This window comes from Lepisosteus platostomus, chromosome 7 (genome assembly GCF_059453375.1).
Source record: "Lepisosteus platostomus isolate fLepPlt1 chromosome 7, fLepPlt1.hap1, whole genome shotgun sequence".
NCBI classification, from domain to species: domain Eukaryota; kingdom Metazoa; phylum Chordata; class Actinopteri; order Semionotiformes; family Lepisosteidae; genus Lepisosteus; species Lepisosteus platostomus.
In genome coordinates, this window is record NC_142617.1 from 38,764,613 (window position 1) to 39,035,262 (window position 270,650).

General features: G+C 42.1%; 4 protein-coding genes across 6 annotated transcripts; all 4 read right to left on the reverse strand.

Moving 5' to 3' along the window:
- Positions 1-77,900: 77,900 nt before the first annotated feature.
- tbc1d22b (TBC1 domain family, member 22B) lies at positions 77,901-207,844 on the reverse strand. Of its 2 annotated transcripts, XM_088640186.1 has the most exons (13): positions 207,603-207,844; positions 200,394-200,450; positions 194,119-194,444; positions 187,968-188,147; positions 180,809-180,879; positions 166,256-166,384; positions 154,575-154,640; positions 141,106-141,220; positions 121,167-121,273; positions 118,561-118,636; positions 114,246-114,373; positions 84,390-84,485; positions 77,901-81,957 (listed from the first exon to the last, which is right to left on the reverse strand). In XM_088640186.1, exons 1-13 carry the CDS (start codon positions 207,656-207,658, stop codon positions 81,829-81,831), a joined length of 1,536 nt encoding a protein of 511 aa, XP_088496312.1. In that variant the 5' UTR covers positions 207,659-207,844; the 3' UTR covers positions 77,901-81,828. The 2 variants fall into 2 exon arrangements, with proteins under 2 accessions (XP_088496312.1, XP_088496313.1); XM_088640187.1 differs by lacking the exon at positions 200,394-200,450.
- A 12,600-nt stretch (positions 207,845-220,444) lies between these two features.
- Positions 220,445-241,267, reverse strand: brpf3b (bromodomain and PHD finger containing, 3b). Of its 2 annotated transcripts, none has more exons than XM_088640189.1 (13): positions 240,674-241,267; positions 234,725-236,306; positions 233,618-233,774; positions 232,725-232,856; positions 232,313-232,441; positions 231,751-232,063; positions 230,026-230,310; positions 228,524-229,060; positions 226,924-227,017; positions 225,406-225,503; positions 224,973-225,070; positions 224,708-224,862; positions 220,445-221,718 (listed from the first exon to the last, which is right to left on the reverse strand). In XM_088640189.1, the coding sequence occupies exons 2-13, from the start codon at positions 236,284-236,286 to the stop codon at positions 221,535-221,537; spliced, it is 3,744 nt and encodes a 1,247-aa protein (XP_088496315.1). In that variant the 5' UTR covers positions 236,287-236,306; positions 240,674-241,267; the 3' UTR covers positions 220,445-221,534. The 2 variants fall into 2 exon arrangements, with proteins under 2 accessions (XP_088496315.1, XP_088496314.1); XM_088640188.1 differs by having other exon boundaries at positions 225,406-225,506.
- A 3,635-nt stretch (positions 241,268-244,902) lies between these two features.
- Positions 244,903-263,875, reverse strand: mapk13 (mitogen-activated protein kinase 13). The gene is made up of 12 exons (XM_088640190.1): positions 263,625-263,875; positions 259,536-259,665; positions 258,417-258,475; positions 257,966-258,071; positions 257,310-257,339; positions 254,090-254,137; positions 252,171-252,285; positions 250,332-250,403; positions 250,064-250,143; positions 248,391-248,469; positions 247,021-247,194; positions 244,903-246,723 (listed from the first exon to the last, which is right to left on the reverse strand). The coding sequence occupies exons 1-12, from the start codon at positions 263,738-263,740 to the stop codon at positions 246,638-246,640; spliced, it is 1,095 nt and encodes a 364-aa protein (XP_088496316.1). The 5' UTR covers positions 263,741-263,875; the 3' UTR covers positions 244,903-246,637.
- An 899-nt stretch (positions 263,876-264,774) lies between these two features.
- On the reverse strand, positions 264,775-267,354 carry LOC148658688 (zona pellucida sperm-binding protein 3-like). The gene is made up of 8 exons (XM_088640191.1): positions 266,748-267,354; positions 266,480-266,595; positions 266,287-266,393; positions 266,034-266,208; positions 265,833-265,947; positions 265,650-265,753; positions 265,507-265,580; positions 264,775-265,213 (listed from the first exon to the last, which is right to left on the reverse strand). Exons 1-8 carry the CDS (start codon positions 267,276-267,278, stop codon positions 264,912-264,914), a joined length of 1,524 nt encoding a protein of 507 aa, XP_088496317.1. The 5' UTR covers positions 267,279-267,354; the 3' UTR covers positions 264,775-264,911.
- Positions 267,355-270,650: the final 3,296 nt, after the last annotated feature.

Sequence of the window (270,650 nt, forward strand, 5' to 3'; positions counted from 1 at the left end):
CAGCATCTTACCTTGTTATAAAGAATGTTTGATATTTTTTTAACTGCCCTGAAATGTGCTTTTCCACAATTATGTATGCATCAATGCACAACTATAGCCATACGTACAGTATTTACATACTGTATAAACCCACAGATGCCCACTGGTCAAAATATTAGGAACTCTTATTCAAATTAATAGACTCTCTCAGGAACAGAAAATGGGTCAGTAAAATATTAGAATCCCCCACTTCTCCCGTCTCAAATGAAAAGATGCTCTTAGTGGCAGGAGGTGTATGAGATAGATTCCCATCCTCTTCCCTGCCCAGAACTCAGTCACACTGGAAACTGACAGAAAGTCCCGTTCAATCTTGCACACTGTTAAACGCTCATCACAAGCTCACCTGAAGGCAATCCTGCTGGAAAATTGGATTAGGACTGGTCTGAAAATATTTCATTATCCTGCGGATTACACACCACGTCCTGTTCTTGCTGTCCTCGGAGGTCCAGGATGTTTTTATACTCCTGTGTGCAATAGGGAATGGCTCTGGCAGGTGTGTTACTGGTACAGCTTCTCTGCACTAGGCCAACAGTGACACAGAAGGAAATCCTGTTCTTCCTCACTCACCTCACTCAGAGTTTTCCTGGGAATCGTTCAGCAAAACATGAGATTATAACAAAGGGTTATTTGTGAGATATGCATCTACATTGCACAAAAATGTATGGTGTTGTAAACCCAAATTATAAAGTTCCCAGTCTTTAATTTCCAGTTTCATTAATTTTTTATCTTCTGATATGCAGCAAGTTTTTAATGCTGCTCAGTTCAATAAAATGAATGCATACTAAAGTGCTTAAATTGTTTTCTTCCATAGGAAAACAATGGCAATAAAACACAAGGAGGAAAGCTGTGAGATTAGATTTGGGCTGTTGATGTCTTTTGAGTGTCTTTCATGACAAGAGATTAAAAAGATAACCCAATACTGCACGGTACCATTGTTCCTCATGGCTGGGGATAATATCATGACCTTATATATCATGACCTTATGAAAAGGATTTGTCCTTTCACATTCAGGCCAATAAAACTGATGTGTAAGTGAGCATTGTGAATTTCTTCTCTGGTTTCAAAGCAACATCACCAATCAATGGAATACCTGTTAAGCAGCAGAGAAACAAAGAGAACAGCCATAGCAACTAATATTCAACCCAAGAGCCAATTATTTATTTTAAAATAATTCTTATTTCTTTAATCTTTCCTGTTCATTAAATTAGTTAAAGTCCACAACCAATAAAGTATGGAAACCCTTTAAACCTGTTGGCTTCAGTGATAATCAATTTTAATACCACAATTAAGTGGGGAAAATATATATTTCTCTGTTCTCATACATGTACAGTCTTTTGTTAAGTTTGAGGCAGAAAACACTCCCAATACCTTCCAGAAACCAAGGAAAAAAGTTTTGCTCTAAAGTAAAAATCTCTCCCCCTCCTTAACGTCATCTCACCTAGGGTGGATTTTAGTCCATTAAGAACAGATCTGTCTGGTATCACAGCACTCTGATGGTCTGTATCCATTCTCCAGCTACAGTACAGCCTGAAACATGTGATAATTTAATTCCCAATCCTGAGTGTTGTAAACATTGCAAACAATCTAAGTCTGGGAGTATGGCACCGATCATACAAACACTTGTATCTGAAGTTGTCACGGATGTCGGAAGGGCATGCCGTGGAATGGCCAGGAGAGCAAAAAAGACCCAATGCGTAGCGGCAAAACGGGGATTAACCCAGGCTCAGGAGGTCAGACGATTTGGGGAGAAACCTACTGTATGCCCTTAGGCCCCGGAGAAGACAACCTGATGCTAGGCAGGTCTCAAGACATCCAAACCCTAAATGCTGAGAAAGGGGGAAAGGGTGACCCGCAAATAAATAGGCCTACACAAAGACAAGCAAAGGACAGGGAAAACTAGGAACAGGACAGAGTAGGAGCGCCCTCTAGCTGTAGAGGGTGTGACAGAAGTCAATTGAGCAGCAAATCAAAAGAGTTTAATATCAGTAGGCATAAGCTGAAACCTGTCACAGTGGGGAAGCCTTTCAGCCCACAAGGAACTTTAAACATGTACATTAACTGTAATTGTATGATGATTTAATTTTTTGTTAGCTGAGCCTCTCTCCAACAGACACCTGCAGTACTGTTGGGATTTTAATTGAGCTGCCTGTGGATAAAATGTACAAGCCAGTGTTCACACAAGTGTAAAGTGAGACAAGTATAGAGATGACACAGTCTCTTAAAGATGGGTAAATCTCCCCATTTCAAGACAGCAGACTTTTGTGTGGTGCTCATTAGGTCCGTTACGATCAGGCTTTTGCAGGTGTGCCTGTGATGGCAGTTTGACTTTGTGGTTTAAGCTCATAGCTACAGTACACTTTGCTTTATTGCTTTAAGATCAGTTCTCAAATATATAAAAGTTGAGAAACACATGAGAACTGGGAACACACACCCCCTCTTTGATTTCTGTAGTCCACTGAAAGACTGTAAAGCAGTCCCTCTGGCTGTTCTGCTGCCCATAACGATTACTCTGTTCTGCAAGAGCCATACTGTACGTGCAGTCCACAAGCATGCTCTTAGCTGTGCCACTGAATCAAGTTATTGGTTGAATTAAGACATTCAGAGCGCTTCCCGGGTGATAGAATCATGTGAAGGTGTTGTTTTCCAAAGCCAAGACCGCAGATCCTTGGTCCAGCTTGTGCAAGGCAGACTGTGAAGAATCTAATGGCAACGGCTAGTCACAGATCTGATTCTCTCAAAACATCCGTGACAAATAGAGGTGAATCAAGAGATCCCCAAAAAAGATAACGTTTGCATGAGCAAAAAGGTTACCGGTAAGCTATCAGACATCTCCAAGAGTTAATCCTAGGATTTACTTTTTCAGTCTGTCGAGTAAAGGTGTCAGACTGGCTCCATGTACTGTTTCTCACACTCTTTTGAAACTATATATACAGTACAGTATATATTTAGGACTATATATTTAACAACAGTCAGGTTTGACCCCACTGGATTCAAGATAATGTATATGGCAATTGCATATTAATTCCTTACATTTATATAATCTTTATATTCAGTGACTATGAGTTAATTAAGACATCTTTCACACATCCATAACTTCCAAATCAAATGCAAACGTTGAGTACCTAAAAGAAATGCAAGCATAGATTTTATGACAGTTGTTTTCATATTCAAAAGATTAGGATCAAAGTTATAAGGACTACGCACTGTATATAGACGTGGCTTTGAAAGAAATGATAAAACAAGTGTGAGTGACATCCCTCTGTTCATCCTGATTCTTTCTGAGAGAGGTTTTAAAATCCCCATGAACAGAGACATTATTTTTAATTCTTCTACAGACATACAGAATCTCTCTGTTATTTCCTTCTTTTTTGCCTAGAGGCTAAAGCTTCCAGCCTGCGCTCAGAACTCCCTGATGAGTGTCTTGTCACACTGTGATGGATCTGTCCACTTGGAAACAGGATTTTAATACACATCCCATGAGTCGGTGTCCAACCTGACCTCGATAACAGACCTCAGTTGAACAAGATACAGGACAGCACCCTGCCCGACTGATAAATAAATGAACGCACAAAAAATGAGAAACTACTAGAATTGTTTTTCTCATGTTTGCCAGGTACAAGTTTCACAGTTTTTGGTACTTTTTATGATACTTTTTATAGATAACTCTTTGTGGACCTTGTCTTAAAGGAGCCGCACCAAACAAATGCAGAAAAATAATGGCAAGGTCACTGCCAAGATCTCTTAAACAATCTTATCAACCGTGAGCCCTGAGGGTCTTCGGATACTCCAGGTAACCTTTCCTACTGCCAACAGTCCCTATTATCTTTATCATTACACAGCTGCTCAGATTTAAACAGATCTGTGTACCATGTCTTTAACATTCATTTTTGTAGTTGCATCACTGTTAGGATGATAAATGGAATTACTAGCATCTTATCATTGAGGTATACAGATTTAAACCTCACGGCATTTTCCATTTAAAAAGGTACGGAGAAAATAGGGCAGCATGGTGGTGCAATGGTTCACATCGGGTTCAATTCCAGACCTATCAGTGTTCAGCCTGTATGTTCTCTGTATGTTTGAGTGGGGTTCCTCTGGGTGCTCCAGTTTCCCCCTACAGTCCCAAAACATACTGGTAGGTTAACTGGGATTAGGACTATGTGTGAGTGTGGGCATGATATAGTGTTTGTGTCAGTGTGTCTGCCCTGCAGTGCACTGGTGTCCTGTCCAGGGTGTATCCTGCCTTGCACCCATATTGTATCATAGTGAACAATTGCCCTGATATAGTATATTGAATTCAAAGTCTTACCATATGTTTTCTCTGCCCTTCAAAATAATTAACCAGTCTATCGTAATGCTAAAATATACCAGAGTAAAGTAAATCAGACTCGAGTGATAGAGACTCATAGAGAGACTGGAGTTCATCCCAGTTTCTGTAGTGTTAAATGGACTTTGAGTACATGATTCCTCCTGGAGAGGACACTGGCCTACCACTCAGGTATCCTCAATGCTGGTACCCATTTGTACTGCTGGGTGGACTGGAACAAGTGGGGAGAAGCCCCAGCTCAAGGAGTACAACAGTAAGCTGCAGTGGGGACTTAACTTACTGTACAATCCTCCAGTAATAAACCCACAATCCTGACTTCGACTATACACAGCTCCTCTGAATATAGTCATACTATACTACCATACTGCCATAGTAAAGTTTAAGAAGCACAGTGCAATGAAACTTTACAGTTTTAAATGGTACATTGGTTTACAGTGGTACATGTGTCACTTTAGAAGGATCACAGTGAAAACAAGCTAAAACCGTTAGATATTTAGTCCTTCTTCATGTGCCATCTGGGCATTTGTGCCATCTTTGTAAATAAAAAGCTTCAATCATCCATCATTAGAAAGCCCTTATTTCACCATATAACTACCAGGTCATCGTGCCATACTAAACTGCATTTGTAAACAATTTTACAATACGGTATTTTCAGTTCCACACCACATCTGAATTATCATGCTGTAAAAAAATGAGATTTCAAATTGCAAAAAGATCTTAAGTTTACATGCACGATTCTGTGCTCATTTTGTGGAGAATTAAACTTTGCAATTGTGCAGAGAGTACAACCTTTTTTTCAAGTCTGTAGTTGAGTGATATGGAGTCTTACTGACTGCTCTATGATCAGTGTTCACAGCACAGCCCTGACTCAGCGGTACGGCACGCTTATTCATGTTCCTTTCATCCCACAACTGGTATAAAAGTATGTCTGCCAGCAGCAGGGACCATTTCATCTCTAACTGATATATTTGCAGCACGCTGCCATCAGACATGACAAACTGCAGGTCACTCGGCTTCCAAGAGCCATGCCATATTGAAATAAGTAACAGTGACACGCTGCCTGTACAATTGTGAAACAACACCAAGAACAAAATGGAACAGACGTGCACACCACACAGAGTGGCTGGTCAATGTTTGGTTGGATCATGCTTCTATCTCAGAAGGAACTTTCAGTCTTGAGATGCGCGTGGGGGGTTTTAAGAGCATGTAGTCATTATACATTACACACATGTATGTGAATCAGTTCTTGCCATTTCATAGTGCTGAGGGTGCAGAATCATCCAAAGAGATTTCTAACTTTGCCTTTGGTGTATATCAATACAGGTAGTCAGCCACAGACGTCTTTTTCCAAGGACTATGTTGCCAGTGATCCAAGTGCTGAGGGATCCAAACCTTGATACACAGACACACACTCTCTCCCCTGTATAGAAGGTCCCTGTTCACAGGACGTTGCAGCCTTGGCTGTCCTATGCACTAACTGCACCACTGTACACCACTTAAGAGTCACCACACACTCGAGATAAAAATGAAAAAACAGGGGGCCTAATTCGCCAAGTTGATTTGTTGAACTGCACTTCTATAGAGACGTTACAGGAAGCAATTCTTTGTGGGAATCTGGACCAAGCTATCCAGTCATGTTTTTGAATCCTGACTTCTTTTGAGAAATGGCAGCATGAGATCCTCTGATTGATCAATTAGCTACTAATTGTTAAATGGACTAGGGGAATGGACCGAATGGCCTCTTCTCAATTGGGATTGTTCGTAGAAAAGTACTCACAGGTAGATGGTCACTGTGGTGTTAATTTGTGATTAACCCATTTTGATGCACAACTGCAAAAGCTGATGTTCCTTAAGCTAAGTGCCTGTGTAAAGGGAGAAGAGGCCAGCTACTTCGGAATGACAAGTTAATGGAACATAGCCAATATCTTGGTTGTACATACAGAACTCGAGATGACAGAGCAAGTAGGAAATCAGATTCCTCGGCAGTACAGTGGCGTGCCTGCAGGAGATAGAATATAAGCTAAATGCATTTATAGGAAAGTGTGCCATGTCTCCCTCCCGGGACTCTGAAATGGAGATACTATCAGACTGGAGTGTAAAAAAGACACTTAGCAGGGCAGATGACCCAGAGCCATGGTCTAATACAAACTCATGAGCTCCCATCGTCCAACATGCACTCAGGCACAGAAAGAACTCCCACAATTCAATTATGCCCTGATGACTGAGATGACAAACGATTTGCCTAACTCGAAAAGACATTTCAAATGAAGGCTTTCATCGTCTCTTCTGCATCTCAGACACACATGGCTCGCTTCATCTTCTTATTGCTCAAAATGCAAAGCCCATGTTTTCTTCTTAACTGAGCTGATGAGAAGTCTTTGGGTTTAATGACGCAGATTTTGTATACACCTCTGTATTACTGTGATTCAGAGTACTTCCACAGACACACTTCACCCCCGGGCCAACAATAAGAACACTGTGCTGACTGGGAGAGGAACAGGACAGAAGAGAATCTAATAACCTTGGTTGTCCTGCCTCAGCAACGAGATATATTTAATTAGCTCTTCCACCGAATTGGTTTCCTTGTTCTCCGTGATGGAATAAGGCTCAATGTATTAGACAGAGCTTTCAATAATCCCCAGGACATGTGGTGTACTTGCCTTGAGTCTGTTAAGACTATTCCTCACACCGTGGCAGTTTCCTGAGATCAAACAAGGTCATATGACATCTAATACTTTATATGTACACATCTTGATGGGTGGATCTTGACTGGTTGGCTCATCAGACACCCTAAATGAAGAATGCATATGCTACTCTTAGATATATTTCAATGTATTGAATTCACTCAATCATAAGTGTATGTTGTTGAATTTGATCAAAGTTTTTTCTTAGCAGTTATTATACCCATCACATACTATTGTATGTATACCAGATTCAGCCCTTGGAGAATAGTGGAATCCAAAACACGTTGGTACTTAAACTTGTTCTTAAGCATGTTGCTGCATATCTCCCGGGCTCTCGGTGAACCTAATATACTGTAATACTTTGAAAAACTCACTGCCATATGCTGCTTGTAATGAGCCTCTTGTCACACCAAGCACAGCATAGCCTTACATCAACAGCAGACACAACAAAGAAACTGTGCAGCAGGACATCAATAATATTTATTTTATCCTGTATGCCTCTTACAGGGAAATCCATTTGAAAAAAAAGCCTTAGTCAGATTGACCTTTTCTGCGACCTTGAGCATCTGTCAGATTTGTCTTCTCGCACAGCTACAGTTTCTTTCCAACACAAGCAACATATTGAAGCTTTCCTTCCTCATCTAGACTTCTGACATCGCCAGAACTCTGATGCATGTGAAATATGCGTCCACATCTGTCTCTGCAGCAAAGCAGCGCTTCCAGCAACAGCACAAACTCCCTGATCGACTGGAGACTCATGACTTCCTATCACAGGGGTGCGCAGTATTCAAAACCTGGGAGCAAAGAGGAAGAACAGGGGATTTTTACAGAGCAGGTCTGATGAACTGTTACAGCTTGAGGAGAGAGAGAAAAATTGTCACCAGCTGCAAAGTGTATGGAAAACACGCTGTAAAGGTCCAAATTTGGGGGTTTTCCACTTACAGAACAAACCTGAATCAAGCTGAGAGGAAAAAAGACAGCTCCAGTGCCACCAGGCACACAGAGAAAAACTTTTTGTCTTAGCAAACATGCAAACTATAAATAAAAAGCATGAAGCAAGGTTCAAGAGCCCAAGTCTTATCCGTATCACCAGGTCATCAGTGGATGGGTGCACTATGCCAGCTCATGGGCTCTGTAGCCCCAGCAAAGAAGAGACCAATATAAACCACAGCAGGCAAACTAGCAGAAATATTTTTAAAAAATAGTACAGTAAAAGAGTTTTTAGTGGAAAGTGATTGAATGTACTCAATGGGTATTAAAACTGCAAGAGAGACATTAAGCTGCTAACAGATATTGACCTGCATGTACTCGGTATTTCCGTCTTGTGCAGCCTGAGTATTGATCACAGGAGGACAAAGGTTAAGCACACAGGCCCACGCAGTAAATAAGCACTTACTACCATAGCATTGGTCCCCCTGGGCTCCACAGGCCAGAGAGGGCCCCTCCTATTAATCAAGGAAGGAGGGAGGGACGGGGAGCAATGAAGGGGAGGGTTAAATACAGTTTCTGCAAGGAGACTGCATATGCTTCACCTCTGATTGTTATGTGTGAGTTTGCTGGAGAATGTACAACCAAAAGGCATTTCCCCCTGTGGTTTGGTGCTCATTAAAGCAATTAAACCACAGCACAATTTGACAAAGCTCTGCAAAGGTTAAGAAGCCTGACCCTGGTAATGCTAGTGTGCTCACAGGTGCCGCGCATCAATATTAGCAGATTATAACTCCTATCAAGAGTCAGGCGGGACACACTCTCTGCTGCAATAAGCTACAAATTCTGCACACATAGAGTACAGCACTGTGCTAGAAGTCAAACCTGCTGCAACAAGAGGTTTGCCTGGGACAGGGTTATTTTAATGTTCTTAATATCTCATTGGAGCAAAATCACTGCACAGGCATTTTGTACACCCTTTTGTACACTTGCTGCCCCCAAACTGCCCAGTAACCAGACACATTACGAACTCTATAAACAGACACTTGAGAGTGTTTGTCATTCTCACTTTGTGTGTCTCACTTTGGTCTGTCTACAGTCCAGGCTCATGGCTGCCCTTCAACAAGAATTGTTTATGGCTTCTTTTTGTGGTCAATAAAAACAAGGTTATTTTTATTAACGCAGGGAGGACACTGGCTTTGATCAGTCTATTGTTTTGAATTGCACTGCAAAAAATCTCAATTTTTTTTTATTTAGAATCGGCAATGATTTTTTATTACATACCTATCCATTAGGGAATCACCCGCTGAATCTCATCAGCAAGCCTTGCACCCAAAGGGCAGAATGAAGAGGACCAAAAATAATGTGCTACAAAAATAAAAAATAATATGCTGCACAAATGCATTAAAAAGGGATTTTGGGGTCTGTTTTGTATTTGACATACAGTATTGCCTCAAAAGTGCTATTCTATAAATTCACTGTAGGGAAATTGCACATCCCTGAGTGGAATAGCACAGGAAGAGGGTGGTACTACCCTGGAGTCTAAAAGGATGCCGTCTTGTTATGTCCGTTAGTGTACCATTACTGTAAAATCAGGAGTGATCTGCGGCAATCAAAGCTGTTGCACAGGGCGGCATTTGCAATCTGAGTGATATATTGTTGGCTAAGAGCAAACACGGTGATGGCGTAATGTGTCAGCAATAGCATTCTCCTCAAGGCCTGCTATGGTATCTTTTCTGAATGAGCTCCCAAATGATCCAGAGTCCCTCTAGCAAATTGCTTGTAATGCAGAAGATCCTCCCTGCATCTCAGCAAGGGCGAGAGGGAGCAGCAGCTGACAGACTTTCCAGGTGAAAGAGAAGGACTTTCGCCGACAGGTGTGTCTAACAGCACCTCAGTGTGATTTCTGTGGCACAAACTCATTTAATAAAGTTGTGGCAATGTTCCATCCCCTCCTCACACACATAGTTCTGACAAAATTGTGTCTTCTTGCCTGTAGTAACAGACAAATAATGAAATTTAAACAACTGAGTTTATTGCATGCAAGGAACAATAAATACCAAAGTATTGTTCAAAATATAGGTACAAAACTTCCAGTTTATATAGCAAATTTCAGCCGCTTCTGACGCAACTTGTTACCATGGTAATGGGGGGACTACCTGTGTTTGGACATTCCCAAGACCTTGAACACTTTAAATGGTCGGTTTTATCTTTCCTTAGTTAGGGAGTCTCTATCTTGCACTTGAAATTTCATATCAATTAACTCCCAATCCCAGCCATAACTCAAAGGTGCCTTAGCATGGAATGTCTTGTGCCACAAGTCTTTGTGCAGAAAGAAATCAGTTAACCCCTTTTTCACATCTTATATCTGTCTTCATTGCCTAATCCACAGCTGATTGAAATATCATGAATGCATATGACACAGGACTCCATATCAATTCAGTTGTGTGTAGATTCCCAGTCTCTTTTTGTATTGAGTTTGAGAATATTCTGTTGGCATAAAAAGCTCTACCTGTACTAGTTACTTAAGCTTTATATCCTGACACATCATTGATATTCATAGGGCAAATACAAATGTTACCCAAGAATCCCACCCAGCTGTTTCTTAGAAGCACAGTGTATTGACTTCAATCCAAGCCTGGATAGTTTGTTCCAGATCGCCTCAACCCTATAAAGAAGTATAAAGAGGTGCCTCTTGTTGCCAGTTTTAATTGCACTACCCTGTAGCTTCCACTTGTCATCTCTGGTTCCTATTTCACTGCAGATTCTGAAGAAGTTGAGGTTGTGAATACATTTAAGGATTTAGAATACTCAGTTCAGGTCACCTCATGGTCTTTTTTTGTGTTCAATAAGAAAATGGTTCAGTTCTGTCAGTACTTTCCATCAAGCCCAGGACTATATCTGACTTCTCTGCTCTAGACTGAATCCAGCGAACAATATCTTTTATGTAACATGGTGAATAAAATTGGACACAATATTCAAATTCAGAATATTATTAGTACGTTGCACAATTTCAACATGAAATCCCTTAATCCTTTAATTTAAATTCTGATCTTTGAACTGTATATCTTAAAATTCTGTTTGGCTATTTTAATACCTCCCCACAGTGTCAAGAAGATGAACTTAAAAAGCCTGACTATTCCTTGATTGCAAGTATTTTATAGTTTCAAAAAATCTTTACCTATGGATACTTCTCACTAATGACAGTAGAAATTTGCATCTGAATGTTTTTAAACTGCTTGGAGAATTTTTACACATGATGCATTAACAGTGATTGTTTATATTCCAGCCTCTCTTTACTACTAAGCATTGCTTTAACTTTCTGAATATATAACTGCATTGACACGATAATAGCAGTCATGGGAGTCTCAGAGCACAGAGTGGGAAGAACTGAGATTCCAGTGAGCTCAAAGATGTGGAATCTCACATTGGTGAGAATGTCAAGGCTGAGGCTTTCCAACTTGGCAGCCCTCTGACAAGATTTACTGTTCACTTTGTAGACCGAAGTCACAGACAGACTGAGCCCCGAGAACTGGAAAATAATTGAACAACTGAATGAAAAACTTTGCTGTCAATGTCTGGAAACTTCAGGGAATTCTGGCAATGAATTTCTAAGGCACATCACCGCCTGGAGCACAATGGTGCAGAATAATGAAACCATCCCAGGGACCCTTTATAAGGGCGGTTAATAGAATACATAATGTGGACTTCAAAAAAGAGAGAATTTTCCCAATTTCTGCTCACTATCCAAGTCATTCATTCCCTTAAATTAGTTGTTTCTGAGTTTAGTAATTGCCTTTAGGACTCACTGGAAGACAGATATATTGTAGCATTTATATTGAGCCCTGATTTCTCATAATTCCATCTGGCATTTGTAGAGATGCTTATGAACAGAGACCGTATTTGTTTGTAGGGATCTTGGGTCTTGGGTAACTGTGTAATCCTGAAATAACACCATGCCTATTAGAGGTTGATAAATGGTCATTAGTGAAGCACTAACTAAAAATTTTTTTTTTTCAAAAGGCAGTTCTCTAAGATACATGAAAGTATTTATGTGATCCACACATAAAGGTCTTTGAGAATTACAACACATTGTCCAAAGGTTAAGACTGGAAAATAAATAAACAGTAACCAATCTCATAGTATAAGGTGAGACAGCTACATCTAGTCACACAGCCATAATGCAGGTCTAGCCCTGCAGTCCAGTCATCAATGGTCCAAGCCTAAGTCACGTCACCTGCTGACTGCAACCAGGTCTTAACAAGCAGTAGCACAGTACCACTGGGGTATGGTGGGCATTATCTGGTTAGGATCCTCTTGGCTTTGGGTGCAATGTCAACGTCCTGAACTCACTGGACTCTTACAAGTTTGCAGTAATGTCAGAGAAAGTTGGATTTAACTCTCCAATAATGCACAGAGAAGCTTGCAACATGTTAAAACCTGTTTGACTCTATAAGGTGGGGCAAGTCAGAGGACTAAGCCTGCCAGTCCCAGGTGAAGTACAGGCATTGCTGCCTGAAAGGGGAGTTTTTAGTATCTGGAGATTCCAAACCAAGTGAGTATTTATGGTATTTGTAACAGGCAGTCCCAACGATTGTTGATAGAAACAGTACAGGTATTTTAACAGAACCCCGTGTTGCACTACAACACAGCCATGTCACAATTGTTGTACAGTCCAAGCTACTCCCAAACCAGAATGCCTTGCATTGCTCTACTCCTGCCCTGGCCCCACTAAAGGACATCAGTTACCAGGAGACTGGTGGCTTTTTTGAACAACATAACATGAACTCCCCCAGCCACAATTAGCCAAGCCACAGACAGATCCCACAGAACTGTAACCACAAGGCTAATGCAGTTAGCTTCAAGGCTCTGCTTTGTTAAGACGTAATGTCATCCATCTATGGAAGGCAAGCGCTGCGACTGCTTCAGTATAGGTCACTATGGATCACTTGAAATGTCAATCACGACTGTTTTGGAAGCTTAAGTTGCACTGCTAATTAATGGATCTGGAAGTATTTATTGTTTTAGAAAAATGTATTTTGGCTTTTTTTTGCAATGTGAGAACAACACTGTTCAGACATCAAAAGCAAGCAGTCTGCAAGTTATTGACTGTATTACTGTACAGAAGAGTACTTCCCCTTGGCACCAATTGGAGATCAGAGGCCTGGTGATAGAAGAGAAATTGTAGTGAAAACTGAGGTGAAGCAGAAGACAAAAGAAAATCTCTACTTCTGAGAACAGACCACAGAAGATCAACTGAAACTCAAGAGATCATCCCTTCATTTTATTTTTCTTTTGCTTTCTAGGTCTTCTGCATTCAATACCAGTATACAAATATCAACAAAATACGGGTATATTAAAATGAAATACCTTGGGAAAGGTATGATATGCACATAAAGCAACACCAGGAACAAAAGCATGATCAAAAGAGCATCCTCAAACCCAGCTGTGCACATTAGCTTGTCCATAATGCATAATGCATAAGGTTCCGGAACAATGTACAGTTTACATAACAAGGATAACATTGGGAAAACTTTCCAATTCCACGTGCTTGAAAACTATTCATTTCAATATCGCAGTGCTCTGTATTTTTTAAATCCCTATGCTACTAGCTTAGTTAGCATGGCACAGGACAGATAGAACTCTCCTGATACCACTGATCTCAAACTTTCTACAACTGCTTATGCCGTCACCAAGTGGGCTTAATACACAGCATCCTCTTAGCAGAAGGAAGAGCAGCCTGAGACACTCACAAAGCAGAATAATTAATCACCCTGCCAAAAGACAAATGGATTTCTCCATAGTTTCCATTGTTTGGAATGCGGTTCTATACCCAGCAAAAATATTTAACACATTCAATTGCAGTGCTGGGAAAAATCTTAGTTCTTAAAGGCAAAGTGCACTTGGAGAAAGCTGTTGTAGAGCAATGAAAAAAGGCAAGTAAAGACTTCCCTCTTGTCAGTGATTACTTGTTGGAATGTTCAGAAGTATCACATAAGAAAGGATGGTGGGGACTCCTGACCAATCCAGCAGGTTAGAGTCACTACCTGACGTGTAGGTCAGTGGTAGAGTGCAGACATCCCTGATATTTTATCTGGACAATATCATGACCTGAGAGTACAAAATATTCCTTGGGCATTCATTGGGCATTCATTGTGAAGCAGGTTTGTTCCGCACCTATGTCAGCCATATCTCTGTGGTCAGCACTATGGGCTTAGTAATGTGATAAGAAGAGGTTGGCTGAAACAGCACAGGCTGGAGGAGGCATGTACACTGTCTTCATCTCCCCTCGGCTAACACAAGCAAGATAGCAATTACCTGACTTCATTACGTGTTTCAAAATCTGCGTTAGGAAGGCAGAGTAAAAGTAAGAATAAAATTGTTGCCGTTTCGAAGCTTAATAACAGAAATTGATGTGAGAATGAATGATCTCTGAGAGAAAGGGAAATAACCAATATTCTCCAACAGCAGTTAGTGAAGCAGGGATGATTAAAGACAGGAAAAGAGAAAGAGAGGCCCTCAATGATAAAGAATCACTCAGCTGCTCTGTTAAAAGGCAAGACCAAAGATGATCTTTAAAGGTCAAGCGGTCTTCTCAAGAGCTCTTCTTTCAAAGAATGAATATAGTTTTTTTTTTTATTCAGTAGGGTTTAGTGAATCCATTTAAAGGTCAGTTATTTATTTTATTCTATTTTTTATTTTTCGGACAAGATGCGACCTTTTCCGAAGGGGTCCTCTGAGCTTCCTAACAATATATTTCAATAAGCCCTTAGACTCCCTTTATTGCTCTCCTTGTCTGTTTCCCCTTAACCTCCACACTTGCTGTTAAATGCCTGGGCCCGTGAATTCAGCTTAGCGTTACTTTGAAATGGACCGGCAGGTCTCCTGACACACATTAAAGCTCTTCATGCATTACATGTGTGCTGCCACTGTACGTTTTCCTGTAGTTAGCCCTTGCCAGTGAGAGGCACTTAGTGTGAAACACTGCATTACCCTCTGTGCAATGACAGCAGGCTCTCAAGTTTAAGGGGCATTCAAAGCACCTGGAGAGCCAAAATTCTAATTTTCTGCATATCTTCCTTTTTCCAGATTTTTATTCCCACACACTGCAGGGCAGAAAGGAATGTCAGGGCACAGATGGAAAAAGAAATCCCCCAAAACAGAAGAATTAAAGATGGACAACAATGTGTGTTTGAAGCTTTGAAGAAAGTCCTCCTCAAAAGTGCTCAGAGCAATGTACAGTATGCGATGTTCTATTAGAAGATTATAAATAAGGCAGGGTATGTGCGTTTGAGTAGTGTTATCTATGGGATTTATTTTGCATTGAGAGAACTGTATATGAGAGGAGCTTGTTGCATGCCAAGCTAATACTATATTGTTTTGAATCACAGTTGTTTTGCAATTTAATCAAGAGAAGACCGAGTTCTATAAATGGAAGAAGCCCATGATATCTCTCTCAGCTTGCAACGAATAAAGCAAATAGGAACAACAGCAATACGTACCTTACACTCAGCTCCTTTCAGGCACAGCATGATGCACAGGCATGAACCTCTCCGTTCTGTGCTTGGTGTTGTGTCTTGCTCTTTTACTGCTGTCATGACCGCTTTTTATCATGTAGATTTTCAGATCAATAATGTACAATGCAAAGGGAGCAGTACCAAGCTATGCCGCATGGTGGTCATGTTCACAGAGTAGCTTTGTATGGGCTGATGCAAGAGTTCCACACTTGATTCATAGGAATCTGTCTACATCTGGTAATGGTGGTACTGTACTTAAATAAAAAAGCTAACAAATAGTGTTTATTGGACTCTGCATCTCTACAGAGCAGTCTCCTTCTACATCACCTGAATTCCAACATCTGAAGTTTCTTGACACCTTAATTAAAGTCACGTTAGTAATGGAAGCTTTCAGGGTTGTGGTGTACATTAGATTCATACTTCATTTTGGATCTGGTATTCGCTAGCTGATCTTTGTTTTGGGATACACTGGACATTGTCTAGTGTCGAGGAAGGCTATTTGGGATGAGAATCTCAATATCTGCTCAATACTTTTAACCTAAATGATAAAAGAGGCCGTGGTCCCTCACCAGCAGTACAACTGGATTTAGTCCAAGGAGGTACAATGAGGGTTACTGTAACTGCAGCTCCCTCCTCAAATGTCTGTTCTTACTTATCAATTCATCCTTTCCATAAATGATTCCCCACTGGCCAACATTGAAAATTACTTGAACGGTTTTTGTTTGGCATTATTTTCCCCTTCTCTTTATTTGAAAATATTGTTATTATATTTTATAGCCTCCGCACAGCCTGAAAGTTTTAAAACAGCAGTGATGTGGGTATTCCCACAACCACACTAAAGGGAGAATCTCTGCAGTTTATCACAAGGCTCTCACATACTCAATGTTTTTCTTTTGGGTTAAATGTATGCCTGTGGCACCAAATCTTTGGGTGGTGTCGGTTGTGTTTTCTCTTTTCCAAGAGAAAATAAATGTGTGTTATATATCCTCAGCAGTTCAAATCTGATGCCGATTCTTAAAATCTCTAGCAGATATTATATATATAACAAACATTAATAATAATAAGGAACAAGTAATAGGTTTATAAAAAAAGAAGAAAGAGAACACAACGTTTCGGCCGTGGAGCCTTCTCCACGGACGAAACGTTGTGTTCTCTTTCTTCTTTTTTTCAGCATGGAATAAACCTATTACTTGTTCCTTTCCAGTCTACGCATGCTGACACAGCTACCCACCTGAATTAATATTAAGAATATATATTAGATCTCAGTATAACATGCTGTATATAAATATTTAGTTACTGTACTTATACATTTACAAATGTATTTGTTCTTAGTGTTTAAAGAAAAGTTATTCACCTATTTATGAAGAGCAATAGGTATTGTTTTTAAATTATTTTGATATTTTCAGGGGTTGCAGATTTTACTGATATATTTTTTATTGCCTGCATTAAAATAGCAAGAGTATTAGTAACCTACAAAGAACATCCCCCTTGCTGAATAACAGTGTGGCCACCTTCTAGAAAAGTCTCAGAAGGGCTGAGCCTGCTCAGTACTAGGATAGGAGTCCTGTAGGAAAACAAGGATGCTACTGTAATTGGTGTTAGTGGACCAGTAGGTGGTGCCCTCCCCCCTGGAAATTACAAACCAATGCCCCAGTATGAGAACTGGCTACACCGTACTGTAGGAGGTACTAAGCACTTCGTCATTAAAGATGCCAAGGCTGAACAGTGAAGTGTAACCTTAATTTCTTATTGAAACCTCAACTATGTGGTGTATATACATTCATCCTAGCAAGTAGAGCTATTCTCCTGAATTTAAGATGAAACTTCTGACTACGGCTTTATATATGTTCATATATAGAGTCACTGCGGTTTTATCTTGCCTTATGTACATTATGTAAAAACTCCAGCCAATATGCTTGTCAGTTCTTTTCCTCCTTATGAGTGTCATATGCAATGAATTTGTTACCATTTTTGCCATCTTTTTGATTAACCCAATCCACTCCTGGTTTTGGACTCCATCGCTCAAACTCAAACATTTTTACTGTGATAGTAAGGTTTTGGTCTGAATTATTTCAATAATTTTGATCCAGCTGCCTATGGCACTTTACAAAATGTGATGGGTTGGTTCCCTGCATAGGAATCGTAAGAACAAGAATGCCACATTCATTTATGGGTAATGGCAGATGAATGGAAGTTTTCATTCCTCCTGTACCTTTACTAGGCTTTCTTCTGTCTTTGGATGTTAAAATCAACAATTATTTCAATTTTACCTTTTAACAGTTTAGAACTGATAGATGTTATTCAATTGGTCTTCTATGACCTCTTCACCACATGGGATGAATACGGACATGTGCCCATGCCATACGTCATGTGACACTGTGCCCTACAAGAGACTTGAGTGACACGTCTCTCACTGATATCACTGCAAACTCTCAGGACTGCAGCGAGTCCAAGTGCTGGGAAACGTCTAGGAGTCAAAGCCAAAGAAGCCTCGCCCGATTCAGCCCACTCTTCCGTCACGCTGCATCTGCTGATCGATGGATTGATCGATATATCTATCCCGTTCATTTATCTGCATATGTCTGATATATCGCTCTATCTGAGAGATTCAGACAAGCCACTTTAGAAGATTAATAAATGGTATCTGTCTGCAAAAGAATTTTATCATTAAAATCCAATGTAACAGCTAAACTTCAGTTTGAAAAAGAACATAACAGTAAAGATTAAAATTAAAAATCTTTATTACAAATGATAGAAAATTCAAACCATTAAAGCGATTGAGGTGAATTCTGGCAGACTATTAGTTGAATGAAATTCCAATAAATCTAGACAAGAGGAGATAAAAGCATCCCAGTGCCCCTGGGCTTGCCTGTGAAGTCAAATTGCACACATGAGGATCTATATTTGTTAAGCTCTGTTCGCTTGATTCTTGTTTGAAAGATGGAGGAGGACTAAATTAACCAACACCAAGAACTTCAGAAGACAAAATCCATGACATCACCCTTAACATTTCTCTGTCCTCTAAGAATAATATAAAAAATATCAGCAATAACACCGCACAGCTTAATCTACCTCTTTAAACCGCCAGCCCCCCAATGGCGCCCAAGGACCATTTTTGCCAGTAATGGATGGATAGTGCCCAGATACAGTATGAATGTTTTATGCCTGTTTTCTTATCAGCCTTGTTGTGTCAAAGCTACATTACAGCTATGCCAAGGCTGCTTGTTTTAATACATCAAAGCTCTGTAGGAAAACTAAGAATAATAACACAATCCAACCCAAAGTACACTTTGCTGCAACCCTGCGTATTCAGCAGTGGACCTTGATGACTGGAATTTGGAGAAGAATTGAAGGGCAGATGATGGGCAAGAACAAATAAGAACACCCGCATTCAATCACATCCCTTCTTGATCCAGGAAATCCAGCCAGTCTTTGAATTCTCACCAATCTCCTGCACATCGCCATCTCACACCAGTGCCTCAGGCAACTCAGGCAGTGCAGGGGCACAGGACTGTGCATTGCAGGATCAATAACAGAAGACCTGCCTGCTTTTAATTCAAATTGCACTTGCAATATAGGACGGAACGGTGGCTGTGTGGCTAAGGATCTGTACCTGTGGCTTAACCCCAACTGCTCCAGGACCGCCATATAAATGGCTGACCCTGCGCTATGACCCCAAGCTTCTCTCCCTGTCTGTGTGTCTCATGGAGAGCAAGCTGGGGTATGCGAAAGACAAGTTCCTATTACAAGAAACTGTATATAGCCTATAAAGTGATCTTATCTTAACAAGATGGAAGACTTGAATGGCTAGTGTCCAGGTTCGGGGTACAAAGTGATCTTTATCTCTGTTGTCAGAGAGGCCACACATCTTCAAAGGTCTCCCATTGTATTATCCATACAGCTGGAGTCCTCGAAGCAGAGGGGATGCTGTGATGCTTGGAGCTTCAGACTGGGCAACTTCCTCTAAATTAGCAGTATACTGCATACTGTACATTCCCCAGAGCTGGAGCTGTGAGGCTGTGACTGGAAGCACAAGACCCCAGAGAACCAAGGAAAAAAATCACCTTGCAAATATCATGAAGTGATCATTCACCAAAACACCTGACTGCTTGCTAACTCAAAGAACAACCATACTGGCCCTAATACCAAGACATGTTTGGTTTCTCATAAATCCTGCTTTTAAGCAAAGTGGACCTTACAGACTCTAATCAAGTTAACACAAGTCACCCAGAAACAATTGAATTACTTAATGTTTCAGTATATTCTGACTTTTTATAAATATAAGCTTTCTTCATGATCATCTACATCAGGCTCTGTGTGATATACAAGGTCAGGGAAATATGTCAGGTGCTGATAACACACAGATGCCCTTGTAGAAAGCTGAGATTTTTTAAAAAGTGTGCAGACGACTTGTGGACAAACTGGATACACTGATTAGTGCTCATTTTAATGTAGGCACACACAAATGCATTTTATGACACTGTCTAGAGATGTCCAATAACTCAATAGAGTAAATGATGTAAACATGAATTTTAATGACTGCCAAGGCACCTTGAACCCAATGTCTAAGAAATGACCAATAAAATTGCTGCTGTTCTATAAGCAGCTCAAGGTGCCATTGTCACGCTGGCCAGCTACAGCTGGGATTTTTTTCCCCTCTCATATTTTTTTCAGAGGAACATTTAATGCTTCTGCTGCTGCTTTAGAAAAAAAAAAGGAAAAAACAATAAAAACGTGAAAAGCTTGTCAAGTCGGTATGAAAATGAGAGCCCATATTTTGTATCATTTTGCTTGCCCATTAAAATTATGTTAATCCTTTTCCTTCACGCAGAGCCATCTGGAAAACTCATAGCTGCCATTTTGTCTCAGTCAACATTAAGTTTGTTAGACCCCTGCCCTGCTCAAGGTCACTGGAGCTCTACTTGAGTATCTTTCTCACTAAATGGCCACATTAGATCCTGCATGGATCACAGGCTATAGATATTGACAAGTTTGTCTCATGCAGGGCCTGGCACATTCTTGTTGAATGACTCACACAGAGTACAGAGCCTTTCTAAATTAATACCACCCCCCCCCAAACATACAAGAATTGTGCTATCTCCCCAGAACATTAGTTTGAGCTGTTAATTTTATACAGCAGGGCTCTGGAATGCAAAACAAAAACCATTTTAGTGACTACTGTAGCATGAGTGGAATGTCTGCAGAATTAAGGGATAATGGAAGCTAATTTGTATCTCCTCCTTTTTGTGCTTGGTGTTTAGCAACCGATGCATTATCTTTATATTGAGGCTGTGCATTTTAATGGTGGAGGACTGGCTGCAACTGTTTCTGGTAAAACAGTTTTATAGAACTAAAGGAAGGAATGTCTGTAAATAGCCAGCCTTGGACAGGAGTGCACAACTCCATGCTTGCAGTTGGTGGCAGCACTATAGGTCTCTTCACATCTGTACTATTAAAAAAAACTAGGAAAATATGTTGAACTCATTCTGATACAGCAATTAGTAGATCAGTTAGGTCTTGCAGTTAAAGGCAGTTCAAGTGGAATGGAAACCTACAGCACTGCAACAATCCATGACCCAGGATTTTCTCTCCTGGTCATGAGGTCAGGAGGACTAGTGCTCACTTGGAGGTATAGTGTACAGTAAGTGTCCTAGGGCAAAAGATAAGAGGTCATCCAGAGCACCTTTTCTTGCACTAAGATTTAAAATCTGCTTATCTGTTTTTTTTTCAATGCAGGAAAAATAAAGATTGCAAGCAAAAATACACTGACAGAAATTCCTGACAGAAAGCTTCGCAAACCTGATCTCAGGTGATGAAAAAACATGCATTAAAAAAGCAGAATCTGTGAGCATTTGGAAGAGTTAGGGCAAATTCACAAAACCCCTTAAAAAGTGTGGATAATTAAACCATATTAGTGATACCATTATCAAATTCCTGCTACTTTTAACACATTTGTTTCCAAATCGGTGCTTATGGTAAGATATTCACTACGTGTTCATTGCATAACGAAGTGCCAATACTTAGCAGTTATTCTGTAATTTCTTCACTTTCACTCTGCCCCTTTCAAACGCTGTTAGATATTCGGTGCAAATGAAAGATGGTTTGTTTTGCGATTCGGAATGGATGATTCATTGTCTTTTTCTATCTGCTCCTCTTGGAATTGGCTGATGTTGTTCGGCTTGGCTTACCCCCATTTAACAAGGTGGGAGTGTAGATTGTAAAGGCTTTCCTCTGACAACTCCCTTTTGAGCCCATCTCTATTGGGCAAGTTGCAAAGTCTACAATGCCCCAGGGGAACTCATTCTAACAGAACTGCATGCTCTCAGAAACCCAGCAAGTCCCACAGGATATGCAAACCCTTGCCAGCATGAGTCCACTCAATCCCAAAGGAGTTCAGCCACTTGTTCTGTCCCTCAGGAACCCTGGTCAGAGTCAGCAAATAGCACAACCAGAGCTCAAACCAAACCAATGAGGTCTGAACAATAGATATGCAATCTATACTTCAAATTAGCTTTTCTAGATCAGACACTTTGGAGTCACAGACGTCTGTAAAACACACAGGGCACACTTGCTATTAGCTCCCTCTGAACACACGTGAATGTTCTTGCAGTGCCTGTCAGTTGTGTCTGCGTTTCCCCAACAGGCTCTTTAGAAGCAGATCTGTAAATGCCAGACAGCAGAGGTTGGCATTCTGGTGGCATGAATGCAGCTCTGCTGAAGTGAACATTTCTGATGTAAAACAGGTTGCTCAGTGACAGGTGAGTGATCCAAACACCAGACTGCACCCCCAGGATCCCTGGTGGAGCTTCCTTTGTTTTCTGCTGCATCATTTCTGTGATAAGGATTAGTTCTTCAGAGTTTGTGGATTTTGTAAAGAACCAAGTAAATAATTCAGGTATTACCAGAATTTGGCCCTGTGAGCAGGCAAGCCACATCCTAAAATCTATAAAAGCAAAGTTTTTGCAACATTTACTTTGAATAGAAGTAAGCTACAGTATGTAGAACAAGGACTGTAACACCATATGAAAGCCTGGAAACGATCAATTACCAATTAAATGAACATTTCATTTGGTGCCTCTTTCTCCTTTGTTTGCTATAATCTAATTTCACCCAACTGCTAGGTGAGGGATCCCAGAATGTCTTCCTCAACAGCTTGACAGTCTGATTGTTTCAGACAACCTTGCATGCACATGCAGTAAGTGCCTTCTAGTTATCGTTTCATTCTAATTTTCATTTTACTTGGCTTATTTACTCACCTGAGCCAGTTATTAGCCTAATGAGAATTAACTTAAAACCTGAAGACTCTGAGATTTCCAGGACCAGTGTTGGAGACCCTTATGCTAAGTCACCATGTCTAGTGAAGAAGACCCCAACTGTCTATGGAATATAAAAAGATTTTGAAAACTTGGTGGAATGTGGGCTTATACTGTAGAAAGAGAGCTGTCATCCTTGGTCTGTGCCAGTTCAGGAAATAAAACAAAGACACTGTGCACAAAAAAGTTACAGCTGCAGCCGGGAAAAAGTCCCTCTTCTGTGTACCAACGTGAACCTCCAGAGTTCAAAACCTCATTTCCGAGGAATAATTAATATTTAACTCCAGCGGTAATTAAAACCCAGCGGAGATGGCCTCATGTTCAACGCTGGAGCTAGGCAGATCAAAAGCGTTAATCTTCATCCCTCTTCCTGCACTGGCTCAGGCAGTGGCTCAGATTTGCCATTCGCCTGGCCATGAATAATGTATGCACTAGCCATGTCACAGAAGGCAGTCCTTCTATTCCCTTGTCTGCAGCAGGCACAAGCACAAGCAACACAAACTTCAAAAAGAATATTGTATAAGCAGATGTCAGGCACGACCCATGTCGGCACAGATATTGCTGCTTGGCAAACACAGAAAACCCGAATGCTGCCACAACTCAGCTGAATAAAAGGTCAACCGGTTGCACAAACAGTTTTGTAGACTGGACACTTGGAGCTAAACACAAGTTGAGGAAAACTAAAAGTAAAACAGAAAACAGGATGAACTTTTGGTCAACTTTGTTTTCAGTTGCCTTCTTGTTGTAAAGGATAATACTACTGTACATATCAGCAGACTGAAGAGAGTTACCCTTGGCAGTGCACAGGAATGGTATGGTGCTTTAGAAAACAATTATGTTAACCTGTTCGATACCTGTCTGCATTTTAACAGGCTTATGCATAGCAAAGACGTAGGCACTCAGAAGACTGCTCATGTACTGTACACATTTTTTCCTTATCGCCAGTTCATCGAAAATAGCATTGAATGTAGAGTAGAGGAGTTTTTTGCCATACTGTATGTACACTGTAATTCTTAATTGTGCTGATCTCTTGGGACACACGCAGTACAACAGACAACACCACACAATGCAGACAGTACATTATAAACATAATAAATAATAACAACAGGAACAATAAATATGTTGTGGAAATTGAAACCATACTCATCTCAAAACACAACCATTGGGCAGCCTTAACATCTACACTACAGAGGAACACAAGGGTACTTGCAAATTATTGAGCAACAGAGGTGTGTGGCTGAAAATACTCAGGTAGTAATCTTACACTTCAAATAGAATTCTCAAAATACTCCTACAATCCTCCCCAGATGTCCTAAGAACTGCTTGATAATTGGCTTGATACTACTCTTACCACCAAGCCTGCTGTTCCCCACTCATTCTTTTTGCTTTTGCATGAGCTGAATGATGCTTAGTCTCTCTGTGTGTCTTGGTAAAGAGGCTGAATACTATAGCAGCATGAGAATGTAAGAAAAACTCCAAGTATGAAGGGCAAACGAGGCAAACACCTTTACTGTACATCTGAGAACTTGATCTAAAGAATTCAAACTATGAATGTGGAAGTATTGGAGGAAAACTTTTTTGGGGATGGTGTACTGAATTAATTATGGTTGGACTATAATTATCGAAGTAGTACTATGTGCCGTGACCTCTGTAAACATAAAAGGTAGTAATACTTTTACATTTTTAGTCAAATTTATTGAATGGTGACAGATAGCAAGATGACAGATATATTATGTTTGTCAGTAGCATATGCTGAAGTGCGTGAAAAAACTTTAATGCCTATACTAGTTTATTTGCTCTGCATGCAATGTTTATGAAGCTAGACAAGTATGAATGATGCATTTCAAATCTCTTTTGTGGTTTCAAAACCAGCAGGATCTCTCCACGAAGAAGGACATCACATGTATAGTCTGAATCCTTTCACCGATGACCTGGACATTTAGAGATAATTGAGTTCTTTCTGGATTCTTAACAGTACCAACCAAATCACTTTGTACATTAAGAAAAAAAAATACAAAATTGGCTCATTTTATTTTCAGAAACATTATTTTTCTGGCAGGGCTCTTTCACTGAAGTGCTGGCTTGTTTTATCAAAGCAAAGAGCTGTGCTGCTGGTTAGCATTCAGGGCAGCTGCTGCAAGAGCACAACTGGCAGGTGGGAGAAAGTGTTGCCATTGCCCTCTGGGGTGCTCTGTTCTGAGGTGGTTCCCTCCCTCTGAGGAGGACAGAATGAATGTGCTGACAGCGGAGTTATTAATGGAGCAGTGGGCCCAAGACATTGTGGCCTTATTGCGCCGTACTATTAAGAACACCTAGGTGTAACGAAGCTAGGTAGTGGTGAAAAGGATCCGATGCAGATGCAGGAGTCCTTGGGAGGCGAACAGAGCAAAACCAGGAGCTGAGTCGTAGTACGAAGGCGTAAGGTAGGTCAAGATCCGGTAAAGGCACTGGTGGCGAACAATCCAGAACGTGAGACAGGTTTGTTGTCAAAACAAGAGCGGCAGAGTCAATTCCGAAAATAGTCACAGGTAGCAAACAATCCAAGGGGCGAGACGAGAACTGAAGTCCGAAGGCAAAAGGTGAAGTCAGAATTCCAGTAAGGCAAAAGGAAAAGCAACGCTAGGTTGAGCAACGAGAAGTAAACTCAATACCGAACAGCGATACGCGGGTAAGGGAGGCTTAAATAATGCAGCCTGCCGCATGGTAAGGCATCTGATGAGAAATTAACACGTGCGGTGGCGTTTGTAATTATCACCCTGCTGCTGGAACTGATTAGTCCTCTTGGGAGCTGGTCTGGGCCGGTTAGTGGTCGTGACACTAGGAGACTCAGGGAAGGCAGAGGCTTGGAAAAGAGGAACGTGTGTGTGGGGGGGGGGGGGATATGTGATTGCATAATCAGGCTTGTTCTGAACATGTGTCTGTACGATCTGGATTTCAAGTCAAGACCCCAGACTTTCTTCACTTACATCAGACATGGATCTACCCCAGCTGCACATGCTCCAGGGCCACCATGTAAACAAAAGAATCTCCAAAAAGGCTTCAGAGGCCCTCCAGTCACTCTACTTCACTACAGCTCTAGCAGTTTCTCCTGCTGTGTTTGTGTAAGTACAGTAAACTATATAATGCTGAATAGAGTTTGTATGTTCTCCACCTTGCTCACATGGGTTTTATCCAGGTGCTCCAGTTTTCTGCCACAGCCCAAAGTTCATGCTGGTACCTGTAGGTTAGTTGACATTTGGGAAAACTATCCCTAGTGTGAGAGTGTGCCTATGTGCTGTGTGATGGACTGGAGTTCTGTCCAGGGGGCATCCTGGCTTACACTCAGTGCTCCTTGGGATCAGCTCCGGGCCACCGTGACTCTGAATTGGATAAGAGGTTAATGAAAAAGATGATGATGATGAAGAATGTATAATGATTAATTCCACACTATTCCAGAGACGTCTAGTTTGTTTTTTTGCTGCATTAATGCAATCACCCTGTATGCAATACAAAGAAAGCAGTATCTGAAGGCTTTGCCTTGTGTACAGTGTAGGAATGAAACGTACTGTACACCACAGTTGCAGAAGGATTGTGAAAACATAGGAGAACATCTGTGCTCTGAACAATGCACAGAAAGTGGGTTCTTTTCTTCAATAAGATGCAATTAAGGACAGAATTCCATCTCTATTTTAAAAGGCAATTTAAAGTTGAGCAGATGCGTAAAAGCCCAGGACATTTTAATGAATAAGTGTGCACGGTATTGCTAAGGGAGATTAAGCTATGTTTTCTTAAACTGAAAGCCTGAAAATTAAGTTTAACTTAATTTGACTGCTCCCATCTGCCATTCCCAGCAGTGTGCCAGGTAAATGCTGCAGAGCACAATTACACTGACAAAAAAACAATCAGTTAAAACTATAATGAAGCAAATATGTTTCTGAACTAAAAATTAATAGGAAGCCCATGCTTAATCAACAGCAAGAACAAAAGAGGCTTAAACGAGAGTGATAGCTAGTGCTTGATCCCAAATACAGAGCTAAATTCAATAAGTGTTAGGAATAAAAATCATTTCAAAGCAATCGGAACCAAATCAGGTTTTATGGGATGCAGGTCTTACGTAACCCAGAGGAATCTTGGTTTATACTATTATACTATACTATACTATATTATACTAAGATGTTTTCTTGTGTCCCTAATTAGGGGAAATTTGTGCACTGCTTGTAGCATCTAACATATGAAATAGACTACATCTATTCCCTTGGAATCCACAGTGATCCACTATCCACAGTGCTCAGACAGGTCAAGCTACAAAAGCCATGACAATAATGCTTTCATGTTCATTATTCTTATCCTATTAATCTAAATAGCATTGTAAACATAATGTCCTCACTATCATGGGCTGCGTTTATTGAGATCTAGATTAAAGATCGTGGCCACTTGCTTGTTCATCCTAACTGATCTTTCTCCCTTAAGCGGATTCTTGCTCTGTGCATGTTTTCGTTTTATAATTCAGCCTTTAAACTTGTGTGTTATCTCTACCGTTCCTAATTATATTAGCACACAACAACAATTAGCTGAAAGTGGAATCTAGCCCCTTTTTGTTGTTTGTACTTGCTGTGACTCACCCAGTCACCAGAGCACGCTAATATCTGTAAACATTTCCGCTTTCATTTTGCTTTCCCATTTTTCGAGGTCAGAAGGGAAACACACAGCAGCGGATTGATTTCATTGCGAAAATGCAGATGAGTTAGCTGAACCGAATGTTTCATCCCAGTGTTTCAGAAAATGGTGTAGTTCCAAACAGTCCTAACAAAGAACATTCATTGATTGTTCCATATAACCCTGAAGGCGGCTAAGCACTGTTCCAACTTCACTGGGAATCAAGTGAGATTCCATTTACTCCATGGGCACTGGGCACAGCTGCAAAATGCTTATTCCAGCTGCACTTGTTTGGTTCCTCAATCGTCCACTTAACACTTCTGTCAGCCAGCCAGGAGGACCAGCAGTTTCCTCCTGCAGGAATGTGTCCAACATGGAATGGATATTATACCCAGAGTTAAGGCTGTTGATATAGCTTCTGTCGCTAAGCAAAATAAAACATTCTAAACTCTCTCATTGCTATTAAAATTCATGCAAAACATTGTTTCACCCTCTTTTAAATGCGAAGTATGCACCTAGAATCTTCATGGCTGATTTTATTTTAACAGTCATACACAATGGTTTGAGCCAGACTCATACTCGACAAATCTGGAGACAGACATATCAGTCCTGTGACTCTTAACTGAATTAATTTACTGGAACTTCTGAACTACAATTTGAATGGATGAATGGGCAAGAAATGTAAACCAATCATCGCTGATAAATATAGATAAATATGATTATTTAAACAAATAACATGGATTACTTTCCATAGAACACTGAATAACCTTGTTTCACAGGCAGAGAGATTTGTATTGAAGCAAATATAATAAAAACATACCTCACCATGCATGTTACACTCTCTCAATGGACCATCTTTATGGAGCATTCAGCAGTCAGGCCATGCAGTACCTGTGTTTTGACATAGTCGATTTCTCCAGGGTAGACAGAACATCCAGGCTTTATTCTTCTAATGTCTAGGGACAGGTTGTAACCATTAGCAGTCCCATCCATACTGCTGAACAGACCAGAACTCAATAGGTCCTGAAGCCCGTGTCCAGCAGAGTGCTTATCCTGACACAGAGTCAGTCTGTCCTGCCTGCTTCTCTTGGTTTACATATTAGTTACAGTAACTACATACTAGCAATATTAATATATAATATAACAACTACTTAATAACTTAATAATAATTCCATATTAACTCCACAAAGCACAAACAGATGATCCAATTTGAAAAGTAATACAGTTAACCAACAGAAAAATCTACTCACACAAAAGTTAAGTCACGGGTTATCTACTAGGTGTTTAATATTTTAATACAGTATTAGCTAAAAAGAGGCCTTCACAAGGAGGGTGAGTTCAAAACGCACAGCACAATCCAAGACAAGACAAAAGCAGTGCCGGTTCAATGCAACAAAGAAGCATTATTCTAAAACAAAAGATACCCTTCAACACTGCCTTTTTGGACATCTTTGAGAAATTTCTAATAACAGAGCACCCTCACAAATAAGATCAAGCCACAGATTAAGAAGATCAAGGGTAACCAGTGTTCAGATGAAATATTCAATGCTATCGCTTGCTGTTTTGAGATTGTCTGGGTGATCTGCTGTCTAATTGAGATTGCCAGTGTTATCTGGTCTGCAGATGAAATTCCCCAGCTATAACATGGAAACAGCTTGGTTAACCATTTCGTACAAGTGCAAAGAGGCACATTACAGAACATCTGATATTCTTTTGTAATGAAAACACGACAACAACACCCAGGTACAGATTAAGTCTTAGCAGCAATGCTTTTCAGTACGGAGGAAAAGGTGGTTGGTTTTGCAAACTGATGCCAGCACATGTAGGCAAGTTCAATAGTTTGTTTTCCAAAGTGTTTCTATTGCAGCTATTTAGGGAAGACTGTATGCACTCCATCCGTTTGTGCTCTCTTGCTTTGTGCAACTTTCAAAGACTGTCTGAAGTTCAACAGAACATCATAGACACAGTGGCACAATGCCATTGTTCCCTTCTTCCATTGTTTGGGATGATCCATGTGTGGTGACAATTAATTAAAATGGTCATATCAGTCCTGGCAGCTTTTAATTTCTCTTCCCATGGCTATTCCCCAGCTTTGCACAGCAGTTCTGCAGATTCCCTGTTAAAGAGGTTTTACAGCCCTATAAGCCTATAACATACGCAACAGCCTTTCAAAGCTAGTGCACACACTTTAGCACTCTGAGAGGCCCGTTTGCTACTAATGGAATCTCACCTGGGAGACGATTCTCCAGGAGTCTTTAAGCACAAAATTAATCAGAAATGAAAGATCTGCATTAAGCACACCATATTCCTGACATTTTTTAAATAGAGTTGACTCCATCATAAGGACACCAAAGTCCCTCGCCAACTGCAAAGTGCCCAGAAAAGCAGTGAAAAGAATGTAAATCCTTTTAATACCATTTTAAATCTCAGTACGCTCTGGGATTCACAGAGTGGCAAAAACATCCCTTTACCTTCTGCTTTGGATAAAAAGAAGGTAGAAAATATAAAAAACTTGAGCTCAGAAACAGAGATATATCTATAAATGTGAGTTTGTGTGTTTGTGATTTGTCAGCTGTAATTAACTTCATAAATGAAATACAGTTTGGCTCAGGATGTACTGAACAAAAGAATACAAATAAGGATTTTCCTCAGACCCATTGAGGATTAACAAGTGTACAACAGTGGCGTCTGTTGTCTCTTCACACTCTCAGCAGGAGAAAAACAATGAGGATTTTCTCTCATGCTGGAAGGGAGCATGCTTTGTTTTTCAGTTCAGCTGGTACTAGGATTCTATTAGCATCTATTTATGTGGTTTTGCCACATTCTAGTTTCTTTTGGTGTTCATGTAGTGGTGCTGAAAAAAGACAACCTAAAATTCAATAAAAGCAGATCAGTTTCAATTTTACTGCTGGAGTCCAAACAAATAACAAGTTATAGGGATTTTGCCCTCTGCAACACAATTTAAAGATTCAGTATTTCTATATTCTGAACTGCAGCTGTGTCCATTAAACCAGGACAGTAATGTGTACAAACATAAGAAGAACATGAGCAATTCCTTACGCCTACCCCTGCTATTCCCTCTAGCTCTCTATGGAGGATCTAACTTCCCATGATTATCTGGGCTTTTACTGCCTTCAGATCTGCAGTGACATTGACACTGCTTTGCATTGCTGCTATCACTGCACACATCTGTTGTGTGTTGTGTTAGCATGTATTTCCACTGTTTCTTGCACTGAGCGATCTTTGTGAAATTCTGTGCAACAAGACACAGTTAAAAATAATTATTTAATCAATTGTTTAACAGCACAACCTTGAAAGTGGATCCAACTACACTCTAGTTCTTTGATTCTGATTGTCCTTCCTTCACTTTACAGAGTTTTAACTCTACGGCTGACTTCTCGTTGCTCAGTTTTGGCAAAGTGTAGAATTGTGGTCTTGCAGTTTTTTTAATGGTGTGACTTCGGTGTTTCTGATACACTTGAAGTGAGAAGACTTGAATGTGTGACGTGCTTTCAAACCACTGTCCTACCTCTCTTTCTCATGCACATGCAGGTCTGGGTAAAGAAGCAGAAAGCACCAGATTCCTGTCCCTCACATCCACTTTCAGCAGCAGCCTGTATCGGAAAATGAAAATGCTTTTTGTTCTTGAAAGCAATTTCATGCTTTGAAGGTGCTTTGATTACTCACAATGGATGACTTCTTGGAAACTCAAAATCCCAACAAAACACGTTTCATTTGACTTGGCTGCTTATTAATCGTGTGAAAGAAATATAGACATATCGAAGAGATTCAGGTGGATTTAGGTCACTAATGTTCCTAACATGTTCTTAACATATTATTGAGGGCATATAAGCATAATGTCCCTAGCAATCTCATGTGAAACAGCAAAATAAACCATACAGCCCTTTCAGGCCCAATCAATTTTCCATTTACTCCTTGATACTACTGCAATCCGTCAATCTTCAGTCATAAAAGATTATTTGTTTTTCATGAATACTGCAGCATTAGAGAAATCATTAAAATCCTATTAATGCTTGGGCGTTTCTTAAAACACGAAACATATTGCTCTTGAGTTTAATTACCTTTGTCTCCAAGGCATCAAAAAGAAATGTGACATTCAGAAAATTGGAACATGCTTCTTCACGATGCTTCAATATGACTACACTGTCACATCATAAATGTAATTTCACTGGGAATAACAACACCCAAGAATTAAGCATGATGAAAGGTTTATTGAGTGCTTCAGTCACAGTAAATCAGGCTGAACCTGCTTGCTGGCAGCCAAGCTCCTGGCCATTGGACAAGGAGGCTGGGACCCCCATGCAGAGTGAGGAGTGACCAGGGGGCAGCTGTACAGGTGGAGATGGGGTGGGAAAGGGATGCAGAAGAGGTATGCAAGAGAGAGAAGGGGGTTACATAGATCATTTTTTGTTTTCTATGTGAGGAAACGATATCGGAAATGGTTACAAATTACTGACAGCTGAGGTTGATTGAACTTGGCTGATGTCATCCCTCCCGAACTTTGGTTATGAACTCCCATTGGTATAGATGGCTTTCAAACATGCTTTATGAATTCTGAAAGCCACACCACAGAATACAAACAAAAATGCACAACAGGGGAAACGAGAGCTAATTAAACAGGTTCTGAAGAAAAGGCATCTGTCCAGGCTGTCACAGTCTCTGCACTTGCACAATGTAATCGAGCCAAACGGCTTTCCAGAAGACCAATTACAGCAAATGAATGCAACTGAGTGCAATTTAATAGTAGCCCAAGCTCCACCCAACCTCATAAAATAGATTTGCTTTTGCAGTTATTCCCACAATCACAAAAGGTTGTGCCTCAGGCTGATATTAATCTGAGAATCATCGCTGAGAAAGAGGTGTTGAGGGCTCTGTGCAGCAGTGCCATCAGTCACACCAGAACGCACATAATAATAAATGTTATATTTATATAGCGCCTTTAAAAGTGGCTTATCAAAGCACTTTACAGAAAAAAAGCAGACAATGAGAGGAGACAGCAGAATTGAACAGCTACAGGCAGGGTCTGCAATACAGTTGGAAAGCAAAGGGGCAGAACCAGTAAACCAGTACAAAACCAGCAAAATAATAGCCCTTCTAAAGAAGAAGGTTTTGAGACTGGATTTGAAAGAGCTCAGAGAAGGTTATTATCTGATTATTGGATGAAATCAGAACGTTGGGGCAAAACAGGAGAAGGCTTTGTAACCCACAAGATGTAGATGGGCTTGGGGGAAAGACAGGAAACCAGAATTAGACTGAAAAGGTTGCAAGATGGGAGTAGTATCTCAGACAAGTATTGAGGTGTCAGTTCACGTAGAGCCTTACACTGTAGGTGAGCCTGAGGATTTTTAAATCAATACAAAACCTGATAGCTAGCCAGTGCAAGGACTCCAGGATAGGAGTAATGTGATCACATGCACTAGACCTGGTCAGGAATCTGGCTGCCAAATTCTGGACATACTGAAGTCTGTTCAGTGTGGATTTAGGTACCCCAGTGAGTAGGGCATTACAGTAATTAATTTGAGAGAAAACTAAAGTGTTGACCGGCATTTCAGCAACAGTTAACGACAAAATAGAACGCAGTCTGACAATATTTCTTAGGTAGAAGAATGACATTTTTATAATTTGTTTCACATGTGGGTCAAACGTCAAGCCTGGATCAAACGTTACTCCCAAATTCTTCAATTTACATTGAAACTCAAGTAAAGTACCATCCACAGATATGAATATTATATTTATTTGACATACAGTAGCTGATGGGTGGACATGCTCCCAAATTATGTGAGGGTAGGATCTGAGTGCACCTCTGACAGAGATGATCAAGAGGAAGAGACACCTGGAACCTTCAGTTTTAAAAACAGATTAGCTGGTATGCTAGGCTTTTAGAATAGAATATATTGTCCTGATCAACATTACAATTTAGCTACTTCTCTTATATAAAGACAAGTAGGGGAAAGGGTTTATTTTAGAAGAAAGAAAGAGCTCAGATATAACATGGGAACATAAGAGTGACAAGGGAATGACTTCTATGAGATCTAATAATCCACCCTTTTTATTAAAGAAAGACAGATTTTTAACTCTGACAAAATGGCTGGGTAGCTTGTTTTAGAATGCCATAGCCCCCATGAGTAAAAATGTGCCTTGTCTTCTCCATTTTAAATGCAAAACGTTCCCCATAGCTTCCCCTTGTGTCCTCTGGTTCGTGTTTTACTGCTGTTTCTGAAAAAAATCTATTGGTTTGATTTTGTTGATGGCTGTGAGGAATCAGGCCCTCTCGCATCCTTCTGCGCTCAAGGCTGAAACGTTTTTCAGTTTTTCCAAAACAATCGAAAACTACAAGGTAAAGTTCTTTTAACCTGTAAGAGAAGGACATTCCTTAAATCCCATAAACATCTCTGATTGCAACCTAGTTTTTGGAATGTGGTGACCAAAACTGTACACAAGACTTTAAATGGAATCTTTTTAGGGAATTGTTCAATTTGAACACAACATCCCATGATTTCAATTCTTCATTTTTAACTATACATCCTAACTTTCTTTTTGCTTTTTGTATTGCTTCCCCACATAGTCTACATTTGTCCCCAGTTGTGTATCTTAAATGTCATTTGCCATGTTTATCCATTCATGGTACAAGAAAGCTGAGGGAGAGAATAAGCTGTTCTGAGATCCTGAAATATGCCGCAGTCATCTGAGCAAGAGTACTGTATGAACTTTCTTGTAGACCAGAGTGGGGAGGTTAACAGCTGAGAGCCCACAAGTAAGAAGATACCTATGCATTTTGGAGGGCTGCCATAAAAGTGATTTGATTTTTCTCCAAATCTAGAGAGGTTACAGTGATTGAACTCCTTCAAAGGTAGACAGTTATGTCCTTGAGAGCAGAAATAAAAAAAGTATTGAAGTGTAATAGCTTTAAAATGCCCAAACTTGACCGTGTCATAAATACTCTGTCACACACAACTAGAAACAACTAAAGAACTAAAGTGGTATGTATTCTTAAGCAGATATCCACTTCTTTATAGACTGAGCAGCTACAGGCATACAAGCATCCTAACTCCAGTTTAGGAGTTAACTGAAGTAACTTTCACAGGTTTCTGAACTCCTGTAACACAAGAGTAATGGGAACCTCATGGGGCCTGTGTGTAACCTTTCGCCTCAGGACAATGCAGAAAAAAACAAGTGTGGTGTAATAGCAAAATTTAAATGATCTTACCTATAATGAGCAAATCCATCTCCCATACATTTTAAAGCAACTCCAGGCCCCAATAAAGAAAGGAAAAGAAAAGAAATTAACTATTAAAACATAAAGGGGCATTTGCTTTGAGTTTGGTTTGGGTTTTTTAATTTCACTAACCTTCACTATAGGCCAAAACCACATTCCATCCCAGGGCCAAAGATATAGCCTGGGCACATGTTACCTGATGACCACCAGCTTGCTTCCACAGCTCCATCTTGTGGTTTGGAGGCAAGCAGGTCTCTTCCACTAGATTGTCACATTTGTGTGTAACCACCATGTTTCATCATGTAATCTCCACAATATCATGATACTTTTGTCATCAATATTTTTTGTAAAAATATCAAACACACACAGAGGTATACAGTACATATGTATTGAATAGGGAAAATTACAGTTACTTGTCATGTTGTTGTTCGCATATGTGTAAAAAGGAAATTGTCCCTTTAAAAGTCACTGTGGGTGATAATGAAGGGGAGCAGGAGCTTCTAAAACAAAAAGCCAAACCCCTGGGCCACTTTTTTACTTCTCTTGCAGACTTCAGCAATGATGTGCTGTTCTTATGTCGTGGGGGTAGGTGGAGAAAGAGAGAAAGTTTTACACTTAGCCCAAGCAGACCGAGCTTTGTGACAAAAATCCCATTGAACTTCATTAGCCCGTCCAGGATTAGGGAGTGCAACATCATTACTGACCTTGATCACCAAGCCAGCAACTCATTTTGTTTGACCCTTACTAGGGTTTCGACCATGTACAGCCTTGCCTTGTGTATTAGGAATTATGCTCTAAGAGTGAGAACATAATTTTATATTTATTTTTCAGAGTCGAGCCTCACTCTGCAGGAAGTTACATTTTTGTTCTCTTTCCCACTGCCTAAATGTAGCTCCTAGATGAGAAATCCTTTTGTTGTATTTTTTTGTTCAGATTAGAAACAGCAGTTCACCACCCCGTAATAAAGCATTTAGTAACCTCCCAGAAAGAATGAGAGATGAATTCAGGACTCTTCTTGGTCTCTAAAAGATCTAATAAACCTATCAGAGACAGGACTTAAGAAGGCCTCATTCTGATGCAAGAAGGGGTTAAAATGCCAGCAGTGGCTCCTGTGATCAAATAAGTACAAAACCAGGGCACGGTTGGACATCAGAATTGGAATCACATTTGCAATGTAAATGCAATGTAGTGAGGATAGAGAAGCATACCGTATAGTCAATGCGATTGCAAATCTGCATGGAATAATGTTCAGTCTCTTACATCAAAAATTCTTGATTCCATGTTTTGTGAAAAGGTTTTAAAGCATTTTGCCATACAGGAGGGGAGCAGGGATGCATTTGGCGAAATGGTGTCCAGCACTTGATTAAAATCTAATTAAAATGTGTTCTTATAACAATTAAATCCTCTGGGAACGCTGAGAGCCCACATCTTACAGTATGTCATCCAAAAATTGTGCAGAACAGAAACATTGAGTACATACTGTACTGTAAACTGAGCATAGGCACATCTTATTTCTGTTAAACATGACTGTCACTTGACAGAAGTGACCTTCAGGGTCTCTGCTGAAACCATTGATGGTAAAATTCATCTTCCCACTAAAAGACCGACCCTCTGTTTTGTTGAGCACTCAAGAATGAGCAAACGACATTAGATTTTAATTTGATATCTACTGTATGAACATCAGCAGACGCCTAAAGCAAAACACTTTAAATTTTCTCCCAGAGTAAAAATCTAAATATTCAGCTCATAACAGTACAAGCCATCATTTAAAGGCATTTAAAAACCTAATGATGATGGTGCTGTAGTGAGATGAATAGACAGTCCTTAGAGGAAACCGAACTACACCCTGTAAATAATTACTGAAAAATAAAAGGAAGGTTTTACGTTGTACATCAGGTTTAAATGATTAAAAACTCAGATGTTACAGGATACAATCTACACATCTTTAGACAAACAGTGTTGATGGACATTTTATAACTAAACATTTGTAGAATTTATTGATAGAGAGATAATTATAGATTATCCATCCACTACACATATATCTCTTACTTTATATCTCATTATTATCGATTATTGCACTAAAGTATAAATACCATGCATAAATTAACAGTTCCTTCAATTACAACTGTACAGTATCTATTCTTAGAAATCCTTTTAAACATTTTAAACCTATAAAGATTTTGAATTATAAAGATAACAAATGACAGATGCACATTCTTTAGATTTTAGTAGCATGGACAAGTTTTCATTCCTTTTTATTTCATATGACATATCATCCATAGTAGACATTTTTTGATATTTTTCCAGCAATCCATTTTGACATTATATATTTATACATAATGGATGCTGCCTTTGGCTCAATAAGACACTCCAGCTTCAAAGCATGTGTATTTCTTAATCATTTGTTTCCTTGTTCCTGATAGCTGCACTTATTGCTCTTTTCTGTAATATATAAATAGAATCTATATATTAGTTGAATAATGTTTACCAAAAAATCTAAACAAAAACAATAATATGTACTAATAAGCGTAATAAACATCATACAATGAGCACTGCTCCATAATAAATTTATTGTTCATAATTGGAATACTTTTTGACTGTTTTGATTGCACTAGTCCAATAATAGTTTTTCAGAAAGCTTAGGACCTTTTAAAAATCAACATCAATTTACTTTAATGTTTTCTACTATTATACCCTCTGGGTGAGATGAAATTAAGCTTGTCTTTTAGCAATCTTTTGTTCACATTGATCAGAATCTTCAAAAATGCAATCACAACTCAATATAAACTATGCATGAGCAGCCAGTATGAAGTTTTGTAGTATCTAATCAATCAAATTTACCAATTTACCAGCTCAGGCTGACTCATTGCCAGGTGTTCCTTGTCATTAACGTTTCTTCCCCTCTACACATCTACTGTATAAAGATAAAAGACTTCTTTATGTATCACAAGATGAAGATCTATCAGAGTTAAGCTTTACCTTAAAACAAAATTACTCAGTAACAGACTGTACTGGAATTGTATTTCTGCATAAAGAAGGAAAAACATTGAATGAAAAGAACACAAGAATGAAAATTATCTAAGAATAGTGCACAGTAGCTTATACTATTTGTATATCAATATAACTGGCTTTAATCGTGAACCTATTTTACAATTACTATATAACATATAATTAGTCTTACTTTACTTATCAAGATTCCTTACTGACCGTTTTGCTAAGCTGCTGATAATAACTTTGTGAACAAAATTATATTAGCATCATATATGCATACTTTAAATTACACTGTAGTAGCTTTGATACATTATAAATGTTACAAGCCATCAATTTAAAGGAATTTAAAACCCAATGATAATTGTGCTATAGCGAGATGGATAGTCTTTAGAGGAGGTTGAACTACAGTCTGTAAATAATTACTGAAATATAAAAGGAAGGTTTTATGTTGTACACCAACTTTACATGATTAAAAACGTACTTCTTTCAGCACACAATATACAAATGTTTAGAAATCTATCAATAGCCAAATCATTTAGGGCCCAATACAGATATTTGTGGAATGCCACAAAGCACATTAATGTAACCCGATTTCACAATCATCTATCTTCACAAATTGTTACATACTTATCAAATACCTTCTTAGCCAATTACTGTATTCACCACACCTCCATCCAATACCACAAAACACAGAAAAACCATGCAGGAGATAAAGAAACATACCTACCAAGCAACTTTCTTCACAAGAATATAATATTTTTTTAACTATTATGTACAAATGCAATGTAAGAATCATGAACAAGCACATGTAGAACTATACTGTCTAGCAGAGATAAAGGGCAGTCCACAACTCTGCATTCACCTTCATTCTGTGACCACAGCAGTCAAAATCTAAGGTTTCTGAGATTTCAAACAAAGATGAGGTTTCTTCATCCTGATATTTTTTGGACCCACAAGTCCAACACATTGCACAGCAAGCATGTAGTCCCAACGCAATTCTTATAATTTATCATATGAAAATGCCAACCCAAAAATTACAGTACAGCAGAGCGTAATAGTACCCCCAGTCCAGAATTCTAGAATCACTCACATAAGTTCTGTATCACTGAAGCAGATTATCTGCTATTCCAAAAAGGCCTAGAATACACTATACAGTAACAACATGATTCTATACAAAAGGGAGCGCACTGAGAGGGGAAAAATCAAGATCAGTTCCCGATAATTAATGATAAAGAGTCCAATGGAGCAGCAGACAAGCTTCTCTGAAACAAGTCTTTCCACTTGTCCTGTATAAAAACAGACTAGACTGGACATCGATTCTCAGATTTATTGGACAAAGCAGGAAACTCAGCAATCCAAGCTGGAAATGGGATCATTTAAGCAGACAAAACATTTTTTGTGCTGGCTGCAGGATGAGCTGTCAATCAGTATAGAACAGGAATTTAAAGATTGAGGTACAAAGTCTATCTTTATTAGTACCAGAATAGTAATAAATTCCATGAGCCATTGGAAATTTGGGCCTGGTAGTGGTCAGGAACTGTAGCCATTTGATAGAAATAGTGACTTTCAGCAGACCAATAATATTTTCTTATTAATGATAGATCTGTGGCTTCAATTCCGGTTTTGTCATTGGGAGCTGAATCTGGGCAGGAGAGAGCAATGACAGATATCTGATTAAAAGTGAGATCTCACATACAGTAAACGTGAGTTGTCTACAGTTCTGATCTATGTGGTAAGAAGCCATTTCCTGCTTTTGTTACCCTTGGCATTTGCAAGAGTATGCCTTCTACTTTGCAGACAAGTGATACTTCTTGGGGCTTGCATAACTTGCATAAGAGAATATAAACCTAACATTATTCTAAAAAGCACCAAATATGAAAGCACAATAACTCCCACAGAGTCTTAGCTGGGAGCCACAGGAACTCTTCACGGTAGACATGTCAAGTGTATGTGTAAGCTTGATGGAGTGCTTCATTGACTTTTATTATACAATTTAATAAAGTGTTCATTCTTATTGGGTTAACATAACCATTGTGCATTGTGCATTTTAAAGAAAGCAATACCCTTGAAAAATCCAGTCAAAATTGAAAAAAGAAAAGCAAACATTAACATAAAGAGTGCAGAGAAGACAGCAGGCAGCTAAATAAGGCCAATATAATGCACTAGAAGAGGTCAAGGTTTATTCCATGCTGAAAAGAGAAGAAAAGAAACACAACATTTCAGCTGTGAAGCCTTCTTCCTGAAACACATTGTGTTTCTTTTCTTCTCTTTTCAGCATTGAATAAACCTTTATTTGTTTCATTGCGGCCTCCTCATGCTGACACAGCTATCTACTTGATGTAATGCACTATGCATCTTCAGTTTATAAGATGTAACTCATGTGTCTTAAGTAAGTATTGAATGTGTTAAAATAACTACTGTTATAGTTCACATCTTATCTTTGGACATGGGGATGTCAGAGTTAGGGATGCAGAATCCTTGCATCCTTGTGCACAGTGTGGAGAAAAGAATTTTGTCCTGATCTCAAGATTTAGCTCCTCCACTTCCCCAAGCAAGGAGAGAAGAGAAGGTGTAAGGAAATAAATCAGAACAAAGACTTTGTGCATACACATAATTGAACATCAATCTCAGAGACACATATAGTGAATCCGTACATCTGAATTCTCTGTAAATATACCAACATCAACAGCAATTTTCCTGAACAAAAAAGCACTTACGCCAGAATGTTTAAAGACCCTGCTGCCCTGATCTGGACATGTAGAAACCTCTGATAATCTCAATATGATGAAAGCTGTCTGGAGTCTGGTTAGGAATGGATCCGAATTTGGAACTGGTTTCAAATTCCAGGTTGGGATGCCGCAGTTGTATCCTTGAGGAAGACTTGTATCAGTTTTATTTCTAGTAACAATATTGTCTGAGTACATTTCAATGCTATTATAATTCTATATGAAATGACACTGATTACAGATGTGCTTTGTATAGAAGGCAGGGTCTTTCAGCAATCATTAGCCTGTAACGGAATATTCAGAACATTCTGTGCTTTGGAAACAGCAAATATCCCTTCATATTCTTGGATTGTGCTTGTGCATCCTCCTGTATTGTGTGCAGCAGCAGCTCAAGGTTAACAAGGGAATATTTACTCACTGCCAGCATTTACAAACAAGAACTGCGAGTGGCTCTGTGCATGGTTTGATCTGAGGAAGTGACTGGCTGTTTAAAGTCCATTCTTTCTATCTCGCGCTGTCACATCAGATCTCGGGTTCTAACGTTGCTGCCACCCTAGCTGCTTTGCCTCCACTTCATCTCTCAGGTCAGAGGAGATCCACTCTGACTGATCTCAGAAACACCTTAGCCTGAAACACATCCATGAATGTACTACTTCCACGCTGTCAGCACATATATGTCTACACACATACAGTACAGTATACAGGGTCCTAGGAAGTTAATTGCTTTGTTTCAACAATGATATCATAAAAGCAGCACAGTGGAGCGGTGCAATTTAGTCTACTGTACATACAAGTCGGATCACGGAGGAAAACATTTTCCCAGACAGTCATTGTCCATTTTAGAACTACACAGGGTGTATAGTTCACTCCTAGGGTATCAAATGTGGTGGAGCCAGTGATATACAGTAAGTGGCCTCTGTCATGTAATATCACAGCCCACTCAAAGATGCGCCCCAACATACTATTTGCATGTGGTCAGTAATTTCTTTCTATTGTACATTTGTTTCAAATAAGCTAAATCCATTAGCACATTGAATTTACTTATGCATACACATATATACACATATACAGTACCAGTTTTGTATAATATGTGCATTTGCTAACTGAATTTAAGACCAACAGTGTCTAATGTCATAATACTTAAATGTGACTTACTGTAAAAGACCATTACTTATTTTGTCATGGAACAACTCTCTGCTCTTCAAGTTAACAAGCAGCTTAGCTCAGATCTGAAGAGGAACAATAGGATGCTACTGTAGGTACACAGAAATGGTTATTATTTAATATGTATGGAATTGAATTGCCTTGTCCTTGGAGGCTCCCGGGAACATAAATGTAAACGCGCCGCCTCCATTAAAGCACGAGGTGTTTGTTTAGGACGAGGCTCCGCAAGGCGTCTCGGGGGCTGTGTGGCAGAATGGAGCGAGCTGAATTATTAGAGGTGCCCTGGAGATGCACTGTAGATAGGCAGCGCCAGGGGTAATCAGGCAGTGTGTAAACCACGCCTGCTGGTGCACGTCATCTACAGAGGAAGAAATCAAGCACAATAGGAGGGGAAAAGTTCAAAATGAATTAACCAAAACATAGATGCCCTGCAGAGGCGTTATTCAGCTACATGCCAGGCTTTGACAAAAAGCGTCTCAAGTAATCTTGAGCATGAGGACAGCCCCACATTGGGCAACACACACGTTGACCAGAAACACACAGTTAAAATAAATGTCCTATGTCAGACCCACGGTAGTTATAAGGGGAGGCTTAGCAGCGTATACTGTACAGCAAAAGGAAATACACCCTTTGAGTGCACCAATACCAGAAACCCTATGTCTCAGAATCCCACACAATTCCAGTTCCAGTTCCAGATTTATTTTTACTGCTGCGGCGGTGTGTGTTTTTTCTTTAATGCTGCACTCCCGTTAAAGAAGCACACTTTGCTCACATTTAATTGAAGGAACCTTGGAAATTTCCATCCCCAACAACAGGGTGCATTATCTGCACAAGGATACAGAACATTCTGCACGGTGACATAAAGTGCTAGAAATGAATCCGATCACATTTATAATTTATTCTGTTTCAATCGTCTTTTCTCCACTCCCTGAGCCTAATGTGCCCTGCTGCACAAAGCACCTCCAAATCATGCTGTAGTGTCAAGAGGCAGAACAGCAGACACGTATACCTTCAAATCCCCTGATAAGCTTTCCTCTTGTTAACTGTAGAAAAAGCATAGGAAAGTGTAGTGCAGCAAAATGGGATTCAAGGCCAGAACATGTTACTACCTACAGTTCAAATATTTCTCATCATTTCATGCATGTGTGGAATTGGCATTGATAAAATGTTACTAATGGACTCTTTTTACATAAAAGCACAGCTGCAAGGGACACAGCACAGTCTGAAAGAAGTGCTCTTCCTATAGTTCAGTATGATCTGCAACCAATACACAGCACATTTGGGATGGTAGGGCTGTGGTTATTCTCCTTATTCCACTGTTCTCAACAAGGATATCCCAGGCACTTTCATAGTAATCCGGATGTGTGCGCAGCACTGGAAGCCTCCACATTCCCTCCTCTGATATCACTGGATCTTGCCAAACCTTGACATGATTTTCATGATTTACATGGTGTTCTCTGCTGCTTGGAATCATGGGCCAGGGAGGGATGCTGCCTGCTGTTGACAATGTCAAAATCTTATTGCACAGTAGTACCTTCTGTTCAGTTTTTTTGGGTTCCCTTGGGAGGCAGTGTCCTCACTGATGGTGGGGGCAAGGAGGGTTTGGAGAAAGGGATTCTGAAATAGGGCTGAGTTGTCCTAAGGTGTTCCATTTGTTTTTAATAAAATGAATGAAAACTGGTTAACAAAAGGGGGGATTCCAACTAGGGAAATCCCTTTTGGTCCTGATGTGCTGTATGGTCCAGTGCAGTACTGCAGAATGCAATGGAGAGTAGCACACTGCAGTGAAGTAAAGCACAGCAGAGTAGACTGCAACGCAATGTGTTACACTATAGTACAGAGTCTTCCACAGGGATTCACCCACGAAGTATCTTCCAACAGACTGTCGGTGTGGGCAGGCCAGTATACTCTCGAATTTTCCCATGGTTTTTCAGTAAGAGATGAAAAGCCAGTTCTGAATTTTGCCATGACTTAGTTAATAATCTAACAGAAGGCATCTGATTGTGCAATTTGTAGTCCAATGGCCTGTTGTCCTGTAGAGGGAATTATGAATGGATGATGTGTTAGGGGGAAATGGGGCAATGTCTGATTGATTATATACTGTATCTAATCAATGTATAGAAGAAGTGGGAACACAGTCCCAGGTTACAGCACGAGTATCTGAACCATGCCATAATTATAGGCATGGATTTTTAATTAATTCATGTCCAATCACAACACTAAACACTAAAGGACCTATGACTTCTCCTTGTGATTGGACAACAGCTAATTAATTCTCATGTCTTTAAAATCAAAATTATCTATCTGTCAAAAAACTTTTAAATGTATAGATTAATTTCTATCATCCTCAACTAAATGAACAATTATTACTTCTATAAACTGGGGAGGGGGCCAACCATGATCATCACCTGCTGGGTTCTTACAGGTTTTACAGGCACCTTTCAATTAAATGAGGCCTGGAAAATGCAGGTAATCTGTTTCTTATCCACTTAATTGCTTCAAGTCATTAAGATCTGAAATGGAGTGAAAACCAGAAATAAATGCTCCACTCATTTAACCTGTCTTGTTTTAATAATAGGGTGTACAATAACAGACATATAGATGGATGGTGAAATAAAATACTCCAAAGAATACCATATGTCCACTCCCATGTATGTACATATCTGCCTTTGAACTATCTGCCTGCATTATATTACGCAAACTGCACAAGGTCAACGTCACGGAAGCCGGTTCTGACTCCTGTGAAGTACTGTACGTTGTTCAAGACTCTATATGTATTATCAGTATAATTACTGACAGTAATTAACTCTATAATCAGCATACAGATTATACAGTATAATCCAGAAGTGACTGGAGAAGGACATCAGGGAAGACACGGCAAGGAATGGATGGGATGATGGACAGGGGGACAGTGAAGACGATGATCATGCGGGGAGCGCAGGAGAACACGTCCAAAAGGGGAAATCAGGGCACAGTCCAAGGTCCAGGTGCCGGGAGATCCATCAGAGACGAACATAGGGAATGGGGAAGTAGGAACACGAAATGTTAAAACCATAAAGGGACAAGGCGCTCCGAGCTCAGTAGGTCAGGACAGCTGGGGAAAAGGCCTTGCCTTTGGACTGCTCCTCAGCCCGGTGGATATGCGGGCCTTCAGACGTCCGTCTACCAAAGCTAAGCCCAGAACTATGGAGATGCCGGGCTTAAATAGGGGAACAGGGATTGGAAACAGCTGGGACAAATAAGGCTGGGGAACTCAACAAAAGCCCTCTAGAGGAGGGATGACAATCTTAACTCTTTGTCTTCTCCTGTCAGGGAACCTATCAGTAGAATAGGAGGATCCTTGTGCATGACCGTGAATCCCACAGAACACAGAATAGCAAAGGAACAATCCAAAAGACGAGATCCAGAGGCTTGGTAGATAAGGAAGGCAAAAGGGTCCACCAACAGGAGATTTCCAAAATCCAAAAGGTGAGGTCAAAAGATAGGAGCAAAGAGTTAGTAACAGGAGATCAGTCAAGAGGTTTGGAAACACACACAGGAGAATACTACAAGAGGCTTCTCAAAAGTGAGCAAGGGATGGAGTGAGAGGGAACCTTAAATACTGAAAGGAAAGGGATGTGGTAGGATAATTGGTTTGGGAGTGAGAATTTGTGGAATCTGGTGCATGTGGGAATGTGATGGGTTCAATTAGGAATGTGATTGTGAAACAGTGGGTTTGGGAATGCAACGGCATTTTCGAGGGAGAGTGTGGGGAGTGACAGGAATGGAACAGCGTTTGCGAGGGAGAGTGGGCATGACAGCTCCCTTTTGTGCTTGGTGTTTTGTTGCAGCTGCATCAGCCCTGGGTCCAGATTGCACATTTTACCTTGGCAGCCCCTGTGTACTTCATTCCCTGCAGGAACCCCAAGCTATAACTCTGTCACAGAAGCTGCTGAGACACAACAGGAGAATCAGCCCTCTCTGACCTCAAAACGTTTTCACGCTGACTGTCCTGCTTAACTCCAGAGAAGCTTGCTGCCTCTGCTCCAGAGCTGTACATTTGTGATGGCAACACAGAGGGCCAGACTCTTGAATGAATGTTCTTCGTTAAAGATTCAAGAGGGAGACCATGTACAATTGTCAGCCACTTAAGTGATACCAGCTATTAAGAACACCTTGCCTGTCTCCACAGTTTAAACTAATGCTGCCTCACTTTGACAAGCCCCAGTTTAGGCAAGGGTAGCATAAAATAAAACATTAAACTTTCATAAAGCTTTTCTTCAAGAGGTCCCTTTTCTCCTGAATGGCAGAAAGATGTATACACACACACAGGCACACACACCCACAGGTTCTCAGCACAGGTCTCTCATACAATTACAGGATAAACTCTGTTTACCCTATGTTTATTTTTACTGCTGTTCAGATCGTACTGTGCTTCTGCTATAAATCAGAGTGATCAAAAGCTGTACTGTATATTAAATATTATTGTTGGAAAGAACAATCTAATTCCTTTACACTTTACAGATTAGATTGTTATTACGCTTTTATCTTAAGGGCCTCTTGTGATTTGAAATTAACTACACTCTGTTGCTTAGCAGTACTTGATCTGTGTTTGCGTTCTTTTGTCTTAATTTAAATGAACGAGTGTCCGATCTGACACACTGGCTGGGTGGGAGGCAGGTTCTCATACTCAAAGGAATCACTTACCTCAGTAAGCACAGCTCCAGAGATTCCTGCTGGATTTGTCGTGTCAGCTGAAAGACGTTTGCACTGATGTGAATTACAGTGGCAATATTGCTTAAAACAATTGAGCTATCAAGTACAGGAGGCATATTTTAATAATCAGAACTAAAGCGCAGCAGAGACTCATGGGTCACTCAGCAGGCTTTATGCTAGCAACAGTAGCAAGTATTTTACCCCAAGGAAAACATCACTCCTCTTCATTAAGTACTCTGCATTCATTCTCCAAAGTTAAAATTCCTTGTTTTTTCTGGCAGCTTCAGCAACATCTCATAACTCACCGCTGTTGACCTGGATGGGGAATTCTATCCCAGGATGTTTTCAAAGCATGGATGTTCCAAGCCCTCTGTAGCAGGACAAACATCTGGGACCTGCAGTGCCCTGCTAAGTTTCCCAACAACACTTCACAGTTGGTCAAATTACAATGTACAATGGCACAATTGTCAGCATCTGCATCAGGCCCTGCACGGCTCACAAGACCACATGCTAGTGCGTCCTGCTTTGTTTTTTCTGCACAAACCTTATGTGAAACTCTCCTGTCTGTTGCAAGGTTTCACAGGGACACGCTCACCATGGACTGCAGCCCCCAAGTGGCATTTATTAATTGTTCTGACATGGATTTCAAAAGGTACTTTTTCTTTCTTTCCGTTCATGAAAGTTGTCTGCCTCTACCTTGGCAGCCAGTGTTCGCTTCTGTCTTGTAAATAACCCTCCCCCTGCTGGTATCTCCTTAAGCAATAATTAATTGGAGAGTGAAAAAAAATAAAAGGTCCCATTATTGTTTTAATCAACGGACAAAATGAAGACTTTTAACCTATTGGCAATCAGCCAATCAAAGGCTCCCCAAAGAGCTAGACTAATTAACGAGTTTGTGTCAGTTGTTACAAAGCCCTCAGAAAGAGGGTACATTAGCAGTAGCCTCAGGCTTCTATCAATGCACTGTACATGCTCTAACTATGTATCCCAATAAAGTGAGCAAGCACAAGTGGTAGTTTGTTTAAGACCGTGGAATGAACTGAAATGAATAGCATAGTTATCACAGAAATCCCATGGAACAACACTATGCAAGCCGTTTCTCAGAAGTCATTAGAACACATGGATGGAAGGGGAGGGGGGCAGTCAGCTCATCTAGGTGGTCAGAGTGCTAGTAACAGTTTGGCTCAGGATCTCATCAGTCCAAGACATCCACGATGATCTGTCTAGAGAAGTGCTCTACAGGAGTTACATATAGGTCTTACAGATACATTTTCAAGGAAATGTAAAAAATCGCTAAGGGTTCTTTGATCTTGTGCATTTTTTTCACTCTGTGAAGTTTACTTCTGGATGATTTATGAATGCAAAATATATACACATGTTCACAGGAGAGCAGTTAAACGCCCATCAGTAGAAGCGCAGTTATGTAACGGGCTTGATTTCTTGCCTTCTGATGTCTGCAGGCAACTGAAGGAGGAGAAGGCTTCACAACAGAAATAAACCCACTTGCAGGAAAAAGAGTCAACAGCACACCAGGCTTGTAAAGTGTAATACTGGAGCTCCTGCAGAGACATTCCCTTTCCGTCCTTAAAACTTCAGGAATGGCCCTTGAGGTTCCTTGTATTAGGTCTGTAAGATGCCTATCAGAAGCCTATTGCCATCCACTGTTAGTACAAACCCATAATCAGTGTACAATAGGAGTTCTTCAACACAGTCAGTCTGATATTCTCTTTGCAGCCTCTGAGTCTGGGGTGCTGGCTCATAGGCTGGCCTCCTCAGTCATTTGAGGAGATCATCTTTATTTTCACATAAGGAACTCGAAATTGAATGAATAGTGTGAGGCAGAAAGATTGACCTGATTAGATGGCAAGTGGTCAGGCTTTACATAGAAACATTTTATTTGTGCTTATGTTGGAGAAAAAAAAAACAATTTTAATGTATTCAGTGGAACTGGGCGCTTCAGCAAGGGAGATATGAATTACAAACAGGGTTCAAAATAAGGGTCCCACTGTTCAGCAGCTTGAGTTACAAGTTTTACAAGATGCCACTTTCAATAAAAGCTGGAAACAGATTCAGAATACTATCATACAGATTGAGAACAAATTCTTAGGGAAATTAATTTGAGACAATACAATATAAATTGTAGATTTATAATTTGCAGTTAACAAAGTCTGGAATAGATGTAAACACATCAGAAAGGTTATTTTATTTCTTGGTTATTAATAACTTATTCACCTGAACAACCCATCCAACCATTTCTTACAAGATCCCATAATATGAGCTTCAAACAATATGTCTGGTTGACTTCCAGAACCCTTTGTGTAAAGAAGGGTGTCCTATTGTTCACCTCAGGCTAGAGTTAAGTTTTGTTTCCTTCTCTTAAATATTTATCTTTTTTTTTAAATGTCATTTTGCCTGCCCTTCAGTCCCCATGCTGGATTGAGACTAGGGTCCGCAGAGCTGAGGTGGATCTCTCCAGGCTGTTCTGAGACCAGTCAAACAAAGAGCTTCCCAGTGCGCAGCCTGTTAAGTGTCAGCAATTCATGCATTATTCCTGAAATACACCGGCGTCTCCCCTGGAGGTCAATAGAGGCCAACTCCCTTTGTATTTTTACTCTGAGGATACAAGGACTTAAAGGGAGAAATTGTAATAATTATGAATCAAAGTACATTTTTTCTGCTTTGTACTATCAGGAGGTATGAAGCAGCTTTTCAGTCCCTCTGGCTCCAGTGTCTTATAGGCAGTCTAGCATGAGCACCTAGACTAGTTGTCCCACTTTGACCACTAAAACAATATATGCCTCTGCATGTAGTATACTACTGTTCACAGACCTGCCATATTAAAATATGCCATTGACACATAATGAGTAAGTAACTTAATGGCAGGCACAAAATGGAGTAGACATACAGTAAACACCATGTGATCGTTTGGCTTGGAACAAAGCCTAAGTAATATTGATCCAGAAAATGTAAATGTATACCATGGGTGGTAAAATATTCTCTTATCTTACAACTGTTGAGCTGAGTGCTCATTTTAATATGGAAAGGCCTCCAACTAAACTTGTACAAATACATCCAACAATGTGTACTGCAATTAGATTTTGCTGCATAGGAGTAAACTGTACCTAGACCAGCTGCCTGGTAGAAAAAGAGTAACGGCCTCGCAGTTGCTAAGCAAGGGTGGTTGCTAAGACAGTGTTAGACTGATTGGAAGTTTCACTGTACTGCCTCAAACCCGTTTCTATTCCAGTGACTGGACTAGAGCAGGCACCAGCACCATTTGCACAACCGGTACCAGTAATGCATTAATAAACACATGCAGACATGTGTTCCCAGCTGAGGAACAGTACTTTATCCACATAAATATCTCTGCACTGCTTTCCCATCTAGCTCGCAATGACCATACCGTTTTGCCCTGAAGGTTTCTGAGCTACAGACTTGTTTTTGAGTGATGCACTAAGAGAGGCAATGCTTAGAAGCCTTAGGTCCCAGCCATGCTAATTGTGCGGTCAAATGTAAATTATGTTTATCAACTGCGGCCTGAACTTTGCAGTAGTCTCACCCTCCCTCCCTTTCCCTCAGTCTGTCTCTCTAGTTATATCTGAGCTCCTGGCTCTCCCAACAAAGAATCATCTTGCCAATTATTATTAAAACTCTGCTAAGCTTGACATGCAAAATTTGTTTAATGAAGAAACATTATTTCTGGTCTTTAGCCCTTTTTCGTTGATGTGGGCTGTAATCTTTCTACCAGCCAGAGTCTTGGCTACATAGGCAACAAGGAAAAAAAAGTGCAGGACTAAAACGCCCTTTCCTTTCTTTTTAATAGCTTTTAAATTGGCTGCAGAAATGAGAAAGACTGTTTTCTGAGTCAGTGGAATGACTGCTGGCTCAATGAGGCTGAAGGACTGTGGTTGCACACCCTGGACAGCTAACTGTCTTCACTTATATACTTAGTTCATCAGGAGAAGCTGATGAAAGTCCACTATTCACAGCTACCAACTCCCATTTCATTATTTGGTGCAAAACCGGAGAAGTCAGATTGCAAATACTGTAGGAGTGCAATAGGAATACTGCTCTCCCTCTGTAGCTGTTTCTCCCTCAAGACAGGCTGAAGTCTGTGCAACGTTTTGACTTCACATACAGTATCTGGCAAAGTGCAGTCTCAAATCTTGAAGCCTTGAAAGCAGTGGCTGACATCTGCCATGCACTCTGCACAAACACAGGCCAGTCATCCAATTATTTAAAAAAATAATTACAATGAGGCTGCAACCTTTGAATTTACAATTACACTGAAATTTACAGTGACGCACATCATCATAAAGAATGTCATAATTATTAAAAACTCTAAAGGTGCTTTGACTGTGATTGACACCTGTTGCAAGCTATGCTGATATGTAGTGGCTCATGGATTTTCCAGAGTAGGAGTTTCTAAACTGCACTGTTATTTAATTACAAGTTGCACAATTATGCTGCAGAGGTAAATTTGACAGACGGTGTGGGCAGACACCCGCTTGCCGGCTCGCAATCTCATCAGCAGCTCTTCCATGCAGAGGCCATGGTGAGTTCAATCAATACTCCCTTTGTTCATTAAAAAAGTATTGATAGTTGCCCTCCACTGATTACCCTTAAAATGCAAAGCAGAAGATATTTTATGTAAAATCAATTTTGATGAGGAAAAGGAACCAAAAACAGGCAGCCTCCAGGTCTTTCAGAGCACAGGTCTTAGGTTACCATAAGACGTCCTCTATAATTTGCAGGATACAATGAATACAGCAATCAGAGCTGGTAGAGTCAGATGGGACAGAGAATTGAGAAGGATACAGCGCCACCTTACTTGAGCATTATTGATCATCCTTCATCCTCTAGAGAGGGCTGGTAAGCTGGAGCCAAACTTGGCAGACATAGGGCACAAGACGAGCTACAATGTGGACAGGACAACAGTGTACCATGGGATGCACATACACACAGACACCAGCATATGTGGACAATTTACAGACGCCAGTCCCGTCCTAGTGAGTGTCCTTTTTGAAGGGGACAGGAAACTAGGGAGCCTGGACATAACTCACCAAACACAAAGAGAAGACACAAAAGGCACCACACAGAAGGCACCCGAGACTGGAACCAAACAGAATCGAAGAGCTGTGAGGCAATGGTGTCACACTACCAAATTCCCAGAGTGATTTAATTCCACACAGCCTGAAAAGCCTAAAGCCAGACAATCTTTTTTTTCTATCCCCATAAACACTCATAAAACCCCTTCGTGAATTTTTAACTGGATTTACTACTGTTCATTTTATCATTGTAAATTCGAGATCTCTTTTGCTGAAAAGAACACCAACTGCTAACTGGAGCCGACCTGAATTCATTTCCAATAACAATGAAGGCCAAGTACAGTTCAGTGAAACACTCCTGAGAGAAACTGAACCCAAGGTTAGCATCAAAACATGATCTTTGCAGTCACATAGTCTTTTTTATTTAATAAACTGCAAGCATGATATTATTTTTCGAATCTATGGTACAATCATTATGAAATGCTAAACTCAGTATTTGAATAACAGCTACCTTTACCACACTAGGATGTGACGGCAGTGAATGTGATGTTTTAAATTGGTTTAGAACATTTCATTTGCTGGTTAGGTCATGACTGGTTGGTAGGACTTCATGCTTGTCAAAAGAAAAGAAAAAGGTATCAAAATCCAACAGATAACAGGGACTGAATCGGACTTTTCTGATGGAGTTGCCCTTAATACATTTCAGGCCTAGAACAGAGCAAGTGTGGTCATTCCCACCGACGCCTCAGCCCCTCCCCCATCCCCATGGTAACTCTCCGCACCTTTCTGTTCTCTCTGACTGCAGATCATTCAGTGAAGGTTCAGTTCCAGGTCAATTAGTTATTTCTGGGGGATCTCATGGAAATCACAAGGAATTATCTACCGAAAGACAGGTGTGTGGATGCAGCAGACACACCGCAGTGCCAGTGACAGTGCAGCTGTATCCTGTTCTTGCATGCTTCACTTAATCCATATTTCCCCTTTGGCAGCACAGTATTCCCATGTATGTCTCCTCCTGTCCAAAGACATAATTCAGTCAGATGCATACTGACCACAATTCTCCATTCCCCAGGAAGAGTCACAGCCCACTGACTGGCAAATCAATAAGAAACCCATCTAGTTAACGTGCCAAACGAGCAACACAATGGGTGTATCCTGCATTTAAACAACTTACCATCGACAATTTTTTGGCTCCTGCCATCAACAACTATAATTTATCCACATCAGGTCCTTTGCAATATTATACAGAGAGCAAGGGAGTCGCTGCACTGGGCTGACGTGTACAAAGTTAAAATTAAATTGTTTGGGGATTTTCATAAGTGCTGGTGGTAGCTAAATCATTTCTAATAATAAACAATTATTTGAATACCAATTCTATTATTACAAGTCTATGTGCTGCAATATTTCAGGGTTATTGTTATGTCATACAGAAAAAAAGCTGAGCATATCGCATTTCTGTACAATATTCTTAAAGCTACTGATATTGCTCAGCAATTAGTGAAGACGCACATTGAATTGCAGCTACAGTATCTGACATAACATTACTGGGGTCCAGTCGCAGTTATTAGAATTCAAAATCAGAAGGCGAAAAGAAGTTTTAGGAACAGGGCGTTTAAATAAAAATTACTCCTTAATCGCTCTTGATTTGCTTTTTATTTATTTAATTCCCCCTATGTGATATCTCAGGAGCAGCCCTGTCTAACTGGCAGTCATGGCTGCAGATTAATTAACAAGCTGTCAGCAGTAATTGCTGGTATCAAGAGCGCAGAATAAAACGGTATTTGAAACTGGGGAGGAGGGCGGCAATGCTCTGAACATGAGCTGATAAGATTGCTGTCAGATGCTGCTTTTCCAGTATCATTCCATCTCGCAAAATCAACCCATGGTACTGTACATCATGTCTAGTGCATTTTTTTTAATCATGGAGAGGTAGACCTGAGCTATGCTTTTACATAACACCGTGGCAAGAATGACTGTGTGTAACGAACAGTTCTTTCCGGACCCTATGCGGACGACACAATCCGAAGAAGTGGGGAAACACTAGGGAAACGTCATGCAGGAATACGGGGCTGAAGACAGGGGGGCGTGTCCAAGGTACGCTGGTGCACGGGGGAGGTGTGGCCGAGGCGAACAATCCATAAGAGTAGTCCTTAGAGAGAATCCAAACGAATGGGTAAGTCCAAAACCAGGAGATCCATCAGAACAAGGAATTAAAACACGAAGGCCAGGTCGGAACCGGCAGACAGGGAACAGGAACGGGAACCGAGATTAAAACCTTAACGGGACCAGGCGCTTCCAGGTCCCGGACTCGCATGGTACGGAAACCAGATGCAGAGCCCGGATGAGCATCAGCGCCTGGCTTTTAAGGTGGGCTGGGAATAGGGAACAGGTGCACAGAATAAAGTTTCACGTGAAAGGGCTGGAGCACCCTTAAGGAGGGGGGGACTATAATCGTGACACTGTGGATATACTATTTACCACCTTACTGGTTCAAATACAGAGAAGCCCCACAGTCAAGCTATTCTCTCTGCTCCCTGCACTACAGGGTGATTTCCAGACAGTGCCCGATGCCAGGCCGCAGTGGAGAAAGACACACTCTTGTTCCCTTGAATGTTTACACTCTGTGTTATAAATAGCCTTTACAGGGGTGAGAAAATACAACAGGCTCAGCCACAGATGAGCTTTACGTCTCCTCCAGTCTCCCGAGACTATTGAATAAATGTCATAATGCGCAGATGATATCTTCCTATAGAGAAAGTCACTATTAGTTGCCTCCAGTTTAGCTGTGTAATGAAATATGTCTGGTATGATGTATGGCTGTAGGAGCAATCCAAATCGAAAATTGAATCACACTAACTTAATTTGTGGTCAGGCAATCAAATAACTTGTTTTGGCTCAAGTATTTCACTGGTGGTGACTATTAATTCATCTTCATATAAGAGCTGTCATTGTGGAGAGATTGTGTTGAACTTCTTGTGCTGTTCAGGCAGGAGGTTTTCTCAGCCTCTCCAGGCTGGCAGGGGCTGTGCCAGGGATGGAAGACGGATGGAGGAGATGTTCAGGGAGCCTGACCATGCTGGAAATCACAGAGGAAGAAGATGATGATGAAGAAGAAGGCAATGAACACATTCCTGGATAATAATGGAAGACAATCATTTTTGTCATTAGCAGTATCCCAATGGCCATTGACCGGTTTCTATTTTCCATCTTTCAGTTTTCCCTGAGGTGGGTCACATGACAGAGGTTTTGAGGCAAAACACCTGTCATGTGACCCAGCAGATCTGTAATGCTTCTCAAGTTCCACAGAGTTACGTTGCAATAACAGGTTCACAGTGAAGGAGCCCTGTTATAACAGCACCAATGATGTTAACTATACTAGCACTAAATCAGGCATGGTGTCATTGAATTTAGCACTGCTGTCTCTCAGCTCCTGGATGCAGGATTCAATTCTGACTTTCAGTTACTGTCTGTATGGGGTTTGTGAGGTCTCCTTGTGTTTGCTTGGGTTTTTACCTGTTACTTCCTCCCACGTGCCAGGGACACAAAGTAACTTCTCTAAATTGTACCCCCATGGTTTATCCCCATGAAGAAGACAGCTGGGCTCTGCACCTTCTTGCCTGCCCATGAGCAAAGTGGCATTTGTGCCTCTATGTGATGGGTGGCATATTAAGTAAAAGTAACAACAGGCCTTTGCTCTAAAAGAAATATCCGCACTAAACTCCTATCTCTGTGACTGAGGGGCTGGTGGAGATGTGATAGAACTGTTGATGAAAGCCTTGCTTTTGGAAAGCCAGGCGAGTTCAGAACCACTTCTCCTGGAGCTTGGATTTGCATTATCAACTGAGATTGTCATGCAAAATCAACAATTGAAATGACAAAATACTAAAAAGAAATCTATTTAGATATTTAAAAAGCCATTCTCCGCATTCCAAGCAGCCTGCAAGCAGCAATCTGTGATATGAGAAGCCTGTTGTGCTACATCAGACACATTGGCAGGGTTCCCAAAGCCCACACCCTGCATCCAATTTCAGAGCTAATTTCAGCAAGATATGAAGAGAGATAAACTCTGAGTCTGGAATTAAAATGTATTTGAATGGTTACCATGGGAACTGTGATTTTTAGGAAGAAAGCAGGAATGAATTACACAATGGCAGGGGTTTTGAGTGACATGGACAGCACGGAGGTGAATCATGCCCCCCTGTTCTTTTACCTGCAGAGCCCTAGCAGCTTCTGTTTAAGGATTTCAGATTACCTGAGGTCTAAAAATTCTTGGGCACAACACTCCATCAGTAAACCATCCTTATCGATGAACAAACCACATGCACTGGGACCTGGTCAAACCTTGTAATACTTATATCATGGTAAAAGTGCAGTAAAAGGATGGATTATTGTAAGGCAAACAGGAGAAACATGGCAAAGTAAAAAAATATATAATTATACTACAATTTGGTAGACTTTTGCAAAAAAAATGGCTCAGATGCCCTGCAAGTTTCACCCTAAAGACATATAAGCCAAAGAGTGAAAGTTACCTACTGTACACTTTGTTTACTGAAAATATTGTAAACATACAAGCAACACAGCAGGTTATACATGGCACAAACGTCAAAGTCCTTTGGCTCTATTGCAAACTCTGCCCTAGTTCTATAACCTCTGAGTAAAACTGAGCTGGAGAAAAAACATTTTTCCTCTCCATAATAAATAAAGTTCTGTAGATGTGAATCTTTAACCATGATGTTAAAATATTTTCAGGTGCAAAAAGCTTCAAATGTCAATTAGAAAAAATTGCCCTGCATATTAATTGTCATTCAATGACCTTGTAAATAATTCAAATGTCTTTTGAAAGCCCACTAATATGAGAGATCCAAGACATGAAGTATGAGAATCGGGTAGTGAAAAATTATGGCAGCATTTCACTCACATCATTATCCATAAGTCACAGGAATCACAGAAAACTGAAACCGTGTTTTAGATCCACACAATCATTCCTTATTTTAAAAATAGAATTTTTTAGTTGGGCTTTTTATTAATTTTTGACGTGATAATTGCTCCTGTGTGACCCCAGTGACCCACGCTTCTGAAGTTTGTTAATTACTTTTAAAAAATCCGGAGCTAATTTTATTCAGAAGCAAAAGGGCTTTTCAATCTGATCGGTACTGTCTATGTGGACCACAGAAAGAGAAAGGCATCCTGTCAGCTCACTAAGCAGATGATTAGGCATTAATTCCTTACTTGCAGACTTGTCCATTTCTGACACATGAAAATCCTTCTCTCCACATCAGGAACTGTCGTCCCCTGAGAGTGACAAAAACCCACCACAAGAGCAAGATTTCCTTGTGCACTCCTGGTTCACTCTGGTCTGTCCACACCCCCAGCCCTTAAATCATTTCTAAGGAGAGATTTCATTTAACACAGTCAGGATAATGTCATAAATTGTGCATTGTCAGTTTGAATTCTCAGCTCTCGGCCAAACACCTCTCTCCTATCTTTGTGAAATCCCAAAGTTGCTAAAAACAGCAGCTTCGCACCATCAGTACTCAACTAAGAGTACCTTAAACCCATATTTAATTTCACTTCTGCTAATTGTCTTCCACATGATGTCACACCTGTAATGCAGCAAGTACAGTAGTATCTTCTACCTGTCAGGATTTGAAAGAGTAGACACTCATTCAAGTTTACAAATCCCATCTCCAAAAACTGTATATTTCTGGTTTGTTATTTGCACTTCTTAAATTTTGAAGAAGAAGTAGTTAAGAGTTTGAGAATTTCTAACCGAATAAAAAATCCAATTTATTATTTTATGTTGCGTGAGCCTTAAGCCTTTAATTTGAGAGCGGCAGTTGAGATGTATCACATATACAAGAAATGCAATAATATTATACATCCAGATAATACAATAAATTAATGTACCGTAATTCAATAAATACTTTTGAACTAGGGTCCATTAATTTAATTTAATTGATTAAAATCTAATCCTTTGCAAATACAGAACTTTATTTCTTCTTGTGGCTTTTTGCTAAGAACTTGTAATTGGTGGGTATTTTTGAAGATTGACTGAATCTGGTTCTGAGCTTACCAGAGCCCTTCAGTAGGCTGAGTCGCACTCAGGATGCCACAGGGCTCCCTGTGCCTTCAGGAGTAGAGAGAGCTCTGGCTGACAAGTCTCATGACACCCTTGGCGGAGCTCAGTTTGTGCTCAGGTAAGCGCCTTTGTTGTGGAGCATTCCTGGATTAGACTGCTAAGTCCTCTGATGCAAAATTAGGAATTCCTTAATCACACATTCAGTCAAACCTTTCCATAAATTAGTTCACAGTAAAGAGGGATTGCTTTAGTTAGTGGTTACATGAAAAAGTGAAGGGATATTGTGCAATTATAGGGGCTTGGGGTGATTAAGGAGAAGTAAACTGACACCGTTCTGGCAATCTGTGTGGGTTCTTGTAGGAGTGGTGCATAATGACTAGGCACGGCATGGGTTGATGGCTTTTATGTAATGTTATATTTATTTTTTATGTACGATTTATTTGTAGCATTTGTATTTGTATGTTTTGTAAGTTTTTACATGTCTCTATGTACTGTATGTAAAACTGAGCTGCTTGGATGCAAAACAAATTTCTGAGAAATCAAACAATGAAGTATTATCGTTTTATGTCGTATGGTATCATACCGTATTGTAGAAACACCCTAGAGAAGTTTTCCACAGAAAGCCCGCATTCATCACCTTTATCCATTGTGTCTGACACAGGTCCTGCGGGGTTAAAGGACAAGCTGCCGGTAAAGGCCTGTGACCTGTCTGTGCGCTCTCTCTCCTCACTGGCTGTGAGAGCTCAGGGCAACGATGAGCGCTACTTCGCAGGTCAATACGAAGTTCAGAAAAGTGCGTCAAAATCTGACGTGCCTCCCTTGATGATCCTTTGTCTCTGCGGGGTCGCTGGCTTCGATCATCACCTGGAGTAGGGAAGCAGCCCATTGTGTCAAGTGTGGACTGCTGCTGGCAGGAGGGCAATGTGTGGCTCGGGAGGTGTTCATTGCTCTGTGCTCACGGGCGCGCTCAGGCTCGGCTTCATGCTTTGCTTGGCCCGAACTCTGTCTCCCAGCCTCGCCTCGCAGGATGACAGCCCGCATCACTTCTCTCAGGCCGGGTGATGTGCTCGCACCTAAGCGTGTGCTGCTGATTTTTTCGATGACAGGAAGCCCCTCGGTTGACTGGAGAGAAACCCCGGCCATAAACACACGGTTCCTTAATGTGTTTCTGCGAAGACGGTTAAGTGTTGGCGCCTTTACTAATGCGTCTGAGCTTCTGCACCCATCTGGATGAAATGCACACGCCTGGGTAATGCAATACTGAGTTAATTCACGCAGAAAACCAAGACTGTGAGAGAAGGAAATCAAACGTGTTTGCAGAGCTTCGGCATTGTTTTGTTCATGCATTTGCCAAAATCAGCCATACTGGAGGTACTAGTGTAAGGGCCTGCGAGAAAAACAGATGACGCTCGTTTGACACAACACCAGGCACAAAACTGAGCTGAATGACTGCATTTAGCTTTGAGTATAATACTGGGTCCGAGACAGCTGCGGAAGGCCGTACTTACAGTAGATCATGGAAAGTAAATTGTGTGAAAACTACACAATTATACAGTTTTGGAAGGTGTGGGCGCTCATTTTAATACTAAAACACAATATAACAGCTGTTACTATTCACAATGCAAGTAATAATTTAATTAGCAAAACTATCTTACTAGTGGAAAAAAGGATTTAATGCACAACTAATCTTCACATCTCCTTTATACACTGTGGCTGTGCTCTAAATGAAAATAAATCCATTACAAACTAACAGTGAAACTGATCTGAGGCACAGTGAGTGATGCTTGAGAAAAATATGAAGATGAGAGGGGGTTATATTTAATTTAATTAACTCCCACACCTCTCTCACTACCTCAAGCATCAGTGAGAAATCCAAACCCCTCTCTGACTCCTCATGTCAAACAGGGACTACCCTATCCCCAGCCTACCTACCCAAACCCAGGCTCTGAGCATAGACGAGAGGCAATTCCAGTACATTAGTGGATATTCATGATAAATCCCCTATTTACAGTATCCCAGACAGTACAGTGTAGTTTGACCTTATAGTCGATATTTAGAAGACAACACTGTCTCTAACACCCCCTCCTCCTCTATTGCAGTCCTTAATCCCTCTTTCTCCTTGTCTCTTCTAATCACCTTTTCTTGTCAGAACTTTTGTCAGAAACCAAGCTGTTTTTCTTTATCTGTGTGAAGAAGGTTAAGAAAAATCCAATTAAAGAAGTGTCCCTCCCCATCACCGCTTTTTCACTTGTCTTCCTTTTTCATGTTTTGAAATGTAAATCTCCTCTTCAGCCCCTCTGGAGAGTGAAGTCTTGCATTCCTCTTGTTTGTGGTGCCCCCACCATTTAAAAAAGGCAAATCAGCAGTTCGCTTTTTTGTCTTATCTGTATTTTTAGCTATTTTTATGCAGAAATAGCTAAGCCCCAAGTACAGTCAAATCTTCTCTGGTCCACCTTCCTTCACCTCTCACCTCTCTCTGACTGGCTGTCTTGGTACCACACAATTTCTCATCATCTTCTGGAATTTTCTGTTGACAAAAGAAGTGTTGTGAGCATTACAACTACCTCAAGGGGCCTGAAGCCACTTTTAAATTGCAAAGATGCTGCTGAAAGTGAACAGTGCTCTCTACAAGGGTTTACAAACACTTTACAGTACCTGTCAAGCGTGCAAGGAAGACAGGACTACAGCAGCCAGACATGCTGACTACAACTAGGAAAGATTTCCTCCAATGGGAATTTCCTGACTGTAGGGATGTAGGATTGAGTCACAGGTGGACCACTTGAGCAAAGGACTGTCCAAAATGCTCTAGCAATGTCACTTGTATAACTACAAATGAGTTTTGTATAACTACAAACAAAATGTGCGTAAAAATATAAAACAACAGCTCCACAGTACCAGACAAGAGAATTAGCATTACATCTCTCTATGATGTCACTGCAATGCATCTTTCTTGCAAGAGTCACTCTTAGACTGAGATATGAGAGGAGCCCTGGACAAAAGTGCCAGTCAAATCAGTAAACTGATACACTCAGAGAGAAGAGGATTTTGACCTTTATAAGTTTACTATTAACAGACATGCTTCTTATCAACAAAGGCAAGCTCTGTCTATTACACTTCATGCCTGAATTATTATTAATTTGTTCGGCTTATCTAAAGTGACTTACATTTGGAACCATTTACACAGCTGTGAATTTAACTGGAGTAATCTCCAATCTCAGGATAAAGCATGTTTCTGGTGCTGAGGAAAGAGCACCACTTGCTGGTCAACTGACAGCAGATCTACACATACAGCAGCAACTAGATTTGCCCCAGTGGTCTATACTTCCAGCATTAGCGCTCATGAGACTGACAAGATGAGTGTTTGGCTCACTACTGGCCAGAAAACAAAACAAGTTTTCCCTTTCTATCATGGCAGACAACATAAAGCTTCTTGTATCTGGAATTGTCACACCTGAACTTTGAAGGATTTTAAAAAGCTTTCTAAAACTTAAGAATGCTGTCTTTTTCTTTCCTTGTAAGGTGAAACGTCATAGACTTTTTCCTTCCTTCCGACCTACAAGTCTCTCTGGTACCCTGGCTTTGCAGGCACCCCCAAAGACTAGGAGGGTCGAACCCATCCCATCAATCCATTTTCTAACTGCTTCACCCCATTCAGGGTCGTAGGGGAGCCAGAGCCTACCCTGGCCAGAAACGTGTGTAAAGTGGGATACACCCCAAACAGAGCCAGTCCACCGCAGGGCAGACACACAAACACAGCAAGCACATCTGTTTAAATGCCGTTTGAATGCTTGCGTCTATTGTACGTGCATGTGCAGACTTAGCTGCAGCATTATTGTGCTCCCTCGCCAAGCACAGCCACCCCTAACTGTCAGCAGCTCCTCCTTGTTAATTAAAGAAAACGGATTGTTTCAGGCCTCTCAAGCACCTCCAACTGCTATGGACGCCATTGTCGTCTTGAGCTGTGGCAGGTCTGACAAACCGATCACAATATAACACTGCGGGCTTATCAGAAGGGCTTTCAAAAACACTATAAGCCCTCCCACACAAAAACCAGCCGTAGTTTTAACTGATGGATTCATTAAGAAATAAACACAAGACAGACCAGGAGCAAATGAATTTATACTGTATGTACAGAGTGGTTACAAAGTAACTGGCAGGAAACGACCCTCATGAGCTATGGCGCTCACCATCACCCCATGTCCCAAGCAAATTAATAAAAATCTTTCAACGTCTCCAATCTCCCCTCGTTATTTCTTCTGTTGAGTGCCATTTTTCATTTACCCCACTTTGATCAGCTGGGTAAGCTGAATGTGATGCCAGTTCCCTGTGCAATAAGGTATTAGAGAAATACTGAAGTTTACTCATCTTTCCATTCTTCTCTTCCTGAGGAAAAAAAACATCAGTCACAAATCTGCTCAGAAAGGGCTACATAACCAGGAATGATTATTATAAAGGCAGACCCGGAGAAACCAGAGGCAGAGACATGCATAATCACAGTATCTTCACTCTTACTTTCCTACGCCAGCTGAAGTTTTCTAACACGCAAGACTTCAGGGTTGGAAAAAGAAATGAGCAGGCATCACCAGCCTTTCCTGACAACACCAGCAGGCACCACCAAGAAGGAATGACAGAGAGTTCTGTAACTCCCCAGATTCACACAGCAGGGGGGTCTTGACTAATGGACTGTAGATTGCTCTTCCCTTTTTCCTTTTCCCTTGAACAATGACAGCAGCATGACCCAGTCCCTGGCTCTAGCAAATGACCCAGGGCTGCCGCACTGAGATCCACATGATAAAAATAAACACATTAAACTGCTTGTGCACACACTCACACAAAATCAGAACAAACAAAATCACCGCAGCTCCCAAGCGCCTGGCGTCCTGAGCCCAGGGATGGAGCGATCCTGTCGGCACGGTGAGTCGAGAATGCCTAATTTACCCATTCTGCCCAAGCCCTGAACGCACCGCGAAAGGTCAGCATATTTATTTTGTCACAATGGTTGACCTTTCAGTAAATCAAACAGCTGCTGCATCCCAGGAAATGAAAACGCAAGAGGTATCCCCCCCCCGATACTCTGAGGCCTCTCATTTTAAGAGGTGCCTAGAGTAGTGACAAAAGCAAAAGAATGAAGGATATCTGGGCTCAGGAGGGACATCCATGGTCTGCGCCTTCTACATCCCTGTCAGGGTGACCGCTGATATGGCCAGACTGACCACAAACTGAAACAGAAACCTCCCAGCTGGGGATAGAAGGTCATCTGTAAATTGCTTATTAATTTCCTTCAAAACATTGCAGGACCTCTGTCTATATCCTTACATTCTGCATGCTGTTTATTTTGCTTCTCCAGTTGTCTAGAAGTTTAAAATGCTGTCGCAGTAGATAGCATCTTAAAACTCATTGGTCCCCATCTTGTAATTATAGTTTATGTTGCTGATATCTGCATGTAACACTCTGCGCTTACTGTATCTACTGTACCATAAGTGCTATCTGCTAGGTTTTTGCTCAATCTAGAATTTTAACTTAATCTTCTTGAATTTCATTTACTTCCTCTACAGTGTCTGTGAATCCTCCGAATTTGGTATGAACTGTAAACTTTCCGAGCTGTACCAGAACCTGTAGCATCTAATGATAAGTAGATACACACCTTTTGGTCTATGAATTACTATACATCCTTCATTTTCTCTATATTGCTTTATTTTAATTCCTTTTAGCATCTGTAAACTTTCTCGCCTTTCTGTTCTACTACTACTTCACTGTGTAACTGTTACTAACGGAAACTGAATGGAAAAAAGCTGCCAACACCTCAAGCTAAACTTAAATTATTTACTGTAAGACACTATTCTTTTTTCTCTTTCTTTTGCCCTATCTAATATCCTTTTCTTCATGTACTTGCCATTTACTGTATCCCTTTCATAATTTGTTCCTGTTCTTTGGATCATTTTAAAAAGTGCTTTCTTTCTTTGTATATTTATTTCCATTATTCATCCATTAAACCAGTAGTTGCAGGTTAATAATAATAATTGCTTACACTTATATAGCACTTTTCTGGACACTTTAATGGGGACTCCACTCCACCACCACCAATATGCAGCCCCACCTGGATGATGCGACGGCTGCGACGGCAGCCATAGTGCGCCAGAACACTCACCACACATCAGCTATCAGTGGGGAGGAGAGCAGAGTAATGAAGCCAATTCACTGATGGAGATAATTAGGAGGCCATGATTGGTAATGCTAATGGGAAATTTGGCCAGGATGCCAGGGTAACACCCCTACTCTTTTCGAGGCATGCCCTGAGATTTTTAATGACCATAGAGAGTCAGGACCTCGGTTTTACATCTCATCTGAAGGACGGCGCCTGTTTACAGTATAGTGTCCCCGTCACTATACTGGGGCATTAGGACCCACATGGACCGCAGGGTGAGCACCCCCTGCTGGCCCCACTAACACCTCTTCCAGCAGCAACCTTTTTTGGTTTTTCCCAGGAGGTCTCCCATCCAGGTACTGACCAGGCTCACATCTGCTTAGCTTTAGTGGGCTGCTGTTGTGAGTTGCAGAGTGATATGGCTGCTAGCTGACTTGAGTAACTTGCTCATGGAATAAGCTGGCACACAGCTGTATATTTCTACAGCAACTGTGCATCTTCTGCAGAACGTCATATTTACCCTTTGTTTTTTAAAATGGTGTCTTTTACATGTTTTCTATAAAAATAATATAAAAAAGACAACAATAATTCCTTGAACCTATATAGCATTTTCCATCACTAAGGATCCCAAAGCACTGCACATGAAGGAAGGGGGTCCACTTCATCTACTACTGAAATGTAGCCCACTCTAGGTGACACACAGCAGCCATTTTGCCCACAACCTCACAACACAAAGGATAAAGAAAAAAAATCCTAAACCAGTTGAATTAAGGGGTTACTTTAGGTAGGCCAGGATGGTCAAGCAGAGCAGAAGTTTGCAAGGATACCAGAGTTAATATTGCAATTTATTACAAACAGCTGTAGCATCTCCAAGACCCAAAATGTCTCTCCTCAGGGATGACACCTCCTTCACCATAGTATCTGCATTCACCAAACTGGGACATTGGACTGGAACCTGTGGTCCTGAGGGTAAAAGTGCGACCTACTGGTCCACCAACACCACTCAGATCAACAACCTGGTTTTCCCTACAAGTTCCCCAGCCCAGTTTTGACCAGAGCCAGCCATGCTTAGCTTCTGTGATCTGTCAAGATCAGGCTTGAGGGTGGTAGTGCTGTTGCAACATGGACACACTTTTTTTAGAGCCCTGTATGCTGAGCAGGTAAGCTGAGAATCAGCAGGTCAGGGTATCGCTCCATTGGGTCCCTGCCCTTGTAGAAAGAAGACAACAAGAATGTCACCACAGAACTGTGATGAAACACAAAGGACACACTTTCTACCTTCGAGGGAGCAGGAGCATTACATCTCATTTCACGCTTTCTGTGCCCCACAACTCATCCAGCAGCACTTCTTATATGATAAGTTTTTGTTTCCCTCCTCTCAAAGCTATAATTAATATTTCAAAAGAGCTCTGAAACCTAAAAAAAGCTGCTTGCCTACAGCCTCCTGGGGTGTGTGTTGGAGGTTTCAGCTGTGCAGAAACTCCCCATTATTGTGCTCAAGGAATACTGTAGTATGTAGCACGGCACCTTCTGTGTAGCCCAGGGACAAGAATGTAAGAAAATGTGAAAATAAGAGACCATGTGGCCCATCTAGATTTTTGGGGTTTTAGTAGCTAATTGAACTAAGGCTATCAACCAGTCAATTCCTGAAGGAAGCTTAGATACTGTCCTCAACAGCAAGAAACTGGGAAACTCCCAGCACTCTTTGTGTGAAGTAAGTCCTTTGTTCTCAATTTGAAACACACTCCCCTTAGTTTTCTGCTGTGTCCTGTCTGTTTTATGATTCCTGTCGATAGTGGCTGCTTTTTTCAATGCTCCTCAGAATCTGCCACTCAGGTCCTTGAGGTATATAGCACGTTCTGATCACAGCAGTCCGTTTTTTTCCTTTTAAGTAAAAGTTATTATATTTTCAAGTTCTCACGCAACTGCCTGAAGACCTTCAAATTGTGTCAAATTGACTTGAGGTGCAGTGTCGTGTTGATTGTGTTTCATTTCAGGACTTCAAATAACATCACAGCAACTGCTGCAGCAACAAGTGTGTTCTGACTCTGCTGCATTCTTTCCTAGTGCCTCCTGCCAGTTGCCTGTGCCTTTAAGTCACAGCAGACAATTCTCTCATCAAATCAGCAACCACCAACATTAGACATAAATATCTAATTTGTTGAGCAAGAAAAAAGTTTTTGTCAACTAATTCAACCAAACCTGGTCAGCTTGTCTTGGAGAGGTACAGTAGGAAGAAACCAGACCCTTAGTCAAAAAGAAACATGTAAATGAGTAGACAACGGAGAATACAGGATCCTGGAGCTCTGAGGCAACAATGTTAACCTCTACTCCTTTATTCTTGATAGTACCGTATTTTAACATATAAATCCTTTTGTGATTTTAGACTTAGAACAGAATGTTTAGGAATGTGAATTATTCCTAGACTGATGGGAATACAACATGAATGCAAAATAATTGCACAATTATGGTGTGCTTGTGCCGGTTTGTGAACGTTTGTGTAGGTAAATGTCGCTACTGATCAAAAGGATATTACTTTATTTAGACCTCCAGCAAGGAGCCAAGTAATCATGATCCCTTCGGCAGCAGACAGCTCGGCCCCAAATTTAAAGGCAACAGGAAGAGAATAAAAACACCAAGTTCCCAAGTTCAATCATCACTTCCTGGCTTAATGACAAGGGCAAATTCTGCCTCCTATCTCTGTGAAAAATGCCCTGACTACAATGCCCCCTGGTCCAGGGCCACAGTCTTATGTTAGCTCATGTCCTTTCTGCTACAGGCAGTCACATTTCTTTGGGCTTCTCATATAATTATTTATTGATCTACTTTTAACAGTAGCAGGACACACTAAGATCACTGTTCTTCCCTTCAATATCAGAGCAAAATCTGGGATAACATTATTTTAAAAAGAGAAAAGGATAATCCGTTTCCTCTCTCTCCATCTCTGCGTTCCTCCTGACAGATTGAAAGGCTGCCTTTATCACAAAAGTACTTAGGTGTTAAAAAGGTCTATTGATGACAAATGTCTTGATTCTAATGAAGAATGTTATTTAAAAAGAAGACACCTTCTTTATTTTTCACCTTGACTTTCTCTCAGTCCTGTGACAAACCTCAGTAGACAAAATGCAAAGCAATTGAGGTTATTTCTTGCCTAAAGGTCACTTATCTGAGATAAACAAGATTGGCATAAACGAGGAATCTGACAAAGGCCTGGCAAGATGTTTATCTGTGCTTTGGAAACAATGTCCCCCCCACACCCTAAAAAGTAACATACTGTATACAACTAACACTCAACAATAAAACATGTTGCTCACTGTTTGGAGTGTGTGTTTGGGTGCCAGAGCAGTGTTACCCATAAAGGCTAATTTCATGGCACATATTAATTATACAACACAGCTGAAAGAGGCCATAACCAGTCAGTGATGGCATACACTGCCAATACAGATGGGCAATTAAAAGTCAGAGAAAGTAATTGCATTTGTTCCACTCCGATAGGTTCTTTATTGGAATTTTAATTAAGTGTCTGAAGGAGATTCGGTAGGGAGAGTTTAGACTGCAGGAAGACTGGGGCTGGTTAAAGAGAGATAGGCTCTTCTGGCTTTCAGAGTTCAGTCTCTGTGAGAATGGATATGAGTAAAGGTCAGCCAACTGACAGATCAGCCTTGGTAGATAGTGTCTATTATTCCATCTATAAAGTGTTTATCAGCTACATGTTATGGAGCTCTAATGTGAAAATCCATGGTAATGTCCCTGCACAACTTGAAAGCTTAATCTCACACAGGGTTTGATGTAGATGCTCAGCTGTGAACATATACACACCACAGATGGGGATGTGTTTCAGGATACCTGAGAAATTCCATTATGCTGGAATAAGGCAATACCACAGTGAAAAGCACTCCCTGCACTGCAACCTTAAAAAGTTGATCCCAGCACACATACAGAAGCCATGAGAGACAGGATCTGACAGCTGTGCAGATTTGAGCCAGTGCCTGTGGCCCAGCCAGTAGACTATTTCCAGCCTCCACGCTTGCGTAGGTCATTAACCTCACAGGATGCTTAATGAGCTCTAATTAGTGCTGACATTTAGGGGAGATGATCATGCGGGGACACAAATTCTCAGAGACGCACACGACCGGCTCCTCACACTGACGCAGGAGTCTGACGGCCACATCCCTGACGGCCACAACACATTGATCTTAGCCTGAACTTTTTGAAATTTTCAGCAGCGCTTTTTTTTAGCTCGCTGACCACTGTGGATGCTTGGGACACCTTCATTCAGTCAACCCCTACTGTGCTTGAGACAGAAAGGGCACCACCGAACAAGGATTATGGTTAAGGACAGATAAATAATTTTAATTCAGGCTCAATTTAAGAAAGCCAGTCAGTGACTTTGCAAACTGAGTCATCATGCATGAGTGACTGTCTCTTTTTTCATGTGCATAAACACATAAATAGGTTCACAAAGTTGTATAATTTATAGAAGGCCAACTTCTACAAAGGTTTCCATAGTGAATCTTGATCTTGTATTTATGTGTGTTGTGAGAGTTTACAGGGAAGATTTAATGTTAACCTCCTACCATACAATGGGCTCCAATTCCCAGCTGTAGCCAAACACTTCCAAAAGATTTGAAGTCAACAATGTATTAAATCCTCAGAGACCATAAATACCATCCAACACTCCAAAAAGTTTAATAGGAGGATGGCTTTTACATTGCGCTGATTCTAACTGGGTTAACTTTTTCCTGTAGTACAGGCTCATAGTTCCTCCAATGAATATGTAGAGCCCAGCCAGCTCAGTGCCGGATTTCCCATTAAGGCCTACGAAGGAGGGAAACACTAGCGAAAAACGAGCTGAAACAACATGCTTGGGATCAACTACTGTAGGTACTCCAAATCAATAATCATCCGCTATCTAGCGGCTGTTCTAGAAACTAGAAGTATCAAAGTGATGGTCGCTCGACTCGCTCCATCAATCACATGGTTTAGCATTAGAATAGTTCAAAGTGCGTCATGTCAATCAAAGTAATTCAATTGGTGTTTACCCCTCTTTTTGCACATTTTGGAGTGAAAGTGCCTAGGGCCTACGATCACCAAAATCCGGCCCTGAGCCAGCTTTCACCAACAGAACTACTGTTTAACTCATTCAGCCTAAATTCACCCCCTTGTGAAATTTACAGAAGGGGTGAATTATATCCTGTGATTGCACCAGGTTTACACCACACATCTTGTTCCCCTCTGCATATTTTGGATATGTTCGCATAGGTAGCTGCATCAGCATGCACAGGCTGCAAAAGAACAGGTATAAGTTAACTCCATGCTGAAAGGTAAGGAAAAGAAACACAAAGTTTTGGCTGGGGAGCCTTCTTCACGATGTGAGGGAGACAGGCAAAGTAGCAGATAAATAAGGCACAGGAATAAAAGACAGAATAGGCAAGAATGGGAACGGAGCAGTGAGGAAATGGGTATGAAGCAGGTGAGAATGAGTTTCCAAACCCAGGGAGAAAAGGAGGAAAGGTGTGGAAAAACCAAAACCTGCAAATGAACACTTCTGATAACCATATTTTGGCCATTTTGCTTTTCAACATTTTTAAAGTTCATTTTTACATGATCTAGTTCAGATGGGCAGGACAACAGTCAGATCGGTAGCAAACTACCCATTTTTGTTGCCTGCCCCTGTCCAGTGTAGGCCCCTGTGACCCATCATCTAATAATCATGTACCGATAACAAACATCACCACTCATGTAATAAGTTACCAGTGAGAGCTGATAAAACACTTGCAAGAAAGAAGGAAAAAAAAGCAGAAAAATCTACAAAAACCAGCTCTAGAAGCTAATAAATAAATAAATGGACTGGAGAGTCCTGTCACTCAGGAGCACAGCAGAGAAGTCATGTGGAAAAGTGGTTGTGAATTACCAAGCGAGAGAAATGGGATTCTTTATTGTAATAAAGTGTTCTTTGATGTGGCTGAGATAATTACTTCTAAAAGCTTTTTGTTCCTGGTTCACAGGTATGAATCAATGATGCAAGACAGCCGTAAGAACGCACCAGGTTGCCTGTCTAATCCCTTCCACAGATCGAGCTCTAATGAAGAATGACCGCAGAACAGGGCGCACTGTGTAAGACACAAGGTACCACATATTCACTTGAGCATAATACCGATCAGGCAAAAAACCTTCACTTTTTCATCCAATGTGCTTCTTGTTCCCGTAATTCTTAATGCAAGGAACTTATCCATGCATCAATCAGCAGAAAAGCCCATAGACAAGGAATTGTATTTTTTTGTAATTGGATAAACTGGATTTATTTCACAGAAATTAATTAAAGAGCAACAATTCCAAGAACGTAACCGATTAAGACATGCATGCTCACTGCAAAGCAGCCAGCATCTCTACCTGTGAGTGTGCGCAGTGTACAGACCCGAAAGACAGATGTACAGTACAAAAGTAACAAGGCATGAACATTTGGAGAGGGTTAAATGTCTGAAACAACCTGAGCTCAAGTTGGAGGAGCTGCCTGAGAAATACAACTGCTTTTTTATAGCATCTTTCTGGGGTTGGTGCTGATTAACTGTTTGTTGGAACTGAAACATTTTCCACATGAAGAAATTCAGAAACTGCACTCCAAGTTACACTGTGCTTGATCAGTGTTCCTGAAGAAAGTTGCAAAGGGAGCAGAAAAACTGCATCAGTGAAGTTGCGACACTTTAGCAGACAGTTATTCCTTGTTGGCTTCGGTTTTGAGCTCGCTAATTGGGACACTGACAGATTGTTGCTTCCCTTGTTCTGAGAAGCGATCAATCCGATCCTGTTTAAAGAGAGATCAGAGCGCAGCTTCGAATCTTCCCTCACCTGGTTCATACGAATCCTGGAGCGGAGAGCAGCAATGCGCTTATACCTCAGCCGTGTCACTTCTGAAGCTTGAAATCCCCAGTTAAATGTAGCTGTCAGTCTCAGCACTGCTCCTACACATCTCTACATGCCCTGACACAATCTGGCACAGTCCCACTGCGCAGCCGACTGGCAGACCAGGAAGGAGTGGGAGGAACAATTCAGCTGAGGGGTGAGATGAGGTTGTGAAGCAGCACAGGGAAGACTTTATAGGTCTGCATCACAAACTGTTTTCCATCCGCTCCGTGTGAGCAGCATGTTTTCTTAAGTGTAATAATGACCAAATAAGCCACAAATTTAACCCAAGAATGACTTACAGAATTCACAGACAGTATGTAGACAATTAATCAAGTGTTCTGTGACTTATTGTTTTTACCTGCACTTTAAGTCCTTTTAGAAAAAGTGTCAGTAATAGGTGTGGTCAACTCTTTGTGAATACAAACCTCTGTTCCCTACTTTTACTGCACCAGACTGGGTCCTAGACAAAATGAAAAGGAAACCTGTTCAAAACATAAGAGGTGAAATAAGATGAATCAACAGATCTCCTGTGTCCAAATAAAAGATGACACAATTTTTAGAGAACCAATTCATTTAATATAAATCAGAGTTAAATATACAGTAGATAACTATCTTTTCTTTTTAGGCTCATAACAGCATCAACCACAGAAGCGTTAATAAAACCCAAAGTAATGGCTTTAACATTTTGGCATGGCTCACGAAAGAAAAGAAAACATTACAGACACATCGCTTTCTGCTGCTGATTGGTTCAGTATCGCAGAGATTTGTCCATTTTTAACATACTTTACAAGGTGCTTTTTTTTAATTAACCCAGTTTGCTGTACCCAATGTGTGAGCTGTACCAAGACAAGACAAAACCTCTTGACCTCAGATTAAAACAAACAGCAAAGATCACACAAATAATCATGTCAATCAATCAATACAAATAAAACAACAACAAAAAACAGTAAAACAAAGGCAAATATAAAAAGGTTTGAGACTCCTGTTCGGTGCATGCACTATGTGATGTTTATTGGCAAGATACTTTACCTTGAATACTGCAGAGTGCGCAGTATAATGCCTGTTCTGAGTAACATTGGGTATAACAAGATGAAATAACTCACATGTTATGTGAATGAGGAGAAATAGAAGGAATGGGAGAAGGAGGACATTTTTTTAAGAAACAACACTGCTATTAACGAAACAGTTCAGCACAGGAACACAGTTTCCCCAGCCCAATACATGCCACTAAGACAGCAGTCGAAAAAAGGATTTCTACCCTCCGATTTCATTTAGGTATATGCAGCTTCTACAATTTGTATGTTCAGAGTGGTGGAGTAATGTGTCACAACGTGATTACAGTATGTCCAGCGTGAGACCGGGACCCTGATTTTGACAGCTTCTTTCAACAGCTTGCTCTGGTCCACTCAAGCCCAGTGACGTCCGGCTGCTTGGAATGTCAAGAGGAGGCCATCCCAGTTCTCTAGTGCAGTAAAACCCAATGAAACCCCACCGTCATCACAGAGTATAACAGCAGCACTGCACTGTGGCCCGCAGATACCAGACATGCAGGTTAGCCTGGTGGCACTGAAGTGATATAGCTGATAACAAAAGAGGATGATGGAGCACATACTGCAGGTGTGCTGTTTGTGAGTGTTGGCAGGCTGAGAAGAGATTTAAACACTACTTAGAGGCACCACAACTTTTCCTGTAAAAATTCAGGACTGCAGAAAATACTAATTAATGTAATTAACAGAGTAACGGTGCAACGTGGCACCCCAATCGTCTGTTAGAAGTCATTTCCATTATTAAGACTTTAATTCTGCAAACAAGCTGTAAGCCTCTTTCAAAACGCTGCCGGATGACTGCTTCTGCAAAGAGCACTGAGGAGATGTGCCAAATACTGAATGTGACGTGCGTATGAAGGATGATTACTTCAGAGGCATTATTTATGGCAGGATTGCTAAATAACATGAACATGCGTTTCCTCTGGTGCAGTACAACTTTATAATTGTGCATTTCTCAATTATTTAACTCCCCCATCTGTTTACAGGTCTGTTTAAAACCCGGTTTTCCTTGAATGCTGATGATGCTCTTCAGATTTTAACTTGACATACTCTGCTGTTTTTCTTTTGCTCGCTGATAACTCATAAATGCTATCTTATCAGGGTGAGTTTCAGAAGATTAGGATCAGATATTTTCTCTTGAATGTGCAAAAATCTACAGTACAGTACATCTCAAAAATGAGCAATCCAAAGATCTGAAAAGCAACCAAATTAAGTACCACAAATTTTTAGTTTTCAGAAGACAAAAAGCAGTATGTGTACAATACATATACAGTGCGTCCTCATGAATGACAATCAAAGCTTGTTGCTTCTAAGTATGTGTCAAGATCTTTAGACAATCAGCCAGAGAGAAAGGTTAGAGTCCCAATATCTGATAAATGGCAGAGAAAGACAAAAGTAAACAGCTTTAGACCAGAACAATCTCTCCAAAGGTCAGGAGGATAGTTTATAATCTTGTACTGTCCTAACCTCAGTGTCAGAAAGACCTGACCGATAAATCCTGAGCATTAATTTGATAATGTCTTCCTCTCTGCTTTCCACAAGGCTCTGTTCTTGGACTCCAGGGACCCTGCCTCAGATCAGAGCTTATAATTTAAAGACCTTTGCTCCAGCTTTGACCCCTTACTGTTCACCTGGGATCTGCTGTTCCAATTCCTCAGCTACGTGGGATCATGAGAATTACTTCCCAATAATAAGCCACTGTTTAGTACACCATACAAAAAATCTTATAGAGACTAAGGCACACTCAATACATAAACTTGAAACAGGGGCTGTCCTAATGAGCCCAACAATACCAGTTTAGTTGAGGGCACAGGCAGACACCGAGTCAGAATGAAGCTTAAATGTCAAAGAGAATGAACTTTGCTGCAGCAATGTTGCACAGTGCATGTGAGCAGAAAGAACAAAAACATCAGACTAGCATGGCGGGCTATACTGAGGCCCCTGTAACAGCCTGGGGAGGTTTTTCAAAGGCACACTGGTATCTTCATGATGAAACAGTGGCGTAGGATATTTAGCACCTGAACAACATGTAACTTCAAAACTGCTGCACAACTACAATGACCACGGAGCACAGAATAGTCTATACAGTTAACATTAGCATTATTTATGTTGAAATGTCCACCAGATGGGAGATTCATGGGAAAGGGATCACAGAAGCTAAGATTCTGGATAAAACCAACTTTGGATGGTGTTTTAAGAAACAGAAGCAAAAGGGGCAGATCTGAATTTGTACACCTAAGGAATGAAAGGTGATCACACAGTTTTAGAAGCCCTTAGAACAGGTATGTCTGTTCCTGGTGCTGGAGGGCAGATGCGTCTGTGGGGTTTCATTCCACCTCAGCTCATACTGAGCTAAACCAGCTGGTTAGTGCACCACTTTAACAGCATCTCTTGGCTCTTCATGAGCCGCAGCTTTAAAGAAACCTGGAAAGGCTGCAAACACATGAACCCTCCAGGACCAGGACACCCCTGCCTTAGAGGATTAGAGGACTGTACTGCGTGAAAGACTTATTAGATAGAGCATCTTGCTGTAAACTGGCAAACACTATCTCAGTGGCCTGCATTGCAATAGATTGGGATAACAAAAGATAAAATCAGTTGATCTGCAGGATAGGGACAACCTCTCTGGACCTCTTAATGGGATTTGGGGAGAAACAGAGTACCTAATATTATTAATAAAGCTCCTCACAGAGGAACCCTACTACCTTCCTAATCTTCCCTTTGCACTCAAATGCTTATTAAACAGTCGATCAGAACACAGCTCTGGCCCCTAAAGGTATATTTTAACATTGCATGATAATCATGCTGTGTATGTACTGCATCCTCAAAAGAGCCCTAGGTCTCCCCATGGTTCCATATGCTTTCCATATCTTTAAATCGCTTCCTCCAGAGATCCTGCACTTGACTGTGAATAGTGGAACCGTATTGCCAAATTGTGTTTGGGAGTAAAAGAAATCTCAAGCCATTTTTTGGAAGGAATATTTTCTTTCTTTTTTTCCTTTAAAAAATAAAAAATAAACAATAACAACAAAGAAATGTGGTGAAATATGGTGACAATTGCTACAACAGATGCTGAAGGTCCTGTTTGCAGACTCAAGCTCTTGGCTCTTAAACAGTTCTACAGATTGTATCAAGAAGAAATCTGGATTTTTCCAAGACCACCTTCCAATGTTACAATGTTTACTTTGGGATCAATCTGCTTTCATAACCAAGGTGACCAGGGTTCCTTTTATAATCAATACAACAACAGATCAGAGTAAAAAATGAATGTAAGATTCAGAATCTGAATAGTGGGATATGTTAGTGGTGCCAATGTACCAATGTTCTTGTGTACTTCTGGCCGGGATGTGCACTAACGCCCCCCTCAGTCACAGAGCCTTGTGTCAAAATGCAATAAACATCAAATACGCAAAATGGTAACAAAGCTTTTCCAAAGTTTCTGGCCATCAAATATGTAATATAAACACAAGTATTAAGAAATGCGGAACTGTTAAATGTTTCTTTGAGTATCTTGATGACCGACTGCATTGTTAAGGCTGCACACTGGGACAATATCACCAGTCTGAGTCAGGGATCTGAACCAGAGATGTCAACACAACAGCACCGTACGCAGTGCCAAACTACACAATTCACTTGCTGAAGCTGTAGTTACTAGTTTTAAGCCACAGCTAGCACAACATGAAGCTCTTTAACTTAGTTACTTAGTTATGTAGCAGTACATTGGAGTCTATTCTCAGTCAGTGATACCAGCTGGGCAGAGGACAGGACATAGGGCTCTGATGGACAGCAGCACTGACTCCTTTCCCACGTCACTCCAATGAGAGCTCTCAGCAATCCCTCTCTGTTTCTACACCATAAAAAAACAAGATTTCCTGTTACTCCTTGTAGGCAGAATTTGAATTTAAGCATCTGAACAACCTGTACTCTGTATCTTTGTTTCTAATTTTACATAGCAATGATAAAATACCAGAAAATCAAAGGGTTAAAAAGGCAACGTTTTGAAAAGAAGCCCACACAACATTTTCTTCACCTGTAAGAATGAGCAATAATAACTGCATGACATTAAAAGGCGTACTTATTAAGTTCTCTCCCTAGGAACGATATACACTGTAGTCTGGGCTCTGAAAAAATCAGTGATTTGCCACATCTAATGCTGCAGAATTTCCAGAATTTCAATGTAAGGAAGATTAATCAACAGAAATTTATTTTTTTTAGCAATGGCTAAATAAGACTTTGTCAGCCAGTGTTCTTGAGAGGCTTTATGCTTCAGCTGGAGTTCTTCAGGCAGAGCGATGGAACAGGAACAAAGCCTGGCACATACAACAGCCCTAACACAAACACGGCAGAGTACAGCAAACCATGAACAAATTCAGTTTCTTATTGATGCTTGTCATAATTGTGCCTCAGACGCAGGGATTTGGGCAGTTCTGAAATTGGCTGATTATAACTTTGTTATTATAATGTAACAGCTGCATAATAAAAGACCAAAGGCTTTCTATTCAAATATACACAAAGTGCCTCTATAGTTTGACCATTTGAAAATCTGTTTTGAGAAAACCGTGCACTGTCCTGCAATTTAGTGACTATACAAATGTGACTGGGGTGATATATTCCAATGACTGCTCACAGCAGAGGGCTGCTGTATAAAGATCAATGCAAACATCACATGTATGATGTAGAGTACATCATCTGGTTGACACTTGGCAAAGCACCCTCAGTGTACTGATGCTGTCCATGAGAACACATTCTATATACTGTATTTCCGTTTGTAAAGAACCAAATTGTATTACTTCACAGTGCACAGTTTTCACTGTGCAGCCGTCTGAATGGGCTAGCTAACAGAAGATCTAGAGATCTCAGAAGCCAAGCAGGCCTGGGTCAGGACAGGGCAGGACAAGAGCGAGACTGGGAAAGGGGACATCTAAGGTATACCAGATCGCTGCATGAAGTGGATGTAGTGGACCAGTAAGTGATGTTCTTCCCCCTGGACCAGAACTTCTAAACCAATATCCCAGTATGGTTACTTGGGACAAAGTGCCGTAGGAGGTGCTATGCTTTGGATGAAATGTTAAACCAAGCTCCTGAGAATCTGTTCATTAAGAATCCTATAGAACTGCGTGTATGAACACAAATTTAATCCCCCGTGTCCAGGCTAAATTTCTTTCTGGACGTGAATAAACTGGGCTATCTACAAAGACCCCCCTTGACCTAAAATTGGTGAAGCGGCTTCTCCCTTCACCTGATCGGCAGTGTTGTGGAAAGCTGGTACCTGGTACTAAATGGTTGCACACATCACCCAGGTGGCTGCTCGCCTCCAACAGTGGACGACATGGGTCCCTCCATATGTGCAAAGACCTTTCAAATCATTGGGGACAAAAAGTGCCATAAAAATGCAAGGAATGATTATTAATATAAATAGCGTAATTGCACAAAATTACTTTTGAATCTGTTCAAATGTAAAACACAATTTGTGGAAGTAATTATTACTTAATTGAACATCATGCAATACAACCCGCAGAGACCAATTTCAGTTTGCCAGCTTTTTAAATTATTTCACTAAAATGCCTAAAAGGTTAATTTGGCAATTTTATCTGATGCCACACAGTGCACCGCATATTTCCTACAGGTGAAAGCAGCTCATATACTGTCGGGATCTGTCAATTTCCTATCTGATAAATGCCACAGACTTTCAATATACATCTAAATTATCTCTCCTGCTGTCCTGCCGGTATGGTTCATAGACAGGTGTACCCTCACTTTTGTGCCCATGGAAGAAAGGTCAAGATGTGACCTTTGACACACCAATCCTATTCTCAAAGTAAAAACAAACCGCAAAACTGTCAGAACACAAGCAATAGTCCCACAGTTAATAAAGTCCCAGCATATACAGTTTAAGTAACTTAAATGTAATGGGAAGCAAAGAAGGTTGTGAGTAAAGGAATCTCTGGACTGGAGATGGAAAACCCTTTCCAGGGTTAATCCTAATATAGCCTTAATCCTAATACAAAAACGCAAGGTCTGCAAGAAGAGGAAACAGTCCAGTATCGAAGGTTGTTCCACTGCGATCCAATCACCTTCCATTGCATACTGGCTTCTTCCTTTACAACAGGGCTAGGTTCCCAGATTACCACCTCCATTCCTGCCACTGCAAAGTATTTAAAGGCTAATTCTTAAATGTCTTTCGGCAGCAGTGTTGATTAAATAAATAAGGGTGTTAGTTAAAGAGGAAGTGCAGTCTCAATTTCTCAGACCAGTTATTAAATCTCAGTTTTAAAAAAAATCGACAAACAGAAAAAGTTTAAAAAATTTCGAGTCAAGTGTAAAATTGTCAACTTTGTGAAAGTACTGTAAGGTTGGCATGTTGTCACTGGCAGACGAGAAGCAGCTAGTTTCACCACAGCGAGAGAGAGAGTTTGCCCTTCCTGCTCATTAGTCGTTGTAAGCAAATGAGAAAAATGGTCTCCTAAAATGTTAATTATTATGAGGGTATTTTAGTTAACTGACAGGATGTTCTTTTTTTAAAATACTTAAAAGTATCTTAAAAACAAGTGACCTTGTATGCGTCGGTTTCATGAAAATATTTACAATATAGTAGCAAAACTTCACTTGGTCTAAAGCAGGGGCCTCAAACACACAGTCCCCAGTAATTATCTGCGGCCTGCAATGACTCACTTGGATTAACAAAAAATTACCAATAAAATTAGGTTGTTTTGGTCATTTGATACATTTTTTGTTCCATAGATTCATTTTCTGTTTCAATAATTGCCATGGAAATATTGTAGCGCCCACGCCGGGTGACGAAGTGGAGGCGCACCCGGCCAATGCAAGCACCGCGATGCAGGCTGGGAACTGTGGCCGGGAGATGTTCTGAGGGTCTGCAGAGTGACCACTAGGTCCCCCTGCCTGTGTAAAAAGTGACTATAAAACCTAATATAATAGTAGCTAATTGTTTACTCCTGTATTGTCCCTTGTCTTGTAACCACCCTAACCCTGCATACGTGTCCTATTTACAGCTTCTGTGAGTGCATTAAGCCAAAGAGTTGGTGTGTACGTCTCTGTTGCTTGATTGCTGGCTGACGGAGTTCTGTCAGTAAATAAAGTAGACAGAAAGAAAGGTTTCCGAAGTTAGTCTGTGCGTCTGCTAGAATCATAGCAATGGTTGGCAGTATGTACGTATACAAACAGTTTTTCTCATCAATGAAGATCAACAAATCAGTTTTACGGTCAAGACTCACCAATTAACATTTACGAGCAACATTGCGATTGGCTACTTCATGTGATATCAGGCTTAATGTTCACTGGTCTCTGCAAAACGCTGTCAATGAAGCAGCCAGAATGAAGAACTTCAGAAATAACCTCACATGATGTCGAGTACATTGAGTAAAGTTAACCAACATGTTTCAAATAAATTCAGTTTCAATATTTTTTTTAAAGATTTGATGCATTTTGTGTGTATGAATGCGGCCCGACGATTAGCGCATTTTATCTAATGCGGCCCCCATATTCAAGTGAGTTTGAGACCCCTGGTCTAAAGCATGTTTGCAATGTAATAGGGCTGCTTTCTTGTCACTGGAAGTTTTGTTGCCTCGTTCTGAATCGCGGACAATGACGGCCATATGGCGCTACACATACATTGAAACTTCTCTTTATAAAGTAAATTGGAGGATGTTCATGTGACTGTGTACTTATTTTCACTGTGGTTTGAAATACAATCATCATTGCCAATTCATTATAACCCTGAAATGTAAAAATAGCATTGCAGTTTGCCTTTAAGAGAACAAAGCAGTGGTCAGACTGAAACAAAATGAAACTAAAGAGCCAAGGCTGTATATCACTGGCACATAGAGCATTACTTTTGTTCACACGGGATTTAGAAATACAGCTGAATCCACCTCAGACGTCAGAACAACTTTAGACAGGAATAGAGTTCTGTTCTTACTGTGGTTATGTTCATTTAAAATCATTAAGCAATTAAATTAAAAGTGAATATAAAACAAACCAGGATCTAAGTTGAAAAGTACTACAATGTTCTACAGCTTGACACATACAGTATAGGAAATAATCTCCGCAAGAAAATATTTTTTTACACAAAAACTTCAATCCACAGTGTCATCAAATCTTTGCTTACACTATTATACACACAAAATAAAAGAAAAACACAATGTGCAAGATGAAAAATTAAAATTGCAGATTCTTCTCTCTCATCAGTTTGAAAACTCAGTAGTCATTGGTTTTAAGTGCCGTATTCAGTTCCTCCTTGAAATTATACTTTCTCCTTTACCAGTGTCAAAAATACAGCCCAGCCGAAACCATCTTGCTTTGACATGAACAAGCTGACACCCTGCTAGGTTAAAGCAAAACAGAAACTGTAGCACCAAAGCACAATACCACTGCATACAGATAATATATACTTACTGTATCTATATGTACACTTTGTACTTTGGCTGCTTTGTAAATTGTAAGGCATCAACAGATGGAAAAGCAGACAAGGTGTTCTTAAGAATGCTATTCTCCTAAGGGTAAGCCCGTTTTAGCAGCTCGAGAGCAATGTGCTTTATTCTCAGGCTGTGCAAGGAAGGAGACCTATATTTCGCAGACGGACTCAGAGTGGGAGAGGAGTGCAGAGGACTCTGCAACACTCTCAGCACGATTCTGGCTGTTCAGTACAATACAGGACGGTGCTACACCTGCAGCACTTCTTTCAGCTCCATTGCTGCATTGATTTAGATTCAAGTATTAAATGATTCTATAGTTGTCTGAAACCAGTATCCAGTCCCAGAATGTACATTGGACATTCACATTATTTGAAAATTTAATTGGATTTCTACCAGTTTTCGCATTACCCCTCACATACAGCTGATACCCAGATCATTTGGGTGGTTCTTTTTCAACACACCTCAAATTGTAATATACTATACAGTAGGTAGTTGTTGTCCACTGTGAATATTAAGATTAGCTACTCTCACACTATACATGATACCCAAGTACTGTAATGTGGTAATTGTGTTTTCTCTTAGTTTTTCAGGTAACTTGACATTTTTTCATACAAGTCACATTTGCATATTTCCGTTTTTTTTAATATGGTGTGGGAATTGTTGGGAATAGACAAGAAAACCATGTCCCAGTAGTTCCCAGGCATTATGGAAAAATGGGATTCACCCCTGGGTAATAGGCAGTTATGACTGACCCCTGACTTCACTTCAAATCACTTCAGTCACAGTCACAAAAACAGTGTAATTCCAAATGTTACAAATAACCTATTGTGCCCGACTCTCGAAAGAAGGCAATTTTGATTTTGATAAAAAAAACTCCATTATGATGTCCTTAAAAATGTTCTGCCCCCAGTGGTTTATATATCTACGCTTATATACAAGATGAAAGTATACACAACACTATAATACGATTTAAAAAAATAAATAATTGAAAAAAACAATACCTAAATATTTTTTAACTAAATAATTCGAAATACCCCAGTCATACCATTTCTTCTTTCTTCAGAACCATATTTGCAGCTTTTTGCAATGCTATTATCTTTAAAACAAGCAGATTGTCCTTGTGTTCATAGGCAGATTGAGAAAGCATGTCAGCACAAATGCACTCGAATGAATTCCATATCCGGATCCAATCGGCTGCATTTACTCATGTACCAGTGACTTCCAACAACATCTAATCAGGCTGCAGAGCACAGGACAAACGTCCACGACGAAGGAGTCTTACGTACGTAGTCTCAATAAGGCATGTGCTGTGCTCCTTGTGCCGTAGAGAGGAGAGTCTTCTATTACGCTTTCTAAAATGTGAATGCTGCTAAAAGAGCTACAATAAGAACATAGGTAAATAAAAATAATATCTCTAGGATCAGTGAAAAGCCTGGGTTGTACTGGAGCTCTGAGGAAGGATGGCGCCATTGCCTAGGCAAGTCAATATTCCGTGTTGAACTAGTGCTTGAGCTTCTCTCTCTATAACCCGAGATGAGGCTCATATGTTCTCTTACGTCTGTGTTGTCCATCAGTATCAGTTTGCAGTGCTGGGGTACACAACAGTGGTTTGAAATCCCTTGGCTACTTTTTAAAATAAGAAGGACTTCAAGTGGACACGGTCTTCCAAGAGGGAGTGCAAAATAAAAAAATATCATTTTTCTACCCCCTGGAGGGGGGATTTCCCTGGATTTCCTCCAGGAAATCACACATTACACTTTGTACATGAAGGTAAGGTTGAAAAGCACTGGGCTTGAAATGCGGTTTCACCACCAGCCCTGCCCACGCCACACTATGCCGCCTCTCTCCCGTTTCCCCTGTGCTCAGGTGTGTGCGCGCAAGCACGTGCGCGTGTGCCCGGCGAGGGCGAGCGCCTTATCTCCGGTAGTGATTGGGCGCGTCTGCAAACATATACTTCAGCCTGTACGCCTCTGCTAGCAGCAGCCCCACCTCCTCGTTCCCCCAGTGTATTGTGGGGAGGTTCTGCAGAAGCATCAGGAGGCCCTGAAAGAAGAAAAGAAACATCCATCACCGCACTGCCACACACAGACTCTGACACTCATACACGAGAGAACTCTCCATCCGTATAACTCATCATGTCTAGAAGGCATCATGGCAGGGAACCCCCTTTTCCACTTACATAAAAGGAATAAAGAACAATAGTATATTTAATTTAAGGATGGGTACAACAATACATTGTTCATCGAAAAAGAGCTCTTAACGAAAAAGAGCTGTTAATCATTACTGGGAATCAGCAGCACTGTAACTATTTTTTACTCTTCATCTTACTTTTCAAAAAGCTTATATAGCCAGTCCCTCTTTTGTCTCTGAGTAATGTTAGTCATGCCTTCCTTCACTGAAGATCAACAACCAGGAGGCATCAAGGCTAAGAATGGAATTGTAGTACAAAGAAGATTGCCAATTACTTCACTGTAGCGAGTCATACAGGAATGTGTCCAAACGCCTGTCTGAAAATACCTAGACACAAAACAGCCTAGCTACTGAGATAATACAAAAGAAACAAAGTATTAAGCACTAAAGGGAGCAGGCTCAAACTAAGATTTAAAAGTTGTGAACTGTGGATCAGTAGAGGGTCAAGCAAAAAATACTGTCACGTATGACATTGCTGTGGGAAACCTGGATGAACACTCTTTGTTATATTAGTGTGATTCTGAACCATGGATAGACCAAGGTAGAAAAACAGCTAACTCAGTTTTGTATTTCACTATATTTCACTGTATTTCATGCTTACATACCTGAGCAAGCTAACATTAAGACAAAATACAATCAGCCTAGGAGGTTTCCTTTAGAACCACAGTAGACAAGATGCAGTTCTAATGTTTGGTAAATTAAAAGCGGACTAAAAATGTGATTCTTTCATCTGTAAGGAATGGAGTGGCCTATGGTGCAAATGAAAAGGAAGTAGTTATCCAAGATGATAAATGTCAATCATGACTAATAAACTGAAAGCCATAAAATACGCAACAAATTTGTACTGAAACCAATAGCACATTACATTTTAGTGCCTCTCATTATTAATACATTCCTGTAGAGAACAGCAATGGAATAGAAACAATCCACTCTAACATCTCTTTAAATAGCAAAGTGAACCAAATGGCAGAAAAAAAACAAGCACAGAGAAAAGATACAGTTCAGAGTAAGTCTAATGAGTGTAAACTGGAGAGCCATACTTCCACTGAAGGCCCCAGGCTTAGCTGGAAGGAATTAAAGACAGAAACAGGTAGAAAAAAAGAAAAGAAACAAAAAAAGAGGAAGGAAAAATACAATATGCTACAAATTCAAGCTTGTCAAAGTGTGAAATTCTTCACTGGGCACCATCAAAGTGACAGCAATTCTTTTAAAAGTGACCAGCAGTCTGACAAGTCCTCCCTAAACAGTATAGAAGCTTCTTGCAGAAAGTGAAACAGGCCTGAAATGAGCACATTCATGATGTTAACCTCACCTGCATTTAACAAAAAATACAGGATGAGGAGAAAGGTGCTGTGTCCTATCACAGCAGATGACACAGACCAGGAAATGTCAAGGTCAGATATGCTACTCTGCCTTGCACCCTATCACCGGGATCACACTAAGATTATTGAATTGTCTGACAAAAGCCAACCTGGAGACATGTCTTCAAATGCAATGAAACAGTTTCTATTGTCTGAAAGTGTCTGTTTTCTACTAAAAGCTAAAGCCTTTTTGATGAGCCATTCAAAGCCCTCCTAGTGTTGCTTGGTAATGTGACATTCACACGTTCTGGAAGAGTATAACAGTTCTAACTAGGTTGAGGTTAAAGGATGTCCGTCTTTAAGCGACACCCCAGATATGACAGTTACTGCCACTGGAATACTGAAACATCTTGGAAACATAAATCAGAAGATGCGTCAGTGCTGTTTTTTGTAATATCTCCTTTAGGGTTTGGACAATGCATTTGTATTGCTGTTCTGAAAGGATTTTAAAAATAATGAAATCCGTATATCTACTGTGCCAACAGTCCTTAAAAAGAGACAGTAAAGTCTGGGTCACATCCCTGCCCAAATGAGACAGTGTCAGCACACAACAGTGGGATTATTCGGCCAGTGCTTCTTCAGGGTGTGATGACCCCAGTGAAAGGCACACTGCTCTTCCAGTCAGTTCTATCACCTGCAGGTTGCTGTGGAACTTGCACTGTATTAATAGGTGAATGTTTCCGTGAGTGTGCAGCTAAGAAGAGTCAGTTTACCCTTCTTCATTCTCTTCACGCTAGACAGCAGATGTCACTGTGAGCCAAAACGTAAAGCAACCGTTGGCAATCCCAAAATGGGGGGAATATAACAACAACATAGTGATTCTTTTTTTTTTAAACACAAACCCTAGTTGTAACATTTGGATCCGAGATACCGGTTCAGCTGGGCATGAAGACCTTCAACCTTTACTGTAGGTACAGTACCTACCTGGAAATCTACCATGGATAGTATCTCCTTCCTCCACTTGATGAGAAATGCAGCGCAGACGTAGAGATGGAAATGAGAAAATCCCTCTGCCTCAGCCTAAGGAAACAGAAACACAGGATTTCCTGATATTGTGGTTTAAGATCAAGCATAAGTATGGAGGTGTGTTTCTGTGGGGTTTTGTTCCTGAAAAAGATGAGCTCTACATTTCTCAGTTTTAAAACTTGCTTGAAATATACTGTATCTCATCAAGAGTGTGGTAAAAATAAGGCACCTCTCTTGGCTATTTAATGTGAATGCCCCCTAGATAAAAATCTGGCAAAATCATACCCAGGCCTTTTTTTTTTTTTTTTAAACTGATGCTTAGCAATTGACTTTCCATTTACAGTGGCTTAACATTCATGGAAAAATACAGAACTCACTTCAGCAGCATTATTGTCATTTATTTTTCTGAATCATTTTAATTTATTCTTAACCTTTGAAAATGTTTTCCTGTTGAGGCAATAAAGAGAGCTTTCTGGCCGTTCAGGCAAAAATAAAACAAATAATTCTGTCTCAAAAACTTGGTTAAAGAGACAAAACCACCCGAAAGCACTTCAGTGGTGGCAGCAGACACCCAAAGAAAGATGAGCAGTGTCAATAACAGGACAGTCAGGAGAGTCATTTCACTTTCAGCCTGTCAGTAAGAGGTTAAATGATACTGATTATGGGGTAATTTACTACTTCAGCTGAAGAGCAGTGGGTTGTTTTACAAAAATTCAGTCAGCTCTGCAAATTCTCTATTTTACTGAAACTGAAGAATTCTAATTGAAATACAGCTGTAATTGTTTAATCATTAGAAAATGACATTCTAATTAAAAAAATGTAATTTATTCAGCTGGACAAATCCAACAAACTCTATATACAAGGTATTTGGCAATTTACATTTAAATATGTATTAATGATTTTCTTAAGTTTTTAACACTCCATTTGACAATAAATGCAGAAGTTTAATTTTAGAAACATATTGTACTGTGAAAAAAGTTGACTTCAGCGGCACTGAACAGAATTGTTTTTAAACTTGAGTGTTTCTTACTAAAAAAAATAATATTACTTCTCGGCCTTAATAAATGTGAAAAATAACAGTATGTGCTGAAACATGGAAACCTAATTGTTAATATCCAATAAATTAACAGGAAGAATATAAAAAAATATAAAAATGAAAATATCACTCATTTTATGCTGCCCATTTATTTTTCATTATATTCTTTACACCACAAACACTGTATACTAATTTAAACACACATGATACACTGAAGCTTAATATTTTCCATAGATTTAAGACAATAATGATCAATTAATCCCCACCCTGACCTGGAAAGGTGCTCATTCTAATACTGTACTGTATATCTGTGCCACTGGTCAAAGTTAGCTATGCTAAGCCAATGAGGCTTAATGAAGGTGGAGCAGTGGTGCTTGGCTGATAAATTTGACTGGGCAGAATAAAAAGTTGGATGGCAATTCTGCCTTGTTTAGAGCTGTGATTAAAACAAAGACCTAATAGTCATAAACATATTTGATATACATATTGCAAAGCCAGTAAAAAAAACATTTCAGAAAACATTTTGTGTTTGGTGCCAAAAATCATTTTCTGAACACCCTTCATAAAAAATGATGATCCAAAACAGTGAGGGGCTTCAGAACAGCGAGGGAGGCCTGAATGATAATTACAAAAGCTCTTTCTCAAAAACTTCAAAAAACGCACTTGTTCCAAATATGCTGTTTACAGGGAAAGAAAACAGATCCCTAATGAGAAATTGATGAGAATACTGAATAAAAAGACAACAGCAAGGAAAACACAAAGAAAGACATGTACAAGACTGCATATCTGAAACCCCCAAGGAGAAAAATTCTACATCAAGTGTGTTTTCCACAGGTGGCTTGCAATCCCTGAATTATACTCAGAACAGACAGCTCTGCACCTGAGATCTGTACCAAATAAATTTGAATTTGTGCCTGTTCTTGGCATGCTATGAAGAGAAAAACAATTCTGTGCACTGCAAAAAAAAACATATTTATAACATGCAAAGGAACAAGTGATAGGTTCATGCTGAAAAGAGGAGAAAGAAAACACATTTGTGGAGCCTTCTTCGGGTGTCTATTCGGGTGTATATTTATAATATAGTCATTTTCTGCACAAGCATTATTTGACAAATGGGATACATATGTTATCTAAATTAAAAACTTCACACAAAATACCTGAAGCTGGTTACTGGTCTTGCCTTTCAAACCCTGGTTTATTTTTCAGGTAGCTTAAAAATAAAATGTTTCTAAAGCATGATAAATCAGTTTGTTTGCTTTTAATTTCTGACAATATTTTTCTTAATGTGATTGTCCCTAGACTAGTCTAAAAAAACATTCCTCCAAAAAGGGCCCTAAAACAACTCTTAGTCTATTTTTTTATTTTTTGTTTTACAGTATTCTCTATCAAGGACACTGAAGAAGTCAACGCAGTGAAAGTCTTGAATCAAATACAAACTAGAGGACACAGGTACTGTAAACTACCTGGAAGTTAATCTAAAACAGAGGACAGGTGGCACTTTACCCAACAGCTGTGGGAGTAAGGAATGCTATTAAGCTCAGCTATGTTATTAAGCTAATACCCTGGCTTCTTTCAAGAAATGATTGGATGTTATCCTGAGATATTTACTACCAAATGGGCTACATGGCCCAGAAGGCCTCTTATTTCTAGTCATTCTTATGTTCTAATATGGTATTAAATTTACCAAAGGCAGTAGGGATATACAGTAGTTTTTCCTCTAAGCAGCGTATCACTAACCCATACCCCACACCTACTGTAGTAAAGGAGCTCCCAATTCACTACCACAAATACCACTTTCCAGAAGCCATATCACCCTGCAGCTCACAACTGGCAGCCCACTGAAGCTCAGCAGGTTGCTGCTGGAAGAGTAGGGGGTGCTCACCCTGTGGTCTATGTAGGTCCTTATGCCTCAGTATAGTGACGGGGACACTATACCGTGAAAAAGGCGCCATCTTTAGAGTGAGACATAAAACCAAGGTCCTGACTCCCTGTGGTCATTAAAAATCCCAGCACATATCTCGAAAAGAGTAGGGATGTAACCTGGCCGAATTTCCCATTGGCCCTTACCAATCATGGCCTTCCAACAATCCGCATCTATGAACTGGCTTCATTACACTGCTCTCCTCCCCACTGATAGCTAATGTGTAGTGAGTGTTCTGGCGCTCTATGGCTGCCGTTGCATCATTCAGGTGGGGCTGAACATTGATGGTGGAAGAGGGGAGTCCCCATTACCTGTAAAGCACTTTGAGTGCAGTTTCCAGAAAAGCGCTATAGAAGTGTAAGGAACTGTTGTTATTAGGAAAACCTAATTAATAACAGTATGTTATCAATACAGATAACTGTTAAAATGAGGAGCTGTATGCATACATCCTTCATTCTAAGCATATGTATCAGGCCCTACTGTATATGATGCACAAGTGCAACCTACTGTACCTTTTGTGTTTGGTCTTGTGCAGCACAGACACTACACCAACACTGCTTAGTTGTATACTGCTGGACTTTGTGTGTATGCATATGCATTGTGCATCAAATATCAGACTGCACAAAGCAAGAATACAATTTTGCTCACATAATCCTATAGACAATAATGCTCAGTAAAGGATGTATACTAATGTAAAGCACATTGCAGGACACACAAAAATGAGAAAATAGGAGGTACTCTTTTTTTAGAGTGGAAAGAAATAGAACAAAAAGCTAAGCTGCTGTGTTAATGAAAGGAAGAAGTAAAAGCTTCTCAGTTGCACTGTTTCCATTCTGAATCTTCCTCAATACAAACACAGATTTAATCTTGTCCATCTTTCTCTCCAGCCTGCCCAGGACTGCCAGTACAGCCTTAGCAAAGAGACATTAGCCTTCACCAGTAACTGGGTCACTCTGATCTTAACCAGCACAACACACCCCCCACCACCACTATGGGCAGCACAGATCCGGAAAAGCAGATACCAGCTGTGAAGTGTCTCCTCCTTGAAGGCAGGCTTACACGTGCTCTACTACTCTTCTTGAATGAAATGAGACAAACTTCACCAAAAGCCAAGCAATCAATTCCAAAGTAGTCAACTATATATAGTATCAGCAATACAGACACTCTTATTAAATCTACAGAAAAAATGATTATTCAGTTGTGTGGAAGGAGTTACATAAAAGCAGCAAAAAATAAATGTTTAAACTATGCATAAGCAGTTCTGTGCATTAACTGTTTTTTTTAATATTGCATACTATACTGTACTTTTTTACATTTATAATAACATTATGTGGTTGTACAGACACAACAAATGAAGCCTAGAAAAAAATCATCCTTTTGAAGAATTACTTAACTCTAGCTAAAATGCAGAAGAGGCAATATTGTAGCTTTTCCTGTTGTTCATGTGTATGCAAATCAGCCTTTTGGGTGATTTGAAGTTAAGGAATAATTGAATATTTAGATGAAAGATGGAACTTTCCAATTTAAGACAGACAATTTTGTCAGACGGAAGATGAAGCTGTTTTACATCTAATGTTTATTAGACGTGCCATCGTTTATTTGGAGCAGAAATGGACCTTGACAAGAACTGCACTACAGATGTTTCCCCGTCTCAAAATATGCTTAAGTTATCTCAAAGCTTTAGCACTGGCAGTGTAACGCTGACACAGAAAACATGACTTGATGCCATGTAGTTCACAGGCCTTTGGTTTCCATGGTAAGGTTTACCGAACCCATGGAAGGGAGTCCTTAATTGTGATCGGACCGACAACAAAAAGGCTTCTTCACAACCTCCTTCCCTGCAGCTCCTTCTAGTTTCTTGAAATGGTACCAGTGAAAAGTTAACTAAGGGGAGCTACTTTAAGAAAAAAAAAATCAAGAACACCGCAAACAATGAGTCAAAATCCCGTTGACAGAGCTGTCACCCGCCCCCTGATCATCTCCCCTTTCTGTTTGCACACCAGACTTTTTAACACTGAGGAGGACAACAACTAAAAATAGTTTGTTTGCGCTTGCTGTTTGTTTTCGGCTGTCTCCCTTTTGGTAAACGTGTTGTGTTGCATCTGAGAAGCGAGTCGCTGGGCTGCTCTGTTCCCGGGCACAGTGACAGGTCGTGAAAGCGCTGCCGGAGCCGAGAGAGAGCGAGACAGGGCACGCAGCAGATACAAACAACTGCTGCTTCTGATCGCAAATCTGCTGTGTCTGCTGCACTGTCCAGTGCCCACAGGGATGACAGAGATAGACCAGATCTCCAGAGGAATGAGACAGGGAACGCAAACGACACACACAGATCTTGGCACAAAGAGAAGTGCAAAGAAAGGTGTTACTGGATCCTACCAGAGCACAGCTTACTATACTTTACATCCATGTAATCTGCAGTTTCAGATCTTAATATTTACATTTCTACTTCAAAAATGTGAGATTTGCAAAATGAGAGCAGATCATTTGGCCCACCTTGTTCGTTTGGAAAGTCATCCAGTTGTTTCCTGAAAGAAGCTGACGTATCAGCTTTGACAACATGGTTGTTCCATAGTTTTAAATGCACTTCCCCTTAGTTTCCACGTTTGTCGCTTGATTCTTGCTGCACAGGTCATTCTGAGTTGAAATTATCAGTGCCTTAGTGGATTTTGAATACCTGAATCATATCTGCTCTGTTCAAGACTAAAAAGATTCAGTTCTTTTTGCCTGAAAAATTAGAGCACTTCTTTAAACCCAGTACAATTGTAATATTAACATCCCTTATTTTTAAATTCCACACATTTATCTATACTGTACATCCTAATATCTTGTTTTTCTTTTGTTTCATCACATTGTCTAAAAGATAGCAATTACATTATGTCACTATAGATACTTATTTTTTTCTTAAGTTTCAAACTCAGTTTCCCTTCTTGTATCTATAAATCATGTTTTTGCTAACGTCATGAATCATCCTGCATCACGTGCATTGAACGTTTTGTAGTGTTTAACCAGCTCTTTTTATTTAAATCTTTTTGATTTTCCTTCGCTGTATTTGCTATTCTGTTTTCATATGTGTATCATATGTGAACTTGACCAGTTTAATCCAAAAACTTGAGTTATCTTAATTCAAATGAAGAAGGAATATTTTCTGTGGGACGACACAAAAAGCATTCTGAAAATCTAAATTAAAACATATAGACATTTTCATCCAGTACTGTCATAACTTTTTCAAAGAACTCTAAGAAGATAAGATCTACCTTTTCGAAATCCATGTTACCAACTAGAATCCTGCTGTCAAAGCTCTACATGCAATATGAGACATGCAATATTTGTCTATAATCTTTCAGTTTGTTTTTTTCATTCTTTCTGTTGAGGGGTGTTACATTTGCTATTTTCCAGTCAATGGCTATTACCCCCTTCTTAAATAACTGTCAAAAGAATTTTGGCTTTGTCCAGCTTGGGTCTTGTCATCAATTTATTGAATGGTAAATGCATGAATTTATTGTCAATTTTGATATAATCATCTACAGATCCCTACTATTAACTCTGAGACTCTATACCATGGATGTTGTCATTTTTATGCATTTTATAAAGTGCTTGCTTTATCCTTATGTTTTTCCTTAGTTGATTTATTAAGTCATTTTTTGCCACTGCTTTATTACAGCCTACAGTTTACTTACTCTAGTGATTAATCTTAAAGTTGAATATCTTTAAATGTTGCCATCAATTATTTATTGAATGTTATCTTGTTGTACTTTTGTTAAATTCTATCTCCTTCTTTCATAGTCTGCTTTCCTGAAACAGTAAAACTTTGCTTTGGAATCTACTTATACTGTTTCAAAATATACAGTACTTCAAAGCCATACTACATTATTATTCACTGTTCTTTAATGGTTCTCTCACCTCTAAGGTTTTCCTTATTCAATCTTGATTGCTTGAAAAAATTAGATTAATACAGGCATTCCCTCTTGTCGGTGCTCTGACAAACCAAGAGCGCAATCGTTAGTCGTGTCTAACATTTCAGTTTCAGATGCTGACATTCTCTGATGGTTTTTCTTAATCTATGTGAGGAAAATGAAAACCTCCCACGATAACCACTTCTTCCTTTTACAAATTCATGCTTGATTTAATTAAACAAGACTGCATTATAATTGGCATATACATTTGGCTGTCTGTAGTATACTCCTAAAACTGCCCTTCAAATATTTTTACATGTCTGTCCTATATAAATCTAAGACCCTTAATTCATCCAGATTACGTTCCTGTGCCAGAATGCTATAAAGATCTACACTTCTAGCTCTACCAACTTTCCAGTGTCTCTGGAAGGAGGTGTATCCACTAATTCTGCATTCTTTACCATCACTCCCTGTGAGCCATGTTTGTCCGATTCCAATTAAATCATAATTGCATGCTAACACGGTACCTTTTATTTCCTTTTTCTATTTCTATGTTTCTCATACTCCTGGCATTTAGGTATACACACTTAATTATCTGGTTCTTTGACATTTTGTTTGCCCCGTGGGTTTTCCTTTTTGGCTCTACTCCCTGTGTGTCTCCTTTCGTTTCTCCCCCTTCCATTCTAGTCAAAACGTTTTTGAATTTCTCTGCAGATCCTCACACAAAACCAACAGAAACTCATTGCATTCTGACGGAATCCACTGTGTCTATACAGATGGCCTCTGCATTAGAAAGGCTTCCGAGAGCCAAAATAGCTAAAGCCTTATTTATCAAACCACATCCTTGCCCACGTGTCTTCTTTATGGATAATCATTTGCTGATTGTCATCTTTGCATGGTGCAGGTAGCAAAAAACGATTTGGTCCTACTCTTCAGTTTGTCTGCAAGATCTTTGAATGCATTTCATATGGAAAGTGTGTTGTTTATGATGACATACTGTACAGTATATCACTTTCAGTTATTCTGAGAATGAAGCCTCCTAAAACCTACACTTATATTTTTCTTGTGGTTTTGGTGGCACTAAGGTTGAGACTGGCGTGTGACTGGTGCTTGACTGTCTCCAGCATTCATAGTGTGGCAATGTGTCCTGTTTTCAAGTGGAGCAAACATGTTTGGCAATGTGATGTCAGCTGTCACTGTTATAATTTCCAACGGCAGATTGCTGTATCCTGCCTACAGTGGGACCAACCACAGGTTTCAAATAGCTCTCTTACCTCTGTTTCGCTTACATTATTTTGGTTGACAGGAAAGACTGGCTTAATACAAGTTTTTCCACTAGCTCATGGAACAATTATGTAAACGCATTAAGTAAAAAAGGAATTATTACCATTTCAGTATCAGATTCTGACCCCAATGTTTTTTCCCCAATCTGTGTGAGGAAAATTAAAATCTACCATGATAACCACTTCTTCACAAATTCAGTGCAAATTTAATTATATTAGGTTGCATTCAGAATCCAAATATGATGGTCTGTAGCATAATCCTAACACTGTGAATTCTGAAGGTTTTTACAAGTCCTTCCCATATTCATATTCAATTCCAAGGCCTGTAATTCATATAGTGCTACAACTCACCTCTTATTGTCTCTGTAGAATGCTGTACTCCTAGTATTGCAGCATTTGTCAGTGTTAGCCATTTAGCTGTAAATTGCAATTACAGTCCATCATAGTTAAAGCAGTAGTTTCTACTCCCTCTACCAAGCTTGATTTGTGCAGCACTACATCTCTCACTACATTCTCAACCTGTACAAGATTTAAAAAACACTCAAACTTGGGCACATAAGAAATCTGACCTTTAACATGCCTGGCACTCCAATTATAGCACCCAGTCCCCATATTTTAGTGCTGCTTTCCATTAGATGCTTTCAAGAAAGCTCTGGCAAACAAAAAGCTAAAGTGGAACAAGATATTTGGAATTTGGATTAAAGGATTCATTATTTAATTAAACTAAGTCTAAGTTGTAATCATAAAAACAAAAGAACACAAAAATAGTCACACTGAGATTTCAACTGATCACTTAGCCACTGCTACAGAATGCTATACTGTAGCTCGCTTGAGTGTTTCTAGAAGCCCAGCCCTCTGTGTGTGTTTGGACCCTGGGGAAACTGTACTAATGACTGAAAATAAGATGTAGACACTTTATCACCTAACACAGACATGGACATATTTTTCATTTTCTTGTCTTTGTCTAACCCGTCTAAGTTTCCTACTGAATGACTTATTATTTGATCTACAGAACAGCCTTTGTATTCCTGCCCTGACAGAGTAATTAGAAGGACTTGATAAAGGAACAATGGATCTCAAAGGCCAGGGATACGCCTTTGGCATTACAAATGCTAAGAAGCTAGGAACTTTGGGTAAAGTGCAGAAATGCTTCTAGTACAACAATGTACTTAGTAATATTAATAATCATGTAACTTATAAAGCACATTTCATTATAATTACTTTGAATAAAAGTGTGCTTCAAATAAAAATAGGTAAAAGAGAGTTCAAGGAACTTAAAAAATACTATGGAGGAAAAAGATTTGGAAGTTGATAGGTAGAGAAGGATTTTAAGATCATTTAAAGGTCTCAGTTGAAACACTTTGTCTGAGATGATCAGGGAGGATATTCCATAAGTGAGGAGTGTAGATGGAAGAGGCACGGTCTTTCATTGTTTGGTTCTGGGAACCAGCTGTAGGTTAAATTGACTTGATCTTAAAGACAGAGGTGAAGTTTGAAAAAGAAGAAGGTCAGTAAGGCAGGAGGAATATATGCCTTTTAGAGCCTTAAAAACCAGGAGCAATACTTGTAAACAAATAAAATCCTTAATAATAATTACTTGTAAAGTCACTCTGAGCAAAGCAGTTGCTTATGAAAAATGTACTTATTGCTGTGCCTTGGGAACATTAATTTTGTCCTGTTTCTTTAACTTCAACATACAGTAAATATACACTTCTGTGTATATTAACTATGATGACCCACAGATACGAGATTGGCCTTTTAAATATAAGATGTTTGTTTTTTAAATTGCAACTTAACTAAAATAAATGAATCTGTAAATTGAATGTGATTAACAACATGGCCTATTCACTTTTAGTCGATAAAAGCCTTGAATGATCAGATACTGTAAACATCTGATTATTTACTTCTGATCTAAATGAAGGTGATACATTAATTTACACAAGGCGACAGTCAATTCATAGCATCAGTAACTGTGAAAATAATAATGAAAATATAGAACACTCTAGATGAGGTATTTTTTCATGTAACAATTGTATTCCTTCTTCCTGTCAATTAAATAAGACTACCAACTTAGCATTGGATGAATGCACAATTGGAAAGATAATTTACTTCAGTTTAGAAGCATCTTTTACAGTCAGGCGCAGTGGAAATGGAATGGATATTCTATGCCCACCTGGCAGCCAGATTTTCAAGACTGGTCAGGTCTCAACTCTGGTCAGGCAATGGGCCAGCCCCACCCCAGAAAAAATCCTCACTCTTTTAAAAATAACTGATATTCCTGGGACTCCCAAGCGGATTAACCTGAAAAGCAGCTTGTTCAGGGCTTTGACCGACCCCTTAAGAAATCACTTGCTTATATCTGGCCTATGCTGACTAATACTCCCCGAGGGGCAGAGTACATTTGACCTAGGTTCGTGGATATTAAGAAGGCCTGCACAAGATGCAACATCTTACCATTCACCAAGGAGCTTTAGGCCTTTCCAGGCACCTGTGAATTTGCAGCGTCATTAGTGACAGAGACTCAGTCTCCGGTGAGGCCCCGTGGGGCTTGCAATGCAAAAAACTGACTGGCTTGATGAAAGCATGCACAGCCTTCATTCCTCAACAATGCTTGAGGAAGCAAGCTGAGCTGATTAACAACTGGCCATTCCAAAATCAGCAGGGAATAAAAAGAAAAAAGAGGCTCTTTTGAAACTGTAGACACCATAAGCTATAGTGAGTCTGATACCCATGACTGACTGTCTCAGACTAATAAAAAAATGGGCTGTACAGGCTGAGATTTGAAAAGAGCATTGCATGCACCGAAGATGTGCAAATAACAATAAACCCAGGAGGAACCAGTGAAGCGCAGTGTCAGAGCGAGTTCCCCTCAGCTTGCGACAGATTCATAGCAGCAGGTGACACCAGACGCTCTTTTCAGAGAAGCAGTTAGCAGGGCTGAATGATGGGCCACATTAAAGAACAGAGAGATTAACCTTCAGTGCATTTGGGCCTTCCTCTTTTTTCTTTCATCTTCAAAATTGGCTTTTGCCCATTCATAAATTGCTCGGCCGTCGCACTAAACATCTTGCTTTACCGGCTCTTGTGGGTGATCCCTCGACCTCTGCTGTGATTGAGGTCAGAACATTAAGACGAACATAAAGCAATTCCACAGAGCGAGAGGGATGGAGAGAGAGAAATCCCCTAGCGGAACGAGGAAGGAAGACGAGGCTGAGCTGACAGTCTCTATCTCCCGTCTCACATTACAGAGGGGCTCCAGGATGTACATGGGTCACCCAGGGAGCGATCCAAAAGAGGAAGGTCAAACGTAGAGTAAAATCATCAGTATCGGAGATTAAGGGCACTCAGCTGCTATTGCCTTTAGACCGAGGACAGCTGATTATGACTTTATTAGGACTGTTAAGGGAGTCACAGCCAAGACAGGAAAGTTGTGCTGCAGATTGGAGACGCTTATTTTTCACAGGCAACAAAACTATAAATGCATATGCATAACAGTATAAATGGCGATGGGGTTTATGAGCTGGAAACCATTTTTAATAGGAAATAGTGGATTCCTGGCTTAAAAAATGTTCCATTTATTTTTCCATGCATCCTAGCCTCCATCTTAATATAGTAAGACATTCTGAAATTAAGCCTTGACTGCACATAAGCCAGCTCAGCCGGTGCAAAATAAATTAAAACCCCTTTCTTCACTCTATAAATCATTTATATATGCAAGCTTCTCCAGTTTCAGGGAGTGCAGAAACGAACCGTTTTTCTCCCCCTCCCAGCAAAGGTACAAGTATGTCAGCCGGGCAAAATGCCACCCAGAGCATATGTGACCGAAAGCACAGACAAGGCGGCAAAAGGTCTGGATGTATTGAATCAGTGAATGAGTGATTATCTGTTCATCTCATTTTAGCCCAAAAGCAAGATTGCGCTTTTCCATCAACCTGATCTTGCTACCTGTTGTTGTGTGAAAATCTAGGCTGCTGCTCTGGAAATGGGGGTCCAGATCAGAGAAGCACCCCTGGGATTGTGGGAAACCCCCACGGAAGCAACAGACAAACTGCAGAGAAGGAGATAAGAAGTCTGTTGTAGATCTGAACATGCTGCAGAGAGGCTCTAGGCTCTCATAAACTCTGCATAAGCTGCTCTCTAATCTTTTAATTCTAATTTTACTATCATGTATGAAGGTGTGGGCTTCGACTTGGTTACTTCATGACCCCTCACCCCACCCCTACCTCAGGCAGTCTTCCCCAATTCAGAATATCCTGAGCACCTGCCTTTGGAATTCTGTGACGATAATGGAAAACAAGAGCAAAAAAATCTCCCCCATTACTAAAAGCAAATTTTGCTGCATTAGAAAAAAACATGCATTACCCGTAACCCAAGGTGTTATTTACATGCACGAGTCGAGTGCACTGGGTGAACCTTCCCTCTCCAGTCTGTCACAAGCAACACTGAACGCAAAGAAAAAAAATCGAATATGATCCCAGGACAGCAAAGATAAAAATACCAAGGTGCTGAGCTGCACAGGAGGCAACACTATGAGGGAATGTGAGCACTGATAGTTTTATCTCCACTCATCTCACAAACCGCTCCCATGGAGAGACAGCAAGATGCTCGGTGGTCCAGAGGTGAAGAAGTGGAGCTTGTCACCCGTCAAATGAGATGTGAACTCAAAATCTTATTGCAAGTGCTCCTGCAGCTGATATTGTTAAAAGCAACAGTTCACTCCTAAATCTCTGTAAACCACTCTAGTTAAGTGTATCTACTAAATTAAGTAATAGGCTGTTTAATATTACCATTAATTGGTCTTAAAGAGAAAGGAGAGTGAGAACAGGCCTCACAACATCCCTCTCTCCCTTGTGAAAGATCCTCTCAGTATGTTCTGTTATGTCCTTCATGCCCAGATCAACGCAAGCCTCTTCTTATACCCACTCCACACTGCTGATCACATCCCCGCAAAGACTTCTATATAAACATTTATTTTTATACCTGCGTAATCAAGGTCTCTGTCACCCTCCAGGTATGGATTTCTCTTATCTATGGGTTGGCAACATGTTTATAGTGTGCAATCATGTATTATTATGCGTTGTAAAATATATATCTTCTGACAGTTTTATAACAGGGGTAAGGTGCACCACTGAAAGCTAAGCAGTCTCTTCTAATCTACTGTAGCATGTGCACACAGCAGAAAGTCAACTGGTTATCCCTACAGTATCGTGACGGCTTTGTGGTTTTCTATGACAGAGGAGGTGAAGTGACATAAGACAGCTCCCACCCTCCTTGGACACACAGATGGATGGTAGACGCACAGACTGGCAGGGCAACAGACAAACAAACAGGCGGGCGGGCAGGCAGGCAGAGGCAGACAGATGGGCAAACAAGCATGGAGACAGGCGCACACTCCTGTACATGTGCTGGGGGTTGCAGGGACACACACACTCAATACTAAAAGCAGACACGCCTGCAGGTTTTGCTGTCAAAGCAAAGGCTCCTAAGTGCTGCGATTAGGATAAAAGCACAGCAAATTAATTTTTATTTCCCAACCAAAGCACAAAGGTCACTGACATTAAATTGTGAAATAGCGCAGCTGCGCTGGAAGTGCTGATGGGCAAAGAGGTGCAACGTGGGCCGTCAAAATGCAGTGGGCTGGAAAAGTTTGTCTTTTAGCTTATTAAAAAAAAAAACAGGGTCAGTCTTGATGGCAGGAGGGAAATCAATCTAAGTTTGTCATAGAGAAACCTTTGTCTAGGGTCACTGAAAATGCCACAGTGAATAATCAGAGTTTAGAGAATAGCTGCAAGTGACTTCCTGTGACCCTGCACTTAGTCTTTATAATGCAAGTGTAATAAAAGACATGAAGGGCTGTATAACTCAGCGCTGGTGTAAGAGTCTGTATGAAAATGGTTCATTTAGTACTCCACAATTCGCTTATACTTCCACAATTGCATGTTTCTTTCCTGGTTTATTCTAACTGCAATGCTTTAACAATGATAACAGTGACAACTGACTCAACATAATGTAAAACAGCTTTTATACTACATCTACAAATAATGGGTAAGACGATTTTCCTGCTATCGCCCGGATTTCATGAATACTGCTCTGTTCCTTGTGCACATGCAACACCACTCTCTGAGAATTTTATTAATGAGCCTGGAGCCAGTGAAGAGGATGGAAGCTGCTATGGTTTGGCCAGAGAGCAAGTTAGCCTTGCTCTTGCAAAGAGTGAGGTATTTAAATACCAGCAACATCAGAAGATAAATTGCTGGCTTCCATATGTCCCCAGTCCCACCACGGCACAGGTCAGCAAGCCTGCGGCCATTATGTAATGCTTTTCCATCATCGTCCTCAATAATGGACCAATCACAGTAAGAGACAGAGGAGAAACTGTAATTGAACTTTATCATCCTTGCTGGTGCCACACTACAGGAGTGAAAATAAATGATTTTCACATTCTTCTGATCTTAACAACAGACTCAGTTCTCCTAATCTGAATCAGAATGAATAAATGAAGCAATCCTTCATTACACTGCTAAGTCTTAGGCAAGCAAACTTGGAAGGACACATCTATTTCAGCACAAAAACTGAAAAAAGAATGAAAGATGACATACTGTACAAGGGTGACATTATAAACATATTTGGTGTAATCATGGGGTGACATTATTATGTCTAGTAGCACTATTGCTATAGTTTGGCCTCAAAATAGTGGAAATGTCCAATTTGTGTCCAGTTTGTGTTTGCTCCATTTTGTGCTTGGCATCATGTTGGACTTGTGTTAGATCCATGTCACAGTGACTCATTTCTTTTGTGATATAGATATACATAAGTATAGTTCATGAACACCAAACACAAATGATATGGTATCTGTGATTTATCAGTTGGTACAGTACATGTGCTAGATATTAACATACAATAGCTATTAAGGTTAAATATTTATAGAATTTTGTAAGTTTGCATTTTTATATTTAACAACAGCTCTGAACTCTCTGCAGCTGATTTTCCTAAAGGTACTTAGGATGCAAAGCTTATGAATTGGGGGAATTCTGCAGAGAATACAAAGTCTGTTCTCCTCCACGTAATAATTCTTGTGAGCATGTCTAGCTGTCAAATAACCCAACTAATTACCTCCGCATACACCAGCATTCAGAGAACACACAGAAATAAATATAAGATAGTTAAAATAATTATGCTTTAAGTCCCCATAAACGTTTTATCTGTGACTTTACAGTGAATAGCAAGATTACAGGGATCAGACGACAGAAAAGGCCCCAGAATGAGATTGGTTGGGAAGTGTCCTCAGCTCTTTCATAAATAAGCAGTCGTAATCTATTTTGGAGGAAAGCTAACTCAGCGGCTTTTGATTTGCTCATGATTCTGCAATTGCTTCTTTCAGATAGCAGCATGCCTTTTAAATGGAAATGTTTCATATTTAACTCGAGATGAAGAGGGGGGAAAAAAACTTTGGGAACTGGCAGCACAATGCAGACCCTCAGAAGAAAAGAGAGCCGCAACCAACTCCACCCACGCAACTATTAATTCATCTTCAAAGAGGACAAACAAACTTCACCATCAGTCAGTTTCTCAGACTCTAGGACTGCACTATGAACTCCATGTGTGGGAGTCAATGATCACCTTCAATACATTTATATCTTATACATAACTAAAGAAATGCGTTATACTGTACATACAGTCGGATATCTAAGAAGACCAGTCAGAGGTGCAAGATGAGGCCATTCGGCTCATCTAGTCTGTTTGGTAGGTAGCAGCCAATAAATCCCAGGATCTCATCCATCCGTGTCCAGGGTATCGGCTTCAACAACATGTTTAACTGTGACCATATACAATGAGTTAATTATTTTGTGCCTTTGAGAATTTGGAATATTCTGATCGGGTGTCCTCATAGTCTTCTCTGTTAAGTTTTAAAAAGGTGAAGATCTTTTAGCCAACAGTTTGTTCTTTAAGCAAAATATCTACTTCATTACAAAATACACATGGGCGGAGCGGTGGCTCTGTGGCTAAGGATCTGCGCCTGTGACTGGAAGGTTGCTGGTTCAAATCCCGTGGCCGGCAGAGGAATCCTACTCCGCTGGGCCCCTGAGCAAGGCCCTTAACCCTAACTGCTCCAGTAACGAAAAGACAAATTCCTAATGCAAGAAATTGTATAGGGCTAATAAAGAAACATTACATTACATACAGTGGTGTGAAAAAGTAAGTACACCCCATGAAAAGGGTTTGTCTTTTTTGACATTTTTGGACAAAAGGATATTTGATTGTTGTTTCAACAATACTGATAGATAAAGGTGCACCTATCATTGCATCAGATGCCTAAAATTAGAATCAGGTGCACCAAAACAGGTGCAAATGATTAGAACATCATTAGAGAGCATTATGGTTTGGGGCTGCTTTTCTGCCTCAGGGCCTGGCCAGCTTGCCATCATAGAGTCAACAATAAATTCCAACTGTACCAGAGAGTACTTGAAGAGAATGTGAGGCCATCTGTGAAAAAGCTGAAGCTGAACTATATGTAAGTGGCCATTGCAACAAGACAATAACCCGAGACACTCAGGCAAAACTCCACAAAAGAATGGCTCAAAAAGAAGAAATGGAGGGTTATGGAATGGCCAAGTCAAAGCCCAGATCTTGACACCAAGTGGGGGGTCTTACAGCGGGCAGTACATGCAAGAAAGCCCTCAAACTTCACACAGTTGAAGGAGTTCTATAAGGAGGAGTGGGCAAAAATTTCTCCAAGTCGATGTAGGAGACTGATAGACAATTACAAGAAATAACTATAAGAAGTGATTTCTGCCAAAGGGGGCAACACCAGCTATTGAAGCTAGGGGGTGTACTTTTCCACAGAAGACAATTGCATTCTGACTTTTTGTTGAATAAATGACTGCAAAGAATCATTTTCATTGTTATTTGTTAAATTAGATCACCTTTATCAACCATTTTTGTTGAAATAAAGATCAAATATCCATACATGTTGAAACCCATACCTTTTTACTTACGTTTTCACAGCACTGTAAAGTGTACATGCATTTGTTTAACACATACTGTATGGACAGATATGGATTTGATTATAATAAACAACCTCTAAACAATGTTGGACCCATGATGTCAAGCAGATGACACTAATAAACATAGGCCAGCCTGGTAGAATGGTTTGGAAAGCTGTTTCCTATGTAAAGTAATGCTGTGATAGTGTTTTGCATGCTGCTGATGAGAGCTGTAGTGTGCCTAGATGCAGATGACTCAATACAGCTCTGTCCTATAGATCACAGTCCTCAAGAGAGACAAACTGGCAAACAGATGAGGAGCTCTCAGCTCTTTGTGTATTGAGTGGATCTCGGATGGCGTAAGCACACAGTGCTGAATTTGCAGAAAGTGGCTACTCAGCACAGCAGTGATTAGTGTTGATACTAATGGCCACGGGTGTCCATTAATTGACTTTAAACTCTTTAATGAGGAGCAAAGCCCTGCATAGTATCTTCCAGCTACTTTTACACATTGAATTTCTTAAACCGGACTTTACTTGCTCAGCTGCTCAATTAGATAGAACTTAATTCGCACCTCCTTCTGTTTTCTTCTTAACTACGGCTTATCTTACAAGGCTGTGGCTTCGGGTTTTTGATTTAATTAAAAAAAAAACACTTTTTTTAAATTCTGCAGTGTTGAAAAACTGTTACCTGACAAGAGCTGCAAAAATTAAATAATTATACTACGAAACGACTCTGTCGAGAAAGTTTCAGCTGAAGGTGTTGATAAATTACACATTGCGCTGATCTGATCCCTGCTCCATATGTTTCTCCATTTATTTGCTAAGTCCTCAGATACTAGGATTCTTCTTCATCTGTTCCTTTGATTCTTTACATTGGAATCCTCAGGTGATCCTGCACCCAAGTTTTACATTTGTTGTTGCAAGTCAGAGGGTCTTTATAATGTGTAAAGAATCAGTGATTATTTTGAAAAGCAACTTCCCACAGTTTGAGACTCCAGTGTGTCTATAACCTCCAGATGAAGTGGGTATTAAGCCAAGGTTCGCCAAGCTACAAATTTATCTAATTTCCAAGCACAATGGAAATGGAGAGCTGGATGGTTAGATCGCTAAACAGACCAGGAAGTTCACAAGATTACCAGTAGTCAATGCGACCATGTGATGTGATGTGATACATCGGGAGCCTGAAAAAGATTTGAGAAGAAGCCAATAAGCCAACCATCCAAATTTCTCACTGGGTTCCTCCTTGACAGTCCTGTCTGGAACTACTGTATGAAGTTTTCCTTTTATTAATCTGTCAAGCAGAGTTTGTTCCTCTTTGTTGTGTTTTTGTTTTGGATCAAAGGTTGATTGTTTATTAGCATCAGGTTAGAAGGCACGCTCTACTACGAAGTATTACAGTCCCATTTTTACCTCATAAAGGCTTATGTCCAATTCTTCATGTATTAGGTTAATCAAAGATAGTCAAAGAACCATCAAGTGGGAAATAGAGCTGTGTGTTTTTTTTATTGACAGTGTGTGGTTTATGTCTGTTAATTTGTGTAATTTAAGTTATTGTCCTCCATCACATTGTTCATGGGAGAATAAAGAAGTCACATGGGCTTACTTGGTATTGCTTGACATGTGGGTTTTATGAAGTTCAGGTAGGTTCAGGTAGCCTATGCGGCAATATGCATAGGCTGCAAAGAAACAAGTAAAGGTTTATTCCATGTTGAAAAGGAAAGAGACACAATGTTTTGGCTGTGATAATTCACCTGAAGAAGGCTCCACACCTAAAATGTTGTGTCTGCTTTCTTTTCTTTTCAGCATGGAATAAACCTTTACTTGCTCCATGTGGGGTTTATGATTATCTTAGAAATGTACTGTACTTAAGGCAGGTGGGTGTTAACATTGACATAATTACTTTGAAAGCTTATTAACAATTATTGTATTCCCTCCTTTTAATACTAACACAACCCCTACTTTTGTAAAAAATATATCATTTTTATTAGCCAAGCCGAAAACTGGGCTGGCCTTAACTGACCTCAGCTGCAGGAGTAGTTCAGAATCATTTGTCTGGAGTACTTTCTAATACTCAAACCGACTCCAAAGGGTTGGACATGTTTACTGTGAAAGGGTCAGCTGAGTTCTTTCGTGCAACGCAATCTATTACACCTGGGAGAGGGAGAGGACAGAAGCTGGCCTCTGCTGTCAGGGCATGTCTGCCATCACTCCAGCGCTTCCCATAGCCCAGAGGCGGCTGACTGGGTCCAACAGTTCCCTGGATTCCTTTGTGCATTAAGAGTCACGTCAAGCCCATCACAAATCTCTCTCATATAGAAAGGAGGCACTACATCTGGAGAAGAAGTTTTTGTTTCTTGGATCTTTCGAGTAGTTGGGTTTTATTCCCATCTGAAACAACACACACTTCCTTTACTTTTGCTTGAGGTAGGTTATAACAATGGCACAGAAATGAGTGCTGTAGCTTGAAAAAGGTGGTTTGCTCAGCGTAGCCTTAGGAGACAGCAAGTGAAAGCAAGTTTCAGCAAAACTAAGTCAAAGGCGGTGATATTCAGTGACTGCTATCAACGAAGAAAAATACAGATCCAACCCATTACAAGGGGAGTGGGCAAACCAATGCGTGTGAACTTCACAGTCGGTTGATTTTGTGAGCAAAAGGCCACTGCAGATAATCACTCTGTATTACCTGATAAAAGCCCAGGACAGGGCCTTACAGAGCAATTTCTGCTTTTGTTCAAACCACTTTGGAAAAGAATAATTCACATAATAGAGGCATAAAATTCTGACAAATACTGTGATTAAATAATCTATTAAAATAATGTTTCTTGCCACAGAGCATTTGCAGTGATTTAAAACTATGCGAATGGAAGCTGTGCCAATTGTATTAGGGAACAAAATTTAATGAAAATGAACATTAAATGAACAATGTCTGTAACTTTTAAGATGAGTTTCAATCTGCCACTGCCACATCTGGCTTTAACTTTGTTTCTCTGCCTGCATGGCCCTAAGCGGAAAGAAAACAGTTATATTTCAACCATGAGAACACAACAGTGACTTTCTAATTACAGTTAGTGCATGTTAGGCAAGGCAGTGGCAGTGACAGTGACACCTGACCTTAAAAATTCCGACAGTGTCTTGGAAATGACTTGACAGCACATTTTTTGCGTGACAGGCGCACGGTGATGCATGGTTAGAAGATGATCGTATCACCGACAAACAATTTATCATTCTTGACTGTAACATATGGTCAGGTCGCCATTGAATTTTACAGAACAGGGCTGCTTCAATTTCCCACCACGGTCTGGACACACTCTCTGCATTGTTTCAAAGAGTCTGGTGGTGGGTGCATTTATGTAGGATCACGTATGTGAAAAGCCATGAACAGAATCTTCCTTGCTTTTATGCAAGAAGAAAATGAATTAAGGGATGCTTATGATAGTTGTGCAATCCTTTCCAGCATCCCTGGAAGTTTTATTCTTGGGCAGCAAAATGTATGCAGTGCTCTCATCAATACAAATCACAATATACTGACTCAGATCCCCTTTCCGCAAAGGGATGTTTCAATCCAGTAATGCTATAAGGAAGGTAATGCACACAGTAGCCCTGAAGCCTATGTTTATATATTCTGGCTCTTCTGTAAAGAATTGCTAAGCACTTTATCCAACTCCTTGGCTCCATAAACTGAAAAAACATAAGCCAAGAAAGCTCAGGAAAAGTTGGCTGGAAATGCACTTGGCAGGCACACTGAGCTGCATATGAATTTCAGAGGTTACACGAAGGGTTAATCCATCCACTATTGGCTGAATGCAGCAATGCTGGTCTGTGGATAAATCCCAAACTGCGCGACTGTGGCTCATCAAGTCTCCTCGTCCTGCAAGCCTCTTTGCTCGGGACTGGATGCATTAAATCCTGGCTGCAGCACAATTTAAGGATAAACAGCAGTGATCAGCAAGGAAGGAAGACTTTAAATTCTAGTAAAACAACAGTGTTCGTTTGATGCTTTCTTATTATTCCTTCAATAAAAAAAATGCAAGGACACAGTCATAGCTCAGATATATTCTCACACACATAAAAAGAACAGGGCCAGCACGTCCTTCGTTTCCTGTCATGGCTTGTGGGAAAATGCCCATGGTTGCCACTGTGAATTAAAACCTCGAAATTCTCCTTTCCTGTTTATGCCTAAAAAGAAATATCTCCCCTTCACTAAGGTTAACGAGTGATGACAGGCATGCAGCAGTATCTCTATCGGAGATGCTGACCCTAGTCTGCCCTTCCTGGGCAAATGGGCTCTGAGTCTGGCCATCTCAGTCTCAAGCTCCTGGCAATTCCGACTCTTAGCTCATTCGTCTGAGCCGCCCTGCATGGAGCTCTTTCTAATGAAGCGAGAGATAATGCAGGTCACAGTGAGCAGGGCAGACATGCGCTGGCTCCGACACTGCATTTTAAGTCAAAATGTCAGAAAGAACACTTCCTTCCTGCGTCCTTTTATTCCAACTCGGGTTCTAATGCGGTTCCAGACACTGATCTGATAGATTTAACATTGCCTTCTCCCCTACTGATCGACGTGAGTTCTGCTCATCTGCTAATACACACTCTCACCAACCGCCATTCATTCAACTCGCCCGTTCAAGGGAACCTCAAACACCTGGATGTTCATGATCAAGTGGGTGTGACAGATGAGAAAAGATTGGGGGTGCGAATGATAGGTGTCACCCAAAAGGACAGAGAAGTGTTACTGTACAACCATTTGAACGGTGTCTGCTAATGCACTGGAGTCCACTTCTGATTCCAGATGTGCAAATCCAGCTGCTTCACTGATTTTTGTACTGCACCCTTACAACCTAACTAAATGAGGCATTACTGGTTTTAATAAAAGAAAAAAGAAGTGTTCTTTGTATTCAAGTGCTGAGAATCAGACGAAACCTATCACTCTGTGAATGCACGTTCTTATAAGAATAAAGTATATGAATTTTGATTAAATGTTTTTGGCATCAGTTTTAATAATAGATGATTCATGACTGACTGTGACACACTCAAGTGACTTTATTGCATAAGCACTAGATGACCTCATTAGTGGGAGAATAGATTGGTCACAGTTAATGAGGTGATTTAACCCATTGACTATCAAGCCTGGCGTAACTCAGGAAAGAAAAATGAACTAATATTCCCATCTTATCAAGAGAACAATGCCATTGTGTCATTGACCGTTTGAGGCTAGACAAACTCCATGCACTGTTGCTCACCTAACCTAAGCAGTTTTTGTGAATATTCTTTACATTTTGGCTATCAAACATGTCTATGAAAATATATTGCCACAATTTCAATCAGTTAATATTTTTTTTCATAAATTATGCCTTACTATTCATGAGAAGTAGAGTTTTAGCCATGTGTGCATATGCTTTGTAGCATTCCTAGTTTATGAATGGCTGAACTAGGATTATAATTTGTCTCTGACTATAGCAGGAAAGATGGTCAAAACAGTAGTCTTTTCCAGAACTGATAACTGCAATACCCTACACACTGGGGTACCTCAACCCACACTTAAACTTCAATATGTCCAGAACTCAGCAGCCAGAATCCTGACCAGGTGATCACATTACTCCTATTCTGGAGTCCTGACACAGGCTTCTCATCAGGTTTACATTGCTTGGCACCTCAGTATTGCACCTATCTAACTTATTACTTTCCTATTCCCTACCTTGCATTCTCCGTTTGTCTGATTCTGGTCTCCTGTTCTGCTTGGGATCTAACGCAGTTTCAGACACTGATCTAATAGATTTAACACTGCCTCCTCTCCTACTGATCGAGGTGAGATCTACTAATACACACACTTGTCAATTGCCATCCATTAAATCACTATCAACTCACCTTTTCAGGGTAATGTTCATGATCAGTTGGGTGTGACAGAGCTGAAAAGTTGGCAATGTGTGGGGGTGCTTTTACTTTCTATGAGTGAAAGGGCCTTCTCTTGCTATACCCAAAACCCTGGGAATTCTGTCTCCAAAGATATCAGGGAGTCAACTATCCTGAGTGCATTCAAATCCAATCTCAAAACCTTTCCCTCAGAAAGGCTTTTGTGTAATTGGTGTCTCTGATTGTTCATTGTTCCTTGCATCTTCTCCTACATTTCTAATCCCTTCTGTGTCTTTGTGATAATGCTGTTATCTCATATCTTTGTTACTGTTCTTCTAAACAGTGTTTTGCACTTTTCCTGTTAAGTATTTGAGAAGATATAAAGTTAAAAGCAAAATAAAGTTGCTTTTTATAATGATGATGGTGATATTATGGTTTTGAGTCAGTTTCAATCTAATTGTTTACACAGAATAGACAGACACAAACACAGACATGCACACACATACACCTGGATCCAATTTTCCCAGAAGCCAATTAACCTTCCAGTATGTTTTTGGAGAGGAAAGCAGAGTAGCTGGAGAAAACCCACGTGCACACAGGGAGATCATACAGACTCCATGCAGATAGCACTCCAGGTCTAGAATTGAATGCAGGCTCCCAGCACTGCGAGGCAGCAATGTTAGCCACTGTGCCACCATGCAGCCCAATTATTGATCACACTACAGGAACAAAACCTTTGTGTATACCTACATTACCTAGCAAGATTTCATTAGCAGGGTAGGGGCTTCCCTGTTTCTTCCTTTAAGAGCAGCTCTGGCACTATGTGGAGTGAGAGGAATGCTCTCAGCCCAGCCTCCTGTGAGCCACTCGGACAGGGATTGACAGACCGTGCAGATCATTCGCCTGAAATCACACATGTTCATGTCCTGGCTGTTGCAAAATTGACTCAGTTTGTCAATGAGCTGTCAACAAGTCAAAGAAACACTGCACTGCTGACTACAATAAGGATATCCAGCTCAGGTTATACTAAACCAAAGGTGCCCAACTCCATACAGACTCCATGCAGATAGAGAGTCACAACCCAGCTGGTTTTCTAATTCTCTTTAAGTCTAAATATCTAAACTGAAGACCTTTGCAAAGTGTTAACGTGGTTCAGTTAAGCTAATAATTACTTCAACTAGGTTATAAGGAACAGAGGTGGAAGAGAAACCTGTCAACAATGTTATCCTCACGACTACATCTACAGTAGATACTCCTTGTAGCATTTGGCCTAATTATGGGTCAGTACATGAAGGAGATGAGGGCTGTGCAAGTCTCATATTGCACAGTGGTGAACATGAACTCAAGAGACAAAATACAAGAAAATCTGTGTAGTGCTGTATTCAGCTTTGTTGTAATGGTTAGTATTGTAATGGTTGTATTGTTATTGAATTGCATGGTGTTATAGTGTACTGTAATTTGTTTAGTTAATAAAAAGTTCAATTTAATGCTTTTCACTGTAAACCCCATTTCTTTAGAAAGTCTGAGTACAATACTGTATAGCAGGTGCAAAGTACAAGGTAATCACATTTTGAATAAAAGACTGTAGTAAAAAGTGTGATAAAGTTAGTAAGCTGCAGATAAAGGCTCAATGTGTTTCGAAATTCAGCCATTATCACAAGAAATCACAAAAAACTACTAAAATGTTAAATTATATTGCAAGAGCCAGGTCAGGGAGAAATTACAGTGCTCTGGAAGGAAGATCACACAGTGCTTACTAGTATACTGGCCATGTTTGTACAGATGTTATAAACTTAAACTGCAAGGACTGGCACTTATTAAATAAAACATCAAATATATACTGTATACCACTGGAAAAGCTAGAGACTTGCTGTGATCTAACTCTAAGGAGGATTTATTAAATTCATTTTGTTATCTTGAAGTACTTAAACCTAATAACCGGCTCGTACTTTCTACTGTAGCAGAGTACAAACCCTACAATACTGTTATAAAGAACCGTATCCAGTATTCTCCGAGCTGTCAGCTCCCTCTCTGCTGGAGAGAGTGGGAGATTTTTATTGAGTGGGAACCTGGGGAGAGGCATTAAGCTTAAGTGTGCACAGCAAGCAGCCTGCAGCTGAATACAAACCTGTCTGCATGACAGACTGAAGGCACTTTCCCCATCGCAGTGTGCATGTGGTGCCATTGTCAGAAAAGACAGGACAGCTCTTTAGTCTTGCTGCTTTTTTGAATATGGCAGCTCTGCTCACTGGCACATCCCAACACAGCTGAGTATAGAAATACTGTCCCCACCCTCCTTGGCAGGAAGAAAGAGGCCTCTCGCAAAAACACTCCCCACACCACAGCCACAACTAGCCAGGACAGCAAAAACCAGAACATCAGAACATTCACAGCTCTTAAAAGCACATCCAAAATTTCCATTCAAGGTCCGCAGGATGTGTTCCAGCTCTGCAGTGATCTTGCTGTGATTAGACTGTAGAGCAGCTGCCCGCGCCTGTCTGCTGAACGGATTACACACAGGTTCGCCTATTGCAGCGCCTAACAGGAATTGCTTAATGTCATTAAGTAGGTCCTGCAGCACTACCTCTGCTTCACGCCTGCCTGCAGCAGAAGATTAGACAGGGAGAGGCGTGAACTCTGCACCACTGGGGGAATATGACACCAGATTACCAGAATGAAAATGAGTTACGGGCAAATTCCCCCATCCTCTGGCCTTAGCCCCCAGTCTGCCAGATCAGAGCCTTAAAATTGTCACAAATGTTTCCAAGACCACATTTATGGACAACAATGGAGAACAGGAAAAAACAGAAACATTAAAACTCTTAAACTGCAAAAACAAAAACAAAAACAAATCGTAATTCGAAGATTCTCAAAGGGTTGTGCTGTAAAGCAAACTTTGATCTTGATTTTGTGTAATTTTAGAATCTCACACGTAGAAATCTAGAGACAACTGGCCTGACTTTGCAAAGCTAGTTAAGGTTTTATCAGTAAGATAAGTAAGAAACTGTAAAATCCATCAAGATTTACAGGCTGGAAAGACTGTAGACTGTTTATAATTAAGAAAGACTTAACTATAGATGATGTGACAGGAAAGGTGTAATAATTAAATACAGATTATCTCAAATTGGACAACTGCATTAAAATATTCAAAACTAATTTTACACGTATTACCTTTGCAAATCTGGGTCAAAGTTGACAGGGAAAAAATAAACTACATATCTATAGGAATAATCAATCATTCTTTTGAGAATGCATTTCAAAATGACAACAATATAAGCTCTGCAGCAAAAACCTTTTTTAAAAAATGGTTGATTTTAACCCAAACAAGCCTAACACCACGTTTTTCTCTACTGCAACCTTTGGATATCTCCACTTGTGATGCAATGGTATCAAGACAGCTCCCCGTAACCACTGCAAACCGTGTGAATTTCAAACAAGCTGATCCCACGTCAGTCTCAAAACTTGGGTGAAAGCATAAGGCCCCTGAAATGCTTCAGAGAGCAACGCTGAGCAAATGCAAAATAAATCAGCAGGCAAAAAGAGCATTACAGATCTGTCATTACCAGTTTCACTCCAGCAGAGCATGCCTGAGCACTCCAATACCATTTACACAGCGATCAAGAGAAAATGTTGTAAACCACACTTTTATTGTGGGGAGCTCAAGACATAAAATATAAGAAGAATGACAGAAAAAAAGCAGTCATCTCAGACTCTCCTAGATACATCATTAAAATAACAACCAATCTTTAAAATGGTGGCACTGCAAGGATGTAAATAGGACTCCCATCTCAGCCTAATGAGCGCCAAGCTCATGTGTATAAGGTAACAGCTTCTTTCTCAGATAGACTCAAGTGGAATTAAAATAATATGACAAGAAAGATATCGCTGCTCTAGACGCAGGGAAAAGAAAAGTAACAAAATTAATTTCTGGTCTGAAGGGAAAGTCATATTCCTACAGACTACATGGACTGAATCTTTATTAGACAGGACAGAACAGAGGATGAGGACTTGATTCAACTATTCTGAAAGGCGTTGAACATGTCAATTTGGGAGAGTTTTTCAAGTTCAGCAGCATCACAAAAACTCAAAGAGCAGAAGAGGAAATACAATTCAGGAACATTCAAGGCCGAGAGCAGGAAACACGTCTTCACACAGACGACTGTGGGAGTCAGTAACTATCTACCGTATCTTCTGTAGTGTTGTGAAGTTGAGTGCGGATTGAGAAATGGATTAACTAAATTCTTGGATCATTAATACACTGAATACCAAACAAATCATGCTTTGGAACTGAAAAAATGAAAGTGCTCAAATACATTATTATTATTATTATTATTATTATTATTATTATTATTATTATTATTATTATTGAGAGCTCTGTTATTTTAATTGAGTCATCAGGTGGAACAGAACCTAGCAGGCATGAGAGTCTCAAGGACCAGGATTGGGAATCCCTATCTTAACTTTTCTGTTCTATCAGTCCATGAACCTGCTGCTTATAAAACCTGATATGGATCAAGTGGCTAACTGTCTTTCCCTTAGGCCCTCTGCTGTCATGGACTTTGTGGTTTGAACCGATGGGTGATTAGCCCCGTCAAAGATACTAAAGTTTGTTCTGTACATTCATATCTTTCCTTTTAATATTTGTATTCCCTAAACAACAGTGATCCACCATGCTGTCAGATTTCTGAGCAATTTCCAGGTGCTGAATTTCAGAAATCACATTTTGCAGAGATTAATGTCCTCATTAACATCTTATTTCTCCTTCACAGTGCTTCTTGTTTGCTCTGCGATTTTCGTGATCAAATTTACTCGTGCTGTATGTAATGAATGAGGCCGTCCTGCTGATACGGTTTGCCTGATCACCTCATTTTATCACTAATTCCTTCCCTCCGTTTCCCATCTTTAATGTACTTAAGTCTTATCTCTGTTTGCTTTCCTCTCATTTCCCCCTCACCTTTCTCAAAACAGTGCTACACTGCAGCTCATCTGCCTTTCTGTTGATTTCCTGAAAAAGACATCAACAATAAATAATCTTCCACTGAGATACCGCAGAGTGACTGCACTTAAGAAGAACTCCGAAACAAAAGAACCGCACATCACAAGCACCGCACGGGTGAGAAGAGCTGGCACTTCAAACCAGTCTTCAAGACAGCGCCTTTTCCTCTCTCTGCTTTATGTAAGTGATCCAAAAATGCCTGAATCACCATCACAAAATATGGAGGAAACTCAAACAAAATGAGCCAGTCACAAACTCCCACTCTGTTTTTTTGTTTGTAGAAGTACTGTAGAAATGATAAATAAGAACAGCTCAACGAATCTCTAATAGGGGAATTCTCTTGCATACACCATGGGTAATTTACATTACAAGTGTTTTTGCAGTTTTTATCCAGGCATCTGACGTCTGTCTGCTGCCACTTTTATGAGTCCAGTGTAGTCAAAGCTGCAGTCTATACTGCATACTATATAGAGCTCAGCACAGTGCAAGGCTCTGCATCCTGGTTTCACATCTATTTGTAAGCTTCTATACACATTTAATGGACCTTACATCATCAAATAGTCACACTGCATATACTATGCAACAGAATGTAAATATTTCATGATACTATTAGCACAGCGGTGTAGTGGCTGCCTCACAGCACCGGGGCCCTGGGTTCAAATCCTGAGGTGCTATCTGCATGGAGTTTGTGTCTTGCTTCGGTTCCCTCCCACAGTCCAACGACATACTTGTGGGTTAATTGGCTTCTAGGAAAATTGGTGTAATTCCCAATTCCCATGGTGTAAGTGTGTGTGGGTCTGTGTCTACCCTGAAATGGACTGGCGTCCTATCCAGGATGTATCCTGCCTTGTGCCCACTGAATGCTGGGATAGGCTCCAGCTCCCTCTTGAATCAAATGAATAAAGAGGATAGAAAATGGTAGGAATGATTCTACTTTTCATTACAGAACTACTAGCTGATGGGCTGAGTAAACAATGAGAAGGGGTCAGATGAGGTATCGGTTCCTTTCTGTGTTCTCAATAAAAAGTTTAATTTAAGAATCAGTTCAAAGATAATGTGGGATAGTATCAAGAGCTCTAGGATGGTAGCAGTGCTTTGTACAACAACATCACAAAAAATATGTTGAACAGAATACTATCTTGTCTTCTAATGGTGCGCAGCATGAGCACTATACAAAATGCATGACATTAATTAATGGAATTAAAATATTTCAGATAGTTTTATCAGTATCCATGCTGCAGCGCTGACAAGAAACAAAGAAATGGCAAATTTCTGAATGCTGAAGAACTTGTGTTATTTACACAACAGGTAGCACATCTTAATACACTTCAGAGATGTAACTAGTGCAGATCACCAGGTGTGGAAAAAACACAACGTGAGCTGAACACACACATTGGACGCACTATAGAGGCAACATGTGCTAATTTGTTACATGCATCATGGGTTTACCGTGATCGTATGAAATCCAGCAACCTGTCAGCACCAAAGACAATATCAAGGTGAAATATCACTATTAACCAACAGGCATCCAGATTTCCATACTACTAGAGAAATTAAATAAGATCTGCAAATACATTTATTTTTAATTGGTAAATAAACAGTCCAGAACCTTTAAATTAATAATTATTTCATTAATATAAACTTCATTAATTAATTGACCAATTGAGTTGAATACTGTTTGATATTCATCTTTTCCTTCTTTCTCTGAGTGAAACAGATCTGTGAGTTTAGCCCTTCCTGAAGCAAAAGGGACCTCACCAGCCTCAGCGAATGGAAGGGGACCCCGGAAAGGGGCTTTGTGGCCCAGTGGTGGAAGTGCTGGGAAGACCACACCCCCTTCTCTGCTCACCTGGTAGGTATCCCACAGGCGGATAGTGCAGCGCAGAGGCAACTCCCTCATCAGCAGGTTGTTCATCCAGCGGAAGGCGAACTGCAGGTACTCCACCTCGTACTTGCGGAAGTGATTGTGCACGTCCTCTGAAGGCGGGAGAGGAGGAGACAAATAAAAGCCCAAATGAAATTTAATTTCAGTGCATGCTTCATGACGTGCCCTGTACTGTGAGTCTGAACGCGCACAAAGAGCTCGATAAGGCAGACCTCAGTGGCACGACTGGACAGAAATGCTGGTCTGGAGGGCTGGGTGCAGTGTTACACCATTCACCCACCTCAAATTTCAGAAGGTCCCCAGAAAAAAGAATGAGGTTGAACACTATGGTGAGAGTACCCCAACCCATCAGCAGTCTTCCCTCGTGCATAACAAACCAAAGCACCTTGAATTAGACCTTCCAAACTGGAATCAAGATGCATGTGCTAAATCTATTAATTTAATCTGAAAAGGAGAGTACTTCCCCTGGCCCGGGGTCTGCAGACAGTCAGCCTCCCAGATGAAACCCTCTCTGACAGAAGGGAACGATTACAGCCATTCCCTCCACCATTTGTTTTAATTTCCCAGAATTACAGAAAATAAAACTTGGAGACAAACCTGAGCTTCCGAGAAATAAATCACATTACACAGTGTCTTTACTTCAAAACCCCAATTAACCTCTTTATCTACCTCCTCTAAGACACACCAAATGAAACATAGTAAGCAACTAGCATCTTAATCAGTGGTCAAGGAGAGATGCCTTTTCACAAGGAAGTGAATTAAACAAATTAAAAATGTGCCCTTTAAAAAAAACTAGTGTTATTCAACAAATGCATTATTAAATAAAAAAGCATTATTACTATTACTCCAGTTAAAGCAAGTCAGGACCTCTCATAAGAACCCAGCTGTCTTAAACACTTCTGCCATGTGATCTGGACTAAGATAATTTAAAATGAAGTTAATTCTAAGTGTTAGTTGGATGTACTGTATATTATTGCAGATACATACACAAGGGGAGGAGATCTGCATAAACTGCCTCTTAAAAGCTTAATTTAGTCAACAAATGTCACTACAGCACTGGGAAGAGCTCACAATTCACAAGTCCATGCAGACAACCTGATTAGCCTTGAACAGAGGAGACTGCAAGGGGATTTCATTCAACGTTTCAAAATCCTCAAAGGCACTGGCAAAGTCAATTCAAGGGACTGCGAGGTGAGGAATTAAGAGTCATAGGAGAGTGTGTTTTTTACTGAAACAGCTGGCATTTGTTTACACAGACAGTGCTAGATCTCTGCAACAAAACAGAAGATATTTGAGAAACTTTAAGAAACATTTACGGATTGATTTGCTACGAACTATCAAATCGGTAGAATGGATAAAACGGCCTTGTCTAATTTCTTGATCTTTGAAAAAGCTTTTATTAAAGACAATGTGTTTCCTTTTTGGAGGAGAGACAGCACCACTCTAATGTACCTCTCAGATCGCAGTCTTATTAACAGACACAGATACATCACAGCTCTGTTGGAAGCGTAATATGAACAGCATAAGAAGCAAAACTGTATTTAACCTCAGATCACAATTGGTTTTATTTTGCATTACTGCATTTTACAGCCGCTCAATTTGGAATGGTTTTTATCTCGCAGCATTGCTTGAACTCCAGTACTGCACAAGAAGAATGAGGAGGGGCAGACACACTCCTCTGACTCGCCTGTCCATCACAGCCATTACATTTGGCATGCGGCAAGGTACACGGAGTCTTAAACAGGAATCACTGTTTCACCAAATCCTTTTTCACCCTAGCTGACTAGTCTGAACCCCACCCCTGGTGACACTGAGCCACAAGGGTGCTGTCTCTTGGGGAACCCTAGTCACAGTCAGCTAGTAACGGGACCCAGGCTTGAGAGCAGAGCTCAGATCCTGCGCTTGGAGTGAGTGCCTTCACTTCATGAGTAACTCTAGAGGCCCTTTCAAAGCACATTTGTAACACGACTTTGGACATTTATTCTGTAAAACACATAAGGGGGCAGTGTAGTAACCAGGGATCCGAGCTCTTAACGAAGGTTATGGGCTCAATTCCCTGTTGCTGCATCCCTGAGTACAGTACTTTACCCCAAGTAACCAATTGCACCCTGTCTCATAAAGGAGGAACAGTGCAATAGATCTGTGTCCCATCGAGTGGGGGAATCACATTACTTTTAGGCTGCTAAATGCCTCAGAAACCCCAATAAGCTCTGGACCTTTTTTTAAAAGGAAAATCGAAAAATGAAAATAAAACCTGAATATGAGAGGACACCATACAACTTCAATGCATTCTTAACTGCCTTCTCTGGCTTTGCAGAGGGTTACTAAAACGCAATGCTCTTTAATCCTCCTTCTCTTGTACAGCTGAGTGTTTGCTGTTGGCTGTGATGCAGTGTGGGGGCTGTGTATCATTTTGCAGGGAGTGCTTTCTGCCTGACTAGGAGAATGCAGTGGGCCCCCTTCACCCCTGGAGAATGTGTGTGAGACAGTAGACACGGAGCGCAGTCACATTTGATAACTGTGAAGACAGCAACAAATTGAATCAGGCAAGTGTTTGAGGGGCTCACTTGCAATTGAATCTTGTGGGCGCTTGGAGCAGTAAATTACATTTCTCTTTGCTCCTTCCCCCTCTCTCTCACTACCCCCCAAAAAAATCTTATCAACTTTTTTTTTTTGGTTTTGGGCCTAGACGGCAGCAGAGAAGCAGCAATCACAAGCCAAAAGGCTCCGAAAGGAACGCGAAGTGTTTGATTGTTGGTGAAAGGCTCCGTCCCCCAGTTAGAAAACTAAGTGTTAATGTGGAGCTGTGACACACAGCATCAGTCTGTGACGGACGGTTGCTCTGCCGAGAGGCTATCATCCCGTCTCCCTCTCTGCTTCTTCCCCTCTCTCTCCCTCTCCGACATCTCTGGGATTCAGTGAAAATCAATTTCTTCTCTCAAAGGGTCAGAGGAGGCTTGTATTACATTGCTTTATGACTGACGCCACAAACAACATCTCCCATCGCTGTTTTATTAGTGTATTTTCCATTACCGATGTGGGGCCATGTCGTACAACATGGAGATAACACACAAGCAACACAACACCAAGCACAAAACTGAGCAGTCACAAGAGACTGAGGTACATAGGGTAACCTGGCCCTGTGAATCCTGCAGGATGTAATATAGTCATTGACACGGCTGGACAATATCCTCTACATGATAGCTTGCATTGTAGGAAATACTAATATGAGACAACGCTTATCAAAATAGATTGAGTTCTGTAACAACCTTTCTAGGGAAAAAGGAGCAGGCCATAAGGTTAAGAACAGAAGGTCAGTATGTGAGTCTTAGAAAATGTACTTTGTCCAAGTTCATTGTCATAGGTTGATTTGACATTTTTTAATATATAATATATAATATTCTGAGGTTTGACAACCAGCCTAAAAGCGAATCTCCAGAAAGCTTTTCTGAGATCTCAAAACTCTTAGCACATGAAGCTCTTAGTGACAAGATGGGACATTCTTGGAAGTTTTAAATTCCTCATTTACAGAAACAGATAGGAAAGGAAAAAAATCACTTGACAAATATTTCCTAGAGCCAGCCAGGCAGCTTTAAACTACTGTCGTGGTGATAGTGTTTGTGACAGCAGGACAACAGGTCAGTCAGCCCCTGTGTTCAGGACTGACAGTTGAAGTCGGGAAACAGCGGATCACCACACTCGACCACACTCAGGAGAGATGGAGACAGAGGAGAGAAGAGAGATATGGAAAGAAGAAGGATCTTGGTAAGGAACAGTGAGGGGAAGACAAAGAAAGGTTCAGAGCAACGATCAGCCAGTAGGCTTTCAGAAAGCTGCTGTTGCTTTAGATTAGGAAAACCTGTGAGTTCCTGGTTAATTAAGCAAGAGATCTGTTCAACTGTAAGAAAACTGGCAGATGAAGGATGAGTTGTATCCACATTATTTTGTTGTAAATTATCCTGAAATTACTTGATTTCACAAATGAACTGCTTAACTGCTTACAAACAATTATACTGTAAGTCCTCAGATATTCAAAGTATAAAATTTTAAACAAGAGGGGGGGGGTATTGTATATGCAGAAGAATAAAAAAGAAATATCTTGCATCAGCAGTACAGAAATGCTTCTCTTGTATCACCTCTTTAGCAGAAACCAGTACCAGTGAATGAAGGGTTTTCAAGGAGACCCATGTGCAAGTGCAGAATTGCCCTCTCCTCCTATACTGTGTCATCCCCCGTATACTGAAAGCCTCAGTTCTTGACCACAGCCCCTGGGCCTCACCGTCAATTCTGCTCACGAGTTCCTCCAGTGCCTTCACTTTGATCTGGATTCCAGGTTGAGCGAAGGTGTAGTTATCCTGCACAAAAAAAATACAGATCAGTGAAAAACAAAAGTGAGACAAACAGAAAATGAGATAAATTCTGCCGTTATATTTCTAGATGCGAATGCATTTGACAAGGAACACCTTTCTTTTAAGAGCAAGAGGTCACTACCAATTAAGTGAATCTGAATACTAATTGGAACTAGAAAGCACAACCATTTAGAGAGACGTCTCACGCCGTTATATAAATGATATGTACACACACATACAGTACATGCCTGAGCCCATGTCCCCTTTAGGGACACAAATCAACAGCTTCAACAGTAACAGTTAACATCTAACGATTAATCAATGTCAGTTTCCTGACAGCTACTTAGAAAGCCAACTCAGAAGAGGCACCTCCAGGACTGCAAAAAAAAAGGAATCACTACTTTACACAGAGGGTGGCTGGTGTCTGGAAGATACTGACCATCCATGATGTCGATGCAGATTTTTTAATGAATGGATGAGACCAAATTAACAAGAAAGGCCAATTAGCCTCTTACTAATTGGTATCCGTTCCTCGCTTGGAAGATGGACAGTTGCTTTTTGTCTTTTTTTTTCCCCTCAGTTATTTTTTATGGCATGAATAAAATTCCACAAGAAAGAAAGGGGGCTTTATTAATTTATCGTCCTTTTTAAAGGATAAGTAATGCGGACAGATTTGGTTTTATGAACACGAACACTGCACATCCTTCTAATTTCCCCTGGCTTCTCTGGATCGCGCCGCAGTTCCAACAAGCTTTGATTCTATTACAATTCCCCAATGTAAACTAATAATGCCATGTAGACAATGACGGTCTGGGCTATCACACAAATAAAGCATGTTTCCGCCTCGTGTTTAATAGCTCCTCCGGCTCCACGGGGGCTTAATATGACCCTCACGTCGAGAGCGTCTGTATCGCTCAGACAAACCCCCTATTTTCATTGGAAATCCCAGAGGGTCGCCACTTCGTCAGGCTCTGCAATACGACACGAGCAGCCTCCTCCCTCCAGCCAGCAGGAGAGGGAAATAAAAAGATAATAAATAGAATGGGAAAAGAAATAAATTCCAAGAGCTTCCAGCAGACACCTCCCTCCTCCCCATACTCTTTTTCTCTCTTCCCACTCTTCCACCTTCTCTGCTCATCTCTCTTGCTTTAACCCCCTAGTCTCTATCCCTTCATAGTTTCTGGTAGAGAGGCCAGGCCTGTAAACACACATCCGCATTTTTCCCAGCAGTTTCAGCTTGCACTGAAGACTGGAAGGGTTCTATTACTGTCGCCTCGCTCCTCTTGTTTGTTTTCTTTCATTCTTGGGCTTTATTTGTGCTTTGCAGCCTTCGCGTTTGGTAAACTGCTGCTGTCTAACCTCAGGTGGCAGCTGACCTATAAAACAGAACCCCGGCAGGGTTCTGCCAGGTTTCCTATAGGAATCACCGAGTGCAAGCTAGGAAAGCAAAAGCAGACTCGGTCCCGAGTTCCAGAGATGGGGGAATTTCACGCTGCAGAATTCCTCTGCAGAAGCTGCCAATGACAACTAGCTGACAGGCCATCTAGCCTCTCTTCAACTATAAGACTTTAATTTTAATAACATGAATACAACAAAACAGTAAGAGGCCATTTAATCGATTTTCCTTGCATGCAGTTATGTTTTTTGTTTATTGATCCCAGAACTTCATCCCAGTTCTCAAAAAATCTCAGGCTGAAAAACATGGCTAGGCAGTTTGCTACAGACACCTGCAACTCTTTATCTAAACAAATGCCACTTACAGTACTTATATTCCTAAATCCTCACATCTGAACTTCTGCCTGTGCTATATAGTCCATATTCATTAGTATTTCTGTAAATGATGTGCTTGTTAGCAACTTAAGTTGCCAAAATCCATATTATATACAGATAACATATTATAGATTACATCAAAAGAATATACAAGTAAGAATCACATAATATTATGTTTCTGTCATCAAATGAAAAAAACATGATAGATGCTTAATTGGAAGGCACGTATGAAGCACTACAAATATAGCAGAAAAAGCTTTTTGATTTCCAAAGATAGCATTCTGCTCGATCGAAGTATGCTAATGAGAAAAGAAGCCTGGAGTGAGCCAGCATTTCAATGTGACGTGCGAAGCGTGTGAACTTTAAAGCGAAAAGGGTTCACTTGTGTTTTTTTTAATACAAGCAACACCGAGAGGAATAGTGCATAAATAACAACAAGCAATTACACTCTACAAGCATACAATTTGATACCATTCTTCAAATAAAATTTTTATTGAGTAATAAATATCAGTAATACTAATCAATCTGCATGGATCTGAAGACCGTGTAGTTGTTCCTGTAATGAAACCACTAAAGCGTTCAGATTACTGCTGTACATGCCTCATGCTTCATTTGAACAGATTATATATAAAGACGCGGATAAGGACAGATAGACAGATTCATTTCTAGACTGTGCCAATCAGAACCTTATTTTCAACAATAATTATTTGTGAACAGCGTGTAGACACCCATGCCTGCTGGTTCACTTGGCTGTGCCCGTGTGTACCTGGATGCCATCCAGCAGCTTGCTCATACACCAGAAGCTGTCGGCCTCAATGTTCCGCTGCGTGTCCAGGGGCAGAGCTGAAACGTCAAAGTTCTCCACATCCTCCTCTGTAAAAAAAAAAAACACACAGAAAACAACACCATCACCCTCTAAAATCTGTTGACGCCAAATTAACGGGACGTGAGCTGTGGCTGGTGATCCAATATCGTCCCCTCTCCCCCTAGAAAATGGAGTATGTCTCCTGACTTTTTTGCACATGGGTAAACAGAGCAGCTTCCCATGGGACCACCTGCACCAAGCCCTGCATGATGCTAGGAGGACGAGATATGTTTAAGACTCGTTTTATGCTCTGTATTTTCTCATGGTGGAACTCATAATTGCTTACACTTCTAAAGCGCATTTCTGGGCACTCCACTCAAAGCGCTTGCAGGTAATGGGCACACCCCTCCAACACCACCAATGTGCAGCCCCACCTGGATGATGCGACAGCAGCCATAGTGCACCAGTACGCTCACCACACATCAACTAACAGTGGAGAGGAGAACTCAGTGATGAAGCCAATTCATAGATGGGGATTATTAGGAGGCCATGATTGGTAAAGGCCAATGGGAAATCTGGCCAGGATGCCGGGTTTACACCCCTACTTTTCCCCAGTTCCCACGCAGAGAAAAAGACTCAGGCTCCACTGATAGAGCCATTCATTTACGTGCACTATAAGCTCCACAGTGGTCTACAGAGGCTTCAGTGTCTTACTGCAGAAGGGGAGCTCCCTCCCTAACATCACCTCAAGCCTGCAAGCACCTGGGCAGCTCAAAAAGACCAGGCTAACCAACCTCAAGCAAGCTTGCCTTCAGCTTCACTTGGCTTCAGCCAATTGTGCATTGAAGCATGGTTGTCACCTGGAAAAAAGCCACAGGCTCCAAAAAACAAGGTTTTAAACACATACAGAAGTTGCCAAACAAGAGGAGAACATTTGGTCCATCAGCCTTGATTGATTGCTAGCTTCAAATTGATCCAAGAACAAAGTGTGAATCAACAGGACACTGGAATAAATGTGACCTTGGATGTATATTAACTCAGACATGGTCTATCCCACTTGTGGCATCAAACTTTGTTTTTGAAAGATTTCATCTGTCCCGATCCTCCAAATTGGTGAGGCACCAGTGGACAGACCATGAAGAAGGCGTGTATATAGATTAGTATAAGTCATGACGTATGGATGACTGAGACAGAATCCCAAGCTTTAAGGTCTGGGAGGTAGGGAAAAAAAGAGCAAAGGCATAGTGGCTCTCATCAGGAGGCCATCTTGCTCTGGTGCAAAGCCCCACTAAAAGGAACTCATGACATTAGTAACCCTGCAGACTACTGCAGTCTCTAAGTACATTATTAATTCACTGGCACAACCATCCTCCATCCCCGCATGGCTCATTACAGCTCAGCTCCCTTTCAGCCAGCCAGGGAAAAAACCTTAATTGAAAGCGATAAGACCAGTATGAGAACGAAACAGCAGGTTACCGCAAAGCACCCAAATCAAAGTCTTGGAAAGGTAAAAAAAAACAAGTTAAATAAAAAAGTACATAAACCCACAACAAAAACACAATGTTGCAGAATGCAAGCCTGCCTTTATCTGAGTGAACACCAGATGATTCCCTATGATCACTGTCCTTCCTTGGCCAGGTGGTTGGAGTGGCTGGAACCTCTTCAAAAACCCCAGCCCTTCAGAAACTCTGAGGGACCGTGGCAGCCAGCACACACGGCACCTCATTAATCACCTGCCCGATCAGCAGCCCCATTCAAGGCTACAGGCAGATCTGGCACCTTCTCTAAATTGAGATGAGCAGCCACTCATCTCCACAGCTCTGCTCTGCCTTTACACAGATCCATTCCTGGATCCCTTCCCTTTCTTTCTTGTCTGCTTTCGGAAGTTTCTCTGTAGCTGCACCTGTTCTTATTCATTGCTAAGACCTCCTCTCTCTGATGTTCTGTGTAGAATGTCGCACGCTCTTGTCAGAGACCGAAGTTCTCATGACCTTATCGGGCTGCCACCTCTGTACACCTCCACTGCGCATACGGTATCTCCTTGTCTTTGCAGAATTCACCATGTCTGCTCGGATTTCTCTCACCGTCAGCTCTGACCTTTAAATGTTCTTCCGACAAAAGTAAAAAAAAAATAGATTTATATTTTGTAAAATGTTGCGGCATTTCTCTCTGTGTAGGTGCATCCAGATAGACTAAGCTTTAAAAATGTATGTAGAGTGTAGACCCTCTACAGAGATACTCTATGGGGAGTGCCGTGAAGACCTGACCTTGCTTTTCTCTCTGGTGTGGATTCAGGGCAGGAAGAGTGAAAGAGCAGCACCTGAATGCTACAGGTCATGAATAACACCACCCATTCATCGAAATCTATGCAGAGGAAAAATGAAGGGAATATCAGCTTCCAGCAAATTCCCCGGCTTGACGATTGCCAAGGATCTCATGGTGCACCTTGCCAAGACACTGGGGTGTTCATGAAACTCATGTCACATCACCAGTCACAAGGCACTGAATACAAAGCCTTTCCAAAGTTTGAATTTTGACAGCAGTATCTGTGCTCAGTCTCGTGTTAATTTTACTGGATTGATTTAGTGGCTGCAACACAGCTAAAAATGTTTTCTTTTATTCTGGACCATTGTTTAATAGTCACATTTTTAACTCTTCTTCTAATCAGAGTGAATGTTTGCTGGAGGTCTTTAGACGTCTGTGTGTGAAAGAGAAGAGGGAAAGAGGGAGCAAGAGAGAAGGAGACGACCAAATTAAGGTTTTTTTTCCATAATGCACCACATTTAAAATGTTAATTTAAAGACCTACAGGTCTTTTCAAGTCATGACCTAGAGCCATTTCTGCCCTTAATGCAGACACAGATGCATCTCAATTTTGAGGGTCTGTCTCTACTACAACACAAACTTTGGTCTGTGGCTGGTCTTTGGGGATCGGGCAGAAGTTCTACAAGGATCTGTAAAGTTTCAGCCCGTTGCCGAAGGACCCCTAAGGTGCCCAAGAACAGCAGAGCAGGAGAGAATTCTGGGAACAAATGAGCCGAGAAAGGAGAAAAATACAATGCCTATTCCATGGTACTGAGATTCTTTATATTCTGCTAAAAAATAAAATAATAATAATAATAATAATAATAATAAAACCATCCCTGAGGGTCTTTGCATCGCAGTTCTGCCTCGCATAACCATGTAAAATTCTACCGGGAGCACACTGGAATGGAAAATGTTCTGATTCGTGTTCGAGGAACGGAAGTCAATTTATTGGAAACGGAACACTATCTACATTCCGAATAAGAAGGTTTTTTTTTTTATTTGGTGTTCACTCAGGAAACTTCCTGTCAGCTTCACTACATTAAACAGAGGCTGGTGAAACAGGAATAAAACTTTTGCACGGCACCGCAGTAAGTCAATATAACACAGAGACAGCAGATCACCTTGCTGATGAGGCACATGACTTACAGGTGATAATCGGAATGCGTGACAACACAGAGACCGGAAACATCATGGGCTAAAGCTCCTATCATCACAGTCACTAGAGCTTATCTGAGTGAGAAGCTATAGTTATCAGCACTGCTATATATATTCCAAGACAGATGAGCTGCTCAGTTCAGTGTGTAGTGTGCTAGACTGGATTGCAATCAGCACAGAAGAGTGTAGTTCTGGAGCAGGAGAAGACATCAGTATTGTTATACAGGATCTGCGCAGTTGATAGAGTGCAGTAAAATACATCAGAACCTCTACTATATGTGTGTTAAAAGGGTTGGCTTGCCTAGTTTAATGTTCAGAGTGACATTTAGCACTGTAAAGCTGCAATCCAAAGAAGGTGATTTTGTCACTCAGATATTTTAAAGCCCTGTTTATTGATAATTACTGTATTCTTCTTGTCCACCCGGTTTCACTCTAAGCCTTGTTTTCAGCCCTCTCCTTGGAGCTACACGAAATCCCTGATCAGAGACAGGCAGAGCAGGTTCTCTTTGAGGCTCAACAGAGGTAAAGATGCATCACGGCCACTCTGCTCTCCTGCCTGTGTTATCAGCTGCCTGCAGGATGCCCTGAGTGTGGCGCAGCCCGGAGCACCGCTAATCCCACATCTCCCCACTTTTGCATGGCTCACCAGCCCTGATAACAATCACAATACAAACTCTCAACCAACTAACAATGCGTGCCTTTTTCATTTATTATTGTAACCGTTATTCTTATTTATTTATTACATCGGCAGCTGCTGTCTACACGGGACACGGGATGAGCAATATCATGCTTCTTTTAGCCATCGTACATGGCAAGAAGAGAGGGACCTCTCAGCAAAAATAAAAGAAAATACCATCTCAAAACTAAAAACAAGCACAATGTTACTGCTCACTCGTCTCTCCGAGAGCACATAGGATTATGCAAAAGAAGTTTGGGAGGTTAGAATAGAAAAATATCTAGCTGATTTCCAGTTTTATAAATACAAGACCATACGGGTGGGCTGAAGTCATCATCCATCCGGAATACATTTGACAAGAAGTTAGGATCTGAGACGGAGCTGACTGGCTGTAAAGATCTGCCAGAACCCAGAGTGGATTCAGCTGATGTGAAACAAGCTGACACCTCTCTAACTGGTGCAGAGCAGGCTGGCTCTGTCAAAGCCCATTAAGGGTGCATCCTGTGGCTTCAGGTGTCTTGCCTTTGGCACAAGGAGTACAGCCACAGCCAGTATTCGCTACAGAGGAGGAGACGCTACGCAGGAGCATCAGATGCAGAAAGAACTGGGAAGGCTCTGTCAGTCGCCTTACTGAGTACAACCAAAAAGAAAGAAACAAAAATGTTTGCTCTGATTACTCCCTAACGGAGGCAGAGCAAGGACACATGACATGGGTTAATTCCACAGTAGCCTGACATATAGACTCCTGCTGGGCTACAGAGAGCAGGTGCAGGTGGTACATGTGCTCAGACCCTGGATTCACTCTGTCTCTCTGTGGGAGCCAAACAGCCCAGCTGAACCTTTCTATGCAAAAGGGGTGATTCTCTGAAAGGGGAGTTCTGGAGCCACTCAGCTAGCTGTGACAGTCACGGCTCCACGTGGGGTTGTGCCCCCCGCCGCCCGTTAAGTCCCCCACACCTGGGGCGCGAACCCGGGTCTCCGGTGTAACGCAACAGGGCACCAACCGCTTGAGCTAAAGGAGACCTCCCCCAGCCCAGGCAGCTGAGGACCCTGCTACACGCAGTGAGGGCGCTGACATCACCACACTAGCTCTGCTACATAGCCAGGAGATCTAAGTCACCATAACAGGAAATCTCATTACACACGCATGCTTTGAACTGCAGTCAAAATGGCTATTAGGTTCTGCATTGTAGCCGCGAGGAGCACACCCACTAGCATTTAAACTTATTTGTTCATATCCATCCCTGTCAGGAGTAGACAGGAAGACTACTATAGCCTCTCCCTCCTGGGTTGCCGATCCAGAGCAAGGGGAGCCGTGATAACATGAAGGGGGTTAAGCAGGGAAGGAACCTGTTGCAGCCTCTCTCTGTGCATTAACAGAGTAGGGCCTGACAAAGAATTCTACCAGCATGTTATCACAGGGCCTGGAAACACCTGGGTCAGAATGAAAAAGAACCCACTAATTAGAAAACCTACAACAAAAGAGGAGTAAGTGCATCTTCCCATGAGCAAGCTTTGGGTGTGAGTCAGAATCAGAGCTGTAGCCCAGAATGGAGTGCTTCATATTAATATGCGCAATGTAGAACTCACAGCGTAATATGCTTCATTTGATTTGTACTTTTTTTTTTGCAGAAATGCTGATTTTAATTCATTCACATGAAAACCTATTTTTACTCCATCTTGCAGGCCGTCCTACATATTGTGCATTCAGAGCACATGTTGTATGCAAGCACTCTCTCCCTCCAGGCACTTCACATCACACGCAACTCTAAGCCAAAGACATCAAAGCTGGGGAAGGATTGTCTCTCCTGAGAGCTCACTCTACACTTTCCTATTTGACTCCTAACTCCAATTTATTCAAAATCACTATTCTGCAAAAAAGCAGGAGTGCCTGACACTTTCACCAAGTCTAATTGTTGATCAAGAAGGCTTTTCAGAGGCCAGTGTTTCCGATCAACAAACACATATTGGCATAAGTGAATTTCTTTTTTTTTTACACGCACACTTAACACGCCCTGACGTGCAACACAAACAGACCCCACCTCTGCAGGCTCATGAATATACTATACATGCAAAGGCACTCGCACTCACCCAATAGGTTATATCAGCAACCAGAAGTTAATGGAGCATATTAAATTAAAGAAGCAAGTGTGGTCAGTTTCTGAGGCTGCCTGGTGAGTGCTGTTAATAAGATACAGCTTGAAGTACCAGTGTCAGGCCTTGCAAGCTCTTTCACCTGCAAACTGATCGCAGACACACAACCTGCATTACCCCCCCACATTAATGAAAACCTAACTTTACCAGCCATGTTACTAGAAAAGCATCCAGAGTCAATCGACGACTTTCTCATTTTTCACTCAGTGGCCTGTCGACACAGTCTCTATTTCTACCCACCACTCTTCCACTGGGGAGAAGGTGATGAAACCCGAAGGAACGCCTTAAACATTCCGCTTACAATCCAGCTAAGGAGCTGACGGGTCTGTCAATAAGACCCTTAACAGTGGAGTAGAAACAGTGTATTCCCTCCCAGATGTGTCATAAACTCGGCCTGCGATATTGAATTGAAGTAATGTCGATATTACTGTGAAGGGGAGAAGACAGAACAAACACCTTGTCCTTGTGCCGTAGTCTAAAGACTAAAGTGAACCCTGACAGCCATCTTAACAATTGGATTTAAACTATGTGGATGTAAAGAAAAATAGATGAATAGATATTAATGTTCAGATAATTATATTCTAATTTTCCACATTCTAATCCCACATCATGCTGTGGCTCACATTAAAATACCACAATGAAGAATTCATGAATGCAAAAATATGGATGTCAAGAGCAACAGCCAAGAGACTCGCTACTCAGGGACATCATTAGAATCTCCTGATCCTGCCTGACAATTCCAGCATTGACTCAGTCCCATTCCATATGCTCCATACGGACCCACACTAACAATGCAGGACAGTGCCGTGCAGTGTGGTTTACTGATGCATTATCTGATGTTCTCACAGGGAGATGTGGACAACCTCTCACCAAACAGAAAATGAAGCAACGGAGCACAACACATCTGAGTGTCCCCTTCGTTCTTTCGCGGGGGGGGGGCTGGAGGACTTTCACCAGCTCGCTGCTCCAGCTGCCTACTGGCAGCTCAAATCTAGACAGAAATTTGTAATCATCGGTATTGATCCACAGCATACAAAAGAAGACTGATGCCTCTAGGTGAGAGATGCATTTGGTTGTAAATCTTAGGAACAACCTAGCTTATTTTTTCTAAATTGTTCATGCCAGTCATATAGAACACAATCTTCTGCAAACAAAACACCAGGAATGAAAGTAGTTTTAGGCAGAAGTCACTGACATGAAGACATTTGTTCTTTAAAATTTAGGATTGTCAAATATAAAATGACTTGGGATATTTTGAGGTACATTCCTTGCATGTACAGTATACAGCAGCTGCCCCCTCCCCTAAAGGATCCAAAACAGGAGTGGATCTGTTTGAAACATCACTAAAGTACAGTACCCACCCGTGTGTTGCACAGCAGCCAAACTATACAGGACATCTGACAGAGTAGCAGAAATTGTTTCACCAGAGTGAAATTTGTCCAGGTCATGGGGATTAACTCTTTCTAAAAGTGTAATGTGGTCCTTAACATTCAAGAATTCAGGATCTTTGGTGAACACCTTATTCGAACCTCCAACAGCACTGTGCTCCTTTGTGAACATATTGCAGCACTGGTTAGCAAAGTTAGCAAAGCTCTAGTTCACTAAGATCTCTTACAATACATCAGAGACCTGTTTTTCCTTAGAAACCCAAGTCCATCCTTGTAGACTTGTAGATTTCTGGCTACAAGATGGAAGCACTACTGCTATCTAACATATTGCAAATGTAACAGCACATAGCAGAAGAGTTAGAGCCAAGTGGAGGAGCAGCACATGTCTCACTGACATCAGTGCAAGCCTTTGGGTGTCCATCAGATCCCAAGAGATCCAGTGAAATCTGAAAGATGCCTGGAGGGATAACCCCAACCCCACCCCTAACCCTTTCAACTGGAAATAACAGTCCCAGTCGCACTGACTTGTTCTGGTGGCCGCTCAAGTTCATAGGATACCTCTTTGACCTTTTACAGCAACTATCAACTGAATAACATTTCAACCATAAAGAAGAACCATCACAGGCTCCAGGCCCACAGGGCGTAGAGAGTGCAGCTCCATATCCCTCAGTTCTGTAAGAGATCTCAGTTTAATTTCATTGCTACAGGACCAAATGCAAGAGCTCCATTTATGTCCACACATATTTACTCCTGTCTGTAAAGAAAGAAAAAAGCTGGGCATCACAATAGCCAGACAACATCAATGCAATGGAACTGTGACTGATGAATTGATCAACTGTATTATTGAAGCTGCGGAGGCTGGGATTTACAATCTCTTATTTTCGGAATTCCATACTGTTCACTGAGGGACTGACCCCAGCAGGAAAGACCTTTAAAGCTTTAACGAGGGGGTTTAGAAAAACTGGGTAATAAATACTGAAAGACTCTTCCAGTGCCTGCCACAGGGTTCCACTCCAGGGATGGATTCTGTACTTCAGTGAGTGGGTGTCAGCCCAGTTGGGGTTTATACTCTGAAGAACTGTGGGCTCATTATTAGTTATGTAATACAAATATAACTTTCCTTTATTATTTGTATACGAGTCATGAAGGGCTATAAATACATAATGGAGGACCTTTGAGGAGGCCTTCAGAATGGTTGATTATGACACTCCACATACAGTGTATATAAAAATAGGCGCATCATAAAACCCGTTGCATATTCAAACTGCATAATGAAAACTGCACACTGTGGAGCAACAAAAAATTGGTACACCAACAGGAAATGCAGCAATGGGGATCATGTGCTCACGGATAGCACCAATGGACCCCGAACAGCTTCATGCTGCGCTCCATCTACCATGCAAGTCATCATGGAAACATGGTTTTATCATAATGTATAAAATAATATTATGGTATTATACTGTATACTGTATATACAAAATACTGATCAAGGTCTAATTTCTACACGTACTGTAGCACATTTGACTCAGCAGTTATTTAAACAGACCAACCAACTTAGAGTCCTGTATGTCCTCAACTTCCATAACAGTTCTGTGTGGAAACTGTTCCATTAGTCAGATTTGTCTCCAGGGCCTTGTGCACGTTTACTAGTTTATTCTTTGATGGTGGTACAGTAGTTTCCTGTTCCATTCTATATACTGCTTAGCTCACATGAGCACCATGTGTAATGTGTGAATGTCTAATAATGAATATAGCACATTCTGCAATAAAATGCAAAAAAAAGCATTCATGGATTAAACGGGCTCTCCAAAATTGACAATAAAAACTCATGGTTTAGACAGCAGAAGTTACTTAAGGAGGTATTACCCTTTCCAGAAGTAGCTTCCACTTACGTATCAGTAAAAAGTGATGAAAACTAGAATTTGTTCATTCAGTTATGGTGTTTTTTTACAGAAAGTCAGTGGAATTCAAGCAAACTGAGTGGTACGTAAGCTGGGAAGTGGCAGCACTAATTTGTTTGTGAAACTCTCCACCTAATGCATAACACTGAACGCCAGCAGCACATTCTTAAACTTAAGTGGAAGTTATTAATTGTGAAAAGTATTTAATTGCATTTGTTCCATTACTATAATGTGCCTTTTCCTGATAAATGCACAGGGGACAGCCACCCCAGGCCCCTACTAACTCATTGTTTATCCTCTGCTCCACTAATCAGTGCCACAGAGTAACCTAGTAATTGAGCTAGTAATTCTGCTTTTCCTCCCTCTCCATTGTTGTCTTGTAATTTAATTTATTTTATATAAGTTTTCATTGATTTGTACACTCGTTTGATACAAGCATCATTTTACACAATTCTACAGTATGTTCAATAACTCAGCCACATTTGAAGACTAATAAGTCTACAATTTCAAATTTTATGTTAGACTCACGGTATAATTAACATCCTAATTCAAAACACTTTCCAAAAACAAAATGAAAAACACGTGTGCTACACAGTGCAAACATGCAGTTTTCCCAGGTTTATGCTGATAGAAATATCACCCTTCTGTTGGAGGGTATGCTTCAGGACTTATATCACCAGATACAGCTGTGGTGATGTCGGCTCCTTTTTATGCAAAATATTGTGCCGCATGCAGCCAGTGCAAGACCTTCACACAGTCTGCACAGGCTCAGGCTACAACAGCTTTCATAATCGTTAATGGCCACAGCTCCAAATGACAGAATCATTATTTAACAATGGACCATATTATTCAACCTAATTGGGCAGTGCGGTAGTGCAGTGGTCAGCATTGCTACCTTGCAGCACTGGGGCCCTGGGTTCAATTCCCATGTGTTTTTATCTGTGTAGAGTTTGAATGTTCTCCCTGCGCTCGCTTGGGTTTTTCTCTGGGTGCTCCGGTTTCCTCCCACAGTCCAAAGACAGTTCATTGGCTAGTGGGAAAATTGGACTTGACATGTGTGTGTGTCTGTGTTTGTGTCTGTTTGCCCAACGATGGAGGGCATCCTGTCCAAGGTATATCCTGCCGTGCACCCACTGTTTTTAATTGGATAAAGGTGTTAGAAAATGGATGGATAGATATAACAATATAAGGTTTAGCCTTAGAGCTGGTATTAGGTTTTGGGGTTGTTAATCCTGAGAATGAAAAGGACCTATTATGTTTTCTGAAAAAAACAGACATATACTGCATTCAAACAAAGCAAGTCCCACATCAGCTTCATACTTGATAGTGGACTCTGTGCAACACTACACTGCAGAGCTCTCTGCTGAGTGCAATGAATGGGGGTGATAAATTCTTGAAAAAGACATACCCCAGTGCCGAAGAAGATAAAGAATGCAACAAAAGAGCCACACAGGGATAGTGAACACTGGGGATAAGTGTATTGTGAATAACTGTGAGACTGCTGCTTCCACAGCGCCCAGGGCCAGTGGCAATTAGCTTGCTCACAGTCAGGAATGACAGGGCCCAGGGGAACTGAGTGTCCTGACAGTCGCAGTGACAGCTGGGCCTGTCAGCTCATTCTGAGTGAGAACTTACACTGACGCTAACTGTCACAGGACGACACCCTGCTGCTCAAAGCCCAGCTCCATCTGCAGCCAATCTCAATGTGCCCTACCATTTTTGTTTCACTGAAAACAGAAACGAAAGGCAAACCCTCTCTCCTCTCTTCATTTATTCATCCCAGACTGGTTAAGTAGCACACGTTGCTCATTGCAGATACTGTAGCAGTCCTGGGAGGCTCAAACATTCTTAAATAGAATGAAAGGCAAACTCACTGTTTTCTGCTCTCTTATTTTTTAAATGAGCCATTTTGCAACCCCACCCCCAGCCACACTGGTCTTTCTACTTGAACACTGCTTGCATTCGGTTGTTTGTTTTAATGTCATATTCTCAAGTAGTCAAATGCTAAAAAAACATGCTAGCTTGAGGGTACAATTTATTTTTACAATACAGAATCCAAATGCTTCAAATAAACTGTGGAGGACACGTGCATTGTTTTTTTTTTAAGTATTTTTTTAGCTTTCGTAACTTTGTCATTTCACATTTTATATGCTTTGCGGGCCCTCATACAAAATCAAGCAATCAGTGGTATTTTTATTTTATCCTACAAAAATACCCCACATCAGTGAAGCCTCTAGTGTTCAACATTAAAAGATTGCAGATTGAAAGATTGAAGCTTTCAAATTCAGTTAAAAAAGCTTGTTAATGTATGGTTATCATATACATTATCTCTTAGACTTCAATATTTATGCCATCAACTGAAAACTGCTGCCTTAAAAACTATTTTGCACTTTGCTACTAACAGTGAACAAAACCTGAGAATACAGGAATGTTTGTACTCTTACTTTCCTTTCTCCCCACTCTTGGTAAACTAGTTTTGTTCACTGCTCCCCACAAATTGCTAACAAGGAAATTCAAAGTCTCTGTAGCTCTTCTCAGATTTAACTGGTAATTACAGTAAGTCTGTCAATGTGATTTTAACTCACTCTTGGAAATAAAAGAACATCTCATGTTGCCCTGGACTACAGACAAGAGCTGTTTCTACAGGCTTATGTCGTCCCCAACTAGACTTTCAGTGTTTTTGTGTGGTGAAGTTCAACACCAGTCTGATCACTATGACGTGATGAGCTGGGCTGGTCTATACTCAGCACTGCTTAGGGATGGCCCTATCAAAAGAGATCTCCTGGGTTCATTTGCCCCAATTCAATACACAACAGAGAAATCTTGTATTAAAAGACCACTGCCGTAGAAGCAGTCCAGTCACTGGACTCAATATGTCAGTGAATTCTTTTTTCAAAGCTTTCGCACAACAGATTGTAAAGAAGCAGTTGTCTGCAGCAGGCCACAGTGTCTGATAGAACTAAAAGCACACAGTTTTGAGTGAGTGGCTCAATGGAAGTCTGTCCTGTTTAAAAATCACTTGCAATAACCACATAAACAAAGCCTGACACACATCTTTTACAAGGTCACAGAGACAGCAAGTCTCAAGCAACGACAAACCTATTACAAATCCATGAGGACCAGCTTAAAAATGATCTCACAAAATCCCTACTACAAACTATGCAATCCTATAACATTATATATTAAACCCCAGAAGGAGAAGAAAGTCACCTTCTACCCCTCCTTCAATAATTAGTTTACCTACAGATCCTTAGCAGGCTAATCTTCATGGCTCATCATATTCTTGAGCTCAGCTATGACAGACAAACAGAGCCTCTATTTTCCACAAACCAAGCTGCATAGCCTGCAACTACAAACACATGTAAAACATGTAAAAGAAAAAAATCAAATAAAACCTTCTAATCCCTCTGCTCCCGGTTTCATTCCAAATAGATGAGGTCAGTGTTACCAGCTATTGCTTTTTGTAATTTGGACACAAGTTAAGCAAGACAGAAAAAACAGTCAACAAGTGTGAGGATAATACAGCTGTCCCCAATACCCTGTTGTTCCTGTATCTCCGTGTTTAAAAACAGCAGGATTGCTTAGTACTGTTAATAACATTTTGGATCTGAAAGCACTTTACATCTATGTGGTAATCCACCACTGAAGTGCAGTACCCACCTGGATGATGTGTGCCAGGCGATCTGCACCAGTGCCCTCACTCCACAGCACATCAGGTGGAGAAGTGAGGAACTACTTTATTGATTGAATTAAGGGGGGGGGGTTAAGATTATGAAAGGCCATAAAGGCATTGTCAAGCTATCTTGTTCTATACAGGAAAACAAAAGGAAACACCAAAATTTTCCATCAAACTAAACACCAAAGTATGGAAAGTAAGAATGGCTTTCCTGAGAGGAAGAACAAGAAAAAAAAACATTTTCAGCTGATGCTATTTCTCTAGGTATGTTCGGTTTACTGTTCCCAAACATTCCCTTAACCCTATGCAAAATCCTGAACCACTAAAGTCAATAACAGGGCACTTTTCTGCATACTCTCCTTCCACCATACACAGGATAATTAAATCAATTGGTATGGATCTGCAGATAAAGCCACAGAACAAACAGGCACAGAAAACAATATGTCCATGCTGGTCAGTGACAGGGTGATTAGAAAGTGCTCCTGGGGGCTTTTGTCTAAGTGAGCAGGACTTTCTAAAGGAACTTCATCCTCCCTTTGTTCTGCATGCTAATACACAGAAGAATGTATGTTAGTTCAGCTCTGGAGATAACCTGCCTGCCAACTCAAACACTTGGAATCTGAGGAGCCTCTCTGGCCTGTGTCATTTACGTGAGAACAGACCTGTACTGTAGCTGCAAAGGGCAGCTGGTCCCAAGTATTTTAGATTTTATTCACATTTCACTTTGACTTTCTGCACGGTTTAAACGTGTTCATCAACCCACTCGACTGCATGCCGGGAGTAGCATAGGGTGTGCTGCAATGATGTGCATGCTTCTTACACCCAACATGTGAATCTGCAGCAACAGATATGACTCAGGTCACATTATTAAAAATAAAAAACAAAAACCATGTTTTATGTTTAATGTTTAATCTGAAATGTGCAGTCTCCTCATCCTGGCAGGAGCTGGTGATGCTGAAACGTGGAGCTCTTCTTCAGCCGGTTTCTGTTTTACAGCATGTCCAACAAACCTGAAAAAGGAATCTAGCCCCCCTGCAAGCAATTCCCACATGAACAGTTGTCTGTCTCACGTGTACAAACTGAGCGAACAACACAACACTTGATTATACATTTCATTCATTCATTTTTTATTGTTCTCATATGTGACTTTTCCAAAGTTCCGCTGTTCTGAACATGCCCCACTGTGCTGCAGCAGACTGGTTCAGAATTAAGGCTTTAGGACAATGTCATTTAGGAATCTGTGATCTTATGTAAGTTGTCGCAATAATAATTTCTTATTGCACAAGTTTCCTGTCTAGCTTTGCATACAGCATTATCCACATCACTTTGTAACTGAGAATATACATTCGCCAGCAGTGAAACTCATGACCTGCATCACTTAAGCATATTGTTGAGAGACAGCAGATAGGAATGCAGGTTTATAGACAGAAATAGATTGGAAACTTTGCAACTGATTTTTTTATTATTCGTATCCTTACTGTACCACAGGACACATAGAATAGAGTCTATGCAGCATGACAAAACCAAGATAATTGTAGAATATAGTCGACAGAGTGATTCCGAAATTTTTCTTGCAGCTGTATTTAAGGATGAGGGATTTCAGTGTCATCAAAAAGTTCATTGCTCAAGTTGTAGTGGATGAAAAAGATAAAATATAATCTGGGCAGTGCTGAAATCAAGGCTGATTCTGCATAGTACCCAACAGAATTTCATATCAAAATGAGTGGTCAACATATGACTTTTTTATACTTTCTTGGAGAGACAGCCACCTCTCATTTTGAACGCAGATGGAAGCTTTCGGAAGCCTATGAAATAGTTTTTAGGCTTCCACTGAAATCCTGCCAGTGCCCTTGAACAACACTGTAACATGATTACAGTGCCTCTTGCTACAAGTAAAAGTGATAGTATCAGAAACAATTTCATCATAAGAAACATCTTAGATGGTATATAACAGCTAGAAGGTCTTTCAGTTTTTATTCACTCTCACAATTATGTCTCTGAAATATAATCGGAGATTACACTGAGATTACATTTGTTTTTTTTTTCTTTGTACCGTTTGCATGTGTGAAATTGAAAACTAGATTGATGCACACTGCTAATCTTTTATTACACACATAGAATATATACACACAATGTATGCGTGTGTCAAAATTCTTCACATCATTCTGGTATTATCTTATACACAGGGTAATATAAAAATATGGTCATAGCTGTAGTGATCTTTCTAGAAGACAGGGTGTTAATAGGCAGATAAGCAAGGAAGTGCAGCCTAGATATTACCCTGTGGGATCAAACGCTAGCCAGACAGCTATTCATCTACATTCTACAGCTCTGATGTCACAGAACCAGCAGCTTTAGTTAGGAGTGCATCAGAGGCAGTTCACATTAAAATGACTCGATCTTAAAAGCAAAGCCAGCTTTTCACCAGTAGTCACATAACCAGAGCTGGCTATACAGCAAGAGAGGCACCAAAGCCTCACAGGTAGGCAATGAAGTGGGGAGCACAGCTACCTTAACCATGGGGATAAACCCCAGGGGTACAACTTACAGAAGCCAATTTAACCTCTCCTCCACATCTTGGGGAGGTGGGCAGAAACCAGAGAACAAGGCCAAACCCTACACAACGAAAGGGAAAGCAACCATGCAGACTCCACACAGATGGTCGCCTGGTGTTGTAATCTAACCCGGGACCCTGCAGATGCTGCTTCAGTAAAACACGTTTATTTACACACACGTAGTACATTTTCATGTCTAGTTTAATAACTTCTTAAACGTACATGCTTTGTACTGATAATCCAATTAACATTTATTACTGCAAATAATAAATGCTCTGTAATCTTGAAGAAAAGCATGCAAACAAATATCTGTAGTAATAACAGCAAGTGAGTGAGTTCTGGGGTATGGGTCAAAATAAGTTTGAGTATACAAATTTGTGTTACAAATTAGACTAATGAATGAAGGCACCCATCCTGTAGGCAAGCACTCTGTAAGGTGTGTACACTCATCTTCATCAGCATTCCAGGGGAAATCGTCTCTGATTTCGACCATCTAAGGATTCCAGGACTCATGATGGGTTGTCTTCCCCCAGAGGCCCACAAGGCAGGTTTACAGCCTTGAGCTCCAACCGAACCCCGGTTATCTCAGCGAGAATGAGAGTGTGCACAGGTAGTACGACATTTGTGAAGATTAAATCTGAGAAAATATCCGTGCCAAGATAGTAACGCCTAGAACTGTTTCGTGCCTCCATTCACCGGGAGTCAAGGATGATGTCCTCACAAGAACAGAAATACAAACTTGAAGTTGTGTGGGTTAGAGATCTCACACAAGTACAGTTTCTGCACAAAGTGTACGCCAACCTCAAAAGTCTGGCCGTGTCTGCCCTACTCCATTTCATGCTTTGTGTTTTGTCAAAGCGACATTACCTCTAAGTCTGTGACAATTTGCAATGAGCCCTCTTACTGCAGAGTCCAGGAGGGCTAAAAAAAACAGATGTGCTCATCTCAGGTGCATGTTTGTGTCTGTACTGTATGTATTCGTTTTCCCCCCCTTAATGTGTGTGTTACCCTGCAGATCCACACAGCTCCTTGAAATAAATTGTTACAAGCAGGTGATGACAAAACAAACACTATGTTGTTGCTCTTGGGCTGCAGTCACACTCAAGCAGGCCATTAAAGCAAAGAAAAACAAACTCAAGCTTCTCCTGTCATCGGGGTTCCTTTAACTGCCTCTGTGGAGCAAATAACTTCACACAAGCATCTGCTATAAGGGATCATTAAGCTTGCAAATAGATTACACAGACAAGAGGAAAACAAAGGAGCTCACAGACACCAAGCATATGATGTGGGTGAGAGCATGACGGGGTCTGTGGGAGAAACTCCGAGAGAGTCTAAGAAAAGAGTAGAGAGAATCAGACATCAGCCTGCAGCTGCAGAACAAGGAACGAACTGCACCAGAAATAAAAGGAAAAGAAAGTTGAAGAACACTGAAGGAAGACAAATATGGGAGGATAGGTCAATGAAAATCAGAGGAAAAAGTATCCAGAACAGGTGGAAGAACATTTGATTCCTACATTGCATAATAAGAAAAGAAAATGGATGTGTGCTTCACGAGGTACTACATAATATTGCATTAACATGGCTGCATTTCTTAATATACAAAGATTAATAAACACAAAACGCAAGATGCCAGAAGCCCTTCACCTTTTGCCTTTTAGAGAAGCATGTTAGGATTAGAAGTATCATTCGCCACAATTGATCTTGGCCAAAGCCCCTCTGCCTCCCCATCAGCCTGCTCTGTAAACAGATAAATCCCTGGATCAATGCAACTCATTGTACTTGAATTATTGACTACAGGCTCTCTGGCCATGCATCCCAGGCCCCGCTTTAAACTGGAAAAAACAAACCCGGAATCAAACAGAGGGGGGAGGCGCCAGTGTGAAAAATCTACTTTTCAATAATGGGTTTAGGGAGAGAAGAAGAAAGTAAGATGGAAAAAACAAGCCATGTCATTGATCGGTGTAGGGGTAATCTTTCTGTGTGTAAACTAATGACATTTCAGGGGTGGTAAAGACTGGATGAGATCAATTCATTTGCACTGGAATGCCTTTGTTCTACGCTAATCCTTAACTATCTATAAGTAATTAACCTTGCAGAGAATTAAAAAAAAGAAAGGAAAAAGAGTCAAGTTGCGTGTGTCACCAGAGTACTGGCAAATGCAGGCTAATAGACTGGGCCAAGAAAAGTCAACGACACCCCAGTCAGAGCAATAGAGAGAGTCTGTCTATTTTTAAGATGTTAAAAAATGAAGTGTGCCTTTTTAATTAGGACATTCACCTGCAGGAATAAAATACTTTGGTAACAAAGGTTAAAAACAAAAAGAAGCATCTGATATGTTTATCCACTCTTGTCTGGAATGACAGAGTATCCTAAGTCACAGTCTGAAGAAAGCTGTAATTTCAATCCACAAATGGCAATGAGCACCAGGCCTTCAATCCACACGACACTGAGCCCTCTACAGACAGATGGAGTTCACGCTTTGTCTGATTTCCAGGAGAAATTGAGCTTTTTTCTATTACAGTAAGTGTGGTTTGTCTTATTTTGACATGGGTGTTAATGGTCCCTCTCTCTAGTGCCGGCTGCTTCATATAACACCCTCTGGCAGTTATGATACAGGACAGAACAAACTCCATCTGAAGCACAGATATCTTTCCAGGCACTAGAGACACAGTTGTCTCAGCTCTCTGCTCACAAGCACAGAGCACTCAGGTGTCTCTACTGGGGAGTACTGGGGAGGCTATGACCAGGCCAGTCCTGAAACACTTTTGAGCGCCTAAACACAAATAAAACCCCTTGTTTTTAACTATTACTACAGACTGTGGAAGAAATAGGCATGACACTCCTCAACTGCATGCTTTAAAAATGGCCTGATTGAACACAGCACAATAAATCTGTTTAGAGGCTACAGTTAGACAAGGTCTGAAGAGCATTTGCATTTCATTTTGTCACTGATGTCTTGCAAACTACCACAGACTTTTGTTATTAGGCAAAACCATGTTAGACACACAGGTATTTACTCTGAAATGGAAGAGAAATGTGGAATGAGCTCTCAAACAGCCTCAGGGCTCGAGTCCGACAGCTCCACAAGTCCCTCTCTTACTCAATCACACAGAGCTCCACTGCACACCGAGACAGCAGGAGAGTCGTGTCGCATTTTCTTCTGGAAATTAGACGCGAGTCAAAAAGGAAAAAAAAAAGGCGGATTGTAGGCTGAAACTCCTTTTCTTACTTTGTATTGGACTTAAGAACAAGATACTAAAGTGTTCTGTTCTCATCTCATGTCCTTCATCACCTCTCTCCTGCTTTGTGCAGATGGAAAAGAGTAGATGTAAGAGGAGCACAGGTCTAACACTGTTCAAGCCATGATACTGCAGGTCACACTGCAGAGGACAGTAGGCTCAGCTTAGATGGGGTATATGGCATTTTTAGATTTTGAATCAAGATCCTGCCTACTTACAGAAATATTCAGAAGAGCAGGGGTGTCCAGAGTAGACCTCAGTGTCCTTAATGAGACCTTCATTCTAGTTCAGGTTCGGGCTCTCTAATCTGCTTAATTATAATAGCTGACCTGCTGAAGTACTTTCTCACTCGCTCATGAAGAATGGCTGCCCTGCACCACCCAAGTGGTTGCTGCACTTCACTGAAAGATAAAGTGACTCCTTCCCTAGATTTAAAGTGCTCTGGGAATCCTCTGCATGACAGATGATAAACAAAATGCAGGGAATTATTTTTATTACAACAAAACATTGCACTTTCTTCTCTTTCCAGGTGCCACTGCTACATGGCGAGCCAAGCTCATCCTTAGCAATTCAAAACTACAACACCGGCTGCAATCCACCATTTGAGTGCAGCCACTTCTGGAGTAACTGCCACAGTCTGCTCCATCCCAGGTTGGGACCCACGCTTTTGGGACTACAGGACCAAACTGTAATCCAAAGCCACCTGGGAAGCCAGTCACTTCCATGTTGTTATTATTCACAAATAACATTCTCCATTCATCCATCCATTTTCTAACTGCTTTATCCAAAACAGAGTCACAGAGCCTATCTACCATTTTGTAACTTATACTATATTCAGCGAAGGACTTACCGACAAACTCAGAGAGGAAGACAACGAAGAAGGGGGTGACCAGGTCATTTATGCCCTGCACGTAGCCACTGGCCGGGTGGCGAATGGCCCAGATGAACAGGATCCGCTCAAAGACCTGCAACAGGGCAGAGGGGCATCAGCATGGGTGCGGTTACAGTGCGGCCACAGGAAATGAAGCACAGCAGTCCTGACAGAGACTAGCACTGCACCTGGATTCACCTGCAGGTGCAACAGGAGCGTTTTTTGAAGTAGACTTATTTTAAAAGCCATTCATTCAATAGTCCTGAATTTTAAGTTATGAACGCAATAAGCCAACACTTTTTTATTGTTTTTTTCCCCCACTCATAGCATTTTGTCTTGAAAAAATAGTGACAATGTCATCAAGTGTGTCTGTTACATGAAGGTGCACACAAATGTAGACACCTGCTCTGCTGTGTGCATCCTAAAAACGACATTCTTCCACGTAATCAGAGAATGCTGTCCAATTGCTGGACTGCTGTGGGGCGGTATGTTTCAGGTAAACCCACATACCTACTGTGACAGCAGTAAGATGACAAAATGCGTGTTAGGTCAGCAATTGTGGTGATGAAGCAATCACTGCAGCAATACAACCTATGATCACGTCTGCAGGAATCTTTAACCTTGATATTGATATCACTGTCGTCCACTTTTCTCTCTGACATGGCTTTGTGCCAATTTGTAGAGGACCTGCTTTATACCAGCCCTGAATAACATCATCCTTACTTACTGACAGTTTTCAGTGCCTGACCAAGTACATGACCAAGGTGGCAGAAGACTATATATCAACTATAGCTGTTATATAAAATTGGTTCATTGGTATTTGTTGCTTTTCATTGCATGTATTGCTTCATTGAGTGGAGTTACATAACACCATCATAACTTGTCACCCAAAAAAAACACGTATCATGATGTATATCCATTTGTGCAAATGATATTATGGTTTCTCAATTACTCATAATGGCTCATAATCAGACACAGCTTCAGCCAAAAGCTAAGAGTAGAACTCCAGGTATAAAAACAAGAGGTGAAATTGATGGAAGACCCTAAGAGTGACCTGAGAGCTGACAAGGGCTTTCTGCAACTCAGTAACAGTAAGTTAAAGTGAATTTATATTTTGGTTTTTATGCATGTTGTGATCTTGCGTAGTGTTTATGAAAGAGTTATGGCAGTGTAATGTAACCCTATTCAAGTACACTAACAAAAATTAATAAAGAAATGTTACATTCATCTAATTAAACAGGCAATAGGAACAGCTAAGTTAGAGAGCATGGGGCAAAATGATAGGACAGACAGCAGTACACTGCAGCAACTCTAAAAATGAATGTGCTGTTACTGCATCTTTACAATATCCCTTGTCTGCCCCCAGTACAAATGGCTCAAAACCGCAGAAATGTTGCAATCTGTTATTCTCAAGTTCCTGTGGCAGCAGCGTCATGAACTGCAAGCTATACATCTCACACTGTACTGTATATACAGTAGTTTTTAACACTCTGAAAAATCTCCCATCTATCAACAAATGGGTAGATTGAAAGAGGCAAAGAAAGAATGAAAGAAAAAGAAAAAATGAAATTCAATGTTGTAAGTGGTGGTAAATGATTGTAATTACTCTGCCATCCTGTGAGGAGGGAGAAGAGGAGTGAGTAATGGAATCTGTCGTTTGGGGAACAAGTGGTAGCACTGAATCTGTTATTGTGGAACATGGCTAATTAGACGATTAATCCCAAACCTTGATGGAATAAAGCATGACACAAAACTAAGTGCGTATACCATCAAACGCCCAGCAGGTAATTAGAGTATTCACTTGCCTCTCTGTGGTCCAGTTTTAACTAATAGCCATGTCCAGGAACACTGAGCACTGATGCCTCTTTGAATGGGCTCATTAGCCTGTGCTAAATTAGACTGCAGGTAATGAGAATCTTAAACACCTGCCCGGCTTCAGTGCAACATCCAACATTCAAACACAAATGACAATAACTGCATCAGCAACACCACAGTCCTGTTCAGTGGGCTATTGATCAAGGCAGATGATTCTCAAGGCACCAAACTAAAACAACAGCAAAGACAGAAAAAGAACAAAGAGAAATAAATAAGAAAGAAAAAAGAAATTCTCTGCCAAGGAAATGGTTATCTCAGCATCGCCCACAGGAGCTGAGTCCAGGGAATATAAGATCAGTAACACAGAGACATCACGCAGGGAGACGTCAAGCCTGCAGGAAAACGTGCACTGCTGGGATGAGCATCTCAATGCTACACACGCACTGGGACTCCTGGCTTTCATTGCAATTTAACTCTAAATTACTTAATTGAACTAATTAATTACATAATTGAACCAATTTAGAGCTCATGTGTGGTTGTAGTGTTTCCCTGGGTACTTGTTTGAAAACAGAAGAGCAGGAGAGTCTTCCGAGAAGCTGTGTAGGCTGCTCTTTGGAAATGACTCACAGAGCGATGGGACACCGTTTCCAACTCAAGGCACTGAAGTTAAAATACGCTTTGTAGCTTTCACACATCAGTGTGCAAAGAAGATTTCAATTTCCCCAGTGCTGACTGGTGATGTGGAGTAACTATTCTTACGACAGGTCTCTGAGCTAAGCAGAGCAAGACTTTGCTCATGGCCTCCGGAAACCAGCACACCAGTCTATTGTCACTACCCATCAGCACTAGCCCAGCCAGTAACTGATGATGGGATACATCAAACATTCCTCTCCCACAGCCATGAGCACTTCAACAACTGTGAGAACCAAGAGGGAATAAAAGCACAGATAAGATTCGTCACGCCTTTCTGAAATATCAAACACAGCTGAGGGCCTTGGGCAGCATTATGATGCTGAATCTCGTCTGAATAATCCTTTTCAAACACCTTTTCAACTTTCATATGCAGATGCTAGTTCAGCATGTGATGGCAGAACAGGAACACTGCAAGTAATCAATATTTCTCATAATCCCACTGCTCCTCTGCTTGAGCTCCTCACTGATGCCATTGTCGACACAACTACCAACGCTGACCAAAAGCTTTTCTGTCAATGACACAGAGAAGATGGAAAGAAAGTGTTTTAATTACTGTCCCACACATCTTTCTGTCAAGATGAATCTGATTTTACTGCCAAAGACACGGAGCATAAATGTCAAGGGGGGAGAAAGAGTAACCCGTTTCTATTTGCCTTTGACAGTTTTCTGCAAAATGCTGTGAGAGCTCCTTGCATTATCATTCAGAGTCTTGTCAACACAAGGTCTCTCCAGTTCACCTAGGAGTTCTTAAACCTCTTTCCAGAGCAGATGGGAGAGCCAATGTTTGGACAAGATTTTTGACAGGCGTGACGGAACTACAAAGGGCGCTAAGGGGGAAATGATATCAAAACAACACTTTCCTTGTCAGTCAGAATGCTGCTCTCTGTTAATCGGGCACAGGAAAAGCCAGAACTTTTTTCAATGGACGAGGGGGCACCAAGATGTAATTTTTTGGAATTCCCACACCTGTTACCACTTTGCAGTTCAAGATGTGGAGTTATGTCAGACAGGTGTCTGCAAAGTACAGTCCAGCAAAGTACAGTAAAGCTGTCTGCTGGGAATGGTCCTTCTCTCCAGAGTGGCCCAGCAAGGACAGGGCAGTCCAGGCCAGCCATGGAGAAAAATGACACAGACCGACCCACGAACCCCACATCCTCTGATAGAGACATGCAGTCATCACATGTGCACTGGACACAAAACAGTATATAACCACAATTATTTCATTAGTCACTGTTTTCACATATGTTTCTATAAATGAGCACCACAAAAAGAATGATCAATTTTTCCACCAGTACTCCTGTGTTCTTGGGAAGTCCAGCAGAGTGAACAAGTCTTTGGTCTTATAACTGGTGTGTTGTGGATTCAAGTCTCCATTGCAGACACTGGTGTTGGACCTTGAGTGAGGTGCTGCACCCCAGTCACCCCAGTCCATCCAGAGGTATAAGTGGGAACCAGCATTGTTGGGGGGTAATTTCTGTAATGGATTGGCATTCTGACACAGGGAACTGTCCCCTTCTCTCTTAATGAAAGGAGACTTTTGTCTCTTTTACAATGTCCTTATTATTAATTTTTTTTTTCAAAATAAGAAATAAGTAATAATACTACTTTTTCTCAAAGCATAACTGTCAAAATTGATTAGATCCCCTGTCTCTCTGGTGTGGATAACAGCACAAAGTCTTTTCCTATAATGTTTAATAAGGTTGGAGAACACATCTTCTCTTGGCCCATTCCTCTATGCAGACATTTTTCAGATCCTTGATGTCGTTAGTCTACACGTACGGACTGCTCTCTTCAATTCAGACATCAGATTTTCAAGTGGGTTTAAGTCCTGAGACTGAGATGGCCATTGTCTTCAGTCAATTATTTCTTTGTTGATTATGAGGCGTGTTTAGAGTCATTGTCATGTTGGAAGGTTCACCTGCGACCAGGTTGCAGCCTTCTGGCAAAGGCAACCAGGTTTTTCACCACAATATCCTGATGCTTAGTACATTGAGCTTAACAAGTGCCCAGAGCCAGTGGCAGCAAACCAGCCCCACTACCTCAACATATTTCACAGTGGGTACAAGGTTCTTTTCTTTGGATGCATCCCTCTCCGATTCCATATGTGCTGGTGGTGTGAGAGTTCAATTTTCTTCACATCTGACTGTAGCACCTGTTTCCAATTAAACTCATCTGGCAAACTCCAGCCAATTCAGTTTCTTGTTGTCAGTAAGGGCTTTCTTCTGGCAACTCTTCCAAATAGCCTGTTAGCATGGATGTAATGTCTAACTGATGATTAGAAAACTTGGTGACACCAAGTGACTCCAACTGGGACCTTGGATTGTTTTTTGCCTCACTGTGTGTGGAGACAAGATAGACCTGCATCCTCTTCCTAGTAGTTTAACTACCGTTTCGGTCATTTTGAACTTGTTGATTATTGCCCTAATAGTGCTAAGTGGGATATTTAATATTTTTGTATCATTACCTGAAAAATGACTACCATTTGTCACTTTTGATTTTATTTTCCTTTCCCCATAGTAATGGATGACAAAGGTTTTTCTCATGTGTTTTACCTTTTTTTATACCCTGGTGAAACAGGAAGTCCAAAAAAGGTTCCTGAGTTGTATTTAAATAAGCAGAATTGAATTGCTGATTGCATTTTGTTTGATTTCCTTTAAAATACATAGGGAACCAGTAATTTTGACACCTCTATTTTGGAGAAAAAATAGAATTACTAATTTTAAAACATGTTTTGAACTGACTATTATAATAAAAGCCTGTCATTTTCCTATTTTGGGGGCATACAATATAGCTCATTATCTGTGCTATTTATTTTATACAGCTTTTTTGTTCATCTTAATCAAGGGTGCCAATAATTATTGAGCTTACAGCAGATGAAAAAGAGCAAAAATATCAATAATAAACTGTATGTAACAGAGATCCCTAAATAATGCTTTGTTTTACTCCCTTGAGATGCAGCTGTTCTATTTGTCCACAAAATAGAGGTTGTGCAATGAGTCTTGCACCCTCTATTCAATCTGTATGCTGGGCTTTTCTGCTTCTGATCTAGCAGTAGGGTGTTGGGGGGATGATTTTACATTCACACATCCTTACACTGTACTATGTTACTTCAATCTTCAGCATTGTGATTCTGATTTTTACAGGTTTCTGTTATCCATTTTTTACAGAGAACCCTTTATTTGTGCCTAATGCTTAAACCCAGCAGAGGCAACTAATAACAGATGTAGAGGTGGCCTTGCTCGTTGCCGTGAACACCATCAAAGTGATTTTTATGTAATATAAGGGCAACATGGTTTGCAGCTGAAATCTCAGCTGTTCAATCAAAGCAAATCACAGCCATGGCAACTTGTCAAAGGTTCTGGAGCCAACTCTGTTCAGATAGATATGCTAAAAAAAACATAGCATAAAACTTATGGGTATAGCTACATAACCACTGAACCATCTCACTAATTACCCACGTCAAGATTAAACCTTGCTGCATAAGACAGGAATGCAAATACTGCTTTCTCTTTCTAACACACGTTTCTAACACATGTAACTCAGAACATTTCCCATTTCCATTTACATTGTGATTCTGTGCTTTTACCCTGGTTTTATTATCTGCTATTCATTTTACCATGTAAACTTGAATACATGAAACTACAAGAACTCCATGGTCTCACATAACAGATGTTAGAAGCGATTATCAGCATAATATGGTAAATTGAGGAGTGTGGGAATGCACAGTATGATGAAAGCAAGGTCAAGTACAGTAAAAATAGAAAGCCTTGATAAAAGTTAAACAAATACTAATTAAAGCATGGTAAGTTTAATAGGACTAATACGTGTGACAGGTAAGTTCACCATGTGAGAACGTTTTTATCAGTATCATCTTTTTGATAATATACAGTATGTTGCCATTCTTTCCCAAACAAAGTGCTCAACTCCAGAAGGACACTAATAATCATTCTAGTAAAAGACTAGATGTGTGAAAGCCAGGCGAGAGGGAAAAAAAACACATAACCATTAAGCTGTCCAAAGTTTATTTTGGACAACTGCTCTCTCCTAGGCAGAGGTCAAGGAATTAAGCACAATGTAGACTTTCACAAAAGAAGGACATTTCTTTGCTTTTCCTTTTTCAGAAAAACCTGATACTAATTATTAACGCCTAAAAAAAACCAACCGCTGTGAGTCTAAAGGTTAATGCTCAAGGTAAAAATGGCATTTGAATTTCAGCAGGAGAAGAAAATTACAGCTTCAATAGTAATTGCAGTTGTAAAGTACACGGAAAGCAGTTTCTGTATTGAAATGCTAGCAGCTTAGTGGAGCACATTGTGCAAAAATGAAAGCAAAACCAAATGCTTTGGGAGAACATGGGGAAGCAGGTGAGCTTATTAATTATATCCCAGATTAATTGTATGGATATCATTTACTGAAATACCTGTTCCCACCTATTGAAGAGAACGGCCTGTGTTTGTAACAGAAGGGTGCAATTGCCTATAATGTTATTAGAGGAATAGTCTAGGCTCAGTTAAATTGGCTTTTCTACTCGGCTGAACAAGTATTTCACAGGAACATTTTGCACTTAGCAGGCGGGTGCCGATCATGTTTACCATACAAGTTCTCCTCCTTACAGACATACCCAAGGCCGTTTTAACAGGATTAAATGGCTCAGCTCACACAGCAGTTACCCTGCAAAATGAGTTAAGAAAAAGCCAGGAGAGAGAGCCACACCAGTGTCTTTTGACAAAAGCATGCTTAACCGCTGTTTGTGTAAACTGTCATTCCCAGGGTTTAACCTCAGAATTAATATGTAGCAGCACACCATTTTTTGTTGTCTGTCTTAAGAGTTTTATCTTAAAGCTTGCGGGAGTAAGGTTTACTGCCGAAAGTCAGAAGAGAACGGAGACAAGATCACGGTAACCGTTGTAGGGAAGTGTCTGGAATAAACAAGGTGCTACAAAAACACAGCTGGGGGGGTCCAAGTGCCTCAGTCAACAAGGCTCATGCAGACGTCACACTGGAGCTCCAGACCAGTGGCTTATACCTAGGCAATGTCACTGGCTGTGATCAGGGGTACCCCGGCAGTGGCGCACTGCTGACATCACAGAGGTGGGTCAGGCTCACAGTCTATCCTCATCCTCACACACCACTGTGACCCCATGAGCTTCCTGGGCTCTGCAAGCTTGTGGTGCTTTCGATCAGAACTGCATCTTCCATGCCTAGATGCTGCTGCTGTCTATACCTATTGGGAATGACTTCTTTGTTTAAATAACCTCAAAAGGGTCATTCGAGCACAACATCTCACTGGCAGGAGCATGCTAGTGCACATGAAACTCACGGAGCTAATCTGAACCATGGTGCTAAGCACAGGATTGGACTTGTAGGGCTTCAGCCTTTCAGATTCACCCCATGTCACACTTTGAGATCCTTCCTTCTTGCACAGAACTGACAAAGTTCTTCCCTAGCAGGCTTCCATCCTTCCATCGTCTATGGTACCCAAACCTTCACAGTTTTTCTGCTCTCCAACACCTGAACTTGCTACCTTGCAATCAGCTCTGGTCGTCTCTCTGGCCCTTGTTCTAGAAAACAGGGGTAAATTGTGGACTTCATGTACACTGTTCTTTCTTTGACCTTTTTTTCACCCTGCAAGCAGCAAAGTTAACATCTAGTGAAGAGCGAACCAGCTCTTGGTGATAAAACACTGCAAGTCTGGCTCCCAGGTATCACCAGCAGCAAGGGCTCCTGTCCCAGGGGCAGGATGAGCTCTTCAGCAAGACGTCGCATGTTCAAGCCTTAGTCATGCCGCCAGCAAACTGCTAACAATCACGTGTCTCAGCCTTGCCTGTTCCCTCTCAGGGTTTCCAGCAGAACAGCGATGGCTCGACTCCACCAACAGGCACCGACACTCCTGTGCAGCGCTGCAGAGCTGGTAGTGTGCCAGAGACCAATACCTCCACAGGTAGGAGGAGCCAGTCTGCCCTTCCTCCTTCTGTGTGGGAGCAGGCGCTGCTGTGGTTAGCCCAGCCGTCTGGCTATAGCACGGCTGGCTATTCCAAACTGGGCAGGTTAATAAAATACTTGTTGACTCAAATAAAGAAACACTGCAAGCTGACAGGTATTTGGCAAGACAAGAAAACCAAACCTGACATGGCTAATATCCCACTGCGGGGCCCTGACACCTTATCAAAATTCTCAACTTTTCCCTTGATGTTGGCACTTTAAAGGACAGCCTGAACAAGCAGCTTTAGCAACTAAGCCTCTTGAAAGACCTGTGCTTCAGCATCTTTTGGAAACATATGTTCAGATGATCAGTTACTCAACACCTCAAAAAAACAGTGATCTTTTCTCGTTTGAAAACACTCCGCCCTTCTGCCTTCTGTCCTCTGACTCTTCTGGTTTTTGTTCCAACTGAGCGTTTTACTGGCTAATTGATTTCAGTTTTCTATTTAAAGCACACTTTTAACCTTGCTTTCAAGCTCTGAAAAGGTTGAATGGGATCTGATTTGGTATCAGCCATGAGTTTCAGAATTGACCTCATTCAGGCTTTGATCCCTGAAATGTGACCAACAGGACCTCTGCAAAATGCCTGATACAGGCACTGTCACCTGCATTTGTTCAGCATCAACTGATCATCTATTAACAGCTGTTTACAGAGAAATGAGTGTTATCAAATTAATAAGAGTCTGTTTAAAGCTCTGTGTTGAAAACCGTGCCCTTGGAGTCAGGGACTTTTTGAAAACCGGCACTGACAGGAGTCTGACTAACCTCAAGTCTACACAAGCAAACAGATAAAGCCATGAATTAGCCCCAGTGATTGCCAGCTCAGTTGGAATGAAAATCAACACAGTGGTCTCCAAGGACTGGGTATGGGAACAACTGCTGTAATGGACACGACTCCTCAAAACCCTCAGCTTCAGGTCAGTTTTGTGTGACTTTATGAAGTCAGACTGGTAAAATACAAACACTTCCTTCACCAGGTGCTGGCCGTTACTAATTCTTTTCATTTTCTCTCTGGGAAATTGCATTTCCAATGGAAATAGCTGAATGTGTATTTCTGAAAGTTCACTCGCACCCTGAAGCCACTGATGAAGAGATTGGATCAAGCTGTATGAGACCGAAACATAACAACAATACTAGAACAAAAATAATGATAATAAATCTGAATGCAGACATTATTTCAATTTATATTATTCTTGAGCACCTCAAAAAAAAATTGAAAACACAGTCAAGACTGATAAGAACCAATGAACAATTCAGAACACCTCTCTCCTCTGGGGATGGGACAACTGCAATGTTCTGCAGTTTGTTTGACAAAATCTCCTATCTGCGAATTGGATCGCAGTTTGAAGGCAATGGAAGAAATCTCTGATAAATAATAATGATGGTAGCGTCCCCAAGGACAACAAAACCGCAACAATATTTTTTTTAAATATATGTGCTTTGATAAAAAAAAAAGTATTGTACCTTTTGATATTTTTCTTTCTATAAAACATAAAGCCTTTAGCCAGAAAGAAGAGATGGTTTAAGACTGGAAAAAAGGAGCGTCACCCTTGGGTGTTGTGATGGTGTTCTCAGACCATGTTCTGTTTGAGAGGGCACTTTAATCTTTCATTTCCTGCCTGATCCCAGCCAGACCTCCACCTCCTCAGCTAGACTGGGGCTCGTCTCACGCGGGCTCTGCTCCCCCTCCGCTCTTTGCACCCCAAGACCTTCTGTAAGAGCACTTTTATAAACCTCACACATCCCTTTCCCAAGGTGGCTGACCTAACTTTGAGTGAGCAGCCTGGGGGTGCCAGGTCAAATCCACACTGACTCTGCAGAGCTACAGTACAACGATCTTTCTCTGAGACTACTAAATAATTTAGCTCTTTACAAGCATCAGCAAATCAGTTAAATATAAACCCCTGCAATATTTACACTGTATTCTTTATACACGTATATGTTGAATTTTCCGTTTTGCTTAAAGTTTGTTCCAGCAAAGTGTTTAATTTTGTTTTCCTTTATAAGAATCCCACAATGCCTGTCCAGCTGGGTTCCTTATGGGATTCTGTGCATTTTTAATGGTAGACCCAGGAATGGGAAGCCTTTTGTTATTTCACTTCATTTAATACAGGATGAAGCTGAAGTTGAATTTTTAATCTCCTATGCATATTATATAAACCTTCAAAATTGAGCTAGAAGCCTAACGTTCACCATGATTATTGTAACAGTACATTAAAATTTAATGTAATTTTCCAAAGTTCAAGGTAAATTGAATTATCTGATTTTGCATATCCCCTATCTTTGCAAGAAAAAAAATGTAATGCATGGTCTTGAATAGCTATGAAAATGTTCAAACAGTTGTCTCCTGCACTTTCACCCAGCACCACGGCACTCTCTCTTGTTAAATGACTTCAGATGAAACAATCTGACAGGTTTAGGTTTCTCAGACTATTACATTGACCCATAGGGCCACATTTACAGCTCAGTACAGCAGCAGATATTATACTACCAAATGTATAGGGAGAAAACAATTTACTACAATCCGAGAACCTTTAGTTATACTGACTACTCTACATGATTCACTCATAGAGAATTCCATCAATTTCTGTGTGGGTGTGTGATGCCGGAGTGCGTTTAATGCTTTGCCCTGCCAGAACACTTCAGACGCATTTCACATTCAGGAGAACTGCAGTCAGCCATCAATCCTTTTCCCTCTAGCATAATTCGGACACCTGGTCTTGGTATCACTGAGAGAGTTAAGACCCTCTTTACAGATAGGCATGTTTGGACTTCTTAGATATGGAAATATCTTTATTTTAGAATACAATTAATAATCACGGCAGTGTTGTTGCCTTTTGTAATATTTTATTGGCATTATTACAGCAGAAGAATATGCTTTTTTCCCCCACTTAGACAATTCTATTTCGAATGCACACAACCATAAACAGCAGATAATTTAAACCATGAACAGTGAGTGATGTGCTAATGCAAGGGAGTGCACACAGCAACAGCTATGCGACTCCTCCTGCTGTGAAAATGTCAATAAGTGAATAGCTCCTGAAAAGTCAAAGTCACATAGGTTCTGTATGGAAGGCTATCCCTTACTTCTGAGCAATGGAAGCTTCGAGTTATCAATTATTGCCTAAATTGAAAATGTTTAATTACCCACAGTGTTCAGTTCTAATCCTTAACTACTGTCCCCAAATCAGCTGAGCAATATTTCAATGAACTTTAATTGTATTTGATTAAAAATGCCTGTGGCCACAGTGAATTTAATCAAACACAGCAGAAAGACGTGAGGTGACCCATTTCACAGGTGGAAATAATTTTACAGGCATCTTAAACCTGTTAATTGAAAGCAGTTTGAGGGTTTAATGCGCCATGTCTCAGATTCATTACTGATGGAAATGCTATTATTTCTGTGGGTATTTCAGGTGAAACAGAAAAAATGAGGTGCCAAGGTAGTAGATTAAGGATTAATCAGATGCTACCAGCTCCATAATGAAATTGGGGTTATTAATAAGTTCCAAATTATATAAAAAATATTTCAAGTTAAAAAAAATTACTCCCCCTTATGAGGAATATGTTCCCAAACTGTCTGTGGGTCACAGAAATCCTTTACTCTGGGACAAATCTCTCCTAAACCTTATACTGGATCTACCATTGGTTTGTCTAATACACCACGTAAATCAATAGAAATATACTAAATAACCAAAAAATGTGACAGAAAATAAACCTCATGCTGCCCAGTTTTCCATTATAAAAAGGAATATTACAAAAATTACCTAAAGTATGTACCTTTACTGTTACTGAGCACAGGGATCTTCAGGAAGAGGTGATGAAGAGGGACAGATGCCATAGACAATGAGGACAAAAACATTTGTGTGCAAATTCTAAATTGAGCCTTAGTGTAAGAAGCTCAGGGTCTCTGAGAGTGCATGGGAAGATTCAGGCCTGAGAGTGTATGAGAAGTTTCAGGCCTCTATTTGAGAGTGCTCTAGATAGAAGGTTTGCGAATGCCTCTCAAAAGCCAGGTTTGGTCAAACACAGCGAGTACGTGAACCCGCAGGTGAGGAGGAAGACGTTTAACGACAATGACAGATTCTTCTACCGCACTGATGTTAAGCCTCATTCTACCTGCATTTCTGTTAACACTTTGTATGATTAAGTTTAATGTCTACGTTTAAGTACTGCATTTCCTTTATGCATTCAAACATTTGTGTAGATTAGACCATGATTTTCTTTATTCTGTTTTTATTTACTCTGTCGTTCTCTCTTCCGATGCAGCTTTTATTGTAATCAGGGCTGGGGTGTCAGAGGCACAGCAACTGACCTCCAGCAATGAGCACACTGTCAAGGACAAAGAACACACTGTTTGGCTGCCTATTTGGACTCTCAGCAGCAACAAAAATGTATAGATTTGACCAGCACTATTTGTGACCAACACTAATCCCAACGAATGTCACAGCATCACCCCCATCTGAATTCACTGTGCTGCAACAAACATTACTGGCCGTAAAGTCTTCATATTGCTCAGTGTCCAGTTAGCAGGTACATCCTGGCTGAGGAGACAGTTGATATCCAATCATGTTTGTAAAGACATTACTTATTAAAATAACTTAAAATACACTGCAAACAAAACACTGAGCATAAAATGGAGTAGGCAAAAACATCTGCATCTGAAAGTGTCACCTCGTTGAAAAGTTTGATATGTACACCTAAGTGATGCTGATGGGTTGCAGGAATCACAGGCTATTTCACAGCTTTTTCTGGGGGGGGGCATGTGTGCTCATTTTAAAATGGCAGACCTCTGTGATCTTGTAGTGTTTAATTGGCTTGTGATGCTCTAGTTCTTCCTGAGGGTGTTGGGGAATGGTAAGAAGCTTGGATTGGAAAAACGGGTCTGCACAAGTGTGCAATATGGGCTGGGCAAATTTAGTTAAGCTTCACTGTAAGGGATGGGTCCACACACTCACCTCCTGAACGGACGCCTGTTGGAAGAGCGGGATCAATGGGTTTGTTCTGGGAATGTCAATGTGAATCTGCAATGAAACAAAAAAGAGGCACTGTGAAATTCAGCACATGTGGAGCAAGATAAGAGGTTGTAAAAGGAAACAGCTGAAAGCAACTTTACTTTGAGTATTGAGGAGGGAGAATCCACTGCAAGGGGAACCCCAAAGCTCAAATGGGCTCCCCAAAACCTCTTTAAAAATTTTGCATGATGAGAATGTGGTTAAACATTAATGACGTTTAAAAAAAAATGATGGCAAATAAAAGAGCTCTATCTCCGGAAGCTGAACTCAAGCTTTTTTTCCATGCAGCCGATTAAGACAATTCAAAAAGAGTGGGCCACTCCCAGTCAGTATGATGGACAGTAGCTCTAAAATTCTTCTCGGTGGACCAGATTATAGCTATGCCATGATATTGTCATCTAGTGATTAGCTTGCCTCTGAATTTGAACTGGTGGTATATGGAGGAAAGACTGTGCTTAATTCCTTGCTGTTGTGCTTTCCCCTTTGTTCAAGAAGCAACAGAAGAGAAAACTGTTGGGCCAATAAGGAAGAAAATAAACACTGATGCTCTTTTCAACAAGCTCAGGGAAGCCTGATGTGTTTAACTCTGAGCGCCGCTGTAGAGGCATTAGAAATGGGCATCTAGGGGAGAAAGGCAGAGCTGTCCTTTGCTTCTTTGGTAATTACTTCTGGAGCCGTGAATGGCGGCACTAATTTCAATAAGCACGGTGTGGCTTTCCATCAATGCTCGAAATATCAATGGAAATAACAATCGCTTTAGCTCGTCTTCCATTCACCCCCCCCAGTCCATCTGCACTCAGACGCTCCCATTATAAACCAGGAATCAAGAGCTGCCTGATGGGAGGGCGACTGTTTAAACATCTCCTAGGCGGCATATTCATCAAAATGAACATCACTCCCAGAAAAACAGCTTTCTGGAATATTAGCTGCCCGTTTCAGACAAAGGGCCCATTATGATAAAGCTGAAATGCTACATAAATAAACTTGATAGCTATTCTGTAAGTTATTTGACAAAGGAAAGGGGGAGTTGCAATACTTATCGAACACCAACCCTGCACCATTAACTTGAGATTTACAGGCTGTGAGGGAATCGATTTTGCTCAGAATCATTAATGAGATGCTGTAAAATATGTTTTCTTCCCTTTTTCATTTGGGTTTAGGATATATAATCACACAAGCGGCACAGCATCTTTTTGCTTTGTTTGTTTTGTTTTTTTTGCCGCTAAACGCATTTTCTTCTGCGGTGACAAAAGAGATACTTTGCAGAGGATCTAGTGCATGTTTTGGATCGTCTTTTAATTATGTTCCATTTTCACCTGTATATAAAAAAATCATGCCGAGAGCCGAAACACTGGGCTTTAATTAATTTGTATTTCACAGAGGGAGAACAACAGAGAGATTGTATGGAGCACTAAGGACAGCATTACAGAAAGAAACACGTAAGAAATACATTACTGAGGCTGAGTTCAGTCTCTTTACACCATGTATCTGACACCAGCTCTGTAGAGTTCACATTCAAACAGCCTCCTGGAATATTTATAAACTATTTCAAACCCTTGGTGAGCAATAAATATTTAAACCTTCCAGGTAAAGAAAGCAGATATTTCAAAACTGAGTTCTCAGGTGTAGCTGAAAACAAATTTAAGGTACCATCTCCTTATTCCCTACAAAGACATTAGATGGAAGTTTTTCTGGAAAAAGCAAGAGAGGTGTTTTTAGTCTGAACTGTCCAGAGAGAGGAGAAGATGAATTTAGATGAGTGACCTCACCTGCTGACAAGGAGCCAAATGAATGCCAAACACCAAGCCCCTGTCCTGTCTGAAAACACTGTGACAAATATACAATGCTTTTCATCCACACAAGAAAAGCACAGCAAACAGTTGTGACTGTGGAATAGGGCAGAGATACAGAGAAAGCAGGAGGAGAGAAAATAAATGCATGGATTTGACCCAAAGGACACTGACCACGAAATAAGTGACAGCTAGGAGAAAGGAACATAAAATGTATGCATTGCCCATCCCTGCACATCATTGCTGCAGCTGTTTGTTTCTTTGGGGAAGGGGTGATGGAGAACCTACTGTAAGATAAGTAATATAGTTAATTGTTTAAAATTCCAAAGCTTAAAAAGATGTGGTCTGAAACAGAGACAATTCCTTAAACAGGCATGGGTTATGCAAAGAAATGTCACGTCACACTGTGGATGGTGAGAATCGGGGGTCATTCAAGAACGATCTTCATGACGTTCTTAAGAACATAGGAAAGGCTACACAAAAGAGGCCATCTATCCAATTTGACTGTTGATCTCATCCAGCTGTTTCTTAAAGGACACTAGGGTACTGTCTTCAGCAACGCAGCCGCATAACTTGTTCCAGACACCCACAACCTTTTGTCTAAAGACGTGCTTCCTCCTCTCAGTTTTAATTGTACTTCCATCTGGTTTCCGAATATGTCCTTTGGTTCATGTTTCACTATTGGCTCTGAAGAAGTCTACTGCGATGACTTACTCAGTGCCTTTGAACACTTATATCAGAATACCCTTCTTAGTTTTCTCTATTCAAGACTATAAAGGTTCAGTTCCTTAAGCCTGTCGGTATAGGACATTCCTCTAAGTCCTACAATGTATCAAATTTCTCTTCTCTGGATTGATTCCAAAGCAGCAATATCTCCTCTATAATGTGATGACCAAAACTGTTCACAGTATTTTAAATTAGGCCTTATGAGAGGCTTATTAACTAGCTACTTATTGCTTAGAACTGGATGCTCAAAATCTGTCAAATGGCCTCATTGCATCTGTATATTTTATGATGTTCTTTAATACCTCTAGTCCAAATTTCACTCACTAATAATGGTCATATCCTATCTAATATGCCTTTTCTGTGAATGACCTACAGAAGATTGACTTAGGTTCCTACAGACCTAAGAGGCTTAACGCGGTCCTGAATTTACAACATTCAATGGGGGATATGATGTCTATATAAGCAGGTCTGTCAATATTAATAAAAACCTTTGTGTTGCACAGATGCAGGGAGAAGAGCCAGAATATCCTCCTTATTGACAATTATATGCCAATTTCTGCAAAGCCTACTGTAGCTGCCTGAGCACTTAAGAGTCTGTGTGCCAGGTTATTTATGAGACAACCTGGACTTTGACCAGCACTAGCTCAATGGCAGACACAGTGATTTCACAAGCCATTTAATAACATCTATGAACATCTTTTGTGCAGTGAAGGACTGCTACTACTTGTGGTTAAGTGGTTTCAGTCACTCATACCCAAAAACAATGTGGCCCATGAATTATTAACCACGAAGATCTGCTTATAGGCCCAGGTGTGTTACTGCTCTGCCAAAAAACACCTGAGTCTGCACTTATCCAAAAGGCCACTCAGAAAGTTTTTAACCATTTTTAGTGCGCTTTCCTCCTGACCTCCTCACTACAAACAATCACATGACAATCCAATGATGCAAGAATTTCCTGGGACACCTCAACCAGTCGCAGACACCTCTGCTCAAGTGGAGATATTCAACCCACTCAATAATCCTTTTATTCTTGTATTTCTCCATCCACTTTTCAGGCAACACTAATCAATGGTCCTGGTCTGTGCATTAGCTCCAGCTCCAGTGAAACAACCTCTGCATTACACCTTCCCCAGCAGCACTGCCATGCTGCACAAATGGGGCAGGAGGTAAAGGGGGGACACCACAAACACACATGGAACCCGAGATGTCGTTTATCAATGGCATTGTTCATAACCGGTTCGGCTCATATCTGACTGGCGACTTGTTGTTTTCCTTGGTCCTCATAAATCCCCCATGGCCCCAGTCAATCACGGTGTACCTCAGGGTTCAGTCTTGGGCCCACTACTTTTTATTATTTATATGCTTCCTCTTGGCTAAATTATACACAAACATGGTCTTCAGTTTCACCATTATGCAGATGATACTCGTCAGATCTCATATCTTTGTCACTTATCACTTATATCTGTGTGACATCGAGCTCTATTTGACATTAAATTCCTTTAATCTAAATAGTTTCCAAACAGAAATCTCACTGTTGGGTAGCAAATGTCAGCTGGAAAAGATGGAGAGCTTCACTGTAATCATGGATGGCTTCCACATTCATACTGTATGTCTACCGTAGTCAGGAATCTGGGAGTCCCTCTTGATCCTCTCTTGTCTTTTGAGCCCCATGAGGAAAAAGTAAGACTCAGTCATCTTTTTTCACCTTAGAAATATTGCCTACATTAGGCAATTTCTATCAATGTCCAATGCTGAGTTCTTGATTCACGCATTTATAACATCTAGGCATGATTTCTGCAATTCTTTACTCTATGGGCTCCCCAACTCTCTTCTCCGTAATTTACAAAATGTCCTAAACTCTGCAGCTAGGCTTCTAACTCACACCAGACCATGGCAACCTATCACTCCTACACTTAAATCTCCTTATTGGTGACTTGTAAAATCACATATTCAGTATAAGATGTTGTTACTAACTTTTAAGGCTTTAAATAATCTGGCTCCATCATACATCTCTGAACTTCATGTTTGTACTCCCTGCTATAGGCTACATTCAGTTGAGGCTGGTCCTTTGCTTGATGTAACTTGGTGTAAATCTTGGACTTTTGGAGTTTTTTCTGTAACCTCCGACTCTTATAGAAACAAATTCTTTCACTCTCTTCAAATTTAAACTCAAAACTCACCTTTTTACTAGGGCCTATGTTTGACGCACTACAGTTTATCCGGTATGTTCTTGTTTAGTATTTTTTGTTTTTGTCTTTTCCTTTATCACTATGTACAGCATCCTCATCGTCATCAGCATCCACCACAGAGTGGCATATTTCCATCTGTGGACAGAGGATTCGGAACATCTTGTGGTCCTCGATCTCATCCAGGAGAGGATGTCTGTCCTCTGAGAATTGTCGGTCCTTCCTGCCATGTGAAATTACAGTGAAGATTTTCATGGAGGCTTAACTGCTGCACAAACCAAGCCGATTTGTACATGAGCATCTTTATAAAAAGCAGCACCCTGTTTCCTCTAGTCATTATGGTGCAGAACCGTGCATCACAATCAGCCATTTCTCAGGCTCGCTCATGGGCAAAGACACTCTCAAGTTCAGATATGGGTCAGCTGCAATTAAGAGATGCTTCAAATGTTTCTGCCCTTCAAAAAGGTAAAGCTACAGAGTCAGCTACCGAGACTCACTGATCCATAAGGATCCAGTTTATTAATCTGTAGCTCTACCTCCCACGTACTGTATAGTATTTGAAAATACTACCACCTGAATCAGTCCACAGGTGTTGATGATATTTATGCTCTTAAACAGGAACTCCACAAGTCCATTCCTTGCGGGCAACCATTCACTAGATCTCCCGAACTCATCAACAGCACAAGACTGAACAGAAGAGTGTTACAGTAGCTTGGTTATGGTTTTGCTGGATAGAAGTGAAGCAGCTCGTGATTCAAGGTCCACTCAAAGCGCTTTACAGGTAACAGGCACTGCCTTCTACCGACACCAGTTGGTAGCCACAAAGTCATTTGATTGATAGGGATTATAAGGAGGACATGATTGGTAAAGGGCAAAGGGAAATTTGAAAGAATCCTTTAAAAACAAAGAATGTATAATACTATTGCAGTCAAACGAATTACGTCACCTGGGAATGTAGACAGAAAGACTAATCTTGGCTAAAGGAGCAAAAGTTACGGAAATACTTTTGACTGTTTTTCATTTTTACAGAAGCTACAAAAATGTTTTCTGAAATTACAGTGTTTGTAATCTGTACAGCAAACAGAATTTAACATTTGTGTCATCCTGCCTTTTAACATAACATCACTTTATTAGCCCTATACAATTTCTTGCATTAGGAATTCGTCTTTTCACATACCCCAGCTTGCTCTCCATGAGACACATAGACATACAGACAGGGAGAGAGCCTGGGGTCAGAGCGCAGGGTCAGCTATTGTACAGCGCCCCTGGAGCAGTTGGGGTTAAGGGTCTTGGCTGCGGGATTTGAACCAGCAACCTTCCAGCCACAGATCCTTAGCCACGGAACCACCGCTCCCCCCATTAGATGCCGACATCAGTACACTTGGAATTTCCTGTCATGTGTTAGAATATGAAATATTAGATCACGTTACTGTGTATCACTAAATGTAGTCTTTGTGTAGTACAGACATAGCCCCTTCACACCTCTCGATTGGCCTCTCTTTCTGTCCCCTGCTCCCGCCTCTCACTCCTCCTCCCTCCCAGCCTCTGTTCTCCCGCTACATTACCTTTGCCTACTGCCTTGTCTCTCTCACACCTGAAGAAGGCTCCACGCCCGAAACGTTGTGTTCTTTTTTTCAGCATGGAATAAACCTATTACTTGTTCCTTTGCAGCCTACGCATGCTGACGCAGCTACCCTCCTGAATAAATACAAATTGATTGGGAAGGGCCAAATAGACTGAGGATGTGTAAAACTATTATTGTAATGAGTCCATTGGAAACGTACTATAGCGCTCAGTGATTTCAAAGCAGAAAGAAGTGTCCCAGATCTGAAGATACCAAGTCATCCTTTACATTTCAAACCTCTTTAATAAGCAGAAAGAGAAAACTCTTCAAATACAAATTTAATCACCTCTCATAAAATATGCCCATGTTTCTTGATTACGTGTTTAAACAAATAATCACTTGTAATGTAAAAAGAGATTTTGTTATGAAGATTTATGTTCCCAATGGAATGGAGTTCAACTTTTATCACTTGTGCAGGAATGTGTCGTTATGTTCCCTCTTTACTGACACTGTGAATGGAAAGTAATACAGAGCTTACAAACAAGGAACAAGCCACATTTTCACATCTGATAAATGATTAAAGATTTTGTCATGCTTTAACACAAACTCCTGCCACGGTCATCAAGAAATCCACAACCAGTGTTATTTTAAATCAGAACACTTCCTGCTTTGTGTCATCACTAATATACTCTAACTTAATAATTCTTCAGTAGCGTAGAGACCCACAGCAGAACTAAGTGATTGTGTGCATTAATGCATGCTTTGAACCCAGGCTGAGGTAGTATCTGTAATATCATTCAATCTGAACTCATCTACCACACATAAAGAGATCTAAATCTCTTTCTACATTCCTTTGCCCTAAACTGAATATCTCAAACAGAAAAAGAGATTCCTATAATCTATCAAATGACTTCAAAGGATAAGGTACTCCTCTTTTCAAAGAAATTGGATGAGAACTGTCTGCATTTGTAGCAGATAGTTGGGGTCTCTGTCCCTGGTTCTAGGGACCAGCAATTCTTTTAGGTCACCATTAAACCACCATATTCCTAAAGATCTGAAACAATTTCATTGTGACCAGATAAGACAGCGATTTGTTAATTTAGATAGAGATCATTTGGGACTATAAATTGAGTACTCTTTGGCCCTTAAGGACCAGTGTGTATTCAACTGAACAAACTACTTAAAATGAACAAATAGCTTCATTCATCAATAACATATAGATGTTGTCAGTCTTTAGAAATAGATGATCTTAAGGTTAGAGACACCAGCTTTAGTAAATAAAGTAATCTATGTCTGTACGACACAAAAACTAAATTTAGTGATACACAGTAACGTGATCTAATATTCCACATTCTAACACATGACAGGAAATTCCAAGTGTACTGATGTCAGCATCTAATGGGCGGAGCGGTGGTTCTGTGGCTAAGGATCTGTGGCTGGAAGGTTGCCGGTTCAAATCCCGCAGCCAAGACCCTTAACCACAACTGCTCCAGTGGCGCTGTACAATAGCTGACCCTGCACTCTGACCCCAGGCTTCTCTCCCTGTCTGTATGTCTATGTGTCTCATGGAGAGCAAGCTGGGGTATGTGAAAAGACGAATTCCTAATGCAACAAATTGTATAGGGCTAATGGGGTCTCCTTTAAAACAACCACCAGAAAAGACCAGGCTGCAGCACTAACTCAGCCTTAAAAAGTTTTTTTTTATCATTTGTATATTTGTTCATGTCTCTGGTTTACCTCCCAAAAGGAGAACGTACCCGCAACAAAAATGTACTACCAGCAGACATAAGTATCTGCTAAGAAAAGTTATTTCTATAGTTCATTAGGCATACAAAAAATCTATTTTTCAAATTAATTTACTATAAATAAAACTTTACTGAAAACTCACTCTTCTTCTGCCCATCAATTGCTACAGTATTTAACAGACAAAGTGCTAGTCAGTGCAGCTCTGAACCACACAACGCCTTTTCTGCTGTTTCAGTCTACAGGTATGTCAATATCTATCACTAAATTTGCTTTTCTACAAAAGTAAGCTGCAACAAGTACAGACTTTTTCTATTGGAGGTTTAAGTCCATTTTCTGAGAAAAAAACACTTTTCCATCAATCTTTCTCTCCCTCACAACCACTAACCTGGCACCAGCCTACCATGTAGGTGTTCTCACAGCTTTTTTATGGTGTGGGTGCACCCAACGTCTGGATGGGCAGGAGTCAATCTGCGCGAGGTGGTCAAAGGGCAAGTCTCATGGAGGAACACAGAAAAAGCTGAAGCAAAGTGTTGATGTGAGACATTGGCTATGTGCCTTTATGTAGATGTTCTGAAACAATTACAGAATAAACAGTGTAGACAGCAAAGTCTGTCACATTATGATTTATCAAAAACTTCTTATTCCGTTAAAGCATCCTAGTCATACAGGCTTAATATATTGTATTTTTAAGCAACTGTCCATCAACATTACCCTTTCTGCAGTGGCAGACAGGGAAATTGGAGTGTGCTTACTTAAGAGACTTACAGTACACATCTCTGTACTGGAGTGTAGACTGTTTTTATCATCGGAATCATGAAATCATGGAACTGCTCCACATTCAGAGGAAATACTATGAAAGTGCAGGCTTTTTTTAGTTTTTTCTCCACTTGCCAACCTTCTACATTCCTCAGATCACTGGGAAGTGCAGGGCCACTGTCACAAAGCACAAAATCCCTCCACCCTTCGATCCATTTTCTAACCACTTTATTCAATTCAGGGTCGCAGGGGAGCCAGAGCCCATCCCAGCAAGGAGTGGCTGCAAAGCAGGGTACACCCTGAATAGGTCATCAGTTCATCGCAGAGAAGACACACACACACACACACACACACACACACACACACACACACACACACACACACACACACACACACACACACACACACAGGTCTATTTTCCCAGAAACCCAGGATAGAACATGGACCCCAACACTGCAAGGTAGCAGTGCTAACTACTGTGCCACCATGCTGCCCCACAGCATAAAATGTCAAAGTTAAATATCCGTCTCTTTAGGAATGAGGAGAAATTCCCAGCTCCCTGATTTAACATTGACAGCTGAGAACATGACAGAGAAGAGGAACAGAGGCAAGGCAAAAGAGGCTCCACCTGAGAAAACCCCAATTCTGAGATGTAATTGCCTGCCATGCCAAGAACCACCAATTTGAAAACAGCCTGGGATGAGAAGAAAAGGGCAATTTACAAAAGCAATTCTCCAAGCAGAAGACTCTCTTCTTCAGATTACTTGCAAATGTTATCTTAACCTTTTTATCAATCATAACCTGGAGCTCCGAGCAACATTTCTTGTTTGCAGTAAAACATTGTAAATCAGTAACGTTCCTCTGTCATAAAGCCTGGATATGAAATTATGTGTTTTAATAATTGAAGAACTACACATTGAAACAACAGCAATTCCAAAGCGAACATCAACAAGGGAGCTGTGCACTGCGATTAGACGTGTGCCTAACATTAGTTACAGGGCAGACAGCCTAAGCTAATGGCTAATATTTAACATGTGCAATTAAAATTCAACTTGTACAAATTTTTATAACATATGAGCTCATGCTTTATTTATGGGGTCTGCAGGAGTTCTCAGTAAAACGTTCAAGAAAAGGCCATGGGAAATGTTTAAAGGCAGTCGATGTTTGCAGGATTATGTGCCACACATTAAACAATATCTCAGGGGAGGAAAAAAAATGATGGCAAGAGTTTGTTTTGCCGGTTAGTTAGAGGAATAGCTTTGTACATCAAGGCATGAATGTTAAGTCACTTCTCCCTAGAGAGGGCAAAAGGGCATTCTGTTTATTCCAGGAGATGGGCAAGGCTATGCCACAATGTCTGAATTGCCAACTATTAACCCTTCTTCTGGAGACCCTAATTCTTAAGCTGTTGAGGTCATGACTACAACCCTCGAAGGAGAGATATAACCAACCCACACACTTTCAGTTCTTCTGCTTCTCTTATCACTGCCAGCAAAAATGCAGGGTTAAGACATTGAAAAGAAGACCAACACAGCTCTCTCTAATAGCTAGGGCATTTTTCGGAAAATTACTAAATTCTTACCTTTGCTAAATGACATGGAATTTCCTAAATGGCTTTCTACATGTGATTATCCGCGTCAATACCTAAAAAATTATTCAAAATAAATTTGGGGAAGTCCATATTAAATCCCAGAAAGCCAGCACTTCACTCCTCCATTTTCTCCCTAACCTGTCCAGTGATCATGACGGCAGTAATTCAGCACAAGAATCGTGCTGACACTGAAGTAGGACTTAAACTATTCCAAAAATTTCAGAAGTCTGATGTGCAAAGTGGCATATAAAAGATACAATGAACAAGATTTATGAATGCAACGTAAAGCTTAATGATTTATTATTCATGTTATCATCTATTCATTTTCACTTTATGCTCACAGAAGCCGACACTCAGTAAAATGTGCACCATCCCACGAAAAATCCCATTCACAGCTGGATAGTGGCGAAGCCCGGATTAGAAGCAGCCACCTCTGAACTAGAGAGCCCAACCTGAGTCCTTGAGCAGGGCCTTCACAAGCTGAGATGCCCCCCATGGACACATAAATTTGTAACTTCCCATGTCTCACTAATGTGAAACAGAGCAGTTTGTGGGCCTGACTAGCACTCAAAACCATGATGAATGTCCTTCATAAGGCTGACGCACCCTGTGCTTCTCTGAAAAGGGAGGGCCATGCAGGAATATTTATTTCCACCATGAAACATGACATTTCTAGAGCTCCCATGTGTCTCATCCAGAAAAGGACCTAATGAGTGTGCCAGCTGAACCTTATAATACAATTTGAGCTGGGGTGTGTCTTTAGCCCACTAGGGCCAGGATTACCCAGGCAGCAGCGCACTATTGGGATAGTTGTATGATGTGCACTTAGGGGACCTCAATCAGGCAGAGTGTCCACAGCTTGCCTCACAACAGTGCCCCTGGCACTTACTGGGCTCCTGGAGAGAGAGAGGCACCACTCCTCCAAATGCAGCTCACTTGTATGGCCCTACGGGTCTGACAGTGTGTCTGAGGACAAATGGCTGAGTGAGAGAACTGGGAGAAGTCGGAACAGGGTGGCTTAAAGCAGAAAAACAATCAGAGATTTCTGCAACGCTTCTTGGCGGCATATTTCAGAGTATAATCAAGAACTTGAACTGCCTGACTTGCAAGTGCCGGCACTATCAATGAAAAGGTCTCGAAACAATGTATGGAACTGTACTGACTGAAGGCCTGCAGTTTGAGGAGAAACGCTGAGAGTGAAACAGTAAGTTACTGAACAGGAAGGGAGTTCAGGGAAAGAGGGGGGAACACTCCTGGGACCGTACCTGTCTGTAGGTGTCTCGGTGGTGTTCATCATTCCTGGAGTCATAATACTGCTGGATGAAGCCAAAATATTCCTCTCGCTTTCGTCGCAGGACTAGTTCTCTCCTCTCCATATTTGCAGGCAGATAACCCTGTGAGGAAATTGAATATTTCAGGCATTAAGGTTAATACTCCAAGCCTATGGCCTTCTGCTCCCAAGGATGTTTACAGTAAACACAGTGTATAATCAGTTATTCTCCCACCCCTCCTCCCCTATCGCACACTGTAATGCATTACAAAGTCTGGGCACAGGCAGCCAAAGGCACTTACAGAATTAATCCGTTATTGAAAAGTAATCCCAAAATCACTGGAATTGACATCAAACAGCCGTGCCAACGTAAACGCAGCTCAGACACCAGCAGACAGACGTAATCTCACAAAGAACTCACACCAGCTCACAAAGGTAAAAGGAATTTCAGATTTTACTATGTTCCTTGGTTTTTTTTGTCCCTCCATTTTGAAATAAAGAGCAAAATGCGTCAATGACTGATTGGCTAACTGATCAAATGAATGAGTGAATGGATACATTTCGCAAGAGTCCCTTGCAAGTACATGGAGATATGCAAAGAGGATTTTTTTTGCCTTCTAGTGGGACTGGAGTGCACAGATAAGAAACAGCCCGTTTGTTAACATTAACATTTTGATGATTTTTTAAAGTAATTCTATTTTCAATCTGTTGTGCTGGCAAAAGAACACACACATACTGTATTTATACACACATTATATGAAAAAGCATTACATCCCCAAAAGAATATTTTTTGAATCTATATAGTGAAGTGCACATGGGGCTTAGAGACTTTCCACTGAAAAGATTCATCTTGAGTTTAGTTTTTAACTGACACAAAAAACTGCATATGTGAAAACATATGCTTTTTATGTATATATGCTTATGTTAGAGCGCAAACTTGAAAATACATCTATTTCATACTGGCTTCATTATCCACATGGATCATTTAGTGAGCTTTGCACATACAAAATACATGTTGAGTAAAATATATTCTTCTGACTTATTCGCAAAGAAGGCATGGTACAGTACACGGAACTACCAAATCGCTAATCACGCCCGGACATGTCTTACAATGCGTTTGTGTCTTAGCCAATGTATTATGGGTATGAATATTCATTAGCTTTTCAGCTAATCACAATGCCACAGGACACAGAACTGCCTAATGGCTTCTTATTAGACCTTTTTGCACATATAAGGCAAAGCTAGTATGCTAACATGATTAGGCAGATAATTAACATTAGTATCCACAATAAATTGTTACTGCTGCTCTAAATTCCAAGTTAATTCAAAGAATGTCTTAGCTACTTGATATCAGCACTGTATCTCCATATCCCTCTTGTGAAATTACTGTAAATGGACTTTGCTGTTGGTGGTTTTTCTATTTTAAATGGATTGCACGCATGGCGCATTAAGGTCATTGAGAAAACTAGATGATCAATAAATTTCCTATTTAGATAACTCCACAAAAATTTCAAGTAAAGCACACTCCAAATCAAAGCCGGTGTATTAGATCTGTGAGCTGGTATGAGCAGCCGGTCCTTGCAGTGACAGCAGAGGTGTCACAGACACGCCTCTCTCCGCACAGGACCAGACATCAGAAACATTACCTTATTTTGCCATTAGATGCAAGATTCCGGGTTCAGCTGGAGTTCTGACCTGCCCAGAGTTGGAAAGGCCAGAAGGGAGCATGCCCACTCCAAAACACTGCCTGGAGTGCAATGAGTCTTCACTCGTCATGGGGCAAGAAAGTGACTTTATGGTCAAACCATTTGCCATTAGCTTTTATTAAAGACTTTTATTAAATGCTGAAATGAACCATCAAGAAGTCACTTTATTCACCCCCACCCCACCCACCACAAACAGCAAACAAATGAACTAACATAAAAGAGACTCTTGACACGTCAGCTACTCTGAGATCCCCACCCCGTGGAAGATCAATGGGTTCTAGATAAACATTAGTCCCTGTTGACGCTACAGCTAGCTGGCACAGTTGTACCTCACAGCTCAGGGGTCCTTGGTGTTAAGTGTGAAACAGCCTTGGCATGTGCTCTGCATGTTTGTGTGGGTTTGCACCAGATTCTCAGTGTTCCTTCCCCCCTCCCTATGACTAGCTGCTTGAAAAGTGTCCTGCTGGGTATATATCCCCATAAGGGAGGCAGCTGGGCTCCCCACCTCACTGCATGCCCATGAGCACAGGGTCTTAGGTGATTTCCTCCCCTACTGCCAGGTCTCCTGGACTACAATGACAGGCAGACAAATGATATGAAGTCCAACCACTCTGTCACAGCTCCTCCAGTCCAGAAGAGTACACATCTATCCATATCCTATACACAAGCTAATTCTTAAATAATTACGTTTTAACACTTTCCAAAGTGCTTTACCAATGACCAGTTCGGAATAAAGGTTTTAATTTTGGGCACTAATCAAAAACAAAAGCACTTTGTATTGCACAATGATTGTTTTACCATTTTCTAAAGAAACATTATGCTAATTAAGCCCCTGCTTTCTTGCTCAGTGGGTCTTACCCTGTGATCTCCCGGATTGATTTTTACAGGCTCCCATTTCCATTTTCATCACTTTAACGAGCGTGTGGAGTGGCCCTCCTAATTAGCAAACCCATTATCAGTACTGGAAAATCAGGGTTTTAATGTGCTTTAAAGGAATGGTGTGCTTGGTTGGTGGGCTGAAATTCTGAGGCTCGAACCTGCTTAAATTTGTGGCGAAACCCCAGCCATGAATCTCCTTCCCCCGTTGGTTATTTAGCTATTTCAAAACCTGGACAGGAGGTTGGGAGACTGGCATGAACTGGATGGTTGTCTTCTCACACAAACTAAGGGAAAAGCAATTGCCAATCCAAACAAATAGACCCTCTTCACCAACTCCAGCTCTGTGAAGCACTTCAGTTTCTCTGACAGGGCTTTGATGGAAGATAACGACTCTCACGCTGACAAAGATCTGACCGTTTAGGCTCCGCCGCGAGCCCTGGCGATTAATCAGGGCCCTGTCCTGACAGCTGCATGTCTACAGCTGCAGATTAAAAAGAAAGCCCAACTCTAACAAAGTATTGATCTCCCGGCAAGTGCCCGAATAGCTAATCTATAACACTTTTAATTAACAAAAAAAAAAAGATACGAATAAAGGATACAAAAGATTCCAATATCCTGATCTGCCTTTTCCCTAGCGCTTGTCAGAAATTTACAGATGGGGAGGACAGAAATCAGAAGGGAGGGGGGGTGTCTTTGCAGAGGTGTCTGAAATCCCTATAGATCTCCCTTCAACACGGGAATACCAGAGGCCTTTAACCCTTATGAGTGTTGAATAAGAGGAACATGAACCAACTGGCCTTGGTTAAATCAAGTATGAGAAAAGATACTACAGGCACCTCAAATGTTTCTGCTTTAATAGACAAGCTTTCAGACAGAAATTCCTGTCGAACTGTTCTCTTTTGCTAATACTGGAATGGAAATGGAATGGAATTACAAAATGTTACCACATTTTATTCTTCAAAAGACAATATAAAAAAGTAATTAGAAGTTTACACAAGGGGATGGCTGGGAGTCACATTGGTTAGCACTGCTGCCTTGTAGTGCTGGGGCCCTGCGTTCAGTTCTGGACCAGAGTTCGCAGCAAAATAGATTCTCTCCTACACACAAGGCACTTGCTGCTAAGCTGTTCTACAGTTAATGTCTGAATTTGTGTAACTAGCTTTCCCTGATATTTATCAACAATTTGAAAACAGATGCTCAAAAAGCCACCCATTTGTGCCTGTTAGTGAGGCAAAGCCTTTTTGACTTCATTCCAGACTTCGCAAATCAAATTAAAGAAATACAGTACGCCTGTTCTTCGTACTCACTGCGCAAAACTGTACAGCTGGACCTCCTAATTACGCATTACCCCACGCAACGCACCAATCAACACAACAGCTCCTGAAGCACAAATGGTTTCCTTGTGACATTTTTACATTCTAACAACTGGTTTATTCCTCTCAGCCACTGTGCATCTTGGACCAGCCCCAAAACAACACTCTGCCTGTCCTAACTCCAGACTTATGTTTCCTGGAATATAAGTATAGCATCAGAGAGCATTAATACTCAAGATGAATCAATTTTCTTGTATTCTTTAGAGGCCTAATTTACTAAGCAAGCTCTTTTGCAGTGGTTTATTGTTTGATTCCACTTTTTATTTTCAAAAGGCTTGAGTTATTAACTAGAAAAAAATGGCTGATTCCTTCAAAACACTTGCTCTCCAACTCATCTTTCAATACTGTGTGCAAAGCTTTTTTTAGTTTTTTTCCCCCTTGACAGGAGTTTTGATGCAATAAATTAAGCAAACTGTTCTCTCATATATCAAACTGCTTTGTCCATTTATCAGCTTTTTTGAGGTTGTTCCAAGGCTTTAGAAAGTTATGGAAAATACAGATATTTCTGCTTCTTGTTTTGCTCAATCAATTATACAGACTCGACAGCCTCACTGCTGTTGGGTTCAGAACTCTCTCTCTCTTTTATCAGAGAAACACAGGGTGCATGATTGCAGTTCTTGTACACTGTATGTGCACGCTTCAGTAAGTACAATAAAAAATGACAAAGAAAACAGCCACTGTACTGAATAAAACATTTACCTAATGTATTAATTACAGGTGGTTGTTCAAACAGCACTCTCCCAAAATGGAATCCAGTTTATGAATTGCTTTCCAAAGCAAAACCCATCCTGTGTTTATTGTTTGCAAATGCTTGCTTTAATTATTCCAGTAGTGGAAAACTCTTACAAGTGTGAGCATGGTTGGAAAGTCAAGAGGATTATTAAATAAAGTCTGCGTGCCCACCCCCACACATGCACACACACTTTCCTCAAGAACTGCAGGTATGTCCCCATGAATTTTATCTATATATGAATGCATAATCCCGTCTGTGTGCCTGCAAGAGGTTGAATGCAATTTGAATGTGTCTGACCAGCTGAAAAGAGTATTAAAGGAGCCACAGCACCATTCAGATTTTTCTCCACACCTTCAGATCAGTGACTGGGCTGCAAGGCTCAACCAACTCTCCAAACAAGCACCTTGACTCTGAAAAGCCCTAATTAGCACGTTATTTTAAACTGATTTGGAATGGGAGCACTCCATTTTTGTATTGCCATCATTGGAGGAAAATAGCCCTGCTCCACTCTTTTAGCGACTGAACAAATTAATTAAATAAATGAGTGAGCAGAGGAAATATCTTCCTCTCCAGAGAGAAACAGAAGGTCAGAGTCAAAGTGAAATATTCCGATTGAAATTAAGATGCTCTGGCACAGATCCCAGGTACTGAATTAAGTCACAAAATCAGGTCTCTAGCCAAAGGCAATCGCTATACATAGCCTGTGCATGTACATTATCAGAAGAAGCTTCACTTTCTGGAGTGTCTCCAGCATTCTTGAGGGGGGTGGAGGGACATCAGATTAGTTTATAAATACAGTTCAGTGGATCAGCCACTTTGCGAATAGTATTTAAAATAAATGAGAAAAGTCAGAGTGCATCTGTTGGACTTCACTTAGTCCCTATATGCATATATACAGTATAATAAGAAACACCATTCAGGGTTACAGTGTTTTGGAAAGCAAGAGGTCACCACAAATAATGGGAATAAGAAAAATAATATATATTAGTGTGTTTATTACACACACATTTTATATAAGCGGAAGTTATTAAAAACACACCAAATTCTATGGGGTACAATATTCCTTTTTCATGCCTGTTAGTACATGTTCATTTGCCGACAATATACAATAAAAAAAACTAAGAAAGGTCTCAAACAAGAGGCCCATTCCATCTAGTCCATTTGGGAGTTAGAAATTAATTGATTTTAGGATCTGATGCAGTCATTTTTTGAAAGAAGCCAGGGTATTAGATGCAACTACATGGCTGGGCAGTCTGTGTTAGTCTCCCACATTAAAGAGACGGGCAAAACAGGCAATAGATGCCAGGCCTTTCTGCAGTTACCATGACTTCTACACATACATTTATAGAAATGAAACTGTCAAATTACACGAAACAACTGAAAATATCAACCTCTCTCCCAAATGCCCCCATCATTTTATCTCATGCTTCTACTTCCTTTTAATTTTTATTCTTACACAGAAGGAAATGACATCTTATGAACGTGCAAGCTCACACCGAGCAGAGCTCATGATGAATATTAAAATCCGCCAATTATACAAAAGGGAGACAAATTAGCATTATGTTCTGCTTAAGGGGTGAGGAGTGTTTTTTCCTACTTACCTGAGGATTGTGTTCTGCTTTAAATCCTGCAGGGAACAGACAACTAATTGATGATCAGAGGACACTAATCACAACATCCTTTCCCTAGACAAGAGCAGAACCCGTGGGGAATAGAGTAATGCAGGAAATGTTTGCGCAGAAGAGCACGCAGGAGAGCGATCACTAAAGCACAGACCCGGTTATGCAAAGTTTCGGTTGTGATCGTCTAATCCAGAGCTACAGGTTTTCAATTCTGCAGAAAGAGAAAGGAAACCTGAACCACGGCGACAAACAAATACTGCGCCATATTCATCAAAAATTTACCACCACAATTTAAACACCTGCGTTTTCTTTTCCTCCTCCGTAAGAAAACAATGTGTTTGTGAAGTGTCACATAAATCTTTCAGAATGCTCATTTAAGGGTCCCTCAAGGCACTTTAAACATTTCTTTCCGATTTTGTAACTTTCAGATTTATTTAGAATTCAATGCAGTGTTTTTTTATATACAACCCTGAGAGACGCAGGGGACACAAAAAAATAAGATATTTATGACGGGACTCAAACTTTTTGTTTCGCTTCAGGCTGCTCATGTTCTATTTCAGTAAGACTTCACTGATTCAGGACACATTTTCAATCTCTTCCTCCACCCACCCCAGGCACCCCCTCCCCCTCAGACCAGCACTATAGGCTGCAGTCTCTCAGCTCTTCCAGCATTCTCCCTGCACCATACCCTGTATTGACTAAACGTCTGGCAGAGAGGTGTTAGGGAGCAGAGCCTTGACTGCTGTACCTCTCAGCATCGCATAATCCAGCCCTATGCTTCAGCTGCCCAACGACAAGGAGACTAGGAAGAAATACAGGAGAACCGAAACTGATGGATAGCTTTAGAGTTAAGTGGATTGACCGTACAAGGTAATACATCATTCCTCAATTTATACTTTTAACCAACCTGTTGTCAGAGCTTTATTTATCTGAACTCCAAGAACACATACAATAGCAAGGTACAGGCAAGAGAGAGTAGTAGTCCAATGTTCTCAATCAGAAAGGGTTTGACCCTCTGGACAGGAAATTAGAGGCCACTCAGCTCATTTTGCGTGTTCGGTTACGAGCAACTTAATGATCTAAGAACTTCTTTGTATTTTTTAACAGATCTCACAGAGTTATTGTGTAGCTCTGTCCTGTTAAAAGAAGATCTTGTTCATGGTGCCTTCAGACTCCCCACTGAGGAGGTGGAAAGACTCCCAGTACACATGCATTCGAACCATTTCAGTTTATTTTATTACACACCCACCAAACGTGGAATAACTCATTTACAGGCTCCTGTACCACACGCAAGAGAACATCATGTATAGAAAAGCTCCTCCAACACGACCACCCGCAGTGCCACTAGTTCTTGGGCACACAGGAAGCTCCACAGTTCCTGACAGGAAATTCAACACCGATTGGAGAAGTAGCACATCTCTCGGTGACATTACTGCAAACCTGCAAGAGCCTATCAAATTACAAGGGCCGCCGTCGTGCTGGAAAGCCCTTGCAAACTAATGTTATCTCCACCCCTGCAGCACTCCGCCACCACCTGGGGAATCCCTGGCACAGCTGGCAGCTGAGCCAGGCTTATGCCTTCTCTAAGTGGCGTGAGGCACTTGAGAGCCACTCCTGGTTTCACACACTGCAGTTTCTTTTACAAAAACCAAACCCAGACAGAGGATAGATGAATACACATTACAGCAAATACATACAGTATATTACACCAGGAACATGAAACTGGGGATTTCAGAAAATCTCTGAACATTAAACAAGGGACTTCTTGTATTTTCTGAAATATATTGGGATTTTGTGAATTCACAGGTTTTCCCATTTGTACTGTAACATTTACACACTAACACATTAAAATCGTCAGTATTCAATCAACCCCTCGTCACTAAGGGGCTTAGCTTTATTATTTTGTAAACAATTGCTTTAACCTTGTAAAATAAATCTATGGAACTTAATAATAACAGCGCACACCAGGAATACAAAGTCAGCATCTGCATGATCTCTGTCATCTCTAAATCAATGAGAAGGCCGTGTTTATTCTCCAAAGACATAGACAACAGGGGACCCTGCATCACCCAGACTGGCTTGTTCTGTGGTTGAAGCTGTATATCGCTGGTTTCTTTACTGTCATAGTACTGTACTTCCTCCAGGAAGCGCAGGGTCTTTTTGTCATATTTCCAAAAGCAAAAGTCTGCATTCCTGTTTACTGCTTAAGGTACTGTAGATCCAAAATAAATTTCAGATCAATAAAATGTAGGGCTACTATTATTTTATGACAGAGAACTACATTAAAGAATGGACCATTTCATGAGATTACTGATCAACTTCATGTTTCCACAACTCCACTCCAATTAGCGCTCGGCTATACAAGATTTATTGGCACTTATCTGTTCCTTCATTGTATTATATTTATGCTGATATACTGTAAGTCTGGAATTTTATCTATTTTGTTTAACGCAATACTGTATTGATTTATGCAGCTGGATAAGATTTACCACCCAGGATGAAGACGTCTGCTAAGTAAGCAAATGCATACTAATGATGACAGTGTTTTCTGCTTCATACAAACCATTTGGATCTGCAGCTCACAGAACCTGAAGTGGCATCAAACTGCTTGGAAATGGGAGTCTCATTTCTATTCATGCACTGCTTGCTGTTCACTATACTAGATAAGAGAACACTGAAAATATAAGAGAAAGGCCAGATTAGGGCAGGTCAAGTGATTGGACACTTGCAGCACTGGGTCTCGCAAAAGCTTAGCCAGTTGATGCTGATGGCAGCGTTCGGAAAAACACTGATCTACATGCATATGCATGCGCGCGCTCACACAGACACACACTTTCTGATCCAGCTCAGTTGCTAGGCTCTAATTATGTTTCCACTGCCGCCCATGAGTTAATCAGCACGAAGAGATTTCCTCCTCCTGAAGCAACTCCTAGAAAACATTAACAAATCTTCCTATCAATACATATTTATTTAGAAATATTAAAGAAGCCATCTACATCCCATTCTGCCAGAGATGAAGACGGAGAGTAGGCGTGGGTATGCATGTGTCAGACGTCCACGGTGGCGCTGCCTGCATCTATTAGAGCAGAAAAGCCCAGCAGCCTGCCATATAATGAGGACTGAGCTGGCAGTTATTGCACTTCTTGTTTGCAGATACTGGGAACAAAATGAGGCTGGAGTCTGCGTTAAAGTCAACTGTAACCTTTTATTACTTTAAAATCGGGAACGTGTCAAAGAGAAGAACTTCTAAGTGTAGCTCTAGGCCATCTGCAAAGAGATGGCTCCCCAGGTGCTTTCTTTATTACCGTTCAGCATCCCATTAGGTTCGGCAAAATGTTAGAGTGCATAATTTATGCAAGTCTCTTTAATTGCATTGTTCAGTTCTTCTTAAGTATGTGTTCCTTTTTCTCATTACGATTCAGTATGAAATGCCCAAGGGGGGAGGGAGGAGTGGGGTGTGCATTTAAACTTCTTTTTATATCCAGTATTTCACTGCAAAAAGGAGTGTGGGGGGGAGGGGGGGGTTGTTCTCTATTACAGGTGCTATTTCTCAGGCAGCCTGGCAGGCATAGACACTTTACAAAGAGTAAAACCAAATCTTCATACAATTAGCTTGGTGTTCCACACTGTAAGACTGGAGTGTGCCTTAATCAGAAGGGCTAGAAATGGGACATTAAATGTGAACTGCTTCTAGAAACACTGATGAGATTTGCAGAGCTGGCTCTTTCAATGCAGCACAGTTCTCTCATCTCACTTCTGTTCCACTTGTTTAATTGAAACCATTAGTCCTCCGTACCTGGCTGTCCGGTAAGCTATCCCTGTGGTGTGAATAACAAATCCAGGAGGGGAACTGCCTCCCGTTAGGACCAGGACTGAACTGGAATTCCAGCATTTTTTTCTGGAGCTCATTAATCTCCAGCAGATCAGGCAGGAGCTGTCACTGAGCTCTGGCTTAATGAAACCCATCTGAAGTGTAGGAGCATTCTTGAGTGTAGCTTTCAATGTCCGCCTGCTGCGTGGGAGGATAATGCCGGGAGGAATTTATCACCAGGGCGGACTGTCTCGCAGCCCCGTGTGCGCGGGCGATGCTAACCTCAGCTTCAAGTCCAGATCTGACTTTAGGCCACCTTCATCTAACACGGATACAGCTGCCACTGCACTGTCTCATCCCTGCTAATATTTCCGTAGCCTGAAGCTATGCATGTTGGGGAAAGAAAAAAAGGGCAGCCCCACCACTCACAGCCTCGAGCTATCATGCTGCAGAGTTTAGCACAGACAAACAGCTTTTTAATCGCACAGCAAAGCCTGTGACAAGATAATGAGAACCTCTCCTTCTTGCTCCTTGTTTCTCCTGCAGGAACATTGTCTGCTTCACTGTCCTCCTCATCACCAGCAGCACCTGTGCACATGACCAGAGTAAAGGGCAAAGAGGTAGGCCTCTCGCACATTCATTTCATAGCCATATCAGAACAGAAATTGAGAAAAAACAGACCATAGACTAGCTTATAAGACAGCTATACACAAGACCGTTTATGATAACGATCCTTGCACTAGGAACAGGTGGGAAACTGAGAAACAGTTTATATGATGGAAAACCACTCTTCCAATTGTACCAGACAGGCTTCCATAGTATGAATATGCTTTTACAGTGTTTACTTATTACATAAAACAGGTTCAGCTGAGATTAGCTTTCAGAATATAAATCACACTTTACTGGCCCACACTCGGTTTTACTAATCACCTCTTCGGAATCAGAGTGATAAAGCTGAGTGGTATACAAGCAGGTGACTCTCTTACACTGCAACAGAGGTGGAGCCAAATGCATTTAATCAAGATACTGAAGACCTGTAAAATAAAAGTCTAGGTTAAACGCAGCTCTGACATGATAAGAGACAAGCTAAACCACGCATCTGAACTGCAAAAACGTGTTCCTTCCACAAGAGAGGAGGTTAAATATTCAGATTAACTTGCGCTGTTCTTCAAAAATATTTTTTCTTTGGCTTCAGGACAAAGAATTCCCAAACTGCGGGTCTTTATTGATGCAGTGACCTGGGGAAATGGCATGTTCTGAAGTAGGAGGGGAGGGCACATGTATCGAGAGCGATCAAAGACAACGTTCAGGCGCTGTGCAACACTAAGATAAGACACTTCCCCTGCATTATTTATTGAGCCTGATGCTAATTAGCATTTCCAAGCAACTTGGGAGCAAAGGAAAATCACTGAAAGGGAGAAATGCAATCACACAATGTCAAGATGAATGACGGTTGTCGAGAGCATACCTTTGCTTGCGATGCAGGACTTGAGAACGGAAAGGTGTGTAGCACAAGTGGAGACTGTTGCTCATAACGTAAGACTGCTAATGGAATACCACTCTGCACACAGAGCGGACATTAATCTTCAAACACATGTGCTCACCAACCAAACGGGAATACTGTGCAGATGTCATGGTTGCTTGGCACAGAGTTTCTAGCACAGTTAAAACGCATCCTGCCAAACTAGAGCTGTCACTTCCAGAGACATCTAACCAACTAAAGCAAAAATCATCTACCACCTATAAAAAGTGGAAAGCAAACTGTAGATTAAAAAACAGCTTAATTCATATCACAACCACCAATAATGGACATACCTGTGTAGTTTGGTCTGACTTGCTGTAGGGTTTCACAATGAGAAACACGAGAAGAACAAATATTCAGAACATTATACTGGACACACATAGTAGATATGTTAACAAAACAAGGCACAAATATGTCTGGACTGTTGTCATCAGCGTTTCAACAGAAAGAAAAAAGACGACAAAACGTTTAGTTTCAGACTGAGTTTCTACAGGACGCGCAACTCGTGGGAATTAATTAAAGAATTTCACAGGGTAGTTTTCAAGGCAGCACAACAAAGGAAGCAGGACACTGTTAAGCTGGCTTTAAGCTCCTTAATGTTCTAAGGACTTGACAAGTTAGAGGACCAAGCTATTTCACTCCTTTAATTACTCATTTATGCCTGGTATTTATTATACACTCTCTCTGCTACACTATTTTTTAGTGTATATATTATGTAAAGTGCCTTGAGGGTAATCTGCACTGCACTGCACTGAAAGGCGCTATAGCGGAATAAAACTGATTGATTAATTCTATGTATATTAGATACATGCGTTCATGACAGAACATCCAGCTGTGTAAACACAAGCTGGATAGCGGAATCCCCAGAGGAAACAAAGACAACAAGGATCCCTGCATCTCAGGACCACAGAGTGCAGCAAAATGAGACATGACGAACACTTTATTTTAATCAAACAACATCCTGCTCTACACAGGAACACACAGTGTAAATAGGCAATGAAGGCCGGGGATCAATACCTTTGCTTTTAGAAAGTCATTTTCTGAAATGGCAGCGCTACATCTTGCTGCATCTTACAGAGTGCTACTGGTAGCGGCACGTATTTACATCTCTGGTATAATACCTTAATTAAGTATTACACAAGCAGCTGCCTCGTCGTGCTGTGGGAGCACAGAGCTGCAGTTCAGTGTCCTTGCCATGGGGGCTCTTTCTTTTACAGTCCAGGCCGTCCCACTGAAATTGGTCATGCGTATCGGGGGCTGTCTCTGGGAGCAGTTTCCCCAATATGTCAGAGTCAAACCGTCTTTGCAGCCAAGATTTCATCTTTTACTATTCAAAAGACACAAAGTTAAACAAGCTCACGGCAGAGGCAGAGAGGCCTTCATTAGTCACCCTTTTTCTCACCTTGTTCCTGTCGGAGAACCATGGATCTATTTCATCTTGTGCTTTTTGTTAACCTCAGATAGCAGCTCAACTGTAAGCTTGAAACCTGTTATCTTATGGGAATAGTTCTATACCTGATTGTTGAAATATGTGAAATATGTTGAGGCCAGCGTGTAGAAATTAGATATTGCAAAATACCACACCAGAAAATAAAGCTGTAGGAAAAATGGATTTCTGACCATATGTGTCACAAAATTGGAAAAGGTTTGAAGAGTAAAACACTTTGGGAACTGATCAAAATAACAGTCTCATTACAATATATAAATTCTTACCTATATTCCAAATAAACTGTCAGATATCACTATATTATAATAGTTCTTCAAGTAACCATATATACAGTGCTAAACACAGCAACAATACCAACAATATGTATAACATTGAAACTCTTCTGTTTGAACTACTGTAGTTGTTCCAGGAGCACCAGGAGTCAGAAGCCACAGGTTAATATTCCTGAAGCTCTGTCTTAAAACAACTATTGTTTGCAACCAGAAACTTTCATTGACAGAAAGGCATAAACAGAGAGCAGAGAGATCCCAAAATCAAGCTGTGCACGGTTCTATAATACAGGTCAGCAGTACTAAAAGGGCACATGAGAACCCCAGAGAAAGAGCTGGTGACAGGCAGGCTGTCAATGGCAACATGTGTGACAATGTGAGAATACTTGGAATGATCAAACACAGCAGACCCTGTAAGCATGACAGACTAATATCAATGAGCTGGTAATTATGAACCTTAATTAGAAGCTGAAGAAACCCTACCTTAAGGATATGTTTATTGGCAAGGAGTTATTATGCAGCAGGCAGCATTTTAAAGCCCCTTGCCAAGCAGCATTCAAACACTCAAAAAAACAAAACAAAAATGAATAAACCCTCTAGTACTTTAGGCACAGATACTGGCAGGGAGAATAATAAATAGTCTGAACTTTGGGAGGGGGGACCTTGATTGTCAGGCTCAGCCACTACACCGTTGCAGTGATTCGTCTTGTAGAAATGCATATGCAACTGCTGGCGTGCTGAATAGAACCCAGCCAAAATAAAATGAGCAGCTCTGACCTGGACAGTCAGTGGTACAAGTGGAAAGTGCCAAACACAAACCATGAAGGGTCTGTGCAGAGGCTGACATTCTGCATCATAGAGAGGGAAGTGGGCGGCAAAATGGTGAGCATTGCTGCCTTGCAGCACAGGGCCCCCCCGGGTTCAATTCCAGACCTGGGGTGCTATCTATGTGGAGTTTGCATGTTCTCCCTGTGTTCACATGGGTTTCCTCCAGATGCTCCGGTGTCATACTGGTAGGTTAACTGGCTTCTAGGAAAACTGGCCCTGGTGTGACTGCATGAGTATCTGTGCATCTCCTTGAACTGGAATAAGCAGTTAGAATATAATAATAATAACAACAACAACATCACTTTGATGGATGGAGAGTGGAGTGTCACTCTGTGGTGTCATGCTTGGAAACACTTACCGACAGCAGTCTCCAGGTGATGGGCCGCACCTCCCTGGGAATCCCTGACCAGCTGTGCTTCCTCAGCTCCTCTGCAGACAGAACACATCAGGCAACCGGGTCAATTAACATTCTCTGCTTCAACACACTGATGTAGAGGGAACCACAATGCTGACATGTAAAGTGCGCTGCCACTGAAGCTTGTAGGCCTGGTGAAGGGCCACTTCCTTTCCATGGTACCGGCAGGCGAGTCAGCTCTCCCAGCTGCCCCACACCCTTAGTTCTAGAACAGCAGTGCATTGCGGCAAGCAGAGGGTAGCAACAGAAAAGGCAGATGACAGAGGACAGAGGCTGCACATTGACCGATTTTCAGTTTTCTCCTCAACCCAATGGAGAGCATCTCTAATACTATTCAAAGTGACATGCCCACACAGCGTGTTACTGAACCTGAAATGCCCACACAGGTTGTGTTTTCTGCGTGACTGCCTTTTCTGACACGGCAAAGAAAACTGTGATGTCTCTGCGCACAAAAATATCAAAAGTCTGTAATTTTTGCAGCTTCATCTAGATTCATCAAAGGAGAGAAAAGAATGAGAAACGGGACACTGTATGATAATCGGAGATTGTCCTGCTGTGCATCAAAAGAAAATATTGCACTCGGAACACACAGTGGAGCACAGAGTTTTACCACCGACGGCAAAACATTCCTCTGAAACAAGATCTGAGTGCCTGTTTACGATCCCAGCTCAAATGATATCATGCGCTAACTGAAAAATAAATACTTCCACAACTTCTGAGTAAGGGGTTCTGAGTCCTGCACGAACACTGCAGGAGAAGCAGCTTGCACAGCACACTTCCCAGCTCAGCACATTAATACTTCATCTGGGGGACGATGCCGTACTTGTATGGGAAAAGCAGGCAGCTCCAAACAACCAGCACACCTGACCAGAGATACATAATCAAACAGCTCCAAGTTTTAAACTTTCAACCAGGCAGCGGAGAACGCCCTTTTCACAGTTGCCACTATCTGAACTCTCAATTGCTTACATACTGTACTTCACAGGAAGTGCATTTAAAACTGAGATCAGGTGCTGGACCTAACAAGCTAACCTGCCATACTGTTGAAGCTCATGCTTTAGTTTCTTACATTCATAAAGACAAATGTGTGCACTGTAAAAAGGTAGCAATATTGAAATGAATACAAATATAGTTTCCTCCTCAAATGACATTACGGTTAATGGCAATTTTAAAAATGCTGCAATCTCCCAAGGTTTCTCATTGATGACTGGATCATACAGTCAAGGTAATATAGGCATCTTCAGCCACTTGGCCAAAACATCACCAGCCTGTCATATACAGTACGCATATGCAGAATATGAAGGTGCTCATTTAACTTCTATGCATTGTTATTCTGAACAAATAACAGAAGAATCACCATAACAAACAGCATTTATAAAGGTATTAAGTGTGACTGCATCCAAAGATGCAAATTCAAGCAGTACAGTCTGCTCAGTGTCCTGCATTGGACAGAGCACTCTGGTGCAGAAAAAGCTGCAACAACAGTGACGAATCATCCTGGCAGGAGGGATTTTCCCAGTACTAACGAACGCAATGAACACTTTACATGAAGGCATATCACTGATTATCATTGCATCACTAATCAAACAGTACAGGTGCACTTTTTTGCATAATATAAAAAAAAACACTAATCTGCGTCAATGAAAGCTTTATGATGAAAACTTTTTGGATGCTAGTTGATTTTTTAATTTCCATTTAAGGACACACATTTAAAAGTAAAGTAACAGTGAGATCCATTAAACTTCTATTAGAGTGGAAGACTGTTTAAATGCATCGTTAGTGTAAGGTGCTGGAATGCAGACATAGAGCAGCTCAGGGGGCTGTCAAGGACGGCACCCCTGTAGCTCCTTCTTTCTCCAGCTTTCTCTTCATCTGCATGAGGAATAATCGTGGAAGGCGAGGAAAGACTTCAGCTGGAACTGCAGGGCGATGGTGGGAGGGTCCCCAGGTACCGAAGATTTCTGTGATCTCTGCTGCTGCCCATGTGAAGACAGCAGAAAGGACACAGCCACTGAGCTGCGCTACGACACACCCTTAGAAGCTTACATCCATTTCCAACAGGCAGGCACAGCGCCGACTGACAAAATGAGAGACTGCTCGCTGACAACAAGAGGGGGTTAATTTAAAGACAACAAAGGCCAAGTATTAAAAATTCACTACTTTTTAGGAGCAGTCAGAAACCCCTGCTTGGGATAATGCAAAGTAATGCTGGTTAATCTGACGGGTGACTGTAAAAGGATGTCAATAATCAGAGCTGTCAATGCCAAAAACAAACCACAGAAGGGATTCTTAACAATATGGTCCAAGCATGCATTCCTTTACTACTCGTGTTCACATAACCTTCAGTATTTCATAATCATAATTTCATCATCGTTATTATTGTCCTTGTGATGGATCTGTAATTATTATCTCCATCATGAAATTATTATTAGCAGCAGAAATCCTATTATTTTTAAGCACACTAAAACAGCATTTTTTATAAAGCAGTAGCCTCAGTAGGAGCTTAGCGTTATTCTAATTATTTTTAGCAATGGTAGTGGTATTACAACAGTATCACTAAGTGACGACAAGATGCAGGGGAGCTGTGCCTTTTCTGCAGCTCTTCTATACTTGCCAGCCAGCTCCCCCTGCTGTCCTCCTCAGAGAAGTGCATGTCACTCCTGTGTCCTGCTGAAGGTGAAGAGTGGACAGCAGGGCATGAGCACAGCCAGCTGTTTGCTGGTTGTTGAGGTATATCCTTGAGCTGGTTTGCACTATTTTTCATTCCTCCAGAGCAGTGGCCTTAGCAGGTTTACTTGGAGATGCAAAAGCCTCAGAAACCTAACCTGGGTTTGTATGTTATGTCTGTGTGCTTCACTGCTTCTTTGTATTAGTAGCAGCAGATACTGTGTCTCAGTGGGTTAGCTATGCTGTATGTACAGCAGATCAAATTACCAGGCCTCCATGTTTGGATATAACATACTTCAGACATATCTGGATTTTCTGCAGTCCCCATGAGATCCAATTTTCACTTTTTTACGACGCTAATCAGTGCAATCAAGCCATTTTCCTAACAACTAGGCAGACTTCACTCTTCTCTCCTGTAAGAATATCTAGCATAACAAATGCGAAAAGATATTAAACGGGGTCTGGAGACTGTCTGACAAAGCCTGCTAGAGGGATCTTAATTTATATGACAGATTGTTATACTAAACTCTTTGGTACGAAGAATTCTTCTCTGGTGCTAATAACTCCTTCCAACTCTCAGGAAAAGTCTGGATACTGTACATCTAGTATTTCTTGGCAGATATTAACAAATGCATTAAAAATTAGAGAACCAGATCTTACCAATGATTAAGCATGTCTTTAAACAGGGTGCATTTAAGCAAGAAGGCCCCTGGCAATTCTGGATGGATTGAAACCCCAGTTCACATGTTCCTCAAAGAACAGAGACCACAAAGGCTGGCTAAGCACATTGTTGGACACGAGGACAACAAGCACTACAAGATTTCCATTTAATGCAGGCACCAGAAGCATAAACACTACGAGATGGGAAACACTGAGCATGAGGAAGCTATTTAAAAAAACATTATTTAGATCTACACAGATGTGGAAACCATAAATAAGGCAGTTATGATCTACAACTGAAAGTGAGAGTAACTTAAGTAATTTTGGCCAATGTTGCAAAACTGAAGTTGCACAATGGAGCTAATAAGACCTCATTTAGAATACTGTCCAAAATATTTCTGCTATGGACCAAGGCTTAAGGGAGTATCCTACTCTGACAAGCTTAATTTACTTAACTTTGTTTTAGTCTTCAGCAAAGAAGACCACAAAGACTAATTTAAGTATTAAATATCCTCAAAGGCTTTGACGGGGCTTGCTGCTGGAAACCCAAATCTTAAGAAAACAATGATAAATTCCCATTTGGGTAGGTATATAATAAAAATAAATGACAACTCCAAATTTAGAAAAAAGAAGGCCTTTTTGCAGTATGGAAACACATTACTGTAAAAGTCCATTATACAGATTTCATCTAAGTTCTCCACTGGAATCCAGTCATTCATACCTAAAGGGCCGATTCTCTCAGGATGGTAAGAATTTAATCAGCAAGGGCATCAAAACTTAAAATCACAGACAAAATTCAGCGAAGATTTGTGGGCGCAAAATGGAAAGGCATATTAAAAAGAAAGTTATAAATGTACGATTAAATATAGATTACCCTAATTCGGATTACGGAAATTTGGTAAAATTCCTAAAAAAACTGTTTTTACTTATTACTTTAACAACAATCTGTGTTTAAAATCATAGCTCTGTTCTCTGGCCTTTCTAAGTCACTGCACGGTACGTCGAAGAATACATGTACCTTGGGTATCATTCAAGTTATGTGAAAAGATTGCCGATTTCCACTACACTGGGGGACTCAAATCGTTTTAGTGAACGGGCCTGGTGATTAGAGAGCTATCACCTGAACTGCGGTGCGCAGGGTCCCTCCCTCTCCATCTACACACAGTCATTTCACAGGCACTCTGGCTTTGCTGCCGCCCAGCTTCCCGACCTCAAAGGCAGACGGGCATTGGGATCTCGGGCGGACAGCAGACTCGGGCCCCGCTGCCTGACCCGCCCGCCACTGCGGAGCGGCGGAGGACAGCGGTAATTGGGGCTGCCGTTTCAAATCGGAGCGCTCCCGCAGCGGCTGGAACACCAGTGCGAGACGGCGGGCGACAACTCCCCTGAGGGCTGCGGGGAGGGGGAAAGGCACATGTGGTGTTTTGCAATTAATGAAAACTCATAAAAGAGCGAAGGGGAAGGGAAGGACCTGTCAAAACTCGGGGACTGTGCCGTCTTGAAATCTCTGACAATGCAGAGCTCCTGCACCGGGATCCCATAAACGAGCTTTGGTTCATTCTCAAGCATAAAAAATGTAACGACAGCACTGCTTTTCATTTGTAGTATTTACTTGCAGCATCTACTCTGGCCCTAGCACTTTATTACCGAAAAGGTGTTTTGATTCAGAAATGGTAAAACTCTTCTTCACCATATTTAAGTATTCAAGACCCCTGTCATTACTGACTTGCATCCTCAGTGTGGTACACTGCAGTATATTCCAACGAAAAAACAGAAAAGATGAACATTGAATTACAACCGCAAAACAGTGTAAAAGATTCTCTTTGCTAAATCACATCCACAGTGCGTTACATCAGGGGCTCCAGAATGACGTATGCACTGTTTCATTCAGGACTGGTGTGAAGTTTGAACTGTCACTCTGGGACTACACAGGTTTTTTTGTGCTCCTGTTTCCTCCCACTTTCAAAAGACCAAGACTGTGATCACGGACAATAAAGGTTAATTGGAGACTCTAAATTGTCTCCATGAGCTGTGTGTGTGTGTGTGTGTGTGTGTGTGTGTGTGTGTGTGTGTGTGTGTGTGTGTGTGTGTGTGTTTTTTCCCTGTTGGTGGACTGATCCCCACAAGGGTGTAGTTCCACCTTGTGCCCTTTGCTTCTGGGATTATCTCCAAGATGCCATGACCTAAGCAGCTTTATGATAATGTATACATTGGACCATAAATTACTCCCATACAGTATGTGAAAACCTGCTAGAGTATAGGACATTTATAAAAACCTTTACAGGTTCAGAAATACAAAACACTATTATAGATCACTATCACTACTGAAACTCAATAAAGTACAGTAAACCACCACCTTAACAAAATTACAAAGCTGCATATTACCAACATATACATTAGTAATCAATTCCAACTTCACCTCAGTGCATGACAGAGTACACTTACAGAGTACAGCTGTAGTGAAAGGTAAGGCTACAAAAATATGTCATTGACTGAGATTAATGAGTCAGAATTACAACACAGCAGCAAAGAAGTTATAAAGTGCAAGATACCTGTACTTAATGAATCAAAAGTACAACACAGCACATATCTGTAGCTGTTTACTAACAATATTAGTAAAATTAACACCTTCCTAAATCACTATTTTGCCCAACAGTCCAAGCTATACATCACATAACAATGTTACTTAACTTTGTGGTGTTTGGTATTTTTTGCTGGTGCAACAGTTATCTTCTAACTTGGCCCTTTTTAGGCATGAGAACTATTTTTGTTGAGAAATTATAAAGAATGTATACGTATACAAGGATATGCCTTCAAAATAATCTCAGAAATATTATAATAAAAGTCAGGCATCCGATAAGATAAATATTGAGAGTGCAAGCTGAAATCAATTATTTGAAAAGAGTAAACACTTCTGTTCAAAGCCTGGAATGCGTGTTTTTCAAGCACATCTGTTAGTTGGTGTCGGCCAGACTGCTCGAAGGCGTGGAAGCTGCTGATCTGGTTTGGATCCATCTTGTAATGCAGGGTGTTAGTTAGAGATTTTTTTAACAGACGCAACAGCTAAATAGCTTGCAAGTATAGCTAATTTTTTAAAGCAATAGATTGAGTGACTGGAGTGGCAGTTTTTGACAAAGGACAGACATCTTAGAGGAGAGGCAATGTCTGTGGGATCTGTAGGAGGGCAATGAGGGAACTCATCCTAGAGCATTCTGAACTTGAAATTTTTTCGATTGTGTTTTATTGGGTCAACTTACAGAAGCAGTGCTGAGGGGCTGGGTGAAAAATGAGAAGAGTTCAGCGCTGGAGAGATTAAATGATCATAACCAAAGCCGGGTCGGCATTAGGAAAAAGCCAGAATCCAGGCTGAAAGCACTTCAACAGCAGTCAAATCCTGAGTTAACAGGTAGGAGGGCCCGAACTGGTATCCTTAACTCTGGTCTGCAAGCACTGTCATCCAACCGGGCTTGGGGGACTCTATAAATCACCCCTGGGACATAAGCAAAAGGGTTAGAATGGTCCAGTCAAGCAAATAATGAGTTCAGTTAAATCAGTTAGATGTAATGAAAACCAGAGGACCGTGTGTCCCTCAAGGACCAGTTTTAAGAGCCCACGGTTACCGATGGAGGCTGCAATCAGAGAAAATTGTTGGAAAGTGACAAGATTTCCCCCCCTCCCCCCCACACATACGATGCTGGAACAGTAATTGCAAATCAAAGAGATGAAGCATGGAAAGGCACTGCAGGAATCTGAGCTGCTGTCTTCCGAGACTTACCCAGGTCAGTGTTCGGGCTGGCCAGCAGCTGCCTGAACTTCTCCAGCCGGCTCTTCTCGCGCACAGTCATGGGAGGAGCCCCCGAGGCGTTCTGGTCGGAGATGCGGGCGATGAGGGGAATGATGGGCCGCAAAGGCAGGGACTGCTGTTTGTGGAGTGTGTTCCGGACTGGAGGGCCTTCTGGAAGACAAAAGTAAAGGCCACGGTCAGACAAACAGTTCGCATGCGTGTTCAAAGTGGGTTGCTTTTTCATTATTTTGCGATGACATTCTTCACCCCTGATTCTCAAATCCTTTCAGTCCACCAAATTCACAACACATTTGAACATACTACAATATTCCGCATAAAAGTACTTATCTGCTGTGTTTGTACTCAATGTCTAGATATATACCTCAATTGCTCAATGAATACAAATCCTAGCAGTTTTCCATGATGTGTATTCAGTATATTTCATTGTCTTTTATCCATTTTCAATTATTTTCTGCTTGACAAGGAAAGGGACTGCCAGTGTGTGAATAGGCCTGCTCCTGACAGCGGAGGAAGAGCGAGGCATCCCAGAGGACTCTGGGTAGACATGAGGACTCCCGTCACACTACAGGTAAATGAAAGACGAGAGGAAGAACTTCTCAAGACAAACACTGACCTTCAAATGTTGCTCTGCGTTAAACAAAGAAATCTGAAGAGAACATTACAAATTCTGTGAGTGCTTTTTTTTCTCTGTACTGGCAGATGAAAGAAGAAAAAAGGACAGGAAACCCGAGAGTCAAAAATAACTCAGAAAAAGTCTATATATTTTTAAGTGGAATGGCTGCCTAGAGAATCTTTACTTATTTAGTGCTGGGAAGCACGCTCACATGTCAATTTCTTCACTCGTTGCAAATTTTAAAAAATTATGCTATATATCAATGCTTCAAAGGGGAAATACATTTTTAATGGACAAGTACTGAATGCTGGCATTAATATGGAGAAGACAGAGGCTGGTCTTTTGCAAGTCCTTACCAGCCTATGATGATATGGCTACTGTATGCTCAGTTAAAAAAATGTTTTCAGTCAATAAACTCGGTTCTGTCTTTATTTTTCCAGCTACATATGTCCTTTTTAAACCATAATGAATGCTTTTTAATCATTCAAAGAAGCATAACCACCAGATCTCATCGGAACTGGGATGCTAAGCAAGGCTGGGCATGGTCACTACAGGGATCAGTGAGGCCTAATGAAAACCATCTTACTGCTGTAAGGGGTGCTTGTCGGTACACCAGGTGCTGCTCTTCCCTCCGGACCAGAATTTCCAAACCAATACTCCAGTGTGGTGGTCTGGAAACACTCTGCTTTAGGAGGGCGCTTCTTCAGGTAAGATGTAAACCCAAGGTCATGACTGCTTCAGGCCACTGGCAATGATTGTAACAGAAGGCATTGACCCAAGTGTCCTGGCTATATTCAGCTTCAGGCTTGCTCAGCCTAGCAGGCCTACATTTCACCCTTAATTCAAATGGAGAAACAGACTCTCCCCTTCTCCACCTGCTACTTCAAATGGAAACTGCAACCTGACAGGCACACTTCTACAATGGCATCTGTAAGCTGACAATATCCCATGCAGGGCTAGGGGTGGGGGTACCTGGCATTAAACATCTGCTGCTGCTCCAAGGGGCAGCAGAGGTAGTGCCACCCCCTCCCTTCTGCTCCACTGCCCCTTTGCCACCTTTCACCAGTCTTCCTGTCAGAGCCATCTGCCTGTGTACGGCCTCCAGACCTCCAGCTAGAGCCAACAGCAAACCCTCTCCACAAGCCACAGCAAGAACACATGGCCTCTAAAGACTGCCAAGCACACAGCCTTCCTTTACAGGACAGCCCAGTGCCCCTTGAAACTAGAGGTGCTACCTGTAGTTCTTTGGGTCCAATATTAATATTCACTGTCATGCAATGTAAAAATGCTACATATACTTTTCAGCTGGAAGCAACATGAAAGAATACATGTGTATAAAAAGAGCTGACGCATATAAGCAACCACACACAAAGCCTTGACGCCTCTTCCTCAGCATGGAATTGCAATTTTCTGATTGTTTAATTATACAATTAAAAAAAGAAATTGGCACAAAGCAGAATGTTGCTGTAGTGACCCGATGTGACCACTACATTTCAGGGTGAATGGCGAGATTCCAGATTCCTGCTAAAAGGTTTTACAGAAAAATGTTGCCTCATTGAAGGAAGCCCATCACCTTTAGTTGTATAATGACAATACAAAATACTGATGCTGGTGTTTCACTCTTTTTTTCTGCATCAAGTAACCTGGAGATGCAAGGGCATGAAGTCAGGACATAAAACTCACTGTATCGACCAAACGCAAGAGTTATTCCCCAAACCGCTGGGGCCAGGCTGCAGACCTCACACTGCTGGCTGTGGCTCCCTACATGGCTGCCAACCACAAGTCACTGGCACGTTCTTTTCAGCTGCTTCTTATTAGAATAAAGCTAAAACCACTCATTAATTACTTAATTAGTAACTGTATCCCTGTAGGCCGTCATTAAAGAAACACCCAGGAAGGTAGAGGAAGACAATGCTCTTCAGTAAGTGATGTGTGGTGAGCGTTCTGGCGCACTATGGCTGCCGTCGCATCATCCAGGTGGATGCTGCACATTGGTTGTGGTGGAGGGGAGTCCCCATTACCTGTAAAGCGCTTTGAGTGGAGTGTCCAGAAAAGAGCTATATAAGTGCAAGCAATTATTATAATTATTAATTCAGCACGTTTCTCCAACTTCCAACAGGTGGAAGCCATTCTGCCTCTTTGTGTGCACTGCATCTCAAATGAATCAAGCAGGCCTTGCATTCACTCGGGCATTGTTCTTTGCCGGTTTGAATCCAGGAAAGATTTGCAATGCAGGCCAATTAACACAGAGAGAAAACATTTGCTGCATCAAAGCAAACACACTGTCGTGTGATAATATGCAAAGTCGCACATAATGACATGCAAAAGCTACAAAGAACTGAAACAAAAGCTAAGAAAAAAAAAACTTTTGCAACTGACAGGTAGTTTTTATTTCTCATCTCTTTCATCTTCACCCACCTCTTGTTTCACTCCTTGTCTTCCTGTCCCTCCAGACTTCCTGCCCTTTGCTCTTTGGTTTTTCTTCTTACCTTTCTGCTGTCCACGGTTAGTTTTGGTTGTATACATAAAAGATCTATTCTTCCAGCTGTGCTCTCATTTAAACACTGAAAACCAACAAGGCACTAAGTCTGCACCCTGTAGCCAATGAGATACACAGTTCAGTCTGTTTCCTAGTTCCCTTGTAAGTCTCCACTGATAAAGAAATTAACTAGAAAGAAAAGAAACCAACCTGCTGTTGACCACTAGTGACCTAACTGACCAGCATGGCGGTATTATGACTGATTCCTGGTTGGTCTGGCCTCAAGAGAGATAAAGGGGTGTCTTACTTGTCCTAATCTGATCTGAATCAAAAATAAAGACCTGAAAAGAGTTTAAACATGGAGGTTTATTAGGAAAGGCGCTATATATTAAAGAGCTACCATAAAATGGCTTTGTACCAGACAGGCATGTGGAGAGCAGCAATCTGTCCCATCCCCCTCTCACAAAAACACTAACAGATATAAAACATCCAGGAATCCTTATACTGTCAGAGAGCCAAACTGAGGGCATAAATCACCGTCTGCAGTCTGATGCTACATATTACTAGTCCTGCACACATCAGAATAAACAAAGCCACCTTCCATGAAATTTAGACGGTAGTGGGGTGCTGGAGGGGGGGGTAAATAAATAAAAACGGATAAATAGAAGTGACCCAGATTCTGGAGAAAGTGGAGCTGTGAACCCCCCATTGGGACAGAACCATCCCAGAAGCAATTTATATCTGCTCACTGGCTGCTGAGTGGCAGAGTCTAGCTTTGCCTAAAATTACCCACTATCCCAGGGAGCGCGCCCTTGTAATTGCTTCAGTCCGGCATTAAATATGATAGATACAGCAATGATCCTGTTAGCATTGGACCCTAATCATTCATCCCTCTGTCCACAGAGCACAGATGAGGGCTACCTGTAATAAAAAACCCAGGCCTTCCTTCATCTCCAAGAAGCATCAGAGAATTGAGAATGTATCGAAATTCACCACCCCCCAAAAAAAATCAATCCCTACTGTGGCCTCAGTGACATATTGCTGAACGCAATCATTTTAAAGAGTTTGTGTGTGGGGGGGGGAGACAGCGGTCTCTCACAGATTAAATAAAAAAAACAACATGAGTAAATAAACAAGGAATAAACTTGTTAGCTAAACACATGCTATTAAAAAAAACACTAATCAAATTAAACTTAGGGCTGACCCCCTGGGGAGCAGGAGCTTGCAGCTTCGACTCTGGTCAACGTGACACATGTCTGGTGGGTTCTGGGAACTCCACTGCTGGCACCATTGCCTGTGTGGCCCTCACCAACGCAGAGATCAGCACCACCCTGTGGCAAAGACACACCTGCCCCTTGTGGCACAACACAGCATGTGGCACAACCCTCCAGACCTCCCAGTCCCACTCACTGGTAGAGCCTCGCCAAGTAAAATAATATTACTGCAGCCCACAACATAAACACAGTCCAGCTATCAATTTCTAAGTAAGGCACTCACAGCAGCGGTACTCAATAAGAAGGAAGTGATATTCCCCTCCAGTGATTTGGCTTCATTAAAAGCCAGACAGTGGGATTCATTGGTGATTTTCTTCTTCCCTGTTTTCAAGAAGGCCAATTTCTCCCTTGCAGGACATGCCGACATATCTACACACGTGGGAAAGTGTGCCCATAAGACACACAACAAAATTCTACATCTTAATGCCAAGCTCTACCAAGAAAAAGCACCCTTTTCCTCACCCCCTCTCTCTCTAAAGTTTCTTCTCAGACATTGGAGGGTATCTATTCAACAACACCACCCCCTCTCCTGGGCCAAGCTGCAGAAAAAAACAATAGTGCTATCTGGGCTGAGGGACTGTGGTTTAAGCACAAGCACAGGCATTCATTCCAAGGGGAAGCACAAAAAAAAAAATCAACCTGAAATCAACCCAAAGACCCATAAAAAGCTACACTAAGGTTTGGGATTTCACAGCATATTTTTTTCTCCTTTTAATTGTTCTTTTCATGAGAGATCACCTGTCAAATCACTGTGCGAAGCTGGCAGCAATTTGATGGCCGAAACCCAGTGGACTGAGCTGTGCAGCACGGTCAGGCACTATGTTGATGTGCTGTATTCCACCGAGATAAAAAGCAGGGTCACTCGGAGATAAAGGAAGTGGAGAGCTAGAGTGTTTTTTTTTTCTTTTTTCTTCCCCAAGCTCACTCATTAGAGCACACTGTGCTCCACACACACCAGGGAGTTACTGCACAGTCCTGTTTGATCATGTATATGTCTAACCTGTTTCGCCACTATCTCACACGGGAGCTCAGCCTGACATTATAGCCACTGGGAGACGAGGGCAATTCACAGTAGTGTAGCCGAGAAACAAGCCCGGGAGGAGAGAGGCCCCAATTAAAGACCACAGTGGAAAAAAATACTCAACGAGAAACTAGAACCCAACTGGCCCGCTTTAAATTGTCTGCAATACAACTCCAGTCATGTTCTGTGACAAACAGGCTTCCTGTTAGGAGTGCTAATTTCTAAAATAGAACTGCTGAAACGTTTAACCTTGCAGAACTAATTAGTCAATTAAATATGATCCACCAATTACAATGCAAATGATACAATATTTACGTATCCTTAATATCCATTTATCTGTAAATGTCTATCTTCCTCAGCTATGGGAACAACTGAAAATAAACATGCCACTTAAAAAGAATAAAAAAACTTCTGTAAGCTAAATTAAAGTTATTAAGAAGCAAACAAATGATGAGAACACATCTGTAGAATACAAAAATCACACCGCTGTAGAATTACAATAAAAATGAGCATGGTTTGGTTTTCAATTTAAATATAGAAGGATATATTAGGATATGATATAGGATAGGATATATAGTATCACTAAGCCGAGTATTTTGAGTTTTTCACAGTTTAGCTCTACAGAGTTTCTCTTTAGTTCAGAATCTTTTAAGGTGGAACAGTGTTTCACCCTCCTTCCTGGCCTCCTTCCTCTCCTCTACAGTTCACTTTCAACCCCCTCCTCTCCCTCTGACCTGTGGCTGTGCTGAGCTGGGCCTCGCTCTGTGACTTCACCACTCTGCCATTGCTCTGGTAACAGTCCGTCTTCAGCTTCTCCCGCCCCCAGCCATGGAACTGCGGGGCTGGATTGGTCGTCGTCACAGCTACCTTGGAACTGATGTGGGCGGAGGGCGGGGGAGGGGGCGGGAGAGAAGGAAGTGTAGGGCCACCTAAAAAGTCATCATCCTCATCATCCCCGATGTCCCAGGCGTCGCTGGTGCTCCGGGCAAACTCATGAAAACTGGAGGCCTTCTTGGATTTGATGGACAGTGCGTTAGTCCTGGGGCCATCTTTTAAAAACCTGCGAGGAGACAGAGAGAGCTGGTATGCAGCAACCATTAAAAAGCACTGGGTGAAGGAGCCACTTACAGCAACGCCTGATTGTGGTATGACCTGAAGATGAAAAAAGGAGAAAAGAAAAGTAATTGGGGGCAGCACAGTGTCGCAGCTGTAAGCATCGCTCCCTCGCAGTGCTGGGGTTCTATGTTCAATTCTGGGAACTATACGTGCGGAGTTTGCATGTGTGTGTGTTTGTTCACGTGGGTTTCCTCCAGGAGCTCTAGTTTCCTCCCTTTCACAGTCCAAAAACACACTGGTGGGGCTTCTCTGATTACTGACCCTGGTGAGAGTGTGCGTGTCTGTGTCTGTGTGTGCCCTGCAATGGACTGGCATCCCGTCAGGAATCAGGAATGAGGGTGTATCTGGACAAGCATTCATTGCCAGGATAGGCCCCTGCTCCCCCACAGCCCTGGAAGAAGCAGTTAATCCAGAAAATGAATGGTTAGGAAAGTAATTGATCTCATTAGCATGGAGAAAAAAAGGGAATTCCAATTCCAGAAGCAGGTACAACTACTTTGTGTTTTAGAAACACTGATACCATTTCCTGTGGTACTAACATTTCAGTAGACTTAACATTAAAATGTAGTCATTTCATATGTTTGCTTAATTCTGGACTCCTTAAATTTGATGTACAAAAACATATTTTCCAGTACACAGTTCCTTGTATACAAGGTCCAGTGGCGCACCTTTCATTGATGAACACTCTCTCTCATCCCTGCATGTCTTCGTTTTGAAGTCAGAGTTTGGTCGGTGTGGCTTTTCATCTCCAATCGGAATTGGATAGCAGAACACGCGTTACCAAAACACATCAAGCGGAATTGGGGAACAGCACTGGAATGAGCAAGACTTTCTTGGCAACCAGGAGTGAATCAAAACAGGATGTGAAAAGACCTTGGCATGGCTCAGGCTTTATGATAACGATGATAATAAATACATTGAAAAGAAGCATCTACTTCCACACTGTTACATCAAAGGGGTTAAAACAAGAGCAGCCCAGCTCATAACACATCCTGTGTACAAAGCTTCAAACAATCTTCAGGTAACAAGAGACTAAAGGCAGGTACGGATATCATAGGGAAAAGATCTATAGGTAATGCAATACACACAAAATGAAACACATATATATGCATGCACACACATACCGTACACACATATGCCCATAATGTAATCAGACTGAAGCACAGTTTAAAGAGAATTAAAACCACCTGACATGATTCCATTATCTTTTACAACCACACAGACAAATGGGCAGTCAAGACATTTGAAGTTACTGCATGTCCAGTAATCCAGCAAATGGCAAATTTCACTGCTAATTTACAACAGTATCACCAGAAAACACTTAAAGCTGGCAAAACAAGGATCCAGGGGGACGCCAGACCAACAATATATTGTGTTTGTCGGTGCTAATCACATTTGAAATAGGCTACCTATGAAATAATTCAGCTGAGAAGAACACCTAAAGGTTAATTCCACTTTGAAAAGTGGGGAAAAAACAATGTTTCAGCTGTAAAGAAGCCTTAATCTGTCACCTAACACCTCCAGAAGGCTTAACCAGCTGAACTGTTGTCATCACTAAGAAAATACCTCCTAGGAGATATGCATCTGCTTTCATGAACGCAGCCATTTTTATTAATTCCCAGGAGAATCAAAGATCACACAACACATTTTCAAAAAACACAGCTCAACCTTCGGGTAAGCACAAACATCAGTGACAACGTTCAGAAAGTTCTTTAAAGTCCTCTCAAACACTTATTGCCCCACTAAATGAAGTGATTAGCCTCATTTGGGATTTAAAAATGCTTTGCGAGTGCTCTGCACCACTGAGTGAAGAATTCAGACGCCCACTGACTGTTTCGTCACCAATAGTGTATCCTGGGCCTTGGTTCCCAATCCTGATCCTGGGGAACTCCCATCCCTTCTGGGTTTTTTTCCCCCAACAAGTCCTTAATCGCAGACTAATTGGCTTCGATTTTCTAATCAAGGCAGTCAATTACGTTTTGGTTTAACTCCATCAACATTAAGGTAACATATAAACATAAAATTATTTGTGTCCCCCTTAAATTACAACACTGCTCTACTGCCCTCTCAGCTCAGAATTCCCACGGCAACTGTTCTCAGTACTCAAGTACATTATTTTGCTTTTAATATTAGTATATTCCCAATGTGAGCAGGTGTCCAGTGCAATACCAGTCTGAATCTGGTGGTGACCGAGTACTTGAAGCTTGAAAACAAATATTGTTTACAGCCTCAGTCGTTCAAACACAAATTTTCAACCATCTTCCAGCCCAATTTCATGCCATTTTGAATGTCTCATTTTGTGGCTCACTGTCCTGGAGTGCATGAAAGCTTCCATTCTCCAACAAATAGCCCCTCACCAAAGACTTGATCATGTTATAATTTTTTTTTAAAAGGGCGGAGCGGTGGCTCTGTGGCTAAGGAGCTGCGCCTGTAGCTGGAAGGTTGCACAGGTTCAAATCCTGTGGCCGGCAGAGGAATCCTACTCCGTTGGGCCCCTGAGTAAGGCCCTTAACCCCAATGGCTGACCCTGCGCTCTAACCCCAAGCTTCTCTCCCTGTCTGTGTGTCTATGCCTCTGTGCCTAATGAAAAGCAAGCTGGGGTATGCGAAAAGATGAAATCCTAATGAAAGAAATTGTATATGGCTAATAAAGTGATCTTATTTCTCTCTCTCAACCCTGAAATCTGGCTCTTCTTCTGGCTCAATAATGTGCAGTGCTGCCACCTAATGGCTCACCTCGTATTTATTTTTACTTTAGACAAAGCGCATGTACTGCGTGTTGATGTACACAGCAATTTCATGTTAGTGCACAAATGAATCAGCCTTGGCTCAGCTCGGTTTCATCCCTGTGGGTGCTTAAGCCAAGGAGCACCTCTGGGGGGGTCTGATATTAAATCAAGGCTAAGAAGGCATCACATCTGCAGCAGGGTTTTTCATCTCTGTGATAGGTCAGCTCAGCAGCTAAGGACAAAATGCCTTTTGGAGCCGACAGCTCTCATTCCTAGAGCACATCAGATGTACAGTTTTAAATACAGAATAGAAAATGAGTCCAGGGGAGCAATGCCCCCAGTTTGCTTCAGCTCTGAAACCACCTTTTCTTTTCAAAAAGAAAAACAGTATCTATGGTTTCAGCTTTCCTTCGTTTTACATGTGCGAGAACATGTATATACCCTACATACACATGCAGAACCCCAAAATCAATCTGTCCATGAAGTACAGTATGTAATCTGAAAACAAAAGGGCTTTCATTCCAGAGCAGAACTGTTTATTATTTGTGTACAGAAAACAAAGAAAAAAAACAACATTTTCATCAACCAACCAGACAGGGTTACAAGCAAGGTGAATAAAACATGTACACCTTTTGCACATGAAATTCTCATTTGGCACCTGTTTTATGCAGAGGAAAGTTAAGCAGAGACCCCTTTAGCACCCAGGCTGCCAGACCTTTCAGTCCCTTGACAGTGATGAAAGGGTGCAGTTACAATGGTGAAGGAATTTTTCACTTCTCCACGCGATCTGCTGTCTAGCGTGTCACCCTGCTAGCTGTTCACTGAATGTAAAGTGCTCTGGGATCTTTTTGGGTGAAAAGTGCTAGAGAAATGCAAGGATTTACCATAATTATACAAACCAGAGGACACAAGCAACTACATGAAAGTGCATTTAAAACACCTTTTAAGAACCAAAGAGTTGTGAGAGTATGTAACACCAGCCTGGCTTTTTTTCCCCCAAGAAATCGCTAGATTAGTTCCCTGGATCAATGAGCCACTAACTACTGAGCAAGCTACCATTTGCCTTCACTCAGTCGTAACTCTTCTTATAGTCCAATAATTATTAATGAAGAGGGCTGGGGATATTGTGAAGCATCAGAAAAATACATTTTTAATCTGCCCAGGAGCAGGCCAGGTGTACATTCACAGAAGAACACGTGCAGAGCCCCATCGTCCTTCAGCACAGCTGAGCTGGCGAAGACACTCGGCCAAAACTCTGGCCTGATTTATGTCCAGCTCTGCACACGCATAGCTGTGCTTCACTCTAGAGCACGGCGCTTAAAACTGGGAGGGACCTTGCAAAATGACTCTTCAGAAGACATCCCACACGTGCTCATTAGCAGAACAGGAGCTAATTAATCTTCATTGGCCACACGTTGTCCTGCGTCTATTCCCTGAGATAAAGCCTGTCCCCGAGCAGGTTCTGAAATCAATTACCCCTCTCCTCACTGCATTCTGCTGCCTTTAGAATGTGATGCTCCATTGATTCCACACAACTTTTGCTCCAGCCCTTATAATCACCGCAATTAACTCCTGTTCAATGGCATTACGATCTCAGTGAAGCCTGCGGACTCAGAGAGCATTGCAGGTTTACGCAGGAAACAACACACGCTGGTCTGCTTTTCGATGGGGGCAAGACAATTGAGTGTAACTTCGTAAGTTTCAAGATGCAAAATGCATCCCTGCCTGCACATAGGATATATAAAAGTCTTGTAGAGTACATGATCATCTGCATCTGGCCCTACATGACGCTCTAGGTCAGACTGCCAGCCACTGTTATGTTTGTGTCTGTTCCATATTATGAATGGTGTTTTGTCATAGTTTACCCATCACAGATATCTCAAAGACTCTCATTTTATTAAGATAGAGTGCTATGCACATTAAAAGAACATCACAAAGATTTTTGACCTTTCACTTTGTAACTTTCGGGAAAAGTTGTAACGCTTGGCGTTTGACTGTATTTTAATGCCAGCGTACAGATAAATAAATAAAACCGTTTTTCCAGTCCAGTCTGCATTTACCCAAGACCACATCCCCACAGTTCCCTGCACAACTGACTGCCATGCTCAGCCATATGACACCCACACACAACTTCCTCTCAAACTATCTAAAACTCCAGCCTGTCATCAGCTAGCATTTTCCCTTCTGTTGAAATTCAGATCAATGTTCAATGCCTTAGAATCTAAATTCAAAGGCAAATAGTTGCAACCTCATTACCATACAGTTTCATGGGAGGAAATTTGTCGCCAGTGAAATGAGAATCTTTCTGACCTTTCTCAGCACATAGAAGGTTCATGATGATAAGCTGTCACACAGCTGCAGAGGACAGAGATCCTTTATCAGACTTTGAACTGAGACAGTTCTGACACAAGATGGTGCCCCTCCCTACTGTCCTGTACTGCTTCTGCACTGAGCAAGCATGCACTCTTTTTGTTAAGGTCTCAACTCCAATGACCCTTTTCTGCAAGATTAAAAACCACCTGATGCAATGCAGCAAAATAATAATAACACTACTAAATCCATGAAGAGAAATTGCATCCTTTCTAAAAAGACTTCTTATTCTTGAATCTGCTATACACAATAGTATACTCCTAAAAAAGATGCAGATTAACAATCTCGTGAGATTTAAGCTTGAGTCTTCTAGATATTATTGCATACTCATCCTATAATTACCTTGTACACACAGAGCATAATAATAACTATATAGTGATGGCTGGGTCTAAATAAGATTCATTCCCATGAAGTAGCTTCTTGCTCTTAAAAGTCATCATAGCCCAAAAGATGTTAGTTGTAGGACATGTATAAATGTCCACTTCACTTCTCAAAGTTAGCAGATGAGCCCTAATAAAAGCAAAAAAGCAGACCATGGCTGTTAACTAAACTCAACATTGGCAACCTTGGACAGCTGTTTCACCATAAGCATAATTCTGAAAGGGGTTCCTTGTACAACAGAAAAAGAGACATCCGCATGCTATGAACATGGTGCAAACTCACTGAAATAAAACTGTAATGAAAAAAACACCAAGAGGATTTTGAAACCATGCACCCGAGTGGCTGAACATCACCAGATGCACATGCAAACAAAATGTATTCATATCATACACATCTCTGATATAGCACACTTACGTTTTATGTATTCTTGGATCAAGAGGAGGGTGCTGAGCTCCATAAACAGGCTGTATACTGCAGGAGAAACAAGGCAATAGGCAGTGAGCACAGTTGTGCACATGGGAAAAAAAAACTACCCGATTTTACATTCATGGTCAACACTGCACTTTAACTTCAACAGTCCAAGAGCAGATGGTATTGTAACTGTGGGCTGTTGTTAGGCTGGACAGAAATAATTGGTCTCAATTAAACCAGAATGAAACAGATCTTTTATGCACACATCGAACACACATGGTCCACACACCAAGAACCAGAAACAAAAAAGCTGCTAGGTGTGATGGCTAGCTCTTAAAAACTGCAAGGAAAACAGCAAATGGATCTTAAAATATAATCTCCTGCCTTGTAAGAACATAAAACATTAGTGCTTCAAACAAGAGAAAGCCATTTGATTAATTCTGATCGCTTGATTGCTGATAACTAATTAACACATCATACCTGCAGGCGACTGTGCTGCTCTGTATGGCAGTCACTACTAAGCACTGGTGTGATAACAGTCTTCACCTTTAGAATTATCTAACACTTCAGTGTCTTCTGCATATCTTCATGGTTTAAATTCATGCCCTTGCCACTGAGGATGACAGACTGGGACTGGGATTATCGATGACCCTTTGACATAATGTTATCCCTAATCATTCTGATAGCAGCAAAGCATAAAAACCTGAAAAAAAGCCTACTGTAATAAAAACCCATGGGAAAATGAACTTATATTTGTGCGAGCAGGTTAAATCCATGTAATCTATAAAACATACGACACAGTAAACCTTTTAATTCTGCCAAATGGAAGGGATAATGTGTGGGCTATGAGCATATGTGCAGCACTGACATCTCCTGAAGCCCTGCCTTTTACGAGTCTGTGTGAACTAAGCCCAGCAGCACAGTGCTCCAGAAAGCTCCTGCTGCGGAGCGCAGTACTGTATAGTGAGGGATTCCTACAGGAGAAATGGCATCAGTGCCACTACTAACCTCTATTACTTTCAAATACAAAAGATCTGCCCTAACCACAGCACACAGCCCACAGGAACTGTGCAACTGCTCTCGCCCTCATAGGCAGATTCTGCCCTTTTCTTTTCCCATCACTTCCTCCTTCTGTCGCCCCCTAGCAGGATCACAGATAAATCAAAGTCGTGGTCCTCCATGTCCCCATGTCCCCCTTCGGGACCCCTTCCAGATAAAAGGGCCCCCTTAAGGGGGGACCTGTGCAATTTCTAGAGGAGTCTCTCCTTAGCAAGAAACACACATGACCTTTTTTTGGGGCTGTTCTCCTTATCCAGACTAGGATTCCTGACTGACAGTCCACAGACTATGAAGGTCGATGGAAAGCCTTCTTCCACACTGACCGTCAATATAGGTGCACCTCGGCTGTGTGCTTAGCCTCTTGCTGTTTTCCATGTTTACTTAAGACTTAACTGAATTAACTGAACTGATTCTCTTTTCCTGCTCTTTTTCAAACCTACAGTGTATGTTCTTATCCCATTCCTTCCCATAATAAACCAGGCATGCAAACATACATTAGCATTAGTGTTCTCTCATTTTCTCTCTCCCCGTTTTTCCCCACTCTTCCTCTTTTGCAAACTATATTAGTGCCTCAGAAATCTGAACAACAAGAAAGGTCAAAAACAACTTGAGACCATACTTCTGTGTTTAGTAGTTTCTTGAACAAAGCCAAGGTATTAGTTTTGACATAGATGGGTGGATAACTTGTTCCATACTCCTGCAACCCTTTGCATAAAGACATGCCTCCAGCTCTTGGTTTTAAAAACACTTCCTCATAAATAACAATGCTGCACAATTCAACTATTAGCACCTCATATTTTAAAATAGCTTATTAACTAACATTGCACATAAGAAAGCAGAGTTAAACTCTAGTGGGTTAAATTAAGGACATAATGTTCCAAGACTTATGTTTGCCAACTCTGCATTTGAAAAAAAAAGAAAAAATGTTAGAGAATACAAAAAGTAAAATTAAACATCACAAACAGTCCTTTGTATTTATGCCATGGGTCTAATTATTCTCAGGCTTTTCAAAGCAAACCCCTTCACTAATCTCGGCATTTTTATAACCCACTTCTAACAGAAACACTAGAAAGAATTCTACTAAGAGTATATTTTGTTCTAATTAAACTTTACTTAAAGTAACTCATCAAAAGCAGACATTAGAGGCCATGTATTAATAAGTGATGAGCTGAGACTCAGCAGAAAGAGACGGTGGAGAGGCTATACAGGCAAAAGCAGCTTCTGTAGAAAACTCCAGGGACAGAAGACAAAGGTGATACATTCAGACAGGGCATTATCCAAGAGAGAGGACAATAATGATAATACTGAGGGACACATTGCCCTGCAGAGTCCCCTGTCTCCAGAAATGAGGAAGTGGATGATGCAGGTTAAACCCCAGGAGACACTTTAATAGCTCAAGGGGAGACACTGTTAAGAATGAAAACGTTTTTCAACTCCAGTTTTGAACCAACTGAGAGAAGAAGTGAACGTGCGGGGCTGTCTTAAGTCCTTTAAACACAACTACTTAAAGTTTTTAGAAGTGAGTTTCAGAAAGAATTTTTATTTTTCTGCCCTGATTCAACAACAGAAGGTGAAATTCTTCTCACTCCGGTTTTCCATCTCCTTGGCTGCCGCTATATCGTACCTCTGCCAGCACTATGGCCACATTCATCCCCATGCCAGGTCTGTGCGGCTGCCCAGGGCAACACAGCTGTGAGCACCTGCAGGGGACAGAGGCTGACAATCAGACTAACCCTGCCCTGGCAATAAGGGCCCTTCTGAAGACTCCAGAACACCCTGCTGCAGAGTCTAAGGCTCCGGACAGAACAGAACTACACTAAAACTCACTAGAAGGATTAAAAACTGACATGAGTCTCTGCATCGCCTCTCTGTATTAGGCCTACCTGTTACGCAATGACTACTTCCATTTCAAAACATTCCTACATTTGAATAGAACTGTAAAATAGAACACAAAAAAGGGGATGGGTGTGAACGATCCCAGTCCTCATTTGCCAAGCAAATCCATGCCTTTCCTTCCTTCCCATGATGTGCAGAGTAGCCTGCTAAATGCACATTTTTTACTGCTATTCCTCACGTCTATGTGATAAAGCTCCCCAGTCATCGTCATTCTAAACCCGGCCAGAAATCACCATGCAAGGAATGCATGCAATACAACTTCCCTGTATTCATAGAATTTAATAATCTCAGGAGCAATAGTTCCCAAGATTAGCTAATGCATTGTTCTTTCATCAATATACCGTATTAGTTGCTTTGACCAGTCAGAAGCAGTGTTCATTTTTTTCCTGTCTCAAAGATTTTAAGACAGTAGTTCTGATGGGCTGGTACTCTGCAAGAGCTGGCAGTGTGTCTTATAACTACGCAATGCTCTTATCGACAAAGTCCCCCGGGAGACAAGCAGGCTTAAACTACTCCTAATCTCCCCGAGACACTGAGGGAGTCTGGCACATCTCTGCTGTGAACAAATTGTGCCTGTTCTCCCCCCACCAGCTAAACGACTGCGACTTGATAGCTTTCTCCTCCCCGCATGGAACATCACACCACATCAGTCCCTCCTCTGTTTCTCATTTGTGCTGCAAGGCTGCAGCTGCACTTCGCATTCAAAGATCACAGAGTCACGGGCTCAGTTTACTCCATTCAAGCCCTGCCTCCCACAGACACCAGAGGGGCTCTTTCCTTTAACAGTCATAAATATCCCACTGGAACGCCAACATCCGCCAAGCTTGTCAAAAGCACAGACAAAAAACAAACAAGTACATACATCCAAACTCTGTTTGTTAACAAGGATAAGCAAAAGCAAATGAAAAAAACTCTCTAGTGATAAAATATTTAAAAGTTCCATTGATCTTGATTGCCCCACGCTGCAGAGCAGAGATGCCTCCTCAAATAAACCAATATGCATAAATGCACAAAAAAGCAAACATGTACTTCTATTAAAGAAGCATGAGAAATTAGGCGTAATGTACAAAATCAGCATAATTGGAAGTGGCAGATTCTTTTTTTCTAAAGTGATACAAGAGACAATCGCCCAAGGGAATCAACACAGAATGAAAGAGCGGCGAAAACGTCTCTCAGCTCTTCACCAGACTGGTTCTCTTCTGGGACACTTCTGCACTTAGACGCTGCAGTCTGGATCAGCACCTGTAATGAAAAACTGTCTGAAGCTGCAAGGGGATATCAAAGACCACTCCTGGATATTCCGTAGCTCAGTCATTTTTCACCAGACAACTCCAAGCAAATATGATCCACATCAGAACTGACTGAGAAACAAAAAGAGCACTGCTCTCATTTGGTAGCAGTGTTATGGGACATCCCAGCAGCACAGATCAATAGCACTAGAAGACTTGAAATGTGTACATCATGCGTCTCTGGCAGCTCAAGCGGCACAAATGTTCAAACTTTTAATGCTTACTAAAACGTTTTTCAGTTTTAATCTTCAGATAACGTCTTTCTGGACTCCTCCCAGACAGGAGGAGACTGGCTTAAGTGCAATTCTTGAGCTTCCCTAAAATCTCCAGATTTACCAGGGATGAATCATCTCCAAATAAATGAGCCAGGCACTTTTTCCCCCTCAGAAAGAAAAAACGTGAACACTGTGATCGGGGGAAAAAAAGGCAATGGTTAGTCCTTTTCTTTGCAAACCAGATATTGCCCATCAGTCCTTCCTCACCATACACATCTCTTCTTGGCCATTACAGAAACATTACATTCCGACACAATGACCTTTTTTTCCTCATAACAAAGGCCAAAACAAAGCAAGCCGCAGTTCATCCTAGTTCTCAAGCAACAAGATGGGAATAAAACCCATCACTCAGCAGTTTGAACTGTACCAGATTTTATAAGATGCAGACTCTTGTACATAAGCCAACACCAGACGCTGGATATTTCACGCTTGTCCACTTATTTGGAGTAAGTGCATAAATGGACATGTGGTTCCTTATTTTTGCTGTGGCCAATGTGATGGAAAAGTTCCCAATCCATAGCAAATGAATAATATGGGCTATTTGCCCACAGGAAAAAAACAAACATATACATAATTGTTGCTCCTATTCCGCTAATGAAACAAGCAAAAATAAAATATCTACAAGACAGTTATTTCCAGCCCTTGCATTGAACTGCACAGTGGGAGGCAGAGGGAACAGGTGACCAAGTGTGATATTTCCTGAAAGGTCACAAAAGGAAAGAATATTTCAGGGCGCCAGCCTTGCACCTGTCTGCAGAAAGATGTTTCTGCTCCTGTATCGCACACATCTCTGATATAGATGGCCCAAACGTGACCAGCTGGCTGTATTCTGACACTCTGATCACTGACAGCTACTTCAGAAAGATAAGCCATGCCAGAATGCACTGGGAGGCTCTGTGTTTGCAAACAATGATAAAGAATTGAGAAGGCCTAAACGGAGCCAGGGCTTCAGTGAATGTAGTGCCTCACTGTGCTTACGCTAAGAATGTAAATGTAGTGACTTAAAACTAAAAATTGGCATTAAAAAAATAAGTACACTTGGAAACCAGGCCTCCACAAAAATAACAGGCAACATGGCTGTAATAGATGCTCCATCCACTCAAAAAGGAAAGACCTGATGGGACCATTGACAGCTCTAGCACACAGCCTCCACATACTAGAGCACAGAATCTAAACCGCTGGCCCCCTCTTCAGCTTCTGACACGTCAGACAGCAAAAGGCCTATGCAGAGCAAACTCCACCGTAGCACAGGAAGTGTGTATTCGGCAGAAGACACAATTGCCAAAGATAAACGCAGGAGGGAAACTGGGGGAAACTGTGAAAGCAGAGAACCTGCGCAGCAGACTCTTTGGTAAAACAAGAGTGGATTTCTATCAGGGTGTAAAATCCTGTTGCACCTAATACTGGACAGAGGGCAGTGGCCCAGCTGTGCACATTACCCTGCAGATCAATTGCATACTAATGCAATTTCATTTTTCTTTTACCTTATTCACTACAGCATAACAGTATTCTATTCTTATATAGTACAGTGAAAGCAAAATGTCCAAATCGACTATTTCATGACTATAACAGGTTTTTCTGTTTAATAGTTATGTTATTCAAACTAATCAGGTCAAAAGAAATCCTTACATTTTTGTTATACAGAATTTTTATTTCATTGACTACAGCAAACGTCCAAAGTATCACAGGTGTGCATAAAGAATTCATTTTTTCTCTCGCCAGGTGAATCACTCTTTCCCTTCTCCCACACAGTTCAGTTTAATTTTAACGTTCTTCAATTTGAAGAGTTAATGAGAGGCTCACGTTCAATCCCAGTCCAGAAAAACGCAAGTGAAATATGCAACTCAAATTATAAGCATCGAAGCATAAAGCACAAATAAAAGTCTGAAATGTTTGTCAGTGTCAGTCTTCTTTGAAATCCGTTGCTGCCTCTGGGCTCATTTTTGTTGAGCAATGAGCGTTTGAAGTTACAGCACAATACACAACAGCTCCTACACGAGTTCTATACAGTATATGGTGAAAGGAAGAAATGACTTTATTCAGAATCCCTCTGCACTTCTGTTTACTATTATTAAATATGAATATTTTTCAAACGGAAAAACTTAGTTTAACCGCAGCGTGGCTTTGCTTGGTGGTAAAACATGAATTGCATATAGAAACGAAACTGAACCTTACCAGCAACCCCTAGTATGCAACAGTTAAAACAGATAAGCATTTGCACGTATATCAATAAAATAAGTTGAAAATATAAATTCAGTAACCTATTACCAGTACATTTCTTTATATAATTAACAAAAAAAAAATTAGAAATATCGGGTGTATTTTATGTTTACAAAAAATGAAAACATGACATATGCTAGACAGCTGTTCTTTGGCAGAATTAAACCTGTAATAACAATTTTCATTGTTACGTTTTTGTTTTTTCATGCTTTTATTTAAAAATAACTTCAATTGTTTTGTGGGTTTGCTGAAACATAATCACATTTCATTGCCAGAGCAAGATGATATTTATCAATGTTTACCTGGTGTTCCAAAGGTGAAGTTCACGAAGTGGTTTCCTCTTAACCTTTAATCTAAAAGCTAAAATGCATTCTATTATTACTAGAACTATTACGTTTATTTTTTTTACAGACAGAGTTTTCCTTGTGTTGTGGCCAGCAATGTCAGTGATGCACAGTATCAGAGAAACCTACCTCCCCGGAACCTTGGTGTTCCTCTTCCAAAACTGGATTTTGTTATCGGTTGTCATGCTCTGAGAAATCCCCGATTCTTTTCAAGCAAACACTTGATCCAAATTCTTAAGAGCGCTGATAAAAAAAAATGAAAAGTTGTTGAAAACTCAAAGTGAAAATACTGTTGGAGTTATTATTTTATATTAGCAGAAAACAGAAAATACAGCACTGGGAGTCGCCATCTTGGAGTGTTGCAAAGAGCTGGCCCCTGATTGGTGGAAGTGGAGGCAGGTGTCAGGAGGGGACCAATCATAGGTGTGGTTTCCGCTGGCTAGGGAGGGGTTTGCTGAGGATTGACGTCGGTATCGTTCCCCCACAGGTGCCGTCAGTTTAACAGGTGAGTTCTGACGTCAGATTGTGAGTCGGATTGTGATTTTTCCTTTTGTCCTATGAACCGTTCATTTTTATTGCCTTTAAACCTGTTGAGCTTTACATAGAAAGTAACTGAGCTTCGTTTAAAAGTCGTAAAAGAACAGTGTTCTACCAACTTAGTTTTTTCCTAAAATATTTGAATATTTATACCATTACAAGTGGACTGAATATATTGATACTAAATTAAATGAAATGTAGAGAGAGATTTTTGTATTTCTTACTATTGCACATATCCAAGAATGGCCTGTGGTTTTACAATTCCTTCTAGAATTTGGTTCTAAATCTGGGATTACAGGACTTTTGCATGCTTCCCAGCCAGAGAGATCATTGGCAAACACTGCACTGGATTCCTGGGTAATGTCCACCATGAGTGAGGATTATCTCCTGCAGTTCTCCATCAAATCACCCTCTTCCTGGGTATTCTGGAAATCCCCCTCGCAGCCATGTCTGGCTTCGTTATTTTCCTGACCATCCCACCCAACAGATTCCTCAGACATGGTATGGAGTCTCTGTCCTGCTTGTTTTCTGGTTCTCAGGAAGGATGATCCCCTCTGCCCGGTGCGGGGCTGCAGAAACCCGTACACCAGGCTGAAGGAGCTGAGCCTCTGCTACTGGACCATGTATCAGTAACCCTAGTGCAGGAGTGTCAAGTTCAGTTTCTAATTAAATAAATTCTCCTAATTTGGCATATAATCTTTTATATCTTTTACAGTTACCTAAAACATGAACTTCACTAAAAAGTGTGACCTTTAAAACACATCCCTGCCTGTTTAGCAGTATTAAAAATTATACTGTTAATTAAATAATTAGACAAGCTAGATTTGAAACACAAGCCAGAAAAACTTGGCCCCCCAGGAACTGAGTTGGATGTCCTTAACGTAGTCAGTCAAAAGCAGGGATTCCTTTATATGCTTAAATTTGAAGGGTGCGTACCTCCATGTTCCTGGGTCAGGTGGTGTGGCATTGTATGACTGGATGATTTTGTTATCCACAGTCAGCTGAGACAAGGCTCTTCCCCAGGAGCTAATTAATGTCTGCATTTCTTTTCAGGCACCAGGGCTATAATGGCCTGGCATCCCAGAGATAGGGAGATTGATATTGCTTAGCCTTAGCCCTACCATTCTCAGTCACCCATTTGGAATGAAGACGAAAACCCTGAATCTTCAGAATGCAAGGCATGCGTGGGTATGTGTCTGCAGTGTTAGTAGCCCAACCAGGGAACAATAAAACCAGACTGTATTAATGGAAAAAAAAACATTTTCTTCTCAGCACACCTGAGTCAAACAGCAAGTGTGACACCTCTGCCCATCAGGGGTCTGCTGTCTAGCAGTCACCAATAATTCCAGTGGGTGTTCAAGGGAACAAAATGAATGCTGGCTGATTTTTCTGATGACAGCTATTACCCACTGTAAGTGCTTCTCATATGGCACAACTGCCCCTGCTGACTCGTATTAGCACAGCCATGGCAAGCTGCTGTAAAGAGGGCGACAGATAAAGTTTGTGCTATTTAGGAGTGTTAACAAGAGCCAGGTTTTCTGGCTGCGGTCCAGGCTTGGAAGGGTTGGAGGGGGTCACTTTATTTCCCCGAGAGATAAAGCATATCAGCCATTTGCAGTTATTGCTTCTAAATTATTCATTTTCTGCATGAAACAAAGGTTGGGCCTTGGTGAGCCGTGATCAGAGAACTGTTGCATACTGTCTTATGGACTAGCCTGCATGCGAACTGGATTCATAAAACAGCAGTTAATCAGAGCTTGCAAACTGGCATTCTCTCCTGGTCCTATTATTTTAGAACATTTCGAGACGTATTCGTTAGTTTCACATTGGCCCTAAACATAAATTAGTGCACAAAGCACACATAACTGTATCTTAATTAGAGAAAAACTGGGAAAGTAATAGAATTATAACAGTAAAATCCATCCATCCATTTTCAAAACTGCTTTATCCAGTACAAGGTTGCAGGAGAGCTGAAGCTTAACAAGGCAAGCAACCACAGTGATTAGCACAGTAGTTAGTATTGCTGCATCACAATGCTGGGGCCCTGGGTCCAATTTCTGGGGTGCTCTCTGCATGGTCTCATGGAATTTGTATGTTCCACACACTTTTCTCCTTGTGTTCGCATGGGTTTTCCTCCAAAAGCTCCAGTTTCCTCCCACAGTCCAAAGAGAATAATTGGCTTCTTGAAAAATTAGACCTGGTGTGAGTGTTTTTGTATCTGTGTTTGTGTGAGCCTTAGCCCAATTAGGGTGTGTCCTGCCTTAGGTGTGCCCATTGTCCACAGCCCTGTATTGAATAAAGCAATTAGAAAATGCACGGATATACAATATCATTTAAATATTTTATATCTGTCTAACAAAATTGCAATATATTAAATTGGTTTGCTCTTGTAGCCCTTTTAAATAAATAACAAAAATAAAATAGTGGGTGGTGTAGCTGTATTTAGATATTGTTGTGAGATATAAAAATGTATATATACTGTATATCTCAATTAATACCAAGGTGACATCAAAATGTGGCTCCTAAAATGAACACCACACACCAGAATGAGCAGAAAGGCCAAATGAGGTTTACTGAAGCTACAAAAGATGTGCTTCATTCCAGCTGAATAAAATACATTGTGCATTCATGTGAATGATATTTTAAAACAGTTCATGGTAGTGTTTTCAAATACAACTGCCACCAGCTCTAAGCAAAACCCACTTTGAGAAGCTGAGGAGAGAGGAGGCTCTGTGAGTCACTAATAATACTCACTGCCACAGATCGGAGCTATATTTGAATAGTAGTCGGGGTTCCCAGGTGGTTTAACCGGAAAAGGAGATTGATCAGAGCGCAGGTTGAGCATCACGGTTACCCGATCATGCCTGGGCTGTGTCGTCAGCTGCCGGTGGCTGGGATTCCCCAAGAAGTGGGACGTAGTCGGCGTGGCACTGCTAAAGCTGAGCGATCTCAGAGCTCGTCAGCCTGTGACACAGCAGCCGCCCGCTGGATGTGGCAAACCCTCGTGAGCTGTGAGTGACAGACACATCCATCCTAACATCGGTGCCAACCTAACTCTGCAATAAGAAGACCGGGGGGGTTGCAACATGGCAATGCATGAGGATGCGTTTGGCAGGTGGGCGTGTTGGGAGGGGTTAGGCAGGGGTTTCATGCATATTCTGTAAAAATGCTGCTCTTGTCTTCAAGCACAGCAATCTCAAGCCGCAAGACTGGATCCAGGGCCAGGTACATCGCGGGGTAGCAGACTAGAGCACACAAGCCCATGAAGCACATTTCAAAGGTAGACGTCAGCAAACAGGCAAGTCCACAAAGCACAAATAAAGATACCGAAGGAGATCCGAAGGCAAACTGGGGAGAAGGCAAAAATCGAGCACAAGCAAAAGGCCGAAGAGAAATCCAAGAAGCAAAGTCAAAACACAGGCATGATCGACAGACAAAGCAGCACACTAGAAAAAGGCCGAGACCAGCTGAGAACGCACTGAGACTGAGCGCAAGGGCAGGTCTCAAATAGCCAGGTATTAAGAATGTTCAGGTGGGACTGAACTCTAGTAATATCTCATTGTCACGGCAATGGCCTGATTGACAGGTCTGTCGTTGGTTGTGGTGTTTGTCAGTGCAGTTAGCACTACTACAGCACGAGAGGACATGACATGTTCAGGCCAGCATCCTGCCTGCCTGCGCGGTATAGGCGATGCAGCGGTAACCGAGTTTACTACCACTGCAGATTCCAACCTTGGGAAAGTATAATTGATGCAGACACAAACAAACTCTAAAACCCTTCTCCACGGCTGTCTCCAGCTTGAGATGAACAAGATGAACTCATCCTCGCCTCTCACCTTGCGTCCCCTCTGCTGCACTGCTCCCAGGACGGCCTACCTGCTTCCACAAACACAGCCCTTTCTACAGCACACTGCCATCTTTATCCTTGAAGAAAAATGGCTAGGGGACGTATTTTATTCAATTAGAACAACAGTGAATCTGTTAAACCTGCATAAAGAAAAAGCTAAAACCGATTAAGAAGAGAAACTATAGGAGGGGAGGGAGGAGGGCTGGCTTCCAACCTGTGGCTTTGGGACGGAGGGTGGTGAAGAAAAAGGGAAGTGTCTTTCTGAGTTACCTTACTGTTTTGTATTGTTTCTTTCTCTAAGAGAAGCTGAACCCCAAAACAAGAAGAGAAGCAACAATCTTGTCACAGTGAGAAGACAGCAGAGGTCTTACCCAGACGGGTGTGTCCATGGGCTTTCTTCTGAGGTGCCACAGCCCCAGTCCTTCCTGACATTACAGGACATTACAGGTACTTTGTCCTCTTCTTCTGTAGGTGTGCAAGATAACAGCTCTATGTATCAGCATCTGCATCAGGCCCTGCATGGTGCACAAGGGGATGCTGCCATATCTGGATGTACTGCTGTCTGCTTCATTTTGATCTAGGTGCTGCCTCTCATAATTATTTTTCTATTACACTTTGGCTAGAGAGCTGAAAAAGCTGAAAAATCCATGATCCATTTTTCAGCTAAGCAGGTGCTCTGTAAACGAGACTAATCAGAGGTGAAGATCCCAGGGTTGCTGGTAATTTAACATGGACTTCTTCCCAATAGGGGCTTCTCCACGGGTGGCAGGTTGACTTCTCAGCTGGGTCAGACCTCAATGCAGCCTCCCGTATAGAGCCACCTGCTGTGTCCACCTGCTTCTATACTGTTCTCACAGGACAGCATCCTATTATATATCCTACTGTTTATGCCATTAGGAGCATGAGATAGGGGTGGTTAAGATGAGATATAGACAATGTGTGACAACATAATCCAGTAGTGACTGGACAGAGGCTTGCAGCAGAAGATTCCAAAAGCAGGACACATGTCAAGACTTGCAGATGGCAGCCCCCTTGGAGTATAGGAGATTTGAGTAGCATGGAATCTCTGGACCTTCAAAACAGACTGTGAGCAACACAAAATAAGAAAGAATGGAAGAATTAGTATGTCTATATTCTCAGATAACCATCTGTTCACCATTATCCTGAGCCCAGTTATTAAAGGTTATCCAGACTGGTTACTCTTCATGCACAGCCCTGCGTGCCTTGACTGTGTGATCTCAAGCCATAGGGCACCCTGAGACCCAGCATGCTTTGCATTCTGTTTCCCAAGACAAGCAAGACTCTTGAACTCAGCAGAGAAACTGGTCTCAGGGTGCCCTATGGCTTGAGATCACTTGGCTTGGCTTTCCAGACTTACTGTATGGTTTGCAGTCTGCAGAGCTGTGTTCGTAAGAGCTACTGACGTAAGAAAACAGAAACAGCAGATTCTTTCTGTGGCACTCTACAGGCCTGTCAGATGCTGTTGTATTATCTCAAATGGTACAGGGGTTTAACTGTAAAGTTTTGTTTAAGTTGAATGTGTTAACTCAAAATGTAACAAAAATTTCGTTCAGTGTTTTATGTGGTGAAAGAAGTTCCAGAAGCTACAAAGTTAGCTTTTTTCTCCTCACTATTCCTAAAGAGGCTGATATGTAGAATATCTGTGTGATTTTCCTTATAGAGGTACCTGAAGTGCAGTTTAAGTGTGTAAAGCACTATTGTTTTTATGCACAAGAGCTTCAGTTTTGCCTCAAACATCTGCCAGTCTCCTAATATTCTGGGATTTTATAACTCCTAGCTCTTTTTGCAATACACTGATTTGTGGCTAGTTTGACCTCTGTAGAGTATGACCAGAAATCTACTCTTCTACATGTTTACTTGACCTTGCCTGTTGGAAGTTAATGGCTCATATCAGAGTCAGCTTTCTGCGTGATCTGAATAATCTCTAAAAATGATACCCAAAACATTGTGTCAACCTCCAAAACCCATACTGTATTCTTTTAAAAACACTCATTCATAGAAAACGTATATCCTCCATTTGTTACTCAACCAAAGGGGATATCCTTGGAAGGGGATGAATACATTTGCAAGGCTCTGTGGGTATTATCTTTTGGTTCTTTTATTGGGGGTGTACTTGCTTTCACAGCCCCACTGAGGGCTCTCCTACCCTTTCGTGTTTTAGTTTCGTTATTACGTGCACCTGCCCCCTGTTTGCAGATGGCTATTTAAGTGTGGCGTTTCTGTGGCTCAGCATCTGGCAGCCCGCCTACCAGTGGGTCCAGGATAGGCTTCAGAACGGGGTCCTGACCATCTGGGTCCCGGGGCTTGGAGCGCCTGGCCTCGTTATCCGTTTAACCTTTGTGTTTCTGATCGAGTTCCCCCTTCCAGGGGATTTTAATCGTCCTTGTCTTGGATGGACCACCCAGTTTTGGATTATGGACTGTGCCCCGATTTCCCTTTTTGGACTGTGTTGGACTTGTTCGCCTGCGCCACGCCCCAAGAGCACCGGATCACAGCCGTCACGCCCCCCTTATCTGTCATCCTGTCCTGTTCCTGCCGCGTTTCTCCTGCTGTCCTACTCCTGTCACTTCCGGATTATACCGTCTGTGTAGGGTCCTAAACAATGCATTCGGGAGTCAGAACCGGCTCCCGTTACAACTGGGGCATCAAGGCCTCTGCCTGCACCTCATCTCCCTTCTTCACGTTTCAGCACAGCAGAAAAAGACTATGATTACTTTTGCACCAAATGTTCACTACCAGCTCATTTCCTTTGTCAGGGTGGCCTTCCTCTGTTTAAACGCCGTTATAATTGCGCCTATTTACCGCCGCGCAGCACAATCCGACTCCTTCACTTTAAATTTTCCAAAATGTTTCCAGTGAGGAGGCTATAATTAGCTTTCCCTTGCATTCTATCTCACGCCGCCTCCAATATCCATCCCCCGGCCCCCACCGATAAATCTCCCTCCTGTGCCGGTAATTAAGGTGTTGGGATTCAACACAGCGCCTTCAATTAATCACCCTCCGTCTAATACATTTCATCAGCGCTCTCTGCACACTCCACACAGTCCCCGCCCCGCCCCCGCCTCTTTGCTCCCTAAGGTGGGAGGAGAGGGAGCTCCAGCCTGAGCACTGGCTGGGCACAGCTGAGCACGAGCAGGCCGAGAGGCGGCCTCCCCTGGGGAGTGCAGCCACTCCTCCCCCAGAGAGCTGGAGAAACAGCTGTGCCACAACGCATCCTGTCTTGTTATTCTCCACGCCCACGGTTCATGCCATTACATGGGACAATAATCGACAGGGCAGGCTCCAACATATTTGGTTTTCTCCCACCTGGGCAACATGGAGAGCCTGCAGCACCTTCATGGAGGACTTCATAGCAGCTGACATTTTGGGTAGCTGGTGCACGAAACATTCTGCGCTTAAACGTCATACAGTAAACTCTGGTGTCCTCAGTCCTGGTTTTGGGGCACCGGTGCATCCACAGGAATTTTCTGGGTCTCTTTGAAGCAGCAGCACCTTGTTCAAGTAAGCCCAAAAATGAACTGATTCGGGTCGTTAAGAGCCCAGCTGGACTGAAACCTGCAGACACAAGGACACTCTGTATGAAATAAAATAGGTGAAAACACCCTCATTGCTCTGGAGACTAACATACACGTGCAGAGAATTATTGCACGTTCTCCTCTCAGAATTTTTTTGTCAGTCAGTAGATATAAAATACAAGTATGTGAAATGAAAATTAAATACCAGTGCGAACTTCTTCTGATTTTATTTCCTAAATAAAAACGTATTACGCGTCAGGAAGAAAAAGTAAGATGCTGCAGAGTGTAGCAGGTTTATAATGAGACTCCCCACCATCAGAAGAAATGGAAAAGCTGGAAATCCGATTCAGTTAATGAATCAGTACACACATTGTTATGATCTTCATTAAACAACAAGAGCGTTCAAAATTTTCATAAGTACGAAATTGATTTTTGAATAATTAGTATTCCTTTCTTCATCTAAGGATGTTTCTGGATAATAGAGGTTGACAGGATAGAAAAACAAAATGCAGCATACCGTACACACCTCTATCATGTCACAAAGTGGAATATACCAGTTTTGCCATACAAATTTCCCATCCTTGGTATAAATACCAGGATATGGATAAATCATCCTTATGCATCAGGTCCTGCAAGATATACAACCTAAGCTGGCCAAGGTGGCACATACTGCTGTGTATGTGCCTGCTTCATTTTCTGCTAAGTATCTGCTAAGTGACTCAGTTGTGTTACCTGTGTCAAGTTTGCTCTTTTCAACATAAGTGTTTCTGACATCATGTCAGCGCCATACTAATGGAAAAAGGGATCTTGCCCCGGGTAACTGTAGGGCCCCGTATATGAGAAAATTATCTGGGAAAAAAAACAGGAAGGTTTTAATGTTTAATCACCAGGTCTTCCACACGAAAGAGAAGTAAAGATGGGCTCTGGAATCAATCAAACCTGCGAAGACCCTTGCGGAGACTGTAAAGGCCACAGTGGCTCAGATCTGGGCAGTGCCACTAGCTGACTGAGAGAGTTCTCAAGGGATGGCAACTGCCTGCCCACCAGCTGTTGCAAATAATTGGAATTGAGGTCAGTAAGCGCTTCTTTGTTGTCTGTGTAGTATGCAGTGACCGGTGGGTTTGCAGTGTTATCAGTAAGAGCTACCCTACTCCTGCGCCTGAATGTGTAGCCATGCTGTTGATTCTGTGCTCTTCTGTCACGACACAAAAAGCATCGGACCTGACAGGAGACTTTCCAAAGGACGATGTGTGTATTTTGTCTATTTACCCAGTGCTTCTATGAAGGATATGGCAATTAGCAATTGAAAACAACTTGTGATTCTAAATTTAAAACCACCGTCGAAGAGTGCTTTCAGTTTCTATTTCTCCCCGGTGATGACGTCCCTCATGTCTGGCGTCGGTTGGTCTGTAGGATTCTGTCATCTTTCACAATTTTGAAAACGTGCATCTTGAATTCACGGGCACCTGGAAATTCTTACAGCTATCAAGGCCCCAGGGAAAGTAAGTAAAAAAAGTACCAGCAGTCTGTGAAAGTGAGCCTACATTTATTCTGTGCGCCATGTGGAGACTGCATTTGTGGGGCATTTGGGACTGACAGGGCAATATGGCTCTTTACTGCCTGTCACTCAGTGCAGGGTTTAAGAGAAACAGCAACATTCCTACAAAGGAGAAAGCAGCTGCCACATCCCTTTGCTCGTTTTATCCAGCTTTTCAGAGGAAAAGGGTTTTGGTCTCTCCGTTTTGAGGCCGGAAAAAGCCTTAACGCCTGTCTGATGGCCCCTTGATTCATTGCATTATACAAGCCAACATACTGAATTCCCTTTCCAGAGGTCTAGAGACTGCGACCGCTGTCATGTTGCATAGCATCCCTCTGCAGTATGACCTAGGATGCACCACAAATACAGGAGTTCCTTAATCTTCAGTCAGAAAAAAAACAGGCCTAGAGCGCCCCCTGGAGGAGGCTCATTCTCAATGAGAGCGCCAACAGCTCTAACAGAACACCTTCCTTCCCACAGAAATGCGGCAGTCTCATGTCACATTGATGTGCCTGGACATTCTTCAGGTCATTTGAGAAACTGGAGAGGTTGACACAAGGACAAGTGTAACTCTGTGTAATTGTTACAGTTATTTGTTTTGCACTACGCACTTCTGAGAAAAACGACAAAATTCTATTTTTATATTGCTCCCCTTTTCTGATTTTAAATCAACTTGCCTCACCTCCAAGACCTTCCGCCCAATGTAACAGGTCTCACAGAAACTGAGACGTTTTAAGTGACATAACCAAACGTGTTTGATCTCTGCTGAGTAAAGCACATCCAGTACAACACTGTGTAAAGAACAGAGTGGATTTCTCTTGTTTGTAAAGCTCATGTTTGCCAATATGTTTCGTGAACTAAAACACTATACTGTACTGCACTGCAATTGTTATCGGAACTTCATTTGCATAGCCTATTGTAAAAGCACTCCTCCAGCATCTATTTGATTTTGGAGGTTAGCATGTTTTGTCTTATTTTGTATACGTTTTTGAAATGTTAATTATCTTATTGTACTTTCCATATATATATTGCTATTCTTTAGTATTAAACCTTCATTTAAAGGGCACAGGTAATGGAAGACTCTCCATTCTCTTACAGCTGTAGAGAGAAGTATGACACCAAATCTGAGTACTACGTGTGAATTTAATGAATATGCTGGAACACCATAACTACATCAAAATTGCAAAGAGTAAATTCAGTATTCTGTATATAGTAATTTAGTATTTGTATCTTCAAATGAAGAAAAGTAGTTCAAACTCAAAAACTGTCAAGCACTGGCAACAGGAGAAAATTAACTAATTTGCAGATAATTACATATAACTCTCTGCTGCCATGTTGCAGAAATTTGCAAAGAATTACACGTGCAAAACATTTGTCTAATTGCTTTTTGTGCCTTGCTCATACAGCTGGGATAACTGTTTCTGGAACAGCATCTTTTGAGAAATGAGTTCTGCTGTGACCTGTGGGCTTAAGTAGCCCTTTGCCTTTGCACCAGGCCGATCGAGTAGATCTGTGCATTACTGTGCTGTACTGAACTTTGCTGTGCATTTAACCTTGTAAATCAAAGAGCTCTGTAACTCAGAACATACAGGTTCCCTCAGGCCTCAGCTCTGTAAAGGAGCACATGATAGGTTATAAACAAGACAGGTTATAAATGAGGAAACAATTTGACCCAACCAGCCCAAGGGCTATGTTAAGAGAAACACTGTATTAACAATGTAAAATGACGCAAAAGCTGCTTAAATATCACGTACATTGGTTGTGAAAAAAATTCAAACCACTAACTACCAAGAGGGACGGGTGGGCAAAATATTTGCCTTTGTTTCTAACCCTTCTTACGTTTCTCGAGTAGTGGCATGAAGAGGTTTAAAAAATCTTTAAGGCTCAAAGCTGTGACTTGGTCTCTGCCGTGTAAGTCTGGTTGCTAGGCTAGAGAACGTCTGCGTGTCTCCGGATAGCCGCACAAACGCAAAGTCATCTCTCCTGGCGACGTTCTGCTTTTTGATCGTCCGCGGCAGTACTGCTTGCACCTGAAAGAACTGCCGGTATGTCGCTGTGGACAGACGTGCGAGACAGGCCAGCACACAGCTGGCTGGCAGGATAATTGGTAGCCGAGGGGTTTTATCAACGGTGGCACATCTGGTCTGCCGAGACGGCCTGCGGCCGCCCGCTGACTCTCTCCCCCGCTGAGCACGTCCTCCTGCCACAGCAAATCGGAGCTTAATTTATGGAGAGTCCCAGCCTTTCCTGAGGTGTCATCTCACGGCCCCGACCAGACTGCACCCCTCTGATTTGAAGTTTTTCTTTCTAAACTCTGTAAGAAGTGATTGATAATAGATGTATAAACGTATTGCAGTAACTATATTCAATTTCTTTTCTTTCACTCACTTTGTGGTTTTTCTCTATCAAATGATAAAATATATTGTTCAAGTTGCATGTCCTTACATAAACATAATACACATAAAAATGTACAATTGCCACACTTACTGTATCTATTTTTAACCACTTGGATATTTTGTTCTGCTGGTGCTGCTCAGCAAAAAACTGAAAGTCTTTTAGACAGCTCCAGGGAGATGTGTGCGAAATGCCAGGAATACCTGGGGGCTAAATTTCTGAAAGAAGCAAATTTCACTGCATGCTCCCCCTCCGTGCTCCTTTGGCAGGAAGCTTAAATCTTCTGCAAGATCATCTTCCTGCTGCTTTTTTAATACTACACACAGGCTTATCTTCCAGTCTAGTGTTCATACTGAACAGAAAATCAAATCAAGCAATAACTAAATATTAAACAGCATGTACCTAGTTTGAAGTAATTCAAGTAGGTAGCTGCATCAGCATGCGTAGGCTGCCAAGGAACAAGTAAAGGTTTATTCCATGCTGAAAAGAGAAGAAAAGAACATTTCGGCTGTGGAGCCTTCTTCAGGTGTGAAGGTGGGGTTGATTTCTCACCCGAAGAAGGATCCAGAAACGTTGTTTCTTTTCTTCTCTGTTTTTATGTACATAGCCGGTACACTGGTTCATTTCAGCAGTTGCTGGTTTAATAAAGTGAAAGCCAAAAGAATGTGCAAGGACCCCTTACATTAGGTAAGGGTCTGCACTCTTTGAGATTTTTGTTTATCTTATTGTGTTTTTCTTTCAATTGCAAATTTCCACACTGGGGAAGCTTTGGAGTAGTGGTGAGGGGTCTGGGCTTCTAATGGTTTGGGGTTGAGGGTTCAAGTCCCAGGTCTATACAGTGGTACCCCTGAATCCTCAAACTGCCCTGTTAAATTACCCAGATGCGTAAAGGGCTACAAACAAAATGCTTTGGATTAAATGAATCAGTAATAGCACTGTATTCTGCAGTTGACTGTGTCGCCCTTCAAGACAGTACAGTATACCGCCTGGAAATACCCAAGCCTTTAACTCATTAACCTTTAGCTACAGTGCCTTGCAAACCGAAAGACGCAAAAAAAATAAACCACAAGAACAACTGAAACCAATCCATCAGCCAAGAAATACAGAACAGCGATAAAAATCTATTTAGATTAGAACATTTATTTCTCAAGAGAGAAAATATAGCTTCAGACAATCAGGTTATAGTAGGTAAAATCTGCATTATGTACAAGCGTAGAATCTCTCTCATAGCCATCTTATAAACAGATCTAGAAAGCGAATAAAGACTTTCTACAATAAATACAACATTCTGTGCTTAACAGCGGACTTACAGCAACATTTCAGCCCGTTGGCCACAGCTTGAGGAAATTACAAATCATAAAATGTAATAAAAGTGTTTTAAAACTTTGATATTATTACAACGTTATACATAGGTCACAAAGTCCACTGCTTCTTTTAAATTATTTTTTCCCCCATTTTAAATAACTGAACTATTTACTTTCAATTGTCAACTTTTTTCCTTAAATAAATTATTTTGTGTATTAAAACACAAAGAAAATATATATATATTTATATATAACCATTAACACCACAGAGAAGCTAAATGAACTTTGAAGCCAGCCAATAATTTATAACAGTATCTTACAATTATTTACATCATTTTTCTTCCCCGTAGTGCCCTCGGTTAACTCAATACAAATGCAAAAAATAAAATATAAGGGTATGATATACATTTATATATGTAAGGTGTGCGTATTTAATGTACAAGAAGTGGTTTCATAAAATATTAAAAAGTAAAAAGCTATCGTAAGAAAATGGCAGTGATCCTTTTATTTTTGTAACTTTTTGCTTTTTTTATAAATATGAAAAAAATGAATTTGCCAAAAAAAAAACATAGTGAATTTTGTCATCCTCATTAAACAGTTTTCCGTTTTTCTGAAGTTTTGGTTGTCCTTGTTTTAGGACCCGGCTCTTCTGTGCTTTTCCAACAGCACCAAGACTCTGCTGTCTTTCTCCTCTCTCCTCAGCGTACCCTCCTGGCCTTCGTGAGAGTCAAACTATTCTGGCCGATGAGAAAGACAAGGCTGAGCGTCTAACCCCTCTACCCAAACACTCACCTCTTTACTCCCTGTCCAAGCAGCAGGACAAAGCCACGCCCCTCGCCCCTCGCTCCTCACCCCCCTCCCCCTGTCCAGTACTAGCTGGGCGAATGGCTGCTCTCTTCCCACAGTCTACAGGTAGCTGGAGGTGACAAAGCCGTGGTCGCCCCTGACTCGGCTCAGGTGGATCATGGCCCGGTCGTAGGCCACCTGGACAGACTTGCGGATGCTCGTCTTGCGCCCCTCCATCATGCGCAGCTTGTCCACCGTGTCGTCCACCCCCAGGGGCTGCACCTTGTCACGCGGAAGCCACTGCCTGCAGCCAATGACAAAACAAAGAGGCCGAGTCAACAGAGGAGCCCGAGCTCGTCCTTGCCCGAGCCCGGCCCACAAGAGTCCGAGCCCGCCTGAGCCTTTGCACACAGGAGCCAGAGGCCACCCGAGCCCACGCTCGCCCCACACACAGGAGCCCGTCCTCTCCCCGCACACTGGAGCCCGAGCCCGTCCTCTCCCTGCACACAGGAGCCGGAGCCCTTCCTCTCCCCGCACACTGGAGCCTGTCCTCTCCCTGCACACAGGAGCCCGTCCTCTCCCTGCACACAGGAGCCGGAGCCCTTCCTCTCCCCGCACACTGGAGCCCGTCCTCTCCCCGCACACTGGAGCCCGTCCTCTCCCCGCACACTGGAGCCTGTCCTCTCCCTGCACACTGGAGCCCGTCCTCTCCCCGCACACTGGAGCCCGAGCCCTTCCTCTCCCCGCACACTGGAGCCCTTCGTCTCCCCGCACACTGGAGCCCGAGCCCTTCCTCTCCCCGCACACTGGAGCCGAGCCCTTCCTCTCCCCGCACACTGGAGCCCGAGCCCACTGGCTGAAGTAATCAAGTAGTCCAGTGGTTCTCAAACTATGGAGCGCCGCCAGCTGGTACGCCGTATGACCCTGGAACTTTGTTGTGTCCACTGAAAAATTGGGACGGGTTTTCATATTTTTTATTTTAATCAAATTAGTTTGTGTCGAATACGAAGCCTACAATACAATACAGCACGCGCTAATACTTGAGTGGACACAAGAGCTACTATGTAATTCTATACCATTGCATAGGAATTCGTGCTACGGACGTAAGTGACCAATTGTATTCAAAAAAGTTATCTCCAGCAAATAGGGAGGTAGGAGAATGTGCGTGATTTTGGAACAATGCCAATGTTGTGAGCACAGGAAAGCATAGAAATGCGTACTACGAACGCTGGCAATCTTGTGAGCACAGGAAAGCGTGATAGATAACAGAAAAATATTTAAGAAGTGTTCAAGGTTAATTTGAGAAAAATACGACAAGTGTCTCCGTTTTGCTCCCATGCGCATGAAATAAAAACTTATTTTAACTTCCGAGACGGACTCCTGAAACGGAAACGGAAAAATGCAAGCTTGCGGATTGCTTATGCAGGTAAGCCCCACACTATTTTTGAAGCACTTTGTTTACCGTTGGCAAAAGAGCTGACATGTATTGTGTGGAGAAAAAGCTCCTAAACAGCTTGACCTGCTGCCCCCTATGAAAGACACAGTCACTCACAGAATTATTGATATGGCGGATGGTATTAAAACTACGCTGATAGAGCGTGTTAAGATGAGCAGATACTTTTCACAGCAATTAGATGAGTGTGTAGATGTTGTTGATTTGGCCCATTTGCTCGTTCACATTACATACGGGTTTGAGGGTGCGTCCCATGGTAAGCCGCTACCAACAGGAACTACAGGAGAGCACCCGAGCCCGTCCTCGCAAGGCACACCGGAGCCCCACGCTATTTCAGCTTTATCAAAGAGAATGGCATCGACTGGATAAAATGCGTCGGAGTTTGTACAGACGGTGCTAGAGCGATGACAAGCCGACACAGCGGTGTAGGTGTACGAATTAGAGAGGTTGCTCCAGATATGAAGTGGACGCACTGCAGCATCCACCGCGAGGCCGTCAAGAGAATGCCTGAGGATTTAAAATCTGTTAGACTCTGTTGTGAATTGTATCAAGGCTCGACCGATGAATTTGGTCGACTAAACAAGCTCACCCCTCTCACTGAAATGGTGTTTTTTTTATTGTTTTTTTTTAATTGTTGTTGTTCCTGTTGTCATTCTGTAAAGTGCTCTGAGAAGCCACCTTTAAAGGTGTTATATCAAATAAAGTTTATTATTATAATATTTATTATATGCGTGTGCGAGTGTGTGCGCACGCGCGCTCATGTTGGTCATTGTAATTTTCTGGGGGTCCTATGAAAAGATGACTTGTAAATGATACTTGGATGCTTTGGTTTGATCAGGGGTGGTACTTGGTCCAAAAAGTTTGAGAACCACTGAAGTTGTCTAAATAAGGTTTCATGCAGCCCTGATAGTAGAAAAAGACTTTGCATGTTGCATGCTTTTTCATATGATAAAAGCATTCTATTGAACTTCTAAGTGCCTTGTAAATGTCTTTTTGTAATTCTGCAGTTCTTTTAAAGAACTGTGATAAACTATTTCAGGATACGATACTGAAAGGCTTGGAAACTGCTGATATATTTTGCAAAAGAGAAAACACTGTCTGTCAAAGCCAGCTGTGAATCTAACAGCCAACTAGCTCTTTCAACATCTGTCGAGAAAACAGGCTTCAAAGTGGCTTCATTAGCACAAATGCCTTGCATCGTTAAGCAACGCAAAGACGATTATATTCAAACAGTGTTGGTTTTTCTTGTCATACTCCCCCCTCGCTCAGACACACACACACACAAACACCTCCTCCACATCACAGCTGTTCTAGTGGCGAGAAGGGAGGGTGAGGGTTAGAAACGGCCCTGAGGATGGCTGGAGACCAGAACCAGAGACCAGGCAAGCTCTTTACAGGGCTCCAGCACAGAACCACATTCTCCTACGCAGAAATCCTCCTAAAAGAATGCTGGATGCTGGAGGTTTGGTGGCTCTGTAGCTAAGGATCTGCGCCTGGTGCTGGAAGGTTGCTGGTTCGTATTCCGCGGCCGGCAGAGGAATCCTCTGTGCCTCTCATGGAGTGCAAGCTGGGGTACGCGAAAAAGCACACGAAAACAGCACACGGGAATACAGACTCTCAAGTCTACCCATTAGTAATGACATTTAAAAAAAACAATTGCCAACTTTTTTTGTAATAACAAAGTAACTCTTGTTTTCACTGGGTTTCGAACCCTCAACCTTCCAGTGCCCGAGCACTGTGCCGCACTGCTGCCGGATTACAGTCTCACGAGGTCACCCCCTCTCTAGGCAGTAGAGGCTGAACCAACACGCACCCTCGGCCAGCCCCCGCGCACACTCACCAGGTCCTCTTGTTGTCGAAGAAGAGGACGAGGAAGAGCTTCTCCCCGGCCTCCTCCTGCCGCTGTGCTCCCAGCCTCAGCACGTCCAGCGGCGGCACAGGGATGGGCACGCCGTTGTGCAGCAGGCCCTCGCGCGGCATGTCGGGGTCGATGATCTGTGCCAACACACGGACACAGTCGGCAAGAGCACGCGCACACGGACCGGCACGGGGACCCAGACGCACAGATGGCAGCACGTGCACGGCGGGCACTGACGCACACTCACCAGGGCAGGGTAGGAGGGGTATCCCCGGCACTTGGCCCACACCAGATCCAGGGGTTCCAGCTCCGCGCTGCTCTCGAACGGCATCAGCAGACTCCTGCCTGTGGCCGAGACACACGTCATCACTGCCCTGCCTGTTCCATCGGTACAGCACAGCTCCGTTCCTGTGCATCGTGGGAAGCCCTCTCCCACATCACTAACCGACTCCAACACACGAGCCGAGCCTTCCTGGCTAGCTTTTCAGGGACCAGCAGCAAGCTTTCAATCTACCAGCTGCTGCATTACAGTTGGCCATCACCCTGACTGTGAATCTTGGGATGTCACGGACATTTCATTGCGTGAATCACAGGAGGGTCCCGGACAGCACGAACGCTGGGATGAGGGGCAGCTCTCATGCTCTGTACACCCCTCTTGCTGCCCTGCCCCTCGCTCTCACCTGCGCCAGTGTAGTCCGAGTCTCCGTTCACGCCTTCCAGGAAGGGGACCCGGGAGAGAGCAGGTTTCCCTCGGCTGCGTTTGGGCGGGGACACGGCGCTGCTGGGTGGACACAGAGAAACACGGGTGGAGACAGTTAGACCAAATTCTCATCCAAACATCTGGGGAGCAGTAACTGTGTAGTTAAAACCGTAGAATTCCCACTTTAAAAGGATACAGTGCGCAACTTAATTTACAGAACAGTTTTGGTCATGTTACCAAAAGAAACATATTACTCTGGAATTTGTCTAAAGACCTTTTGAACCTTTTTTAACAGGCAACACAACCAGGGGCCCCCATTCAGTATTGACAATATAGCCCCAGTGGAGTACAGGTCCAACAGTAAAACACAAACCAGAAGGCACAAGGGGGAACCAGAAGGAAGTACATTTAAGCCTTATTTGTGGGAAGGGGGTCGGCCCAGGTACCACACTGTCCTCGTTTATACAGGAAAAACTCCAATTTAAAAAAACGCGAACTGGAGGCAAGCACCTACAATAAAACACTTAATTTATTCTTTCACATCTGGTACAAAGAAACTCTTCTATTTCTCAAAAACCCTGAGAATATTTTCTGGCCATCATGCACAGGATTAGCATATTTTAAAGATTAAGATGACATTGTGTTGACAAGAGAAGAACTTGTATGAAGTATGAAGTACTTTATTTTACTGTCAGGCATTAATTATGCAAGAAACGATATAGGTTCCAATACTTGTTTGTTGAATTTTTAAATCCCCTCAGTACAGCTATTAGATCGGCTGTGAATTTGTACCTTTTCCTCCTCTGGTCAACTTGTGGTCCCTTCTCTAGATCCACAGTCACTAACGAGTTTTGATCTTTTACTTGAAACTTATTTACGAATGTTTATTCAAGGTAAACTTGCCTTTACGGTGCTTCACGCCATTTTTGTCACACGTGCCTTTGGTTTCTCAGTGCCTTCCCACGTCTCAGCCAAGATCACCTAAGCCGAGACAGTGCCTCACTGTTCTGTCGTACACTAAGCCTTGGCCACTAAACAATTCACTACAGGACATTTCAAAAGATGGCACGGTGATGCAGGTAGCATTGCTGCCTCACAACACTGGGGCCACGAGTTCAATTCCAGACTGGGGCGTTTGTACGCTCTCCTTGTGTTCATGCAAATTTTCTCCAGGTGCTCTGGTTTCCTCACACAGTTCTAAAACATACTGGGAGGTTGGGAAATTCGGCCCTGCGTGTCAGTGTGTGCATGTCTACGTTTGTGTCAGTGTGTCTGTCCTGCAGATCTTGCGTCCTGTCCAGGGCGTACCCTGCCTTGTGCCTGTTGCTTGCTGGGATAGGCTCCGGCTCCCCCACCTCCCTGAATCAGATGAAACGGTTAGAAAATGGATGGATGGATGGATGGATGGATGAATGGATGGGTGGGTGTTTAAAAGGACGAGACAGCGCTGTCAGGACAGATCTCTCTGTGCTCTGTGCCACCCTAGATGGTCACGCACCTCTCTCTGTTGATGGGCGCAGTGCCAGCCGGCAGGGATCCACACTCCGAGTCGGAGCCGCTCTCACCATGCTTTCCAAAGCCGTTCGTCAGCCCTGGGGGACAGAGTCGGGACAGGAGAATGTCAGAAGCACACACACGGCCGCAATGCATCGCTCTCTTTGAAAACACAGCTGTGTAACAAGCACCGGTCATGGGCAGCGTCTCTACTTCTGGACATGTACCCACCCCTCCGGCACGCCAGGCTGGCTCACGGTAACGAAAGTACACGGTTTGGACACATTTCACTTCAAAAGGGATTGTCTGCCTACTTCTGGAAATATCCAAGATTTTTGAGCACCCTTGGCTTATTCTGGGAGAAAGCGGTTACAGTGAGCAGTAGAGCAGATGAAAGTTGTTGGATCCTGTACTGAAACACAAGATACTCAAGACATCTCTGTTCTCAAGTGCTGCCAGTAAATAGACATGCATACAGTGACCTCTAGTGGAGACCTCTGGGATTGCAGGCCCAGCCCATCTGTAAATCTATCCACAGGTGTGCAGTGAAAAATGCATATTTCGCATATAATGCATACAATATAAAATACGACATTCAGAGTTGAGCAGAATTTATTAAACTGTGTAGGGCAGTAATTCCACAGTCAACCATTTTTGCCGTCTTGCTGAAAATCAGGAGGCTGGCAGCAGTGACATGCAAGTCTGCTGTTCTTCCATTCAGCTAGAGAAATATTAGGACTCCCAGCACCATCACAAATACCTGATCTGATGAAGCCTGCACAGTAAGTGGAAATCATTCTAATTACTTAAGAAACTATCAGAGCTTTAAGATGTGACAGGGGGGGGATTAAAATGTTCGTTATCATTCTGGAGCTGCAAATTTATTAATATTGCACACAAGCAGTGAGGCTTTTTAATTGCTTTTATCCATTTTGTTTTCTGGATGTGCCAATGAAAGAAAATGCTGTTAAACACTGAAAGCTAATTTTAGACTTATGGTATCAGCTGTGGTTCTTAAACTTATCATTTTATATCCACCATAATATGGATTTACAATTGCATCACACAAGGAGAAAGACCATACGCATTGTAACCCACCCACCCATCAGAGCCATTAATCTTAACCCTCTATGAGCTCCATAGCACCCAAGCAGAAGTGTGACTGGAAGAGTGGCCCAATATCAGGTAACCTGTCATCCAGGCGGCAGGAGGACACAGTCTGCAGTGAAAAGCACACCGTCCAAGTGACAGTATTTTCCCCCACACAGCAAGACTGAGTGCATCAGGTGGAGGACAGACAGCTGTCAAGGCTTCGCACCCAGCAGGACACAGCAAGCTAAGATTCCCGTCTGGCCAAAGCCTGCAGCACCTGCACACAAGTACGCCTCTAACCAGGGAACCCCTGCAGGTCAGCCAGATCCAGAGCCAAGGCTGAAACCAAGCAATGTGCCGAGTCCTTAACAGAGAACAATGTTACTGAGGGACCCACCAAGTGGAATGATCCAGGAAATTAGGACACAGCCTGCAGTGTGCCCTCACGTCTACCAGAGAAGATGTTACAAACACGGCTGTATCCACTACCAACGTTGAGCTGGGGTCCTTACCTCCCTCGGGGGCGGGCCGCGGCGATTTCTCCCCCTCGCTGTCGGAGCTCCCGCTGAGGCTGCAGGGCCGCCGGCGAGGGGTGCGCTCGGAGGGGCTGAGGGAGGGCGACGGGGCGTCGGAGGCAGGAGTGGGAGTGAGGGGCGTGCTGTGCATCTCCTCCCCACCGTTCCGCAGGGGGCTGTCGGCCCCTTTGGGAATCTTGGCGCCGTTCTTGGCTTTTTTGAAGAGGACGGAGGTGCGGCGGCCGACGGCGGGCGCGGAGGGGCTGGGCAGGTCCGGGGGGACCCCGAGGCTGAGCCCGTTCAGGCCGCTGTCGCTGAGCAGCCGCTGGATGCCCCCGGCGGGGCCGCCCCCCGTCCGCCTGCTGGTTGGCACGTCGCTGTCCGACTTCAGGCGCTTGTGCGGACGGCCCGGGGTCCTGATCTCGCTGCCCACGGGTCGCAGTGTGGGGGGGTCCTGGGGGGCGTCGCTGTCAGTCGGGGAGGGGGCAGGGCCAGTGGGCTCTAGCGTTGGAGGAGGGGTGGACTTCGAGGATTCTATGAGCAGAAAAAAAAAAACAGGCTCACCATGGCTGCTAAGTTTCTTTTTCATTCATTTTTAAAATCACTTTGTTTAGGATATTTATTTTAGATAAATTTGGCGGTGCCAATTGAGGCTTTACAGCCACATGGAAGGAGTGAGGAAGTTCAGGCAGGCCTCTCTGAGCCGCCCACACATCGAGCGATTCCTCTTAACGTGCTGCACGCAGGGAGACAGGAGGACCCACGCCGAACGGAGGAGTGGGAACATCACAGGAGGTTGCCGTTTCGCTGAGCAAGGAAGACCTGACCAATCGCAAGCCTACACTTACAGACGCCCCCCCAGAGTCACAGAGCTCAACCAACAATCAGAGCCAGCAGTTTGCCCTTGTGAGCCACGCACAAGGCAACTACCTTTTTCCGGAAGATATCACAGCACACTTGACCAGAACACTGGGGAATTAGGAATGCAAGTCTCAGGAATTCAAGACATGAGACACCATAAAATGGTAACCACAAGAGAAAAAGGAAATCATAAGCCATCAAAACATCCGAAGAGGACATAACAGGAAATGCTCCACTGTCTACTGCTGCCAGAAAGGAAAAATATCACACTGTACCAATAAACCAGAAAGCATCTGGTCAGGCCAGGCAGTACCTAAAAGGCATGTTAATAAACACGAAGGTCTTCAGTTTTTATGATGGTTGATTTTGTCTAGCAACTCCCAGTTACGGAAAGTCATGAACAGATGAAGAGTTACATCAGGGGTACCTGTGGGAAGTATTTCGCTTTTATTATTATTAAACGAATTAATTAATGCATTCATTAAAAAAATAAACTTCAATTAAAAAAATGTCCTCTTGCCCCACGTACAGAGTTTTGTCAGGCATGGGATAGTCACAAGATTTAGTTCTCTTTTCTAAAAGCTAACAAGCAAGTCCACCAGAACTGGTGCTCCACAGTGGAGCTGGGCGGACTGTACCTTTCTCCGGAGTCGGGGGGGGGCTGCCCGCGCGCTCGCCCGGCGCCGTGCTGTCCTCCCCTTCCTCGGGGGCGGGCTTGGCGTGGTCCCCGTTCAGCAGGAGCCGCTGCTGCTGGCCCAGCTTGTAGCGGATGCTGTTGATCTCGCGGCGCAGCAGGCGGATCCGGCGCGTGCGGGCCCCGCTGGAGCGCATGCTGGTCACCATGTCCAGCTTGTCCAGCAGCTCCTTCAGCTGGTCCTCGGCCGACATGTGCAGGCGGTTCTCTGGGAGCAGGATGTTGTCCACTACAGTGCGGACAGGGAGGCGGAGGAGAGGAAAGTGTGAGAACACTGCAGCCGCAGCAACAAGATACTATTATTGTGTGGACAACTTTCCTAATACAATTACAGGAAACCCACGCTTTAATGGACTTCGAATTTAACAGACAAAATCTGGTCAACCGTTCCTTTAAAAATGCACGTACATGACATTGAATCGCCACGCACGTGAAACCGTTTCAAATGCACTGGTTTTGGCGACTACGCAAACGTCACAGTATAGTGAATAAAAAGCACCTATGGTGAATCTTCAAGTGCTCCCACTGAAGAAATTTATAACAATCCAAGATAAAGGCTCCGATTATCCCAAAGGTACAATGCTGATGAGGCTGGTCTCTTCCGGCATTTTCTCCCAGAAATGGACACAAGCATCCGTGTCTACGCCAGGACAATAAACCAGCGAGGAAAGGATCTCGGCAGAAATTTGTGCAAATGCTACAGGCTTACACAGATTGACACCCGTTGTCAAGTTAGTTACAGGGACTGAGGGTCCTCAAGGATACAACAAACAAGCTTCCAGTAATCCATTGCCATTCCAAACAAGCTTGGTTTACTTCTGACAGGATTTGTTTCTCATATACAAGTGTGATTTGAGCTTGAAATTTCTCATTGGTAATTTAATGGACAGCCAGCTATACTGGGCACCCCTTTCCCCCCATTAGTCTGGTAAAGTGAGGGTATACTGTATATAACATCCAGCTGAGGAAGGTAAGACGCACTGTGGAATATTACAATTCAACAATGTAAAAACAGTGCAAGACGGAGCAGTTACAGCAAATCTTGCAGAGGCGTCAGAAGGCGTCAGAGAAGGTGCAGTCCTGAGCTCCCAGGCAGCTAATTCTGCCCAGGGTACAACACAAATGGCAGGAGAGCAAAGAGAGGAAACAAACAAGCACGTGGCAGAAGAGAAGGAGAAATGTGGGGGACTGGAGGCAGGAGGGGCAGGTAAGAATCAGGTATGAATACAGATGGACAGCCAGCGAAGAGCATGAAGAACGGATGCCGATTACAGGTCAGGGGGCTCCAGATGAGCTGGAGGGGGTTGGGTACAGATGCGAGGATCACGCAGTGGGTTAAAACACATCAGGTTTGCACGGTTCCAGCCCAGCACAGCAAGAGGATTTCGAATTTAAAACATGATTTTTTGAGGAATCACGCGCTCCTTATGTACTACGTGATTGTGGACACGATCCAAACACTTCAATAAAAACAGCACAGATGTTAGTGCTCTAAGGTCTATTGTACGTTAGCATTTTATACAAGACGTAATGACAAAGACGCCTAGGACTGGTCTTGCCAGCTGTGGCCCTTGGCACGCACATGCAGTCTGACTTGTGCAGCCTGAGGTGGATGGAGTAAACGAGAGGTAAAGGAAGCCTGCTGCAAGCACGGGGACAGAGCTCTCACCATCCTCCCAGGAGCAGCGGTAGAAGTCCTGCGTCTTGGGCGAGTCGGGCAGGTGCATGCCGGTCTCGGAGTCGAAGCCGATGCTCTGGGCCTGGCGCTGCGTGTGCCGCAGGATGGCGCCCCCCAGGTCGCGCAGGCGCACCGCGGCCCGGTGGAACACGGTGTCTTTGGCGTTATACTTCAGGCAGTTGCTCACCATGAGGTTGAAGTCGCCCTCGAAGTCGGCCAGGCTGCAGTAGCCGTGAGCCTCCACTTTGGAGCGCATGGTGGAGAAGTCCATGGGCTGGGAAATGAACTCCAGATAGTCCGGAACCTGCAGCGCAACGCAGGAAGAGAGGGATGCCGATGAGAGAAGGACAGAAGGAGCACGTGACAGAGGAAGCCTGCCAGAAGGAAGGGCAGGCCAGAGGAGAAGGCAAGAGAGAGAGGGAAAGCAAAAAAAAGGGATTAAGGAGAGAAAGACAAGAAAATGGGGAGGAAGAAAGATGGAAATAAATAAAACTTGGGAAGAAAATAAGACCCCGCAGGAGGGGAAGACAGGTGCAGTGGCCACACCTCTTACCTCTTTGAGGTTGACGGGTTCAGCAAAAATCTGCGCGGCGTCCTTCTCCTGCAGCTGGTCCAGTGTGGAGCGCAGGAGAACCAGGAACGGAGTCAGCTGGAGCTCCATCGCAGCCTGGTGCACCTTCACCTGGACAAGCAGGGGGAGGGAGAGGGGTGTTTGAGGGGAGTGGAAATGCCGACACTTTCAGAGAAGAGGACCCAACACCTCACCAACGTCAGAAAATTATAAAACAGTGCCACTTATTGTAACCCACAGAATACCTGTTTGTCTAATGACCCATTTGCTCATTCTTCTTCTACCTCTTTCACCTCGTTCTCTTCGTTCACCGAGCCCCCAGCCCTCTTTCTCCTCCACCAAATTGTCCTCTCACTCCTTTCCCTCTCCGTGCCCTGTGCCCGCCCCCGAGTACCTGCTCCCTCTTCAGCTTCTCCCTCTTGCGGATCAGCTCCACCAGCAGCCTGGCCCTCTCCAGGTCATGTCTCAGTTTCTGCCAGTACTTCAGCTCCTCCTTCACTGCGCTCACCTTCTCGTCCGACTCCGTCTGAGCAGCGCCGCGACACACACAACACAAGAACAACACCAAATTACTGCGCCTGTCGCATCAAGGTGAGGCCAACGCTTTGGTTTAGGAGTTGCACGTCACAATTTGCAAACATACAATAAGAAGCCATTAACACTGCTTTACAAATGTGCAGGTTTACTGACAAACCACAATATGTTGTTAAGTGTTAGTAGAGGCTGCTTACTAATGGCAAAGATTCTGAAAATAAGTGTTTTTTGCTAAAATTATTTTCTTGTCTTAAGGCTGCTACCACTGCAGGGAAAAAAAACACCTCAATTGAATTTCAAGGACTTGTCCTGCTGCTTAGTTAGGCTGAAGATGATGCCCCTGTGTGTGTACACATCTCTCTGACACCCTGGGCCCTCAACTTCTCAACCCATGAGCCCACACTGGCCCAAAGACCCCCTAAAGCCTAACCTCACTGAAGCCCCAAAGAACCACTTACCCCGGCCCCCTTAATACTCGCTAACCTCACTGAAGCCCCAAAGAACCACTTACCCCTCCCCTAACCCCACTGAAGCCCCTGCCCTAGAGACCCCCTTGCCCCTCCCCTAACCTCACTGAAGCACTTGTCCTAGAAACCCCCTTACCCCTTTAAACTAACTGAAGCCCGAGAGGCCTCTATCCCCCTCCCCTAACCTCACCGAAGCCCCACAAGACCCCCCTACAGGACATGGACAAGCAGGCAGAGGGAGTGTGACGCCATCTCCACCCCTTTCAGAGAAGCCGCAGAGCCTGACCTGCTCGGCACCCCTCTGGGCTTGCAGGTGTGAGTGCAGTCGGCGGATCAGGGGCACCCCGTTCCTGGACTGGCGCTTCAGCAGCCAGTAATTGTGGAGCCGCTGCATGAACTGGTTCTTCCTCTGGACCGGGACCCCCGTGCAGATCTTATTCAACCTTTGGAGAGAGACAGGAGGCCAGGGTGAACAGAGCAACACCGACAGGCGCTTCAACACGCCATTCTGACCCGACCCCGCCTTAACCCTCAAAATAAAACTGGAGAGAATCCGCGCCGAATTTCGGCTCAACACAGAAAAGGAATCTCACAAGAAAGTTCTGAAAAGTGCTTATTTTAATAAAGGGGTGCAAAGCCAATCACAGAGATCGAAGTATAAAAAGATTTTCCAGCTGGTTTATATCCTTCAGGACAACCTGTAATCACCCCCACCCTCCACACACTCACTGACGCAAAATTCAAAACTGTCAGTACTTGAATTAATTATGAAAGCAAATAAAATTTGAATATATCATGCAAATTTAAGAGTGGTAGCAAGTGTGTCAAAATGAATTGACGTAAAAAATCATATTTTAAAAACCCCAACTATATTAACATCCTACAGCTGTCAACCACCTAAAAGTACCACCTTAAGATATACAGACATTGACCCCATTAAAGTTTTTAAATATGGCTCCTGGGCAGCATTTCTTTCATGACACGGGTATAGAAATGAAAGGTTTCCTAATGAAGGCCAAGAACAGCAGACAGCCCCATTTCATGTTTCTCCAGTCCTGGAAATACTTTGGCTATATATTTGGCTCAGATATTTCAGATTTAAATATTTATATGTGCAAGTGTATGAATAAAGGAAGGTTTAACTCATTCCGCTGATCATAAAGTCCCTCATCCTGTCTGGTCTGGATCCTTTCTCTGCACTGCGCTTGCTGCTGCTGCTGCTGGTCTGTGAAGACTCAGAGCCAGCATTTTGTTGTGACAAGGGTAGACTGAGCACAACTGGGTCCCCTCATCACTAGTGGTTTGAATGTAGTTCCTGGTGCCTTGGGGACAGGGAGACAGAGCAGTAACAAATTCAAACCTGAGGAAGTGAAAGCGAAGCCGGGGAGCTCACCTGTGGGAGGGGATCTGCGGTACCATCACCATGGGCACGGTGGAGCGCCGAGACACCACCTCCAGACTCTTCCTCACCTTCCTCTTCAGCTTCGAGCCCTTCTTCGCCCCGCGCTTGTGCTGCTGCCCCGGGGTCAAAGAGGAAGCGCGCCCCCGTCCCGCCCCTCGGTCCCGAGCCCTCTCCTCGTCCACCTCCTCCCCCTCCCCGATCTCGCCCAGGTGGGAGTTGCAGCCCCCCACCAGCCGGCTGCTCTTCCGGGTGGCGCCCGGCGGCGAGTGGGCCTCGCAGAAGGCCGTCTTCTTCACCGAGAAAGTGGTGCCGTTCACGTTGGTCTCCCGCACGGGGTCGATCTTCATGAAGAGCCCCGCGCGCTGGGCGCAGGTGACGTGGAAGGCCGTGTAGCAGTTGGCCTTGTGGCACTGGATGGAGGCGCCCTGCCCCTTCTGCTTGCAGATGTAGCAGGTCAGCTTCCAGCGGGCCGGGGGGATGTTTTCCACCCCTTCCACGGGCTCCAGGAACACCGTGTTGGCGAAGCAGACCTCTGGGATCCAGATGGCACACACCACATGGGCCCAGCGCCCATCGCTGGTTTGTTTGAAGGCGCCTCCCTTGTTGGGGCACAGAACGCAGTCTACAGGGCGGGAGGGCGACTGCAGGCAGCAGCGGCACAGCCACTGGCCTTCTGGGATGTAGGGCACGCCGTAGCACTCCTGGTGCACGGCCAGGTTGCAGATGTCGCAGAAGAGGATGACGTTGCTGTTGAGGCACTCGTCGTCCAGGCAGACGCAGCAGAAGGCGTCCTCGTCGATGGCCGACTGCGAGGGGCCCTGGCTTCGGCTCTCCAGGAAGGACTCCTTCTCCAGCCGGTCCATCAGCAGCTCGAAGGCGTCGGGCGAGACCGAGGCCTGCCCGTCCGACACCCGCTTCTCGTTGACCATCTCCAGCCAGGCGAAGTCCTCCTCGTCCATGTCGTACTCGGCCTCCGCGTCCAGCTCCTCGGCGGACTTCTCCATGTAGCGGTAGTAGGCGGCCGGGAGGGGCGGGGCCTCGGAGGGCGCGTAGGAGTCCAGGATGCGGAAGGTGGGCTTGGGGAGAGCGTGATGCGGCGTGTGGGAGTTGGGGTGATGGTGGTATGGAGGGTGCTGGTTGTGCTGCCCTCCTCCTACGTGTGAGGAGGAGGAGGAGGAATGCTTGGCGGTGTCCTTCTTCTTCCCTTTGGTGGCAGGGGGCTTCCTGCCAGGCTTGGAGCTGGGGAACAGGGGCTGCTCGCTGTTCTCCTTGTTGCTGTTGCACTCGGCGATGTCCTGCGCCGTCATCTCGTCCTCGGTGATGACCGTGAGCGGGTCGAAGATGCTGATGCGGTGCAGCCGGCCATCCAGGTCCACCTCCACCATCTTCTGTGCCTGGGCGTAGGTCAGCGTCTCCCGCGCCGGCGACACCTTGAGGCTGTAGGGGGAGGGCGAGCGCGGGCCCAGGCCGCCACCGCCACCGCCGCCGCCGCCGCCCACTGCTGCCGCCGCCACCCCCCCAGCCTGGCGCCCCCGCCTCCGCGGCTTCCTCATCTGCCCCCCGCACTACCTCCCTGGCGCCGGGGGAGAGACCGAGAGAAAAAGACAGAGAAAACTGGGGTCAGCTTATATGGCAACAGACTTTGTTTTGAACGATTTGGAAGTGGTTGCTAATTTCCTATCCCAACGTGGCAACTGATCACAATGACTCAACAGGCTCCACAATCACCTGCTGATGAACAAAACTCATTTACATTTCAAACTCTTTACTGCTGGCAGGACACTGCAGAGCTTCCAGGACATGGAGACATGCCATATTAAAACAAGCACTCCCAAATACTCTTGCCAGTGGTTCGTCCTCTGGCTTTTGCGCCAGCCAGATCTTTACAACAGGCTAATTTGTTTTCAGTTTTCTATGTGGGGCTTATTTTTAAATTTGCTTTCACGTCTTCAAATGTTGAATGGAACTTGCATTAGTCCTGTACCTGCTTCTAAAAATGAAGACCCCCCTCTAGTTTTCCAAGGAAAACGCCTTCAGGCAGTACTTGGCAACTGTCATTCCTACTTTGGTCAGTTCATCATAAATTGATCACCTATTCACAGCTTTATAATCATCAATTAAAGTAATAAGTAATAGGTTCATTCCATGCTGAAAAGAGAAGAGAGAAAACACAACGTTTCGGCTGTGAAGCCTTCTTCAGGTGTCAATTAAAGTAAGCAATTAACACAGATTATTTAAAGCTGCTGGGATTCAAGTCAGGTGGGCAAACCTGCAAATTCCCACTTCTCCCAGAACAGTTCACTGGGAAATCTTGAGACTTCTTGTCTCAAGGCAGAGCCTCTTCAGCCACCTATAAAAACATTAGGAATGGACATGTTTGTCTGTAGTAGTACGGTGCCTCTGTTCCTGCAACTATAACTTCACCACAGCTGCAGAAAAGGTCTTTAAACATAAAGACAGGCTTTTGATTTAATAAATTCACCTTTGTGTTAGTTGAGCTCTAGTACAGTTTACAGAGGCTGCTCTTGCCTGGTCTTGCTGATGTGCCACATAAGACCTGCTGGTCTATGGCTCTCCAGTTTGTGGCTCCAGTCGTAGGCCACCCCTGTGCTTGGCTTTTTAAAGGCAGAACATCTATTCTGATATGATGTTATTTCACAAGAAAGGAGTGTTACGTTTGCTGGGTCCTTGCTCCATACTCTTCAGCTGGCCTAGTTTTCTGCTGGAGGGCAGAGGGAAGGCTGTGGGATTAATTACCTTTCCAGTGTTAGATGCTTCAGTGCACAAAAACAGTTACAAACGAGAGGAGACACTTTGGCACATTCAGTACTCAATATCGAACCGATCCAAGGAACCTAGAAGCCAAGTTGTTTCTAGGAGGAAGCCAGGGTATCAGCTTCTACAACATAGCCAGGTGCCTTGTTCCACACTGCCAGACTCTTTGCATAAAGAAACAACTTCGATACTGCCTTCAATATATATATTCAATATAGTAGTATGTATATCACTATCATTCCCCATATAGTGTTTTCTGGGTCATATCCATGCAAAGAGGATATTCGTTATAGATCACTTCTCCTTGGCACTGAAATGCTGCATTTAAGAGGTAAACTGGACCTCTGTATTTGACGCGCTTGTAGTGGGTTACAGGGAAATATATGCAGCACTGAAGGAGTCTCAAATCCCATTGGTCATGTTAAGAGAATACAGCTAACTCCATGCCAAAATCAAACGTGAAAATCAAGTGTGAAAAATTCACCAGTAAAAATCTTTTCACCATTGTTTTTTTATGATGATTATAAATGTGTTAACAATTGACCCTAAGGGGGCCACAGAGACTTCCAAACAACTCCAACCCAGCAATCAATTCTTTAGTGCAGTCAGAACCACCTTTTTCTCCACAGCTCACACACAGCTGCTGGCTAGAACAAACCTGTAGAACCTGTGGCACCAGCTCTGCCATCCGTGGCTCTCCTGACCCATCCTCTCCATCAGTCCAGCACTCTCTCAGGAGATATGACAGCTGGCTCCATAACTCACTGCCATTTTACATACTGCCGTTCACAGCAGAGAGGACCATCTTCAATATAAAAGCACAATTCACAAGGGGAACTTACAGGATACTAACACTAGGCAAATCATGTCAGAGGCAAGTCTGCACAGATACATTCAGCAACTAACACAAACACAGACGTAACATGCAAACATGCAACATCGAAATATCCCTACACTACGCCCTCTGCTATCACTAACTGGGGCTGAAAAGCTCTGTAATGCTCTACTAACTGGGGTATCTAAATCTACATTGAACAAACTGCAGAATGTCCAAAATTCGGCAGCCAGACTCCTGACCAGGTCTAGTGCAAGTGTTCTTCACGTCCTTGCACTGGTTTCCTGTCAAATTCCGCGTGGAATTTACAATCCTCATGCTCACCTATAATGCTCTGCATGGCTTGGCACCTCAAGAACCTGTCTGAACTATTGTCGCCCTTCTCCCCACCTCGCAACCTTCGCTCTTCTAATTCTGGTTTCCTAACTGTCCCCCAAGCCCGTCTACATTCTATGGGTGACAGGGCCTTCTCCTGTTATGTCCCCAAGCTCTGAAACTCTCTCCCCAAGGATATCGGAGTCACCTTCGCTAAACTCCTTCAAATCCAGACTCAAAACCTTCTTCTTTAGAAGAGCCTTTACTTAACTGGTTCCATTCCTTACCCCTCTGCTCCTACTATACTTAGTACCACCATCGACCCTCTGCTCTCTGTATTGTAATTGTGTTTTATCTTGCGTGTTCTTTTTATTTATTGTTGTTGACATTCTGTAAAGTGCTTTGAGAAGCCACCTTTAAAGGTGCTATATAAAATAAAGTTTTTTATTATTACTTTAGATCAACGGCACATACCAAACTATAAGTGCCTATAAGTGTCAGGGCCAGCTTATGAAGGCAATAATCAGGAATGTGACTTGATCTATATTTTTATGAGAAATATCACACTGTTTTGCAGTTATCGGTCGAAACACCTTTGAGTCACAGTAATAGCCGAATCCACTAAACGTTTCCTCGCGCTATGCACTCACAACTTTGTCTTTGTTCAGAAAATAATTAAAGCTCTGCGGCGGTACATAATCCTTTCAGGGTCTTGCTTTAAAAAGCCCATTTTAAAAGCATTCCCTGGATTGTCGGCCATAATGTTTCGTAAAAACGTAGACCATAAATACGGCGATTCTGCGTAACCAGCCAGACCCAACCCAAAAGACAACCATTCCTCCTTCGATTTAAATGCTCCCGCCTCGCTGCGCAGGCGTCGTGACGTGTGGAGGCGGAAGTGATCTTGCACCGAGCTCACACTCAGCTGGCTCACACGTGACTTGACGGCGCGGTGTTAGAGCTCCTGTCCTCTTTGCGCATCGGGGGACAAATTCAATACTCCCCCTCCAAATAATCCCGGTCACCTGTTCAGCGAGCTACTCAATGAGAGCATCACTCCCCTCCTGTGTCCTTATCTAGAAAGCCACTCATTTTACTTTGTCAAACTATCCCCCACCACCAAGAAGAAAACAAGTCGAGGCTCCCTTTTTCTTGCCTACGGCATTGGAGCGGCGAGTTTAATCAAATACGGACAAGAAAGTGAAAAATTCCATTTAAAAGATCAAAACCGGATCAACGGAAAGAGTTTACTGGTCTTAAATTCAACCTAAACACGCAAACGCCCCTTCAGCTGTGATCGCGGCAAAACTTTTGCAAAATGACATGTTTTTATTTTCGCTTGGTGGGGGCGGACCTATGCAAATCAAGCTCCTCATCTCTCCACACACCCGCACAGCTCGCAAACTACTGCCACAACACGCGATCTCTCTCTGACAACGCTGCTGAGAGCTGACATAACAGTTTATTCGCCCATGGCGATATACCCTTCTTTCTTTGCTTGTGTTTTTCGGGGAGATTTTTCTGGAAGGAATCCCCTACACTTAACCACCAAGAACACCCCAGACCCACTTTTCATAAGTGAGCTTCCGCTCGGCCAATCAGAGTCTCCTGCCGCCCTCACAGGGTCTTCAAGAAGCCAATCAGCCATTAGCAGAGGCGGTCCTAACCGCCATAGTTTGGTTGGCTGCGTTTTATTTCCAGAAGGAGAGAAGATGGCAGCCATCTTCCCCGCTAAACTGTAGTGCTGATCGAAATATTTCTCTTTACAACACGACGCTACAACAAGCAGGCCCAAACACAATGTCGGTTAATAAGCGCCTTTCCTCTCCTGCCATATCCCCTCAAGATCACATTAAAACTCTCCTTCAGTATTATGTTATTGCCCGTTTTCTTTGACCGGGGGGGCAGTTAAGAATCTCCATTAATTTTCTGAGTAAAAAAACGTCTACACCCCTGCTTAAAAACAACCTCGCCGCAGCGCAAAAAATAAGAAAAATTCGACTTTAAACATTTACCTTGTTTTTCAAAAGGCAACTCGACAGCAAGAGCAGCTAAAAAACAGCCAAGGAGAGCGGAGCCGTCGCTCTGGGTGCTTCGGCCGAAAAAGCCGGCAAATTTCGGTGTGCAAACGTCCTTTTCCCAGCTTCAACCCTCCATCATGGCCACGACTGAACGTTTTCCAGTAGAATTAAGGGAGAACAGGCAAGTGTAGTGCCAAGGTTTATTTGAGAGAAACACGAGAAGGTAGATACCCTGGTCTGGCTACGAAAGGATTTTTTCCCCCAGCGATAGCTAAGGGAAAGCGGCGCTTTCAATCAAGATAGCGAGAACACGCCCCTTTAAAAGAAGCGAGCTGCCGAAGCTGGTTGTTTGACAAACATGGAAACCCCGTGGTAGTGTACGATATTACTGTGTCTCCCTCCGACACAAACATCGCCACACACACTCCGATCCCGTGTGTTGGAGCACAACGCCAACACACACGACCAGTACGTAGACCTTCCCCTTCATACGCGCCATGCCAGTTACTCCGGGCTCATCCCGGGTACAGCGCTGCACAGTGCGTGCGGCGGACTTGTTGGAGCTGCACAGGAAAAGCAGGCAAGCCGGGCGCTCTCATTACTATGCGGCAGCGGCTACCCCCGCCTGTAGAAAAATACATGTGCATGGCGTGGTTTCTGTGCAAGCCCACTTCTCGCACCGCGTTCGACTGAATTCCTTCACCCTGCCTCTCTTTGTTGACAAAGTGAGATTGAATGTGCGTATCGCAGTGATGGTCATAATAACGTACTATTGATTTGATAACCATTACGCTTTTAGTCCGTCTGTAGAAGCTAATGGTAGCCTACTGCATGTCTTTAGGAGTAGGACCTAGTGCGTCTTCAGTCTCTTCAAGATATTACGGATTCATTGACTGTATTTAAATAAGTACAAGAGGTGTCTTTTCCACTCTAATGAATCCCGGGTCTTTCCCAGTGTCAGTAACGAAAAAAAAAAGTTTTCCGAGTGAAAAACAAAGACGAGCTAAAATGCAAGAAAAACAGGGTAACGCTATCGTTTTCCATGACCTTGCCCTTGTTCCCCCCAGAAGCGAAGCACACGTGTACATCGAGTGTTTAAAGTTGCACCGCATTTTTTTAAGTGAAGACTTCAGCCTTCTTTAAAGCTTGCTTATTTAAGCAAGAGGTTTATACCAATGATTCTAACTCTTGTCGACTGTTTTTTTTACGATCCAGACGATTTCTTAATCATAGAAATGGTCATTGGTTTTCCTTTTCTAAACGGACTTGAAAAAGTTGCTGTCAGCTGTCAACGTTTATGGAGGGCTTGTAATTTATATCGACTCTGTGCCAGTTCCTGAGTTTCAGAACTGCCCTCATTCAAGTGCGTAAACCACAATAAAATTAGGTTCAACAAATTGAGGAGCGGCTGCTTGTAAATCTGTATGCAGAGGTTGCTGGAAGCGGTATCTTGAGGTGAGGGTATATTCCCCTCTCAAGAACGAGGTCTTGGGCTTTAGCACTGGGATTTGTATAGCTCAGCTCAACAAAAACAAATCAGCCGACACAGGGCCCTCCAGTACCATTGTAGGGAACCACTGGTATGACTGATCTTGTGATGGTCTCTTGCTTGTTACAATGTGGTGCTCAGCTCTGCATGTTTTGCTACAGTTCAGTCTCTCAGGGGTGGGTGGAGTTGAAACTACACACCAAACACCCCTTCCCCCCATGCGCATATCTAGGTCCCACTTTACCTCCCCCAAGACACACACAGTTACATTAAAAGCTTCCCAAAACATTTTAGTGCCATTTAAAATAAAAAAATGAATGAAAAAGGGATACAAAATGAATGTGTGGTAAACTGCCTAGGACTGTGAAAATAACCCTCTGAAAGTTTTTTCCATTTCTTCACAGGGAACAGAAATCCAGGTGTAAGCAGTGTAGTGGCAAATGTTTTTAGGAACGACCACTCCTCCCCCCACGAGTGTCCCCAAGTGTTGCAACACCTACACAGCTGCCCACTTCTGTCACCAGCCAGGATGATCCTCCGTTAACCCTCACATCCCTGAGCTACCTTGTAAATTGACCTTTAGTCTTGCAAATATTTTATGACACTGATTCAATCCATCTATTTTCCAACTACTTTATTATCCAATTCAGGGTCGCAGGGGAGCTGGAGTCCATCCCGGCAAGCATAAGGCACAACGTACACCCTAGACAGTGCGCCAGTCTGTATCGCAGGGCACACAAACATTCATTCACACTCACACCAGGGCCCCACGTTCATTTACATGAGCCAGTCTTTGGACTGTCTTGGACGAGAACAGTGCTCAGCTACCAGTGCATCCCACTGGGGCCAGAACCGACCAGATTGGACCAAGGGACACAGTACTTAAGATCAGATAAGATCACTTTATTGGTCATATACAATTTTTTGGATTAGGAATTTGTCTTTTTGCATATCCCAGCTTGCTCTCCAAGAGACACACAGGCACACAGATGGAGGGAGAGAGAAGCTCGGGGTCAGAGCGCAGGGTCAGCCATTTATACAGCGCCCCTGGAGCAGTTGGGGTTAAGGGCCTTACTCAGGGGCCCAACAGAGTAGGATTCCTCTGCTGGCCATGGGATTTGAACCGGCAACCTTCCAGCCACAGGCACAGATCCTTAACCACAGTCCCAATTCTCCTTGCTTTAACTACTGGTGTCCCTAATAAAACAAGGACTGTGGAACACGAGGAACACTCTCATCCAGCACAACACACAGAGTGGGGAGCGAGGGAGCTGGAGGAGAGGATCCCTGTGAAGGATTTGCAGGAGAATGAAGCAACAAAGTGTTAGAGCCTTGGAGGAACTCTTTTTATTGTACAAATCCAGCCCCAGAACCCTTCTAAGAACACGAGTAGAGTCTTTGTGGTTTGTTAGAATGTACAAATTGCAGGAGTGATGTGTATCATGCAATTAAAGTTTATTTTGTTAAAAAAAAGTCTTTGGACTGTGGGAGGAAACTGAAGTACCCAGAGAAAACACATGCCAACAAGGGGAGAACATACAAACAGCACCCCAGGAATTGAACCCAGGGCCCCAGTGCTTCAAGGCAGCATTGCTAACCCCTGTACTACTGATTCCCCCAACCAAAAAAAATAAATAAAAGCAGCATTACACATTTTCTCTCCAAATCCTTTTGCTTCAGTTCTGCTTAATGGGCACTTTCAAGCAGAAAAGTTATCAGCATGTGGGCTTGTGTTGCCCTTCCCTTCCCATTCTGCAACAGCAACAACCCTCATTTATCCTGACAAGGCTTCACTTTGCACTGTGGGCAAGCTGTGTGCCAGCTACTGCAGCCAGAGCCGTCGCAATCGAAGGACAGTCAAATCCCAGTCAGCCCAGGAAAATCAGGCTCCATATCTCTCATCAGCTGATGCCGTGAGAGATGACCTTTTCACAAAACAAAAAGGCCTTGTGAACTTGCAACTCAGAAGACCGACAGTATTTAAAAAAAAATATGTCTGTATTTTGCCTCTAATGACTGAAGCAGACATTGCTGTAAATGTCTTAGTTAGTTGTGCTTGACAGAATTGTTCTGACAAGACAATGCAAAAGTAAATATCAAGGACATTATGAGCAGAAACCGCTTATAGAAGCAGTTCTTTTAATTCTTTTACTGTGAATCATTTTATTGTTGTTTCCGAGTTTCTGAGTACATTGTACAATTACCACTTTGTGAAGGAAACAAGGGTGCATCCTGAAAACTCTTTAATGGCAAGGGGTATTAAAAATGAAAAAGACTGTCCGATAACAATTATGAGATCTCAGGATACTGGCGAGTTTCATGGATCTTGAAGTAAAGCTCAGGAATTTTAATATTAAATTAAGAGTGCATTTATTTAAAATGCTGCTGTAAAAATGTTTTGCTTCTTTTTCCCCAGTCATTGGTGGGAGGATTTTCAAAAGAAGCATTTTATTCAACACATCCTTCCATTATTGGTTCTGTGTGAACTGGGGACATGTGTAAATCTCAACCTAATCAACAGAATAACTTAGTTTAGGATAATTTATAATAGGACACTGTTGACACAATATATCATCAGGGTCTTTTAGTTAAAAATGTTAAATTCAGCTTTTACATTTTAATTAAACGCTTCCACAAACTTGAACCAATTTTGTGTTGGCAAAGATAAGTCACAGGTTGTTACATAAAAAATAAACACAGCAAAGTAATAAAACAAAGACAGTAAACACCAGAGTGTGGCAACATTTCACTTTAAGGACCTTAATTTGCACATATTCAATATCTCTTTATTTTACAAGGAGTAGAATAAAAAAAACATAACACATTTAAAAAACGTACACAAACAATTAATCCAGACACCATTTCAGTTGATGTTGAATAAGCTTTACATAAGGCAATCTCAGCCCTCGATGAGATACAGAAACGCTGTGCTCTACAAAGGATGCTTTTGAGAGTCCGAGGGATGATCTTGGTATTTTTCAACAAGCACAGGTTAAAAAGTACTTCTTTTTTACTGTTCAGTGTTGAATTAACCCCTGCTTGTCACTTTGCAGCCTGCACACTGATGCTTCTTCCGACTCTAACCTCCTCAGTACTGTAGGCTCTGGCCTGGACTGGTCAACCACTGGTCCTCCCACCATTCCTATCAGAGGAGCATGCGAAAGAATAATTCTTATCTCAAGAATAATTCTAAGATCGCCCTTTCTTCTTGTGAGCTGTTCTCTGACTGCACGACTGTGAATGTGTTTAGCTCTGCGGATTAAAATCGGCCAGCCTGGTGAACTGCTCCTGTAAGACTGAGCTTCTGAGTTGACTCAGCATGCCATAACTGTAACGTCTCATGAAACCCTCTAACGTTCTCATCCTTTTTTTTATTGGCTGTTCACCCAGTGTAATAAATTCATTTAGATAACTTATCCTGCCCAGCCAGGACTCAACCCATGAAACTCCTGTCCTGGCAATAGATATGCTTTCCATTAGCACAGAGACATTTCTCATAAACATGGGTTTTATTTAGCACCTTTATCTGTCTGCTTCGACCTGCCTGAGCACAGTCAGCACTTCCAAAGACACCTTAAGTTTCCCATTGTCTCACAAAATGAGCGAGTTTCAACCACCCTCAAGAGCATCTGCATCAGGCCTCACACTACGTACTACGCGCTTGAAAGGATAAGGGTTTATCCCTTATAGTTATACTATATATAAAGTTAATAATAGCTTTATGTTTTTTTGTTAACCCTTAGATGTTTTCTGGTTGACATTTTTTAACCAAAATAACAAACAATGCTGTACATAAAGGATGTGTTCTCAGATAGCTGAATTAGTGAAGAAGTACATTGCTCACTCAAAAATACAAGCACCTTGTTAAACTTAAATTCAGATAAAAAACATTTGACTACATATTTAAAAGTCCTGTACATTTAAGGATTTTCCAATGTGTTCAAAGGTTTTTGAAAAGTAATTAATAAAAATCCACCTAAAATAAAAAAGACACTACAAGATGATCAAAATAAAAGATGTTTTAAGGCTCTCCCCTGAGCTTTCCCCATTGACTACATCAATAAATGAAGCCTCAAACATGATCACCTGTGTGTCTCTGTGTGGCTGGAGTGACAGTAAACAATCCTTTGAGCTAATCTCCACAGAGAACTCTAAGATGTCCCAGAATCTTTCCATGGGAACATTCAATGAAGACTTGAAAAAATACCCTCAGATCAATATGCTACAAGAAATCAAAATGGAAAAACGGCCTCATCTAGCATCTAACCATCCATCTGTTCTTATGCTGGCTCTACGGCACACTGAGTGTATTCTGCATGACTGTGGTAGGGTGATCATCTCTAAGACCTTCAGTGAAATAAGGCTTAAGAGGCTCTTCTCTCCCCTAGAGCCCCAGCAGGCATGTCTGTGTGTGTTGTTGAGTAGGTGTGTCTGCATATATGTGTGAGTCCGCATTTCTCCCTCCCACGTCAATGTGACATCGTCAGTGTGCTCCGCCTCTTGGAGTCTCTCCGTGGAAACGGGACAAAGCTCTTTACTTCCTTGAAGGACAGCCCTGGGGGAGGAAGGAAGGAGAAGTCAAATAATTAGGCAAATCCAGGGTAAAAAATCCAGCAGTGTCAGAGCAAACACTAGATTTATCCACCGGGTGGCACTGTATATGAGCAAAATAGCTTGGCAAACTCATATTGGCGACTTCCTTCTCAGCAAACACGAAAGATGTAAAAGCACTGAATTTATTAACCATAATACTCTGAGTTACTGTAGCCATGACCCTCACCAGGACAAGAGGACTAGACAGACTGATTATTAGTGTAATAATAGAAGGTGGAGAGTCAATGTATTGGCTCACGTTTCCACTCATTGACCGGTAAGGTGGCGTTGTCATGCGTGTCATCGTAAGGTTTGGTCTCAATGTCATCCTCGGGGTCCCGTAAGCTGTCAAAATACGGGTGAGCCAGGGCCTGGGCCGCAGTCAGTCGCCGGTCGCAGTCCAGAACCAGCATCTTTTCCAGCAGGTCCACCGCTGGCAAGAAAGAAAGCCTCAGTCTCAGCACACACACACAGAAACACAAACCTCCAGCTCTGTGTAAGTTGTTAAAAGGTCCAGCCCTGCAGGGCTGTTTGACTGGTAACACAGGAAGAAATGTAACTGCCCGATGACCCCTCCCCCCCTTACCCCTCCCATTCCAGTTAACCACAGTTTCACTTTTTAATTAGCAGCTCAAAGCTGCTGAACACAGCGCACAGAACCTGTTACCATGGAGACCAGCTGCACAAGGACACTGCCTGTAACTGCAGAGACCAGATTCTCACTGCGCTACCCAAGTGGGAAGAGGTGGCGCGTGTGTTGGGGGTGGGAGGAGGTCTGACTGCTCACTAATAAAAGCACATGAACATACTCACACACACCTATGCACATAACTCACCTACAGTACACATGTACAGGGCCATTTTACAGTAGCAAAATGCTTTAATATTACAGAATAATGCTCAGAACCTGTACTGGCAATGTGTATGTTACCTATTGAAATTATTTGGTATAATGATACTAGCAATGGGTAGTATTATTTCACAGGGAGTATTAAAAGCTGTATTAGCTACACCAGTAAGAGCTATTGCAGTACAATCTATACCATATTACCTGATGCACTACTAGTTATAGCAATTCTTGCTATGGCTGTATGAGTAAAGGTTGCACGGGTGTAGAAAGTAATAGCAGTATCGATGACGGTTGTAGAAAGTAACAGCAATATCGGTGCCGGGTGTATAAAGTAACAGCAGTATCGGTGCCGGGTGTATAAGGTGACAGCAGTATCAGTGACGGGTGTACAGGGTAACAGCAGTATCGGTGAGGGGTGTATAAGGTAGCAGCAGTATCGGTGACGGGTGTATAAGGTAGCAGCAGTATCGGTGACGGGTGTATAAGGTAGCAGCAGTATCGGTGAGGGGTGTATAAGGTAGCAGCAGTATCGGTGAGGGGTGTATAAGGTGACAGCAGTATCAGTGACGGGTGTATAAGGTGACAGCAGTATCAGTGACAGGTGTATAGGGTAACAGCAGTATCGGTGAGGGGTGTATAAGGTAGCAGCAGTATCAGTGACAGGTGTACAGGGTAACAGCAGTATCACAATGGGTGTATAAGGTAGCGGCAGTAAATGGGGTTCCAACTGTGGCAAGACTGGAAGTGGATGTATGAGCCGTGGGAGCACACAGACTCACCAGCTGGACTGGCTCGGGGGAACAGCAGGGAGAAGTCCTTCCTGGGGAAATGTGGGAGAGACCGCACATAGTTCTTCGCCTGGATGTCACCACACAGAGTGAAGAAAGAAAGGAGAAGCAATTGAATGATCTCGGCAAACATAACAAGCATAACAAGCAAGCTATTAACAACAACTTCTCAAATAATAACACATTTCCAAATTAGAACTATCTTGAATGTTGCTTATAAATATACTGAGGTATTAGCAGGGATTGGTTACCACCACATTATTATGACACAGTTAACCTATTATGAGCTTTAAATATTTTACAACAAGTATTACGTTAAAACAGTTAATTACCTTAAAAAACACAATTAGAAGCTACTCAAGCTTCATTTAGAAAGGGGTGCATCACCTAAAAAGTATAATCTGATTATTTTATTCCCAACCCAACCCCCACTGACTCCAGATCAGCAAAACCCCCACTGACTCCAGATCAGCAAAACCCCCACTGACTCCAGATCAGCAAAACCCCCACTGACGGCAGACCAGAGAATCCCACTGAGTCCGGACCAGCAGAACCCCAGCAGCTATATCACCCTGCAACCCAAACTGGCAAGCCACTGTAGCTAACAGATGTGAGCCTGGTCAGTACCTGGATGGGACACCTCCTGGGAAAGCTAACGTTGCTGCTGACAGTGGTGTCAGTGGAACCAGTAGCAAGTGCTCACCTAGCTGCCTGTGTGGGTCCTAATGCCCCAGTATAGTGACAGGGGCACTATCCTAGCACCATCCACCATCTATCCATGGGATAGCAACAGGAAAACTAAAAGGATGGAGGATGCTATGCCATGGAAGAACCTGCTAGTCTCTGAAACATGAATCCCCGAGACTAGTGCAGAGCCTTGCCACATTAAAGTGATCACCTCCAACACTAGGGATTTTTCTATCGTGGTCTACTTGTGCTCTCTTACTATAACTAAGAAAAAAGCAAATAGGTTTTCAAATGAGAAGAGGCCATTTGGCTCATTTGTGCATCTGCCAGTTTACTAGCTAAACTACTAAAGCTACTAGCTAGTCTACAATGTTAACTGTAATGCCTGGACTGGGAGCCATTGCCAAGGGTGACCAGCTCATTCACACGGGGACCAGTCGCGAAAGAACAAGGTTGGGCTTCCTCACAATTAGACCAACTGTCTATCAATTAGGCAGCCAATCCACCGGTTAATCATCTAATCGAGCGGGCTATTTAAGGCTGAACTCTCCACTAGATCGGTGCTCTGACACTGAGCTCATACTGCTGTAAGGCTACTGCTTATGCGCTCCTAAAAACACAACTTTCTTCACTATCACTATCGAGCAAGCATCGATCCAGCAGAAACATGCCTCTACCTGGAAAACCTCTCGCCAGCACTCTCTCCATCAACCCTGCTGCCTCCTTTCAGGCAGCTCCTCTCTCGCTGGTCTCCCTGCCCTCTTCTCAATAGACAGTCCTCATCCTCCCAAACTGTTGGCTTCACTCACTACTTAACCTCAGAATGTATGCTCATCCCTCTGCTCCCCAGAATCTCGTGCTTTGTGATCTTGCTGCAGGCCTACGCCAATCTTAGTCATATTATACTAGGTACAGAGATGGAGAATAAAGAGAGATCAAAAGGGTGCAGACAGACTGGATATGACAGAGATCTTTACCTCCTGACTTTCCAGTTTCTGAATAAACTCAGGACCTGGCACACCTGTGACCTTCATAATCTGGGTGAGCTGGTCCATGTCTGAGGAATTAGAGGTCAAGGGTGAAAGCGCACAGAGTAGGACAGGGACATGAGAGTAATTCTTAAAGGTTAAATGGACAAAAATGGAAAGATCAAGTAAAATTCACATTAGAAAAGGGGAAAACCAGGTAGTGGGTCTCTTACCACAGACCCCCCCCGGATCGAACCAAAGAGAATAAAAAGGATACAATCTTTCCCCTTAAAGAGCGTCCTGCCGTTTATCATCTCAGCCATGATGCAGCCCACAGACCAGATATCCACTGCGGGAAAGGTGAACAAAGAAAGAACTGTCAGTGAGAAAAAGGATGGCAAATCATTGTGGGGCAAAACTCAAGACCTGCTCCTGGGTCTATACCATCAAGAACACAGAACTCATTCCCCAGCACATTTTTGTCAAAATAGAATTACTTTTACATGTGTCAAACTTTACACTGAAACATTCTTTCCTTAAAAATGCTATTTTAATCATTTTAATATTGTTAACATCATTTTTGCTAGTTACAATAATGTTCAGCATGCATGACACCATTATCTTCAGACTGTGACATACAGATACACAGATGAATGTAAATGACCTCAGTTTTGGTGCACACTTGGGCAGTACTAAACTAAAACTGAGACATGCAACAGTCTACTACTGGACAACACCTCAGACAGTGGAGGGAGGCATCCTTTTGGGGCTACAACCTACTGTATATTTTATTGATCCAAAATCAGCAGGATTTTAGATGGATTTTGGTGATTGACCAAGGGTCTGGCTTAAAGCGAGACTGCAACTCTATTTTTATATTTCAAGGTTAGAAAGAATCAGCGTTGATGCATGGATTTCAAACCACCATAAAAGTGAAATGGACACAGTAACTTGTAAAATCACCTAAAAGACAAAATTTCCAGATATGCTCAGCACCATATTGTGCGATTCAGACTTCCAGTGATGTGTTGCGGCATTATTACAGTTAACATGCAGGCTTGTGAATACATCTCTTTTAATCCAACATAAATATTTCTTTTTGATTTCAAGACAGTTATGCCGACAAATACTACTTACTTGCAGATCACTTTGGAACATTTCTGCGGTCAAATGCCCGCTGCAGAGCCTGTACTTACTCGCTTGTGCATCACATTTCCCGACATTAGGGTGACTAGTGAGCAGGAAGGGCTGCATCACGTCACACTTCCTGGGAACTTGAATGCACGTTTGCGACAACATGGCGACTGTCCAGTGCTTTCACAAACATCACGATTTTGTGCTTAATTCAAAATTTGTAAAATTTTTCTATGACGTCAATTTATTTTGTTGCCGAGATTTAATAACTGCCAGAGAAACCATGACTGCAGTTCCCCTTCCAACCCATTCTCCTCCTGGGGAAAAACAGCAGAACCCTTTGCCTGAATCTGCCTTCAAGACTGGGCTCAAGGGGTATTGGCAGCTGAGTTTTACTCCCCACTTTTCGGTGAGAATTACGGTGCTATAGCTGCAGATTGAAAAGACTGCCTCAGTGTTATGGTATTGGGAAGCTGTACTTTTTTACAGCCAGGCTATTCAAAACCAGAAAAAGTCTCAATCCAAGTATCTTAAGTGTCTGCGTTAAAAGATCACTGCAGCTATGCGTAGGAAACAGATGAAGCCTAAATCAAACGCAAATCCGATTCCTAAGAACACACATCAGGTTTTGTGCTAGAACAGAATTGAGATCTTACTTCTTACAGGCTGTCCAGTCCTGGGTTTGGGCTGCCCTACTCTAGACATTTAATTCTGATTTTGCAGCCTCTAAGCATTGCAGATTCCAACTGGTTAACAGGCTGCGTTTTTGTACTTTATTTAAAAGATTTAGTCACTTCAGAACAAAATTTCATCACAATGAAGACTTGGGTTGTACTTATTTATACAGCAATCAGAATGAAATATCCCACTCAATTATACAACGGTAAAAGAAAGGATTTGAACTCTCAACCCTCCGGTAGGAGGCTCAAAGCCTGAGGCTCTGCTGCTTTGCTGGACTAAGTGAAATGATATAGTTCCTTGCCAGTCTGAGTGTAGTGCATCCAGTTGAGAATAACCTCGGGCGCCCGGTACCACCGTGTCACCACATAGCCAGTCATCTCAGGCTCCGCATGCCGGGCCAGCCCAAAATCCAGGATCTTCAGGACAGGAAGAGAGAAAGGTGGTGAGGCCAGGGGACCAATGAAACACACAGAACATGGTGCAATGACACAGAGCAGGACACAGAGAGGGTGACGGTGGGGGAGAATGGAAGAAAGGGATGGGCAAACGAGAGAGGAGAAAAGAGGAAACTTCAAAAGAAAAGATAAGGAGAGGGAATAACAAAACGGGTGCAGGGCCGAATTAGGCCAGTACCCACTATTGATAAACATACAGAAAAGAATATTAAAGTATTGGCTACACCTAAAAAACAGCGACCAAAATTCCTAGCACCACAAACCCCTGCTGAGCCAAGAGCTGAGCCCAAAACAGAGCCCCCTGAGCCAGCTGGTCCTGAGGCTCACTGACCTGAGCCACACCGACACTAACCAGCCTCAGGACAGCACTGCTAGAGCACCACAACCCAGACTCAACCACATCACAGCACAGATCAAACAGCAATATCTCACACACTGGGACACACACACACAAACACAACATAAACTGGAATGCTACAGAACCTTAAACAGACAATACACACTAGCTGAATATTTGACCAAAATAAAAAATAACAAACAGAAACAGACCCTGACGAAGTACAGGCTCAGTGACCACAACCTGGCCATAGAAACTGGGCAACACAGGCAGACCTGGCTGCCCAGAGAGGACAGGCTGTGCTCCCACTGCCAGCGGGGAGAAATAGAGACAGAGGTGCACTTCCTACTGCACTGTGACAGATACTCTGGGATTAGAGAAACATTCTTCACTAAATTCAGAAATCTAATCCCAGAGTTCCCACACCTGCCAAAACCACAACAGGTCCCAATCCTACTGGGAGAGGGAGGAGGGAACTCAGTTGATCTGGCAGCCCAGTATGTGATCTCCTGTCACAGCCTGAGGAACAGTGAGTCTGTCTCCCAATAATGCTCCAGCCACCTACAGTATATGTCAATATTTTATAATATGTCTTTGTTGTAAATGTCTGTAACATGTCTGTAGATTTTATTTTACTTCTATTTTTTGTTTTGTTCCATGTTAATTGTATTATTTTTATTTGCTTTGGCAACACTGATTGTACCCATCGGTCATGCTAATAAAGCACCTTGAATTGAATTGAATTGAATAACAAAAGAGAATACTGGGTGAATTGTAAAAGGACTTAATCACAACAAACAGCTTTGAGCAAAGCTGACAGAAATCCACCAGCAGATCACAAGAAGGAGACTCAAAGTCAAAAACTACCCACTTAAGGTATCATGTCAAAAGTTCAATAAACTCACTGAAAGTAGGTTTTTATTATTGGCACGACATAACCCAACAGCAGTCTCAGCATTCTGAGATTGAGCATCAGTTCATCTCTGTGATAGACACTCACAGCTAATTCCAAAAACCTGAGCCACGATAATAAAAACCAGGAGAGAATGTAACAGCCAGGAGTTGTGTCTCCTCTTCTCTCCCATCTATGTGACATTTTGGCAACTAAAATTACAGTGAACTAGTTTCTTTTGAATTTTATAACTAATGATCATGAATTAGAGCAAACAAAATGAAAACCAGAGCAAAACGATTTTCCAGCCACAGATGTTTTTGTAAACCTCTCTAAACATACCAGAGCTTAGTGGAGAGTTTTTCAGTGGACTTGATCTCTGCGTTGGTTTGAACAGCAGCATTAGCTAATGAGCCCGCTGTTCTCTAGCTCTTTAATCAAGACCCTACAGGCTGTACCTATTGGACAGTGAACTGTAACCAGGAATCCTTTATTTGATTTACACTATGCACTGCAGCAGCAGAAACAAAAACTACCTTCAGTTCACAATCTTGATTAACAGCCAAGTTGCCTGGTTTCAGGTCCTAGGAGAAAAAAAAAGAGAGTAAGAGGTTAGGGGATTAGGGTTTAATATTTGGTGCCCATTTCACTGGTCTCGTTCTGGAAAAGCTTCATCAAAACTGGTACAGCCTCAGCATATCAATAAAGGTATTTCTGAATCTGAGTTTCAGAGACACACAAGGGAGGGAGAGACCTGTGAAGCAACCTTCACTTGTTGTCCACGAAGGTTTTGTTAAGGAAAACCATCCACAGCCCATATCCTCAGGTGTCAGCCGATACATAAGTTCTCCAGAATCACTTCCTACTGAGGGTTACAACCCTGAAGACCTAACCACCTCATTGCAATGTACTTCACTAGAACCAGTTCTGGGCTATAGGCTATTTCTATCTGAAAGTACTGCACTGTAACTAGCTGGTAATGTACTGCTCTGTGCGTGGTCTGATTAATGACTGTGCTCCAGAATTTTTTTATTAAGGCAGGCTGGAGAAACTAAGAGTACAGTGACCCAGCTAACCTGTAAACAAAACAAGAAAAAAAAACTCTGCATGAGTGCGACACCCTGTCGGACTCTGGCATCGAGCAGCGATTATGCAGGGAAGACAGGATGGCCTTGCAATGTGCTGCTGGCAAACAAGGACAGAGCCTCCACCCCTACACTCCCCCTCTTCCTCTCCCGGCAGGATTCGAGGTCACTCTGCCACAGCCAGCTCACCAGTGGCTTCTCGCACACTGGGACACCCCCTTCAGCCTTGGGGAGGCAGGCGTGGTCCAAGTTCCAGCTGTCTGGCAACTCAGGACGGCTCTGGGCAAAGCACATGCAACCAGACAGCGCTGTCCTGTCCTACACTTCACACACAGAGCCCTTCCAGACTAGCTTTCATCCTCCCACCCCAGAATCCTCACCACTGGAAGTGGGAGCAACCCCAGGTTAGAAACAGGAAATAAAGAGCACAAGAAGAAGAGATACTGTTGGGAACAAAGGAACAAGACAGTATCATGGAGAAGATGCAGATGGAATTTGTATTATACAGAGAGAATTCCTGAAGACCACAAAGGTTAATATGCAGTTGGAAGACAAGAAGAACAGCACATATTTTTTCTGTTTGTATAGATTGAACCATCTAGGGGATTGGATTGTTATTCTTGAATCTCTGTTTAATGTTCTGTTTCAGGGTAAGGAGCATGATTTCAGTTGGAATGTAATTTAATTAAGGGGGTGCAGCTCATAACTAAACTGGCTCAGATCCCTCTTCAGTATAACACATTAACAAAAATGTTATGGATAGTTTGCCGTTAATCATGTCTGAGATCTGCTTACACGTAATCTTACTAAACTGCAAGTAATCTTACTGAACTGCTTTCATATTTAACTGAACCAATCCAACACTGTCCCAGGACAGCAGTGGTTAAAGATCAAAAGGAAGCAACAAAACGTCCTGGTCTGAAGCCCTCAGTATCAGGAGAATACATTCTTGGCCTAAAGGAACATGGTCTAAGTAGGGAGACATTCACTCACACCTGTTCCGGGCACACTTTATAGAACGGTCCTCTCCCATCCCCCCTGTCTGCAATTAGGTTTTATTGCGGGGTTGACCCCAAGATACAACCATAAACCCAGTCCCTCCCAACTGAAGGAGACTTAATTTTATATCTAACATCACTTAAGTCATTTTAAACATACAGTATAAACCAGAAACTACATCTAACAAGGTGAAATGAACTGAAATCTGAAGGCCTATTACAGGAAAGAGTCAGGTGGGACACCTACCTGTCTGTGTTCACAATATACAGTATGTCCTGATCTGACTAAACACCACTATTTTAGGGAGGCTGACTGGGCTGACTTTTACAACAGTGAAATGAGCCCTGGAACTGACGCAGTCACCTCACTATAGGCATTATCATCAGGAAGTCGAGTGCACTGCCTCAGAACAGGAGGCACTTCTGTATATAACGTGTGGAGGTTGTAGCACAAGCAGCATGAAAACTCAGGGTGTGGCTGAATCACTGGGGGTAATTAAACAATTTCTTAACACTAAAACCACCAGAGAACTGAGATGTGCTGAAAGAGCTTTGTCTCCTTTGTTATCTTTTCTTTTGGATGATCTCACTCTGAGTACACCGCTCACAGCCAGAAACACAGCCAGTAGCGGTAACTGCCAACAGGTTCCAGCAAGTCCTGCCTGAAGTGCTGTCTGTCGTACAGGAACATAATAGTCAGGAGTTCACCAAAGCGCTTTTCTTCCACAGCAGAGAGAACCTGTCACCAAAACCCAGACTCTTCTTTAATCTTTCATGCCCGGACACAGCCTAGTTATGGAGGAGGGCACAGTGTGAGGAAAGTACAGAATGATCTGGATACAGAATAGAAAGCCAAATCTAATCTCACTCAGGAAAATAAAAGGCCAGTTTACAAAATGGCAGACAACCAAAGATTCTACAGGATAGTCCTAGGAGAAATAGCGCAAGACTGTGACAGTCACTGATCTGCCAGCTGATTTATAGCTGGCCTGTAATTTTTAGCAGTCATCTCTGCAGCAAGAATGTCACTCCTCCAACTGTAAAACATCCTTTCTTACACCCCCCCAGCCCTGGGGGGCATGTGTGGCAGAGTCAAACACAGGCATCTAGGAATCAAAACCAATTATTTAAACACACAAAAAAGTATGTGGAAACGAAGAATACAATAGGGTTCACTCCTTTTCAATCTTTCAGTTCTGCATGTGTAGAAATCAGCTTAACAAAATCAGTTCCTCGTGTTGCTCATTTAAACATGCTTATCCAGCCATACTTAATTCATATTTTGTTTCCCACTGAACGATAGGAGCATCACCACAGGCAGATTAAGAATTTTCTGTTTACCAATGTTATTGTCTTAAAAAGACTACAGAAAACTATCTTTCTCCTGATTTGAATAATGTGTCAGTTAGTGCCGAACATACACAGGAGCCGTAGGATTCTGCACATTTAAAATGGAAAAAAACACACAGTAATTTTGTCTCTTCTGATATATTCAACAAATGTAGCCTATTTTTCCTGATTCAATTTCCTACCAGTGATTAGGTTGTCTCTTCCTACCATACTGCAGGTTCTATAACCATTCAAGAATAAAATGTTCTTTTGCTCTAGATATGCATTTCAGTGCCTGGATGGTCAGCCTGTTCAGATGATAAAATAAAAAATAATTCACCTACCCTGTGAATAATCCCAGCTGAATGAATGTACTGTGGGAAAAAAAGGTAAGAAATAGGATGATTCATTTACAGGAACAAGGTGTAATAAAAAACAAGCCAAGAACAATTTCTACAGAAGTTGTTTTTACCCAGAATGGTTTTACACAGAAATGTAAGTTTTGTCTCATTACTTTTTTGAACAACACAGGGCATGTTTCAGGGTATTCAGTTTTTTCTTTTTCTTTATTCAAGATGTAAAAACATTCTAAAAAACATATATTTAACACTGCAGCTCTTTACGCAAAGAGAAAAGAGCTTTTGGCAAAGTGTTGCCAGTGCCTAGAACAGGCTATGAAGCCAAATAGTTCAAGCTGATACCCTTGTTTCCTTAAAAAAACAGCTGGGTGAAATCTCTTAGCTTAATCAACAAATAGAAACATCTCAGACCAGTGAGTGTCGTATTTCATGACCTTAAGTTCTTACAACACAATCAGATTATCAAAAAAAAAAGAACTTTGATTAATACCAGTATACCAGATTAATACCAGACTATTGGGGGTGAGAGCTTTAATGCCAAGAATGACGTGACTTGGGGAGATCAGTTAAACTTGGCTTCAGGCTGAAATAAAATTGCAGGCTCCTCTTAGAGAACGTCTGTTTGAAACTGACTCACCTACCTTTAACCCACTGAGCATCTGGTAGACCAGAAACTGGATCCTGTCCTCAGACAGCAGGCCCTTCACCTTGGACAGGTCAGTGTACATGTATGGCATCACCAAGTAGCTTCAAAGCAAACAAAAACAGCGACAAGAAAAATCAACAAGATTCACATACATTTAAAAAAAAAAGAAGAAATAGCTGTCATCTCCAGCCATCACAGGCCACAAGGTCTTGTAATTCTCTTTCCATACAAACTTTCAAAATGCATAGTCAATTCATCTCTTTCCCCAGGTCTGAATTGGGCAATGATCTAAACAGACAACTCCTGATTTGCAACACAAATTTCACATTTCCAACAGACTGGTTTTTTCTAGATAATTTTCATTCACCCAACCAATCACAGTACTGCAATATTCCCTATACCCCATTCTTATAAGCTTCCAAGAGACAGCGAACAGTAAAACATACAAGTCATGGAAATCTTCCAAAGAGGCGGCAGGAGTGAACACATCTAGGAGTCCGATCACCTGGAACACAGAGGAAAAGGAGGGGCTGTTTAACAAAGAGGCAAAGCCTTCATTTTAAACCCTTAAACAGATTTTAAGCAGGATTTGTTCCGTGGGTCTATGTCAGTCCCCCAGATTGAATCTGACTGACTCTGGCAGTGGACTGCTTTTGAATACAGCACGTTCATCACAAAGGCTTCAGAAAGAAAAAAAAGAATCTAAGTCCTAAAGGCCAAACAGAGCAATGCCTAGTGTGCGAGACGGAGCAAATGCACATAAGAGAGACTTCGGAGGTGTAGATTTCTGATGCAGTTAACGTGCAAATTTAAAAAATATACAGAGAAATTCCCCCACCCTGAAACTATCAGCTGGCATTTTATTTTTGTGGTTTCTCTGGCATATAGACAGGACCCCACCACCACTACAGCAGGGAAAGGATTCTCCAGGTTTTTCCCCACAGTAGTTCCATGCCTGACATGATACATTTACTGTTCATTTTTTACTTGACATCCTTCCTGAGCACAAAATACGGCATTTTAATATAAAGGGTGTATGTTGCCTTGCTTATCTTAGCATTTTAAACTACCTGAAATTAACCTCTTCAAAAAGAAGTCTCTCCCACAACAACTAAACTATTCATCCAACACCCAGTAAACATCTATTCAGGCATTATCAGTGAGAGCAACCCTGCGCCTATCACAGAAACACATAACAGGGAGCATAATTGGAACCACACCCAGGACTGGACACCAGTCCATCACAGGGTGGACAGGAACAATTTAGAGAACAATTAACCAAGCAGGTGGAAGGAACCAGGAGCACCCAAAAACATCCATCTGAATACCCCTTCAGGACCAGCGGGGTAATAGCTCCAATCACCATGCCTAAAAAAAAGCAATTAGCAATTATCTTTAAAATACTACAGCAGAGGAAGTCTAATTATCATCTCATTTTGGACGTCAGCACTAGGCCATGCTACACAATGCTGCAGCTTATGTGTCTGCTCCATTTTGTGCTTGGCATTATGCTCCAGCTTGTAAAGGCAGCTCATGGGTCGGAAATGACAGACGGCCTGACTCACGTTCTCGTGTTTCATGTGTTTGAGCAATCGCAGCTCCCTGTAGGCTCTCTTGGCAAAGATCTCCGACTGGAAGGGCCGATGGAGCTTCTTAATGGCCACCTTCTCCTTGGTTTTCTCATTGATGGCTGAGCTGAGGGCGAGAGGGAAGAGTCTGTCATGGGGCAGCAGGGCAGAACAAATCACGCTGGGCCCTGATGAGGGTCTAAGAGCAAGCAGGAACAAGACAAACCGGACTGCTGGAAGGTACTGCCAGCACAAGCAAGTTCAGACCACAAGCTTATCTTTTTCAAATTGCTCAGAGTGTGGCTGGGAAAGCTATGGCCTGTAACAATATAGTGTGGTTTAACACTGGACTATACAGTACAGCAATTCCTCAGCTTTTGTTTAGCTGTTCCGATTGCTTATAGGCTATTTCAGAGAACAACAAAAAAAAACCCATCTAATTCAGCTGATGTTGCTTTTCTTTGCAGGCTCAAAGGTTTTCAAGAGTAGGGTGTTCAAGCATGCCCTGTAGGAGAATTTCGACCCAAGTAGTTTAACCTTATGTTAAAGACAAGCTCTTGTCAGCTGATTCTGACAGTGATGATTCCTCCCAGTGGCTGGTGACACAGAGACATATTTTGTAAGCTGTGTGTTTTAAAGAGAAGGAAGATACTACATTCTACTTTTTAGGTCATTTTTCATCTGTCTCCGTCTCTGTATTCCCAGGCTTTTGAATTCTTAAGTCATTTATAGGGGTTCTGAAGACGTCCAATCTGGGAAAGTGCTTGTTCAGAGTCAAGGCTGAGTCTTACAGCTCAGGCATCACTGGTGTGACTCTGGGCTCTGCAGTTAGCCAGACATAGCCGGAAATTCCCCGGATGACTTATGCACAACTTGATGAGCGCAACCAGAGTTGGATGAGCCAGAGATTGCCTTGTCCTGCTGTACGGACAGCACCTCTGTGATGTGCTGAGTACCTGTGAGTCTGCAATGCTGTCAGTGAGAGCAGTGTCCCTCCTCCAGCTTGATGCTGACTCTGCTATGTAAGGCACCCTGGGACTCACAACCGTGAAATGGGGAGATGGCTCTACTGGGCTCAAGTTTGGAAGGAAAACACTTGAGATCCCATAGCAGAGAATAGTGGAATTAAAAAAGTAAGGGTGAGAAAGTTTAACAATGTTATTTCTGAAACACTGAATGCCAAAAATTATGTATCTGATACATTTTTCTAATGAGATAAAAACTAGCTATAGTATGTCTAAAAGGCTGGTTAATAACAGTGACCTGCACATGCTCCCAGCCTCTGAAACACCACACTGTTACTCTATATCAAAGGATGTTCTTTAAACTTCTGGCACAGCTGGACTCCCAAAAACATTGTGGAATCTCTACCACATGTGGCTTTGAGCTGTTTTTTCTCTCTCATTGTTTTAAACCGATTTCCTGTGATTCATACTAAACTCAATCAAACCATCGCTTTCAGCTAATGTGGCTGATTTTCCAGTTTTCCAGGACATGGCCTCACAGCGGTTGGATTTCATCTATGCAACAAAATCAAAACAGCACAAGCGCCAAAAAGCTCCAATGTGTTTGCACAATCCTGTTTAGCCAGGGGAAGGATTTAAAGCTAAACACTCTAGGCTCTGGTGTTTATGTCTTCTGACAAACAAGAACAGAGAACAGCCTAACTTAAACAGGAGTGCGGTATTTCACACTGAATTCCTAGAGCAGCCAGCACAGTGCTATGTAGTTTATTTTACCTGTTTCAGGCACTACATCAGTTAACTGCACACCCATGCTGGAAGATCCTTATATATGTTTGTATTAGATCATAAGAAAGGTTGTAGATTAAAGGTGTCCATTCAGTCCATCTAGCTTGTTTGTTAATTAGTAAGTTAATTGATCCAGGGATCTCATCCAGCTGATTCTTGAAAGAAGGCAGGTACAGTAACATAGCTGGGTATCGTGTTCCAATCTCACACAACACCACACACTCTAGTATTATTTATTCTCATCAGAAAAACAACAAAAAAGACCCTTTGAGACAATTTCTCATTATGGGCAATGGCCTATAAAATACTGGCAAAACTGAGCACTTTTGAACAGAACTAAACTTCCCTCCTTCCCTCACTTGCATCATGCCCTTATGGTCCGCAAGTAGAACAGGCCACGAAGGATTCTTACAACATGTCTAAATAAAACAGTGCCTGTGCGAGAGCTCAGAAAGAGCAGCAATTCATTCCACCAAATTACATTCATGTCATTTCTTGTTCTGCGATACAAACCAGGGGCAGAAAACATTACGCACATCAGCATACACTGACATGACGTTGGTAGCCCACACCGCCAACTGTTCTGTTCACTAAATCAGGCGGCAGTGTAGTTAAACTAAGTTCATTTGAGAGACCATAAGACTTGAGAGTTTACTGCACCCTCACTCATCTGAACAAGAGGACATGGAGTTTGATGATACTCTGTGAACACGTTCTTCTGCAGCTCTACAGAACACACTGTCCAAATCCATTCGAGACTCTCCCACCGTCCCCTGAACGCTTGATGCTCTTTCTGACGGCTCTTTTCTCATGCAGTGTAGTCTTCATCTTGACTTTGCCACTTCAGTGTGCTATATATTTTTTTTCTTTCAGTTTGTTTTTCCTTTGGTGGTGTCCGGTTTGTGCGGGCCATTCTACAGCACTCTGAGTCTCTGGAAAAGTGGTCACAGATCAAACCGGAAGATTGCTAATAATGAGGTGATGGAGAGCACTGCTGGAGATGGAGGGGGTCAACGCTTCTATACCATAAGACAGACAATGAAGCACCAGACTGCACCACTGTGTTCCTCTCAACACACCATAACAACACTATGGCGTCATATCTGCACAAACATCTAATTAAATATTGCAAAATGAAAGCCTCTCTCATTCAAAAACAAACTCATTTTACAGAACCAGATCAAGCCTCGTGTTCTTGAACAGATTTTCCCCCTGGAAAGACTGTTCCTTGTAATATCTTCATTCTTGTCGGGGTTACTTATTTTAAGCGACTGGGTTTCGTTTTGGTTAGCATCCCTAGCTTAACTACCACGAGCGGCATTAAACTTCTTCGTGTATTAATTTCATGCATTAAATGTAATCTTTTAATTTAACGAGATTGTCAGTTTACCTCGGTGGAGAAGAACATCTCATTTAAAGCGATGACCCGGAGTGTAACCCAAAGAAACGTCGCAGCTTTTAATAAAACTATTCTGAATTAATCTAAAGTATCTTTGAAGGAGATACGTTTATATGAGGGAATCTTGGTAATACTTTTTTTTCTAGGTGCATCTTCTGTGTGAAATTGGACTGTAATGCACTATGTGGTGAGAGGGGCTTCAATGTACAATGCACACAGCTACAAAATGCTAACTACACGAGTGAACTATATTTAAAATTGTGTCTGCTAACCGTTAAAAGCAAACAAAGGGGGTGATGGTTTCAGTTCGTGTAATCACACAAAAAATGAATCATACAGTAATTGTACGATACCATTTACGAGATTCGTTAAAACAGGCGACTTGGTTTTCATACAGCTTTTGCAAGCTAACAGGCGTAGATTTCTGCATGTTTATGTGCACGTTTCAGCTTGATACGAAGTGCGTGGGATGAATAGTTTGAATTTGATTGAGAAGCAAAGGCACGATCAGAAACTAGGCCCACTATATGAGGAGTTGAATGCTGCCAAGAGCGACTGTGCATCGCTGTACTGTACCACTTGCTTCAAATACTGCGACCTTGTAGTCAATTTTAATCAAACAGCTCAGTTCGTGCTTAAATAATAGATGCATTTTTACACAGGAAATGTAAATCGGAGTAAATATTTGTCCAGATCGCAGATCCCTGTCGACTGTATGGCTACAGCAATAAGATTTGCACACTTCAAGGCAAATCCAAGTTACAGTTCGCTGCACTCTTCACTGCCTTAGAAGTTCCCGATATTGTAATGCTATTTTCTGTTTATGTGGGAAAGTTTAAGGGTACATAACGATAGTATCAATAACGCTAAAATGAGACTATTTAAGCAGCTGAAACTTGAGTACATGAGCCGCAATTAATCTTAAGAGCAACTCACCACACCGTGCCGTACGCGCCCGTCCCAATCTGCTTGAGCGAGACGTATTTCTCAGACACTTCCCAGACCGTTTTGTTTATATCTTCCCTGCGGAACGCTTCCTTCTTGGAGTTCATAGTCCCCCCTAGTTGGATTTGCAAGAGCACAGTTTCCCCCGACACTCAGAGAGCCGTGAAGACGACAGAACCGCTGCAAACACCTCCCCCTCACCAGCCCGCAGCTACTCCACCTTCGCTCAAGCACAGCACTACCACAGCAAAAGCGAAACGGCTGACGTCACCCCTTCCCACTCGCTCCGAATCGCACCTGAGCTAGAAAAAAAAACCCAACAGCGCCCAGAGAAGCTGGCAAGTGGTTCGTTTCTGCCGACGCCCCCCTTAACTTTAAATGAAGGTGCGGATGTATACGCTATTCTGCGAGGTGCAAGAGAAGGTTAATAAAAACTGAACACAAGGCTGGTAGGAAACATGGTTAGATTATAAAAACTAGAATTCATAACTGGATGCTTTCAACAGATGCATTACTCTAGTGTTGCAGAGCATTCAACTTTCCAGTAGCAGGCTACTAGAAGAAAGAGGGGGAAGTAAACCCCATTTGCATTACGAAGACATTGTCTCACTTAGAATGTCAAATATCTATTGCATGGATGTTGAGCAGAGAATTTAGGGAGTGTTTGTACTGAAGCACCGCAGACATTTCACTTTTTCTGGTGGGCCCCAGTGCCTTTGCGCCACTTTCGCCCCTCTCCCCATTTAATTAAGAGGTGGTTCCCCATCACAGAGCAGCTCCATCTTGTCTACATGCAGGGGTGCCTTGGGCTGTTCACATTAGGCCGTAGTGGAGAAGCGATGCATTTTAAATGCAGCAAGCAAGAATGTGCCATAAAGACTTCTGCTCCAGTTTGTGGTGGTCCACACTAAATGAGGTACTGCGGTGGGGCAGTGTCTTAAAAAGCAAGAGGTCCTTCCACCTAAGCAAGTGGTGGGTGCATGGCCACATTTAGACTGCAAGACCATGGCAGTTTGGACAGAAGAATGAAGTAAGTGAGGGTCTGTAGAGAAGAGGCAGAATGCACCTCTACTCATGTGCATTGTTTTAATCCAGGAAGATACCAAGTCTCCATATGCAAGAAGTGTGACCAAACCAGATATCACGTTCTATTTTTATTTGCATATCGATTTACAGGATGTTGGCCAACAGGAACCCTTCTGAAGGGCCAGGCTGTAGTAGACTGCTCCTCAAGAAGCTAGAAGAGGGGGGAGAAAAAAAAAAGTCAGATTTAAAGATCTACCTCTTCCTCCCAACCCCCCTTCCAAAAAACAAGAACTTGCCTGTGTTGTCATCCTTGATTTGATTAAACCCTTCCTCTACGATCAGGCCAGGCCTCTCTTCATCCATGCTCCACGGGTTCTCTCCGGCATCATTCTGTAGTCCCACATCTTCCCAGACACCAGGCTCCTGCTTTGACTCCAGGTGGCCCCACTCCTCTCCCCCAGGCATGGTTAGAGGTGCTGTTGTGGTCAGCCGACCACCTTCATCCCCCCGCAGGTCAAGGGTGAGCACATCACTGGTTACCAGGCTCCTGGGGCCTGAAAGGGAGATGGAGGAGGACTTCAAGAGGCCCCGAGTCCTGCTACCTCACAGGGATCTAGGGAACTCCACAAGGTGCAGGTTTGAATTAAACCAGGCTATGCAGACATGTTGAAGCCAATACCCAACTGACAAGCCTGTAACCCCCCCCCATCCCAAGAAGAAAATTCCTGCCCGTACCCAAATCAACAGACCTGAAGCAAGACCAAGCAAGTTAGATCTGGGTTACCTTAAATCTGTAGATTGCCCATTACTTGGACAAGCGGAGGTATCCTGATCCTAGGACACTCACCTGCATGTGAGCCCCCAACACACACCGAGTCACAGCATTTGCAAACTTCATGGTTCCCATAAAGTTCTTCCCACCTGAAGCAGGACAACAGGAGTTAATATGGGGCCCCAGAACCCACCCACACTAGGCAGAACACAGGTTACCTTTCTGCCTCCCTATTGTAGGTACAAGCCTTGGTGCCAGGTGTGACTTCAGCTTTTGCCACAACCATGGTGCAGTGCATGTACAGCTCCGTCTCCATATGCTCCTGAAAGACATGGTTACCAGGTAGTCCGAATCCATCCATGGACATAAAGAAAGCCTTGTTCAGATGGAGCAGGTTCTACCTTGGACAGCTTTTTCTGGAACACGAAGGCATCAATGGTGAACCTGAGGACATCTTTCCTCTCGTGTGGAATAAACCTGGACTGACAGCCATCAGACTTGCTATCAACCATACACCTGATGTCAAGAGGAGCAGCCAGTGTTAACAACCAGTGATCCCATACCTACTTGCAAAAGTCAGTTGCACCTCTACACACACTTACCCAAAGTTATCAATCACAGTAAACTGAGGGTGCGAATGGTGGTTTGGGGTTACAGTTGCATAGCAGGATTGAATGAAGAGCCTCTGTCCACTAGTGGCAAAATAAGCAGTAGCCTGGAAGTTCATGGGCTGGCCCAGGTAGTACTTATCCTTTGGAGTGATTCTGTTCCAGACAGCTATTAAAAGATGAAACAAAACTGTTAGGGATCACGTTTACAAGGAAACTTGTAAGTGTGGGGAGGAGTTTACAGTACCATTGGTGGTAGCAAGAACAAAATTATGCTTGTTCTTAAGGTCCTTGAAGAATGTTCGTCTCGGGGCTTGTACAGGAACATAACCAATCTTGTAGGAGTAGTAGAATCTGCAAGAAGCCATATGGGAAAACCAGAGGTCAGAAGAACCCTACACTAGCACGAGAGCAGCTGAAATAAGGCTGAAAGATGGCACCTGTTATAGCGGCACTGGATGGGTACAGTGAAGGGAATGGCTCGGATAACAGGACCCTGGGGCACAGATGGGGTATACCGCAGTGTGTTCGAGTACACCAGCTGGCCACGAATGACCTGGCGAGAGAATTTCCCCACACTGAGGTCCCGCTTAGACTTGCGTTTGCCACCAGGAAAGCGACGAGTAATCAATCTGCTAGTTGTTCAGAGGCCATTACACATTTGCCACAGCGAATACCGGACCCGCTCCGAGCGCGGAGCAGACTTACCGACCACTCGCTTCCGCATTCGTGGAGGCTGTATTTGAAAGAGAAGTACCCGCGTGTAGTTTTGCTGACTTTGCAGTTCCCCAGGGTCAACTCCGACGGCTTGCAGGCGAAACCGTGCACACTCCGAGGGATTCTCACATAGATCTCGCTGTAGCCACACAGCACCAGCACCCCCGAGCGCCTGTCGGGTCTTGCGGGTTTCGGTTTTCGCCAGTATACGTGAGGAAGGAGGATTTTCCTGACGTGCTGCGGCAGGGGCCGTCTATCAGTGGAAGGCTTGAACGTCTCCTTGACCACCGCGGGAAACTGAACGTCTCTGGACATTGGAAGGCTATAGTACTCTCGAAGCAAGAGCCTGCTTGCATTTCCCGCGTCGGGTCGGACTCTGCGGTATTTCTCCGGTTCGTCGCGCGGCCATTGCAAGTCAGACCGGTTCTGCTCTTCCAGGGTGTCCCAGCCGCCTGTCTCGGCAGGGATCAATACGGGTAATAACCCGGCGTAAAAGCAGAAAACAAAGAAACACCGCCCCATTTCAAAGGGAACCCAAACGAAAATATACCTGTAAATTCCTAACCAAACTCCACTAAACCTGAAAGATGTTATGTGCAGGAGCGGCTGGTTGTTTTTATAGTGCCACTAGCAATTAGCACCAGCCACGTGGTAACGATTCAATTTTAATTCGCACAGCGTTCAAATCAATTAACCACCGATTGACAGATTGGTCTCTGTAGTTGTTAGCTGCCTTTGTGTGCTGAGGGGGAGGGAGGGAAGTTTGGACGCCTAGCAGATGTAATGGACTTGGACCATTTCACCATCTAAGACATTTGACTGAATTCCGAGTGATAATAGAACCAGCCATACAGCGCCAAGGCAAATTAAACCTTAAAATGTTGTTTAATTGTTGTTTTCATCACATTCATTTTGATAAAGTGAAAAGCATTTTTTTCTGTGTAGCTAGCTTTGGTAATCGTCTATTGTAAATCTGAATTAAGGGGCTACTGTTAAAAGTTTTCCGACGAAAGGAAAGCACAATATTTATTAGGATAGATAACCCAGGCGCCTAGGTTTGTGGCCATTCCAGAACCGAACCTTTTGATAAATTTAAGTGGCAAATTGAGGTTTAATTGCTTAATTAATTCCGGTGATGTAGTTAATTAAGATGTCCCTGGACAGAGACAAAACAGAATTGGAACATTACCCTGAAACTGAGAGCTAAACCTTCACCGAATTGCTGCTTAATTTTTGCCCGACAACGCAAAGGTCTTCTACGACTTGGGAACGTCATTTTGTACTTTCCGTTTAACTCGATCATTTGCAGCTAGTTTTTCTTTAATGTAAACGGCAGCTTTTAAATAAGAATGGCTGACAATGACGGATGTATTCAAAGAAAAATTGGAAACACGTTGAAAATGCTTTTTATTTATTTAATTCATATAAGCCTATGGCCAGGCCTCGCCCGGTAATTAGCAGCAATATAAATTAATTTAAGTTTTAGAGTAACTTAATAAACCTGTTCTGTTGCTATGCGGCTGCATTCGGGAATAGGTGACAACACTGGGCACGTCCTGCTCTATTGTTCTCCGTCCTATGGTTTCTAAAGTAAGATCGCTTTCATCCATTTGAGGATAGATAATAAAGACAAGAAAATATTTGAAAACAACAAGTGTTAAAATAATTATGCTTTGTTTACAAAACTGTTACAAAAATGAAATTTCTGACGCGAATACCTTAGTAGTTCTATACAATTTATGTGTTAATATGTAGATTGAAAAGCGCCTAAGAGAACAGTCCAAAATCAGATTTTGGTTGCCAGAGCTTTATGATTAAATTTATGGTATTCTTGGGTAAATACCTTCTTTCAAAAGTCATGTGTGTCATGAAGCTCAGCAGGTGTGATCCTGGTCAGTACCTGGATGGGAGACTTCTTGGGAAAGCTAAGGTTGCTGCTGGAAGAGGTGTTAGTGGGGCCAATAGGGTCCAACTGGAGTCCTAATGCCTCAGTATAGTGATGGGGACACAATCCTGTAAAAAGCACCGTCCTTCGAATGAGACGTGAAACCGAGGTCCTGAGTCTCCATGGTCATTAAAAATCCCAGGGAATTTCTTGAAAACTGTAGGGATGTAACTCCAGTGCCCTGGCCAAATTTCTCCCTGGCCTTTACCAATCATGGCTTCCTAATAATCCTTATCTTTGGCCTCACTGATAGCTGATGTGTACTGGCTACATATTCAAGGTGGGGCTACGTATTGGTGGTGGTGGAGTCGAATCCCTATGACTTGTAATTTGTAGAGTGTCAAAAGAGCTATATAAAGTGTAAGGATAATTATTATGTGTTATAACCTTCTCTAAGTGAGGCGTTGTAAATCGCTTCTGTGCTGGCTAGCTCTTAAGAGTGTTGTGTGTTTCTGAGAAGTATCCACCAGGTGGCGCACAATAGTCACGGGAACTTGGCAGGGAAGCGCATGGGACTAACATATTTACAATAGGGAAATGGACATCCCGCACTGCAGTTTCCACCAATTGAAGTATAACTGTAATACAGTCGGTTGCTGCTGGAAGAGGTGTTAGTGGGGCCAGCAGGGGGCACTCACCCTGCGGTCCATGTGGGTCCTAATGCCCCAGTGTAGTGATGGGGACACAATACTGTAAACAGGCGCCGTCCTTCGGATGAGATGTAAAACCGAGGTCCTGACTCTCTGTGGTCATTAAAAATCCCAGGGCGTTTCTCGAAAAGAGTAGGGGTGTAACCCCGGCGTCCTGGCCAAATTTCCCATTGGCCCTTATCAATCATGGCCTCCTAACAATCCCCTTCATTACTCTGCTCTCCTCCCCACTGATAGCTGATGTGTGGTGAGCGTTCTGGCGCACTATGGCTGCCGTTGCATCATCCAGGTGGATGCTGCACATCGGTGGTAGTGGAGGGGAGTCCCCATTACCTGTAAAGCGTCCTGTAAAGCGTACCTGTAAAGTGTCCAGAAAAGCGCTCTATAAGTGTAAGCAATTATTATTATTATATTACAGCTACCCCAGGCAGCTCAGTGAAGAGACTGCCGACATCTTGGCTCCAGGGGTGTGTCATAATGACTGTCTGCCTCTCCACCACGGTCCAGGTCTTGCTAATTTATAAGACAATCTAATCTGCGAAGACCAGTCTCGCAAAAAACTGAAGACCACAGTAGAGGTCTTTTCTAGTTTATCTACATAGAACATAATATACCAGCTAACATCAAGTGAAAGCTATTCAATTCATCTTAATTGAATGTTAGAAACTTTTGTTTCCTGAGGGATCTCAGGCATTTAGCTTAAAAATGTATCTAATTGACAAATATATTACAATTAATTTGAACTGTTTGACCGTTCCCAGCTCTTAAATCTGACTGACAGCAACTATCACACTGAGTTCTGCTAAATGTTTTAAGTGGAAAAACAACTCACAACTACTACAATCAAGTTGTTAGTGCATGCCTGGTTTCAAATGGGTAATTCGGCTCAGATGGAGTGGAACCCGGGAGGTGTGTGGTCTTCAGGAGCCAAATTGGGAATTTCTTCATGGGATCAACCCCCCTCATTATCTTTTCTGTCAATGACTGACGGGATCAATTTCCCTCAAGCCAGTTGGTTCCCAGTCCTGGTGAACTGCTCACCTGCCAGTTTTCATTCCAGCTCACCTTAATTAGATATATCAAGCCTTACAAGATCAAAGAAATTGTTTCAATTTGATATCTGCATTGTTTCTAGTCACAAGTTTGGTATTTTATTTCATTTTCAAAATACAATAGTTAAAATCACCAAAACGTTCAAGAGTTGGTTTCAATACAGATTAATCATATTATTGAAGTCAATGAAGTAAATGTAGGGTTTGATTGCATCAGTGAGGGCTTGGTTGAAACGAAAAGCAACAG

Bases quoted from the DNA above. Each gene is read 5' to 3' on its own strand.
- tbc1d22b (XM_088640186.1), bottom strand. From the start codon at position 207,658: ATGACAACCGATAACAAAATCCAGTTTTGGAAGAGGAACACCAAGGTT. The intron at 200,451-207,602 runs GTAGGTTTCTCT...TTTCTCCTGCAG, and splicing joins AACACCAAGGTTCCGGGGAG to TATACAGCCTGTTTATGGAG. The intron at 114,374-118,560 runs GTGAGGCCCAGG...TCCCGCCTTCAG, and splicing joins ACTCGTGAGCAGAATTGACG to AGGACGTGCACAATCACTTC.
- brpf3b (XM_088640188.1), bottom strand. From the start codon at position 236,286: ATGAGGAAGCCGCGGAGGCGGGGGCGCCAGGCTGGGGGGGTGGCGGCG. The intron at 229,061-230,025 runs GTACAGTCCGCC...TTCTGCTCATAG, and splicing joins CCCCCCGACTCCGGAGAAAG to AATCCTCGAAGTCCACCCCT. The intron at 224,863-224,972 runs GTGAGTGTGCGT...GTGTTGGCACAG, and splicing joins ACCCCTCCTACCCTGCCCTG to ATCATCGACCCCGACATGCC.
- mapk13 (XM_088640190.1), bottom strand. From the start codon at position 263,740: ATGAACTCCAAGAAGGAAGCGTTCCGCAGGGAAGATATAAACAAAACG. The intron at 258,476-259,535 runs GTGAGTCAGGCC...TCTGTGTTCCAG, and splicing joins AACACATGAAACACGAGAAC to GTGATCGGACTCCTAGATGT. The intron at 248,470-250,063 runs GTAAAGATCTCT...GGTGACATCCAG, and splicing joins AGAAACTGGAAAGTCAGGAG to GCGAAGAACTATGTGCGGTC.
- LOC148658688 (XM_088640191.1), bottom strand. From the start codon at position 267,278: ATGGGGCGGTGTTTCTTTGTTTTCTGCTTTTACGCCGGGTTATTACCC. The intron at 265,948-266,033 runs GTAAGTGTGTGT...TCTTGACATCAG, and splicing joins ACTGTGATTGATAACTTTGG to GTGTATGGTTGATAGCAAGT. The intron at 265,581-265,649 runs GTAACCTGTGTT...GTCCTGCTTCAG, and splicing joins TACAATAGGGAGGCAGAAAG to GTGGGAAGAACTTTATGGGA.